Source organism: Myotis nattereri (genome assembly GCF_964212035.1).
Source record: "Myotis nattereri genome assembly, chromosome: 15".
Taxonomy (NCBI): domain Eukaryota; kingdom Metazoa; phylum Chordata; class Mammalia; order Chiroptera; family Vespertilionidae; genus Myotis; species Myotis nattereri.
Genome location: NC_138090.1, coordinates 20,779,931 through 21,068,288, shown reverse-complemented (window position 1 = coordinate 21,068,288; position 288,358 = coordinate 20,779,931). Strand labels below are relative to the sequence as shown.

Sequence of the window (288,358 nt, the reverse complement as noted above, 5' to 3'; positions counted from 1 at the left end):
GGAGCATCCCTGCAATCTCCCCCCTTCCCCTTGGCCCCAGCCACACTAGCCTCCCTGTGGACCCTTGAATCCTCCAGGCAAGTTCCTGCTTCTGTGTTTTTCCACATGCTGTTCCCATTGTTTAAAAAGCATTTCCCCTGCCCAGCTGGCATGGCTCACTGGTTGAGCATCAATCTATGAACTAGGAGGTCACAGTTCTACTCCTGGTCAGGGCATATGCCTGGGTTATGGGCTTGATCCCCAGTAGGGAGCATGCAGATGATCAATGGATTTCTCTCATCATTGATGTTTCTCTCTCTCTCTCTCTCTCTCTCTCTCTCTCTCTCTCTCTCTCTCTCTCTCTGAAATCAATAAAAATATATTTTTTAAAAAAACAGTATTTCCCTGGCATTGGCAGAGCTTACTTCTTTACTATATTCAGGTCTCAGATCAAATGTCACACCTTTAAAGGGGTCTCTTATGACCACCCAAACTGAAAGAGTCCACCCTGCCCCTCCTTGCCCCTCATGCCTCTTTATTATGTTTCACTGTATTAAAAACCACCTGACATCAGGGTCGGTTTCTCCTACCTAGAAGGTAAGCCCATGAGTGTAGGGATTTTGTTTTGTCTGAGGCTATATCCGGAGCCCCAAGAGAACTGCAAGCCCTCAGTGACTATTTCCTCTTAGATGTATCAACACCAACATCTACACAAAGATAAAAAAGCAAAACCCAGAGACAGGGTTAAAGTCTGCTCCTTCCTCACCCTAAAATCCATAAGCATAACAAGCTCTTAGTTGTATTCAGGGGCGTTAACCACACTTTATTTTTCTTAATACATGAGCTAAATGAGTAAACATTCGCCAACCTCTGCCTATAGAGCAGACGACACTGACAATGAACTGTAAACAAGTGTGGATGATGGCGAGCCTGCCTGTCCTTTCCATTCATCAAGTAAACAAAGTGAACGTGGCTTTCCATCTAAAGAAAACATTATTCCAAGAGCAATAAACTTTACGCACTGCACTACAACCGCCATGTGTTCCTCCTGGCGTGTGTATTTGACAATGAAAAGACACAGTCAAGTGCTTGCTTACCCATTCTCCTAAAATGCGTGACACGGCTTCATTGGCTCTGCTCATATTCCTACAGGCCAGGATCACGTGAGCACCATGGAGGGCAAAAGACTTGGCGGTTTCAAACCCTATGGTTTAAAGGAAACTCAACATTAGAAAACACTGAATCATGATGAATGGCCTTTATTGAGCACCATACACATCACCCTACTGGTTCTCAACCAGGTTGTGTAGCACCACTGTTCCAAACTGGATGGGAGCGGGAATGAGAAAAAATCTTGCTGACTGGCGGGCTGCATCCATCAGGCTAATGAAACGCTGACAGCCAAATGGAGGTTACACGATGTGGCCAAAAACGAATTCACTTGCAATCCATGACTTCATACACCCCGATCTTACTGAAAATGATGGATTCTGTGTCCCTATGAAATTTCCAGGTGAGAGCAATTATCAGAAATATTTCTCAGCACATTTTCATCAGACTATGTAAAATACGATGGAGGGGAGTAGGGGCACATGGTGGACACAATGCTTAGTCATTCGTTAGCAACCATATTTCCAGTGGATTGAGAGATTACGGACACAATGCTGGGCCAGGCAGGGCTTTATTTATCTAATAAAGGGCTTTATTTATCTAATAAACCAGGTTAATGGCAAACGCCTTACAATTTTTGCCTTTTTCATCTCTGTATCCCAAGGGAATGACACTCAGTAGGATTCAAAAAATGTCTGCCAAAGGAACGAATGGCTCTTACAGATTATTAATAAGCTACAATTCTGGACTACTATAAAACAATCCAAATTGTTTCAATAGTCCTGATGACCCTCTAACTTCCTTTCTAACGAACAGATATTAAAATCCTGCAAAGATTCCACTGCAGATTTGAATGACACTACCTAGAAATCTGTCGGGGGGATCATGCACTTTTCCTATCAAAATTTCTTTTCCTGCCCTGGCCAGATGGCTTGGCTGGTTGGAGTGTCATCTCGTATCCAAATGATTATGGGTTTGATTCCTGGTCAGGGCACATATGTAGGTTGTGGGTTTGATCCCCAGTGGGGACACATATGGGAGGCAACTGATCGATGTTTCTTTCTCACATCAATGTCTCTCTCTCTCGCGCGCGCTCTCTCTCTCTCTCTCTCTGTCTCACTCTCTCTCTACAACTCTAAAATCAATAAAAAAAACATATCTTCAGGTGAGGATTAAAAATGTATATATGTTTTCCCAAACAAACCTGTCAAGTCATGCTACTTCACTTGACAAAATAACCTCTGGCAAAGGACTTTTTATTACCAGCAAGAACATGTCTGACATGACGGCAGCAATGGGCTACTGGTGCAAGCTTGCACCCGCCGGGCTCCCTCGATAATTCTGACTGTGGCTATGGTGAAGCCATCTGTCCCTGTGTCATGGGAAATTGCACTGTGGGTCTTCCATCTTCCTTAAATGAGCAATGCCTCACACACCGCTAGTCTACTCTTAAAGCTTTGACAGGCAACTCCGTCTCCTGATGCTTTACAACTGCCTTTGGAGCAGAAACAAAGCATGGATATTTCAAAAGATGATGGCTTAACAGGAAGGACCATAACATTTTTATAGTAAACCGTATCTCTAGAGTGTGGAGTTAAAAAAAAAAAAAAAAAAAAAGTTGAATAATGCTACCTACTGCGGAAGTCCTGGAGAAGTCCAGGAGAACAGCATCCCCCACTCCCGTTTAATTAGCTAAATGTAGAAAGCTAAGCCAATTCTGCACGATGCCAAAGTTTGCACAAAATATTGAAGGCAGTGGTTTACTAAATTTAATAACCGGATTCGTCTTACAAAAAATTAACTTTATGACAATGCTTAGATTGAACCAGCTTAACTGCACAGAGGTGGCAAGAGTGCTTTCAGAAGAATATTTAAGTTAATAATATAAAGAAAATAAGAGAACACATTTTAAAACAACGCGCGGTGTCAGTTTTCCAGCACTTGTTCCAGCCAATCCAAGTGGGAAAATTCAGTGCCCGTGGAGGTTTGATATCTCCGTCTTGGGTTTTAAGCTTTGCCTACAGACATGAAAGTACCATAAGAGGTAAAACACACCAAAAATATTAAATACCTGCTTATCTTACACTAGTTTTCATTCTCTAGAATGGTAATCACAGGATAAATCAAGCCCATAGGCCGTTTTGTTTGGTCCACCCTTTGTTTCCTTTCCTCCCTCCCTCCCTCCCTCCCTTCCTTCCTTCCTTCCTTCCTAATATGAATTAGTTACCAGCATTAAAAAAAATCAGGGAGATTCCATAACCAAAAGTAGATATCCAACTTCTCTGAAAAAGCTTGCCACACTGGGCCCCTAAACCCCCTTGCATGGGGTTAGTTATTACAGCCGTGGGCAAACTTCGGCCCGCGGGCCGTATCCGGCCCTTTTGGCTGTTCTATCCGACCTGCGGAGCCAAAAGAGCGGACGGTTCTCTTGCTCTCCCCTCCGCTCCTTCACCAGCAGCAGTGTTAACATGGCAACGTCGGGAAACACAGCCGCAGCTCCTTCTTCTGAGTCCAGTTTAAGAACCCATTGCGGCCCTTGAGTCAAAAAGTTTGCCCACCCCTGGTAGTACCATCCTGAAGGCCTCAGTCACCACCCACACCACTGATATACCTGTCCGGCCATGGTGGGTGGGCCTTTGATGCTCAGATGCGCATTACCTGAGGCAGATTCCTGCTAGAGACAATGGCTCAGACAAAACAGCTTCTAATCAGAAAGTTCACATCCAAAAGGGAATCTCAGAATCTCAAAGAATGTTTCACACAGATCTGCTTGAGATGTTACTTAGGCCACCTCAAACCCTAGGCTCTCAAGCATGAGAAGATGGGGACTAGCTGGGCAGGGGAGACCTGGCAGGAGCACTCGGCTTTATGCAGAGAAACGCCAGGGTGAGGACTCGGGCTCTGCAGGAATGTGGATACATGGTGCAAGTTCCTCACCCTCCTGCACACCTCCCAAGTGTCGCTGTATGGTAGCGGGACCTCTGCACCGGGAACCACATTGGGGCCAAAGGATATAGACATGAACCAGACAAGCAGTAAAGACAGGGAGCATGGCAAAACAAGGTCAAGGGTTGGAGATGGGCCCATGAGAACGAGGAACAGGAAACGCAATGGGAGATGAAACCCTGGGCCCCAAAATAAAGCTGTGGGGCTCTTTTGCATGTGGCAGGGAGTGTGTAAAGAACCTGGGCAGGGAGTAGCACTCTTTTATCATTTTTACTGTTATTGTTATGTTATCCATTGAAGATGCCTCTGGTTCTCACATGGAAGAGGGACTCATGAAGACACGAAAGCCATGTGACCAGCCAGGAGGGGTGAGGAGCCTCCGATACTCAACAGCTAAGGGGAAACCAGAAAACCATCTGGGGAGCACGAATCTACAAAGCCTGAGACTGCCTGCGTCTACCTTAGAGAGAGCACCAAGGTCTCCAAGGATGGCAGCTGGGCCACAGGTGAGATTGCCAATTGGTTTACCCAGACAAGGACTACAAAGGGAGGAGTGGTGTGTGTGGCAGTGGAAGGGGAGGGAACAGCGGCCACAGCCAGTGAGACAGACTGCTAGGCTGGATGGACAAGGATAGTCACCGATTCCTCAGGCACGAAGCACGTCTGGCTGGGATCCCAGCAATCACTGGAGTGGGAGCTAAGAACAAGGCCATTTCTCTCCCGACGCCAGGAAGGTTCCTTCTGGTTTGAGTTTTTTAATTTTCTCCACACTGTGGATTTACTTGGGCAGTGTCCCCATTTACTGTAAATTATTATTTTAATTATCATTTTTATTAAGATGCCCAAAGGAGCTGGAGCTTACAGCACCCGTGATTTCTAATGGGTTGTTATTATTAATTTATAATTGTGAAACACTGGAGATAAATGTTACTTGTAGCTGAACACAATTAAAAGGCCACAGAGATGGTGACTCCCTCTCCCTGACCTCCCCAAGAACAGAACACTAAAGCGTCGTTAGGAACCAACCAACAAGTTGCAGAATCTGCCAGCACAAGTCATCTCCCTCCCTGGAGACCTATTGTCACATCGATAAGCTTAATGCCTTTCATCTTGAGTTAGATTTGGGGACAATTCAAATTTAGGGATAATTTTTATGTAGCTTAAAGCAGCGGTTGCCAACCAATGGTCCACAGACACTGGTGGTCCGTGAGATCCGAAAGGTTGGCGACCACTGGCTTAAAGGATGAGAGTTCCTCCTTCATTCTCCTGCAAGTACAAAGACCTACTTTCCAAACTGATCTAATTAATGGGAATGAAACTGCAGTGACATGACACTGACCATGATACTGAACTCTAACTCCCGGGCACTTCTGATGAAGATCTGGACACATGTCCACCACAACCATAAGGTCAATGCCACAGAACAGTAACCAGAGAATCCATACCGCTGTTTCTGCAGTCACCTGAATGACCTGAGTGATCACATTTTCCTCGCACGCCATTTCAATGACATAGTTCTGAGTTCCAAAGAATTATAAATTGTGCCCGCTAAACACTAAACACAGCTGCCAACTCAAGAAATTACAAAACTACACAGGTCTCTCCAGAGGAAAATAAGTCATCACCAGCCCTGGCTTCAATGCATGTGTTATATACAGCTAGCAACAAGTACCACACAGAGGTCCCTAAATCCTCCTGATAACATAAATGGGTTTCGAATATAAATACGTATCAAAGAAAGATACCAATTCACGTGATGAGGATACAGAAGCAGGGAATGGTCCGCTCACGGGGAATATCTTTCTGAAATATCACCATGCTGCACTTACATGCTTTGGGGATGTAATGTTTTGTAAAGCTACATAATAAATTCCAAGTGACTGCCCGGGATCTCTCAAGAGGCAAGACTGACCCCAAGCTGCCTACTCGTGCCGCCACTGAGCTGGTTGAATAAGTTCTCATCTGACCTGCCAGTGACAGGGCAGATCCCAGTGTGTTAAGAACCACAGTGAGAAAAAGGCCCAAAGATTACAATTAACATGGGTCTAGGCAGCCCCAATGAAGGCAGAATCTGAAAGGGCAACTAAACTGCGCGATGTCCGTGTCAGGAAGGGTCTGAGGGAACCAGGAAACTGCATATTTTAACAGGAAGCGGGAGGAGCAGAATTCAAAATGGCTCAACATCATTGGGGGCAATTGGGATATAGCTATCAAATCATACATGGATATGCCCTTGACCCAGCTAGTCCACATCCAGAAATTTATCCTACAAATACACTTGCCCACATGAGCAAAAATATGAGAGGAATACAGTTAGTTGCAGGCTCAATCCCCGGCCCTAATCAGGGCATGTGTGGGAGGCAACCAATCAATGGGTCTCTCTCACATTGATGTTTCTCTCTCTGTCTCTCCCCCTCCCCCTTCCACTCTCTCTAGAAAAATCAGTGGGAAAATATCCTCGGATGAGGATTAAATATATATATGGAATGTTCAACCTGTGTTGTTTGTAACAGCCAAAAGCCTGGAATCCACCTAAATGTCCATCAGTGAGGTTAAATAAATTACACAGCAGGCAGAGAACAAAATACTCTTCTGCGGTTTAATAGAATGAGGTGACATGAGATGGAGACACAAGAAAACATCTGCATGTTGCATTAATCAAGAAGAAAAAATATCAGAGTACAGAACTGCATGCAGGTATGATCCCACTGCTGAAACACACAGGTAGGAAAGGCATGTGCTTAATATGCGTTAACATTGATACTAGTACTTGGGCAGGAAAGCCATTGGTCAGGAGCAAGGAAGACTTATTTTGCATTTGAGAACATCTAGGCTATTTCAATTTTTTTTTAACACATGCATGTATGCCTATTATAGAAGGAAGCTAAAAATAAAAAAAACCTGAATGATATCTAGTTGATCATTTACAGGCCTTTATAAATGTTAATACAGAGAAGTGAAGGCAAGTGGGAATGGAAAGAAATCTACCATATTTCTATTCCAAACAACACATTTTCTGAGCAGGCTGATGTTTAGAGAAGACTTTTGCAGGAATATAAGTTGGAGGACAGGGGGGGCATTATTAGGTGTTGGGCACTAAACCAGGTGAGAATACATGATCTCATCTAAGATACACGTCACAAAAACCCTATGAAGCGTCATTATCATTTCCTTTGTGAGAAAACCAGCAGCCCCAGAGGTTAAGAGATTCACAAGATCAGAGTAAAAAAGGAGGAGGATCCCCAAGGGGTGTGGCCTGAGTTCAAAGCAGGTGGCCCCGATCCAGCCTCCAAACCACCACACTCACCACGTGGGGTGAAAGGCACAAACTCAGAGCTCCTCGGGCAGGACAAACCATCTGGGAACACTGCCCACCAGCCACTGCCTGCTCACTGTATCCCTGAATGTGACTTACAGAATCTGATGTATACTCTTTGTGACTCTGAGGAGGTACGTGTACATTCTTCCCACTGGTTTAAACTAAACTTACCGAGCAGCTGTCCTTCTGAAAGAGGCAGAAATGGTCTCAGTGTCAACAGCGGCCAATTTCTTCTCTGTGTCCTTATGTCAAGGCAAAGAATGGAGGCCCCTTCAGCTACTTTATTACATAAACGTACTTAGTTTATGGACTCCGGCCCCAAACGGTGACACATTATCAAATTATCTTCTCTCTCATTTACTATTTCATCGCGGCGCTCAGAATTGACACCATCCTCTGCTTTCACAAACACTTCTCTGTGTAAGCCCTCTGTGTGCATAACTAATCCGCAGTAACAGCTTCTCTCCACATTCTCCAAGGTCAATAACTTACAAGTGCGGGCTTATTTCAACCCTGTCTCTATGCTTTCATTAAGTAAGGCATTTTACATGGGGCACTCTGAACACCATAGCCATTACAAATTTTGCTCAGATTTTTATTTAATGTCTAGAAGGCTTCAATGCCAAACTTTAGAGGACTATCGGTATTAAAGTCTGAGCTAGGGAGCCCTCCCAATAAGAAGAAAGGAACACCACATTGGATTTTTTAACAAAGCATACATGGCACATTCATAAACTTGGCCCAGAGCTTTGAGAAGAAAAAATTAAAACAGGATGAAATAGAAGAAACAAAAACAAAGGCTTCTGGGTAAAAAATAAATAAATAAATAAATAAATAAATAAATAAATAAATAAAAATTATCTAGCTGATTGGATGAAGAGACCACTATGTCTTTAAAGGCTCTCAACTACATGTGTGGGCATTAATCATGGAAGGAATACCATGGCTCTATTGGTTCAAACCCAGCACCTGCTGCCTGGCTCTCCTTCATGTGCTTCTGAGAGCAAGCCATTGTAACTAACAAATCACACACACACACACACACACACACACACACACGGTGCCGCCTCTCATAATCCCACACTCACAGCAGTATCCACTAAGAGAACCAAAGCGTTTCTGGTTTTCAGAGGTGGAAAGATTTACTCTGAAGTTAGGCTTTTTTTACTTTGATGGATTAATTTACAGCCACTTCAAGAGGAGGAGAGACCCACCTCGGAATCTGCAGGCAGCTTGTATCAGGTTACTGAGTGGTTCATTGTTTTCACAGCTGGGCCAGGATTTCCTTTCAGGACTGCGGCCTCCGTGGCTCTGTCCTCTGCCCAAGATGGGGTTCTTTGATTTAGAGCAAACGGGGGCGGCCACGAAGGTCCTGCTCCTACTCTGGCCAAAAAGAGGCCCCTTTCTTTTCTTCCTTAATTACCAGCGGGGCCACGATCAGCCTGTCTCCCAACGTATTTTCCACTCCTGTTAATTAAGAGGTGCTTCGGAAGGGATTGTTTACAATGAAAAACCTTCTTCATTCCACCCAGAGCTTCCAGAAGTGAAAGGCGTGCTCCCTCCCGCATCCTCAGGGTTGGCAATATGACTGCCTCACCACCCCTCGTTTGCGTGTGTGTGTGTGTGTGTGTGTGTGTGTGTGTGTGTGTGTTTAGATCAACCTTGGCTCTCACCACTTTAAAAAGTGGTATATTACGTTGCCTCTTAAAAAGATTAGATTCCTTATGTTCCCAAAGTCATGAGGAAAACTTGGCACTTTCCTGAGGCGTACTTTTAAAATGTCCAAACTGACTTTTCCTTCTCCATCACGTACACCTACTTAAGATGCAATTTTTGGGAAGTATGACTTAAATTCTGTCGTGGAAGCTAGATGTGAGGGATGGGTCCATCAACGCTGAGCCCTCTGGGTCAGGACCAGAAATCAGTGACTCCTACAGCTCCTTACTCAGTAACAAATCAGTAACCGAGATTGGTTAGGAAGCGATAACAACTGAAATGAAAGATCTGCTCAAACAAAATGTAAAGAACTTTAAAGCAAATTGAGTTTCACTGAAAACATCACATTAAAAGGATAAGCCTTACCTTGTCATATTAGAAAAAAGTATACCTGATACTGTATAGAACCAGGTCACCCTCTTATATGACGTATCTAGCATCATCACTTTCAGTTTTATCAAGTCTGACAGTGGTTTTGTCTTGTGTATTTCTGTTGTCACTTTTTTTTAAAATACAAACACTGACATCATCTCCATTCAACTTAAAGATATATCGGGTGTCCCAAAAATATGTATACACACACTTTGAATAATTATAAAGGCAGTGTTTACAAAAATACATTTTATGTTCAAAATTAAGCTATCAGCTGTTCAAGTGTGTATACATTGGGGGGGGCACACTGTATATAATTTTAAAAGCTAAATAAATTTTTAAGCAATAATAAAAAGTAAAAGTAAAAAAGGTTTGGGGCTTGTGACTTGGAAACCTGGGTTCAAAACCAGGCTTTGCCAATTGCCAGCCTGAGTAAGTCATCTAAACCTCAGTTTCTTCATATGTAAACAGGGATGGCAATGCACCTGTGATGTGAGTTTTCAGGGTTAATGAATGGCAAAAAAGAAAGAAAGAGGAAGGAAGGAAGGAAGGAAGGAAGGAAGGAAGGAAGGAAGGAAGGAAGGGAGGGAGGGAGGGAGGGAGGGAAGGAGGGAGGAAGGAAAAAGAAGGAGGAAAAAGAAGAAGGGAAGGAGGAAGGGCGGGAGGATCATGGATTGCAAGAAAGCTCCTAAAACTTGATTTTCATTTAGAGGAGGCTCCAATAGTTATACAACTTTTAATAAAATTCAGTCTCATAATCATTAGAATCATAAAATTTGTGTAGTAATAAGGACACATAACAGTGATTATAAAATTATGAAATTTTTGCCTAATTGAAAATTGACATTTATAAACAAAATGTCACCTTTTTCCATTTATAATTAACAAAAATCCGCCCTGGCCAGTTTGGCTCAGTGGATAGAGCGTCGGCCTGTGGACTGAAGAATCCCAGATTCAATTCCGGTCAAGGGCATGTACCTTGGTTGCCGGCACATCCCAGTGGGGAGTGTACAGGAGGCGGCTGATCGATGTTTCTCACTCATCGATGTTTCTAACTCTCTATTCCTCTCCCTTCCTCTCTGTAGAAAATCAATAAAATATATATTTTTTAAAAATCCTACCAAATACAGGACTACCTTATATTTTTCCTACATATTAAGTACCCTGTAGATATTTAAACAGTAAATGAAGCACTGAGTTTATTGTTAGTTATCATTCCTAGATAATGCCATAATGGAATCTAAATCATCTTTTTCCAATTCAATAGAAGAAATATTTAGTGAGTAACTACTATTCTCTAAAAACAGCATCAAAAGAGCCGTAAGTTTCTATTCTGGTGAGTTCTCTCGTGACAAACAGTCCCCAGCAGTCCTGGGGGAAGGAACCTACACTGGTTCTCAGAAGAAGTAAAGAAAATCTCCACTTCCTCCCACAAGCCAGGGAGCACAGAACGAGAACAAAGAACCGTTACACACTCAGTGACCACAGAGCCTGGGTCCCCAAGGGAGCTACCATTTGCTAAAGAAACTCTCCCTAAACAAAACGGACTGGCTCGGATGGGGAGAGGAAGGCTTTCGTTTTCAGTTTGATAACATTTTGTTTTGGAACACCATGCCGAGGGATTGGTGAAGCATACCAATTTTAAAATCTATACCTCTCAGGAAACATGTAATCTAACCATCAGCTGTGATCAGGCACCTGCCTGGCGTGAATGTCAGAGGCTCAGAGCGCCTTCCAGGCGCGGCTGACTCCGCCTGACTCCTGGAGGCTCAGCCAGCTGTGGAGTTGTGTTTGGCTCCCACCATGCAGCTGCTGTCTCTGGGCCAAGACAGCCCCAGTCGGAGTCCCCACATAGGTAATATGTCTAATTAGGGATTAGGCTCAACTTCCATTCAAAGAGAAGAGAGCGCTCAGAGCTGGGGAAGGCATCGGCTGGGAGAGAGGACTCCAGCTTGCACAGAGCTTCCATTCAAACGTTGCGCCAGGAGGGGTCTCTGCCCCCAGCAATGGGAGCCTGTGCGATTGGGCAACAGCCACAAAGATTCTGATGGAGATTCTCCTTCCTAGATTAGATAGCTTGAGGAGGCATTCTCAACTAGATTTTTTTATTCAGCTCAAACCGGCAGCCTGCCCCTCAAGCACATAATGTTTCAAAGGCTCTGTTGGATAAGGTGCACTAGATTTTCTTCAGGGCTTAAGACAAATACAGAAAAGGAAATAGGCATGGAATCAAAGAAATTTCTTAAAGGAAAAGCAGATTAGGAGTCACACTGATTGTTATGGGCTGAATTGTGTCCTCTTAAGATTCATATTGAGCCCTAGCTGGTTTGGCTCAGTGGATAAAGCATCGACCTGAGGACAGAAGGGTCCCAGGTTTGATTCCGGTCAAGGGCACATGCCCAGGTTGTGGTCTCGATCCCCAGAAGGGGGCATGCAGGAGGCAGCCAATCAATGATTCTCATCATTGCTGTTTCTATCTCTCTCTCCCTCTCCCTTCCTCTCTGAAATCAATAAAAATATATTGTTTAAAAATTAAATAAAATTCATATTGAGTCCTGGTGTGACTGTTTTGAAGATGGGGCCTTTAAGGAGGTAATTAAAGTTAAGTGAAAATGAACAAACAAAACAGAAACAGACCATAAACACAGAGAACAGAATGATGGTTGCCAGAGAGTAGAGGGGCTGGGGGTGAGTGAAAAAAGGTGAAAGGATTGAGAAGTACAAATTGGTAGTTACAAAATAATCACGGGGATGTAAAGTACAGCAAAGGGTTATAGTCAATAATATGATAATAATTAAGTATGTTGCCAGGGGGTGGGTGTTTGAAATATCAAGGAGAATACTTTGTAAAGTATATGATTGTCTAACTACTATGCTGTAGACTTGGAACTAATACAAAATTATAGTGAATGTAAACTGTAACTGAAAAGAAAAATTTAAATTTAAAAAAAAAAGGTTAAATTAGGTCAGAAGAGGGGAGCAATCCAATGGGACGTGCATCCTTATAAGAAGAGAGACACAGGGATGTGTGCACACAGAGGAAAGACCATGGGAGGACACAGCAAGAAGGCAAAGAGAGAGGCCTCAGGAGAGACCAACCCTGCTGACACCTTGATCTTGGACTCCCAGCCTCTAGAACTGTGAGAAATAAACTTCTGCTGTTCAAGCTACCCAGTCTATGGTCGTTCTTTCTATAGTAACCTAAGCAGACTCATACACTGTGCTTTAGACCAGATCAGCTCAGTCTAAAAGGAGAAAAGGCAATGTCCCCTAAGCTTCTCAACCACAGGAAGTAAGATGGGAGAATTTACGTCATCCCTAAAAGAGGTCAGTCACGGAGGTGGAGTAAATGAGACTTCTGTTGGAAATCTAACTTCTCCTTGGAGTTTCTCTTAAGAAAACTGAAAAACATACCTGCAAGTGAAAGACAGATCTAGTTCCTTGCTACTCAAACAGTGGGAACTTGTTAGAAATGCACCTTCTCCAGCCCCACCCCAAACCTGCTACCTGCTGAATCAGGGACTGTGGGTGTTGGGCCCAACAATCTGGGTTCTAATAAGCCCTTCAGGGGACTCAGATGCCTGTTCGAGGTGAAGATTCCCTGGCCTTGTCAATGCCCAGAACTCACCTCCTCTGACAACACACCGCTGTATGGTGCACCGTATGGACACACCACTTTTACATCACAGTCCCATTCAACCCTCCACACCACGGGATGGGATGCTATTATCCCCACTGTGCAGATAAGAAAACTGAGTCTCAGAAAAGCCAAAGTCAAACAGCTAGAAAGGTAAGAAAGTGGGCTCCAGGCCCCGACTCTCTAAAGCCCCTTACAGTTTCATCCCTGGCAAAGTCAGTCCGTTCTCTCTCTGAATGTTGCCTCTTCCCTCACCGCACTGCCTCTTCCTCACACCATCTTGTCAGGGCTACTCATTGGAGTCAGACACACTTGAGTTACAATCCAGCTTCTGGCACTTTCTGGGAACCTTAGAGTCTTGAGAAGGATGCTGAATGTGCTTGACTGAATTGTGTCCCTCCCCTCCCCTCCCCCGCCGCCTCAAAATTCATATGTTGAAGTCCAAAGACCCAGTATCTCAGAATGTGACCTTACTTGAAGATAGGGTCTTTGTAGAGGTAATTAGGTTAAAGTGAAGTCATTATGCTGAGCCCTAATACAATATGACTGGTATCCCTATAAAAAGGGAAAAACTGGGCACAGCATACATATGGGGAGAGCACCATACGAACAGGAGCATGGCCATCTACAAACCAAAGAGAGAGGCCTGGGTCAGATCCTTCCTCCCAGCCCTCAGAAGGAACCAACCCTGCTGTCACCTAGATTTCAGACTTCTATTCTCCAGAACTATCTATACTAATCAAAGGGTATATGCTAATTAGGCTGGGAGACCTTCTGGATGTCCTTCTAGACAAAGCCATGGTGGCAGGGCTGAGGCAGAGGTGGTTATGGGCGATCAGGCCAGGAGGGGAGGGTAGTTGGGGGTGATCAGGCCAGTGGGGGGTGGGGGGAGCAGTGGGGAGCGAGCAGGCTGGCAGGGGGTCCAGTTGGGGGTAAGCAGGCTGGTGGGGGGGGGCAGTTGGGGGTGAGCAGGCCAGCAGGTAGAGTGGTTAGGGGCAATCAGGCAGGCAGGCAGATTAGTGGTTACGAACCAGCAGTCCCAGATTGTGAGAGGGATGTCCGACTGCCGGTTTAGGCCCAATCCCTATGGGTCCCAGATTGGAGATAGTGAAGGCTGGGCTGAGGGACACACACTTACCCCCTGCACAAATTTCGTGCACCGGGCCACTAGTAAGACAATAAACTTCTACTGTTTAAACCATCCAGCATGTGATACTTTGTTACAGAAGCCCCAGGAAACTGACATACTTAACTTCTATGAATCTCAGTTTTTTCATCTGTCAAAGGGGAATATGAAGATATATGCTTAAAAAGCTGTTAGGAAAATCAAATGAGATAACTTGCAGAGTTCGTGGCAAGGAGCAAGTTCTCAATTCATTAGGCTTGTGTTTAATACAACATTAGCTAAAACATTCTCCATGTGATTTATATCTCATATTCTATGGAAATCTAAAAATTTATGAAGTCTAAATAGAATAAATTAACCTTAGCTTCTCTAGTAGCTATGCTATTCAACAACTACTAGCTGGTGCCCAACTCCTTCCAAAACGTAGTACATAATAAACACCCACATACAACATTGTAATTAAAAATAATATGGAGCCCTGACTGGTTTGGCTCAGTGGATAGAGCATCGGCCTGCAGACTCCAGGGTCCCAGGTTCGATTCCAGTCAAGGGCATGTACCTTGGTTGCGGGCACATCCCCAGTGGGGAGTGTGCAGGAGGCAGCCGATCGATGTTTCTCTCTCATCGATGCTTCTAACTCTCTATCCCTCTCCCTTCCTCTCTGTAAAAAATCAATAAAATATATATTAAAAAAATTAAAAAATTAAAAAAATTTTTAAAAATAAATATAATATGGAAATTGGGGGAGGGGTGATACTGACAAGTTGCCTGGGAAAAAGGCAGGAGGAAAATTTCTGTGGAGATGTACATGTTCTATATATTGACTAGGGGAGAAGGGTTATCTGGTTGTATACTGTGTCAAGAGTCATCCATGTGTATAATCAAAATGTACTTCAAAAAAGTTGATATTTTTTAAAAAGTAAAAATGTGTGCTCATATTGAGAGGGAAAAAAACAAACACCAAACAACTGATCTACCAAGAATCTGAAGTTAGCTGGTTATTCAATTGAATATGTAAATGTTAATTCTGAGCTTCCTGACAACCAAGGTAAAGAAGGGAAATAGAATACTTCACAATGCCTTCTTTATGAAATGAAGAAAAGCATACCAATTCTTTAGGAGAGGTGAGCTTTGTTTCTTAACAATTGTGAAATTTTGCCAGAGGAATCCTTTTATGAGAAACATGTGTTAATAGGATAAACCATGGGTTGGCAAACTTTTTCTGTAAAAGGTCAGATATTAAATATTATGGGCTTTGCAGGCAGTATGATCTCTGTCACAACCACTCAATTCCACTGTTTTAAAATAACATGAAAGCAACCACAGACAAGCAAATGAGTGGATGTTCCAGGGTACCAATAAAACTTTATTTACAATAGCAGGCTGGATTTGGAGGGCTGGATTTGGCCAGTGCACTATAGTTTGCTGAGCTCTGGAATAAACAATGCACTTTTAACATTCAATTCTAAGTTGACCTAAAGCCAAACAATAACAAGATGTGGAAGGATATGAAGGTGACCTTGACCTGTAGATTTTCTATGAAAGCAAATGTGAATAATTACAACAGCCAAGTCAAGAAACTATGTGGATAACAACCACAGAAAATTTAATTTTAGACAGTTTATAAGATTCCATGCAAGCATCTATAAAGAGAATCTCGTTAAAATAAATAAAAAGAAATTTTTAAAGTATTCAATTTGCATCAAAATCTTATTACACTGTTTGTTTCACCCTGAATTTCATTCAACTTACTATAACTGCATTCATTGGCTTTTCATTGCAAAGCTGGATATTTAACTATAAACTACATCCTGCCTCTCCCTTTGTGTGTAAAATTGACAAATGTGTTGTTTTTGGATTCCAGAACTCTGGAGAAAGCCAACTTAAATGAATTAAGATGACTAATGTGTTGATTCTGTTTCCAATCCAACAAAATGTTAATGTAAGAACCCATGTCATATGATGCTATGTGTTTTAGTTCAAATTTAACATCAAATATTGAATAAGGCAGTTTCTAAGCAAATTACCAAGCTAAAAATATTCCTTCGGCGTAGCAAGAACTCCATCTTGTTTAAGTAAATGGAAATTTGAACATCTTTGCTCAGATCAGCCTAAATAAGAAATTAGAAAAATGCAAACCTCCATTACAGTCAACAGCATTGATTCCGTCTCCTGTGTGTGGAAAGGAGCACAGTACTGTGTATCAAGGAAAAGGACTCACTTAAGGTGGTTCAGCCATAATCATGACTTCAAACAACATTCTATATGCAACAAACACCTAAGCAAAAGAACTCTTTTCTGGAGAGCCAGGTAAGTAATCACATCCAAGGTGAATGATCATCGAGACAGCACAAATACAGTTGCGTGCCTGACAACCCAAGTGTCTCTGAACATCCAGCTACTCCGGGGTGTCTGGCTTACTAGTTCCTTTGCAGCATGATAATGTTTTTACAAATGTTTTCATTGCATTTACTTAACATTTGGTTGAGGGATTCCTGTGGCTATAACATACTGCTACACAGTTTTGTTTTAAGTGAACTAACATTAGTGTTTCATCACATAATATCTGAGTAATTTCTATTTCCACAGAGGCAGAAACTATTACACTTTTCAAAGTTGGAAGTGTTTCAAAAACCTGAATTTAATTCCATAAACATTTACCATGCACCGCGAATAAGACACTAAATGTCAGGTCTTGGATGTTCAACTAATTCTACTATCAAACCTCTCCAGTTTTCATAAATTGATTACATTTGCTGACCACCAAAAAAAAATTTTTTTCAATTATTACCTTCAGTGTGAAAATCAATTCTATTAAGACATTATAAAAAGAAGGAAATCAATAATTAGAGGGCCCCATCTTTCAAAAAAAAGAAAGAAATTTAAATTTTTATAAGGAAGAATTTAGAAAGCCAGAGTCTAGAAATGGAAACTACACAGAATATATGTATTTTGCCCCTAGGTTTTAGATTCAACTATGACAGGCTGTCAGTAACTGAATTTTTTTCATTACCTGCCAGTTATTTAGGAAATTTCCATTGTTTAGCAAAGGGCAATTCTGAAATCAATACTACTTTATAGTAATTACATGCTGATAAATTTCCATCAGATAGTGACCAGTGCAATAAAAAGTTAACATCAACATCTCTAGGCATATTTTCATTTCTAATTCTATTCAATGATTCTTTTTATGAAAGAATTCTCTAGAGCAAGTGTATGTATTTAACTGCTACTAAGGATTACAATTCCTGAAAAATATTCATCTTTCTTAATTCAGTGTTCAACACTGCACACAAATGCCTGGTTATGAAAACATTTATTTTCTCCCTATGGACAATGGCCAGAGGTTCCATGATGTTCTCAAAGAAGTTCAGGATGAAAAAACAAAAACAAAAAACAGTTAAAATCTAGTGACCTGGAATATTTTTTTCCTAAGCAGAAAGCTGTGAAAACATTTTGTTTGTTCCTCTGAAAGACAAACAGAAAGAAGTCAAGTACTGTGCACTTAAAACCTTCTCAGAACAAGTCCGTCTGTGCAATCCTACCATCTCCGCGTCAGAGTGGGACCTTAACCATTTCAAGACCAAACCCTGCTCAGCACTTAAATCACCTCTGCAGCACCCTCGGCAAACAGCCAGCCACCCAGAGGGCTTACATTCCTTTGTGAGGGGAACTCATTTGCTCAGGCAGCCTGTTCTGTTATTGGAAAGCAGGCAATCCCCCCATTGGTTCCTAACGGGTGAAAAAAAAACAGGACGAAAGAGCAACTCCTCCCGAAAACCATTCACCATGTGAAAGTACCCCACAGGAGTAGGAATGCTTCGCTCACGGCAGTATCCCTGGGTCCTAGAACAGTGCCGGCACTGGAGGCACTCGGTGCCAAGAGAACGACTTATTGAAGGACTGCTATTCATCTGGGTAGCATCAATAACAGAACGCAATGCCTCTTTTCTAGCAGGGCTCTTATGGGTTGAAATGTGTCACTCTAAAATAGGTAGAAGTCCTAACCCCCAGAAGCTCAGGATGTGACTTCATTTGGAAACAGGGCGTTCACAGAGGTAATCACACCAAAATTACATCACTGTGTCGGCTCTAACCTCACATGACTGGTGTCCCTATGAAAGGGAAAATTTGGACAGAGACGGACACACAGAGGGACGGTGATGTGAAAAGACACAGGAGAATGCCATGTGAAGACAGAGGAGGAGACTGGAACTGCCGGCCACAAGCCAGGAAGTGTCTGAGCCTGCCAGAAGCTGAGAGATAGGAGGGGTCCGTCCCTTACAAGTTTCAGGGAGAGCACAGCCCTGCCCACACCTTGATTTTCCACTTCTAGCCTCCAGAACTTGGAAATAATAAATTTCTGCTTAAGTCACCCAGTTTGTGATCCTTTGTTATGGCAGCCCAAGTAAACTAATACAACAGTGAATAAGGTTAAAGCCCCAGAATTCATCACAAATTGGGACTGATTTATATACCTGACAGTCTTTTAACCTTCATCTAAGGAGACCTGTAAGTGATAGACTATTCTCATAGGGCACAAGAGATATGAGTAATGGTGCAAGGGGTGGACTGTATTGGGTACCTGTCATACACACTTAATTCTCCCACCCCATCTTACTCCAGCTATGGCTACATGTAGCTTCCCACCAGCTCCACACAAATGCAGCTGGACAGCCCCACCTGGGAGTGCAGTGTGGATCCCTCCATTCATTCTCTGACGCTGCAGCATGGGATACCTGCAGAAACCTGCTTGGGACTCATCCTGCAACGTGCTGAGGCATTAATACCTGTGGGGCTACCCTGATCTTATGGGGACGGGAGACATGGATAAGTGCATTCCTCCTTCATTCCACAGGCAGGCGGCTCTGAGATGCACTTCACTGAGCTCCTCCGAGTCCTCAGCATTGAGCACGACTGACCCACAGCACTGTGCAACTCAGTGACACATCCTGTGTAATCCTCCCCTCCCTCGCTCACACGCTCTGAAACCACATCCCAATTATCTACAGATAAGTCTTTGTCTCGGGTTCTGCTTTGGGGGGAACACAAAACCTCTTAAAACATTTTCAGTATGAAAAACTTACTACCTCCTTATAACGGGACTCATTAGAAAAGTTTTTCCCTCCATTCTAATCAGCTGAACGCTACTTGCTTGCAGAATTCTGTCCACTGGTCCCAGTTCTGTCCTTGATGTGAGCCAGGATTCTCTCCCTCCTGCAGAGCTATTGCAAGCACTAACCTATGTAGACCTTTTCTTCCATCAGGTAACTAATGTGTACTCCCAAGGCACGATTGGATGACTCTGCCAGCTCTTAGCTTGTCTGTGCTCCATCCAGAAATGAACACTATATTCTAGATGTTTACCTTTACAACAAGCCATGAAGGTCCTAACCAACCAAAGGTATTAACAGGCTGTCTACATTGGAGGCTTTCTTTCTGCAAATGTTAAGGGCTGCCAGAAACGTGGCATGGAGAAACTCCTTGGAGCAGCTGTGATAGAGATGCAAATGCCGATTGCAATCCAGAAGCCCCGTTTCCAGCATTCCTCCTGCTCACATCCTTGGAGTGGCACATCAGCACTCCGCTCCTGCTCCCTGCAGCGAGGAGCGCATGGCTCTCGCAGGCTTCATTATGGTCAATGGCAGTTGGGTGGGAGTTAGGCAGATGCCCGCTGACTTCTCAGAGTGGCTCCCCCAAATGCGTTTTGTTATCATACAGGGGGAAATAATTTTGAGGACTCAATCAAGAGATATGCATTCTTACCATATCTTTATTTCTTGGAAAAGTTCGTTTAAACCAAAGACCTTTACTCATTCTCAACTGTTCCTTATTCTCACAGGTCACGCAGGGAGGAAGACCAACACCCGTGAGGAATCTGTACGCGGGCCCCCCTGAGAAGTAAGTGCCAGATTCCTTCAGTCCTACCCCCCATTCCTCTTTGGTTTTCACATCCTGTTTTGCACATCTTTACTGCTCAACTGCATTCTAATTAAGCCTTATAAAAATAAAAAGCAAATTAGTTGCAAGTTGTAAACGTCCGTTGGCAAATATAATAGCATGGAGTCTTAATACGAGAAGTAAACGTAATGAAATTATAAAGAAATACTTCACTGAAGACAGAATAATTACAAGGCACACTGTCCTGTCAGCAAGGCTGGGCTGGCCCCTGCAGTGTTCCCAGAGGGCGCGGCACTGCTGAGACCCAGGGGTTCTCCCCCGCGCCCCCAGCAGCCCTCCTGCGACAGACGGTGGCCCCACAGCCACCTTCTGGACTGCGTCCATCACTGCAGCCACTTAGAAAGCTGCTCTGTTCAAAAGGATGCCACTTCCTCGCTCGGGCGCTGTCTCCCTTTAACAAGGGCTGACTGGCCTGCTCTGTGCCTCTCCCCTCCTCCTGTGTGTGCCTGACGCTCACCCACCGTGGCAAAGGGTCAGCTCCCAATGGACACGGAAAAGACAGACCTGCTGTCGTCCGTCTCTTCTGCTAAAGTCTGAATCCTATCCCGGTGGAACACACAAAACCATGGCTTTGCATCAGTCCCTCTTGCTGTTCACTGGCAATTCTGCACACTGCCAACGGGCAGCTGGACGTAATAGGCAAATGTGTACCACACTCCCAAAGTGTGACGACTGTCGAGCTGTCCCTCAGCAGGTGGGCTCGTGGATTCCACACTCTAGCGATTTTTCTTCCCTATTTCATACAAGGGTGCATCTTAGACCAGTTCCTTTTTACCTCTTAAGAAAACGAAAATTCTCCCTGTATTGGCATACAAATAAAATTGTCCGCTTCCAAAAGTTAAGAAAATACATTTGAAACTTAGTCCTGGGAACAGAACAATCGACGAGGGGACTCGTGGTGGACAATACACGGTGACAGACACCACGCCAGGGGCTTCCACATCTTCCCACTGAGTTCTCACGGCTCCGTCGTGGCACCCACCTCCTAGGTGAGGAAACTGACCCTTGGGGGTTAAGGATACAGTGCAAGGCCCACAGCTATCAAATTGGACAGCATTAAAGTAAAAAAGAGAGGAAAGTGCATCTAGTTACCCAAGAATGAGGACTCACAATCTAAACACGAGGTAGTCGACAGTGGATATACATTTATGTTGTGGTCTGATCTTCCTAAGGCTTAATAATTGTAACCATGCTAGTGTTTTATTGTTGAAGAGACGGGGTTGGGGGTGGCAGCTTTCCCTTCAGATGTGTCTCCATTTGTGTTAATGTCCCAGATCCCGGGTCCCTCCCTCTTCCCTTCACTTAATCCTGCCCTCGGGAGGCGGTACAGCTTGTGATTAGGAAATCTACCCTTGAAAACCAGGCATACACAGGCCTGCCTTCCCTCTCCCCTCACAGACAGCACATGCCCTGCTCTGCACCGGTGTGTGGGGCACGCACAGGGCTGGCTCTGCCCTTGCGGGCGGCCTGGAGGGGCCCAGCACTGACCCACTACCCTGTCTGATTCAGGTGCTCAGGAGAGAGAGCCCACTAGCGCACACGTGTAAACCGTATTCTCCAATATCAACTTGACCAGTCATTACTGTGATGTTCTAGCCTTCCATTAGCCTTACCATTGGTCCTATTCTCAATTAGCTTATACTTGGAAAGGGGAGAGAGTATCATTTGTGGGGCCCTGCAAACCCCAACTCCTTTTTTTTTTGGTTTGTTTTGTTAATCCTTACCCGAGGATATTTTTTCCATTGATTTTTAGAGAGAGTGGACAGGAGGAAGGGAGGGGGAGAAAGAGAGAGACATTGATGTGAGAGAGACACATCAATTGGTTGCCTCATGCACATGCCCCAACCAGGGCTGGGGAACAAACATGCAACCCGGGTACATGCCCTTAATCAGGAATCGAACCCGAGACCCTTTGGTGCAAGGGCTGATGCTCTAACCACTGATCCTACCAGCCAGGGCCCCAACACCTCTTTCTGTGCTAATGGGCCCATCTGAGCTTAGAATTCTCTCATTAGAGTGAAAAGCTCCATGTCCCACCGATAGCCACACATCTCAAAAGAGCTTAGAACGTATAAACAGATGCACATTATTAGGTTTTGTCCCCAAGACACAAAAGGGTTCACAAGTCACATGATTAAGACTAGAGCCAGTGAGTTCTGCGTGAGAGATGGGAGAGTGAACACCAACCTAGCCACATGGGAAACAGGATGGTTCCACCGTGCCCTGGGAGGCCAGTAAGCCTGTTATAAATTTGAATCAAGCTTGTTATAAATTTGAATCGATACTACAAGCGAACACGTTTTTTCAGCTCTGTGATATTCCTTGTTTCATTGTATCGCCATAATTTTTAAAAAGCATAGGCATATCCTGCAATCCCATGCTTTGTAAAAGATTCCATTATAAGAGTAATCATTATTGAACCTTTTAGTCCAGATGTAATTTCTTACATGTTACAACAAGTTTGGCACGCATTGTGAATTTCAGCCAAGGTTGATCAAGTTCAATAACTTGGCTAACCAACCATGTGTACGACTCATTATAGAAGTAATAAATAGATTCATCAAAATGGACATGAAAAAGCCGTAAGAAAATCGGATGCTATTTCCAGGCTGCCTCGTAAAAGCACCTCTTGGACTGTAATATAATTTTATATATAGTTATCGCACCTACTCATCATTCAATAGCAGGCATATATAAAACAATCATCGGCCCACATATGCATGCTGAATAAATTCCAGTTCCAAAGGTGAATTCTCTACTCCAGAGATCTCAAAAGCCGCATCGATGCACACGGGCTTATGTGCTCAATTCCCAAAAGAATTCAGATCGAGTAGAGAAAGAGTTAGATAGCCATGCCCACAGATGTCCTTTTCCTTCACATTATCCTCTGGGGGTCAGTTTTAGTGGGTGTGTTTTATTTTTCACTAATACTTTCATTCCAATTATTCTCCTAGCCTACTGATAATTGAAAATTGTAGCAGAGAGAAAAGAAAGCCTGATTTAGATCGAGGTCATGGATGGAAGAAAGAAATCCCAGTGCCTAGAACAGAAAAATCTCCTATCATTGACTATACAGGAATCAACAAAGCTGACCTCAGACATATGAACACAATTCACAAAATTTTCTTTCCAGGGACAACAAAACTTGAACGACTGCAGGGTTAAAAACCGAAACTCCCCCGACTGCACTGCCCTCCTTGATGCTTCTGAAAGGAACTCAAACACTGTTTGAAAAGCTCATTTTTTAAGGAAACGAAAGCCTCCCCTTCTCACAGAGAAATTGTCCCCACATTTGGTCAACCACAGGGGAGCTGGCAGCATCATGTTCTGAATTAAACACTAGAAGTCATGCCGTACACTTCACACACTGCCCGGCGCTAACACGGCCCTGGGTGAGGAACTGTGGGTGTCTTCTCTCCAGGAGGGGAGCCTGAGGGAGAGCCTGCACCCCCTGACTCTCAGCCAGGCCCTGTCCTCATTTACAGAGCCCCAGGGAGCCAGGCTTGTCTATACGGCAGCGCCTGCACTGTGACAGCATCTGGACGTTTCGATGTGCAGGCAACCCCTGTTCCATGTGTGCCTCTCTTCTCACTTCTCTGTGCCACCAGCACCGCAAGGTACCAGAAACTTCTTGTTCAGTTTAATGTTTTCTGCTAGATTTCCTCACTCGCACTCGTGTCGAGGGAGCACGGTATGACAATATTATGAACGTTCTCACACTCTCCTGGTTCTTCTCGCATCCGCCATGAAGACACAGTCAAGCTTTCTGAAACCGGAGTTATCCTCTTTGCAACAAGGAAAAGAGCCCCGGCTATTCATTACAGACAGCATCTAAATCATCACAAGCTCAGCCAGAGAATGTGAATTTTTAACTCCGCACGAGCAGAGCATTACAACAGTGGAGCGCTTTATTTTCTCAAAAAGTTAGCAACTGCCAAATTCTTCCAAGAGCTTAAATACCATAATGACAGATACTGATGTACAGAAAGATTAAAGTAAAATCTGAAACTAACCAGAGAATGAAGATGTGAGCCAGAGATGTGCTTTGAAGAACAGAAGTAATGAAAAAGAAAAATCTCATTTCAATTGTCATGACAGAAAAAAAGGTTAAAGGGAATGAAGGGAAGAGGGCTTAATGGTTCCCCAAAGACCTAGAGAATAGGTCAGGTTCAGCAGGCATGACGAGTACCGTGTGCACAGACAGTGGTCTTTGCAACATCCATCCTATTGTTTACTGCAATGCCCAGCATTGGAAATGTGGTTTAATCTCTAAATAAGGACTTCTGACAGCTGTCCAGAAGTGCCATCAGTCACAGACGTTCGTTTTCTAACACGGGCTTTAAAACAGAGCCATCCTGCTCGCATGTTGACTCTGAAATCCAATACTAATATTTGCACCAATTGTAAAGTCAACATTAACGATGTTTGCTGTTTCTTATTTGTCACAAGAGTGAATTCTCCCCACCAACATGCACACACACATACACACACACACACACACACAGAGCCTACAATATAAAGCCCTTCTTCATGAAAGCAGCCGAGGAGTGTGTAAGAGAACACATGTGACTCCCAAATGCCTGTACAGGGTCCACGGAATCGGTTAGGAAGATAGAAGCATTCGACAGACTGTGCACTTGCATCACTCATTTCTGCACGTGACAACTCTGTGGTGTTTTGTTCCCTTCCCAGCCCCACTCGGCCTCACCAGTACACCCCCTGCTTTTGTCAGCTGGCATCTCCATGATTAGCCTCGCATGGCAAGCAGCCTGGGAGTGTCAGTAGTTCGAGCTTTATAGACATATAAAGCCATCAGCCTTTGTTCTTCAGAGGTTAATTTGAAATTATTTCACTTTCAGGTACTTCTCTGGGACAGTTTAAACCAAACACATGATATGACTGTGTGTGTTTTTAAAGTATCCTTTGGAAAGTATCCACTATTAAATTCTTCAATGCAAACAGGACCGAGCTTTGTAATAACTAAATATGAGCTCTAGAAGCCACTTCTTTAAGGCTGGATATGCCTTCCTAAAATTTTAAAATTCTGAAAATTAGCTTTTAAATTTTACACCTTAGGTAATAAAAAGTTTGCTTGGACTTTGTTGATCCAAATAGTATCCAAACATGCGACTACGTTCCCTGCAGCCTGACAGAATGTAAAATCTGAAGTTTAAGCTACAATTCTCTATCTTACGTTCAAATGCTGTGCTTTGCAGCTGCTGCGCCATTTGAGGAGCCGGGAAAGGGAATGGAGCAAAGAAGAATTATGGCAATTATAAAATCTCGCTGGTATACATTGTCAGATTAATCACCAGCATTAGCAGGGCTCGGCTCCACCATCAGCAGCGCGAGGAGCGGAGAGCCGAGAGCTCCAGGCTAAGGCGAAACTCGGAGCAGAGCGCAGATGCCAGCTATGGAGAGCAAGCCAGAGCTGCAAAAGAAATCTGTCCACACACACACACACACACAAAAAGAGAGGGAGTACGCGTGCCACTCAAACTAACCACTAATTTCCAGCAAATATTATCTGAACAGTACATTACTGCATAGACTGTAAGCATGAGCATCCAAAGACACAGCATACGCTTTCAAAGAATCATAATACAGCTGCGTGCCTATTACCACGAGGCAAGCAGTGGAACTGTGATTAACATAAATTCGAGAATCTACACATTGTTCTTCTAGTGAGGGTGACTTTTCACTCACCCTGCTTCCTATGGTTACTCAGAAGATGCGTTCGTGCAAATGAACTCTAAGAAATCCAGAGACTATCAGTAAGACTTTGAAAAGCATCAGTCGAGATTTAAACAAAAGTTCTCTTTAATTTACAGGAACACATTTGGTGGTTCATGTGTAGATATCTTCTCAAGAATGAAGGGGAAAGGTTTTAGTTTCCTGTACTTTTAAATACAAATTTAAAAATACAGAAATAATTAGAATCTGCACAGAGGCATACAAGTACACAAAGAAATGTAAGAAATGTATGTTTTTAAAAAAACAGTATAGTATAAGGAACACAGAAGCACAAAGATGAAGCTGCTAATAGTTTGGTTAGTGTGTAACTCTAGAAGGTTACTGTGTACATTCTGTTTGGCACTAACACTGAAGACACACAGCACCTGGAATTCAATAGTCATCTAATGTTTGACTACACAAATGACCACATAAAGGGAGTGACTGTGGGTGTGAGCCAGCCAGTCCACACCCTCCAAGCAGCCCTTGTTGCACACCCTAAACAGGGCTCGGAACTCAGCCTCCAAAGGACCTGGCAGGTAATGTAACAGGACCATGTGAGACACCCTTGTCTCCCTGCAGGAAACAGCCTGCAGGGGGCAGCATGGCTCAGGCTCAGGCTCAGGGCAATTAACCCCGGTGGACACAGGAACCCAGTGTTCCCAGCTCTCTGAACCTTCAATAGTCAGAAATCAAGATTTTAACATGTTGGCAAGTAATCTTAATCAATACAAGCAACACTACAGGCCATGTCTGTGTGGCCTCAACAAATCATCTTAGGGCCAGATCGAGGCTACAAACCTCCGCCCTGATTGGGTAGCTCTACTCTTGGCCAGATGGCCCCCAGCTAGAGGAATGAGCAGAATGAAAATGCTCCCCTCCCTTAATCACTCTCCCGTGATGCCAAGCTACTCAGTAGCAACACAGTGAGGTTCCAGATGTGTATACAGCATCCTGCTCAAACTGGAGGACATGAGGCAGCGGAGGGCTGCTCCCCGATGCAGAGCACTGAGGCACACGACACCAGAGTTCCAGACAAAACCACCCGGCCTGAAGAACCAGATGGGCCCTAAATGTAAGCGCACCAGGGCATATGAGAGGGAGATTTGACTCCAGAGAAGGTGAAGTGATGGTGAAGCAGAAGGTGGAGTGATGCGCCGTGAGGGTGGAGGGAAGGACCCCAAGCCAAGGAACACGGATGGGCACTAGAGATTTCAAAAAGGACAAGGAAATGGACTCTCCCCTCGAGCCTCCAGGAACCAGCCCTGCTGACACCTTGACTTCTGCCCCATGAAAAACTGATCTTGGACGTCTGACCTCTATGAAACGAACAAATGCGTGTTGTCCTAATAAGCAAGGTATGTGTAAGGAGCATGTGAGTGTTAGGTGTACATGTGTGCACGCAGGTATGTCTAAGACTGCCAGGATAATGGCACAAACACGACTGCGTTCCTCATGTGAGTCCCTCCCTGGTCAGGACAACAGGCAGTAAGACCGGGAGAAACACTGGACCGGCTGCAAATGCTACATCTGGTAGGGACAAGGCCCCAGTCGGCTCTTCAGGCTCAGAGGATGGTGAGCGTTGCCAAAAACCTGCCTCTCCCCCTGCCCGAGATGCTTTCCCGTATGGACCTGTTACAGGGCTCTCCACCTTGTCCAACACTCAATCCGCTAACTGTACATGAGCTTAGAATTGAGACTTGCTTTGCTAATAGATAAAGTTGTAATGGCATTTTTTATTTCTTTTTGTAATGCCAACTTGGAATGCAGTGACGACCCCTTGGCTGATAGAAGCCTCTGCAACCCAGCTGCTGAATCTAGAAGCCACGGCCGCCCCGCTGGACGACGCGGCGATGCAGAAAAGCTGAAGGCATTAGAGTGAAAGATGAAAAAACTTTTGAGATTTCATCCTCCCAGCCTTTGGCGGCTGACGCAGCAGAGTCTCTCCGTTTGAAAGAGATTGATTATTTTCATTCTGCTTCATGTGATCACCAGGAAAACGGTTTCCAGAATCAAGATGTTGCTGGCAATTTTGATGTCACATAAGCAAACAGGCACCCAGTGCACGCTTCCCATTTACCAGTCCATCTGCATTAGCTCTGCCTTGGAAGCGGGGATAAGGGCCTGCCCAGTGGGACCGTGAGCCCAGCAGGACAAAACGTACTAGGCAAGAACTGACATTTCCACCTATGAAACCTCAGCACAACTACCCCCGTGGCCGTCTCTGCCTCCAAAGGTTTCCGCCCTTAAGTATCTGGCTGAAGTCGCAGCCTGTCAACTCTGGATGGGACAGCATCCTTTCAATGTGTCTAGTCATCACCACCAAATCGATTGCCTAATGCACAACAAAGTTACCTGACGCCAGCATATCCTGACAGAAAATATCTAGAGGTCCTACTTGACTCTGTCCATTAGGAATTAAATGACTCTCTTCCTCTCTCCATCCTCTTCCTCCTTTCTGACAACTGTTGGGTGACTTTTCCCCAACTGCAAGCAATCACAGTACTCTCTCCATTACTGCATCCGCACGCTGTGTTTTAGTTGATCCTTAGAAAATAGTGACAGAAATTATTCTTCTCTGGATTGCAGAGATAAGGAAAGGAAGGCTCAAAATAGTTAAGTGACTTGCCTTAGGTCACATAAGTTAATGACACTCTGCCTCATAGCCCAGTCTTCTAACAAGTCCCAATGGTCTCCAATAAAACTCACCATACCTTTTCAAGTGCTGATAAAATTCTATCCAATGACATATTCTTTGGTATGATCAAGAAAATGGGACAGCAAAGTTGGACACTGATGCTTCATGTCCCAGGCAGTCCTATAAACCACCCTAAACTCAAGGGAGCATGTGTTCTGATGCCAAACTCTTATAATAAAGATGTTACTGGGATGCATTCATTTAAGATGTAATAGTTTTCCTCCCAGTTGCCCACCCCCCATGCCAAGTTTAACGTATCTTTTTTTCTTTCTTGACTGCAACAAAATTAACTTTGTCCCATTTTTTTTCTTTCTATTGATTCTTTTTCTGCATGAAGCTACTATCTGATCTCCAAACAAAAAAAGTCTAAAATGTTTCCTTTCCTACTAAAGACAAGTCAATGCCTAAAACAGTGATTTAGAGAGGTCATTTTAGGACAAACTCACAGATATTACGGCAGCCTTCTACAGATCCAAAAACCAGGAAGCTAGGAAAACACCAAACTAATTTCAGTAACTGGATAGCCTGGCCTCCCATCCCTAAAATGACGACCATTTATTAAGTGCCTGCAACGTTGAGCAGGCAATTCCCTGGGAGCCCTGGAGTTCCCATCTTTGCAGAGCAGAAATATCATCCATGTTTCACAGATGTGGAACCGCAGCTCAGAGAAGGAAGGTAACTTGCCCCAAGCCACTCAGATGGGACGTGGTTAGGCCAGGTTTCAAAACTAGGTCACGTCTGCTTCCCGAGTCAGTATTCCCTCTCCTGTACCCTGCCGCCTCTCCAGACAGAAAGCCGCTACCTATCAAGCTTCCCCTGACTGTCAGCAGAGCTATTTTCAGCAGTGGTACAATTTCACCACGCAGGAGCCAGGCTCATCAAATGAGAAAATGCATAGAAAAGCTCTGAAGAGTGGTTATGGCCATTAATAGATGATCTGGAGAAATCTGTAAAACCAAAATAACCAAATGTCACCTATTATGTTATCGTAGGACTTAAGCCATTGCAAGCCGACCAACTGTGCATTTTTTGGGGTGCTTCCTCCTTAAATGCAGGCATTAAGCAGCAGTGCCCATGATTTGAAGTGTGATAGATGAGACATCTATGCTTAAAAGTTTTTAGTGGAGCAGACTAGGAAGGTAGGCCAACTTCTTTCTCATGAATTTCCTCTTGATTACAAGATTGAATATGTACTTAAAGTAATAGACACTTTGAGATAAATTAACTTCTAAGAGAAAGGAACATTTTGAAAATTAAATTATACTACATGAATCAAGCAATCAATTAGCAATCAATACATAGCCAATAGTTACGCACAGAAGATGAAAAGGCAATTCATAAAAGAGTAAATACAAATGGAGGAACGTACGAAGAGCTGATCAATCTCACTAACAATCAGAGACATGAAAATTAAAGTGATACTTTTTAAAAAATCTTAATTGCCAAGGTTGGCAAGGATGCGAGGCATTCAATTGGTGTAAGCTCCCAGGGGTGTGGTTTGACAAAACCAGCCAGGATATTAAGGTTAGGAACAAATCCTCTGATTCAGCAACTCCACTTCCAGGAAATAAAACGATAGAATAGTCACAGATAGGTAAGAACACTTAATTACAAATTGTTCGTCTCCATTCTACCGTTATCAAAACGATGAAATCCACCCAAATGTGCCACAGTAAAAGACTGGTTAGAATCATATAGAAAATACTATGCAACCACTTAAGATGTTGTAGGGAAGAATGCTCATGAACCACAGTTAAGTAGGAAAATCACAAAAGAAAAGAAAGGGAACATGCTAAGAATAAAATATTAAATATATTTTATTTAATATTAAATAAAATGCTAAATATTAAAAATTCATGTTTTATAACAGTAACATACAATTTAAAACTACTTATGAGAAGGCATGTAAAGCTGATCCGGCCTCACACACCTGACATAAACACGACTTGACAAATACCGGCTCCGGTTCCTCTATAATTCTCCTTCCCCCCTCTCTCCCCTCTCCGAAACCCATTTTATAGTAACACCCAAGGGGAACTGGGTAGAGAAAGTGTCTACTAATTCATGACTGCCCAGCAGTTCAGAGATCACATTTGCCTCCCTCCCTACAGACACCACACCCAACACACAGCTTGGCACAGAGTGGGCTTTCACCGATGTTAAGATAACTTTGTTGATTTCAGATTGGATGAGCTGCTTGGGAAGAGCCTGGTCAGGAGAGTGCACTATTCCTTGGAACAAGAAGACAGCAAATAGAACAAAGACGGCCCCAGACATGGTGTCAGAAGTTCTCTGCTCTAGTTCTGCAGGCACCCATCCCTCAGGAGCTGTGTGATCTCAGAGAAGTTACTTCACCCCTCTGTGCTTTCATTCTGACACTACTTCAAGATGGCTGGGAGCACTGTGGTAAGAATTAAATACAATGTGTACAGAACCGTTATATATTCTAAAGAGCTAGTAACATAAGATAATCTTACAGTGATCAGTAAATACTAATTATGCCAGAATAATTAAGCAAATTTTAGAGGTAGGAATGATAATGAAAAATGTTTTGATAGTTTTAACTTGTTTCCACACGACTGCACAAGAAACTTCTTTGGTTCTGATTTTGTTTCTCTTTATATGAGACAATTTGTTAATATGTAAGAACTAGCTCTATCCACTTTGCTAGTTTCTCTGTAATTCTTCTGCCCCATCCACCCACCCAACCCTCCCCCAACCTAGGGAGAAATAGTAAAACACTGGAATAAATTCCTCCCCCCCCCCCCCCCCCCGCATCTCACCCACATAAACTCTCTCCTTCTGTCTGTCTCGCAGATGCACACAATGCTAGGTCTCCTCTCAGAGTCCAGTGAGGAAACCTCGATTTGCTTACAGAGATGGCACGATTTGAATATGGCTTCTAACAAGGAAAATCAAGTGCCACAGCCTGGTAAACAAATAACTCACAGATAAGAAAAAATGAGGTTCTAACCATGTCACACAACTCATCAAAAGGAAGACACTTTCTGCTTACCTCATTTAGTTAGGCTTGTGTAGATACAGACTGGCACTTCATGAAATGCAGTGTTATTAAGCCAAAGGAAGATAATGAACTTAGGCAAGAAACTCTAGCTTTTAGTCAATCTACTGGAGCCCTTTATTTAAGAAATTTTTGCAAGAAGGCCCTCCTATTGACCCCCAAATTTTATTCTGCAAAAGGTTCAGGACTCATATATGAAGTTTGTGTATACGCTTCAGAAAGTGCAGGAAAGAAGTGGGCTGCATCATGCTAAATAAGTGACCTTCAACTGTCAACATGTCTTTTACTATAAAATATGTAATAATTCCCAGAATAACCATCGTTTTAATAACTTTTATTTGATAAACAACAATTATACCTGTACATGAACGACCAAAGTATCTTTACTCTGGTGAAATAGTTTTGCAATGTTACAAGTAAGTTCACAATGCTTTCAGGCCCTTTCATTTTCAAAAGAGAAAAAGTAGGCTGCTGAGAGAAAGAATAATATAAATAAATGTAATATGGTACAGTGTATTCATTTTATCCCCATTTAAAATCTGAAAATAAGCAGTTTTATAAAGCCAAAAGTGTTTTCTTTTCTGGGCCAAATTTCTGTTTGAGAACTGAAGCATGCAATTAACGGGCTGCCTCAAACTTCAGTTATGGAGCCAAGATAAAAATTACCCTCCTTAAGATCTTGTATGTGTAGAGTAATGGCTATTTGGTTCAAATTAAGTATTTGGTTTAATGTGCCCTCTCTTACTTAAGAAATATATACTAAGCCCAAAAGGGCACATTTTCTTCTAATCCAAGAACATATCATTAATAAACAATCTAAATATAATAAATTATATAATACTGGGTGGTAAGGCCAGGGTGGCAGGGGCAGGGAAACTCTATATTCTTAAAAGAAGTATAAGATCACCAAGGCATTCTAAATGACCTTAAACAGAGGCATCAGTATTTAAATATTTAAATTTCCACTTAGAAAAAAAAATCACACTATTGATAGGACAGCACACTCAAAACCAATAATGTCATGAAAGCACATGCCCTCGTGTAATTTGGCAGGACAGGCTGCTCCCTGAATACAATAGACCTTTTTATTAAATGGATCTCTTCATCCTTGGCATTTTATGCCACAAAAACACCCAAAAACAAAAAAAAAGCGGGGGTGAGAAATAAAAAGAAACAAACATGACACTAGTAACAGTCTTCAGTTTGAACTCTTTCACCAAGAAGTATAAGACCTAAAAGATATGTTAGAAAAGTAAGAGACATTATTTAACAAAAATGAAAGCAAGCCTGGCTGGAGTGGAGGAAAACTATATTGAGATGCTACTGCTTTTGTGTAACTCTACCAAAGGGCAACAGAGCCCTCTAGTGGAGAAAACATATAAGTAGATGGTTCTCTTTCAGATTAATTTACAGGGAAAATATGTGGAACCTTTTCTAAGATCAAATTAATTAAACTGGGTATAATGTAAAATAATTTCCAAATTTTAAAACCTTATAAAACACTTGTAATATCAACCAGAATAGAAATCATATTTTTAAATATTCTCTTTAAATTAGGACTCTGAACCGTTTTGTCATTGAACAATAGCTTATGTAACTCTCATCTGTCATATGCTGGCACTATAACAAATAAATTAAAATCTAAACCTACATGCAAGTATGCAATTCAACTGATCTCATGAAACAAAAAAAAAGTTTCAATTGAGATGAGGTACATTATTTATACATTACTCTCTATATTATTTATTTAATATTTTTAAATAAGTTTTTTATGAGATTGTCCAAATTATGAGATGAGGCTCATTAGAATACTTCAATTGGTCTTTTTAGAAAGAAACATACTAGTATAAAGTTTCTCAAATACTCTGATCATGTTATTTCCATGCATAGTCAATGTCTAAGAATAGCAAATATAGAACAGTTGCTTAATTCGTAAGATAATAAATCTCAATTTTATGTACAATTGTTCAAGGACTTTTTCCAAGATAGTCAAAAATCTCAATATTTACTCAGAACAAAATAATTTCAAAATCATTTTACTTGTAATAAACAGATATGTTTTAGCATAAAAGAAAAGTGGTCACAAATGTTTTTAATTTAAAATGAGAGTTTAAATTACCAAAAGGTTAGATTATTACAGAAATTGTCCTCTACTTAATAAGCACCAGGTTCTTTAAAAGAAGATAAATGCCAAGATCCCACTGGTTTAAGTTTTGTTGACAATTGGAAAAGAAATTATAATCAGACATCTGAGGATCCCAAGTGTAAATGATCCCATACAATAAAGTCTTAACCACAAAGAGGACTGTAAGTTAGCTCTAGCCTCAAATTCATGGGATCTTTCGGAGAAAGCGAAAGGCAAAGTTCAGTAACACAAGGTGTGGAAACGAAAACCAAGAACTAAAGGTACAAAGGAAACCAGTCTCGTTCATAACTGTGAGGTGTGGATTTAAAAATCTTGAGAATACACTTTTTTACAGGAAGAAAAGTAATTTTCTTGTATTACTATAGAACTGGTAGAATTTAGACTAGATATGAATTCATCATGGTGATGATGTGCAGGATAAAAGAGTATGGCAAGTACACTTCACACTGTAACTACAACACATGATTTAGGAACAAGACCCTGAGCTTTAACAAACGGGTTCTCTAAGCCCAAACCACCAATTTCAAAATTATACTATACAACGTTTTGGGTTTGCCCATGGGAAATCTGGTACCTTCATTGAAGGGAATAAATTTAGGGGTGACTTTGATAGTTTGCACATGGGCTTTTTACCTCACAACATATAAATTTTGATATTTAAGTATGTGTATGTATACCTATCCATACATAGGCATATATATACACACATATTAGCATCCTTGTAATAAACCTTAGGAAGGTGACCACATAGAAAAGTGAAGTGTTAGTCCTAAAATATATTTTACTGGTATACTAGTTTACCAAGGTACCAAGCTTGTATTTGTTCAAGGAGAAAAACATTTTGTTCTTTTCAATGGATCCTCTGACTCAAAAACCAAAACCAGCCCGGGCTATTCTAAATTTAAAGCCACAACATTAGACATAGTCCCGCTATGAAGGCTCATCCTGCCTAAACTCTGAAAGAGACTTAATAATCAGATTTTATCCACTACTGATTTAAGATTAGCAATTAAGAAAGTTTTCTCATCATTACCAATGAATATTAGACTGAAAATATCTAAACTGCTCATAATTAATAGTTTTAAAATGGATGTTTGACAAAACCTGGATTTCATGCCTTAAATATGATTATGAAAAATCTGTCGGCTCATTGAAACAATCTGCATGAGTTTCAACAACTGTCCTTGCCAAGAAACAGCGAACAGGGCGGGCCTGTCCCACATTCAGGCATTCAATCAATCCCTCATTAGAAGGATCCTGCCTTCGATGGGCACATCACCCTCAGATTCAAGAAGGCAGCCTTTTATATGAACTATTTATCTGCAGAGCCAAATTGGGTGTGTCTAGAAAAAGAAGCTATGGGATCTTCCATGATGAGAAATTTCCTCGCCTCAAAAATTCTCTCTCCCGAGACTCCGCAATAACGCTTGCATTTAACGATCACCATGTTGAAGCCATTTCCATTCATTTTCACCCAATCAGAGTCCTCAAGCCCCTAACTCCGCACAGTCGTGAACCGCCTGCCCTTCCTGCTCAGTGCCAGGTGAGCACCAACAGAACCGAATTCCTCCCTTGCCTCTACTGGTTAGCAGTTGAGACTGCGGGGTCCGGGTCTCTTGGTCTAGCAGAGGCTTTAGGTGAAGAGATGACTTCCCCCTGGATACTGAGATGCTGAGCTCCACACAGAGGTCCACAAGCTACAGCTTTCAATCTACAAAGGTCTTCGGGTTCAGAACGCTGGTTAAACAAAGGTCAAGGAGAGAAGAGTGTTAGTTTCTGAGGAGGCAACATCCTAAAGCTTGCAGCTCCCTAACTAGGGGGAAACAGACTTGAGGCAAGGAGTGCAGGGTACTGGTGGGATGTCCCCAGCAGTCATATATGATGTGTTGCCATAATCTTCCTGTAGCCTGGGGACATTCCATATATCTAAATTTTACCTAAAATGTGTCAGATTTAGAGACTGTTGGGGTAATTTTACTTTGAAAGAAATTAGACCACCTAATGCAGGGGCTGGCAAGCTTTTTCTGTAAAGAGCCCGAGAGTAACTATTTTAGGCTTTGCAGACCATATGGTCTCTGACATAATGGCCAATCTCTGCTTGTAACATGTAAACAGCCACAGACAACATGGGAGGGAATGGGGATGATTGTGTTCTAATGAAACCTGACTTATAAAATCAAGCGGCGGGTCAGATTCAGCCCATGGGCCGTAGTTTGCCAGCCTGAATCTAGACAGCTGACTCCAGTCAACAGTGACTCCTGGCTACAGACTTCAAGTGTCAGAGCACTTGAAGTTATAATGTTTTATTCTGATGGCTCCTCAAAATCCTTCTTCTACCTTCCAGAATCACCCTGACCTTTTTTTAGTGGAATTAACTAGGAGTCCCTACAACTGCCTTAGTAAAGTCAAATATCAAAAATTCAAAATACGAATGTATATCATTTACAGCAGGGAAAGAAGCAGACAAGACAAAAATCTGCGTAGAGGCCACATGGAAGGGGCAGTGTCCTAGCACAACCCAGAGTTCATGAAGGAAAGGTGACCCCTTCTCACTATCTGATCATCTGTTTCAACAAGAGAGAGAACTTCAACAAACAGCAATTCCAACAGAGCAGTGCCTTGTGGGGAATTTTTTTTTTTTTTTTAACCACTAGAAACATCAGAATTGTAAAGAAAATGAGGTTATCTATGTTTTCATTCACAGAGTCACCACTATGCAAATAAATACTGGTAGGTTTTGTTCCAGCCTACTCTGCCTCAAGAACAGACATTCACAGCTCCGACGTAGAAAACAGGCTTCCCTGAGCGGCTAAGGAAAGCTCTGATGGGAGATGACTCTTGAATGCCCAGAAATCTTGGAAATGAAGATGCCCGATTCGCTCTGCATTCAGCTATTTGATTTGGCATGGGCAGAAATAAAGTGGTGATAGCAATTTGTAAATTGGCCTATTTCACAGTGCAGCAGAAGGAAGGACTTTATCTAGAAGCCGCAGCCTACTTGGGCAAGGACACTTTCTAAGACAGCCACGTGGGACATAAAGGCTAACTCAGCAACGACGAGAGCCCTGTGCCTGTCTTCAGCCTCTTTTCTTTAACCTGATACCACCACTGCTGCAGAGTGAAGTAATTTGCAAGGATTTGATTGCCTGGAATGCCCAGTACAATATTATTTTAAAAATTAAGAATAAAAACCTTCAGCACTCACCTAGATTTATGCTTCTCAAGAGTGGAGAAGGGAATGGGCAGTGTTAAAGGCAATTTCTGAGGGAAGGTTGGAGCTGGGGAAATAGCAGCCGTGACTGAATATATTGAAAGCACTGGTGTACCTACGACCCTCCCTAACATCCCTTCCTTTCTCCCTGAGCTTCACAATTGGCCACCGTATCTGTCGGGACCACAGATGCCCACTTGCAGTGTCACAAAATGGATTATGGACATCAAGAAAGAAGAGTCTTCAAAGGGACATGGGAGCCGTGAAGAGGCACAGAGTCCTGGGCTTTCCTCAAAGAGGTTCAAGGTCCATTCTGATCAACACCACACTTATCCCCCTGTTTTAGAATATCCTCCTCCTCTTCAATCATGATTAAACATCCAACTCAACATAGCTCTTTGTATGAACCTACTCGATTCGTCCAGGATTACAATGTCATAAGCCTGATGTTGCAAACCCCTGACAGAGCATTAGCCATATCCGAAGGTCTGTTATCAAACATCAGACGAAGTATAAACACTCATGCCAAAAGTCAGCAGTAATCACATAGCTAACTAAAGAAAAAGCAGTCTAGGCAGAAGAGTGAAGGAATGAAATCTCTTAGTCAATTTTCTGGTTAACTAAGTGTTAAATAAAAGGGTTTATTTACTTAAGTCCTTATTTTTTCTTAATTATGCTACATGTATTGATTGGTCATCAACCTCACATAACAGTAGTCAGTGTAATGAACACAACATATTTTTTCTTAGATGACTGCGAATCTAGCCATTATTTTTAATATAGTGCCATCAGTTTTGATTACCAATGATAACTATATAGAACTCATCCCAAAACAAGTTCAGAAAATTGCGCTGAACATATTCTGAGCCCAGGGTGAGGTCTGCGAATTGATTTTAAATAAACCTCTTTCAAATAAACAAGCGGTTCTCAACCTGTGGGTCACGACCCCTTTGGCGGTCGAACGACCCTTTCACAGGGGTCGCCTAAGACCATCCTGCATATCAGATATTTACATTACGATTCATAACAGTAGCAAAATTACAGTTATGAAGTAGCAACGAAAATAATTTTATGGTTGGGTCACAGCATGAGGAACTGTATTTAAAGGGCCAGAAGGTTGAGAACCACTGAAATAAACAAACTCCAGTTGCTTCTTTGCCTTCACAAACAAGTGCAGTCACAAGTTCTGCTCAGAGACTGTAGCTCATTAGAGTGTAGACCCTGCACAATAACTAAGCCTCTAACTTGTGTTTTCACCTCCTGAGCATGAGCTGATGATGCTAGAGAATGATTCTGGGACTTCAAGAAGGGGTTACTGAAAATGAAGAAAGAGAAAGGAGAGAGGACAGGGCATGAACAAAGGGGTGAGAAAGAGAAGATCGACAAAGGAGGGGCCCTGGGGGAGGGAGTAGTCAAAGGACAGAGAGAACCTTCCAGAAGACAGCTGAATGCAATCTCATCTTTTGTCTCCATAAGTTAAGATGCATATCCTTACTCAAAGCAGTTGGTTCTTACAGATCCAGATATTGATGTAAATGGACAAAGACAAAGTAAGAGTAAAATCCTATGGAGAGTTACTATACAGGCATCTGCTTTGCTGCTACTTCCTTAACCGCCCATGAACACCCCTTGAGCCACCTACCTCATGATGGTCATTGTGGTTCAACACCAGCAATTAGGAGGATTAATTTACAGGTTAAGGCATGCACTAATTGTCCAACTTTATAAAGAAATGAAATCCTTTACCCAAAGGAAAATTATATTCTCAATGACCAACTGAAACCTGCAGTATCCTTAGTAACAAAATCATGATACGTCGTTGTTCCCTATTATTCCACTAACCAATCAATTTCGGTTTCAACAACCCAAGTAATTGGAATGTGTCCGTACACCACACAGACCAGGTCAGAAACTCTTACGAGGGGGACTGGTGTCTCTAACCCTTGAACACCAAAATAGCCACGATATTTCACTGAGTGTGCATCTTTCACAGAAGACAAGGTCAGCCCCTACACAGTCTTTCATAGTAACACTGGGATTTTAAGAGAGAGCAGGATTTTAACTAAGCAATAGCTGAAAAGGCTGTAAGTACGTTTTTAAATTAGAGAATCACTATGTAAGATTTCATTATGGCAGTCATAATAATAAAATAATAAAAATAACTGAAAGCTAGTGGCCTACCTATTCCTGAGTTGGCTCCAGTAACTACAACCACTCTGCCCGTGAAGTCGCGGCCCTGGAGTATTTCCATGGCTGTGGTGCTCCCATCGTATCTCTGTCTGTTGGTTGGCTTTGTAGGATTATCATCCACAGTAAATGCCAATCTTGGGTCCAAATAGGTAGTTCTTTTATTTATATGGCTGCAAAGAAAAGGAGAAAGCAGTGACCCCACAGCAGTGAGCACAGGCGTTTAATGTTATAGTTTAGGCTAGACAAACCCCTTTCTTCATGTACTAAAACGGCTTATTCTTTTTTTCTTTTTTTAAAAATATATTTTATTGATCTTAGAGGGGAAGGGAGAGGGAGAGAGAGATAGAAACATCAATGATGAGAGAGAATCATTGATCGGCTGCCTCCTGCACGCCCCCTACTGGGGATCGAGCCCACAGCCCAGGCATGTGCCCTTGGCTGGAATCCCTTCTGTCTGCAGGCCAACGCTCTACCCATTGAGCCAAACCAGCTAGGGCAAAACGGCTTATTATTAAGCCCAGGAAGAACTGAAGTCCATGTAGTCTATCTTCTGGCCTCAAGAAGAACTACACTCCTGCCGGGAAAGAGAGTCATCTACTCCTTTCCTTCAGAATTGCCTGTAAAATACACTGTAACATACACTATGCCTTGTGCCCTTAAATCTCAAAAAAGAAGAAGGCTTTAGGTTTGTTTTCAATTCATGTAAATGTGGCTATAAGATCTGTCAGTCACTCTTTTTAGTAGATTTCAATTAACTCTTTTGGCCCTGTGCAAGGGCCTAAGAAGATTGGTAGAGAAACAGAAAACTCAAAATGGTAAGTCTCAACAGTAAATATGAAACCGACCAACTACTAAATTTCTAAAGATTTTCCTGTTAAGACTGTACTCATACCTCCTACAAGCACTCTAATTTTGATTTGGAATTGATCACAATATTATAAAAACAATATTAAAATATATTTGGGACACATGGATTAACAGGTTACTCCTTATGTAAAGTATTTATTGCATTTTAAATTCTTGGGATTTGAGATAAAGACCTCAAATATCTTGAAAACTAGTAAGAACTTCCAAAAAGAGATGAGATTTCAAGATTTGTAAAAGTATATATAGTTTTACAACTATACTTATCATCCTATAAATACTGAGACCCAAAAATAATCCAACTTTCATTGTAATTATAGCCATAGCTGCCAGATAAACGTTTGCACTCCAATGTTACACGCAGACGACAGAGCAGTGCTATGCTGGACCCAGTTCACATGGACTTGCAAGAGCCCAATGTGCATAAATATTTCTCCCCAACTCCTCGGTGACTTCAACTGGGGAGCTTGAAACAGGTTGTGGTGAAAGTACTTACACCGTAGTAACAAATCTGGACTTTCCCGCCAGAGAGCTGTGTTAACATGAGCCAGCACACCCCTCCAGCAGGCCCAGGGAGGTCAGATGACCAGCCAGGGCAGCCCAGGGCCGGCTTGCCTCCCTTGGGGCACTGTGGGGATTGAATGAGCTACTACTACAGGTATAAGGTGACTAGAATCACGCCTGGCTCACACAATGTGCTAGACATGTGGTTACTACTGTTGTTTGTTATGGGAACTTACTCTAAAGAGAGTTTTACAGATCAGAATGTTCAAAACATTATTTATAGGTACAGCTGCCCAATAGTAGGAATTTAACAACACCACTGCCCACTCTCTCTACATAATAATACTCTATAGCCATTAAACAATTACTTGAAAAATATATAAGGATATGTGAAAATGCTCACAAATACATTATGCGGAAAAACAGGCTACTAAGCAGTTCACAAAGTACATTTCCATCTTTTTTTTTTTTAAGAAAGTGTGTGTATATAAAACAGAGTGGATGAATAAATGCAAAAATTATAAAAGTAGTTATTCCTATTAAGATTACGTTATATACTGTGCCATATTTTTCTATAGTCAATGTATATTATTTTTATGATAAAAAATATTTAAAAGTAAAATGGCTGAGAACAGTAACTATGTAGACACTTACTCGACAAAATACACTTGTCCATTCTCATCCGTTTCCTGTTCCCATCCATACGGCAAATCTGAAACACAGGAAAGACTGAGTGCACAGGAGGTAGGGGTGGGTGAACTGAGCAGGGTCCTCCTGGTCAGGAGAGAGGCCCTGCCCCCTGAGCCTATGCCCCCAGACCACACCCAGGTCAGGTCACGTGTTCCCCTTGTGGCAGCTGCTGAAGGCCCGTTAGCCCAAACGACTCCACATTTCTCCTTCTGGCTCAGAAATAAAACTCTGTTTCATTCTTGGTCGTTCTTAAACTCTCCACTCAGCTTCAGCTCCTGCTTTTGATGAAAACTTTACTGGTTGCTCCAGTCAATGTGAATTCTCCCTTGAATGAATTCACAGAATGTATCTTTACAACACCATTTGCATGCTGACTCACGATGCCTCTTATTCAATATAAAGCAGTTCCATTTTTTTTTTCCATCGATACATACTGTTTATTCAAGTATAGACCTTCTTATACTTCTATTCCGTGGGTGACACACTTCTTCAAAAGCACCCATAAGTCATGGCAATCTCGATGGAATCCCATCAAACTCTGATATATTTAATCCCACAACAGGCACCAAGAACAAGCTTACAATCAGTGCAGCTATAAGAAAACCTAATAAACTGTGAGTCAAAGGCCTCTACTGTTTGTGTACTTTTTAATTTAAGACCGGTAAGAAATCATCCTCACCACTCCACCCAAAGACCTCATCACCTCCTGCCAAATCCCACAAGCCCCTGTGAGTGAGAGTCCAGCTCCTGCTGGCTCGCTATTAGAGGGCCTCCCAAGAATGACACAGTGACCTGTCACCTCCCTGCCTGGGATGTTCTCTTATCTAAATTAAAGCTTTACATACAAAGGGTGTTGCTTTATGACCTCAAAATACAAACCTCCTGCTATTCGTTTTCTTTTTCCAGTTTTCGGATGTTCCCATTGAGTCTTCTCCTCAGTGTGACTATTAAAAAAAATTCACAAAACAACAATGAGTAAAAGTCATACTTCTAAAAATTAATCCAGTGCATTAAATTTTTTCTCTCCCAAATAATACTATCTCCTGAGAGCAGTGAATTTACATTCAGGGAGAAATAGAACATAAATGTTACTGTTTGCAGCAAGTCCGATTCCCTAGATTGGAAGCAGCAGCAATCTGTGGAAATGTCCGGAAAGCCGGAAAGCCTGCCTTTACACACTGGCTGGGGGGCGCGGGCGGGAGGGAGGAGGATCGCAACTTCAGCTTTAGGAAGCCAGCTCAACCATCCAAATATCCAGAGAGGAGCTTTGCTTTATATTTGTTTTAGTTTTATTCCAGGATAGATTGATAAACTTCAGTCAAATTCATAATGCTGATATTTAGATACTTAGATATAACTGTAATCTTCTTAATGTTTATTCTTCCCACAGATATAATTTCAAAGCGTTTTTTAACTACTGATTCCTAATTTCTCCCAAGAGGTAATTAAGAGTGCATAGGTCACCGAGCTGTGCGCCTTTGGCCAAAGTTACTCAACCTCAGGGCCTCAACGTCCTCATCCGCAAAATGGAAATAATACCAGCACTGACCTCAGGGGAATGTTGTGAGGATACTGCATACAAAGGGTTAAACACAGTACCTGGCATACAAGAAGCCCTCAAAAGTGTTAGCTATTATTTTGAACAAATCAAATATACAAACTAGTCTGATCTCTGTGTCGAATTTAGCATTTCATCTCAGAAATGCATACAAAGTTACAATTAAAATCATAAGCCAATAACAGACTAGACACCTGTCGGCAGGTGATAAAGTGTGAAAAAAACATAAAACTACTTCATCAGGGAAACAGCTGGGTGTTTCAAGAGTGAATCAAAGGGGAGGATGATTTCCTAAGTTCACATCCCCCTGCCAAAGGAGAAAATATTTAATCAGTGACCTCTAGATGATAAAATTTGAATATTCCTTCTCTATCACTTATTTGAAAGAGAATTAAGTATGGAGAGCATAAACTTGCTGTAAAATTTTACACGTCAAAAGCAAGATCTTTTCAGGAACTGCTGCCTCTGGTCTGTTTGTATAAAATCTGTGTGGCCAATGCAGGGACAGCATGGTCACTGGACTCAGAGGCGGACCTGAGCTCCTGTGCCACCTGCATCTAGTCAGCCAGTCTCCCTGGCCACACACTCATGTCTAGGAGACACCAGAGCTGCAACAGAGATTGGTAGTTTTATTTTTAATGGCCAATAATTAAAATTAAGTTAAAATTAATGGCCAATCATTTCACTTTCAAGTATGCTCTGATCAATCTACTGTACAAGCAAAGGATATCAGTATCAAGGACCAACTCCTACTTGTCTGTACATGACCACCATCAAATCCTACTTGCAAAAGCGGAAGCCCGGACTCCCTGAGAAGGATAACCGGCCCCTCGCTGACAGGACCCTTGCTTCTTGCAAACTAAGGGAACAGCAATCAGATAAACCAAACACTGGCAACAATATGTATAAAATTTCCTGCTCTTGGCTTTGCCTGGCTCCTGCTTCTTCAGGGAAATTTACCGATGGGATCACATTTTCCTTTGTCTGACATTAAAAGTGCTTGTCATCCCAAAGGCACGTATCAAATGAGCCTGGAACCCAGCTCCAAAACACCTGCCCCCGGGAGTGGACTGCTGACACTCTGTAGCATCCAGATGAACCCTCAGACACCTAGCCCTGCGCCTGGCCGATAGCAGGTGCTCAAATGTAAGCATGTGGAATGAATAAATGCTTTCCCAAGAAGGTGAAACATTCACTCAGAACACTGTTTTCTTTTATCCTGAGAAATATTTTTTTTTTAAATAAAATAAACAAACACTGTCATGCCATGTTCTCCACTCTGACAGAAAATGCCTAAGCCAGGTCTTCTTACGCTCACACCCCGGCCACATGGGCGGGATGGTTCTTTGCTGTGGGGGCCGTCCTGTGCATTGTGGGGTGATCAGCAGCTTCCCTGGTCTCCACCCACTAGCTGCCAATAGACCCCTCCCAGTAACTGTGAAAACATAAACTGTCCCCAGACATTGCCAACCGTCCCTGCAGGACACAGTGGCCCGTGGGAGGACCGGGGCCTGGCTGAAGTGAAGACAGTGTAATTGGTTGTGAGGATTCCAGAGCCTGATGCCCATGTGTTCTGGCTGTCCCATGCACCAGCCACGTGCCCTGGGAGGTTATTTGGCCTTCCTGTGCCTCAGTTTCCGCATCAGTAAAATGAGGTTAATAGCAGCACCCACTTCTTGGGGTTAAAGAGAACTGAATGGGTTAACGTGTGAAGACCTAAGAGCCGCACCTTTCACATAGAAGTGTTATTTTAACTTAATACTTACATATAAAAATTAAAGTGTTCTTTTTAACTGTAACTTAAAGTGACCTTTTAATGCACAAAACACTATGACACATGTTCCCGGTGTTATCTTATTCTCCCTTAAACAGAAGCCCTCTTTTATTTTTCTTTCATTCAGCTTTTTGTCATTTAAAAAGATAATTAACAGTGATCTTTATTTAAGCCAAAGGGATCAAAATTAAATTCATGCTATATTGCATAGATTTCACTTTCAAGTATGCTCTTCTAAGGTTTTTGTTGTTGTTTTAAAGCAGTTCCTTTAAGTTCACTGGGAGACCCAGGGCTGCCTGTGAGGAGAGCCAGCCCTGGGGGAGGGACCCATCTCCCCATGGGGCTAGGCTGGCAGCCAAGAGGGCATCAGAAGAATAGGGGGATTGGGTAGGCCACCCAGGGAGGTCTAGGTGGCTGCCCCTACACTGAGGCCTCACCCTTCTGTCCCCATCTCCTGGTTCAGCCAGAGGTAGGGGAGAAGGCCTGTCAGCTCTCTCTCGTGGTGCAAACAGCCCCTCCCTGGGAGCCCTGACTGGTGGCCCTGGAGCCGTATGACAGACTTGCCTGGAGGTAAATGAGTGCACCATGGGCATGTGGGGAAGGACAGGAGCCAACAAAAGCACACAACAGACGAGGGCAAGGCTGAAAGGGGACTCCACAAGACACCACTTTCGATGAGCTACGGCCTGTCCTTGGGCATGGCCCTGTTGCAATGGGAGGAAGACAGTTGGGAAACAGGAACTACCTGAAGGGCAGTCTTCTATTAGCCCGTTAGTGAAGGTCCCCAAACCCCAAGAGAAAGACAAGTGACCCAGAGTTCAGAGGGGAAAGAAGAGTCAGGATGTTTGCAGGTCAGGAGAGATCAAGGGGACTGCTGGGAATCCAGGGTTAGGATTGGTCCGAGACATCCTTCAGCTCTGAGAGCCAAGGAACAGAGGACTGGAACGAGGTGCCCCCAGCTGGGAGCCAGCCATGCCTTGTCACCAGTCAGTGTAAACATCGGGGCCAGGCAGGCCAGTGGGAGACCTAAAACGATGGTGGAGGCTAGGGGGTGGCTTTCAGAGAACACATAGGTGTTCCCTGAGGCCCCCGGGCCTGGGCTCCTGGAAGCTCTCAGAGGAGCTGGCTGGCATGTACAGATCTTATTTCATGAAAGAAGAGCCCCACGTCCAGACACTGGATGCCATGTGGGAAGGAAGCAAGTGGGAAAGGCCACCCAACATAGGCACAGGGGCAAGGGGACAAGGCAGGGTGAGCACACGCTGGGGAACCTGCAGACCTAACACCAGGCTCCAGGCAAACCAGAAGGGAAGCCCGGAACCTGAGGTGAGTGGCCAGGACAAGGTCAGGCCCCACCGAAGAGCAGGAGGGTCCCGAAAGCAGGAAGCGGTTGTGTACATCTTTTCAGTCCCAGGGCCTACCCACCACCTCCCCACGGAGGCCCACGGTAAACCTTCAGTACCCGAGTTAACTTATTCCTTCCCCGTGGAGCTATTTCACAGTGCTGAGCACTGAGGATACGGGGTAAACCAGAAAAAGCCCCTGCCCTCGGGAAGTTTACAGCCTAGGGAGGGAGACAGAGCCATCAGGGAAAAGCAGGAATGAAACAGCTATGGACAATGCTAAGTGCCAGGAGGCAGAGATCAAGGCGCTGGGAGGCTTGCACCCGGGTGGGGCAAAAGCAGAAGGGGCCTTGGGCAGTGCGTTAAGCTGAGCTCTGAGGGATGAAAGGGCCCTTCAGGAAAAGGCACAGGGAACAGCAAGTGCCTGTTCAGGAGCTGCCTGGAGCCCTGCAGCAGCCTAGTAACTCCCTGCTGCTAAACTGTCCCTTCAGTTCTCCAGAGCAGAAATCATCTTTCTGAAGACACAACCCCAGCGTCACTCTCTGGCTCCAAACCCTCAGTGGGCCCCTGGGTCCTGACCCAGCTCCTCCATGGGGCAAAAAGGGCCTCCATAAGCCAGGCCTTTCCTCCTCTGCCTGGATCTGCTCGTTCCTACATCACCACACAGCAGACCATGCAGGGGCTCTATTTTGTTTCCTCAACCTGGACTGCCCTCCTGCCCGCTCCACCTGCCCACTTCTACCTGTGCTCTAAAGCACAGCTCAGGTGCCAACTCTACCGGGTCATCTCGCCTAGGGTGCCCTTCTACCCATACATGCCTGCTGTTCGACAGACTGCTGCCCACTACACACAATGCACCAGGACTACCTCACTGTCACTCTACCCTGTAAGACTGGGCCCTCATTAAGGGTGACAACTGTGTTTCATTTATCTCAGGATAACCAGGGCCCAGCAAAACGACTGGCACGTTAAGATCCCAAAGAATCTTGAATGAACTCAGCAAGGTCTTATTTTGCTGTTGGTTCGTAATACTGGGTAGATTAGACTCACTGGGGAAGATTATACAACATACCAACGGCGAGGAGAGGAACACCAATCAAATGAGAATCTCTGGAGGTGAAACCAAGTAAAGGATATAATTAAGTTTACCAGATGTTGAAAAACACTGATTTAAAAGCCAAGTCATAATCTGACTCACCTGGAAAGCTTTAAAAAAAAAAAAAGATTCCCCACGTTAGGTGTCTGCTACCTGAGGTACCTGTGAAGAGGGTCTCTGTGAAGACCTGAAATCTGTACTGATGACAGTCCCCAGGTGGTTGTAATTGCAGGCCTCAGGAGGTGCTGAAACACTAACATTTACGGAGCACAGGGTACTTACTGAACCTGAGCTAAGTGCTTTTTGTACATTGCCTGAACTAAAACTCTCATATAAACCCATTTTACAGATGAGAACACTGTGACTGAGAGTTCTGTCAATGGCCCAAGGTCGTACATACAGTAAGTGTAGGGAGAAAGACTCTGCTAGTGTTTCTAAAACTTTCCCGTGAAACTATAATGAAGCTATATTAGCTATAGTATATGTGCATAAACATATGTATACACATATGTATACACATATACACAGATACAGTAGGACAGTTGTTAAAAACATACTCCTAGGTCCCCACCCCAGACCCGAGGAGAGAGATGGACCCCTGCATTTTTTTATTGTTGTTTCTGATTTGGGCGGGGGGGGGGGGGGGGGGGGGGGGATTGATAAGGCCGGTTTGCCCTCGCTGCACTGTGCAGCGCTGCTCCCTGAGCAGCAGAGGGCGCGCCTAGCCGCCCCCAGGTGACCACGGCTCGACCCAGGCCCCAGAGAGAGGGGGGTCCCTTCTCAGGAGCCTGGACGCTCCTCAATGTCACTGCCACTTGGCCCGACCTCACCAAGCTGGAACGCAGGCCATTCCCCGCCCCGCGCAGGCGGGGTTCGATGGCAGCCGTGTCCGGGGCCCGTGAGGCCGTCAGGTCCCAGGTGCGTCCCACTGCAGGTGCGTCCCAGGCCTGGCGGCCTCCCGGCGGCTCCCCTGCAGCCCTCTTACTTGGCATAGTACACCCAGCCGTCCTTGGTGGTTCTCTGCTCCCAGCCCAGGGGCAACTCGTCCTCGCTGTCCGTGTCGTCCAGGCCCGCATAGCGCAGGGCTGCCATGGCGGCAGAGGCGGCGCTGGGTCCCCCGTGCAATCAGCCGCCCGCTACCAGGACTCGCGCCCAGAAACTCACTCCCGCTTCAACCGAGCACCGCGCGCGTCCAGACCCAAACGCTCGCGCCTGCGTACTACGCCGCCCAGGGCCGCTCAAGCGATTCGGTAGCTGTAATCCAGTTTCCGGAATTTACTCTGCTGCCAGGGTAAAAGGGGCGGAGCCTGAGAAGAACGTTAGTAAAAGTGCCGAGGAGATGGCACTGCCGCTCAGCTGGAAGTAAAATCTGGTGACGCTCTAGGACTATGGAAATGGAGCAGAGCCTCGTTATCACGCCGGCTGCAGGGAAGGGGAGAGGACATCCAGTCAGGGCCCAGGACTTCGCACGTTGCTAGGCGACCCGTAAGCACGTCCGCATTATTCTGACCAATCCTACAGGTGCTCTTGCAAGTGGGCATCCTGGGAAATGTAGTTCAGGACCAGCCAGACTACAGTGGAGCAGAAAGAAAGGGTGGCTCAATGCTGATATTATGGAGTCTCGCCTGTTCTTGTTTGCGGACGTTAGAGAGTGAACGTTCCTGCTCAGAAAGCTTCCAGCGTTTTCCATCACCCAGGCTGATTCACAAACTTATTTGTGCCTGTAAACACAATATTATAAAACTTGGAGACCGTTAAAAACACACATTCACTCATCTGATTAAAAAGTCTTGCAGAGAACTCTTACAGCCAGAGCACGGTTCTGTTGATAATAAAGGGCTAACGTTTAAGAATTATTTATTTATCTGCATAAGCCTAACTAAACTAATAGAGCACCACATTTTATGTTTCTATCACTAGCAGTTAGTAAAATGCCTAGACCAGGAGTGGGGAACCTCAGGCCTGGGGGCAGTATGAGGCTGGGGAAATCATTTGGTCTGGCCCTGTCAATTCATTAGGGTGAGTAAATTAAATGTTTGACCAAATATAGCAGGTTAATTTTTAAGTTGATAATTCTGTATGGTTGGGAATTATGTTATAAATATCCAAATGGCCCTTGGCAGAAAAAAGTTTCCCCACTCCTGGCCTAAATCAACAAGTTTATTAAATGAAATGAATAGACAAATGAATGAATGAATGAATGAATGTGATCCCTTAGGTTTGGCCTTCTATAAACCTAATTTGAAACAAAATTTCAAATGTACAAAGTGGATGTTCTGAAGTCCTCTTGGAGGGCACCTGTAAGTATCCTCTAATGTCCTGTGTCAAAAACCACAAGTATATCTTTAACTTGACCTCACCCAAGGCATTTTCCAGAACATTTTCTCCTTGGAACTTGCTACATAGCCCAGCATTACAAGGAAATCTACTGGCCATGATTTCTCTTGCCAGTAGAATCAGCAGAAGAATGCAAGCCTCCTTCAAAAGAACTACCTATTTTAAAGGAGGGGGTGGTGATCAGTGTTACTTTTAGTTTTCTTCAAGTCCTAAAACTGATATTCTTTGTGATTCTTGATTTGCATGCTCTTTAGAGGAGAGGCTCGCTTTACTTCGAAAAAAACAAAAGCTAATGAAAGCATGTTTTCATTTTAACAGACCCTTTATGTCATCTCAGACCTACGGAAACATCTCTTTCCAAATACGCGTGCATTTAAGTAAGCTACCATTAAATTGCTGCCCTTTTGCTCACCCCAATTTAACCCCTTGCCCCTGTCACCCAAGCCAATTTATTCCTTTGGTAGATATGAATAGGAAATTAGGTGACAAAGTCTCCTAATGGTAAGGGGGGGTGGGGAGAGTGAATGGAGTCAAACTGATTAGCTTCAGTGTCTCTAATCAATACCTCTGCCTTTGCTTAGTTTTTCAAGGATTGACTGCTTAGATTTTTATCTTGAGTTACCCTCACCAGAGCCTCTACAAGCACCTGTTGCCTGTGACTTGGCACAAAGCTAGGGTCAGAGTATGGTATCTTCCCCAGACTGGGTAGTGGTCCACTTGGTAGAATTCTCATCTTTTGGGCCAACCCTCTGCTCTTCCCACCACTTTAACCATTCCGTCTCTGCTTCTCCTGCCATGGACACCGGAGTCTCAAACCTCAGCACTAGTGACATGTAGGGTCAGGTAAATCTTTGTTGCACTTTCCTGTGCACTGAAGGACATTTAGCAGCATCCCTGGCCTCTACTCACTAGATACCAGTATGTCTCCCTTCCCACAGCTGTAGCAACCAAAAATGTCTACAAAAATTGACAATTGTTCCCCCTGTTGAGAACCACTTATCTACACTGACAATTAGTCAGGAAATTACTAACTCGTAAATCAAGTGCTGAGATTTATTTAAAACATTGAAAAGCCCATTTTGAGCCAGAGATTCATACGTAGTACTCAGACACTGCTGGTTCTGATTGCTAAGTTCTCTAGCCTTGTCTGAGAGCACCTGCCACTCCAATTCCTAGTTCATCAGATGAGAGACATGAACTGACAGAAGTCTGGCTGGGTGGCCCAGAGACACCAATAATAGTCCCACATGGTTGTAATAACCTCATTTGATTCCTCTCTTCCTACACCTTGCCTGTGGCCTCTATCAGAAGGTTAAAGAAATCAGGCATGTAGGCATTCGGGGACTTGTGAGAGTGGGCATGCCAGATTTTAAGATTTATGCCTTTTGAGTTCGCACAAACTGATACTGTTTAACTCATGCTGATTCGACTGAAAGCAACAGAGACTCATTCAAAAGTTTTCGATCAGGGTGCGCATAAGCTAAATTAAAAGGGCCTGAGGGACCCAAGGACAGACCATTATTGTTGTTTTTATTATTATATTCTTGTGGATTTCATGGTCTCTTGCTCCCCCTCTCCCTGGCTTCCTCTATTTACTCATAGTTTCTGTGCCCCTTGCTCTTTAACTTACACATGACTTTGACATTGGTCTTACAAGGATCTATCAGAGGACAAGCCCTGTTTAACTTGTAAGATTATTATGGGGTTTGAGGAGCCTTAAGTTGGGGAATGAGCTGAGATCTTTAACATGTACCTCTAAAAAGACTAAAGAATGGTTTGTTTTTGTAAAGTGAATCGAATCACATGGATTACTGGTGAGGAGACTAAAAAAAAGAAATTCACCGTGTGGTTATACAACTGCACACCAGATGGCCCTCTCTGCCCATGCTTTCACAAGACTAAAGTCTAATTCTTGACAAGGATTTCTACGCTTAAACTGCCTTTTCTTTTTGGTTGATCACTTCTGCAACAACTGGCAAGTGACGAACATAAGGTTGATCCGTTTTTGCTGAAAGCAACCTGGCCTTTGACATGGGGTGGGCACAAGTTTTAGAGGAAATTTTCTTTAGTTCATTCTCATTACCACAATGATGGTCATCTCCCTCCCAATGAGACACACAAATACCTCAACAATTCTGCAAAACCTATTTTAACTTAAGTCACCGTTTCTTGGGAAATCAAGCCACGTGTTTTGCTGCCAAACTCACTATGCTAAGGAGACCTGGGAAGCTTCTTGGCTCTTCTGATAAACGTCTCATGGGAGGTAACCAAGAAGGAAGGATATTGAGCAGCATTCTTTGGGAACACTCTCCCCCGGTCAATGTGACCTTACATAGGAAGCTGTGTTTGCATTTCACTTATTTGCTCAAACACACAATAAGTGAAAATAAAATTATGCTATGTCTCTGAGAAAAATCAAGAAAAATGAAACACCCCTGTATCTAAGTATCAGTCAATTATGGGATAAGACCAACAGATACGCAAAGAACTATGGATTTGGGGCTTTTAAGAGAAGTTTGAACCAAGATCTATAGCTATGGAGAGACAGGGGAGGGTTTCCTATAATTTACCATTGGAACCAAACTCAGCTAATGTGTGTGACAGTGGCTAAGTCATTTAACATTACCTATTTCATTATTACCAACCCAATTTTTACAGATGACGAAACTAGAGCACAAGGAATTTAAGTAATTTGTCCAAGGTCACTTAGCAAGGAAGAGCCAGCAGGAGCTGGAATTGGAATCCAAACAAGGGTACTGCCCCCAAAACTCATCTTTTCAACCAAATGCCCCGTGGGCTGCCTTTCCAGAAAAGGGGGTTTCCAGTGCTGATCCTCAAGTGGATGCCCAGGGGTTTTCACTCTTCCACGGGAAAGTGAGAAAAATAAGGTAAAAGAAGTGAATTTTTCATAAAGCTAAATATATTCCACTTAAAGTACTTCTATTTTCTATATGATTACACCTGCTCTACTTTTATTTTTAACAACCTATTTTTTTTCAACATGTTTTTTTATGAAAGATATATTTCAATCATCCAGAAAAGTTGAGGACGGTACAAATAATTCTCATATTACCCTCCTCATACACACACCTAGATGTAACAGCCTTCTGCCATGTTTGCTTTAAAGAGAGAGAACCCGAATCCTTGAAGCATTAGGAGAGAGTGATTGTGTCTTAAAGTCTCCAGGACTAAGCAGTTATGCTCATTTTCCCACTCTCACCTGATGAACTCATCACATCCACTGCAGTGACTTCTGGAAATCAGACACTTAAGTTTGGAAATTTCATCTGTTTAATTTATATTTAAAGGCCTCAGTGTAGCTTTAGTGTATAATTGTTAACTTGCCAACATTCACAAAATTCTTTCCCAGACTAACTTCACTCCAGGTTATGTTCTGCCCTATAGAGAGAAGAATCACCCTCCAGGCGGCAGTCTTGTTGCCCCCAGTCAGTTAAAAATTGTGGTGAGGAGTCCATTCTGTTTAAAGCAAGCATGTCAAACTCAAAGGCTAACACGGGCCCAAATAAACAAGGTTTAAGTTTATGTGGGGCCACAAAAAACAAAGTTTCAATTTGCATAAAAACATATGTTTATTTCGATAGAGACATGCTGAATACAAAGAACTGAAATAAATGAGTAAGCGTTAACATAAAATAATAGAACATTTTAATAAAAATTAATATTTTTTCTTGAATATTAACTTACCAGACACTGAATACTGCACAAATTAATAAGCATAATGCAAATAAACCTATTTTTCTTGTTCTCCGAAAGCGAAATATTTCCTGTTGCACACACCAAACAAGTCAGTACAAGACTAATGATGTGACAATCGGCTGCTAAAATATTTGCTGCTAATATTATTGGAGAGAAATGGTGCGCCTGCGCATAAGGCGCATAAGGGAAATGAATGCAACACAATTATAGTAATTGGTCATTAGCGAACATTGTAGTTTGTTATTAATAACTAGAGGCCCGGTGCACAAAATTCATGAATGGGTAGGGTCCCTAGGCCTGGCCGGTGATCAGGGCCAATCTGTGGGGCAACCGGCAGGGCAATCAGGGGGGTAGGGGAGGCTCCCCTGACACCCGCCTTGGCCAGCCTTAGGCTTGCTGGCTGGGAGCAGCTCCTATGTTGAGTGTCTGCCCCCTGGTGGTCAGTGCGCATCATAGTGACCGGTTATTCCACCAGTTGTTCCACCGTTTGGTCAATTTGTATATTAGGCTTTTATTATATAGGATTATGTATAACATGATATTGTAAAAATTAAGTTACAAAACTTTTATTAAAATGTTTCTTACATACTGTTATATTGGCTGGGCCGCAAAAATATTTGTTGTGGGCCACATGCAGATCCCGGGCCGCAAGTTTGATATGCTTGGTTTAAAGTCTCCTATCACTTGTTTAGAGTGTCTTATTTGGGCAACCAAAGTTTCCAAGATGTCACTCTGATCCTCAGCTATCACTTTCTTGCAAATGAATTTTTCCAAGGACTCCAAGCCCTGGAGCCCAAGATTCACCCCAGATTCTGTCAAACATATTCATGTAAATGTTCCAGAATTGGGTGGGGAACCAAAAAATGTCAGCACAGTGCCAGGCACAAAGCTAGCTATTATTTTTTTTCTGTTAAGAGTTGATATTCAATATTTATATTGGTTTCAGGTGTACAGCATAATGGTTAGACAATTATATAATTTACAAAGCACTCCCCAATTCAGAAGCGTGCCCTCATAATATTTTTGAGAAAATTAAGCAGTATAGTGGATAGAAAGTTCCCAGTAAAATGCCCAGCACAAGTCAGGCACTCAATAAACAATCATCATTATTGTATCTCTCTCATGATCATTATTATTCTTGCCATTATTTCAAATACTTAATCTGGTGCTCACATCTAAAGGCCACACTGAAATGCAAATTGAAACAAAAGGACCCATGCCATGTATATATTTTGTAGCTACACTAATCTAAATCAACGCACATTTATTTTTTCATAAATCAAGAGAATATTTATAGTTAACAGGGTTATTTAACCAGCCTGATTTAGTTCCTTTGGGCAACAAAGCACATTTTGTTGACCTAGCAGAAATAAAATGAATCATACCCCCAAAAGTCATTCCTCTGCCATCTAATTTCCTCATGGGCTTGGTACATGGAATCATGATTGAATTCTTAAAATAAAAACCAGAGAGAGGGACTAGATCTGCTCCTCACTGCTGTGTGTGTGTGTGTGTGTGTGTGTGTGTGTGTGAGAGAGAGAGAGAGAGAGAGAGAGAGAGAGAGAGAGAGAGATGGAGGAAGAGATGGGGACAATGAGGGTGCAAGGATAACTTATTTCCTTTCTCCTTCAAGTTCCAAATCTCCTCTTTTTAAAAATGTTTTCCTAATCTTTTCATCTTTGCCCTTCTCTTCAGCCCTGATGCTTTCTACATCTCCAGTCCCACTAAAAATAGCCCTCGCATGCAGCTGGAGGCAGTGTAATGGATGCTGAATGCCTGTGTGCAAGTCTGCTCTGCCACAAGCTAGTTAATCACATTAGACCTTAGTTTCCCCATCTGGAAAATGGGGGTGATGTTAATGCCTATAAGATGCTTAGAACAGAGAGTGCTACATAGTAAACATGAAATAACCGGGAACAAATATTATTTTGTAGGCACTGTGCTAGAAACTTGATGTTTGTTTAATTATCATAAAAACCCTATGAAATTGATGCTGTTATTTTCTCCATTTTACCAGGGAGGTAAGGAAAGGCTAGTAACTCTCCTAATTTAGTCACAGATTATAAGTGACGGAGCCTGGGTTTGATCTAGGCCAGTGGTTCTCAACCTTCTGGCCCTTTAAATACAGTTCCTCATATGTTGTGACCCCCAACCATAAAATTATTTTCGCTGCTACTTCATAACTGTCATGTTGCTACTGTTATGAATCGTAATGTACATATCTGATATTCAGGATGGTCTTAGGCGACCCCTGTGAAAGGGTTGTTCGACCACCAAAGGGGTCACGACCCACAGGTTGAGAACCGCTGATCTAGGCAATCTTCCCCACAGCCACTGTCTTATCCACTACTCTATCACAGCAATCTGAATCAGCTGTTGTAATAAAGGAAATTCTTGTTCCTCAGTTTTTGGCATTATTTTAACTCATTAAGAAATTATTGTGTTCATTGGCTGTACCAAGCGTAGAAAAACCTCCATAGGTTTAAACAGATGGAAAATATGGCCAATGTTATTCAATTCTTACCAACCACTTTAGACATATTAACTCACTGAATCTCACAACAGCCCTCTGAAGAGTACTCTATTAATATCCCCCACTATACAGCTATGAAACAGAGGCTGAGAGAGGGTATTAAGTAGTAGCACGTGACAGAGTTCTGGTGCCCCAACTTGTACCATGATGTCACACTGCCTCTGCAAATATGGTCCCTGCCCTTAAGAAATTTATAATCTTCCCAGGTAGATAGATAGCACTTTGCTTTGCCCTACTTAGGTCCCTGCTCCCTCCAAGCTCCCACCCCCTCTTCACTCCCACACTCAAGGGAACACTCTAAGCAAATCCTCAGAACCCTCCCCATGCAGCAGCCCACCTGTGTCAAAAGTGGAGCACTCCCTCCATGGTGACACCCTGTCTTCACCCAGCTGGAGGCAGGCACAGCCCGCCTGAGGGGGAGCATGATCGCACACAGCTTCCTGCTGCACTGCACTCAGGGCATCTCAGTGCCCCTCGAATGGGGCTCTCTGTCCACCTTGTAGGCACTGAATGCTGAGTAGATGGATGGTCTTCACTATCTATGAGCAAAAGGTAAGAAACTTGAGAACCTAGGTCTCTGCTTCAGGAAATCCATCACACAGGCTCATAAAAATCTTTGCCAACAAGATTTTTAACAACAAACCAAGAAACTAATTTCTCACAGTTGGTATCCATGGAGAGTGAGAGTGAAGATTAAGCAGTTATTTAAATTTGTGTTTAGAGAGGTAAAGGGTTAATCATAAAGATAATGCTTAGGTACAATCTATATTCAGTTCTTAACCTGAGACCACAAAAAAAAATTATAACTCTACTTTGATTAGACTCTACCTGAAGTTTAGCATTTCCTTCCATTGAAAATGCAGTGACACCCTGGCTGGTATCGTTCAGTGGATAGAGCGTCAGCCTGTGGACTGAAGGGTCCCAGGTTCGATTCCGGTCAACGGCATATGCTTGGGTTGTGGGCTCAATCCCCAGTGTGGAGCGTGCAGAAGGCGGCCGACCAATGATTCTCTCTCATCATTGATGTTTCTATCTCTCTCCCTTCCTCTCTGAAATCAATAAAAATGTATTTTTTTTAAACAAGAAGAAAATGCAGTGACCGTAGCATCATGACATTGTCTGCAATAAAAATCATGGTTATTTTCATATGACAAGACAGTTGTTACAGAAATCTCAAAACACTGTTCATCTTGTCTTTGAAAGTAACCAAGTTATTAGAACTGTCACTAGGACTTATTTCATACAATATTTCAAAAAGCACATATATTCTGTGTCACAAAATCTTTGAAAATATATTGATAATTGTATTTCAATTCTACCAGTTTTCTTTGTCGTTACATATATCTTATTTTATGCATTTCAAAGCAAGCCTGAGAAGGTTCATCAGACTGCCAAAGTGCTCCGTGTACTAGCACATCACACCAAAAATAATGGTAAATTACTTTCCATTAAACTCAGATAATATATAAGAATCTAAGAGTCTTTGGCAGACCCTAGATCAGTGGTTCTCAACCTTGGCTGCACATTAGAATCACTTGGGAATCTTTTTAAAATCCTGATTTCTGGGCCTCATCCTCCGGAAATTCTGTTTCTTTGTTACTAATGTTGTGGCCCCACCCCATAACAAAGAAACAGAATTTCCGGAGGATGGGGCCTAGAAATCAGGATTTTAAAAAGAGTCCCAGGTGATTCTAATGTGCAGCCAAGGTTGAGAATCACTGCCCTAGAGGAAGAGAGCACTTAAATTAACTTCTTTTACATGCAGACTAATTTGGCCTTGAATTTTAAAGATTTTACGGATTAGGAGATATGCTGAACATGCCCATTCATTTTTTTAATTTTCATTTTTCAATTGCAGTTTACATTCAATATTATTTTGTATTAGTTTCAGGTGTATAGCATAATGGTTAGACTATCATGCCCATTCAATTTGCAGGTGATTGGTTTGAGAAATTTTCCCCTGTAGACAGGATAGGCATCACTTTGGGGTGGGGGGAGGAATTACCACACCCAATAAAGAACACATCTCTTTGTTGTAGCATCAAGAGCTAACGCAGCCGAACCGGTTTGGCTCAGGGGATAGAGCGTCGGCCTGCGGACTGAGGGGTCCCGGGTTCGATTCGGGTCAAGGGCATGTGCCTTGGTTGCGGGCACATCCCCAGTGGGGGGCGTGCAGAAGGCAGCTGATCGATCTCTCTCATCGATGTTTCTGGCTCTCTGTCCCTCTCCCTTCTTCTCTGTAAAAAATCAATAAAATATATTAAAAAAAAAAGAAAAGAAAAAAAGAGCTAAAGCAATAAGAGAAAAAAGAAGTTGGGGATAACCTGAAAATGTATTCTAGAAGGGATACTGGCTTCTCTTCTTGCTCTGGCTTTGTTCATGGTTCCAAGATCACTACCCACAGTTCTAAAGTGAGAAGGTAGTATCCAGAGGCAGAAAAAGGAAATGTCCCCTTTGTATTTTTTTTTTAATTAACACAAACCAATTAAGATTATTAGGAAGCAAGAGCACACTTTTTTTTTTAAGAGAGGAAGGGAGAGGGAGAGAGAGAGAAACATGAATGTGTGAAAGTAAAACATTGAATGGCTGCCTCCTGTCTGACTCCTACCAGGGGTATGTGCCCTGACAAGGAATCAGACCGGCAATGTTTTGGTGCCCAACCGAGTCACACAGGCCAGGGTGGAAATGTCCCTTTCTTTTGTCCGTGTTCAAGAATGAGGGAAATCTTCCAGGACACCCTCATGGGCCAGAATTGTGGCACACACCATCCTTGAACTGATCATTTGCAAGGAAAATGGCATTCTGTTTATCCAGTCAGAACAAAGGAGATTCGCCTGAGGGCAGGGAGGAACCAGTTACATCTAACCAGGAAGACCATGACTGTTTTAGCAAGGAAGAAGGTAGGGGTGTGGGAGGTATGTGCCTGTGTGGTACTGATACTCAGTGAGAAGTTTTATAAGCCTCCAAGAACGCCTGCCACCCACCCCCATTGTACCTCCACAGGAGGAAGTCCATTAGAAGAAATGTCAGCATCAAAATACTGCGTGCAGTCTAGGGAGAGAAGTAATTCTGAAGAAAAAAAAAATCATGATATGAAATGGTTCAATAATGAATTCTGCACCTATAAAATATTCACCCGTTAGTATCTCTTCCTCATTAACAGTACTACTAATTTATGCCCACCATCATCAATATCTTTTTGATTGGTCTGATAGTCAACTCTAGTGAACATTTAACAATATAATGCAAATACAGTCAATGTAAATTAATTACAAATCAGAATTGCAAATTTTTCCAAAGTGTGGGCCTTCATAAAATCAATACTGGTGATTTCAGAGAACCACTTTAATTGCAAGCAAAGGAATTCACAGAAGTACACTAGTTAACAATTAAACTGGATAAAGGATGATAATGAGCACTTAAAATATATATTTGGATTAAGAGCTAGAGAAAAAGCCACTGTTAAAAATTCATGAAGTTCTTGAATATTGTTTTTGCCAGTGAGGCCTTTTTTATGTTCCTAATATGCAGATCAATTGTGAAGGACATGGTCTATAATGCTATCATATAATTTTGCAGAAAAAATGTACCATCCCTTTCCCCCAAAGTTAACATTTGCTTCATTTTTCATTCTAAGATTTAGCAAAGTTGTTATTATGGCCTACATTTGGATAAATAAACTTATTGTCATAATTTGTAGCTACAGTTTTCTCTCCATTTATAACACAGTTTTGGCTTAAGGCCTTGCTTAAGAGAACAAATGATCTTGGGATAATAAAGACCTAGTGTATGTTAAAAGGATGATTATGAAGATTCTCTAGAAACATGCATTATTCTTTATGATATGTTTCTAAGTGCAAAAACAAAGAAATGGGGCACCAAAGACTATACAAGACCACTGTAATCATGTACAAATCCTCCTATATAATAAAAGCCTAATAGGCAAATCAACCAAATGGCAGAACATCCAGCGGAATGACCGGTTGCTATGATGCGCACTGACCACCAGGGGACAGGTGCTCAATGCAGGAGCTGCCCATAGGCCCCAAGCCAGCCAAGGTGGGTGCCACTGGGGGCCCCCTGATCGCCCCGAAGGACTCCCTGCAGAGGGAGGCTACTGGCAGCAGCGGGGAGGGGGGGGATTGGGGACTGGCGAGCGGGTGCCGCCAGGCTGGCCAAGGTGGGTGCCAGCAGGGGTCCCCTAATCCAGTCGCCCCACAGATCGGCCCTGATCGCTGGCCAGGCCTAGGGACTCTACCCATGCACGAATTTCATGCACCGGGCCTTTAGTATTTATATATTTGGTTAAGAGCTGAAGGCAAAAATAAAAGTATTTACATCGGGGGGATTAGGGCTGATCCTCTCTCTTCCTCTTCTTCCCCCCCCCCCCCCTCCCAATATATAATTTTTTGATACCTAAACAATAAGCCTGGAAAAATAACCCAAGATGCTTTTGAGCTATTTAAAAGTAATCTGATATGTTGATTAAGGACATTCCTGACTTAATACTCATAGGTAATAAAAGGCAGCCTCTATGACAGCTCCCAGTGACCCTATCCCCTGGTATTCATGCCATTGTGTAATACCCACCCCTTGAATGTAGACTTGATCAACTTTCTTCTAATAAATACAATATGGCAGAAAAATGGATGTTTCTTCTGAGATTAGGGTAGAAAAAGCCTGTGGCTTCCATCTTGGATGCTTAGCCTCTCTCTCTTTGCTCACTCATATTGAGGGAGCCATCTAGCTACAATGTTATGAGTTGCTTTACAGAGAGGCCTGCCTGTCAAAGGTCTGATATCTCCTGCCAAAGCCACATAAGAGAACTTAAAAACAGGTTCACACCACACATACACACACACACACACACACACACACACACACACACACACGTCCCAGTTAAGCTCTGAGATGAGTGCAGGCCTGACAAACACCTGGATTGCAACCTGGGTGAGAGACAGTGAACCAGAGGAAACCAGCTGAGCCACACCTAGATTCCCGACCCACAGACCATTTGTGCTGTGACATCATTTGTGCTGTTTTAAGCTGCTAAATTTGGGAGTCATTTGTTACACGACCACAGATTACTAATAATAAACGTTTACATTCAAATCTCAGCAAATTTGTCCTTTAGGAATATGACAATTTGTGTGATTTACCAATACTGTGCCTGGAAACATTTTTTTTAACTCTGGGGTAGAATTACAGAACTGCATTTTAGAAACCAATAAATGTTATTTACATAATTTTATATAATAGCAGCATTGATGACAATCTTTATTTGAAAATAAAACCACACAAAGTAAAGTTGAAAGTACTATAGCTTTTCTTAGATGATCAAAATATAAATAAATCCTGACCCAGTTCTCCCTATACTTACTGAGCTGCTGAAAGTGTGATGGAGAAATTCAACAACTTTGGAATCACAAGCTGGGCATGCCAAAGCCATCGATTGGTGTCAGAAGGTTCATAGATTTTTCACATGGAAACCTGGATGTTTGATTCTCGGATGCAAGCTCAGGGAGTCCTCTGTTGCAGACGTGACCTTGATCCCATAAGCAGAGAGATCCAGACAGAGGTTGTGGGCTTGGATTTCTGGTGTAGGCACTTGGAGGAAGAAACAGATGAAGAAGATTGTGGAGGAAAAGAATACTGACCACAGAGCTTTCTGGTTGGTCCTGACCACAGGTCTGGCGTGGATTAACTCACATGGTCACTGCTCTCTATTTCAACTAAATGCCAAATGTCCCCAAAGTACAATCATCCCTGGTTAAGAACCACTGCTCTACAGGATTTTCTTCTGCTATCTGACTTTGGTTTCAATTACTAATATGTATTTGTAATTGATGGAGATGGAGTTTCAATAACGAAAGCTAATATTTATTAAATATTTAATAGACCCTACGCACTGGCCAAACATTCTGTATATATTATCCAACCTAAACTTTGAAGTAGATACTAATATTAGTGTAACATGTTACAGTTGAAACTGAGACACAGTGGGTAAGGTAAACTAGATCGAGTTACCACTATGGATCAAGAACCGACCATACATTTTAGGTAAAAGCCTGTAGGCAAGGCATTATTATACCCAGTGTAGGACGAGGAAACTGAGGCTTAGAGAATTTGAGGAAATTATCTAGGTTGCACACCCAGTACAGAGTGGAGCCAGTCTGGTTCTAGAACCTTTTCTCCACTCTTGGGTATTTTTTTTTGTTGTTGTTCTCCTTTATTCACTTTTTTTTTTTTGGGGGGGGGGGGAAAGGTGAGGACAAAAGCTGAGTATAATTGTTAATAAGGATTTGGGTTTGTTCTAAATGACAGTCACCCATGTTATCGCCGAGTCTTTTTACACCGGATAAAAGAGAGACTGTTGGTTAAAACGCAAGTCTGCAGGAAGGCATTCCTTTGTTGGGAAGAGTTGTTGCAGTCAGGTTGCTAGAGAAACTCTCTTTTTTTCTTAGACAAAGCAAAACGTAGACAATGTTATTAATTAAAGTCCAAAGTGTATTCCTATTTATTCAAATGTCCCCTAATGTCTTTTCTCTGTCCTGGGACCCGCATCTAGGACACCACGCTACACTGAGCTGTCATGTCTCCTTGGGTCCTCTAGCCCTTGGTCACCCAGCTGAGGTCCTGTTAATCTGGTTTCTCCACGTGGAGTTTCTCCCCCTCCCCCTTCCAAACCCGGGTCCCTGATGGAAAGGATGGTCCACCCCTTTGTGGCCAGAGAATACGCGGACATTATCTGGGATCACTGTAGCTGTTTTGAAACATACTTTTGTTTACTGTAGTGCCTAGACAGAATAAAGGCGTGTTAAATGTTTCTGAGTGAAAACAAGCAGGACGCGTTATCAAGGCCAGCGTTTCCCTCCACTCATTCATTTCTCCAGAATCAACAGGACAGTAGTCTCCCCTTCTCCTTGGTTTGGCGTTCCTGGGTTTCAGTTACCTGCAGCCAACTGCGGTCCAAAGGTTATTAAATGGAAAATTCCAGAAATAAACAATTTGTAAGTTTTAAACTGCGCGCCTTTCTGAGTAGCCTGGTGAAATCCCGAGCCGTCCTGAGTGGCCCGCTGAAATCTCTCGTTTTTTTCAGAGCCGCGCTGATGAAATCTCGCGTGGTCTCCGGCTCCGGTCCCGTCCCACGCAGAACGTGAATCACGCCTTTGTCCTGCGTCTCTGCGCTTGACTTTCCCCTGAGGTACAGTGGGGGTTTGACTTACGAGTGTGCCGACTAACGAGTTTTTCGAGATATGAGCCGTCTCTTGGCCGATTTTTTGCTTTGAGTTGTGAGCTAAAATTCGGGTTACGAGCCAGCTTCAGATACCCCACCGCTAGTTGGCGCAGTGAGCGTCACAGTGAACGCCACAGCATCGGCCGAGCATCACGTGTCTCACTCGTTCACTTTTTGATTTGACATGCGAGTAATTTGAGTTACGAGCTCCGTCACGGAATGAATTAAACTCGTAAGTCAAGGCCCCACTGTAGTTACTGAGTAGCCATCTTGACTGAGGAGGATGGCAGTGCTCCAGCTCAAGTAACCCTAACTTTCCTCAATAATGGTCCCAAAACGCAAGAGTAGCGACCCTGGCAATTTGGGGAAGCCAAGGAGAAGCCATACAGAGCTTCCTTTAAGTGAAAAGGTGAGTGCCCTTTCATATGGTATTTTGAGAGAATAGGGAGCCCATGTTCATATAAACATTACTTCAGTATATTGTTATAATTGTTCCAGCTTACTAGTTATTGTTGTTCATCTCTTCCTGTGTCTAATTTATAAATTAAACTTTATCATAGGTGTGTATATATAGGAAAAAACAGCATATATTGGGTTTGGTACTCTCCAGGGTTTCAGGCATCCATGGGGCGACCCTTGGACCATATCCCCCGAGGATAAGGGGCAACTGCCGTACATAAGAGACATTGTCCCCTGAACTATGGACGCTTCATGGCACTATAACGCTTCAGGGCCAGAAGCCAGGCTCAGCTCTCTCGGTGGGGCAGTGTCTGGCATATGGAACACGTGGAGTCTGGGAACATTTTTAAAATGTGTATGCTTTTTGGCATTTCAGCCCAAATTTGGCCGTGAGTCAGTTTTCTGGCTTTTAAAGTGTACTATGGTTATGTAAGATATAAACTGAGCGAAGGTTATGATACCAACAAATGTGGGTGTTGTTTGGAGTCCGAGTTCTTGTCTCGAGAAAATCGGAGACTGAAGTGGCGGATAAAAATAATGAGCGGGAACAAAATTGATTGGGAGAAGCCAGCCCTGGAAAAGGTGCAGCCGGGGTTCCAGGAGCAGGCCAGGGTCTGGAGCTTCCTTCCCGTGTTGCAGGGGGGAATAGTTTGACATCCGAGCGCATTGAAGTCTAAGAGTCCATGTGTGGAGGCCCACATGGCCATAAGCCAGGTGCCGCCCCTGCCACAGGAACAAACGTCCGGAAACCATCGTGTGCGGGGAGAAGAGATGGTGACCGGAAGTGTGCACCTTTCATGTAGGGGGTGGGTAGTCTTGCTAACTCCTAATTGGTCTTTTCAAAGACTTCTGCCTTAGCAATGCCTTTTGGATTGGTTTCTATGTCTTCCTGCCTTCTGATTGGTTATCTGCAGGTTGTCTGTCTTAGCAATGCCCACACATTTTAAAGTTTATGCCTCTCGCCCTAACTGGATTGGTTCAGTGGATAGTGCCTCGGCCTGCGGACTGAAGGGTGGTAGGTTCAATTCCGGTCAAGGGCATGTACCGTGGTTGCGGGCACATCCCCAGTAGAAGGTGTGCAGGAGGCAACTGATAGATGTTTCTCTCTCATCGATGTTTCTAACTATCCCTCTCCCTTCCTCTCTGTAAAAAATCAATTAAAAAATATTAAAAATAAATAAAAAATAAAGTTCATGCCTCTCTAGAGAGTGCCCTTTCTTCCCTGCGCAGTTTGGGTGCCTTAGTAACTCCACCTAGTTGGGTTCTCGGTTCCACGTCCTTTCCCATGGTCCCGCTCCTATCTACCTGTTAGGTTAGGTTAGGTTAGGTTTGATGGAGCAATTGAATTGATATGCCTCCTCCCCAGGAACTGGCTTTTCAGGTCATTTCACTATGGACATTCCCTTTGCTGAGACCACATTTCACTTGCAGTGACCACATTCCATTATCTCCCCTTCTGGTATGCATAAAGGAGTCTCCACCCAGACAGAAGCCCACCAAAAGTCCTTGAAAAGCCGCTGACTCCCCTCACTGGGTGCTGGAGCCATCCAGGCTCAGCCACCTGGTGTGCAGATGACCGAATAAATTAATAATCCCTCACCACTCTGGCCTCATGCGTTCATCCTTTGGCGACCTAACACTACCTAGCTTCCTTTTGTCTCCTCAGTTACATGGTGGAGGAGGGGAGCTGCCATCAGGAAAAAAAAAAGTCTAAAAAATACTCCTTAGCGGATAATAATGAAGAAATAGTTGAGGAACACTATTAATGTTTGCTGGGTAATAAATGATGGTCACTCTGAGTTTTGGTAGAATACATTGCTAAAACGGGTGTTCAAGGAATAGATCTGGTCCTGTTTGTTTATTTGAGAGATGAGGAAATTGAGATCAAGAAAGTTGCGATTTGCCTTGAGTCATTCACTGAACTTAGAGCAGGCCCAGCACCTTATCTGGTAGCGTCTGAGACCAAGACTACTTCTGCCAATTTACACTCTGTTTCAAACAAGCATTTATCAAATGAATGTTTGCACCTGTTTCATTCATGAGACGCACATAAGCGCCAGCCCAGGTTGGCAAAAACATCACAACTCAGAGCATCTGTCCAACTTCTGAAGGACAGAAGTGTCTCATTCTGCAATCCCCATGCCTTAGCTAAGCATTCATTAAATGTTTAAGCAGCTTTTGAACAGAGGTCCTGAAAAGGTTGAGGTATGCTCTGACTTGCTTTAAGAGACATTTTCATAGACATATAAGACTTATTTTATTTAAACATATATTTGTATTGACTTCAGAGAGAAAAGGAGAGAGAGAGAAACATCGATGATGAAAGAGAATCATCTATCGTCAGCCTTCTGCACACCCCATACTGAGGATGGAGCCCACAACCTAGGCATGTGCCCTGACTGGGAATTGAACTGTGACCTCCAGGTTCATAGGTCGAAGCTCAACCACTAAGCAACACCAGCTGGACAAGAGAGGTCTTATTCAGTCAAACCTTGATTCTCAAATGTCTTCCATCCAGAACAATTTGATTCTCACCCAAGTTGTTCACAGAAAAATTGTCTCCATTGTGGATCAAAACTTTAGTTTTCAACCTGACAACCCTTTCATACTGATACCTCAGCATGACAAAAAGCATCTGTTGGACAACAAAGAAGAGAATGCTTTTGTTGCTGGGGAAATCTATAATTAGCAGAATTTTAAAACAAAGAGGTCATCAAGAATGCTAATGTTGCTAAGGGTGTGAAAGTGCTCACAAAACAACAATCCCAGGCAATTGAGTAGGTAGAAAAACTATTGATGAGATAAATGAAAAGCAGTTAGCCACTGATAGCATTTTGGAGGCAGTGATAGTTTCAGGCTAGTAGGGAGTGGTTCGATAAATTTAAGAAAACAAGTGTTTATAGATTAAACAGTACCATGTACTGAATATAAGAAAGGTTAAAACAGAATCATTTGGGGATCTGTAACAGATTAATTCAATTTACATTATTTCTAATGGGAAAGAATGATTCGGTTTTCGCACAAATGGCTTCTGGAACAGCCTTCTGGGATGCAGTAAGTTCGAGAACCGAGATTCCACTGTACTCTTAAATTACATGGAACAGAATTTTAAAATGCAGTTATCCCTGATGGAACCTAATGCATTGGTGTGACTACCAGTGATCTTTGGAAGTTCTACACAAGCGTTTCCAGGATCTGTTTACTAGAATGAGGACAATCATTAAGAATAACCAATTGCCTTTTTAATTTGCATTTTATAGCTGCTGTGCTAATAAACTCAAATAGCAACTAAGGAACTACGTTCCTTTTTCCAAGTACACACATATAAGGGCAGGGGGAGAAAAACAGAGTTCAGTAAATACACAGAATTTTAACTGAGCGGTACTTTATGACTAACATGTTGCATACTAAAATAAATTAAAGTAGACAAAGCCCCAGAAAGCCCCAAATAATCAGAAAGGCACAAAGGCAGTCATTTGGACTTCTGTATAAATCTGAGGCTGGTAACCTACAGTCCACAGGTCAAATCTGCTGGCTGCCTGCATTTGTGAAGAACGTTGTTTTGCTGGGACACAGCCTCGCCTACTTGTTTGCATATTGCCCCTGGCTGTTTCAACACTACAGTTCTCTTTTGGAAGGAGATTGGTATCCCCTGTTTGAAGAAGGGAATAGAATCAATCAGATCCTTTGAGATTTGAGGATTTAAAAAGGAAGAGTTGCCCAATTCCTAAGTGTAAGTCCCCTGAGAAAAGAAGAGTGGTGGGATTGACCCTACAATTGGGCGCTAGAACCTGTCTGGCCCCTGGTGATACTGAATGGGGTCTGAAACAATTAAACACCAAGACCTGAAACCTGATGTCCTCAGAGAAGCTCAGTGGGATGGAGTAGGCCTGGCCTCCCTGGAGGAGACCTGCTGGGGTTTCCAGGTGGCTCAGTCTCACTCCCTGCGGCAACTGCTGAGCCTCCTCCCTCTGGCTGGCAGTGCACACATCAGGAGCTCCAGCATCCCCACAGACCAGCACGAACAGGGGGAGAAACTTGTCACGGACACCCTAATTCCTCTGTTGCCTGGGTTGTCTCAGTTTAGCAGGTCACTTTCTATTCCAAAGGTGAAGCTCAAAACAGATTCTTTTCCCTATAAAATGAGTGAAGCTGCCATCTTGAGTGCCACGCCCCCTGCTCCTGAGACCCAGCCAGGGAGAAATGAAAGCTTCTTAGCCCAAGAGGAGAGTTACAGGCTCTCACAGACAGCAAGTGGTGCTCCTTAGAGGAGGGGAAACAGGCCACCTGTTCTGACAGCTTGTAGGCTTCTCTCTGAGTTTTTTTCCAACACCCACTAACCCTCCAACACCACTAAATTCAACTCAATTCTGACACTATCTACACAGAATTTACACAGAACCCATAGGTTAAGGGCTCAGTCCCAGAAGACTGTGCCCACTTCAGACACCAGCCAACAACAGGGTGCCCTGGCTACTCACACTTCTTCCTGAGCAACTACAGAACTGGGGGTTCTCATGACCCCTCTCAGGTTCAGTGTTCACTAGAATGATCGTAGAGCTCTTGAAAACACTTTGCCTAAGTTTAGGGGTGTTAAATTAAACAAGGAGGCCATTGGCGTGAGGTGGCTCTCATGTTGGGGCAGTCTACAAAAGCAACACAAAATGTAAGCTTGCAAATGCTTCAGGTTACAGAATCACAGCACTGAGGACAACCAATCACAACAGCCAACTAGGCTTTAAGCCAGAGACAATCCGTAGTTGTCTTACTTTGTTTCTGCCATCTATAATAATAAAAGCGTAATATGCTAATTAGGCCGGACATCCTTCCGGACCATCTTCCAGATGAAGCCACAGTGGGCAGGGGCTGAGGCAGAGGTGGCTGCTGCAGCAGCAGGGGCGGAACAGCCACTGTGGCAGCAGGGGGTCAAGCCCCTTGCACAAATTTTGTGCATCGGGCCTCTAGTTTCTCTATAAAAGCTTCTCCCAGAGCTGGTGTTGGTGGAGAGCTCCCAACCACTTCTGGTTATGTGCTGCCTGATCTGAACCAGGAGCTCACATAAACGCTTGAAGTTGTTAGTATGCCCAGCTTATCTTTTAACAGTTCTGGTGTCAGAGGGAACCAGAGGAGACCCCCGACAATCCTCAGGAGCAAGGAGCAACCAGGGGAAGGTACCTGCTGAGCCCCTGGCTGGCTGCTTTATTGCTGCCTCAGGAGGTGCTGGGCAAGGCCCTCTCGGACCCTGGATCCTAGCTCCCCAGCTTTGTGTTAGGAGTCTCAGTCTTTATGTGAGCACTTTATTTCTGGACAGGGTCTGGAAACTGGAGGAGTGAAACTGGGTCTGACTTAGAAATGGGACCAGGTCCAGAGTCAGACTGGATCTAACTTAGAAACTGGACCACTGGATCTGGGGTTGGGCCAGGTATGACTTAGAAACCAGACTGGGTCTCGTGTAAGGCCAAAGATGAGTAAAATTGTGTGTGAAGTTAGAACAAGCAGATTAAACTTACCAAAGATAATCTTGACTTATAGTGGCCTCAGTGGAGAACTATTAACCATCTTAGATAAGCTTATGAGGTGCCCTAGAGAAAAAGGGGTCTTAGCCAGGTACTCACCGAAAAGGGTAAAGGGAAAATTAATCTTTCTCCTCTACAGTTTCCAGTGACTGGGATGAGACCTTCTGGATACCCCACTTACTTCAGAGCCTTCAAATGGCACCCTGAGGGAAATGGCAGAAGTCAGCAAAGGGTAGGAATTTTTACCAAAGTCAGCTCTTCCAGGTCTCTAGGCCTGGTGAAGAATGGAAGTTAAAATTTCACATTGTCCTATTCTTTCCAAATTGAGATCATCTCCTAGGAACAGCTATTGCCTCTTTGATTGTCTCATTTTGTATTCTGAGAAATTGTTTTGGTAACTGTCAAGTGGGAGGGGGAGATGGCAAAAATATGCTTGGCAGAAATGTGAATTGCACTCCATCTGCAGCTAGGAGGGAAGTAGCTTGTCCAGTATCAAAGAGCTTGTTAAGTAAGTATCAGAGTCATACTTTAACGTAGTTCTCCTATTTCAAAATCCTTGTTTTTGGCCATTCTTTTGGTAGGTGCTGGAGATGCAGAAAGGAATAAAACACAGTGTGTGCCCTCCAACCTAGAAGGTTAGATAACTCATGTGCAGAAATAATTTTCAATGTAGAATACAATCTTTGCTCATTTTAAAATTGGATTGTCTTTTTATTGCCGAATTGTAAAGAGTTCTTTAAATATTATAGATACAAATCCTCTATCAGATACACATGATGTGCAAATATTTTATCCCATTCTGATGGTTGTCTGTTCTTTTTTTTTTTTTTTTCCTGTCAAGCACAGAAGTTTTAATTTTGATGAAATCTGACACATCATTTTTTTTCTTTTGTTGCTTGAAGCATCATTGCCCAATTCAAAATCACAAAGATTTACACTTAGGTTTTCTTATAAGAATTTTATAGTTTTAGCTCTTATGTTTAGGTCTTGTATCTATTTTGAGTTAATTTTGATATATGGTGTGAGGAAAGGCTCCAAATGGATTCTAATAGCTACCCAGTTGTCTCAGCATCACTTATTGAAAAGAATTTTTCTCCACTGAATGATGTTGGCATCCTTGTAAAAAAAATCAGTTACTCATAAATATACAAGTTTATTGCTGGGACTCTCAATTCTATTCCATTGATCCATGTGTATCCTTATTGCAGTATCACACTATCTTGGTTACTCGACCTTTGTACTAACTTTTGCATTTGGAGTATGTGAGTTCTCCAATCTTTTTCTTTTTTCAGATTGTTTTGTCTTTTCTGGTTCCCTGCATTTTCATATGAAACTTAGGATCAGCTGGTCAATGCTTATATGTTTTATGTCCTTTTTTTTCTGCTAAGAAACTAGCTTGGGTTTTTATCCTAATTGCATTGATTCTCTAGATCAACCTGGGGATTCTGGGAGGGCTTACTAACTGTGTCAGACCCTGTGCTAAACACTTTCCTGCCATTATCCCATTGCTTCCTATTATGCAAGTACAGTTACCATGCCCATTTTAGAGATAAGGACAACAAGGCTTTTAGGGTGTCATAAGTCAGGTTTCTTTTTAATATAATATATTTTTCTTTTATTTTTAAATTTATCTTTATTGTTTAAAATATTACAGATGTTCTCCCTTTTTCCCCCTTGCCCACCCTCCTCCCCATCTTCATCTCCTCCCAAGCCTTCACTCCATATTGTCTGTGTTCATGGGTTATGTATACTAGTCCTATCTAATAAAAGAGTAATATGCAAATTGACCATCACTCGAACACAAAGATGGCTGCCCCCATGTGATCAAAGATGCTGATCCCATGTGGATACAAGATGGCCAGCAGGGGAGGGCAGTTGGGAGGGATCAGGCCTGCAAGGGAGGGCAGTTGGGGGCAACCAGTCCTGCACGGGAGGACAGTTGGAGGAGCCAGGTCTGCAGGGGAGGGAAGTTAGGGGCAGTTGGGCCAGCAGGGGAGGGCAGTTGGGGGTGACCAGGCCTACAGGGGAGGACAGTTAGGGGCGACTGGGCCAGCAGGGGAGGGAAGTTAGGGGTGACCAGGCCTACAAGGGAAGACAGGGGCGATCAGGCTGGCAGGGGAGGGCAGTTAGAGGTGACCGGGCCAGCAGGGGAGGGCAGTTGGGGGCGACCAGGCCAACAGGGGAGGGCAGTTAGGGGTGACTAGGCTGGCAGGGAAGGGCAGTTAGGGGCAATTGGGCCAGCAGGGGAGCAGTTAGGCATCGATCAGGCTGTCAGGGGAGTGGTTAGGGGGTGATCAGGCTGGCAGGGAGAAACAGTTAGGGGCAATCAGGCAGGCAGTCAGGTGAGCAGTTAGGAGCCAGCAGCCCTGAATTGTGAGAGCATCAGGCCTAAACGGGCAGTTGGACATCCCTTAAGGGGTCCCAGATTGGAGAGGGTGCAGGCTGGGCTGAGGGACATACCCCCTATTCCCCCATGCATGAATTTCATGCACCAGGCCTCTAGTATATACATATAAGTTCTTTAGTTGATCTCTTCCCTCCTATAAGTCAGGTTTCTTGGTAAATAGTTTCAGAAACAGGATTTTCATGCAGCAGGTTTATTGAGGAGTATCCTTAGGATCAACACTTGCAGAGCAGGATGGAAGTGATATTAGACAGAAGGAGAAGTTGAAATGGGAAGCAATTGCAATATAGCTGATCTCTGCTGATCCCATGGGAAGAGCTGAAGCTAGTATGACCCTTCAGAGAGGCCCAGAATTGAGACAAGGGCCCAGGTCACTCTCTCTGGTCATCAATGTAAGCTGCCCAGGACAGTGCATAACCTGCAGCGAAGCACCTCCCTTCAGTCAAGGCCAATTCCTCAGGAAGGCCTCATCAGCAATCAACCAGGAGGCGACACTTCAGGAAGCTGGAAAAATGAGTGCCTGTGTCCTAGAAGGGGGATCTGGTTGCATCACAGCCTCTGTACTAGGCAGTGATCACTTGCCCAAGGTCATGCAGATAGCAAGTGACAAAGGGTGGGATCTGAGCCCCATCATCCTCACTCCAGTCTCTTCACTCTTAAAGCTCATGCCAAATTCACTTATTTGCAGAGATTCAGTCAAGTGTTGGAATTATTCCAAACATCCCTTGCTATGGGCTGAATATTTGTGTCCCATCAAAATCCATATGTTGAAATCTTAGCCCCCAGTGTGATGTATTAAGAGGAGAGGCCTTTGGGAGGACACAGCCATGAGGACACAACCATAAGGACACAGCCTTCATGAGCAGACTAGCATCCTTCAAAGAGACCCCAGAGAGTTCTCTAGTCCCATCCAGTGTGTGAGGATACACCAAGAAGCTGGCAATCTGGATGAGGGGGTCTCACCAGAAATCAATCATACTGGCCCTCTCATCTTGGACTTCCAGCCTCCACCACTGTGAAAAATGCATTTCTGCTATTTATATGCCACCCAGTTTATGAAGTATTTTGTTATAGCAACTTGAATAGACAAAGACATGCCATAATTACATCCTTAGCTCTAGTCCCTCCCCACATAGGACTTGTGACTTCTGAAGTGTCTTAGTGTAAGGCCTTGGGGAGGAAATCTTACACTGGGATCTCAAGGATCCAGAGTTTTAAAAACAAACTGTGAAATAGAGAGGAAAGCTTTTAACTTAACTCTGCTTAAAGAGAAGTGTGAACTCTGTCTTGGTGGGCTGGGTTCACAGAGTTAGTCTTTCTGAGGACTCTTCCTGTTTCTTCAGCTCACCCCACCCCCAGGAGAGAGGGCTGTAAACAGTTAAGCTGTAAAATGCACAGGGCCTTCTGAGCAGTTTAATAAGGACTTTTTCCTAGATTGTCAGTGGGGCAAGCATATAAATCTTATACTTTAAAGCTTTAAATGGCTTTTTAGGGCATAGCTGAATCTCCAAAATTAATGGAGATTAACTCTTTGCACACGTTTTGCCAGAAGTTCATAAAGGGTTGACAAACATCAGATAATGGCTACAAAGTTTAGAGTTCAAGTTTAAATGGATTGAAATAGAGGATTCTAAAAATAGAGCCTGTAAGGCCCCTGAAACTGTGCACCAAGTGGTTTGTGGACGTACATACATGTGTTTTTATGAAAGGAAGGCTTATGCTTTCCTGATGATCTTTGTGACCCCCATAAAATACAGGATAACAGGTTTAAAAAAGACACCACAAACTCTTTTATTCTCTTTTGTCACTCATAGGCCCCCTTCCTTATTTCTTCCTGATTTTGCTAAAAAGTGATTCTAGGTTGTTACTTAATATTTGTCAGGGGACTCTGGTATGTCAGGTAGATAACAAAATTGAGAAATCTTCATCCCTCATAAGACAACGCATCTGGCAAATGGACCAGAACTTGGTGGCCCAATTCTGTTCTTTTCTGCTCATTTGATATTATGCCGAGAGCTTTGATTTCAGAGAGGAAAGGAGAGAGAGAGAGACAGATAGAAATATCATATTTAAAATATCTACTTGTGTTTGAATCCATCCTGCAAATATTTCTATCATGTATTATACCAGGTTATGTGTAAGCTCTATGGCTTTATGGGGTATAAAAAATTAAAAGGGGTATACCTCTATGTTCATAGCATCATTATTTATAATAACCAAGATCTGGAAACAGCCCAAGTGCCCATCAGTAAATGAGTGGATAACAAAAAGCTGTGATACATTTATACAATGGAATATTACGCAGCCATAAAAAGAAGGAACTCTTACCTTTTTCGACAGCATGGATGGACCTGGAGATTATTATGTAGGTGAAATAAGCCAGTGAAAGAAAGACAAATATCACATGATCTCATTTATATGTGGAACCTAATAAAAATAAACTGATGAACAAAATAGAACCAGAGGCATGGATACATGGAACAAACTGACAACTGTCTGAGGGGAGAGGCGGGGGGAAATGGGTACATCTGTAATAATGAAGACATTAGCTGAAGAACATATACGTATAACCCATAGACACAGACAAAACTGAGGAGATGGCCAGAGGAAAGGGGGCCAAGGGATGGGTACATGTGTAATAGTGTCAAAAATAAAATTAAAAAATAGAATAAAAGGTATCTGTACTCTCAATAGCCCAATAGTCCCTTTGAGGCTCTCCCCCCGCTTCCTACCCCTTTCTTTCCCCAGTGCACAAAAGAAAAAGAAAATTAAAGGAAGGGAAGGGAACATTTACTGAGCATTTTCTTTGTGTCAGGCTCTTAAAAGCATGTATTACCCAATTTACCTCTCACACTATGAGGTTGGTATTGTCCATTCTCTCAACTTTTATTTTTATTAAACCAGACAACTAAAGGTTAGGAAATCTGAAAAACTTATTCTTGGTCACAGAGAGAATAAGAGGTGACATTTATTTAATAAATGCCAGGGATGCTTTGTTCTTGTTTATACAGTGAGGCTCTTCCTCATTCCCCTCTAAAAAAATTCTCTGTGGATGGTCAAGGAAGACACTAAAAATTCGTTTTAACTTTAAGCATGTGAGAGGGGGACTGTTCCTATCTCAGGGAGGGAACCATCAGAGGAGGGTGAGGGAGATAAGAGAGGGCTGACAGAAGAGCCCTCAGCTTCTCCCCTCCCACCAGTCTACTTCTTTTACTTTGAAAGAAAAGATCAACTCTGACTAGCATGGCAGAATTTTCAGAGTTGAAAGATCTGTGAAAAATACTCTAGTTAGACTTCCTTTTTTAAAAAAATATGTTTTATTGATTTTTAGAGAGAGAGGAAAGGAGAGGGAAAGAGAAATAGAAACATCAATGAGAGAGAAACATCATCATGGATCGGCTGCCTCTTGCATCCCCCCTACTGGGGATTGAGCCCTAAACCCAGGCATGTGCCCTGACCTAGAATCGAACTGGTGACCTCCTGGTATGTAGGTCAATGCTCAACCACTGAGCCACATGGGATAAGCTAGATTTCCATCCTCCCCCCCGCCACCCAGGAATAAAACTTGAGCTGAGAGAAAGGGACTGACTATGAATGCCACTTAGATATTTAATTATCAAAGTATCCCTTCCCTGTCCCCTCTCAGCTCACCTCATGCGTAGTCACATGTCCAAAGCATCTTTCTGCCCATGCTGCCTCTTTAGTACATGATTATTTGCTGTGTCATAAGCACACATACTCTTTTTGTGGGGATAAAATGACTACCTTCGGTATGTTTCCATTTATGAGATTATACTAGAAGCACCTCACAGGTGTGTGGTCTGGATAGGAAGCCCTCAGAACAGGGCTACCCCAAATTCAGTGCCAGGAAGTAAACCAATGCTAACTAAGCATCTACTTTGTCCCATGCACTGTACTTGACACATCCACATACCTTATTCCATTTAATCTTCAACAATAATCCTTTGAGCTTTGCCAAGTATATTCAATGTCTTTTTAAGTTTATCTTCTTTTTTTAATTATCACCCAAGGATATGATTTTATTGATTTTTTTATTTTTGGACAGGGAAGGGAGAGGGAGAGACAGAGGGAGAGGGAGAGGGGTCGGGGGGGGGGGGAGAGAGAGAGAGAGAGAGAGAGAGAGAGAGAGAGAGAGAGAGAGAGAGACATCACTGTGAGAGAGACATACCCTGACCTGGTATTGAACCGCAACCTAGATATGTGCCCTGAGCAGGGATTGAACCTGCAACCTAGGCATGTGACCTGACCAGGAATCAACTGCAGCCTATTGGTGTAGAGAACAATGCTCTAACCAACTGAGCCATCCCACTATAGCAAGTATATGCAATTTATAAGGGAGGACACTGAGTATCTGAGAAATTAAGAAATTTGCCTTATCTCATCTGGCCATGAGTCATTGGAGGAGCCCATATATGAACTCAGGTTGACTAATTGTTACTCTGCTCTACATCAGGCTACCTTCCAGTGTTTGTCATAGCAGGTGAGCACACAGGATTTGGGATCTGATAATCTGGCCACAGGGCAGCTAAGAATATTCTCCGGGGGCCTGGCTTTTTTCTTGGCCTCCTCAGAGAATCAGAGAATCTAGCATCTGCCTTGGGTGGAGTGTGTGTGTGTGTGTGTGTGTGTGTGTGTGTGTGTGTGTGAAGTGTCTTCTCTACATTTGGGGAAATATGCTCACAGTGGGATGACAAAAAGAACAAGAATAGCTAGCATTCATTGCATCCTTATGGATATCTGCTAAGGAGCTTATTGGACATCGTCTTATTCAATTTCTACAATAACCCAGAGAGGTGGGTGCTATTTTAATTTTCATCTACAGATGAGAAATGAGCCTTGCAGATGTTAATGTGCCCCGTTAACTCAGACAAGTTTTCTAGTTAGTAAGTAAAGGAAGCTTGGTTTCTATCTGGGTCTGTCTGACCTCAGGGCCTTAATTACTTTGCTGCTGTCATTGAATATGATGTCGAGAATGATTATTCTCCTTGTACCCAACAACTCAACAACAGCTAAACCACAGAAACCTTTTATTTCTGAGCACTTCAGCCAAGTGAGATTTACTGCTTAATGACACAGCTCTTTAATTTAGAGAACTGCCAACCTGAGATAACCTTCCTCTCTAGTTTGTTGGAAGTTATTCATTTTGGGGGGGGGGGCTGCTGTTAATTTTAATTAGTTGTTTGACCTTTGACCACTATAAACTTGATCTGATTAAAAAATATTTTCTTAACATAGAAAATTGCCAACAAATACCAAAAGCTCTAGATAAACCAAGCCAGACATGCTTGAATAAATATCCACAGAGCTCGTAAAAATGTCTGCCTGTGTCCTTGGCATTTGTAAAGAGATAATTATGACTCCAACACAGCCTGCTATCATTGGGTTATTGCTGACACATCAATCTTAACTTTACCATCAGCTTTGATTTTTCCACTGGCAAAAGAGCTACTTAAATTTTTTCACATTTTCTTCATTGCTGGTAGTATACAGATCTCGCCCCACTTAAGGTGCATGCGCGCGCGCACACACTTTCTCAGCAAAGAGGCTTTTAAGAGGCTAACAGTATAAACACTTAGTACTCTGAAATACAGAAAAGCAACAGAATCCTTTCAGAGTGGGCTGAACGAGGGGGCTTCAAAGATGGCTGGAAGAGTGTAGATTAAATACAAAAGAGGATTTCTTCTCTCCGAAGCTGGAAAGACATTATTTACTGAGAATGTCCTCCTTTACCTGTGTTTTTCTCTGGCAATTTTTGAATTCAGGGGAAGAATCCTTTGAATTTTTTTAGTTTTCCTTCCACATCTTTACTTAAATTTCTTGACTGAGCTTTTGGTCTGTACAAATTGCTAGGCAAAAGTAAGTCCGTAGAAAATATCTGAAATAAGTGAAAGGAGGGACGTATAAGTATGACATTGTTTTGCCTCTGGTCGAAATTTCCCTACAAAATTTGCACATGTAAGTATTGCTTTTGTTCCACTCTTCTGAGGTTGAGTCTCCTCAGTCATAACCTACTCCCCACTTTATAACTTGAGGGGAAATATGGTCTCCGGGTACTGAATCCATGTTACTGGTGAATGAAAATGTTCTCAAGACCTGGTCTCCACTTCACATGATTATTTTTCTCTTCCTCCCACCCCCTTTCTTTGAATTGGTGGACAAAGTCTAGCTATTAAAATGCCTTTGTTTTACTTGGGCAGTTGGTTGAGCATTGTCCCATGCACAAAGAGGTCGCTGGTGGGATTCCCAGTCAGGTCACATGCTTGGGTTGTGGGCTCGATCCCTAGGAGGGGGCATGCAGGAGGCAGCCAATCTGTTTCTATCTCTCTCTTCCTTTCTCTCTCTCTAAAGTCAATAAAAACATATTTTTAAAAAAGTTTTTGTTTTTTCTACAAAGTAGGCTGCAACATAAGTCAGTGGACATCTTGGCTACGAAAATGTTAAGCTCTCAAATCAGTGGGGGCAGTTGTAAATGTGTTTGACAAGCATCAAAGTATCAAAATAAGCTGGTCCACTGAAATCCACTGACATATATAAAACATTGTTCTTGATTTAAAAGTAATCTATGCTCATTTTAGAAAGTGAGTAAAATAAGAAAAATACAAAGAAAATAAAATTCACCCATAAAATTTTATCATCCAGCTATTAACAGTTTAATTCATTCCCTTTCAATCGTGTGTGTTTGTTAATGGCTGTATGCCTAAAAATCTAGAATAGTGCCTGATACAAACTTCATAAATATGTAGATAAGATGATTTGTGCATTTCAATGGCCAGAGTCTGTTTTTTTTTTTATTGCTGTGACACTTCTGTCAGTTACAGCTGTGCACAACATCCGTGCTTTGTAAGTTAGTCCTGCTTGGAACTCCTCCTTTGGGTGATTGACCTTGAGAGTCTGCTCTCTACACTTATCTACATAAAAGTGATAGTACATGTTAATAGTGCTATTAAATTAATTAGATAATTTAGCCACATGCTAATTTTAACCTGTATGGCATGGCAAGGGAGTGGCAGCCTGTGTGTTAGAAAGAACACTGGCCCCAGAGTCTTTTGAATATGGATTCTAATCTTGGTTCCACAACTTTCCAACTTTGTAACCTTAACAAATTACTTGGTCTCTTTCACCCTTAATTTGCTCATTAGTAAAGTGACATATAGTAAAAACCAACATCATATGTTTATTGTGAGATAAAATATGCATAAAGAAAAAAATCACTAGATAAATTTGAGTTATCACACAGTGAGACTCAGAGAAAATTTTACAAAATCATGGCTTATTATGCCATATATGTTTTTATCAGTAAAACCCACAGTGTCATAAGGTTAAATGGTAGCCTGGATTTTTTTTGAAAATGATATTATGCTAAAAGATAACACATTTTAAAATTGAGAGTGTTCACTCTTCACAGGGAAACTCTAGGGCTGACTTAGATGGCTCATTCTGGCTAAAGCCACGCCTTGGAAAATTACTGTCATTTTAATCTTCTCATTATTCTTTGAGGTACTCAGGTAATTTCTCTTTTCTCAGAGCCACCTGATATTTGATATTAGAGCAATTGCTTCTAAAATCATGAGGGTCCTTTCCCCCGGTTCTTAGAAATCAGTTTGCAGCTGGTGATGATCGTTTTCATTTTCTAAGCATCTCCTACGAGCAACAGACTGTGCAGTGCCTTTCTAGCCGCACTGTCTCATAAAATCGTCATAAAATCTTTAATGAGGTGGGAGTATTATCCCATTTTCTATATGGTCTCAGATATTACCTGCCATTTTCAAATGAGGAAAAAAATTATCTTGTGAATTGCTTGCTCCTGTTAAAAAAAAAAAAAAAGAAGCTGGTAGGGTAACTTTAGCTTTGCCATTACTAGGCAAGGAGGGAAGGCAGTCATGGCCATTAGTTGTCACTGGATCCTGGTGGTCAGCTGGTGTTGGGGTTCAAGAGGCGAAGACAGGGGACAGTCTATTTTCCCAGACCCTTCCTCCCCTTAGTGCCCAACAGAAGGCAGGAGCCAAGTCACTATCCCTTCCCCTCTAGGAGACTCAGCCAGACGAAGTGAAAAAGTGGCTCCTTTGCCAACAGGCCCCTCTGTGTTGTTGAAGTCCACTCTCAGTGGCCGGAAGAAGTTGATGCTGCAGGTCCAGCCCAATCTGCTGTGGGTGCCCCAGCAGTGGGCTGAGCCCCAAAATGGCACTCAGAGATTTTAAAGGACTCTAGGCAGCCTTTTTCACCAGGGGAATTCTCTGGGCGGGCCTTTTCTTTCTTCCTTTTTTTTTTGTCTTTTCTTTTGTCTTTCTAAGTTTTTTAAATTTTCTTATCTTTAATCTTTTCTTAACTTTTTTTCAAACATTTGTGTCGAGGGCTGACTTTCAATAGATCGCAGCGAGGGAGCTGCTCTGCTACATAGAAACCCGGACCCAGAAGCAGGTCATCTACGAATCGTTTAGCGTCTGGGCGGGTCTTGATCCTGGGCAAGTCAGAGGGGAAAGTTACTGGTCCTAGCAAATGGAATGTGGTCTAAAGGGAATGTCAGTTGGAAATGATCTAAAGGTCAGTTTCCCAGGAGGGGATATCCATTCAATTATTTGATCAGACTCAACAATCTGAATGTAAGAAAGACTGTATCTTTTTTTTGTTTGTTTGAGAAATGCTATTCAGCAGTGCTAGGGAAGAGAAAGGAACCACTGAGCCTTACAATAAATCAGTGGTTCTCAACCTTGGCTGCACATTAGAAGCACCTGGGAATCTTTTTAAAATCCTGATTTCTGGGCCTCATTCTCTGGAAATTCTGTTTCTTTGTTACTCATGTTGTGGCTCCACCCCATAACAAAGAAACAGAATTTCCGGAGGATGAGGCCCAGAAATCAGGATTTTAAAAAGATTCCCAGGTGATTCTAATGTGCAGATAAGGTTGAGAACCACTGCAATAAATCCTCCTTCAAATCACTTTCTTATTGATGTTTTCTTTAACTAATTGATTTTTACTTTGTACCTCATTTAATGGTATGGATGGAAGCATCTGTGGGAAAAATTGCTCAGTATTGTTTTTCACTCAAACGGTAGATCCTACCCTTGACTTTTGAGTTAAAGAGAAGCAAAATGGCTGAAATCCATCAGAAACTGTCTCTGGGCAAGTAACAGGCCCTTGCTATCAGCCTGTCATGTGTGGTCTAGTACTGTTGCTTCCACTGGAAGCTTTTACAAATGCAGAATCTGGAGTCTCAATCCAGACCTATGGGATCCGAAGTTTAACAAGGTCCCCAGGTGGTTTGTAAGCACAAAAATTTGAAAGGCACTGCTTTAGAGCTCAGAATCAGCTTCCTGGTAAGGGTTGTTGAGCTTTGAATGTAACTGATATCTGCAGTTGTTTACAGTAGGGATGACAATTAGGTGGTACAAATGTGAACTTGTGAGAAACTATGAACTTGTGAGAAACGTTGCTAATTGTTGCTGGCGCTCTTTCCACCAAACTTCAGAATGTTTCTCCACTCTCTAGTCCAGGCAGCTTTCATGGAGACAGGAAAGTTGACCTAAGAGTAAAGACCCATTTCTCAATCTTGCATAAAGACTTATTGTTTGCTTAAGAGTGCCTAACTGGCAAAAATAGACCGAGAGCAGTCTAAGTTAGTGAATCTTATTGGTGTGAACTATGAAGTCAAGGTCATGAGATTGACCTTGGGCCAGCCAGGTAATCCCTTAATCCACTCGTTCCCATCCCAATTTATCTCTCATCCATGTGCTCATTGTCTTGCCAAATCATCTTGATTTCCCTTCACTAAATTTCATCTGTTCCTTTGAATTAAGCTTCTTCTCTGTAGCTTTCTGATTGGGGTGCTCAGGGAGTGAAAGGGCAAGTCGTCGCAGGGCCTACGTGGGCCGGCCGCTGGGCCCCATGAGGCACAGCCTGACCACGCTGCTGGCGGCCTCGGGCACCGACACCCCAGCCCACAGTGGGAGCCCGGCGCAGGCCGCCACCCGCCCGCCGCCCCTGGACCGGGCTCAGCTCGCCCTGGGGGTGGGGGGCTAGGACTGCGCCCTCCATCTTGCCCTGGGTCCTCCATTTTTGGGGCAGCTGCCATGTGCTCAAGAGAGTACCTTCTTCCCGGAAGCCCAGGCCTCTGCTAGCCACACCCAGGATTTCTCTGGACTAACCAATGATAATCAAAGGAAGTGCACGCCATCACTATGACCACATCCTGTATAATAAGTCACCGGCGAGGCCTACAGTCCCCTCTCCTGCCCTCACTCCACCCCCCTATAAAACCCACAGTCCCATCAGGCTTCGCTCTCTCTCTGCCACTGGGCTCACCGTTGCATCGGTGAGTGTGGTCGGGGAGCCGAACTAGTTCAAAATGAAGGACTCTTTGCTTTTGCATCGGACTCGCTGGCTCCCTGGTGGGCTTTTTGGGAACCTTGAAATCTGGGCACAACAGGAGGATGATAGTATTTAGCTCCATGTCCTAGAAACCCAAACTCTGACACTGATTTGTGTAAGCCATGGTTGTTTTTATTCAGCCCTTTGGGAAGCAGCCTCAGATTGAGTGCCTTATCAAGATCAGCTGTTTGCCCAAATTGCCTCCCCATATGAGGGAATTGGGAGAACAGGTTAGAGTCCACTTCCAGTGCCTAGTTGAATAAACTTGATCTTATCATATCTCCCTATAGTTGCTAAGGGGGTAGGATCTGAGCAACTTGTTGAGTTCTGGTTACAACTCCACTCCTTCCTGTCCTGTGACTTATAGAACAGGTTACTATATCTCTCTCCTTCAGTTTATTCCTCTATGAAATGCAATTGTTCCAGAGCCTAATTCCCAGAGTTGTTCTAAAGATAAATAATTATTTAAAATTAGGACAGTGCCTGGAATGTGATGAGAATATACTATAATGTCTACTAATTTTGTTATCAGTGGAGAGAGGTCCATGTTCCCATCTGTTGCTTGTGGGAGTGGGCTTCTCATGATATCACAAGAAAAAGAATTTTCTGAGAGTCACATGGGAGGATGAGATGTTGTAGAAAGCTTTCTTTCTGTGGAATCAAACCCTGAAGTTTCCAAGGTCCCATTTCCCTTCCTTCCCCCACGAAAGAAGTGTAGCTATGGCTTCAATAGGTCTAGAACAGGGGTGGGCAAACTTTTTGACTCGAGGGCCACAATGGGTTCTTAAACTGGACTGGAGGGCCGGAACAAAAGCATGGATGGAGTGTTTGTGTGAACTAATATAAATTCAAAGTAAACATCATTACATAAAAAGGTACGGTCTTTTTTTTCAATAGTTTTATTCATTTCAAACGGGCCGGATCCGGCCCGCGGGCCGTAGTTTGCCCACGGCTGGTCTAGAATCAAAGCCAGTGTCCAGAGCTTCCATTCCATGTCTGCACAGTCCAATGCAACATTAGGCTAATTTAGTGTGTGTTCGCAGCCACAGCCCATCAGTCTGTTTTTATGTGGGGTTCACAGGGCCACATAGCTTGGAGAAAACATGGGTGAATGCAAGGAACAGGAACAAGAAAGCCTCAAAGCCAAGAGTCACAAGAAAAGAAAACTCCTTTGTTTGAGGGATTATATATCCCCCAGTTTTTGTGGGTTTACAGTGGCCCCACCCATTCTGGCCAATGATCTTTGTTCCCAGGTTTGATTGACAGGCACTTTCCCTAGTCACCCCAACTTCACTGGGTGTGTATCTATCTCCCATTTGTTGGAACCCTTCCCCCAATAATCTGTGAAGAATGGATTGGTGGTTCCCTGAAGAATGTGAAATTGCAGCTTCCTGGTGGCCATGTTTATAATGTCTGGCCTTTCTTTTGCTCCTTTCCTATTATTAATAACTAGCTAATTATAATGGTGTCAGTTTCATTGTCATCATCTTTGAGGAGATTATGATTGTATTGGAGTTGACCCATTGGCCAGGGTCAACCAAAAACAATTGCAGATATAATTTTCTTTTTAAAGTGCCCCTCTCCCCCCACAGACTTTTCCTCTTTATTGTCAGGTAAAATTATTTTCCTAGTACATGTAAATCATGAGTACCCCCTGAATTGTGTCAAATTTGATATAAACCAACATATTTTGAGTAACTATAATCAATATCCAGGTACATCCAGATTGATCAGAATTCAGGCTTTATTATTGTACAATTGAAAGAACCAAAACATTATTCCAAGCACATGTAGTTAAAGTTTGCAGAGAATGATAATACAAAATATATTCAATATTTAAAGAAAAAAATAATATTTGAAGAACAGAATATACTTAAAATTGTTTGCTTTTGAAGTACAGAATATACTTAAAATTATTTGCTTTTAAAAAACCCATTTCAAAGTAGGGGAGGGCGGGGGTAAGGGGAAGAGATCAACCGAAGGACTTGTATACATGTATATAAGCCAAACCAATGGACATGGACAACAGGGGGATGGGAGCATGAGTTTGTGTGTGGGGGGGAGGTTGGGGGTTAATGGGGGGGATGAAGACACATTTGTAATACCTTAACTAATAATAATAATAAAAAAAAACAAACCGATTTCTCCCACGCCTAAACATTGTAATTTCATAGTAAGCAATGAAGTTATTTTACACAATCTAGTTAAATAATTTAATGGGAATAGCATTTGGCAGAATAAAAAATTGCACAGAGATGTGACTCCAAAATAGTTTTATTGAAATCCAATTTTAACCTCCAAAGATAGATTGCCCCTAATAGACTTAAATATATGATTATTGAAATACGAAGTATGTAAAAAGAAATGAATATATAGCTATATGTCTATATCTATATCTATATATCTATATCTATATCTAGGTAGATATAGATATAGATTATCCATCTTCAATTTCATAAAGGAAGTAGGGTGCTAAAGCAATGAAAAACCAGACATTTTTTCTCTTTCCATTTTTTCATACAATCTGCTGCTCTTGTTCTGCCTTAAGGTTAGCCATTCAAATTGGAAGTGGTAATGTAATGCTGGAAGGGGAAAATGGCCAAATATGCTGCCTTATCATTTCCTTTCAGATCCTGATTGGGAATTAAAAAGAAAACGTATATGGGGAAGGGGTCTTGAAGAAAAAAATTAATGAGAATCTGAGGCACTCATGTTCTGACATGGTAGGCAAGATACAAGTTCTACCAGGCGATGTAGCAACTCCAAGAAAAGGGAATGGGCCAACAAGGCACTAAGGCGAGAATGGAACACATTGAGCATCAGACTAAAAAGGTTTTGGATTATATAGCACCTAGAATCTCTGATTTAGAGAATTCTCATTAACAAAATATATATTAAACTTTCAAGAGAAGCTTGCTTTTCTGGCTATTGTATTTTTAATACAGACCTCGTCTAGACAAGTGAGAGGGACTAGGAAAAAGCGGATTTGAAGCCCATTTCGCAGAAGCCACTTTAACAGTGTGTACATAGCTGGATCATTATTTTCTGATCCCTCATGCCCCATGAAGGGAAAAATCACAATGAAACATGGTAGCAAAATTGGCTGATTCTTGTATTCCTATGGACAATTTAACTTATTCTTGAGAACCATTAGCCTATAAATCATGCTTGGAAGATGCATTTGAGAAGGATCTATTAAGGGATGATAAACTCGCATATGTACCTCTTGCTGCTCCGACAGACCTCATCACTCCATTTGCCCTGAGCTGACTGGGAGAACAGGGCACAGTTTTCCCGCTTGCCCCCATTAGGTTGTGCTCGGTCCCAGTTGAGGAAGGAGATGGCAATTCCATTGACATCAACAAACTTGCCTTCTGTGACCAGGTCATTGATGCCTAGCCAAAAGTCATTGACACCCGGCAGGCTCCTTTTACCATAGTCTCGAAGGGCATTGATTTCCTCTGAGTTTCTGGGGATTACCAGGGTCCCTCCCTTGGAAATACAGTCTTCATTGGCTTCATGGAAGTGCTTCGAGCCTTCCGAAGCAAGGTAGCATTTCTTGTGAAATTTTGTGCCTCGGAGACAGACTGTAAAGATGTGAGATTTGAAATATTAAAATGCTTTTTGAGTATAAGACATCCAGGACTGGACCTGGCAAGCACCAGTATATATTTGTGGAATGAAAGATATGTGATGGTAATGATAAATCAACGTTTATTTACTGCAGATTTTGTATGTGGTGGACATTGTACATACAATGTACAAAAAGATAAATTTTGATCTTTTCCAAGCACTTTACTCATATAATAATCACAACAGTCCCATGAAGTGGGATTTTATTACTCCCATCTTTACATATCAGGATATTAAGGCTTAGAAAAGTTGTGATTTGCAACAACTTAGCATGTAAAAATATAACTTAGCATGAAAGATTACAGCTACACACACCCAGGTCTGTCCCTCCCTTAAAATATGGCCTTTCGCCTCATGATGCTTTGATATACACATGGTTGTTAGTTATTGTAGCTCCACTATGTGCTGAATTTCTTTGGGACTTTTAGAACTGGAATGATATTTCATAATTATTAAAAACAAAAACAAAAGCCTGAGTTTGTATAGAGAGAGACAGTGTTTTTCTTATGCAGATAACTCAGCCCTGCTATATACATTGTTTAGGTTATCCAGGATAAACCAAACATAAAGATAGATTAGGCAAAAAGCATGGGTGGATCAGGTTCTGACATTTACTAGCTTTGTAAAGCTTGGGCAAATTATTTAATTTCTCTGTGCCATAGTTTCCTCATCTGTAAAATGAGGATAATCACTATGGCAGGTATCTCATAAATTGTTAGAGATTAATGTGCTCATGTAGGTGAAGCATTAATAAAACTCCCCTTCTGCATGCACATTTGACCTTCTTTTAACTTTCTAATTCTGTTTCCCTGGAAACCTGATAACCGGGATATATCACCAGTGTTGCTAGGCAACATTGCTTATGGTAAAAAATGACCTTGAATTGGTAACATGAATGGTCTGGGAGTTACAAGCACTTGATTGAAAGCTGTAACTTCAGTCTTCTCTGAAGGCTATAACTCTTATAATTTGGCAGGTCTCTTGTGGGACCCTCGAAGCTCTACTTTTGAGTTACTATGAGAGTATTGTTCCCTGTGGGTATGAGCTTTGCAAGCCCAGGCTGCTCCTGAACCACCCAGTGTGGCTCTCATTTCCTCACCCCTGGGAGCTCTGCTCCAGAAAGAAAGGAACGCCAGGTGCTGCCCTCTATTGGCAAGTGGTGGTTCTAACCAGTGTCCTTCCATTTGCATTTGTTGTACATGCCTGAGTCCTGTGGCCCTCTGTTTCATTGAATCTCAGCAGATCTCCCAATGAGCACTTAGTAAACATCCAATGAATGCTAATTATTTAAGGTGGTTAGTACTCGCTTCACTTCTGTTTCATTGCCTATAAAAGAAGACTTTTGAACAGACTTTTAAAATTGTATTATTGAAATGCCTATTTTTATCTCTATATAAAAGAAAGGAGTGGAAAATCAAGCTGATTTCCCAAACAGTCATCTCCTCAGCTTTTGGATCCTTTCTCCAAGACACATCTAGCTTGTCAATGTCTCTTTTAAAAATATGTCACCTAGAACTTGACATGCACTCTAGGTATGGTTTGAATTGCTAGGAAATCGCAATTTCCCCCCTACCTCCTTTGAGACAGGCATCGATGAGATGAGGTCTTACCTGTCTGCAGAGCCTGTATTTCCTTCAGAGCATTGACTTCTCTCCAGAGCTTTTCAACTTGAGTCTTTAGGTCTCCATCCTTTTCTGGGGATATGTTAGGGTGGGGTGGTAAGGGAGAAATAAAAAGCATGTGGTTAAAATAATATGAAAACAAAACAAAATAAACTGAAGCTTTGAAATCCAAAACCTAAGGCAAGGGTGGTTTTGATGAAATTGCGCTCAGTGTACATGAAAAATAAAGCATGAAAATAAGTTGGCTGGGAAGATTCATAAGGGTTTGGTGGAGATAATAATACCAACAATACTAGAAGTTCCCTCTGTGCATTGGGCCTCCCATCTCTCTCTCCAGCCCCTTCCCATGTGACCCTCCCTCCACCAGGCTTCAGATCCCTTGACTCTCAGATGGATTCTACAGCAAGCTATCTCATCTTGGGATCCTTTCCTTTGGGTTCCTTATGCCTGGAACACTCTTACCCATCTTTTTGTTGAGTGTAAACATCTCCTCTTCTGAGAAAACTTTTCTGATTGTCCTCTCTACGTTAGCATCCCAGTGGCTAATCTCTTTCTTTGAACCGTTATTTTTCTTCAAAGCACTTTATCCAATCTATAATTATTTTACTTAATTTTATCTGTCTTATTATCCAGGGTATTCCTTGACACATAATAGGCACACATAATGTTTGTTGAATGAATCAACAAAATTTCAGGACTGATGGAAACTGTCTTGGAGATTGACAGCTTGGGAGTGCTTCAAAGGCAGGAATTGTAATAAATCATATTAAAAAGTATTAAAAGCCACCATACCCTATGTGCTAAGAGCTTCAGTATTTCAATATTCCTGTGAGATAGACACCATCACTGTCCCCAAGAAATAGAGGCACAGACAGTTGAATTAACCTGCACAAGGTCACCCAGATGGTAAGGTACAGAGTCGGGATTTGATGCTCACTGACTCCATTTCTTCCCGTCCCTCCCATCTATTTTTGTACAGTGATTGCCTTCACCTGCTTGGTCCTTAACATGTGGTCTTGGGCAGAGAAGATGCTCAAAGCTTGACAGGGCCTGTCCTCAGATGCCTCCTTGTGGAGATGCCATATAGAGAATCTATGCTCTGTCCTGGGTTTTTCAAGTCAGTCCCAAATCCAAACACGCTGATCTCCATCCCCTTAAACATGTGCTTTGCAAGCCAGGTTTTTCCACATTTGGGTTAGGAAAATTCCTTCTGCGGTACTCAGAGGTGGCTCCCAGCTCTTTTTCCCTTCATACTGCTCATCAGTTCTCAAAACATCCACTAGCTCAGCTCAGAAATAAATAGCCTAAGGATTTCCTCAATGGGTCCATTCAATCCAGAATAAATATGTTCAGAGAACAAAACCATTGGCTGTTGGGGGCCAGGCTTGTAAAGACCTGAAGACTTGCTTCCAAGTTACAAATTGTCAACTCTGTACATGTTATTCCCCCATCCCTCTCACCTTCCTGCTCCATTCTATTTAAATAACTGACCTCCACAGAGAAGCTGTAAACATTATAATTAACATAAAGACACAAGAATTAATATTAGGCCCCTGGGAAATCATTATGGAAGTCACTATCCAGATGGCTTGGCTTCTGCTGCTGCTTCTGTGACAAATGCGAATGTTTTGTCTACAGTGAACACAGGGACCAACTATTTCACTGTAAAAATTATATTTTATTCATTACTGCAGCACATAATTTTTTGAGACCTATAAGGTAATTACCAAATAAGCTTTTGTTTGGAACTAAATCACTTAATTGCCATTTTGAGTTTTTAAAAACAGACTTCTTTTTACTTTATTATTAGTGTTCTCCAAAATAGGTACAGTGTTGAAATGATGCAAAAATAATTTCCAGAAGAAATGACCACTAAACATATAAAAAATAGCTCAGCTTCATTAACAATCTAATAAATGCAAATTTTAAAGGGTTTTATTCTTTTGTTTAGGTTGGCAGGGCTTAAACTGATGGTATGATGTTGGGCTCTCAAGGTATGTAGACAAGGGGCAATCTCATACACTGAAGATGGGATCATAGATTGATGCTGTCATTTTGGGAGCCAATTGGAAAGTGTGATTAACCTGAAATTTTGCTTCTAGAAATGTATCCTAACACCCTATCATGGGGATCAATATACTTATAGACAGTCCTTGATAGGATGTTTTAATTTATGATTTTTTATTTTACAATGGTGTGAAAACCGTGTGCTTTCAGTAGAAACTGTACTTCAAATTTTAAATTTTGATCTTTTCCTGGGTGAGCGTTATGTGGTATCATTGTCTCTTGTGATTCTGGGCAGAGGCAGATATTTTAGAGTATATACTGTGTTGCTAGCAGTTTTTTGTTTTGTTTTGTTTTTAATATTGTGTTATGAGCACATTTTAGGTCGTTTAGACTGAGTTACAGTATTTGGTAGACTAGGTGTAGTAAATGCATTTTCAACTTACTGTATTTTTTCTTTTTTAAAAAAAATATTTTTATTGATTTCAGAGAGGAAGAGGGAGAGATAGAAATGTCAATGGTGAGAGAGAATCACTAATCGGCTGCCTCCTGTACACCCCTACTGGGGATTGAGCCCACAACCCAGTCATGTGCCCTGACCAGGAATCACACTGTGACCTCCTAGTTCATAGGTTGATGCTCAACCACTGAGCAACACTGGCCGGGTGATATTTTTAATTTATGATGGGTTTATCAGGATGTTACCGCATCACAAGTCAGCGAGTATCTTTATGTGTGTACAAAGCAGTTCACTGAGGCACTGAATCAGAGATGGATTGAAAACCACACAGAAGTTCACCAAGAGAACAGATTAAATAAATCATGACCCATCTACACAATGTGATATTATGCGGCTGTTAAAATGACTGAGGTAAGCTTTGTGTAGATATGTATCTCTGAGTGTTAATAGATGAAATTAATTAGTTTGTCTGCCAGGCACTTTGCATAGCCAATTCTTATTTTGTTAAAAATATCAATTTTTAATTGTGCATTCAAAAAGCTGTGAATATTAGACAGTAGTTAATAGTGGCTAATTCTGTGGAGAGGATTGGGAGAGAGAAATAGCTTTCCTTTGGTTTCATAAAGTGTTATTTATAGGTGCTTAAAATAGTTTGAGGGTGTGAGAGGTTGGGGAGAGAACTATTCTGCAAGTCTAGACTTACTACTTCATCTACTGTAGCATCTGCTTATTGAGACCTGATGGCAAAATTAGCATGAACTGCTTTCAGAGGGTGATATTTAAAGTGTGTACCCAGTCAGGAAAAAAAGTGTGTGTTCGTGTGTATGTGTGTGTATGTGGGCGTTGAGGAAGGAGCTCTCTATGACCTGAACTGCAATTACTCCAGAAAAACCACACACACACACACACACACACACACACACACACACACACACTCACACACACACTCACTCATACCCCTCCCCACATCCCTATCGGGTGGTGACCACTTTGCACTCCCTCCCACTGGTGAGGATATGCTGGCAACAAAATGTGCCACATCACCCAGTACCTTCTCTCACCTCCTTCCTCTGCCCTCATCTTCAGCAATATACTGAATATACTGTACCTACGCCTGGGAAATATTTCAGTCTTTCATTAAATAAGGTACCAGAGCAATGTCATATTTTATAAGGAAAAAAGATTTCACTTAAGAAACCTTGCATCAGACTTAAATTGTATAAATTCCTCTAGAAAAGCACACTTTATTATCATCAAAACACAACACAACACAAGCCCCCTTTCTATCCACCAGTCATCTGTGTTGTGTCACTCAAAACCAACCTTGTTGGTATTTGTGTGTGTGTGTGTGTGTGTGTGTGTGTTTTGTTAATAACGAAGTGCAACTGATACAGAAATAGTGTCATAATATTTACCTTAAAATATCCTGATATGAAAATGACTCAGAGGATGAGATAAAACATTACCCGTGTTTTCCCTTTTGCTTTGGTTTCAGTATGTTGTAAATAAATTGCCATCATTTTTGTTCTTCACAGCATTTGCTTTTTATCTCATAACCTGATTCAAGCCACCCAGAATTTGAGATTGCTCTTAGATTTAGTTTTGCATTAAAATGTCTTCAAACACTATATGACTTTGCTAGTTAAAATATGTTTAAGTCAAAGAGAGGTTCAATTTCTCTATGACAGGAAAAAGCTTAAATATATAGTATAGATTGTTCTTATATAGCAAGATATGAAAATATATCTACATGGTAACCAGTGACAAAAAAAGAAGTCACAATTACCAATAGCTCTATCTTCTACTACACATTTAATAGGATCATAATTATTTCACAGTTACCTTTGAATAATGTCACACAATCTCTACGAGTGAAACTGTATTCTATAATCAACTTGTTCTACTTGACTCCTCATTCATAATACCAGATGTCCACATATCCCGGCGATTCCCTCTAAAGAACATTCTATGTAATCCACTTGACAAAGGATATACAATATAGAATTTCTTTTTACATTATAAGAGCTTTTTATCACTGTAAAAAAAACACACCCTTATTACATGATTCTTTTAAATATCAAACTCTCCAGAGAATTAAAAGGTCATTCAGTCCCATGAAATGCCATTCCCATACGCTGGCATGGTACTGCCACCAGGCACAGTCTCCTGGAGGGGTTTGGAAATGAACATTGTCCAGGCCCTCCCCACCCCGAGCAAGCCCAGTATTTTACCTTTCACACGGCGTTTGCTGTGCTTCCTGGCTTTGAATTTGGATGGGTGGCTGGTGGTCTGGTCCAGGAGTAAGGTGATAACCAGGACATAAATTACAAGTCCACTCTTTGCCATGGCTCCCGGGCAGGTCTGGTGGCCACTTTGCCAGCTCCTCTGAAGTAGCTAAGGGACAAGCAGACTGCACAGCTACATCTTGCTCTGGAATGCCAGGGGCCAGCTTTATAAAAGTGAGCTGGGAAGGCTGGCTGCCGTCCTGCTGACGAAATGTGTGAGTGCCTCGGCTGGCCACAGCATGAGGTGGCCCCTTGTTCTCCTTCCTCATGGCAGACGTTCTCTGTGTTAATATTGGTGCTACACTTCCTAGTTGACTTGCCTTTTCAGAGTGTATTAGCATTAACTGAGGGATGAAGGGTTTTGCTTGTTTTCCCTTTTTAAAAAAATTTAAATTCCAGGAAGTTTGGGGGTCTCTGGGGAAACCTCAACTTTTAAGCCTTTCATTTGGAGCTCTGGAGTTCACTTAAAGAATGTTCTGGGAAAGTGTTTGATTCCATTTTCAGGGCAAAAAATGACACCCCCGTTACTGTGTGTGTGTGTGTGTGTGTGTGTGTGTGTGTGTGAGAGAGAGAGAGAGAGAGAGAGAGAGAGAGAGAGAGAGAGAGAGACCACAAAACCACCTGTGTGTCTACGCCCACTTGTGTGTGTACACAGCCCATATGCATCTAGGGAATGGTTTGCTTACAGGAAATAATGAAGATGGTTGAAATGGAGAGTTCATGATAAGATATAAGGCCTCCCTTTATAAGGGTTTTATGAATTTGTCAGGAATTATATCCTTGCCCTGGTTGGGTAGCTCAGTTGATTATAGCATCATCCAGATAGGCCATGGTTGTGTGTTCAATGAGGATTGAATGCATAAATGAATGCATAAATAAGTGGAACAACAAAGTTTATTTTTAAATATAGTTTTTTTTATTGATTTTAGAGAGGAAGGGAGAGAGACAGAGAGATAGAAACATCAATGATGAGAGAAAAACATTGATCAGCTGCCTCCTGCACACCCCCTACTGGGGATTGAGTCCCCAACTCAACTTGGGCATGTGCCCCTGACCAGAATCGAACCTGGGACCCTTCAGGTCGCAGGCCTATGATCTATCCACTGTACCAAACAGGCTAGGGCTGGGACAACAAGTTGATGTATCTCTCTCCCCCTTCTTCCCTCTCTCTCTAAAATAAAAAAATAAAAATTATGACTTACATTCTTAGAGTGAAAAGAAAATTAAGATAGTGAATTATTTCCACAAGAATTAATGTAAAATATCAACTATAATTATCTTGTGGGGGATTCCCAACCACCCAATAATTTTTTTCTTGAAACTATCCCAACCACTTAAATAATACTTTCAAGTGAAATATATAAATAATAAAGAAATTATGCCAGAGTTCATGTCCCAGCATCAAGAAGGGTTCAGGAATCTGGAAAAGGCTGTGCGCAGATGACATAGAAATCCAGAGACTAGTAAAGAGTCCGGAGACGAGATATAATTTTGAAAGGCATTGGGAGTCAGAGGACCTTCAGCTAAAGGAATTGAAGACCCCCTCCTTGTCTAGGACCCTTGCTTTTATTAACACAATTTGTCCTAAGGCAAGGTGGAGACAATACACTTCAAAGGGTAAGGTTTCAAAGGGTACAGAAGCATTGCCAATTTGGGGGATTTAGCCTACGCTGTTCAATAACATGTAGATTAAGATGCCCTTTGACTGTCTGGCAGCCACAAGCAGTTTCCTATTCAGGTTTGGGGAAATGCCTTTAGCCATTGCCAACAGGTGACTACATGTGTGACTCAACCCTGTTGAGTCCCCAAGTTTCATCAACCTTTTGATGAAACTCTTAAAATTATGACATGCTAGAATTGGTTTCCGGCAAGAAATATAATGAAAAACTTTAACAATGGGCTATAAAGGCAAGTATTGGGAGCCAGATAGACTTTTGTATCAAAAGCAAGGGACTGCCTTATAGATGTGACCAAGCTGGAGTGAGTTAGAACTCAGGGAAATGCCTCTATGGACTGACCCCACCACGCTGTTATCTGGAAAGACAGCAGGGCTTGAAGATTTTGGAAGGTCTGAAGGACCAAACTTATTTCAGCTTTTTTTTTTTTTTTTTTTTGAGACAATACAGGAAGAATCAAGCGGTGATTGATTCCTTCTGAATCTTAGTAAGGAAAACCACAGTCTACTGCATCTTTTTTTCCTTCCTTTTAAAGCCACGTTGTAATATACCCACATATTTACACCAGAGGAAGGCCACTGATGTGGGAAAGTCAGATATAATATAACAATGTAACTGTGAAATACAAAAAGTAAAGATTTTACTTATAATGCAAAATCCTTATATTGATATGGGCAATCTATGAGTAGGCATTTGAAAGCATTGTGAAAACACGTTGAGCTGGGTTTACATTCTATTTTCATCCACTTATCAGCTGTGTAATTTTGGGCAATCATTGAACCTCTCTGAGCCTTCTATTATCTCAGTGATGGGGCTAGAAATGCTTACTTTACAGGGCTGTGGGAAAGACTAAATGAGATAATGGGTATAAGCACTTAGCACAATGTCCAGTGCTTAATAATAGCTGTAATATCCTGACCATCCTATATAATAAAAGGTTAATATGCAAATAGACCCCAACAGCAGAAAGACAGGGAATGACTGGTCACTATGACACACACTGACCACCAGGGGGCAGATGCTCAATGCAGGAGCTGCCTCCTGGTGGTCACTGTGCTCCCACAGGGGGAGCTCTGCTCAGCCACAAGCCAGGCTGATGGCTGCCAGCACAGAGGTGGTGGTGGTGGGAGTCTCTCCCGCCTCCTCAGCAGTGCTCAGGATGTCCAACTGCAGCTTAAGCCTGCTCCCTGCTGGCAAGTGGATATCCCCCAAAGGCTCCCGGGCTGCCAGAGGGATGTCTGACTGCCAGATTAGGCCTGATCCTCCGGGGAGCGGGCCTAAGCCAGCAGGTGGACATCCCCTGAGGAATCCCAGACTGTGAGAGGGCACAGGCCTGGCTGAGGGACCCCCTGAGTGCACAAATTTTTGTGCACCGGGCCTCTAGTGAAATATAATAGTATGTACCATTTCTGGAATGCTGCCTCTTGTCTTCACAGCAAGCCTATGGGATAAGTAATCTCTCCATTTAATAGCTGATTAAAACTAACTGAGCCTCAGAAAAGTTAAGAAGATTTGGTCAGTGTCACTCAGATCCCAAGAGTGGAAGTAGAAATTAAAATCTAGATTTGATTGGCCCCAGAAGACCGCTCGCTCTTTTGCCCTGGGCTGTGAAAAATGTGCTTTGATTTGAATAGGAAAAAGGATCAATGTTTTACAATTGATCATACGATGGATCAAAAATGCTTCTTGCCAGCTTCTCAAACCCTTTGCTCTGAGGTTTCAAAGTTACAGAATAGTGATAGAAAACTAATTATTTCTCTTGGACCTTTGATATGTGTTGTGTTCAAACTGAACTTATAAGGACAAGTTATCTTTTTTCTTCAAAATAAATCTATATTGTTTTTTCTTATTTCTTTTCATCTATATTGTTTTTAACCTCCTTTTCCTTACCAGGAAAGCCTCTGACACTTTTTTGATTTGTTTTCTTTTAGCCAGATCTTAGAGCACATGTTTTCTTATTAAAAATTAACAGACTTTATTTTTTTAGAGCAGTTTAGATTCATAGAAAAGTTCATCAGAAAGTAGAGAGGGCTCCCTTATATCCCCTCTCCCTGCCCCCACCCCCAATTTATCCAATTGTTAACATGTTGCATTTGTGTGGTATATTTCTTATAACTGATGAATAAATATTGTTATATTATTATGATGATTAGCCAAAGTCTATAGTTTATATTAGGTTTCACTCTTTGTGCTGTACAGCTCTATGGGTTTTAGGAAATAAATGTATAATGTCATGCATCCACCATTACAATAGCATACAGAATAGTTTTGCTGAAGCCCACATTTAAAATTTTTGCTTTCAATTACAGTTTATACTCAATATTATTTTGTGTCAGTTTCGGGTGTACAGCATAGTGGTTGAACAATCGTAGACTTTACAAAGTGTTCCCCTGATATTTCCAGTACCACCTGGCCCCAAACGTAGTTATTACAATACTATTGACAATATTCCCTCGGCTGTGCTTTACATCCCCATGCCTATTTTGTAACTACCAATCTGTACTGATTAATCCGTCTTTTTCATCTAGGCCCAAACTCCTGATGACTTTCTCCAGTTGTAGAGACCTTTGCCAACTTTGAGTCATATTAAAGTTGAGTCATATCATCCTTCCACCACCACTGTGTCTTTCCACGTGCTTTTTCTCTCTTACTATGTCCCACCCCTTTCCAAACATGTACTCATTGTGTGTGTCTAAGTTAATACCATTTTGTATATGACTAAATCCCTCTTGTACTCCAGGTCTGAATTCAAAGGCCACCTTCTCAGACATACCTTCTCTATCTGCATAATCTAGGAAGATCCTGTTTTGTCTTCTTCATGAAGTATACTGATTCCTTTGTAGCCCTAATTGTAATTTGGGACTCATTTAAAAATGTATGTGCTTAATAGATTTCCTTCTTTCTGGCTAGGCTGTAAGTCCCGGAGGGCAGGGGCTGTGCCAGGTTAGCTCAGTTCTGTATATAGCACAGCACTGAGCACATAGTATTTGCTCAATAAATATTTACTAATGTGTGGCAGGACAGTTTTGCTTTTGCTTTCCTTTCTCCCCACCTCTGAGGCTCCAGCAATAAGACACTTGACCAAGGAAATAACAACTTAACTCATGGAATAGTAAAGAGACCAAGACTCATTTGGCATAGTAACATTTGAAGTCATGCTGAAAAACCATCAGTCTTAGCATTGGGGAAGTTCTGATGGTTTTGTAGGTGCTTGGCCATGAAGCCAGATAGGGATGGGAACTTTCCTCTAACTTCTCTTCCTCCTGTGGAGATTCCATATACAGTTCTTCCTCCTTCAGGGAATAAAACCAATGGAAGCTAAATGGCTACAAGATTGGCTAGAAGAGGAGGAAGAGGTGGGTGGGGATCAGAAATAGAGTTGGATCTGAGAACATTTTCAAGGTAAGGAATTTTTGTCCTTGCCCCAAATGCCAATTGGCATCAGACATTGCCTCCCCATCACACATGGCCCTTTGCTTGAGCCCCCACCCCCAAAACCTCAACCGGAAAAGCAAGAAAAGAATTAGAGTGATCTTTAAAAGAATCACATCAAGAGCTATACACACATCAAAGATAATGGGGATGGGTGGCCCTTTCCCCACCTTGTCCTTAGGGAAGGCAGACTTCACCAGGTTTTCCTGGAGGCGGAACAATCCCTTTTTTGTGCGGCAGGATGATGTCACCAGCTCCTCTGCTGGGCTGGACCTGGGCTCCTGAAAGGGCTATTTAAGAAGCACACATTTATAGGCAGGGAATAGGAACTATAAAAATATTGCCTTTAGTCAAAAAGTGTTTTGGTAAGGATTTAAAAACTGTCACCAGGGTTTTACTTTCTTTAATGAATTGCTGTTTGCAACACATCCCCTGACCATCCTGTGTAATTGGTGTATTTATTCTACCAGTTGCTATTTTAGCATTGCTCTAAGCAGTTCTCCGTGTCAAATTCTAACAAACAAGTCTCTCTGGCTTCATTGCTGTCTGTCTGTTAATATTCAAGGCTGACTATATTTGGAGGCTGTTCCAAGGTTCACAGGCAGCATTTAGTGGAAGTAATAGGACTGAACTTGACTACGGCACAAACCACCTGAAATGCTTGGAGGCAAGATTGATATGGTATATGTGCAAGTCGCCCACTTTCTACTTAGGGCTATTGCTTGTAGCTGTGACTGGCAGACGTGTCAGGGCATGTGAATAGAAGGCTGGGACAGGTCTTAGGGAAGCGGGTTCAGAGACTCTGCTAAAATGGGGCAGTACTGAATATAGGTAAAGAGCAATGACTAGGATAATTTGGAGTTAAAATTAAGATCTGTTGTTTATTAGTTTTGTGACAATGGTCAGACTTTGTCATCTCTCTGCAGCTGGATGTCTGTCTTGTGGAATGGTTGGGAAAATTGGAGCATGTCTGTAAAACATTCAAGTTACATCCTGTCACAGTAGATAAACGATCAAAGGGAACTAGGGCTTCCCTCACATCCATACCCGTACAAGGTCCTCAGAACCACCCTTGCTCTGACCCCAACCCTGCAGATTTGGTCTCATTTGCACCCACACTGGACATACTTCTATCATAGAACTTCTAAACACCATATACTTATTTTATATTTGTCTCCCCACAGTTGTTACAGTGGACATGGATCTTGTCTTAGTTGCTTCTGATTTACTGGGCCAGTGCTGACAGTGGCTAGTGGCTACCATATTGGATAGCATAGTTTTTGTGCCTAACAAAATGATTAATGCTTAATGAACATTTAATAAATACGTTTTACATAAAATGGTTCACTCATGTGGATTTGGAGTAAAGAGAGTGGTGATTTAGATTCAGTTAATCTCCTCTCAACTACTGTGCGAGGATTTTCCATCTAAGTCCAGTAAGGAGGGCATTGTTATCCCTGTTTGATGGTAGATGAGACTTAGCTTTGGAGAGTGAAGTGACTTAGGATTCTCTACTTCTAAGTGTTCGTCAGACATGGGTCTCCCACATCGGAGCTCAGCTGAGGTGTGAGGCCCACCTGGTGGTAAAGGGGATTTGGAGCTTCATGGGTTCACCTAGGACAGTGATGGCGAACCTTTGAGCTCGGCGTGTCAGCATTTTGAAAAACCCTAACTTAACTCTGGTGCCGTGTCACATATAGAAAATTTTTGATATTTGCAACCATAGTAAAACAAAGATTTATATTTTTGCTATTTATTTTATATATTTAAATGCCATTTAACAAAGAAAAATCAACCAAAACAATGAGTTCACGTGTCATAGGTTCGCCATCACTGACCTAGGAGGTCAGTGTGGATATTTCTGGTAAAATTGGGGTGGTAGGGTCAGAACAAAGGAATCCCAAGTTTGGGAGAGACAAACCTCTGCTTTGAACACTTCCCATGATGAAGAATCCTCTTCCCTGGGAGGCAGCCAGTTTAATTGTGAAAAAGTTGGGCCTAACCCAGAAGACATCCCTCCTTCTCCTCCACATCTTCTCCCCTCTTATTGTGACCAGCCTTCTTTCTTGGCAGCCTTTCTTGGCAGCCTGTAAGGAGAGATTTCTGCTCCCTGTTTAATTCATGAATGCCCCCTGGCATTGCTGTGTCTGACCTGCCTGTTTCACTATTTCCATCGTCGCTCTACTTTCATTGGGTTCTTCCTAATGGTAGTTATAGTGGCCTCTGCCTGAGTCCCCCTGCTTCTGCATTAGGCCTTTGAGCTGGTTTCTAGTGTGTGGTGTCATCCTGAATTAGCTTCCTCCTTTTTTCTAGGATCAAGTGTTCTTCTGGCTCCATCTGACCCATTCTTCTGCATCCTTTTGCAGCAACTGCATCCTTGGCTGCAAACAGTCAGACACCTCACCTACGTCCTTATATCCCAAGCAACTTGCACAAATGATATTCTGCAGTGGGAATTGCACAAATGATATCCTGCAGACCTGGCGTTGAATTGGGGCTCTCATTTACCAGCTGTGTGATTTGAGTGAGCCAATTAACCTCTCATATTCCTGTAAATTGGGCATCATAATGAGTATTTGCCAATAGTATTGGGAAGACTAAAAATATGCCCTAAAAACAAGCAGTATAGTTAGTGGCTGATAGAGAACAGATATTTCATATGTGGACTTACTATTAATAAAATGAGCCATTATTAGCACCATCATTATTATAATAATGTCCTAACTCTTAATGACTTCACCATGAAATTGTTCCTCTCCAGCCACCCCGCCTGGCTCCGCTGGTCTCCCTGTGTCCTGTCCTCCAAGCACTCACTGCAGTAAACAGTGCATTTTTTAAGGAAGGCAAATATTCCGTTGGCCTGTTTTCTCTAGGTGTACCAGCTTTCCCAATTTATTGTGAGTTTTGCCTAGCCCCTGCTGCCAAGATAGTTCAAGAACACAAATAAGTCAGTATTCACCTCCCTTCTACTGAGAGCAAGGGCAGCCCACAGTGGAAAACCTGCATAATTCCCCTCTGTGGGCCTCCGAAGGTTGGACTTGGTAGAAAGAGTTTTCGGCCTTCAGGTAACGACAGTGAGCTCCTTGTTCTTCCTTGCCGTTCAGAGGTTTGCAGACTCTGCCTGTGCTTGGAGCACGAGGACTGCAGCCTGCAGAGCAAACCATTGAGAAGGTCTGCCGTTCTGGGTACGAAACAAATTTTCCAAGTATAAATCCATGGCCTTTTTACTGGTGAAAATTAGTGACAGAACTAAAGTCATCGTGTGTTCCCCTTGAGCTGGCTCAGAGAAATAGTCACGCTAGTCCTTTGGTTTAGATACATCAGAAGGGATTGCTTTTGGTCACCTTTCCAGGAAGCATTTCCTGCAGCTGAAAGCCTGAATGGGGAAACTGAAATTGGCCCTACTGGGTAAACCAAGCACACTGTGTCCATGATATCTGTTCCTCATAAAGAATAGGAAAAGGAACCAAGTATTTAGATAAATTGTATGTATAAGGCGCTATATACTTACATTTCTTTTGAATCTGAGCTTAATAAAGAGGGGAAGAGAATCAGAAGGTGGGGAGGATGGAAACATTGAAGCAGGTTTGGTATTTGGACAAGTTGGTCTTAAGGTGTTCGTGCGACTCTCAGCTGAATGTGTCTAGTGGATGATGGGAAATGATATTGGACACTTGAATGAGGTAAAAAGAGTTGAATGAGCGAATCAATAATTTATTAGTAGAGAATTAATGATAGAGTAACAGTGGGAAACCAATGATGGGTATGAAGCCAGGATATTTTATATGGAGAAAAGGGGAAGATCAGAGACAAATCCATGGGGTCCCAGATATTTAAGGAGTGGGTGGAGACTGGACAAGGATTAAGTGGTTGGGAAAGCTAGTGAGAAGTTGCATTTACTTTTAGTGATTCAACAAACATTTTTTGAACCTAAGATGAAGGTTCATAGGGAGAAGGGAGGACAGAACTGGCAAATATGTCAAAGAAGTAAAATAGGAAAAACACTAAACTTGATCTTGGGAGTTAGAAAATGACTTCAAACAATTTCTGTAATGCATCAGTCATGAAAGTGAGGAAAATAGTAAGTAGGGATTATAAAGTTAAATTTTAATAGATTTTTTTAGAGAGGTTTCAGGCTCTGAGCAGAATTGAGAGGAAGGTATAGAGATTCCCTGTACCCACTGCTTGCCTTTTGGGTGTGGATGGGTAGGGTGTGGTTGTGTGCAAGGGGGCAGGGCAATCTGTCCCTCTGCAGTCTTTTGATCTAGTCCTTGCTGCTGTCCCTTCCCTAGAGACTCAGGTCCAGAGCCACAATCTTGCATGTACCTCACTCTTAATGCAGGACTATGCTGGCCACAGGGCCACACACATCCTCACCCACAGGCTGGTGGGCAGAAGGTGGCTCCCACCACAGGCTCTGTGCTAAAATGGCTGGGTTGGGTGGTGGTTACAGCTGAAGATTCTGGAACCAGACTACCTTGGTGAGTATCCTGGCTTTATGACTTTTCAGCTGTGTGCTGTTGCTGTGGCATCTCCTATCTCCTAGGGCCATGGTCGGCAAACTGCGGCTCGCGAGCCACATGCGGCTCTTTGGCCCCTTGAGTGTGGCTCTTCCTAAGCCTTAGGAGTACCCTAATTAAGTTAATAACAACGTACCTACCTACATACTTTAAGTTTAAAAAATTTGGCTCTCAAAAGAAATTTCAATCGTTGTACTGTTGATATTTGGCTCTGTTGACTAATGAGTTTGCCGACCACTGTCCTAGGGAGAGAAGGTGTAACAACAGTAGCTACCTCCTAGGTGGAGATTGAATTAGTGAGTACACATGCTAGCTTGCAGCAGTGCCTGTCCAATGGCAAATGTAACAATGCTTATGAAATAGATGGGGATGTTGAGTGGTTCTAACCCAGGGTGGGGCTCATTTTCCAGTTAAGCAATGGTTCTCAACCTTCTGGCCCTTTAAATACAGTTCCTCATGTTGTGACCCAACCATAAAATTATTTTCGTTGCTACTTCATAACTGTAATGTTGCTACTGTTATGAATCATAATGTAAATATCTGATATGCAGGATGGTCTTAGTCGACCCCTGGGAAAGAGTCGTTCGACCACCAAAGGGGTGACGACCCACAGGTTGAGAACCGCTGATTGTCCCAAAGCCTCTGCTGGGAGCCTGGCAGCCTGATACTTCCCTAATATGATAGGCAATATGCCGGAGGCCTGTCCATCCTTGTTGCTTGACACAGTCGCTTCAGGGAAGAAACATCTGCACAGCATATGTTTCAAGGGACCTGGCATACTGTTCTTAATATGTTTGCTCCCCTTCTTAGCACTATGTGTTCTAACCGGGGCCACTTCCCTGAGAAAGGTTGTTTCCCCAGGTGGGGATGTTTCCCCGGAGTTAGGGATTAACAGGACTAAGGAAGAGAATAAATCAGTAAAACCCTTTAACTAAGTGCCAGGCGGATAGTTAATCACTTTAACTACAAACAATCATGCTTAAGCTACATATTCTTTACTTAGGATAATCTCCTTCAGTTACTTCCTTGTAGCTTAACAGAACAGTAGAGTAGTGACCTTGGAATGGAGATAACAAATGCCCTAACCTTTGGAATAGAATGGATAGGATTAAAATCAACAGAACTAGATGGAGATGGGATTTTTGGCAAAGGTCAGATAAGAAACTATGGACATGAAACAAGGAACTGTAGAAGGTCAAGGGAGGACCCAAAACATACCATAATGCGATTATAGAGGCATGCTTATAGGATCAAATGGTATAAATACAGATGTAACAGGAGAATAAAGGGAGAACCCAACTATGCTGATCATCTGAACACTGTCTCCGGCTCCTTCATTCTTCGCCAACTACGCCCACACCTTTGGGAACCCCTGGACCACTGGGGCTGGACCCCAGCAGCAATAGGGGCTGGTTGATGGTTCAGAGGAACCCTGCTCTCTCTATCATGTAGAAGCCTCGGGCAGGTCTATAGTAGCTTTGTAACAATCAAAGTTATTACACATTGTTTTATTTATTTATTTATCCATCCTCTCCTGAGGATATTTTTTTCATTGATTTTTAGAGTGGAAGGGAGGGGGAGAGACAGAGAGAGAAACAAAAATGTGAGAGAGACAAAAACATCAATGTGCAAGAGACACATCAATTGGTTGCCTCCCACATGTGCTCCAACTGGGGCTGGGTTGAGCCTGCATCTGAGGTACGTGCCCTTGACTGGAATTGAACCCAGGACCCTTCAGTCTGCAGGCCGACTCTATACACTGTGCCAAACTGGGTAGGGCTATTCATTGCTTTAATGGATACATAATATTTCATGTATCTTACTTTACTAAAGTTTCTCCAATTCTTCCCTTATAAATAATGATGAGGTAAACACATTTGTGTGTTCATCTTTTCTTATATATTCTAGGTTATTTTCTTAGGACACACTGTTTTATGTGGACTTACTGAAAGGCATTGTCGTCTAATGCTTAACAACAGAGACTTGAGCTTGGATTTCTTGGGATCAAATGTAGGCTCTGCCACCAGATCTTAGATCATGGATCAATCTCCCCACATCTTGGTTTCCCAATCTATAAAACAGGAGACAGTAACAGTACTTAAAATATAAGGTTAGCCCTAGCCGGTTTGGCTCAGTGGATAGAGTGTCGGCCTGTGGGCGAAGGGTCCTAGGTTTGATTCTGGTCAAGGGCACATGCCCAGGTGGTGGGCTCGATCCCTAGTAGGAGGCGGCCGATTAATGATTCTCTCTCATTATTGCTGTTTCTATCTCTCCCTTCCTCTCTGAAATCAATAAAAATATATATTTAAAAAAATAAAAGATTATTGTGGGGCTTAAATAAGTTAATACTTGTAAAGCATTTAAGGCAAGCTTGGCCCATCGTAAGCATTAATAAGTAAAATTAATAGTATTGGGCTAAGGGGGATGAATATTTAAGGCTCTTGATACATATTGCTCATTATATTTGATGGGGAGGAGAAGAAGGTCTTAGCTTGTTTCCTTCCCAGAAGGAGGCATAGTGATTAGATTGGGTCAGTTTTATAGGACATAGATTCGGCTGTGTGGACCAGCAGGCAGGGTCGCTGATTCTTAAAACGTTTCCACATGGAAATAGCTCGTTCTTTCTCTGTGCCTCTCTCCATAAGCATGTCTGCTCATCTCTTTGTTCCTCTATAATTTGCAACTGGATGGAGGGTGTTAAGGCCCTGAGATGTGGGTCTCATCTCAGAAGCTCCTAAATTTTGGGCAGTTCTCTGTGTTCCAGCCCCGTATACTGCAGAATGCGCTGTAGTAGAGTTTGGGAAACAAGCTCTGTACTAACCAGGTAGGTCCGTGTGTCCACTCTTCATTGTACCTTATACATGGAGAAGGAGCATTGGGTGGGCCAAGGCAGGATTCAGGTATTTCTGTGCTCCCTGACCGTAATATCCTATATAATAAGAGACCAATATGCAAATAGACGGGAACAACCAAACAACCAGTTGCTGTGGTGTGCGCTGACCACCGGGGGAATGTGCAGAACATGGTGGGCATTGGCCACAGCAGGATGGTGGAGCAGGTAAGCAAGGACACCAGACCAAGGTAAGGCACCAGTCACTGTCTTCCGGGCAAGCCTCTGGTAGTTACTGAAAATTCTTTGCTCCCATGTGCCGTACCCGCTTCGGGTGCTAGAGCCACTGCTCACACCTGCTGCCAGTGCCCAGTGCTGGTCCCGATCATTTGGCGCCATCAGCGGGTGCGAGCGGCAGCTGCTGGCCCTGATCACCTTTGAGGGCTTCTCTACCTCCCCCTGCTCCTGAGGGGCGATTGGGGCAGCAGCCACTGCTTTCACCCACTGCTGGCACCAGCCCCACTCGCACCTGCTGCTGGCACTGGCCCCAATCGCTCTGAGTCATCAGCAGGGCCAGCGCCATCAACGTGTGGGAGCGGCGATGGGAGTGGGGCTGCCTGCAGACAGGGGACTGGGGCCGCAGTGGGAGGGGCCAAGTGGAAGGGTGGAGGATGGGCTGAGACCTGTCCCTGTGCCTATTGCAGCCTTGCGGCCCACAGTTCCTTTCAAGGTGATGAATTTGTGCACTGGGCCCCTAGTCATATAATAACAACCCCAAATGCCATCATCATACATAACTCTGTTGAAAGGGATGTACCCATTTTCCCACCAGGAAACAATATGCAAAAGGCAGCTTTCCATTTTAGATCTTTTCTTAGTGCTGAGGAGAGGTCCCTTGGGTTAAGAAGGGAGACGGTGGGATTAATGGAGAGTTGTGCTGGTGCCTAGGAAACTGCTCTTTTTCTCAGAGGCAAAAGCTTTTAGGGCTTTGGAATATGAACCAGCTTTTCTTTCCCTTCAGGAAACCACTAGCACATCCATTTTGAATGTCTGGTAAACAGTGAAGGAGTCAGTGTTTTATGAATGTCTAGTTTTCATCTCAGGAACCTTTTTCAGCTTCTCCTTTCCTCTGATGAGCCGGGGACATCCAGTTTGCATTGGATATATTTTTTTGCTGAAGGGTTTCTTCCAGTGGAAACCAGACAGGAAATATTCCCAGAGCTTGGCTGCTTGGGTGTGGAGACAGCAAGTCCAGGAGACAGCCTGATGTCTCTGAAAGACCCACATTCACCACGCCCGCTTCCTTCTGTAGTTTATTTCTGCCCAAGGAGACTAGGCCATCCTCCAAAATATATACCAGATAGCTGGGATTGTTGCTGAAAACCAGTACGTGCCTTAAGTATCCCTTATTGGAAATAAAGGAGCAGATGGTCCTGGCTTTGGTCTATTGATAGTAGTTTGGAAGGAGTAAGCAAAATAATTGTTTCTAATAACCAAAAATTGAAAGAGGATTATTACAAAGGGAGTAATCGAGTGCTCATTAACCTTCTATGCCATCATTAAAATTCTGTTGTAAAAGAATACTGGTCGACATGGAAAAGGCCCATAGTCTATTTCTAAAGAGGGAAAAGCAGTTATAAAATAGAACTTATGGGTTAGGGAGTAACAGGTGTGTAGGTGGGTATCTGCATAGATTAGGGATAGATCAAAATGGCAATAATGATTACGATGGGGATGCTGAGAGTTTTTTCTTTTTGGTTTCCTAAGTCTTCTGTAAAACATACATGAATAATTTAAATGTAAACCTTTTACTGAAGTATCTAACACACATATGGAAACATGCCCAAATGGTAAATATGGCTGTGCTACCAGTACCAAGATAAAATAAGCAGAACATCTCCAGCGCCCCAGGAGCTTTTTTGTGCCCTGTCCTAGTCATTGTGCCTAGTAAGCCACTGCAGTGACTTTGGAAGATGTCAACTCAGCCTGGCCCAACTCTGATTCCAAGAACTCCCCTCCCTTATGTTTTGAATTATGCTGAGGCACCAGCTTTCCCTGTAAGACTCCCACATCATCACAGTAGGAGTCAGGGGTTCTGGCTCATGCTCATGGGTTCTAGCTCATCTTCCTTTTCTCCCACTTTACTTCCATGTTCCCTTTTCCCCAGCCAGCTCTGTGGAACTCAAGCTCCAGCCTCAGACACGAAGACTACAGCTTTACAGGGACAGTTTCACCAGCTTCCATAATTACATCAGACCAAATCCTTTAATAAACCCTTTAGTATGTGTATGTGTATGCACACGTGTATATCTCCTAATGGTTTTGCTTCTCTGATTGAACCCTATCTGATATTAGATTTAGAAGGTGAGTGACAGTGGCCAGTCTTCAAGATGATTCCCAGCATCAGTTGTTGGTGTTCACCACTTGTGGAGTCCCCTCCCGTGGGCAGGACTGGCCCGTGCCACTGATAGGATATGGTGGAAGTGGTAGTATGTGACTTCCCAGATCAGATCATAAATGACATTGCAACTTTCATTTCTCTCCCTTGGACTCCTTGCTCTTGGAGAAGCCAGCTGCCATATCATGAAGACATTCAGCTGGCCCGATGAAGAGGTCCACCCTGATCCAGAACCACCCAACTCAACCACTCTCAAATTCCTGAATTACAAAATCTATGTAAAATAATACATGTACAGTGTTATTGTGAGTTGCTAGGTTTTGGGATAATTTGCTATACAGCAGTAGACCCACAGAACTGTGAGTAAATGAAATGGTTATTATTTAAGGCCCCTATGTTTTGGGATGATTTGTTACCTAGCAACAGCTGTAAAAATCCTTTCTAAAATCCTGATAGTCATGCTACAAATCTGAATCAGTTAGGGGCATGTTCTGCTACAAGTAACATCATCTTGAACAAATGAGGCGGGTGGCGGGGGTACCTTCTTCTTATGTAATAAGAAATCTAGAGGGACATATTCCAGCATGGGCTCCACAGCTCAACGTTTGAGTATCAGTTCCAGGCTCTTTGAGATTCTCTAGGCCTTCTCTTCAGGTGTAAGATGGTTGCAGTAGCTCCAAGCATCACAACTTCACAGCAACACTTTGAAAGCTGACAGCAGTGGGCTCTGTGGGACATGGAACTATGGTCCTCACATGCCTCCCTTTGTTCAGGGAAGGAAACATACCCTCAGATGTTCTATGGCAGACTTCCCCTTACTGTGTCATTGGTCAGAATGGGGACCCAGAGGCCCTACACAGGGGCCATGCCCACTTTCCCTGAGATGATAGGTGCTCCACTAGATACTTGAACAAAACAGGATTCTTTTAACAAGGAAAAGGGCAGGGGGGCTGGCCTTTGGGTAAACAACCAATGGGGTCTGCCACAAACTTTCTATGCCAAAATCCTATTTCTATTTCAGATTTCCAGCCCTTCAGGAAGAACTTCTCTGTGTCAGAACTCTCTTTTAAACTCTTGGGGGGATAGAGCATTGGGTACTTTCTTTTTGGAACAACAAGCACTGTATTTTGGATAGTTTGTTATTTAACAGTGCCTGTATCTCTTGCCTAGACCGCACATCTCATGAATTATGCCTGAGGATATAAGATCTGGCATACATGACTCCAAGAACTTTATTCTCCTCTCCCACTCTGCCTCTTTTGTTCTTTTGTTTTGTTTTGTTACTTCTGATCAATAGAAATCACTGGGAGAAGGACAATTTTCAGTTTTTCTGCTGACTTTTATTTGTATATCTGTCCCAGGATATTCAGTGGACTTGTTGGGCATACCTGCTTAATAAAGCAAGATGCTGGGTATTTAACAAATGTAATGTTCTACTATGAGAAGTCCCATGATGGGGGAATTGGATTTATTCTTTACTTTATATAATGGTTAAGGCTTGATTAAATATTAATCAGACTCTGCTGGAAACAGGGCCTGGGTACAGTGATACAATTGTGGCACATATTCATAACTTAGGATTCATGCTCCTTACTGCTGCTTTTGGAATACTGATGCCATCCCCCCACCCCCACCCAAGGCTTGTCAAGTCAGGAAGAATCAATAGAGAGGGGTGAGAAGATGACACATGTCAGACCTGGTTTGCTGGGCCATGAATGGGAAGACCACTGATTAGTTTTGACTAGAAAATGGTCCCGTGCCCTGGCCAGGAAGCTCGGTTGGTTAGAGTGTCATCCCGGTACACCAAAGGCACATACAAGGATCAACCAATGAATGCATAAATAAGTGGAACAACAAATCAATGTTTCTTTCTCTCTCTCCCTTCCCCTCTTTCTAAAATCAATTAAAAATATGGTCCCTGTCTGCATTCCTATATCAGATTTGCCCATTTGCTAAATATCAGTTGGGTCCTGCTACGTGCCAGGAAGTATTCTAGGTGCACAGATACAACAGTTAACTGCTGTGAGAAACACATTCTTTGTGTTTTGGGTGGGAATGAACAGCTCCCATCCCAGTGTTTCAGAGGTAGACAAGTCAACCAGATAGAAGTGACCAGAGAGTCTTTTCTCCAGGGCAGGCCACCAGAACTATCAGCAAGGTTCGATTTTCCCCTGCTGAGATTACTGAAGATAGTCACTAGCAGCCAAGGATTCACATGCTATTTACCCTTTCCCCCTCTCTCTGAGAGAGAGAGAGAGAGAGAGAGAGAGAGAGAGAGAGAGAGAGGGAGAGAGACAGAGAGAGAGAGAGAGAGAGGGAGAGACCTCCTTTTTCTTTTATAAAATACCAGTGGCCTGGTGCATGAAATTCATGCACATTAAAAGGGAATTAATTAATTAGAGGAAATATTTTAATATTGCTATTTGCCCTTTCTCTATAATAGAAGTGTCAGAGATAAAAGAAAATTAGTAAAATGTATATGAAAATCTCCCCCCTGTCAGAGTCTGGGGCGTGCCGCCAGACCTAGAGTCAAGTCCTCACCCACCACTCGCACGTGCTTCAAAAACACAGGAGACCTAGACCCACCTCCATTGGGTGAGACCCAGACATGCTCAAGCCCCTCCGGGTGGGGGGTGCAGCCTCAGGTCCCCTGGCCTGGCACCGGGGCAGGGAGGTGTGGCCTGAGGTCCCCCGGCAAGCCCCCGCTGGGCGGGGTGCATAGCCTGAGGTCCCCCAGTCCAGCACTGGGGCAGGGGACACAGCATGAGGTCTCCTAGCACCAGGGTGGGGAGCGCGGCCTGAGGTCCCCCATCAAGCCCTGCCAGGCCAGGGGTGCAGCCTGAGGTCCCTCCCCCCAGCCAGGCACCATGCAGCCTCGGGTTCCTGCTGTTTCATCATGACATTATGATGTCCCAGCTAATTTGCATATTCCTCTATTATTATACTAGTAGCCCATCGTGTGATATCTTGCGATATCGTGCTCAGTAGGCCTTCTGCCCCTTCCGTGGGAGCCGGCAGGACCACAGCACGCCGCTGGGAGCCATGCTGCTTCCATGGTAGTGGGAGGGACCTGCATTCATTCTGCAGGAGGCAGGAGGGAGCCGTGCTGCTTCTGCGGGAGCTGGGAGGAAGCCATGCTGCTTCCGCCGGAGCCCGGAGGGACCCACGCTGATTCTGCAGGAGGCAAGCCCACCATCTCCTCTATGGACCTGCGCTTGGCAGCGGAGGATGCAGCCCAGCCCCCCATCCCTGTCCGTGTCCACTCTGGCTCTGGGGGGCCAGCCTGAGCCGGGCGTACTGATGAAGCAAGCATTCTGCCAGGCCGCTCACGCTGCCTTCTCTCAGCGGCCGCCCCCCCGGGACTGGGGAACTCTGGCGGGGCTGAGAGGACTAGACACTGCCATCTTGTGGCTATGGGCACCGCCATCTTTGTGACAGTGGCTGTTAATTTGCATATTACCCTTTTATTAGATAAGATAGGGTATTTTTTATTGATTTCAGAGAGGGAGGAAGAGGGTCGTTGTAAGGACCTTGAAGGCAGGAGCCACGTCTTGTTTATCTCTAAAAATCTTCCTCCCAATGCTTTGCACATTGTGGGTTTCCACTGTAAAATATATTACATGGGGTCTTGGCCTCATGCACAGTATTGTCCAACTAACTGTCTCGGGGCAGCCCAATATAGCAGAAAATGTGGGATTTGGAATCTGTCAGAACCTGAATTTGAGACCTGGCCTGATTGCTGATTAGTTATGTGACCCTGAAGAATCAGCGTTTGAGAAGTACAATTTCCTCATTTGCAGGATGTAAGTTATGCTTGCACACCATTGTGTAAAGGTCAAACCCAGTATGGATGTGAAGGAAAGTTGTAAACTGTAAAATGCCATATAACTAGAGATCATTATCACATAGAAAACTGGGTCAGAGCCTTTTGATATAAAATCATGTTTCAACTGGATGTATGTGTGTGTGTCTGTGTACACATCTATATATATAAAAGGCTAAGCAACTGTCCAACTGTCCGACCAGTCGCTATGATGCACAATGACCAACAGGGGGCAGGCACTCTGACCAGTAGCTATGATGCACACTGACCACCCGGGTGCAGACGTACAATGCAGGAGCTGCCAAGTTGCGGTGACTTGGCAGCAGTGCTTCTCAGGTGACACACCCAGAACCAGAGAGGAGGGAGCCCGATTCCAAGGTGCATCACCTGAGAGCCATCCTCTTGCAATCCAGGTCTCCTGGGGAGATGTTGGAGAGCTGGTTTCAGCCCAATCCCTGCAGGCCAGGCAGAGGAACCCCACCTGCTGGAGGGACCCCACTCACTCTGCAGACGCAGACGCCCATTGAGCTGCGGCACAGCCCCGGGTAGGGCCGGCCAGGGAGAGACCACGGGAGGTTGGCTCCAGGGTGTGTCTGGCCTGTCTTGCCCAGTCCAGCCCCGCCAGCCAACTTCTAATTAATTTCCTTTCAATGTGCACAAATCTGTGCAACGGAGCACTAGTATGAAATAAATATCTTTGAAGTTTAAAAATTTTATTTACCATGAGGGATCCCATTTTAGGCTTTCCTAATATGAAATTCTAGAAATGGGTCCCTGGGTGAATTTTTTTTTAAAAAGTCCACAGGTAATTCAGACATACACCCCTGCTTTGTGAAGGAAAGAATGTTTGAGGTGAGTTGTCAGAGGAGTTGACGTGGGACCTTGTGTAGGTCCCTCATGGCCCCAGGCCTCAGTTTCACCATGGGAAACGACCTTTATAAATAGTTCGTAGGGTTCCTTCCAGCTCTAAAACAGACTTATTTTCCTCCAGAGCCCAGCAAAGTGCCTGGTAACACCATGGGAGGTTGACCAAGGTTTGCTGGGTCAGTGAATGAGAGTGGAGTGGAGGATAGAAAGATAAATTAGCAGCATGTTTTGTTTTTCATTAAAAAAAGCGCCTTATTTTATTATTTACACTATTCCAAAATCAACCAACAAATATTTTTCATCAAGGAGCATGTTTTTTGGTTGACCACTAGGTGGCAGGAGGATCAAGCTCAGATGCCCAGCTGCCCTGGTGGGAGTGGGGGCCCCTGACTGGAGCCTCCCTAGTGGGGGGGCCTTGAATGACCTTAGGCTACGGCTTGGCATGGGGAGGAGAGAGGGAACAAGGAGTCCTCCTTCACAAAGACCTTCACATGGAATTTCTATGACAGTGGGAAAAATTCATGCAATTCTAGATCTGTGTATTTTTGGAAATTTAACATTTCTAAAATTCTTTAAATATATGAATAGTGTAAAACAGAAGTGGCAAGCCCTTTTTCCTCTTTTCCTACCCTTTGCCCTCCTCTTCCCTCCCCCCTCCCCCCCAACACCTGACAAGTTCTGCACGCCTGACCCGCAGAGCCAGGCGTGGAACAGGCCTCCTGATTGATGATCAGCCTCAGAGCTCATTTGCATTGCAGAAGGGTCTTCATAAGGCAGCGGAATCACCCGGAGCTGGTGTACGTAAAAATGCAGATTCCTAGGGGCCACCAGACTATCTCAACAGGAGCCCCTGCCAGGGCTTTAGTCTGCAGTTGCATTGGCTTTTAACAAGCTCTCTATTTTCACCGACACTGAAGTGTGAGAACCAGTTCCTTAGGCTTCCTCGGGAGCCTTTCGGGACTCTGATGGGCCCTCTCAGAGGTGTAGTGACGCCAGCCACCTCCAGTTTCACACACACATACTCTCGCATAGATACACACAGGTTGTGTTTTGGTTTATTTTACATGCACAATAATGTCAGGGGCCCTCAAATTTGTACACCAACCATATAGATTGGCAGTGGGCTGAGGATATGAAGTCTCACATATACTGTATAGATCCACCTACCTACGTATGGCCACTTCATGACTATTTAGTAATGTGTTCCTTAGGATGAAGGTAAATGTAGAAATAGCTGGGCTAAAGATTTTCTTTTAGTGACTCTGAGGAACCCTGGTCTAGGGTCATGTAGTCCCACTGTAGGTTTTTTTATTACCATTTTTTCCCTTAGTATATTTTTAAGTTGAGATATTATTCACATATCATAAAATTCACCATTTAAAAAATTATATTTATGGAGGAGGGAGGGAGGGAGGGAGGGAGAGAGAGAGAGATTTTTGTTGCACTTATTTATGCATTTATTGGTAGATTCTTATATGTGCTCTGACCAGGGATTGAACCTGCAACCTTGGTGTATGGGGACGATGCTCTAATTAACTGAGCTACCTGGCCAGGGTCATAAAATTCACCATTTTAAAGTATAAAATTCATCAGTTTTTAGTATACCTATAAGGCTGTGCAACCATCACTATCAAATTCCAGAATATTTTCATTGCCCCCCAACAGGAAATACTACACCCATTAAGCTATCACTCCTCATTCCCTCCCGCCGCCCCATAACCTGATCTACTTTTTGTTTCTTTAGATTTGTTTATTCTGGACATTTCATATGAATGAAGTTGTACAATATGTGGCCTCTTGTGTTTGGCTTCTTTATAATTAGCGTAGGTTTTCAAGGTTCATCAATTAGTCCAGTTCGTCTTATATTTCAGGATGCATCAGAATCCATTGGTGATTCTGACTCTTCCTCTAAGATTTCTGGTTCAGTTGGTCTGTGATGGGGATCAAGAATGTACCTGTTTGCAAAATTATCTGGGTTATTCTGGTACAGGCAGCCTGGGGACCACACTTTGAGAATCCCAACCTAGAACAGTGCTCTCATTCTGCATAGGAGGGAGTTGAGGCTCAGAGAGGAAAGCCTTGTCATTAGTCACACAGATGACAAATCTAGGTCCAGGTTTGTCTGGGCTTTGAAACTTGAGGCTCAGCCTTCTCTGTCTCTCTCACCAGATCCAGTACTGCAGGTTCAGCCCACAGACACATCTTAGTTCTTGATAATAATTACCTGTGGGATTCTTTGGCATCTTTTTAGAACTCATATATCACCACACCCTCATAACAACTCCTCCCCTACCCAAATTCTGAAATGATTAGAAGAGTTCTGGGCATATCGACTTTTATGGAAGATTCAAGAAGATCCAGACCCCACTGGTGTAGTTGAGCCCAGGCCCTAATAGTTAAGCCACCTTCTTCTGAGCCAGGGGCTGTAGGTATGGGTCCTACCAAGAAATGGGTTTCCAGATTAGCAAATCAAAATACAGGATGAGTGCCCAGTTACATTGGATATCAGATAAACAAAAAATAATATTTTAGTATAAGAATGTCTCATGAAATATCTTGGGACATATTTTATTGAAAATTTACTGCTTGTCAGAAATTCAGATTTAACTGGGTATCCTGTATTTGTTCTGGCAACCCACCAGCCAGCTGCCTCTTTTGTTTTCCCTGGGGCAGCACAGCCTAGCGGCTGATGGTGTTGGAGCACATGGACTCTGAAAGCAGATGGAATGGGCCTCAATCCTAGCACCACATAGCTGGCCTTGAAACCAGGGTGAGTTACTTAACTTCTCCTAGCCTCAGCTTCTTCATCTGTAAAATGAGAGCATACAGTGAGAAGATTAAATGAAATAACCCATGCAAAGTGCTTAACAGGGTCCTGTCTTGTGGTAAGTGATAAGTAAATATTCTTGGGAATCCCTAAGCTCCCCACAAGACACAGTTAAACATTCGATGGAAAGGCTGGGGTTTCCAGCACTCTCTGGAACCACTAAAATTTAGCCCTTTCAAAGTACTGGGACCATTTAGTGAGGGGGGGTGAGGAGAGGGGGTTCTGTCTCCATTTTGGGACTGCAGGTGCTTGGCAGCCAGAAACGGGTTGTGGAAGTGGCTGACGGGTGATTTGTCTTTCCACCCGAGTTTCTTGGGGTGGAGGAAAACAAACTTCTGTGGATGATTCATTGTTGAACTTGGCTTCAGCCAGCATTTAAATAGAAGCGGCTGGCTGTAGAAACTATTGTCACCACCCAGAACCAAGATCTGTTTCAAAACTGTTGAGACGAAGTGGATTTCTGGCAGAGGAAACCTGGGTGTTAAGTTATGTGCATTGGTGTGCCTTCTCAGCCAAGTGCTCACAGGAAAGTCAGCTCCCCTGCCTCCCACCTCCCCTGGCTTCCAGATGTTCAACAGATCACAGCTTCTACAAGCCTTGCTTGCTTGAGAGCAGGTTTCCCTAACATCTGATAGTCAAAATCACCGGGGCACACACATTAAAGAGCATGGCTCACACAGTGAGAAGCTCTTTCCTATCCAGTTCTCTTTAAATCCTGTTCATGGTGTCCAGGAGGCAGTTTTAATTTGATGTTGGTAGGCCTTTCAAAGTTTTTCTAAATATTGCTGATCTCTTTTTTTATTTTTTATTAACAAGATAATAAACATGAGGTCCTCTAAAACTTGCAAAATACTGCTCTTATATTGTGGGTATGTTGGCTCTATATTTTTTATATTACAAATGTTTGACCATAGTGTCCTAATTAAAAACGTGGAACGTTTCCGCAATGCCTATATTTTGGCATGTACACTCTGTCTGTTACACTGCCTCTTAACCCTGATGCACAGTAATAATCCTTTGCCAGGATACATGTCCTGACCTTCCTTTGGGAAATAAAGGTGCTGTGTATGCATGGATGCAACCAGGGAGATGAACTATTCTAGTAACAATACTACCAAGCAATTCAAAGCCCAGTTCAGAGTCCCTCTTTATATCAGGTAGGATTCTTAGTTGTGTGCAATAGAAGCCAGGTTTGGCTAACTTAAACCGTATATATGGATTGCTCACATAATCTGTGATAAGCCTGAAGATCTAGGCTTGGGGGAAAAGTGGAAACATGGGCAGCTTTGGGAATCTGGGTAGCAGGGAGTCTTTTCAGGGCAACGCCATCAGGATGAATGGGCTCCATTCATTTTCCCCTGTTTGCACCCCCCTTCTTAAGCTTCACATTACTAGGAGAACATCCATTTTGCCTTCCCTGAGTTATGAATCCCATTTGACTGGAGGAGGACAGAGCACTTTTATTCACAGGATCCCCAACCCAACATACAATGGATGGGGACATTCCCCAAAGGGAAATGAGATTCAGGTGACAAAACGCCTCATAATTACAAGTGCTTATTCTGTGTCAGACATTGACTCAAACACCTGACATCTATTGATTCATTAAATATATACCACAACCTGATAAAGTTTTATGTTATTGTCCCTCTTTACAGAGAAGGCAAAAAAGCCCAAAAAGATTAAGTAGATTGATCAAGGTCATGCAGGACCTACAAGAGTCAGGAATCAAACTCAGGCCCCTCTGTCCGCCAGGTTCTGCTTTTGACCACTGAGCTATAAGGAGGGTAAAGTCAATTCTTGGCAGGCAAACCCTCGAGTGTCCACTCCACTTCCATTCCATAGAGACTGTCTTACCCTCTGTCCAAATAACACCTCTCCCAATTTTGTACCCTAGAGACCCATGCACCTCTCCCTTTTAGGCTGCTGGCTTTGCTTCTGGTAATTCATGTTCCTGTCTCACTCTGTCTTCTAGATCAGCAATTTTCAATCCGTGTGCTGCATGAGGCACATTGGTTACGGCAAGAATTTTTAAAACATGCCATACCTGAATGACCTCTTTTCCCTTAGCTTGTCAAATAAAAAAAATGACAACAGCCAACACAACAATAGCCGTCTGGTGTGAATGAATCAAAATTATACCTTTGTTTTTTTGTTTGATCAGCAAAAAAATATAATGTTTTTTGGAGTGCTGAAGAATTTTAGTAGTTAATGTATGTGTGCTATGAGATGAAAAGGTTGAAAATCATTGTTCTAGACAGCAGGCTCTTCACCAGCAGTGACCAGGCTATATTTATCTCTAAATCCTTTACAACAGGTAAAACAGGCCATGCACATAGCCAAAGCTTAGGAAATATTTGTAGAATTGAATTTAATCTCCTTGATAATATTTACTTTAGCAGAGATAGATAAAAAGATAGATAGGTAGGTAGATCAATTGACCCTGAATGAGAAGGGGAGTTTTGCTATACTCTTAATTCATCTAGTTAATAATTAAATACTGTAAGTGCCAATTTGATAGTGCACTGACTTCCTTCCTTGCTTGTTGATTAATCTCAAAGGATCATTGTGATATCCAGACTTCTGCCCCTAAACAAAAACAGTAGTCAGAGCAGCTCTTAATATCAGCAGTCAACCTGAGCATTAGCCTGGACCCTATAAGTAGGTATTTATGCATATTTTTGCAAAGGATGAAAAGATCAAATGCATTGTGATTGTGTGTGTTGATCTGATTCCCTGTTTCACAGCACAGCCCTTTAACTCCTCAGGGCTGCTGGGCCCCTCCTGCTAGCCTTGGAGTCAGGAAAACAGTAATAATCCCTTCTCACTCCCTGGGTGGGCTTTGGAGAACTGAGAAGGGCTGGCCCCAGAAGTCATTTTAATTGACACTAGCTTAGCTTTTGAATAACTTTTCCAAGTTGTTCATTGGTATTGTGTGTTTTCAGTGACTTGGGCATTAGAGAGAACTTATCTTGATTTCTGGGCCCAAATTCTGGAAACTCAGTTGCTATGTGTAGTTTTCAGCACTTTCTTTCACTTTTCTGAGCTTCATTCTGCCATCAGTAAAATGGGGGATACTTTTTAAGTTGTTATGAGTATTCAGCAAGCTAATACACGTAAAAATGCTATCTTTCATTTGAGTTTTCCCAAAGTAGCCCCCAAGATAAGGACTTGGGTTCAGGTGGTTTATTTGGAAGGTGGTGTCAAGAAGCAGGAGAGGGGGAGTGGGGAGAATGAGATAAGGAAGGAAGAACAGCCAATAAGGACATGCTAATGAGTAAATTACCGCCGTGAGCAAATTTGGCTTGACTCCACCAGGGGATCCTTGAGATACTACATGGAACGTGGTTCAAATCATGACACCAGAGGAAAGGGAATCTGGGCATTTATCCATTGGTTCCCAACCTCCATGGTTGAGGCTGCCCCAGGGGGTGTTATCCCCCATGCCCCACCATGGTCATTCTGGGTTACCTTTGTGCATTTGTGCCCTGTGGTCCCGGAGTAAGCCTGAAGGCACAGAAGGGGAAAGACAAGTGCAGGTGCTTGAGGTGGGAAGCTGACAGCATGCCAGGAACTGTCCACAGGGGCAGGGGAACTCTGGTATACCAAGACAATGTCTGGGGGGGCATCCATGGTGACTGCCATGGGCTTAAGACAGTATCTGGTGCACTATGAGTGCTTGGTATACTATAGTGAACACAGTTTTAAATGTCCAGTATCCCCTCATTTGGGGATCTATCCCTCTGTCACTTGATGTGGTTCTCTAGGGTTGTCAATCAGGGAGCTAGCTCCTACCATGACCAGGTGCAGAGGTGGTCACATGACTAAGGCTACCCAATCAGAATAGCCATTTTTCTTTTTTTCTTTTTTCACTGTCTTACCCAGCTGGAGGGATCTCTTTTTTTTTTATTTTTTATTTATTGCTTAAAGTATTACAAAGGGTATTACATATGTGTCCATTTTATCCCCCCGCCCTAGACAGTCCCCTAGCCTCCCCTATCCCCCAGTGTCTTATGTCCATTGGTTATGCTTATATGCATGCATACAAGTCCTTTAGTTGATCTCTTACCCCACTACCTCCTGCCCCCCAACCCTCCCCGGCCTTCCCGCTGCAGTTTGAGGCAGCTCTGCCTCTGTATCTATTATTGTTCAAAAGTTTATAATGGTCTCTATTATCCATGAATGAGTGAGATCATGTGGTATTTTTCCTTCATTGACTGGCTTATTTCACTTAGTATAATGCTCTCCAGTTCCATCCATGATGTTGCAAATGGTAAGAGTTCCTTCCTTTTTAGAGCAGCATAGTATTCCATCGTGTAGATGTACCACAGTTTTCTAATCCATTCATCTACTGATGGGCACTTAGGCTGTTTCCAGATCTTAGCTATGGTGAATTGTGCTGCTATGAACATAGGGGTGCATATATCCTTTCTGATTGGTGTTTCTGGTTTCCTGGGATATATTCCTAGAAGTGGGATCACAGGGTCAAATGGGAGTTCCATTTTCAGTTTTTTGAGGAAACTCCATACTGTCTTCCATAGTGGCTGCACCAGTCTGCATTCCCACCAGCAGTGCACAAGTGTTCCTTTTTCTCCACATCCTCTCCAGCACTTGTCGTTTGTTGATTTGTTGATGATAGCCAGTCTGACAGGTGTGAGATGGTACCTCATTGTTGTTTTGATTTGCATCTCTCGGATGATTAGTGACTTTGAGCATGTTTTCATATGTCTCTTGGCAGAATAGCCATTTTTCTGCTTCAGTGTTTGATTTAGGATGGACATGCGACCTAAGCTGGGCTAATCAGAGTCTTCCTGAGAGCACCTTGATTTATACCAGAGCTGGTGGAGAGGAAGTTCTCTCTTCTCTGTGGGTTGGGGAGAAGGAGGTAGGAAGTGTGGGAAGGTAGTGGGAGTGACCACCTTGCCAGGAGGATGTTAATTTGGAACCAGGGCCCCCCATCTTTCCCAGCTGCTGGAAAGAAACCTTTTTGCATTGGGGAGTCCTGGGTTCTAGACAGGATTCCTCTACTTTCTAGCTGGGTAAACACAGGCAGGCCACCTAACTTCTCTGAGATTCAGTGTCCTTAACTGTAAGTGGGTCTGATGTCTGATTTTCAAGATATTGTTTTGGTTCACTAACATTTACTGAAGATTTGCCGTTTGCCAGAAATGTTACACATACCCTCACCAAAAGCTGGTGCCACAGTAGTGACTTCTAGGCACATCAGGCAGTGAGGCCTGGTGTGGTAACACTGTCAGGTTTGGCTCCCAGCTCTGATAGATGGTGATTAATTTTCTGGGGGCCTCCATGGACAAGCTTCCCAGCTCCTCAGAAAAGCCTGCCACACCGACCCCTCTTGGTTTCCCATTCCTGAAAGGGAGAGGCGAGCCTTTCCTCCCGCTCGTGCCAATGTAGTGGTCACCTTACCTCATGACCAAATAGACTATGGTTGGACCTTGGGGGACTAGCCCCAAAACTATTATTCCAATATGGTCCGTCTATATGTTCCACCTGCCCAAAATGGACCAACTAAAATGGTAAAGTTCATTTTGGGAAGACTTCTCATGGTCATTCTCCAGTAGTCCCTTAATTAATCCCTTGGCTTTCAGTACAAAATCCAGAAGCCTTAAAGGGACATTTTTGGATGCCAGTCTTCCTAAATTTTGTTTCTTCCCTTGATACATGCAATAGCTAAATGGACCATTCCATCGACCTACCTTGTACTTCCCCACTGTTGTCCCTAAATATAGGTACTTCTCCCAGACAACTCCTCTGACCTGCTCATCGTTTTCATCAATTATGCCACTCTACATTTCACCCAAATAAGCTCTCAGTTCCAAGCAGGCTCTACAAATAGATTGCCATTTGCACAGGAGATAAAACTTACTGTTATCACAACATTAAACTATAAGATCCTAGATGGCAGAGGCTATGTATTTCTTATTTTTCCTACTAAGACACTAACAACACTGTGTAGGAAACATGCTAGATATTGGATCACTGTTTGTTGAATGAATGAAAAAAATTTGTTTTGAAAGCATTCACCGTCTGGCTTCCAGCCTGGAAATTGTGGGTCATGGTTTCAATTCGGTTACATATACATTGTTACATTTGATCTCCATAACAATTCTAGGAAATAACAGTATGATCATCCCCATTTTAGCAAAGGAAAACTCAAATGCCAAGCAATTTGCCCAAATTTGGTCCCTGATTTGCGAGATTCCAAGGCGGGTGTACTGCACATGTGTGAGTGCATATGCCTGTGTGATGTTGAGGTTTCAGTTGCTCCTGTCTGAGTCACTCCTTTGTTTGGGTGTTTGGGTGCCAATCTGAATAACTCATGGGGCATATTTCCCAGCATCTTTGCTTGGCTGCTAATTGGAGCGCTGCTAATTCTGCTCACGGCAGAGAATGCAAAAACACTTATGCCTCAGACAGTCCAGGCTGCTCTAACAAAGTATCATCAACTCAGTGGCTTACCAACAACAGAAATTTATTTCTTATAGTCGACTCTAGGGGCTAGAAGCCCAAGACCAGAGTGCCAACATGGTCAAATTCTCATAAGGGCCTGCCTTCTGCTGGGCCCACCTCTCACTGTGTCCTCACACAGGGAGAAAGACAGGAAGCAAACTCTCTCATGACTCTTACAGGGGCATTAATCCCACTCAGGAGGGCTCTACCCTCAGGGCCTCATCTTATCCTGATTACCTCCTAATATCCACCTCCTATTACCATCACATGGTGGGTGTTAAGATTTTAACATATGAATCGGGTGGGTGGACATTCAGTTCTTAACAATTTATTTTTTCTCCCACAAGCAAATCTAGATGCGAAATATAGTGATCTATCTTTTCTCCATTGTTATAAAAAGGAGGAAAGCTACTGAGTATTTGTCAATCATCTCATTCTTTCATCACTGGCAAGTGGGGGGTAGGGAAAGGAAGCTAATGTTTATCGATGGTTACCACGTACGAGGCATAATGCTGTGTGCTTTAAGTACATTATTCTCTTGAACAGCACCCACTCATCTTAAAATACTTTATTCAAGTATCACTTTCTTGCATGTACGCTGTCTTCGCCATTCCCTTCCATCATGGAACTGACCCCTTTCTACTTTGGGCTCCCCTCTGCCCTTGAACATTGCCTCGCTGGAGTCAGTGTTGCATATCTGGGTGTCTGTTTCTGCCTTTCTTCTAGTCTATTGGTGCAGAACGGAAGCCACCAGTCACAGTGCTGCTGAGCATTTGAAGTGTCCGGTTCAAATTGAGATGTGCTGTGAGTGTAAAATGCATGTCAGATTTGGAAGTCTTAGTATGAAAAATAGAATATAAAATATCTCATTAGTAATCTCTATGTTGAAATACTAACATGCTGTATATATTAGGCTATATAAAGTATTTTTAAAATTAAATTTCCTTGCTTGATATCTAACTCCAGACCACCTGTAGGCCCTTCTCATGGCCCTCTTTCCACGAAACCCTGCATTTACTCCTAGTAATTGCCTCCACACCCCAAGCTTCCCATCACACCATTGTACATCCTTCTTCCTTTCCATCCAACCCAAGATTGTCAGGTTGATATTCAAAGATCTCCAAACCTGGGACTCACTTCCCATCATGCATGTCTCCTCCGCGTAAACCCCGCACACGTGTATTTCAGCTACACTTTTCTACTCTCCATTCTTCCAATATGTCCTTCAAAAGTTCTCACCTCTTTGCTATTGCACAAATGTTTTGCCATGCCCTAAACGACTTTTGAAAAGTTTGCCTCCATTACTACCGTGACTTGATCCACGCTGCTGAAAAGAATTTATTTCCAACTGCTGGACCTCTTCCCTGTGCTCAGGTTGTAAGTGAATATGTGGGCTTTCGTTTAGGCTCCAGGGTTTGCTGCTGGCCTGTGTTTAATGTGAGGCCATGAAGTTTACATGGAGCACATGAGCAGTAAGTGAGGATGTCAGAGAAAATCCTGTGTGCAGGGACTTTGTAAGCATTACACTGACAATACGACTAACTTTTCTGCTTTGTAAACTGAGCTCGATGCATGTGGCATTTTGTTGACATGGGACTAGCTCTATTTTCTTTTGGCTTCCTGCTGAGAAATATGGTAAACAAGGTTAAGCCTCCCTAATCACAAATTCCTCTTTTGTGAAGTCTTAGCCTTTGGAGATTTACTTTTGCGTATCTCGTTGATGGCCTTGAGGATATTAGATCAAGAAAGTAAAAATGGTGGAGATGTGTGAGTTTCAAAATCAGCACTTCACTCAAACACTTGGAGGGAGGGGCAGGGGAAAAGTGCTTCTTGATAGGCATCTTATTTGCTACAATGCAAAACAAATTGACAGACATATCCTTGAAATCAGAGGAAACAGAATCCCTGAAGTATTTCTAGTGACCAAATGGTGGTAATTTGAAAGGCATCACATTTTAGTCTTATTTAAGACAAGAGAGCATGGTAGGGCAGTTAACAGCATGGATTCTAGCGTGGTTAAAAAGAATCCTGGCTCCAACACTTACTTGCTGTCTGATCTTAGGCAAGGACAAAACCTCTTTATGCTTCAGGCTTATCACCTATAAAATGGGCATAATGATAAAGCCTACTTCTCAGGGCTGTGGGGAAGATAAGCGAGTTAATGCATATGTATGTAAACTCTCCCCTCCCTCACCAAATATTTTTATTGATTTCAGAGAGGAAGGGAGAGAGAGAGGAGAGAGAGAGAGAGAGAGAGAGAGAGAGAGAGAGAGAGAGAGAGAGAAACGTAAGGATGGGAGAGAATCATTGATCGGCTGCCTTCTGCACGCCTCCCACTGGGGATGGAGCCCACAACCTGGGCATGTGCCCTGACCAGGAATCGAACCGTGACCTCCTGGTTTATAGGTTGATGTTTAACCACTGAGCCACGACAGCTGGGCTGTATATAGCTCTTTTAACAGCATATAGTAGGTGCCTTATAAATGCCATTCTAATTATTATTATCCTATATAATAATCCTATATAATAAAAGGCTAATATGCAAAGAGACCGAACAGTGGAATGACAGGTCGCTATGATGCGCACTGACCACCAGGGGGCAGATGCTCAATGCAGGAGCTGCCCCCTGGTGGTCAGTGCTCTCCCACAGGGGAAGTGCAGCTCAGCCAGAAGCCAGGCTCATGACTGGTGAGTGCAGCGGTGGTGGCAGGAGCCTCTCCCACCTCTACAGCAGGACTAAGGATGTCTGACTGCTGACTTAGGCCCACTCCCCGCCATCAACTGGACATCCCCCAAGGGTTTCTGGATTGCGAGAGGGCGCAAGCCGGGCTGAGGGACCCTCCCCTCCCCCCACCCCCGCTGAGTGCCCGAATTTCATGCACCGAGCCTCTAGTTATTATATGAAGTCTTTAGTAGTTCTTTTATTCAGTTGTTTTATTTTCTCACTTGAGGAAACTTGAATGTCTTTTTAAAGGCTTGTCTCATCTCTACCCTACATTTTCTATGTTGTCTCTAGTTCCTCATCCTCTTTTAGCCACCTGTTCCTTATATTTCAGTATGTGGTTTTCCAACAACTACTGGTGTGGAGCGATTGATGCCAGGCAGGGTTATGCTATGCTGAATACTTTATTTATATTTTTGTGTAAACATAATTTGCTTTGTAGGCACAATATAACAAAAGCTCTAAAGCCACAAATACATTAGACAATGTTGCAATTCTCTCCAATCATGCTTAGATTACAGAGAAGCCTTCACAGTTCCTTTAAGGCAAACTGTTACCTTCTTAAACCTCCTTCAGGAAACCATCACATGAGGGGAAAGAAGGTGCTTGGGACGAGAGTGCAATACACAGATCGTTTTGATTCTCTTGTTTTCCTGTTTTTCGTGGCACTTAATTGATCATATTGGTCAAACTCTAGCTTTCTCATTCTGTATTCTGAGGAGACAGAAGGGTTGTTTTTTTTTTTTTTTTTAACCAACTGGCATTTTTTGTGATTATTCTATGAATCTTGCTAGTTGAGAAAATAGATTTGGGGAGGAATTACTTTTTTGGCTTCTCCTCTGGATGTAACAAGAATGTGGGGTCCCACTCACCTGGCCAGGAAGAGCCCTCATACGGCCACTGGCTCTTTGCTCCCCCAGCCCTAGAAAATGCCATTTCTGCCCAGCTCACCAGAATGTCACTTGGGTAGCTGGACAAAACGGGAGAAATGGTCTTCTTAAGACCTCATTGTCAACTTGGTTGTGGGAGAAAGAATGACCAAAAATGCAGCGTTTGGCAGAGGTGTTGGGATAACACCTCAACATCATCTCTCTAAACGGCACAGAACGGGGATGCTGGGGAGTCCTGGGGTACAGGGAGAAGAGGATGGTGTGTCCTCTTTGCGATACTCTCATCTCTTCACATGAGATGGCAGCACCCTTTCTTCATATTCCTCACGGACATTCACAACGAGAGACTCTCCCTTCAGATAAATATTTGTTGCAAAAGGACTGAAAATGAAATAGGTAATTGCTGAGATGCATTTTTCATCACGTTGAGGAAGAGTTGGTCTACCCTTAGGGCTCGTTGGTGGAGAGATCGGGCAATGTAGACCCCCCCCCCCCCCCCCGCAATATCTTCCAGAATGTAAAGTGAGCTGGGGTGCTAACCCTGTGGGCTTCTTGTGTTCCCAGTTTGGTTTAGGAGGAATGGAGTCACCCTTTTGGGAGGAGGGAATGAGGAGCCCCCTTGTGGAGACATCGAGCCTCTTTCTCTTCCTGCAGGGGAACTGTTCACCTCAGCCATGCCAAGTGGGGTGGGGCCAAGGGCAGCGTTTCTTAGAAGTTTAGGAGCCGGGAAATTGAACAAAAGGTGTGTAATCAAAGAGTTTGGTCCCCAGTTTGCCCAATGCAGAGTCCCTGCAAAGAATCTGCATCATCATTTTATATTTCAGAGGAGAGGAACCACGTATTTGGCATCTGATACTGAATTCTTATACCACTAGAATGTGTTACATGTTGGAACATGCTTTGGCAAGTAAAAGGATGCTCATTGATTTTTTTTTTCAAATATGGCCTACCACGGAGGTCTTCCTTGGGGGATCCACGGTAAACGTGGCTGTTCACTTCTAGGAAATGAATGTGGCAAAATTGGTAATACCAAAAGCAAGTGTGCAAACACAGGTGATTCTCAGTAATGATTTCCGAAATAGACCCACATGTGGTGAGTTTTCGTAAAACTAAAATACAGTATGTGGTGTGGAGAGGAGAGGATTTTGCTCATGCGATGTGGTCTCAGAGAGAAATCTCTGTGGCTGGTCTTCAGACACATGCTGTTGACCCATCTTTTATCCTGAAAACTTCACATCTGTTTCCCTGTGTTTATGGATAAGAACCAGTGAAGGGATTGAGCATCAGAGGGCGAGAGGACAGCAGTTCAACCTTCTGACCATAAAGCAGTTGAAGGAAGTTGGGGGAGAGGGAAAGTACTATTCGAAGAGATCATAAGTCTATGGGCTCATGAAATCATCTGGCCTATTCTCATTCTGCCAGCCAAATCGGCAAGTGCTCTCCATCAGAGGCATGGGTGGTTGGCAGTGAAAAGTGTTATTGGCCTGAAGAATTCTAGGATCTGGATAGTGCTCTGTGATGACACCTTTCAATCCAAACTTGTCTTTGCCCATGTCTAGTCTCCTAGGCATGGGGCCTGTGGGCTTGTGTTAATCAGACTGTTCTAGAACCATCGAGAAGGAGTCAAAGATGGATGGTTTTGAAACAGGAGATAGGAGAGTGTAATACACAGAGGGGAAGGGACATAACACTGCATGGGATGGGGTTGGCACTTAATTTCAAAAAACAACAGTGATCAAAGCTTTTTAGCTCAGCTGACTGCAGACAAACACGACACGCACTGGACTACAGCGTTTGTTCACTGGGGCACAGAAGAGCTTTCTTCAGTTGCTCCTCTTCTTTCAAACCATCCTTCGTTCTTCTGTCCAGGTCCTGGGTTACTGGATAAAGGGCATCCGCTCCTTGTTCTCGCTGTCCCCCTCATGGTCCTCCTCCTCTTCTCCAGCCTCGCTGGTCTCCGTGCTGTCATTGGCCATCTGTAATTCAACAGTAGACTTGTGAGAGGGCTCTGCAACCTAAACCCCACCTTTTCTGAGCATCTGATGAAGCCACTTGGAAGGACTTCTTTAAGGGCCAAGAGCTAGGAAACCCTGCACTGCATGCTTCCCCCGGAAGGCAGTGTGGTATTAGCTACCTTATGTTGGGCACCCCAAGAAGCAGTCTCCGAGCGAAGGATTTGAGTGCATACATTTGGAATTTGGGAGATGATTCCTTTGAGCCTACTCTTCCATCCAGATGGGCTGTAGCCTCCACCTACTCTAGAGATACTCCAAACACAGGTCTGAGTTGGCCCACTCTCCATCATCTCTGTTTCCTTAAGTCCCAGGGTAAAAGTCCTCCTGAGATTCAGGGACAAGGGCAATGATATATGAGCCAAGGCAGGTTTTCAGTTCTCACATTAAAAGGTCTGCCTTTCAGACTCTGCTCTGATAAGACCCCCCTGCCCCCACCACACACACACCTTTGTCGTCAAATAGGCCTTCCCCCGAGCCCTAGAGCCCAGCAGGACCTCATGGGTAAAGGAGACGGGTGGGAAGCCAGTGCCAGCGATTTGACTTGAAAGCACCAAGTAGACCAGGATACCTCTCTACCTGTCTGCCTTATACTGATGGGGCTGGAACAGACTTGGTCACATGTTTAAAGAACACAGCACAGGTGCACAGAAGACCAGATACCAGCCATCTTCTCCCCCTTACCCTGGTCCCTCATCTGCTTAAAACACTTGTTGGCACAGACCTGGAACTATATTCATATGGTTATCAGCGACTCAGACATTGTAAAATGCCCTCTCATTTAACAGTCCTTCATTGAGAAAAATGGCCATCATACCTAAACTATATCATGGTTATGAAAGCCCAGTAAACAGTTTTAAAAAATACATGCCTTACCCTAAAACATGCAAGACATTTTAGGTCTTGCTCTTTCATACATGACGGAAGCAGCTCCAAGATTAAACATGTGAGAAAACAAAAACCCTAAGTATTTTCTTTGTCACACCTTTCCTAGAATTTAGTGTGTGTGAGACAATGTTTTAGCATATCATTCTAATTGAGAATTTATCAATTTCCAATTTACAGACGGGGACTGTAAATTGCAGCAAGTAATTGTGGCAAAGTAATCGCCCAGGTCACACACAGGAGCTCAGAGCTGAACTTTGAATCATGCCGTCTGGTGAAAGCTGCCGTGTTGACTGCCACACGAGTGCCTAGCCCCTCCCCCTACCTCAAGTGGCCATTGCAAGAGCCTGTGGGATGTGAGTGACATGCTTCATTCCCGGTGAGATCCCTGGATAGAAGGGTTTTTATCTCGATCAGAGAAAACAAAAGCAATGCAATCATCAGAAGCCATCTCAGAGGCAGTTGGCATCAATCTGTCAAGTATGTGCCTGTGAATTTATTAGATTTTTTTTTTTTTTTTGCCAGGAATTCCTCCTGTTCGTGACAGCCAATAGATGGCATTTGTCATAGACACAGGTCATTGTTCCTATCCTTTCCTGACTGCCCTCAGATTGCTCTTGGAATGCTCTCACGGAAGACGTTTCCGTCCCTTCTCAGCATTTATCTCAGTTTGTGGCATCCCTTATTTGCGCCACCCTTTGATTATCGCTGGTCACCTCCGCCAGCCCAGGACCTGCCCCACCTGTGCCTGCACCTGATCAGACCTCTTGTGTCGAACTGAACGGACCCCTCTGCTTTTGACTCACCAGGGGAGTCGGGGTCTTCTCTACATCCAGAATTAACTTGCCAATGTTCCCTCGGTCATGGATCCGCTGCATGGCCTCCTTCACCTGAGAGGAAGAAAAACCGAAACACAGGTTAGGTGCCCTGTCTCCCTAGGGCAGAGGGACTGGACAAGCCCAGCCACCACATTCCCACCAGGGGGCGCTGTGGTTCAAGTTTAGTGGCGAAACCTGAGCTGGGTTTGGATGTTGGGTGCAAATAAATTCTGGTTGTGTCACGCACGCTCATCTGTACAAGCAACTTGGTCTCCTGGGTCTAAAATATGAGGATGATTGTCCCTAAAATAAGTAAATTAAAATTTATTTTTTTAAAAAAGGGCTGTGTGTGAAGGGGTGGAGAGTTTACTGTGGAGTTCCAAGAGTTGTGTGCTGCAGAGTGTCAGGGCACTTTAGCTGGAATAAATTTTGACCAATACAATTATTTTTGAGGGTCATTTGTGACCTGCCTACCTAAATGTTTTATTACTCTGCTTACGGTTTGGTTAAATGACTCATTCCCTGGGCTGAACTACGTTTTTAAAAAAATTCCCATGATTCCTAGTACAGGGTGAACATTTTATGTTCAAGTAAGTAGATATTTCCAGGGAAATATTCTAGTATTCTCTCCAGAAAAGAAGACCTTCTGTGTTGGGTTCTCCCCCCTCCCCCCCCCCCCCCCGCAAATGATGGGGGCCAACAGATGTTTCCTGGGATCCTTTATAAAAGCAGGGTTTGACACTCTACTTTATGCTTTGGGCATTTTATTACGTTGCTGTGTGGAAAACGAACTGTAGGGGGTGCTCTGAGTATTAAACCAGATAAGAAAAGGGCAAAAGAGCCCAGTGCTTGGCATGGGTATGTCCTTCACATCTCTTAGTGATTTCTAAATGGAAATTCAACATTTTTTAAAAAAGTTTCAATAGATTTAGCCTAAATATTTTTCCTAAAGTCTCAAATTTTTAAATATTTTTGTTCATTCATTCAGCCCACAATATTCATTAAATGTTGCTTAGAGGCAAGAGGCCATGTTTTAAAAAAATTAAAAACTAAGTGAGGGTGTCTGCCTTTGAGGAACTCAATCTGGGGCTGATGGAACAGTGTTTGCTTATATAAAAACCAAAGCCATTTTCTCATTTGGGTAAAAACTTGACAGAGCCATTAAAATGTGTGCATTCTAATTGCTTTCCCTGGGATTTTATCCTAAAGACATAATTCAAGTTATGGGGGAAGAAACTTACCACACAAAAGACACTCAATCACAGCATTGTTTTCATGGGAAAACATTAAAGCAACTTATGTGTCACAGATAAAGGGAATGGTTAAGTAAACCATGATTCTTACATTTTTCTACTGAACGGAAATGTTACGTAGGTGTTAAAGTGCTAATTACAAAGAATATACAGCAGGATAAAATGCCTTTATGATATTGCTAAATGAGAAAATCAAGATGCATATTTTTATTTGCATCCTCATAAAAACATGGACATCCGAAAATAACTAGGTATATGCTAAAACATGATGTAAGGGAAATGTGTGCCTTTTAACTCTCGTGTCCAAACATTGTCATTTGGTAACAAGTAATCAAATCTGTATTCAATATAAATTAAGTGCATCTCTAAATATAGTCTTTGGATAGAATCAGCATCTATAATATACTGATAGTGTCATATGTGTGCTAAATTTCTTTTTTTTTCTTTACTGATTAAGGTATTACATGTGAGTCCTTATCCCCCCCATTGCCCCCCACCTCCCCACTCATGCCCTCATCCCCCTGATTGCTAAATTTCTTGATCATAATACATAATCCAGTGGATTTCTTCTATTTCTGTGGTGAACATTGCTTTGCAAAGTACTCTCATAGTTGGTCATAATAGCAGCTGCCATTTACTGAGAATCTTTGAATATTGCGGCAGGCAGCTTCTAATGGTCACTTCCTGACATGCCCGTGTGAATGTGGGCTAGACTTAGTGACTAGCTTCTAATGAGTAGAATACAGCAAAAGTGATGGGATGTCATGTCCAAGATTAGGTTATAAAAGACTATGACTTCTGTCTTGCAGTCTCTCTTTTTCTCTGACTCTTCTTGCCTTCTTCCTCTGATGACACAAGCTGCCCTGTTGTGAGCTGCCCTATCTCCACAGGCCCACAGGGCAAGGCCAACAGCCAATGAGAGAGCTTAGAAGCAGGTCCTTCCCCAATTCAGCCTTGAAATGAGACCAGAACCCTGGTTGACAGCTAAGCCATGCCCAGATTCCTCACACACAGAGACTGTGAGATTGTAAATGTTGCTTTAAGCTAATAACTGTTGGGGAGGGGTAATTTGTTATGCAGCAATCGATAACTAATACATTCTTATCTTGCATACATAGTTCTTACCTTACAAGTTATATATCATACCCATTTTGTAGATAAGTACCTCAGTGCCAAAGGGATAAACAATTTGTCCTAAGATTCTATATCAGCATTAGAATTGTGGTTCAAACTCAGGTTTGTCAGATTTCAAAACTGATGCTTTTCCTGATTCTGCCCAGACCATATTGCTTGGTTTGATTCTCAAAGTCAGAGGGAAGTGGTAGGTAACATCTCACATAATGATTTCCCAGAATTCAGTGGTTTATTACCCCGGCAAGTCATTAAACACCTGGAAACTTCTTAGAGATTAGGAACAATTTTTCGGCTGCTTCTCCAATAAGACAGAGCCCAGGGAAGCAGAAAAGGCTGTTTTCTTGCCAGGTAATGCTTATTGTGATACTAGAAAAAGGAAAAAAAAAAAGCCCCCTGCAGGGCTGGCTATAATCTGCCTATTCTTTTAGACATTTCTTTCTGAAATGCACCGAGTCCTTGAAGTCCCTAAGTGGGGGATGGAGAGAGAGTTAGGAGTTTTTCCAAGAGAAGTCTGACTCCCAGTCGTGCTGCTTGAGTTTACAGCATCTTAGCTGCTCTTGGAGATGTGAAAGAGTCCTTTTGATGATAACTTAGAAAGAAAAAAACTACCATTTTTTGATCAATTCTTTATCCGGCACAGTGTGAGGCATTTTATAGATGTTGCTTCATTTTATCTGTACACCAAGCCTTTGAGATGAGTATTGGCATTACAGTTCCACAGACAAGAAACCCAGAGGTTTCTGTCCTGTCTATCCTGTGTCCCAGAGTCCCTGGCAACCTTGGTGGCCTGCTGAGTGCTGCCTGGGTGGCCTAGTGGAGTCTGCTCAGAATCAGGGTGTGGTTCCCCACACCCATTCTGAGATTCCACAGCCAGCTGCATGGCTGGCTAGATCTGGTCTTAGTAGCTGGATTTTCCAGAACTAGGGATTCTGGGCATACTCAGGCCATCTCCACTGGAGCTGGTTTCTCATCTATACAGTGGGAAGGAATTTGAGCCACGTCATTCGAATACCTTAAGAGTCCAAAATCCTGAGTATGGAGGCCATCTGAGCCTTTTCTGACACTTCTTGTCCTGTGGAAGCCATCGTAATACCGTCCTAAGTGGATGGCGGCAGGAGGCAGTGGGAGCATCACTTTGTACTAGGTTCTGCTTTGACTCAGTAATGTCACTCCATCAAGTCACATCATAACTTTGTTCCTCAACTTTTTTATATGTTAAGTGATAATTGCTATTCTATCCATTCCCTTATTCAGTCAGTCAGTCAGTCAGTCAGTCACCCAAAGGTGCCAAAGCCCTATCCCAGGAGCTGTTTATAGAGTAATGGGTGAAACAGATATGCTTTCTCTATCCTAAGGGAATCCCAGTTTTATTTATTAAATAGGCTAATCATCATAATAAGAATTTCACAATTTAAAAAATATGTTCCTGATTTGTTTATTTTGTCCTCACATGGATCCTGGCCTATCAGAGTTGATCCTGTACCATTGGTTCATGCATCAGCAAAGTCCATTGGCATTCAAGATGGCATGCAAGCATGAAAATATAATTCGCTCAGACCATGTTTGCAGAGGACTAGTAGTCATGATCATTCTTATTTCTGTCTGCAATGTTACTAGAAGAAGTGGGGTTTCTGGAAGCCTGGTAAAATGATGGTGAGTAAACACTTACAAGATCCCCTCCCCTCATGAAGTTTATGATCTTACAGGAGACACAGCCTTAGTCAACCAAAGACTGACTCAAATAAATGTAAGATTGTCCTTGGTAACTCTACAATGGTGTCATGAGAATGTGGATAGGGGATTTGATCTGGTTGGGAAGATTAGAGAGGGTTTCTTTAAAGAAGTGATAATTTAGCTGAGATTTAAAGGATGCACAGGATGTACCTAAGACAAGAAGGGAGAGAGGACCATTTCAAGCACAGGGAGAAGAATGTGAAAAGAGAGACTGAATAGGGGCTAGTGGGCATGGGTACAAGGAGCAAAAGTAAATGTGGGACAAGATGCTGGGAACATTGGCTGAGGTCTTTGGTACTATATTCCAAAATTTCCAAGGATGCAGCAGCCACATCAGATCATACAACTCTAGAATATCTTCTAGTCACCTTCTAACTGAATAGTCAGTTCCTTCACACTTGGGTAAAGAGGGTCTCATTTAATGTTTCATAAAATTCAATTTCCTTTTGAATGACGTGTAAGGCACAAAGTCATTAGGATACAAATGACACCACTTAATAATCAAAGCATTGGGCTTGTGTTATGAATAATAATAAGGCTGGCCACCTAAAAAAGGAATAAAATAAAGATGGATTATTCCATGGATCACTGTGCTGATTAGATGATAAATTAAAAGATTTGAAAATAAGAAATGAGTAATACTGCAATTAAGAAGCACATCTACCAAAGTTATCTACGATATTAACAATGGCCATCTTTGGGATTCTGTAAAATCCAAAGTGGGTGTTGGAAAGTAACACGTTCATTGCACGTAGACTTGGAATCTGGAATTTCTGTGTTCTGTCAAGTAGCTACAGGAGTTGAAAGGGAGTGAGCCCCAGAGATTTTGACATCGATGGAAGAGGACTGGAGAAGTGAAACATCAGGGATTATGGACTCTCCCACTGGAAAGGCAGAGAAAAGATTTTAACACTCAAGTTCTTTCTGGACCAGTTGCATATGGGATCTTTGCAGTAATGTAGGGAGGACCCTCTCATGCATGTGGCATTCCCATAAATATGTATGTATTAAATTTGGTTTTATTCTCTTGCTAAAAAAATAATGCATGGCATGGAGTAGGATCAGACAAGAGAGGTGACAGGGGTGCAAAGTTTAAGGCGGCTCACTCTCAAGGTCGTGCGAGTGCTGGGACAGAACCTGAGAGTGAGCACCTCCTTAAATATTGTACCCTTGTCACCTTTATTGCCCCAAGCTAGTCCGGCCCTGTAAGGATGGCTATTATTTTTAAAGGAAGGGAAACATTAAGTTGCTATCATAAGAGAAGTATCTGCTTGGCTACAGGACAGCCAATGGGGATGCTCCAAGAGGATTTTTTAAGAGGCCATTAGTATGAACACTAGCTTAGAAGAGGTCAAGAATGTTTTAAGAGTGAGGAAGAGAGGAATGCAAAAAGCAAGACAGTAGAATCTGAATGCAGTGGCCGATCCTTTTTCGCTGGGTACTTGGTTGACAGAGACCCTCTTGATCAAATATATATGATGGTCATGTTCTGCAGAAATCTACATTCTACAGTCAAGCCAAAACTATATCTTTTTATCCTACTATATTTTGAACTATAGCAAAAGATGAAAAAAAAATCTAATGAATTATGAATTGCCTCCACTGTTTGTTTTATTTTCTTTAACAATGTTTCCCAGGGTTGGATTTGGATGGTTGAATAGAATTTAAGGGGAAACCCAAAGGATGCTTATTCCAGCATGTGAGTGAGGCCTGCGAGGAACATAAAAAGGTGCAGGAGATGATCTCTGTTTCCTGCAGAAAAAGACCTTTGAGTTGTGATGGGGCACAAAAGAGGAATTTATTGGGGATGGGAGAAGGATGAAAACCAGGGAAAACGACTGAGAGGAAGTAACTTTTAGACTGAGACTTGAAGGTCAAGTAGAAGTTTGTGACTCAGCTAAGTAGAAGGACAAATAAATCATCTAATTAAATATTGCCTTACTCAGAAAATGAGTCAGTGATGGCACAGAGCACTGAGGGTGACGATGGTGAGTTACACTCTGAAAATCCTCATGAATCTCTTAAGCTCTCCAAGTGTGCTGACATGGGCTAAGAAATAACCCGAGCTCCCACTGCTCCTGATATTCCACTCGATAGTGGCAGAGCTTACAAAATATAAGTTCAGCTGGAACGTTATTTGAATATTTTACCCAAATCCTCCAACCGGGGAGCGATACTCTATTTCTATCTGGAACACTCTACCTTATTAATGATGTAGCTACCTTTCCTCCAGATACTTTTGGTTTTATTTATTCACGGATTAGTAACTATACCATTCTATGCCCCCGGAACGTTTTCACCTGGAATTGCCAAATATGAGAGCTGGTGGAAGAGGGTTAGACCTGTAAGGAGTCCAAAGACCCTTCAAAGTCGTGAAAGTTTTCATATAGGTAGCCATCCTTTCCAAAGGAAGGCAGCCGGACCTGCTGACATTTAGAAGAGTCTAGTTGAGAAGGCAGAGGCCATCTCTCTTTAGGCTTGGAGAGAATGGGCTTGTTTGCAGGTATTTGGGGCATTTTTTAGTGCCTTAAGGGAACTGAGATATGTTGACTATGCCATTTAGACATAGCTGTAGTTTAGACAGGTGATAGTGTGGCAAGGGTGCAAAATTAGAGGTGGCCAACAGAGGCAGCTATGCCTGAGACAAATTGTCTGGGACCTGCAGAATGGTCTAAAGTAAGGAGTGGAAATAAAAGAGTGATTGCCTAAGAGGCATTTGCCAGCAGCATGCTTATAAAAAGCTGTTCCTCCACCACTTTTACTGAAGGGTTTTTTGTTTTTTTTCATGGATCCTCCCCCATAGTGGGGAGGATGCAGGGAGGCTATAGGCTCTGCACCTATGACCATAGGGCTATAAGAATCACCAGCTGCTCATATATTGTATTAGGAGAAGGTGAGAGTCTCAAAGAGCTGAATCCAAAGATCAGGTAAACTTAAAGGTTGAAGCAGGGGTGGTGGGGGATGTAGTTCATTATCATCACAGCTGATGACATATGACGAATGCTTAGCAGGTGCTGTCACAGAGCAAAACACCTTATATGCTTGATCGCATTGTGTTGCATCAACCCTGTGAGGTACGTGGGAGGTTGTCAGACTGTCAATCAGAAGTACATAAAAATACTCTCCCTTTTCTTCTTGCGTCCCTGCTGCTCGTGGAGAAGAGCAGAGGTTTAGCGAGGTTAAATGGTGTGCCCAAGGTCAAGGAGTGAAATATGGAGAAACCAAGCTTCTCATAGGATCCTGTATCACTCCAGAACTAGATGCACTGTTGCTAGGTTTGCAAGGCTAGGATGGAACCAGGGAGGGTGAGGGTTAGGAGAGAGGAAGGAAGGCTACAGGGCTCTGGGTAAGTGCCCTGTAGAGCCAGTAGTGCATTATTCCCTCTGTACTTCCATTTGCATCTTGCTTCCTCCTTGGTTATGACACTTATTTCATTCTCTCTTGAAGAATTTCTGCACCTAGGGACTATTGACATTTTGAGTCTGATAATTCTTGGCTGGCAGGTCGGGGGGGGGGGGCTGTCCTGTACTTTATAGGGTGTTTGGCAGCATCTCGGGCTTCTACTCACTAGATGGCAATAGCACTTCCCAGGTGATGAGCAAAAATGTTTCCAGACATTGGCAATGGTCCCCCGGAAGGCAAAATCGCCTCCAGTTGAGACCTACAGTGTGATGTGAGCGAATCCCCCATCTCCATCTGTGGGCTCTTCCAGGGCAGGCACTTGCCTCACCTCAGTACCCTCAAGGGACCTTGGACTTGCCACAGGAGATTGGGTTCTGCTCCATCCTTAGGACTGGGAAGAGTGTGTGGCACACAGCAGATGTGGTACACAGGACCACACAGTATGGTCTCTGACCTGAGTGCTCAATGGTTAGATTTGGTTTTCTCAAAGTGTGGACTGGAGACCGCCTGCATCAAAACCATCAAGGGTGGCTTTAAAAGTGACGCATTGGCCTCACCCCACACCTATTTGTTGCAACTGTGATTCAGAGGCTCTGAATTTCAGACCCTTGAACTTACTTGGTGCTTCATTTAATAAATATCATCGATTGTGCACCATGAGTCAGGCACTGGGGTGGCTGACTCACGACAGACACAGGAAGGACAAGCCCCCTGCTTGACTAAGATCCCCCGAGAAGCTGGGCTGGTATTTGGATAGGACCCACTTGAACACTTGGCTTAATATCATTTCGTGATGGAAAGTGGCAGAGAGCCACAGCTGCAGCCCGCCCATTCTAGGGCACCTGAGGAGGAGTCAGGTGTCAGCTTTGGTTCTGCATGTTTGTGCAGAAATTAAACACCTTGAGTTCTGCTCTGTGCATTAAGAAACCTGCAGGATATTGCTTGACTATTAGTTAAACCCACTCAGTGTCTCTATGTAGCCCCTCAAAGGACTCAGCATCTGAGTTCCATCTGATTATGGTTCAAGGGGATGATCTCTGTGGTGGGGCCAGAGGAAGTGTGTGCGTAAGTTAGACTCAGCAGGTTACTCAGGCAACCCACAAACCATGATGTAATGAGCCAGATCTTACTGCAACATGAGCATAAAAATTAGCAGAGTTGCATGCTGGAAATGTAGTGGGAAGGCCTGTTTCATTTTGAGGAACAAAACAGTAGGATCTAGTATGAGCCAATGGCTAGTAGAGATGTGTACCCTTGCATTACAAAACGCAAATTAGCCTGACATAGCTCAGTGGTTGAGTGTAGATCTGCGAACCAGGAAGTCACAGTTCGATTCCTGGTCAGGGCACATGCCTGGGTTGGGGGCTCGATCCCCAGTGTGGGGTGTGCAGGAAGCAACTGATCAATGATTCTCTCTCATCATTGTATGTCTATCTCTCCCCCTCCCTTCATCTCCGAAATCAATAAAAATATATTTAAAAAAAACAAAACACAAATTAGTGCTCTGTCAAGTGAAAATAAAACATCCAGACATAAAACTGTAGTTGACTCTAACTACAACCAAGTGAACAACTGTTTGCATATGGATAAGGACCTGGAAATAATACCTTGAAAAATCACATCCAGTGTATATACAGCTAAACTAATGATTCTTTTCGTTAAAAAATATGACAAACCCATGGGAATGTTTGGATAGTGTATTTGTTTCCTAGGGCTTGTGAAACAAGGTACATCAAAGTGGGTGGCTTAGAACAACAGAAATTTCTGGCACAGTTGTGGAGGCTAGAAGTTGGAAATCAGGGTGTCAGTGGGACTGATTCCTGCTGAAAGCTCTGAGGGGGATCTTTTCCCACGTCTCTCTCCTGGCTTCTGGTGGTGCTGGCAATTCATGTGTGTGTGTGTGTGTGTGTGTGTGTGTGTGTGTGTGTGTGTGTGGTTTCATCTCCTGTGTTGACTCCGCTCTTGTCACTGCCCAGCTCAAGACCCCATCATCTCCCACCAGGATGACTTCCCCAGCCTCCTATTTGTTCTCTAAGGCTTAAGTTTTCCACACTCCAATCTGTCCTCCTTCTGCATTCACAGCCATGATTGCTGATACAGTCATGTTTCTTTTATGTCATAAATGCTAGCGACTGTGCTATAAATTTAGAAATGATAATGATGACTTAGTGCTTCTGATGACTAACACTGACCACTTAGCACACAAGCGGGGCACAGATTTTTCACGGGTAGTTCCTTGCTCCTCATTAGAACCCCATGGTGCATGTGTTATAATCATTCTCATTTTACACATACAGAAAATGAGGACCAGGGAGATTAATTAGCCTGCCTAAGGTCACAGACAAAGTAGGCAGACTGGCTAGAATTTGAACCTAGACTGTTTATGAAATATTGACAGATGGAATGATAGTATGTCTCTGGTTTGCCTTAAAATATTCCAGAAAAAATAATGGGAGAAGAGAGGCAACAAAGGAAATAAATTTGACCAAATGTCAATCACTGGGGAAGCTGAGTTGATGGGTATGTTGCTCTGAGAATAGTTGGGGGGGTAGGGGAGGGGGCGGTCAGTATTCTATTATTGCTACTTTAGAATATGTTTGGAATTTCCAAAAAGTTTATGAATGTGAACTTTGAGCTTTTTTCTCCAAACAACAACCATACAACAATTTCAGCACCCAATGCTCAACTGTTACACCCCTTTTAGGACCCCCAGCATATGTTTGATGATGATGTTATAAAAAGAGGATTTGGGTTCTTTAGAAGCTTAGTACTATAGAAGTTCAAGTGTTATTCTCTTCTCCCCAGATAGAAAAATGTATCCTTTTACCAAATAACCCAGTTCTGTGAGGGTAATAACTTCCGGTATTGAGCTCCTACTATGTGCCAGGTCCCGTTCATGGAGATGAACCCACACGGCCCTTGCCCTGGACAAGCCCACAGGCTGCCACAGAGGGGAGGCCACTAAACAGTAATTGCAATAGAGCGTGGGAAGAGCTATAGTCTATATAGGAAAGAAGAGGCGTGTGAGCCCAGGGGAGGAAATGACTCAATTTAGAGAAAAAATGGCAATACATTGTGTTTTCAGGAGTGGAAGGCATTTTGCAGGGAGGGAAAATATGCACGTGCTCTAGGCAAGAACAGAGTCCTGAATGGGAAGGGATGGCCCATCCAGGGAGTCAGAGTTAGGGAGGGGGCACCATGTGCCTGGGGGACACCTTGCACCCAGCTTTGTGAGCTGGGCTCTCTTCTGGGGGAAATAGGGAGCTAGAAGAGGTCTTCGCTTAGACATAATCAGAGGTGTGTCTTAGGAAGATGACCCAGCCAGTGATGTTGGCAGTTGGGGCACTGGTGGAGGAAAGACTGGGAGACCAGTGAGAACTGGGAATTAGGGATGTGGAGTGGAACTGATAAGATTTTAAGGTGGAATATAGAGATATATGCTGTCAACCCCCATCTTGCCTTTAAGGTCATTTCAGACTGTTTGGAAGCCATATAATTCCCCAAAGGGTGGGAAGATTCTCTAAAACGACTTATGTTTTGAAAGGTTCTCCATCAAACGGAGATGAGGTGGACATAATTTGATTTATTCTCACCCATATTCATTAGCGTTGGAAACATATGACCTGGAACCTTCCTGGTGCCAGTGTCTGTGTGACTCCAAAGTTTAATTTTTAATTATCCCTGCCTATTGGCAGAGGCACACAGGGGAACCAGGAGCGGGGGCAGAGGGTGCTAACCTTTTCCTTTCTTTCACTTGTCTATTAGCTGAGTTTTCCCCTCTAAGCACCAAGGCTAATCGCTGATGTCTTGAGGTCGTGTTGCCATAGCAACAAGACAAAAACCAGGCTCTTACATGGGGGGGGAAAAGTAAGTAGCTGAGGAGATGTTATCTTCCAGCTACTCAGCCAGCTGGGTTACATGAGGAGACAGCGAGACTGGACCACTCTCCTTCCGAACTGGGCTCACTGGGAGGTCAAACTGGACTGATTCCCGAGGGGCAGCTTGGAGAACAATCAGACCCCCTGGAGTCGTGAGGAAGGGTAGGTCTGGGAAGGTGCCCACAGTAGACAAAGAGTTTGGGAGAAGTGAGGTGGGTGTCAGTTCACTCACCCTCAGACACTGAAGTCATATCCAGAACAGATAGTGTGGGACATGTTCATAGAGGCTTTCAAAGGTCTTTAAAATGCCTTGAAAGATCTTCGAAATTCTCTGACCTAGTAATTCCGCTTCTGGGAATATATACTAAGGAAATAATCTTACATCTGGGATAATAAGAACACAAGCTTTATATCCAAAATGTTTGTTATAATTACAACAATAAAAATGAAATATCACCTCGCTGTTCAGGAACGGGAACAGTTGATACACCCAACGTTGGAATATTATGGGGCCATGATCGTTTAAAATGCTTATAAAACATCTATACGAGGGGAAAAACAGTCTACAAATTTTTTTACATAGTGTGATTATAATTTTTTAAATTGTCAAATGCTCAAACAAAAGAAAAGCAAAACAAACTCCCCAAATGCACACAGATAAAATATTGGAAGAAAAAAACCCAACAAAAAATATACAAAGGTTATTGTTGGATAATGAGAATATAGATTTTTTTTTGAAGGAGAATATTTTACTATAGGAAGATTTCCTAATTAAAAAATAAATTCTGCAATCAGGAATCAGTCATTTTCCTGATGATGGTCTCATAAGTGCAGATAACACAAGCCACTTATTCCACTTTTTTGGGGGGCGGGGGGCTCTTCTATGTGTCAGAGCAATTCTAGGCATAGTGGGAATTACAAAACCAAATGATATGTTGTCTGTGTCCCCATGGATTTGACAGACGAAGTCTATCAGCTTTTGGATGATTGTGCCATTGCACACTCTGAATGGACTTTGGCTCAACCCAGATACTCTGCAGGAACACACACCAGGCAGGCCTGTGTGCCCCATGGAGTCTATAATTAGCCTCATCCTTCTTTATTACTTGGGATTCCAGGCCAGTGTTAAAGAAATTACCTCATGGATGAAGTAAGCTTGGGAGAGTGTGGTTTATCCTTCTCACATGCAGGTGGCATGATTAGAAACCTGCCCTGTGCATCTGCCCGTCTTGTTTTCTTTCCCCCTGTTCATCAGTCTGCAGAGTCTTGGCACAATGAAGAGGCAGGGGCACGTGCCAGTGAGCTGCCCGTAGCTATTTAAGAAACTAAAGCAGACCCAGAATGATATGTGGACAAAAATAGTGATTTGAGCTCTGATTTCTATAGGTAATATAATGGTTACACTAATGATGAAAACGGTCATGTCTGTTAATTATTTACAACTTGCCAGTAGTAATCAGCTAACTGGTTTACAGGCAGCATCTTCTGTAATCTTCACAACTTTGCACATGGCAGGCACAGTATTTTCTACTTTACAGATGAGGAAATCAAGGATCCAAGAACTTAATATGCTCAAGGTCACATAGCTAAAAAAAAAAAAAAAAGGGGAAGAACTAGGATGGGACACCATTGCACTTTTAAAAATATATTTTGAAAATTATCTCAGAGAGGAAGGGAGAGGGTGAGAGAGCCAGAAACATCAATGATGACAGAGAATCACTGATTGGCTGTCCCCCACAAGATCCCACAAGGGATCGAGCCCGCAAACCCAGGCATGTGCACTAACCAGGAATCAAACCATGACCTACTATTTCGCAGGTCGATGCTCAACCACTGAGCCATGCTGCCCAGGCACCACTGCACTTTTTAAGGATGAGAAAACTGAAGCTAAGAGAAGTTGAGTAGCTTTCCTGATGTTACACTGCTAGAAGGTGGCATAGCTGGGATTCAAACTCAGCAAGTGTCCATGTGGCTTTAGAGCCTGCTTCCTTTCTCCTCCTACAGCACAATGGCCCCGTCACCTACGTGTGGCAAAGAATGCCACTTAAATATTTCACTTCTTACACTTAACACTGGGTTCAGTACAGAGCAGGTGCTTAAAAAGATTTGTGGAAAGGATGAGTGTATGGCATATTGATGCTGAGAATCTCTAAGCAAGGCAGTGTGAGAGAGACAGAATTCACAGTGCATCCATCCATTCCAAACAGAATTATCTACCAACCAAACAAAAATGTCCTTGAATCACTATTGAAGGTGTGCAGTGCATTAGGTACCAGGGTGTCCATCCACTGCGAATGACTGAAGAGGGAAAACATTTCATGCTCTGAGTGATTGGATTTGCTCTTCTGGAAACTGGGGCTGCTCCACGGGCTGCCTTGCTTGGAGGCGTCTTTTGAAGGGCATGTGGAGGCAGGCACCAGGGAACGTGCAGTGGGAGCTCCTGTGGGGGATGGAGGAAGCCCTGCTGCATCCCAGGAATGTGCTCCCTAACTGTGTCCGGGGAGTGCAAGACATATTACACTCCAGGGGCAATGCCATTCCTTCTCAGGATGGGCATTACAGGGATTTCTAATATTCCATCAGAATAAATGCATCTTCCAGAGTGACCCACCTCACTAAATTTTTAGAGTGGGGTTTTTCAACTGTGGCACTAGTGGCATTTTGGAATGCATAATTCTTTGTTGTGGGAGGCTGTACTATGTATTGTGGAATGTTTAGCACCATCCCTGGCCTCTATCCAATTAGAAGCTAGTAGTATTCCCCCTACTTATGAGAACCAAAAATGCCCCCATACATTGCTAACTATGCCATGGAGGACAGATTCATTCTAAGGTGAGAGCCACTGCCTTAGAGGTAGGCATTAGAAATGAGAGGCTGGAGGGGAGCTAGGTCTGTGATGATGTAGTAGGTGAGCAAACACAGGTGGAGACAGAACTCTGAAGGTATATCATCTTTAAACAATTCTCCTTTTTGCTGGTTCTGCAGTTGTGGAAGGCAAATAGGGGTGGTAATCCAGTGGTGTGCTGGAGACAGCTCCTACTGCTTTGCAAAAGTTGACTGTGCGCATTTCTTCCCAATTCTGAGTTCAGTGGTGTCATGTTGGTTGCTTAAAATCAGCCATGGTAGGGACATTTACACCATGGAAATTGGCAGTTGCTACAAATCAGCATATGACAGCATACCACTGCTTGAATCTAAATCTGTTTGATTTAGACAAATGGGAGTGGGAGGTCCCAAAGATAGGGAATCTACTGCTAATGCAACCAGGCTGCCTCTGGGCTCTTCTGCAAAAACATACCTCACAAGAGGCTGTATCTCATCTTTTGAAGATTCCTAACTCCCGGTGACTTATGCCTCAACCAGGTACCTGCAGTATATACTAGTAAATACAAGAAGTATATAAAAGTAAACCCTGTGCTACTTTCATATGTAGAGAAAAGTCAGTATTATTTGCTAAATATAGCAAGTAAAGTAAAAAGAAATAATTTTTATTACATTCTAGCTTGATACCATTGCCTGCCTGAAGACTTGAACCTGATCCCTGATCCCTCTTTGTTAAAAGGGAGAGGAGCAAGAGGCGTTAAAGCACATTAGCGCCTCTGAGACTTCATTCTTGACATAATCAGGGTGGTTCAATGTGAGACTACTTCATGTTCATGCCCTATCCCAAGTCACCTCACATGAGAATAGAGCTCACTTTGGGAACCGCTGTATTAGATGATGCTAAAACATTTGAAGGCAGAAAGAAAACCATCACTATTTTAGAATCAGCATGGATGTATCATTGAATGCAAAATTCATATTAACTTTAAAGCCAGAGTCGTCATATGTTGGACTTGGCTTGTACGAGCTCATGAGAATTGATGGTTAAATTTTTAGGAATTTAGCAAGTTATTTGACAGCACATTGGTAGAATGAAATTGGCCATGGTGGGAATCTTTACACCATGTAAACTGGCAAATACTACACATCTGAGCTTCCCATACTCCAAGATATGATTGTTAAAACATTCACTGGCTAAAGCTTTCCATGCCAAATTGTACTTGTTTAAATCTCTTTAGGCTCTAGCCTTAGACTTCTGGGGATGTCTATTCCCTTTCTCCTGCCTTGGAGAATTGTGTGGAAAAACTCAAGATACACCGAGTAACATCCTCAAGTCTGGCGAGCTCATTTCCATTATTGCTTCTTAAAGAAGAGTAATAGAAACCACTGTGGAGAAATGCACTTTAATTGATTACTGTGTATAAAGTATACTGACAATTCTTCTTTCTAACCCATACTCTTAAATGAGTCATTTTAGTGCTTGCTCTGATAAATGTTTTAAAATTTATCATGCCCTGGAAACTCATCAGTTCTGGAGGGTGTAATGACTATTATGAGAAAACAACAACAAAAAATAAGATGTAAGGCAATAAATTGAGGGCAGGAATTTTTCACCCTTTGTATTCCTTCATGTCACTACTGTCTTGTTTTATTACAAGCCCTTCTGCATACAGTTGTGGTTCAGAATCTCAAACCCTTTGATCTTACTTATCCAGGAAGCATGAGAAGGACCACACCCAGGTTACCCCAGGTAGGGGGAAGGGTGGGGCTTTGGAATGAAGTTCTGTGTGGCTGTATCTGGCACATAGTGTTACCATTGGTGTGATGGTAAGTGTGTAATAACATTTTGTGTGTGTCTAATCTCTGGTTTTGGGGTGGGGGAGCCCTGATTTGGAGTACTTGATGATTTCTGTGGTGCACCACAGCTGATTTTAAGCTACAATGTAATGTCACTGATGCTTTAACAGGGGTACACACAGTGGCTGCAGCAGACCACTGAGCTTTGCTCGAATAAGCCCCAGTCCTTCCAGCATTTCAGAGAACTGGGAAGTGCTCAGTCCTACAGAGGCTGAGAGATGTAGACAGGTACTCTCCCAGAGTTGGCTGGGAGTGGTGGTAACTAATGCCAGCCAGCCAGGGAAGGGTTACTCCACTGTCCTCTGTGAGTGGAGCCCACAGGAACCATGAGGGGGCAGAACAGCTCTCTCAGGGTAGGAAGCCCAGATCTGAGCAGGCCTGATGGTGCAGGTGGCAGAGGTCTGATGGTGCAAGAGTAGGAAGGATCCAGGGACACACCTGAGCCAACTCATTCCTTCTCTCCCATCCCCATGCTCATGTTCCTACTTTACCCTTCTCTATTTCTTTCTTAGCATCTATCACCTTCTAACATAAAGTGAAAAACAATTTACTTATTCATTATGTTTATTGCTTATTCTTTTCCTCCTCCACTCACCCACCCCACACAATAGAATGCAAGCTCTAGAGATTTTTTAAAAAATCAGTTTTGTTTACAGATATAGCTCAAGTGTTTAAAACAGAGCCTGGCAAAAGAGTTGGAATTCAATAAATATCTGTTGAATCAGGGCCCAGTAGGCAAGAGAAAAAGACACACATCAGCAGTTTAGAGATGAGGTGCCCAACTTGTGGTGGGAATTGGGGTCGCTGGTGGAGCATAATAAGAAGACCTGGACCCTTTTCCAGTAACTTCTGATTCATTGGGTCAGAGGGAGGCTCGGGAATCAGCCTCAGGTGGCCTACTCTTTTGTTTTTAAATTTATTTATTGATTAAGTTATTACATATGTGTCCTTATCCCCACATTACTGCTCCATCCCCCTCCACTCATGCCCTCATCCCCCTGTTGTCTGTGTCCATTGGTTAGGCCTATATGTATGCACGTAAGTCTTCTGGTTAATCTCTCACCCTTACCCCCACCCTCCCCTACCTCCCCTCTGAAGTTTGACAGTCTGATCGATATTTCTCTGTCTCTGGATTTGTTTTTGTTCATCAGTTTATGTTGTTCATTATATCGCATAAATGAGTGAGATCATGTGATATTTATCTTTCTCTGACTGGCTTATTTCACTTAGCATAATGCTCTCCAGTTCCATCCATGCTGTTGCAAATGGTAAGAACTCCTTTTATTTTTTTTGACCCAGTGATCCCACTTCTAGGAATATATCCCAAGAAACTAGAAACACCAATTAGAAAGGAACACCCCTATGTTCATAGCAGCACAATTCACCATAGCTAAGATTTGGAAACAGCCTAAGTGTCCATCAGTAGATGAGTGGATTAAAAAACTGTGGTACATCTACACAGTGGAATACTACGCTGCGGTAAAAAAGGAGTTCAGGTGGCCTACTCTTAAAGAAACCGGGTCTCTGTAGTCAGAGGGAGTAGGCAGCGTGGCTGTTGCTCATATGAGATAGGGTTCTGCCCTGCCTACTCTTAGAGTCACCCTTCCCAGGTGGTGGTAAGAGGCTGAATGGCCCTGCCAGGCACTGCCCAGTTGTGGAGACATGAGCCAAGCTGTCTTCCTTCTGGGTGGGTGTAGACCCACTTTAATTATCAGTGGCTCTTCCAGTGCCTGATGCCAGCATCAAACAGACTTGCTGGTGACCTGTTCAGAGCAATGCTTTTTATTCTTGGAATTGCACATTTTTCCCAGTCCCAAACTTTCAGTAACATAGCATCTTCCTTCACAAGACTCTCTCAGGTCTATCAATACATTCCTTTGTAATTGTCAACTCTCCTTAAACTTCTGGCGTAACAGCCTCCTCTGGATCCTCACCTGGTAGGGGCATCACTACTAGGTTGAAGGCTTAGCTTGTCTCCTCCATTTGTGTAACTCTAGAGCTCCAGCTCACCCCTTCAAACAGGTGTTTCCCCTGGTTTCAGAACCTTATCATGTCTCCCACTTTCTTCCTACCTGCTTCCCCCTCACCCAGGCATATGCCACTGACTCTTGGAAGAGAAAAATCAGGAAGAGAGGGTGTCAAGAAGAGAGAGAAGCAGGATGCTCTGAAGAATGAAATTAATATTTACTAGGCTTCAACTAAGTTCTAGACTGTGCCGGGCATTTTAGATACATTATCGCATTAGTATTCTCAGCAGCTCTGCAAGCTGGTGTTATTACTCCTTTGATGGATGGGAAACTGAAGCTCAGAGGGGCTAGATGTTTTGTCCATGGCACACAAATAATTTATGCCAGAGATGGGCTTTAAATTCCGGTCAGCTTAACTTTACAGCCAGCACTGATTTTCCTGAGCAAGTCTGTCTCCAGCAATGGCTGTAGACAGTCCAGTGAGTCTGAACCTATTTCCGGTGTTTCTCACTTCCCTTTCTGATCTCCTCTCTCTGAGATTTGGAGTAAGGATAAGATTTTCTCATAAATTTCATTGAATGAACAGTAGGGGGAGTATGGGGCACTAAATAAATCCTGGTGCCCGAGAGGCTGCTCACCTCTCATTTCCCAAAGAGTTGTAATTCTGCAGAATATCAATTCTGTTACCTGCACTGCCAATTTATTTCATTATCTGGAATAAGCAGTGATGCCATTTCTTAATTGCACTTGATCAAAATCTCAATTATCACTTTAGAATTATACCAGATCAGATGAAGAGACATCTCCTACAAGCAAAAAGAAAATTCACTCTTCAAATGAATCTTTTATTGTTTTTTCAGGGTTGGCATACACACGATGAATCATTTTGCTGATTTCAGTTGAATGTTAGAATAAACTTCATTGGGGGGCAGAAGTAAGAGAGAGAAAAGACCTGCCTGAAGAAACATTATGTGGGACCATAAAGGACCGTAAGAAATGTGTGAGCATCATGAGGCATTTTCCTCTCCACTCAAAAATGCAAACTCGAAGTCCTGGATGGTGTGGCTCAGTTGGTTGGGCATTGTCCTGTGCTCTGAAAGGTTGCCATTTGACTCCCGGTCATAGCCAATTGATGTTTTGCTTTCACATTGATCTTTCTCTCTCTCTCTCTCTCTCTCTCTCTCTCTCTCTCTCTCTCTCTCTTCCTCTCTCATCCTCTCTCTCCAAAAAATCAATAAAAAAATAAAAATTGAAATAAAGAGGGAAAAATGCTAACTAGATCAGAGTTTCTTTTAGCAATAAAATGAGAGTCCTGTTCATTAAACTTGTCCACAAGACCTGTCCCTGCCTCTTACCCATCCCTGTTCCTCCATCATCTGATGCAGGACCTGTCACAAACTGGCACCTCCTGCTTGGCTTGGGAACTCTGAGTTACCACCCAATTAAGTATACTTCCATTTTAGGGTTGAACCCATCCTCTCTCCCTCTGTCCTCTCTACTGTAATTACTAGTTTTCCGTGGTAGCTATTGTTTAGTGTTTTACAGTTTTCAAAGCACTGTTCCACACACCACTATATTAGTTTCCTCTTGTTGCTGTAACCAATTACCACAGACTTAGTGGCTTAGGACATCACAAATTTATTATCTTACAGTTCTGAGGTCAGAAGTCCAATGGTCTCACTGGGCTAAAATCAGGGTGTCAGCAGTGCTGTGTTCTTTCTGGCTGCTCTGCCAGAGGATCTGCTCCTTTGAATTCCCCCTGCATCCCTGCTGGAGGTTAATTCCAGCATTTCATAAATGCAAAAAGTTTCATCAAAAGGTTGATGGAACCTTGAGGCTTCAGCAGGGCTGAAGATACATATTATTGCCTGCTGGGATAGCTGAAAGCATTTCCCCAAACCTGAAAATCTACATGTTATTACCTGCTGCTGGCCAAACAGCTGAACAGCTGTAGGCATTTCCCCAAACTTGAAGATACATATGATAGCATGCTGCCAGAAAGCTGAGGGCAGTTCCCCCAACCTGACAATGCCTACTGTTTACCAAACTTACCTTTGATATGTATATCTGCTTTGCCATAGGGCAAAATGTGTGAATAAAGAGCCCTGGGTCCTGAGATTAGAGAGAACTTGGTTACTGAAGCTAGGTCTCCTCTGGCTCCCCAAAATGCCTTCCAAATTTATATTTCATTTCTAGTTTCTTTATTCATTTACTCGCAGCCCTTCTCCAGATTCCTGAACCCTTCTAGATGCTGAGAAACACCCCAGCACATCCCTTGATTCTGGGCCCCTTCATCTTCAAAGCCAGCAGCATCTTCAAATCTGACTCTAACCCTCCTGCTTCCTCTTCTAATGTACTGTATGATGACGTTGGGCCCATGTGGATCATCCAGGAAAATCACCCCATCTCAAGATCTTTAACTTAGTCACATCTGTAAAGTCCTCTTTGTCATGTAAAATAACATATTCAAAGGATCCAGGGATTAGAACATAGACATATTTGAAGCGCTATTATTCTAAGACAAACACTATTCATCTGTTTTTTTCTGGCCAAAAATCTGGGACTTTCTCTTGATTCCTTTCTTCCTCTCAATCTCACATCTAATTCCCTAATAAGTCTGGTTGATTCAACATTCAAAAATGTATCCAGTCTACCACCATCTTTTGTCTGACTGACTTCAGTAGCCACCTAATTGCTATCCCTACTCTACTCTTATTCCCTCCTTCTCAGAAGTCTATTCTGCACAAAGGAACCAGAGGACTTTAAAGAACAAGCAAATCAAACCATGTCAACCCATTGCTCACAGCACTCCAATGGCTTCCTTCCCATCATAGTTAGAAAATCCCCAGGTTTTATATGATGCCCCCTCACTGTATCATCTGCCGGCTTCTCTGACCTCACCTACCGTTCCTTCCCTGTCTCAGTCTGTTCATGCTGCTGTAACAAAACGCCATAGACTGAGTGGCTTATAAACAACAGAAACTTATTTCTCACAGTTCTGGAGGCTGCAAAGTCCAAGATTATGATGCAGGCAGATTAGTTGTCTGGTGGGAGCACACTTCTTGGTTCATAGATGCTTTGTGAGATGTCTTCACATCATGGAAGGGGCAAGGAAACTTTTTAGGGCCTCTTTTATAAAGACACGGATATCACACATGAAGGCAGAGCCATCATAACCTACCAAAGATACCATCTCCTAATACCATTAGCTTGAGGGTTAGGTTTCCACATATGAATTTGGGGAAACACAAACACTCACTCCCTTACTCAGCCATATTTGCCTTGTTGCTATTCTTTTAAATATACCCAGCCCATTCCTACCTCAGGGACTTTGCACTTGGTATTCCCTCTTCCTCCTGCTCTGCTGAAAACTTCCTTCAGGTTCCGGTCCACAAATCACTTCTTCAGGCTTTCCCTGACTCCCCTATCTGAAACAGTGCCCTATTCATCACCCCCACCTCCCTCCCCTTAGCTTGTTTTATTTTTCTTCCTGGAATATGTCATTCATTGAACTTGTTCGGTTATTTTCTTATTTATTATTTTAACCCAATATGAACTTAAGGTGTATGAGGGCAGTGTCTCCCGAGTCCCCCACATACTGAATAGTAAATGATACAGGTAGGTGTTTAATACATATTCAAAGGAATGAATATATTTCTATTTAATCAGTCTTCACAACAGCCTGTGGGGTAAGTAAGTTTGTACAGTCAGGTAGGAATGGGTTTGATTCTGGCTTTGTCACTTACTAGCTGAAGGACCTTGGGCAAGTTTCTCAACCATTCTGAGCTAGAGTTTCCCCAGATGAAAAGAAAAACTAAGATATATTACAAGTTTAGTATAAGTTCAAATGAGACAGAATGATGAAACTGCACGATATGATACTTGAAGTGTTCTATCACATTAATTTACCTACTTTGCTTCTCTAGAACACTGAAATTATCAAGAGCTTAAGGACTTGGGGTAGAGACACTTGTGCTACCCACATTTGGTTCTCCTCTCCTTTCTGGATACATAGGAAAACAACATTTCCCAAGCTCATTAGGTTAGGTGGGACCATGTGGCCAGTTTTAGCCAATGAGATTTGTGTGGGAGAATATTCCCCAAGCCCTTGGAATTTCACTGCATTGCCCATTTGCATAGAGTTCTAGCATACTTGAGCCCTAACATTCTTTTCTTGTGTGTTATCTCTGCACTCCTGGTAAAGAAAGAGCCTCTTTGTTTTTTTCCTTTGGATTTCTGTGAATTCATGGAGGCAAACAAGAATGCAGGTCTGTGGGCAGAGCAGAAGGAGGAGAAGCCTGGGGGTGCTTCTCCGGCATAAATAATGAGTGGCGATACCTCAGGGATTGCTTCCTTGGTAGGAGGCGACATTCTTTTCCCCAGACACTCTCTGTTTCTGTTGGTTTAAAACGGTGGAGCACTGCCCTGCTCTTCCCCCAGATTTGAACTGTGCATTGCTAGGATTTGACAGTTGGTAAAGACGCTGGTTTTAAAAACTGTGTTCCATGGAATACTCATGCCTCAGGAAATTTTATTTCTAGTTTATACAATGCATTTCCTGCATTTCCTCTCCCCATGTTGCAACAAAAGAATAAGAATTAAAAAATTATTTTGCACTGAAGGCCCAGGTATGGAGGAATGAATGAAAACCCAAGGCAAAATAATATGCGATGACTCCCTTAATAGAAAGACAGGCAGCCTAAAAACATCACATTCAAGAAACACAGGGGCAAATGTAGGTTTACAGCTCTGAGTATGTGAAACACAGTTTATTCTTGCATTACTATTTATTAATTGTATGTTTTCCATTTGAACAACTGTAAACCTACGTTTGCCTAACCCTCTATTCTTATTCTGCCTGCTCCCAGCCCCCATTATATGGGAGGTGTTTTTTTTATATGAAACCCCAAACAAACGAAGAAGCAAGTTAAAGCCCACATAGTGAGTAGGTATGGAATTGGATTTTCTTCCTAATATTTTGAACTTAAATATATTATCAGTAAGCCCACCATGTGTCAGCATTCACTAAGACCAATATATTTCTTTTACCTTTGCAATTTTCAGCTATCCCCTCTGGCTTTATGAGGTATTGCTACATATCCAGACTTTATGATTTCCAACTAGGATTCCACTACCACATTCGGCATTTATATGTATAAGTTTTTTCCCCTCTATGAAATCACTGTCCAAAAAGCATGATGAAAGGTACTATTTTGCACAAATTTATGAAATTGGGATATGTCTCATGTAACATGAATTTTTCACAGCAGCAAATACAGTAATTGACCCCAGGACCCTTCTCTCTTGCTTCCTTGATCTATGTTTTAACATCTCACAGGCTTGACTCTTTCATGGAACACACGTTGGAAAATCAAATGCAAAAGTTAATTCTATGTAAGCTGTTGTTGTTTGTTCCCCAGAGGTATTAAGTCGCCTGGCTGGTGTTGCTCAGTGGTTGAGCATTGGCCTATGAACCAGGAGATCATAGTTCGATTCCTGGTCAGGGCACATGCCCTGGTTTCAGGCTGGATCCCCAGTAGGAGGTGTGCAGGAGGCAGATGATGGATAATTCTTGCTCATCATTGATGTTTCTATCTCTCTCTCCCTTTCCCTTCCTCCCTGAAATCAATAAAAATATATTTGAAAACGCTTTAAAAGGATTAAGCCACTGCCCTCTGGAGCAGAACGGCCTCATTTTGAATTTCAGTTCCATCACTCACTGGCTGTATGCTCCTGAGCCAGTGACCATTTTTTTGAGCCTCATCTGTAAAATGGGGATAATACATTGCCTATCCACTAGGGTTGTGAGGTTTGAGGAAATTGAATGTAAGTGCTCATTCAAAGGTCTGGGTCAGATTAAACTCCTGCTGGTCCTTCTCATTGGGTGAGAGACAGAACCAATGGATGAGGTAGGGTTGTGGCCACTGTGCAGAAAACAGCTGAGCAGTGCACCCCGAAGAACACCAGTAGTGGTAACAGTGGGGAAAACCTAAGGGCTGCCACTGAGGCTATGCATAGCCAGGAAACAGAGAATACGGGTTGGGGGTGGAATTCAGTGGTTCATTCCAAGAATGATAAAGCATATGTGCCCAGGAGTGGGTGTTGGTAATTCATTCCAGGAAGTATAAGGAATATGAGCTGGGGGCGTTGGTGTTGGTGATTCATTCCAAGAAAGATAAGGAATTTGGGCTTGGGGGTAGAGTTGGTGGCTCAGTCCAAGAAGGATAAGGCATAGGGGTTGAGGGAAGGGCTGCGTTGGTGGTTCATTAAAAAAGGATAAGGAATATAGGCTATGGAGGTGGGCTGGAGGTTCGTTTGGAAATGTGATGCCTCGTGTACACAGGCCTGCAGGAAGCAGAGTGTGTTGTCGCATAGGACAGTAGCGTGGAGGGGGTTTTGGAACCCTTCTGCTGGCTTCAAATCCCACTTCTATCACCCACCAACGGGGTCTCCTCAGACCATTTGCTTAACTTCTAAGTGTTTCCTCAACTATAAAATTGGGGTCATTACAGCACCTATGTCATGCTGTCTTGTGAGTATGAAAGCACTTAGTAATGGGGAGGGTGGCCTTGGCTTCATTCTGTGAGGGGTCTCTGCCCCACCAAACAGTCCCTGTCTCATTCCCTCTCTGCCACACTTTCCGTTCTGGAAATGTCAGTGGTTTGAGATATGCTAACGACTTGGGAAAATGGGGCTCTTTTCTTCCATTTGGAGTTGACTTTAATATTTTACATGTTCTCTGGAACACATCCATGATTTGCTGAGAATTGCTTCTAAGGCTTTATTTATGAAGTATTAAACACTGCAAGAAATTCAGCATGCCTTGAAACTCCTTGGGGAATAATATAAATATATGGTCTTAGAAACACACACACACACACACACACACACACACACACACACACACATCCTCGTAAACCTCCATTGCTACCCATGTAGAAAATGGTTGCTGATCTTTTCCTCATTAATGCTCCCTGCCTGGAAGAGAGTGCCCCATTGTTCAGGTGGCGCTGAGCCAAGAGAATTATTGAAGGAGAGGGATGGGGATTTCCTTAGACAAAGAAGGATGCCATATTCCACCCATCTTGAGAATTCAGAGCACAAATAAAGAACATTCAGAGTACATCAGTCCTGTACAGCATGAAAACACCAGAGCATCATGGTGTGGCAACCTAGAAGGTTTTAAATGCTCACTGAAAACAAACAAAAGGAAAAAAAACCAACTTCTCTGACTTCTCTATCAATATAAGCCATTTTGAGTCTGCCCCCATCCACAATGGAATAATAGAAATAATAGCAGTGACAATAGTGGGATTAGTGAACAGTTACTGAGCTTTTGTAAGTGCCTGGCACTGTGCTAAGTGATGTTATAATTTTTCTCATTCAGAGTTACCGACTCACGCATTTGTCAGAAAGGAGTCTGGTGATCAGAGAGAGAATGGTTTCCCTGGCATCTCACAGGGAGCCAATGGTCCAGTCTCTGATTGGACTCAACTACATTAAAATAATGTTGTCAACAATCCCTGCTGAGAAAATGTTCCACTTGAGCCAAGAAGACACCAAAGATACTAAATTGCTTTATTATTCTGATATTGTGAAGAAGATGCATCTAGTGGTAAAGGGGAAGGATTGAACTAGAGGCCAACGGACTTGATTTCCATGAAAAACAGAGTCAGCTCCAGAGATCAGGAGTGCTTAATTGTAAGAATTGAAAAAGAATTTTGAAAACTTGATGGCTATGGCAATTTTATTTTCTGAACTGCAGATCAGGACTGATGTGAATTATGGGTGTGGTAGAGTGGTCATAGGGAGACAGCACAGATTCATAAGAGTGCAGATTATGGAGAGAGACTAATTTGTTTTGATCTTGCTTCTACCTCTTACTAGCTGTTCAGCCTTCATCTAGTTATTTAACTTTGCTGAGCCTTAGTTTCTCCATCTGTAAAAGGGGATAATAACAGTACTTACCATTTGCAAAGCCCTCCTAACGATGGGATAGGTACCGAGTTCTCAATAAATAACCAGTAATTGTTCTATTGTATTGCATATCCTCAACCAGACAGGTAGAATATGTAAATGTGTGTTGGTTCTCGAAAATCTGGTGGAAGTGATTGGTTGATCTGTAACTTCAAGGGCAGCCATAATGGAGTAACCTGAGGAGCCAGAGTCCCTTTCCAGGTCACACATGGAGGGAGAAGTGTCCCCACAAAGGGAGACTGCAAGAGGAATGAGACATGCTGTGTCTCTGGGCTGAAGGCAAAGGCTCAGGCAGAGCTCTAGGTTGGTAATTTGCACGGTCCAAAAAGCTAGTGGGTGTGGGCAGGGCTGTGAAGCCAACTTTATTTTTTATTCTGAGATCCTTAAAAAAATCTAGCCTGGTCAGTGTGGCTCAGCGGTTGAACATTGACCTATGAACTAGGAGGTCATAGTTCAATTCCGGGTCAGGGCAAAAGCCCGGGGTTTCAGGCTCGAACCCCACTGGGGGGCATGCAGGAGGCAGCCAATCAGTGATTCTCTCCCATCATTGATGTTTCTATCTCTCTCTCCCTCTCCCTTCTTCTCTGAAATTAATAATAATATTTTTAAAAATTTGACCATATTTCTTTGACTTTATCAACTACCACATCTTTGAGTTTTATTCTTTCTATTATTCTTTAATTTTGGATCATTAACAGGAAAGGGTCAAATGAACATGTACCACTGATCATCAAAGGACCAAATAAAATATGTAGTCAATTTCATGGTCAAGGACTTTCAAAGCAAGAAGAGGGGAGAAATTAAAGAAAGATGATGCTCCTGGCATTTTATGTTGTTTTAAAGAATTCTCAAAAGGCACTACCTTATGATCTAGCAACAACTCCCCAAGTCCACAATCTATTTTACTCTCAATTTCCTTTCGTCTTCCCTCTAGACTTTCATGTCATTTGCAGTGCTGGGAAAAAGAAAAATCGATTTCTTTTTCAGGGGGACTCTGAAAAGCGGTTCTGGGTTAGTCTCATCTCCTGCTTCATTCACTTTATTAAATGAAACAAAGAAAATATCAAAACCTGGGAATCTGATATCATCCCTTTTTTTTTCCGGGCAGAGGAAAGTAACTCTACTTCTATGGTCATCTTTAATTCCCTCAAAACCCCTTTACATTCAGGGGTAGGAGCCAAATTTTGTAAATAGGATAAGCTTATGCATCTCAATTAAGTTCAGATAGTGAGTATATGGTGAAGTTAGAATCAAAATTCAAACCTGTCAGATTCAAATGACCATCAGGGGCAGACAGTGCTGTCACCGGGGCCAGGACCAGGGTCAGGCAGCATTTAAGGAGGCACTGACTCTCAAGGTTGTACATGAATCTGACAGTGAGGACCTCCTTAAATTTTGCATTTGCCCTGCTGTCAGCATTGGGTGGGGTGGGGGAATGGGCTGCTAACTTTAAGGAACCTACTGTGAATAGGAGCCAGCCAGGAGCTCTAAGTACAGGATCACCCATGCTCTCAAATGCCTCGAGAGGATATATTGACCTTCAGCGTACACATGATTAGATAGAGACAGTTTTATGCACCGGAATTCCTCTCATGGAGAGGGCATATGTTTGGAATAAAATCCTTTGATAGAGCCGAAACCGGTTTGGCTCAGTGGATAGAGCGTCGGCCTGCGGACTGAAGGGTCCCAGGTTTGATTCTGGTCAAGGGCATGTACCTGGGTTGCGGGCATATCCCCAGTGGGAGATGTGCGGGAGGCAGCTGTTCGATGTTTCTCTCTCATCGATGTTTCTGACTCTCTGTCTCTCTCCCTTCCTCTCTGTAAAAAATCAATAAAATATATTTTTAAAAAAATCCTTTGATAGAACAAAAAGGAACAGAGAATGAGCTGGCCTTCCCCTGCCTCAGGGCTTCAGTGTTTGCTGATACCAAGTCTTGAGGGAAAAGACATTACTAAGCCAGACTCAGGGAAAAGAATTTGACTGTCTTGGGAGACAGGGTTGAGAGGAGTTGGAAAGAAGCGGGCATCGGTGGAGGCTTAGAGAAGGCTGAGGGTTCATGCACCTTGGTGGGATCCCTATCCCCACCCCCCTGAGTCTCAAGCAACTTTTGCTAAAGCTCAGTATACTTGGGGTGTGTGTGTGTGTGTGTGTGTGTGCGCGCGCGCAAGCGCTGGGATGATGGGGTGTATTATGGAACTCAGCAAAGGTGCTGAGTTGATGTTGGGGTGCTCCCAGGTGGAGCAGAGACCCTGCCCACAGTCATAAGAAAGTCCACCAGATCATAAGCCCTAGGAAATAGCAAATACAGAAAGAAGAGTTTTACCCTTCCACAGACCACAGGATTGGCTGGGGGTCTGAGTCAAGTTAAAGGGAAAGAGATCCCCCAGCGGACATCTGCGTTATGTACAAATGCAGAAAATGAGGTTCTGAGAGGTTGAGTCAGTTGCTTAATATCCCACAGCTGGTAGGAGACCGTGGGGTCCAACCTCTGGTGTGTCAGAGCTGCACGAATGGACAGCCTCTTCTGTGCGGGGAGAGGGAGGTGGAAAGCAGGCCCCACCCGATGAGGGAGAGCGACTTCAGAGCTCATGGGAAAAGGCTAGTTTGATAAATGAGTCTCATCCATGCCTGTGTCTGGCCACGGAGCTGAAAATAGTTGCCCTGGGACAGTTTTCTCAGGAGACACATACACAGACACACACACACACACACACACACACACACACACACACACCACGCACACACACACACACACACACCACGCACACACACCGCACACACCACACACACACACACACACACACACGTCCAGAGGAAAAACCTCAGTAACCAGGCAGGTGACTGGTTTCTGAAAAAAGCCCGAGGGATTCTATGGAAGTCAACAGAGAGCAGAAAAGCCTGGCAGGAATTTTATTAAAATCAATCCTCCAGGGCCAGGGATCTGAAGACCTGACTCATGGCCCGTAAGGTTGCTCCCTTTAAAAATATATATTATTTTTTCAACCGCAGTTGACATTCAGTATTATTTTATATTAATTTCAGGTGTATAGCATAGTACACAGACATAGAATTTACTAAGTGCTCTTTTAAAAAATATATATTTTTATTGATTTCAGAGAGGAAGGGAGGGGGAGAGATAGAAACATCAATGTTAAGAGAGAATAATTGATTGACTGCCTCCTGCACGCCCCACACTGGGGATTGAGCCTGCAGCCTGGGGATGTGTCCTGACCGGGAATCAAACCTCGACCTCCTGATTCATAGGTTGACGCTCAACCACTGAGCCATGGCGGCTGGCAAGTGCTCCTTTTAATAGATGCTGTTGGCTGATAAACTCACAGGTGCACCTACTCCACAGAACTTCCCTCCAAAAGCTGAGTTCCTGGGGAAGGGGGTGTTTCAGGCTCCATGGTCTGCTACTCGGGGAGGGCGAAGTGAGCTGGGGGGAGGGAGGCCTTTCAAAACCCACCACTGTGGCAATGTAGGCTTTTTGTATGCACTAAGTCTCGAGAACCATGACACTAGAAATCAACCAAGGTTCTGAATTAAGAGGTCTGGACTGGGGCCCAAGAATCTGCATTAGAAGCTCCTAGGAATTCCAACTCAGGCAGTTCACAGACCACACTGCGAGGGCATGAGTACAGTGCAAATTGCATGGGTTTGAAAGCTGGACAAACTGAGATTGAAATCCTGGCTTTGCCTCATTGTAGCTACACGGCTCGGGGGAAGGGGCCTTATCCCTTTGTGCTTAATTAAGCTTATTATTCTTTTTTGATCCCATTTGAAATCCTAAATTTAGTAAAATAATTTATACCATAAAAAGATAAAAGAATGCTGATTGTCTTTAAGCTTCTTCATGCATCAAATGGGAAGTATTTTGGGAGTCAGAGTTTAATGAGAATTTCTAAAAAGTGCCTAAAACAGTGCCTGGCACATAGTAGGGGCTTCACAACTGTCAGCACCTTTCTCCTGCTGCCCCTATTTGAGAGGAGGCTTCCTTTCCTGCTTCTCCCTCGTGTAAGCCTGTCCTCCCCGGCACATGACGAATCACTCTGTCCTCATCACTTCCCAGCTGTGACAAGCCTGCAGCAGCTGCCTATCTGTGCATCATAAGGAATTAATCTCCTTTCATTCGGAGACCAAGGCAGGAAAAGAATGTTCCCTTCCAGCCATCAATAAGCAGCACATTTCTAACAATGGCTTAGGCTCCCTTTGTCTGTTCAATTGAACCGTGTCTGGCTCGGCTGCCTTGCTAGAACTGGCCTTGGTAATTACTATAATTGTGTGGCTCTGGGTATCTCAGCTCTGGGTATGCCTTTTAATTCCAAGACCTGAGCCACGTGTGTTTTATACACACATGCGCGCGCACACACGTACACACACACACACACACCACGATTCTTCATTTATCAAACACAGTGCTGCACGAGCTTGAATTTTCCAGACAGTAATGACTTGTCTCTATAGGTGCTGATGTGAAAAAAAGCTTTTCTAAGGTACACATGATTTCCTGGTGGTTACATATTCATGAAGGATTTGAGGTGACTTAAAAAGATATCAATGCCCAAAAGTCTCAAAGTGATCAAATTAGAACAAAGGGAAAATATTAATAAGGACATAAAAATAAGTCAGGGGGAAGATGAACAGGTAAAATACATACAACAGGTCCTGCACAGGTTTAAAGGAGAGTCATTGCAGAGGGAAACGTAATTCATTACAGCATCTGTGGTCCCAGGAGATCCAAACAACCAGTTTCTTACAACAAACACAGTTCTCTCTCCCACTGGATGTCTTTCTCCCACGGGTCCGCAGAAAGGGGAGTCTCTGAAGTGGATAAAGTTCTTCAAACAGCCCTAAGAGATGCACACAGAATTTCTTCTGATTGTAGTACTCCTCAGTGCGAGAAGGAAAATGTCAACACGGTTCAATAAAAGCAATTATATGAGGACCCGAGCAAATGGATCTTGATTTACAGTGTCTTGAGCTCCTCTTTGCTCCAACAGGGAAAGTGTAGGAAGCCTGTCACCACTCACTTCCCTCCCACATCCCAGGACATGTCTATCACCTATCAGTAATAGCCTTTCTTTCTTTGAAGATTTGGCCTCAGAATCTTTCCCAGCACAGATTTCCAGGTAGCTACTGACAACCCACTGCAATTGGTTTCTGAGACAAAACTGATTTGCCACTGCTGATCTAGAAGAATGGATATGTGTGTTAGCTTTTGATGGATTCCCTATATGAATGTGTGTTTCTGTGTATATGCACACACACACACACACACACTATATATATCTACATTTATGGAATACATATATACATACACAGGCACATTAGGTATACACACATATATTTAGATACTTAGTCTGCTGAGTAGTACATACATTTAGATATTCTGTTTTAGAAGACACACTATAAAGCCATCATTATGATCATCGGGTAATGTTTTAAACTAGAACTTAGTGGGGGTTTTCAAGTGCTAGTGAGGTATGCTGAGTATTTTGCCCCTATTATAAATGGCAGCTGTGTCTTGGTGAGACCTTTGGACAGCTTTGTGGAGGTCTACTTGGCTTCTCCTCCCCTCTTGCTGGGCTACAGCTACCACTTTGGCAGTTGTCACGGGTCTGCTTCTGCCAGGGTCTTCCCACCTTTTGAAACTTCATACCCCACACCAGACCAGGTGAGAAGCAGCTGGGGTTTGCAGTGGTGAGAACTGGATGAAAAGTAAAAGTATCCAGGAGCTGGACTAGGTCTTGCCTGACTAGGCATATGCTTTGGGTACCTCTGTGCGGTCCCAACAGTGACCACTTTATTCTTCCTTCTGGAAGTATGGCTGTGTCTAGACAAGGTTTGGATTTTGGTCAAATGGGATCATTGAGCCTGTCTTAATAGTTCCAGGTATTTCTTGCTTTCTGAACTCTTGCTCTGCAAATCCAAGAGCCAAGGTGACTTAGATAGTAAGGGGTATTTTATAAATTCTTTTTCTTTCGGTCACAGTCATCTTTTCTCTATTTCACGTTAGAGACTCACTTTAGCTCATGCTACATGGGAGCCACCACTTGAAGAAATGGGATCTGAAAAGACAGCACAAACTCACTCACAAACACTCACATATTCCCACACCCTAGTCCCAGTATCCCAGCTCTGTGGAGCGGGGGTGGGGGGGTTCTTGGTTCCACATATCTTCACCTCCAATTAATTTGAAATAGGCTGCCTGGCAACGCTGTTGCTGAACACTTTCCATTCCAGCTCCAGGCTCGATTTCTGTTAATTGGAGAATGTTTTGTTTCAACTAATCAGCCCAGAATCCTTCCCAATCAAAACAACATTCTGGTCTAGGTAAAACACCCATCAACCAAGGGCCTGATTGGGTTTGCAAATCTGGAAGCACAACTTTCAGTTTTCCTCTGGACACCAGATTGCAAGCAGAGCATCCCAACACACACACACACACACACACACACACACACACACACACCCTAAAAGCTCTTGGGGGACTTTTAGCCTTTCTTAGTTGCTGGTTGGTTTCAATGCCCTTCCCCCTCCCCACTGGCACAGCCTCTCCACTGAAAAGTGATATGGATGCTTCAGCATTGTTTATCTAGCCAAGGCTCTCTTGAATAAACAAGAAGCTAGATAGGAAGGAATGATGGATAACACCCACTTCCTGAGCAACTTAATTTTAACTAATAGTCATGCTAAATGAGAGAGAGAGAGAGAGAGAGAGAGAGAGAGAGAGAGAGAGAGAGAGAGGAAATTACTCCATTGATCCAACATTTCCTGGGGCCTGTCCTGGGCCAGGTATTGTGCTTATATAGTCTAAACCCTGAGACAAATAAGGAAACACTCTTTTCTCCAAGAAGCTCAAAGTTGGATGGAGAAGAAAGATAGGCAAAGTAAGAATTATATAGAATGTGGTAAGAGGTGAGGCAGAGGAACCCCAGGGGTTCTGGGAGCATGGCAGTGGGATGATTGGCTCTTGCTGAGGAGCAAGCAAAGAAGGCCCTCTGGAGGAGGTGATGTTTGTTTTGAGTCTGAAAGAATTCCTAGTACAACCTTACTAGAATAGTAACATGTTGAAACCATATTATAGGAGGCATGTCAAGGTCAGCAAGGAATAGGTAAGTGTGGCTTACAGATGCCCCTTTTGCAGAATGTGAAAAGCAATATGATTCTCTCTCTCTCTCTCTCTCTCTCTCTCTCTCTCTCTCTCTCTCTCTCTCTTTTAAATATTTGTATTGATTTCAGAGAGGAAGGGAGAGGGAGAGAGAAATAGAAACATCAATGATGAGAGAGAATCATTGATTGGCTGCCTTCTGTATTCCCCACGCTTGGGATTGAGCCCCCAACCCAGGCATGTGCCCCTGGCAGGAATCGAACCTGGGACCCTTCAGTCCACAGGCCGACTCTCTACTCACTGAGCCAAACTGGCTAGGGCAGCAATATGCTTCTTTGACTACACCTCAGGACGGAGCCTGGGGTGATGTCCAAGTGTGCTCCACCAGGATAAAGCTATGGCCCTGGAGAATGTTGGGGGAAGGGGATGACTCAGAAGATTGTGGGGAGGATAAAAGACAAGGAACCTCTGGAAGCTCTATACCAAGTAGACTACTTATAGACCGAATGTTTAAGGAACCCTGTTCGCTGTCCAGTGAGAGGCATGCTGATCATCAGCTTGGGCAGGCTGATGCATTTCCTTCCCATTTTTTAAAAAAATATATTTTTATTGATTTCAGAGAGGAAGGGAGAGGGAGAAAGAAACATCAATGATGAGAGAGAATCATTGATTAGCTGCCTCCTGCACATCCCCTTCTGGGGATTGAGCCTGGAACCTGGGCATGTGCCCTGACCGGGAATCAAACCATGACCTCCTGGTTCATAGGTTGATGCTCAATCATTGAGCCACACCAGCCGGGATCCTTCCCTCCCATTTTAAGCCTATATTTTCAGGGATGGAGCTGAATGTTGAAAAAAAATGGAAAATGAGGTTTTATCCATCCTCCCTAGAGCCCAGATCAAACAGGTGCACCGTGAGTAGCCACACTCTCAGCCGGCATTTGGTCCTCATGTTCCAGTGAGGCCACAAGAGAGCAGGGGTCAGGGGATGGGGGCAGGGAGACAAGAGGCCAGTGAAGTAATCTAACTTAAGGAAGACGGTGAGTGGAATTATAGCAGTGGTTGTGGGAGTGAAGAGAAAGGACTAGATTCAAAAGAAAGTTCGAGGGAAGAGTGGACAAAATATATGTTTGGAGAAGAGATGCCTACCATGGCTGCTTGTGTGGATGGCAGTACCATTAATTGGCGTGTAATGAGAACATTTCCAAATGTTTGAATCAGTAACTGGCTTTTTGACCTCTGAGACAACATACAGCTTGCTGGGCCAATTGGTGTGAGATTAGTGAGAGAAAGAACCTTCTAGTTTCTGGAGCCAATTAGCAAATTCCTTAATACCTTTCCTTTGCATAGCTCCCCATAGTCCCCTATTCACACAATTACTGGACCATGAAATTCTTCAAAGTATATCTTTTTTATAAAGATTCAGGCTTATGTCTCTGTTCTTTATTTCCCTGCCTAGTGGGGTGTCAAATAAGCGTTCCCTAGGATGACAGGAAGGGGCCACTTAGATCTGGAGGGTCTTATACCTCCAGAACCTCCGTGTCTGGTTTCAGTTGATTTCCATTCCTGGGGTTCTCCATGTAGGAAGATAGGGAAGTTAGGAAATTCAGAATCCTTTCAACCCATGTGTCTCCCACTCAAAGAACAAGTCATATATCCTTCTCATTATTCCTTGTATATACTTCAGTAATAATCTCCCCTACATTCCAAATGATTCACTGGAACCAAAAAAGCAAGGCAGCAGAGTGGAGGGACCTTAAATTAGACAGACAGTATCCAAATCTCTCTCGACCCTATACCAATCTTTTTGAGACTCACTTTTCCTATCTGTAGCCTTGCAAACTGCCTATTAATGGAAGCTACAGACAAAGCAAACCAACGAGAATGCCGCGAGGGTGCTGAATTGTATTGAAAAGTGTCTTCTTTTTTTACTTTATTTTTTATTTGAAAAGTGCCTCCTTAATTGCAATGATTTCAAGTTGAACAGGGATCCTTGGGACTGCACTGGGATGAATTTAATTATCTCTGCTAAATGTGCAATGGGACCTGAGTCCCTTCAGCAATTTTTTATTATCAAATATTAAAGGTGATATGATGAAAGGAAATACTTTAATGAAGGGTAATATCATTGAAACGATGAAGCACAGATCCAACTTTCCACAGGATACTGTACACCACCCATCTGCGGTTTCACTTTCTGGGGTTTCAGTTACCTGTGGTCAACCCTCGTCCGAAAACATTAAATGGAAATCTCCAGAAATAATCAGTTTGTCAGTTTTAAATTGTATGCTGCTCTGGGTAACGTGATGAAATCTCTCACAGCCCTACTTCATTTCACCCTGGATTTGAACCATTCCTTTGCTGAGTGTACCCAATGCTGTATGCACTACCTCCCTGTCAGTCAAGTAATAGACACCTCGATGATCTGATTGACTGCCATGGTATCCCAGTGCTTGTGTGCAAGTAACCCTTATTTTACTTAACAATGGCCCCAAAGTGCAAGAGTTGTGATGCTGGCAATTCAGATACGCCAAAGAGATGCCTTAAAAATGCTTCCTTTAAGTAAAAAGGAGGGTACAGTATAATAAGACATTTTGAGAGGGGGAGACCGCATTTACATAACTTTTATTACAGTATATTGTTATGATTGTTCTATTAATTATTAGTTATTATTGTTAACCCCTCACTGTCCCTGATTTATACATTAAACTTTATCATAGGTATTTATATGTAGGAAAATATACAATATATATATGTAAGGTTCGGTACTATCTGCAGTTTCAGGTCTTGGAATGTATCCCCCATGGATAAGGGGAGGATTACTTTACTATCTGTTAGGCTCAATGTGGCTTACCCTTCCCTTTTTCATTTTTTTCCAGTGTTCCTCCCCTTCTGAGAAATTCCACCTTCCATCTTCCATCTTTATACTTACTGGGAAGATGGGCCTAAATTTCCTCTAAACCAGTGGTTCTCAACCTTGGCTGCACATTAGAATCACCTGGGAATCTTTTTAAAATCCTGATTTCTGGGCCTCATCTTCCGGAAATTCTGTTTCTTTGTTATTGGGTGAGGCCACAACATTAGTAACAAAGAAACAGAATTTCTGGAGGATGAGGCCCAGAAATCAGGATTTTAAAAAGATTCCCAGGTGATTCTAATGTGCAGCCAAGGTTGAGAACCACTGCTCTAAACCCTTTCTTTATTGTTCTCTCACCATCCTTCCAAATTGGCCCTCAATTAGTGAAAATGAGGCTTCCAAGCGACACTGAGAATCTAGGAGGTTATATTTCAGAGGCTCCATTAGGCCAAGCAGACATATTACTCCAGAATATCTCTTATCCAAACCCTTCAAGTGCTGGTGGATGGATAATAAACTTTGATTCACTGAAGTAATACACAGAGGTGACTTTTTATCAAAGCAGTGTCTGTTAGGACTCGGCCGGTGGGCACGGCTGTACTGTGGAAATGACTAATGTCCCCATAAGTGCAAGCACCACTAATCAGAGGACGCTCTTTGCCCAGAATGCCAACAACAAAGTGGAGAAGTGACAGAGGTCTCTTTGAAGATGTGCCTTTAAAAAAGAGAACACAATTCACTGTGTCCTAAAAGGATCCCTTTAAGGATAGATTAAAAAAACCCAACTCTGCTATCAATGCTTTTGAAAACCTTTCTTTGAAGTTTCTACATGTGATAAGAGGAACAAAGTACTAAGGTACAACGCACCCCTGTGTATAGTTTTAATCCTCAGAACAACCTATGGGGAAGGTAGTAATAGTCCCATTTCACAGATGAGGAGGACACAAGACCCTGTGGAATTTCATAGTCATACAGTTGCTAAGTGGCACTGGTCAGACTTGATCTCTGATCTTCTGAACCCACACCCCTTGCACTGTCTTCTGTACCATGTCATAAAGATCCCATAGCAGGGAAAGTTCTTGAGTAGGCTGCATTTCCAAGGACAATGCTTTGTTCAAGAATACACAGGGTGGGGACAAAAGTAGGTTTATAGTTGTGAGTATGCAAAAGAGTTGTTCTTGTATTATCATTTATTAGTCACTAGAGGCCCAGTGCATGAAATTCATGCATGGGTAGGGTCCCTCCCGGCTGGGGCCTTTCTTCATCCTGCACCGCCCCCCTGCTGGTCAGCGCATATCATAGCGAGTGATCGAACTCCCGGTCAGTCGAACTCCTGGTCAAATTCCCAAGGGAACACTTTGCATATTAGGCTTTTATATATATAAATTGTATTATTTTTCATATAACTGTATGCCTACTTTTGCCCACCCGGTACAGTGAATCGCTGTTGCTGAGTTCACCAAACCCAAATGGACTGAGAGGTGTAGCACATGCTTTCACTGCCCTGCCCTTGGCCCAGCATCCTGACTGATCTCACAGGCAGTCACCTGTGTCTTTGTTGGAAGGCTTTCTCTTTCTGATGCTGCCTGCATAGAGGGCCGAGTACCAGCGCATTAATTTTCCCCACTCTCAGAACAGCTTTCAACCAATGCCTGTTGGGAATTGATGCTTAAATATTCCAGTCCTGTCATTCCTCAGTGGGATTACTCTGCAGTGGCCGTATTATGGTGTCATTCATAGTTCCCCATGGGACTAACCTCCAATTCCCCGCAGGTGTACCTGGCTTGCTAATGCACCTTGCAGCAATTGCCTTGCCTCTCCTGTGTCACTTTCTCATCTCTCCTAGCAGGGTGTTCTAGATCCCAAGTAAATACCTTGCACTTGAATCCCTGTCTCCAGGTCTGCTCCTGGCTTGTGAGACCCTCCATCTGGCCCCATCTCATCTTTTTCAGTCCTACTCGCGGTTAGTTCTCCATCCACTCATCTATTCCCATAGGCCCGTCTTGTAATTTACACAGTGAGGGAACACGGACAGCACTTTCTCCTGACCCTGAGCCTCCGTGGCGCCATTTTCACCTGCTCCTCACTCTCCGCTCTATCTTCCTTCAAGGCTTTGCTCAAGTCCGGCTCCTCTGGGAGGTGCCCTGACGACTCTCCTCTGGGTCCTTACCAGGCATTTTGCAATATTTTCCCACATTAAACAGTGTACTTTTTTGTCATACAGAGAGTGTCTCTAAACATGTATACACACTTAACAGCTGATAGCTCAATTGATGTTTCTTTCTTTTCAGACTTAACCCAGTGGAATTAATAATTATTCAAAGTACGTACATATTTTGGGGGCACCCTGTATAGTTTCTTGCCCCTTAATTCTTTTTTCAGCCATGCCACTCCCCCACCCCAAAAGAACTTTAAGTTACTATGTATTAGGGTCATGCTCAGAGCCAGTGCTGTTCCAGTAAATGTTTAACAACCCACTCCAGAAAAAAAGTGCACATATAGGTACATGCATATGCTTATTATAAATTTTAAGTGACATAGGGCATGTGTAGTTCACAATTTACAAGTGATACTAAAGTACACAGTACTCTATAGTATTTTAAAGCCCATACAGTAAATTTACTCACATAGAATGCTTGCATTGATATTTGCTGAACTTTTCTATCTGTAGCCAACCTATGGTCACAACTCAATCATGATCTGACAAGTTGAATTGCATCCTAATCCAATTACTCTTTTCCCATTAGATTTGGTGTTATTGACTGAGATGTGACGGACACCTGATCTACTGTTAAACTAGTTCTCACCCTCATACAAATGTTACTCAATACACTGGACCCTCTTTCAGCTTCAGCATTAGACAGGACACATTTTTCAGTTTTATCGGCATTATTCACATTCTCTCCATTCCTTTCTTAAGCTGAGACAATCAACAAAATAATCTCCATGGTGTAACTACTCCTACCATGGCTGACCTTTAAGTCACCCAAGCAGTGCCCGTGAGTGCCGAGATGGGAAGCAATGCACAGCAGCTCACCATTATATCACTTTCCCATTCAGATAAAATAAAGGTGAATAACTTCAGGAGCATAGGCTGCCAGATGTAGTAAAATAATTGAGAAGTGGTGAGCTTTAAGTATCTAGTACCTTTGTTTATATTTTTTAAATAGTAAGTTTATATACTTTAATATTTACTATAACAGTTTTCTTGAATGACCAGCTCACATTTGTAAGTATTTAACAACAGGCTGCTGTGAGATGGTGTGAGCCAGCCCCAGCACACCACTGCATCTTTGTAATTCAGAGTGTCTAGCATGGTTCTGAGTTGCAGTAAAAGCTCTCTGAATTCTTGCTGTGTGAGTGAGTGGCTTTAGCTTTCAAAAAAGCAGATGACCCAAGGGATTGAGAAAATAAGGCAGCCCTCAGACATTGCCTTGGTAAATGTTGTTGCTGAACTGCTCAGAGCACCAAGCCAGAGGATTATTTTTAATATGTTTTTACTGATTGCAGAGAGGAATGGGGGAGAGGGAGAGAGAGATAGAAACATCAGTGATGAGAGAGAACCATCGATCGGCTGCCTCCTGCACACCCCTTACTGGGGATTGAGGTGGCAACCCGGGCATGTGCCCTGACCAGGAATCGACCTGTGACTTCCTGGTTCATAGGTCGATGCTCAATCACTGAGCAACACTGGCCGGGCTGATGGGAGGTTTTGGTACCTGAGGTGATAGTGGGGAAAATGAGCAAGTGATGGGAGCTGCCAGTTACCTCTTGGTTACTTCCTTATTCTAACCAAGGACCTTGGCTGATTAGCATTTGGATTCCCTATTTTTGCCTCAAAAGGGACACCATAGAAAATTCCAAACATATCGTGTATCTGAGATGGAGGGTATGTTTCCCACTGTTAGTTAATAAGCTGGCATTCTGGTTTGGGCACTGGTGTTACTGGGTGGTGCAGGCTGGGTTAGACACTGGCTGGTTACTGCCAACCAGTTCTGAGGCCCTGTTCTGTCTGGGACCCTGTCTTGTGGGATGATGGTAGATGTTCACATGTAATGGTTAGAAGCAAGGCTTTGGAGTCAGACTGTTCGAGTTCAGATGCCAGTTATTACCAGTGTGACCTCAGGAAAATGAGTTAGTCTCTCTAAGCTTCATCCTCTATAAAACTGGGATCGTGATTGTACCTTATAGACTTGTAAGGGTTCAATGTGAAAACTGACGTAAAGCTGCTAGCACAATGCCTGTCACATAGTGTGTGCTTCAATAATGGGAGAGAATCATGATGGTGATAACAACAGTAATACACTCCGACTTTGGGAAATGGTAGTTTGCTTAGTACTAATGAGGTCTCTTTAAAGCAGGACTTCTCAGTCTTTTAAGATTCAGAATGCCCAGTGTATTCCTAAGAAGTGGTATTGCATACTGAATTTCCAAAACCACTGGTATTCATGTTTGTGAAGCGTACTGGGAGAAGCCCATTTTAGCTTTATCTGGAAATCTTTGAAATTTCCCTTCAGGAGAAAAGAGCAGCTGCTGTTTCCCACTTTTCATGTTCTCCTCCCTTGAAGCAGCAATGTTATTCATGCCTACACAGCAGTTACTGGGGCCTGCTGAGAGCTCCAGGGACCCGAGAGGAGTTTTGAGGACCCGCATTATCCTTATGGGGAGAATTCGTATGTTTGCCAGGAATATTCCAACTCTAATTACACTTTACCTTACTGGCCATTCCTGTTTTCCAAAAGAGATCAGAAGAGGAATCTCTTAAGACTTCCCTTCTAGGACTTGTATGCATGCATATAAGCATAACCAATGGACATAAGACACTGGGGGGTAGGGGAGGCCAGGGGATTGTCAAGGGCGTGGGGGTGGGGGAAGGACACATATGTAATACCCTTTGTAATACTTTAAGCAATAAAACAATAAAAAAAAGACTTCCCTTCTAGCAATCTGGCTGCTGACATATTCATGATAAATGGCTTCCAATTGTGTTCTTCCAGGAGCCTGTGGTGTTCTAGTAGGAGCCACTTTCAGACAAGGGGGGCAGGGTGAGCTGGCAGGACTGGTTGATGGACAGAAGCAGCATGCAGGCATGGAAAGAATTAGTCGTGCCAGCAATGCGGGTTCAAATCCCAGCTCCTCCACTGAGTAATTGTCTAGTCTTGGACAAATTACTGAATCTCTCTGAGCCTCCGCCTCCTTACCTGCCAAAGTGGTTTTGGTTGTGAGTGGACTGCCTGAGAGAATACAGGCAGAGTGCCGAGCACGTAGTAGCTCAAGAAGCCTTTACGGCTCTCACTGCAGAGAAGTGAAGGAGGAGGTAGGGGTTGGAGGAAATAATACAATGAATGGAGAAAGAACTGGTATAAAAAAATTTAAATGTATTAAAAGTGAAACTAATCTTTAAAAACCCTTTTCAAACAAGTGATTGTTTTATCTTTCACGTCTTACTGGGTGACTTTAGGCAAGTTCCTTAATTCCTCTGTGTCTCATTTTCCTTCTGTGGAAGAGGGATAAATAACACCATCCATTTCCTATGGTTATTGTGAGGATTAAATGAGATCTGATGCATAGGAAGTGCGTAGGACAGCGCACAGTCCACACTAAGCACCCAGTGAGTGTTGTTGGTGATGAATGTATGTTGTTATTATCATCATTCTTTGCCCATATCCTATTTCTCCTTTGTTCTCTCCCAGATCTACTCTGCTTGCTTCCAGCCATCGAAAGACCATCCTTGTCAGAAGATAACCAACTGCCTTTCTGCAAGCGTCCCTCGCTTTTTCTAAACTCTCACAGCTTCTATTATCTGGGCTTTCACTGGACAATTAATCCTGGAGAACCTCAGGATGGCTTTTCTTCTGTTGTCTGAGTTGTACCTTCAGTCTTTTATTGCCACTCAATGCTTTTATCACAGTCTCTCTCCACAAGCACTAAACAATGATTACATGCCCTCTTTCTACTCACTGATGGTGAGACACATAGCTTCAGGCTTTTGCTTTTTTTGCTTTTCATAGAAGGAAAATGCCCAGCTCAATGAGCAAACACAACTCTTGGCACAACTCAGTATTTTTCCTTCAGCAGAGAGAAGAAAACGAATATTCATGGTTTCAGGCTCTGTGCTTGTAAATGAAATGCTGGGACTGTAAAACTAATCACAAGTCTGCCCCTGCCTTTGGGAAGTTTCAGGTTTTATGGGGGATGTGGACAATAAAAAGACAATATATATCTCAATGTTGGAAGTCCAGGGTGCTGGGGGCACACAGGAGGAACTTGAACTGGCGGGTGAGTGCCCCAGAAATGGGAGATAAACAGAGGCCTAAAGAATTATGCAGAAACGGTCCCGAGGCCTGAGGCTGCTCAGGGAGGTTCCGCCTGGCTGTCGATTTTTAATACAGTTTCACGGTAAAATTCTGGACTGTTCTGAGATTGTTTCTCTTAGTTATATTGTACCGGGTGATGAAGCAGGCACAGAGCCCGGGTTTCTCCTCATAGGAAACTAGCAAAAGTGAACTCGATGCCTGATGGAACCCGCCCTCCAAGTGATCCTATCGTCTGTGAACCCATAGAACGTGGGGCCAAGAAATGTATCCCGGGGGGCTAGCTCCCCAGTAATGGTGTGTGTCTCTTCCCAACTGCGCACTCAGTGACATCATGTTGGTAAGCTGATATTGGTCATGGGGGAGAGTATTTACACCATGCAAATTGGCAAGTGTGAAATATCAGGACTTTCATTTCCAGGGCTGGTTGTTGAAACATTTACCAGCATACCACTGTGCATATACCTCCATTTGGGAGTTTTCTATGCTGCCTCTTGCAAGGTGTCACTACTTTATAGGTCACTATATCTAATTCCACTCTGGCGCATGTAATTTTATTTCCACTGTATTGGACACCGCTTATATGCCCCTTTAAATCTTCTGAGCCCTTGTCATACTCTTACTACTGCTCCTGGGACCACACACATGCAGATGCAACCTGTTAAGGCCTTGGGTCCTGCTTGTACCTGTGCTTCGCCCTGAGGTGTAGCTGATGTGACATTGGGGAGCCCACTCACATGCACACACAACCCAAATGTACCGGTGCCCCACAGGCACCACCTCGACTAACGGGAGGTGACAGTCACTGACAATGCTGCCCCATTTGATTTCCCAGGAAGACAGTTCTGAGATGCATTTTCTTATGACTGAACACTCTACCTGTATTTTCTCATGCAATCTGACTTCAGCAGGAAAGGAGATAATGGCTCAGACAGACTCACTCACTTGTCCAAGATTATGCATCTGGTTGATGGAGGAAATGGGATTTGACCGAAATCAATGAAACTCTGAATCTTTCCAAGCCTGTATATTGCCTCTGCCTTTCAACCCCATCCTGCCAGATGACCTTCCCCTCCCGCCTCCTGAGGGTGGCTCCTGCTAGAATACTTCAGGCTCTTGGAGGAATCCAGTTGTAAACCACTTACCTTAGCAGTAGCTGCCTTCCACAACACATCCTTTCCTCATTCGCTAAATTCTCTCTAGCTGCCTCACCCATGCTCCATCCCTCTGATTACTGCACACAGACATTCTGGCATGCAAGCCTGTATCCCAGGCTCTGCATTGAGAGGATCCCAGCCTAAGACATCCTCTGAGTCCTTGGACGCCTGCTTATCAATCATATGACTGTCCTGCTGTGATACCCACAGGGTTAAGTAGGAAGTGGCCCAGTGATGGAGAACCAGGTCAAGTGCTACCTCCTTTATAAAGCCTTGCCTTGTTCTGCCAGACCTAGTCATGCTTTGTTTCCAAGGGAACTACTTTGTGCTGGAATTCATGTATTTACACCAATCAGATCATTCCCCTCCAGACTGTGGACACTAAGGCAGTGGGATGTTGTCCTCACCTTACAATAGTGGTTCTCAACCTTCCTAATGCCGCGACCCTTTAATACAGTTCCTCATGTTGTGGTGACCCCCAACCATAAAATTATTTTCGTTGCTACTTCATAACTGTAATTTTGCTACTGTTATGGATCGAAATGTAAATATGTGATATGCAGGATGTATTTTCATTGTTACAAATTGAACATAATTAAAGCATAGTGATTAATCACAAAAACAATATGTAATTATATATGTGTTTTCCGATGGTCTTAGGCGACCCCTGTGAAAGGGTCGTTTGACCCCCCAAAGGGGTCGCGACCCACAGGTTGAGAACCGCCGCCTTACAACATGCCTTAGCACAGGGTAGGCAGCAATACTAATTTTGAAGAGCAAATAAAGAAAGCACTTTAAAGAATTGTTTAGTACATCTGGGAAGAGCCATTCATTCAACACCCATTGTTGGGGGAAGATGGTGAAGTAATTTCCTGTTTGCCAAGGCCATCCAAAAACCACAGAGTGATGGTGAGAGGAAACTCCAACAAGAACAGGCGAGGAAAAGAAAAAACTTAAACCTGTAATAAATATAAGCCAGAACCTCCTAGACCCAACAAAATGCTCGGAACGTCAAGGAGAAGCAGTAACCACTGCTACTGACGAATTTTTAATGACTATTTTTTAAAAGGCATGTTTTTCAACACTGCAGATCCGTAATAAGCTTATAAACACTTTAGGGAAGGCACAAACATGGGTGATGAAAGTTATAAAGGGTGAGTCATATCTGCAAAGCATCAAGGAAAGATCCTGTAACACAACAAACCTAAATTGCATCTAATGATATAAACAGAAAATAATGATGCGGGAAAGCCTGCCCGCCTAGAAAAGAGAATAAAGGAAGCCAACCTCTGAATCACAGGACAGCAGAGGACGCTGAAAATGGCAGCCAGGTGGAAACAGAAGCAGGAAAACACGATAAACATCGACCTGAGCTGGGAAGTGCTCTCAGCAGGGGTCGCGGGGACTGCTCAGCCTTTGCTCTCTGAGGCTTCCTCCAGGGAAATCGGAACAAAGCTCTTTGTCAAATTTTCAAACGTGAAAAATAAGGTTAGAATTTTGGCAGAGAGCCAAAGGCAGTGAGCATAACAGCAGGTGTCTCCTCTCTGTTGTTGCTTTTGCTCTTTTGATTCTGCTTCACATTCTCTTCTGCCTTAAAGATAGTGAAGCATGACAACACACTTAATGCTGCTTGTGGAAAATCATTTCAAGATCTAGAGCACCTAACTATTCAATCGTCTTTATAAGTTGCCAACAGGAGGTGTACAAATTAAAGCCCCGTACCTTGGCTGGTAAGGGGATGGTGTACAAGTGTCTTCCATAGCCACATAACCATTCACGGAGAATTGAATTCCCCTGTTTGCCATCAGTATTTCTAATGACCCTCTCCCTCTTATTAAGCTTGCAACACTATATTTTAATCATGTTTTCATGCCTACTTTGGCGCTTTGCTTTTCTGCCTCTCTAGGGCAGCGGTTCTCAACCTGTGGGTCGCGACCCCTTTGGGGGTCGAACGACCCTTTCACAGGGGTCGCCTAAGACCATCGGAAAACACATATATAATTACATATTGTTTTTGTGATTAATCACTATGCTTTAATTATGTTCAATTTGTAACAATGAAAATACATCCTGCATATCACATACTTACCTTTTGATCCATAACAGTAGCAAAATTACAGTTATGAAGTAGCAACAAAAATAATTTTATGGTTGGGGGTCACTACAACATGAGGAACTATATTAAAGGGTCGTGGCATTAGGAAGGTTGAGAACCACTGCTCTAGGGCCTACTGCTGGGCTTGGTAAATAATAGGTGCTCAATAAATGCAAGTTCGTTTACAAATGAATTGAAAACTATTACATGCAAATTGAAAAAAAAAAACTTTTCTTAGATTAAAAAAATGGGTCAAGGAAGGAATCCATATGCAGCCCAAACAATATTGAAAGTATACTTCTTCACCTAAAATTCTTACATCAGAAAGAAAAGAAAGATTATTTTAAGTCTTTCTAGGACATTTAGGAAGTATTGTGGGCTGAATGTTTATTTTCCCCAAAATTCCTATGTTGAAGCCCTCACCCCCAATGGCCCAAAGCAAACTCCTCTACTTTGCTGTGACACCATGTCCCTCCTTAAACAAGCATAACACACTCCTCATGCACTCACACATGCTCATGAGCAGACCTGACACTGACAGTTATAGCTGTGGGCAGGCAGGGGAGGAGGGGATGTGTAGGAATAAAGCCAGAAACGGAGTTCATTAACACAATTAACAGTAGTTTTGTTTAGGATGGCACATTTATGGCTGCTCTTTTTTTTTCTTCTATTTTTAAAATCTTGTATATTGTGGTTATATGATACTTATATAATTTATTCTTTAAATTGCAAGAAAGAAAGTGTGCTGGGGAAAAAGGCAAAAACAAACACATAAGCAAAGTACACACATACAAACACAGGTGAGCTCCAGAATAAGAAACTTGGCTTGGATTCCTGGTTCTACCACCAGGTACAAATGACCTCAGCCCCTCATTTTAAATGTCTGTACAACAGGCACAATGCCACCTGCTCTACCTATCTTTGTGGGTTTGCTATGAGGCTTGATTCCCGCAAGGCAAGTAAAATGCTGTGCAAATAGAAGGTGTATGGTGGGGGTGAACCTCGGTGAAGTGTCACCACTATACTTCCCAGCACAGCCCCTACATTCAGTGGCTGGGATGGTAAAGATGATCATTTGGAGCATGCCCAATTGCCACACAATAAAAGTGCCATAAAATATGAACCCAACTAGTTTGTAATTTGTAGATATTGGGGTAAGATGGAAAGGAAAGTGATGAAATTCAAATACTGGCCTTGGATTCAAGGGAATTTGTGCTGCCACGTAGAGGCCTGTGTCTTGGAGGAGGCATCTGCTCTCCTTGCCTCAGTCTTCTCGTAAGTGCACCAACCCCAGAGGGTGGCGGTGAGCATCACATGGCTGTCAGCTTGGTCACCACATCCCTATCCTCTCCCTGTTGGTGTTTGTCGAGCAAACTCGCGGAATGGTACCGTGTGTGAATGTGCTCGGGGAGCTGGGGCAGTGACACGTGTTTGGGAGGATAAGTGGGAAGAAAGAAAAACTGAAGTTGTATTCAGCACCCACTCAGGCATTTCTGTGCAGTATTCATGTTAACAGTTCACACATGGCTTGCAACAGACTTTAAAACGGGCAGGAATGGCAAGGCTTATCGGCCCCATTTTATAGATGCAGAAAATAGGGCCTGCGATGCAGAGTTACCTGCCTGCAATCATAGAAGTTAGGAACTGATGAACCACGGTCTTCTTCCCCTGAACCAGGAAGCCTGCAATCAGGGAGATGCGGCAGGAGAGTAAAGGGCCTGGGACCAGGTCATTCCCACCCCTGGAGAGGGTTGAAGCCTTGGTTACAAGCACGGCTTCAGAAGAGAGCCAGCCTGAGAGTCCAGTTTGGCTCCACCACTTCTTTGGCTGTGTGACCTTGTCCAAGCCCCTTAACTTTCTCTCTGAGCCTCAGTCTCCTCACCTGTTAAATGGGGAAATATTAGTCGTTCCTTACAGGATTGCTAGATGAGCCAGGGCATGCAAAGCGCTCAGGACAGTGCCTGGCTCAGTGTAAACACTAAAGTGTCGCCACTCCTGTTACTCTGTCCCTTGCCCAGGGCTCCACAAGCAGCTGGTCATTTAGAGTTCATTCAATGACTAACCGGAGCATGGCACTTTCCTGGCAGCACCTCCCAAAACAAGCTAGCAGTTTAGTAATCAGGCAGTTTTAGTGGTTAGTAAGCAAGGAGATGGTTGGAGGATGGGGGGATCCAAACACCAGCATGTGTTTATCATTTGTGCTGCTCAGAGCTTCTGTTCCACCAAGCAGCTCCCGCAAATGTCTTTGGACATGAATGCAAGCACACGGCAGGAGCACCAGCAGCCTGTTTGCATCTTGGCAGTGGCAGATGAGGGAGGACACCAGCCCTGAGAGGTTTAACTGCAAGAGGATAGAGTTATCCCTACTCCTTCCAAGAGAGCCACCGAGGCTGACGTGACTGTGTGCCCACGTGGCCTCATGGCATTCTCACAGCAATCGCAGCGAGTGGGCCCTGCCGTTATCCCCGTTAAAGAGAAGGGTAATAGGTGTTCCGAGGACTCACAGCTACAAGTGGAGCAGCGGTTCTCAACCTGTGGGTCGCGACCCCTTTGGCAGTCGAACGATCCTTTCACAGGGGTCGCCTAAGACCATCCTGCATATCAGATATTTACATTATGATTCGTAACAGTAGCAACATTACAGTTATGAAGTAGCGACGAAAATAATTTTATGGTTGGGTCACAACATGAGGAACTGTATTTAAAGGGCCAGAAGGTTGAGAACCACTGAAGTGGAGGAAAAAGGACCTGAACTATTCTAGAGCCTGTCCCTTTCATCCTTATGCTAATTTTGTCTCCTCAGCTCTTACACAATATTTTTCCAATTTGATCTTATCTGGCTCACCATTTGTTAGGGAATGAATTGTGTTCTCCACATCCCCTTTCTCCAGCAAATTCACAGGGTGAAAGTCCTAACCCAGAGAGCCTTAGGATGTGACCTTACTTGGAAATAGGATCCTTGCAGATGTAGTTAGTTAAGATGAGGGGACACTAGATTAGAAAGGCCCCTAATGGCATATGACTGTGCCCTTATAACAAGGGGTAATTTGGAGACAAACTCATGCAGACAGAGGTCGGGTGATGCAGCTACAAGCCAAAGAACACCAAATGGCCAGCAACCCCCCCCCCCCCCCCAGAAGCTGGGTCAGAGGCATGGAACAGATCCTTCTCCCACAGCCCTCATGGGAACCAACCCTGCCAACACTTTGATTTCGCACTTCTGGCCTCCAGACTGTGAGGCCATAAATTTCTGTTGTTTAAAACCATTCAATTTGAGGAACATTATTAGGGCAGCCCCAGGAAACTCATGCACAACTTCTCTGATAAATGGGGTGCTTTGTTCCCGCTTCCTAGGTGAGGGAAAGGAGGTGCAGAGGAATGAAGTGCTAGTAGCCACACAGCCAAGAAGCAGGAGGGTTAAGAATCCAACGTGTGGGTCTCCTGCTCAAATGCTTATCACGTCGATTGGAGCTGCTGCTTCAATATGCGTCCTGCTGGCAGAGTGGCTTACGGCTTATAAGAGTTCAACGCATGTGGACTCGATTGCACAATAACCATGAGGTCCTTTGCAGTAACGGGACGTGAGTGGCACCATTTCCAGTGGAGGAAAGTGAGGCTGAGGGAGGAACGTGGGTATGCCTTGTACTTGTGCATCCTCTGATTTAAATGTATGTTCCAATGTTCAAGTGACCTTGGTCAGCAGCACAGCTATTCCTCCTATCTAAGGTCCAGAGAAAAGGTCAGAATCTGTGATGAACACATCAGCACAGATACCTCGGAAAATATTGGAAACCGGTTTTACTGCTGCCACCTTGCAAGTAAGACATACAGAGTGATTCCGACACTGACTTGGAAGGCCAATAGAAGTGAACAGGCATTTCCAGCCTTTGGAGGCAGCAGAACCTCACCTGGGTCTTTTAAAAGCACACCCAAGAGCAGCCCGCATCCACTGTCTGGCTCACAAGGAAATCCAATTTTGTGAAATATTTTTAACCAAATGACAGGAGGAAGGCAAGAGCGATCATTTTCTTCATAACAGAAATGTGTTCAGAGCTGACCTTCCAGACTGCTAATAAGGAGTGCTGAGCTGTGAATAAACCTAATCCTGCAGCTCACTGTGGTTTCTGGTGGAGATGAGGTTATCTGGTTAGGGCCTGGATGGCAGATGCTGCACCAGACTGGTGCCCTGAGGCCCCAGAAATCTTTTGCATGATGCATGTCTGTTCTCCGGCTTGCTGTCTTGCCTGAGGTCCTGACCCCAAAGACCTCAACTCTGGAGTGAGTGGAGGGGGCGGGGATGCATTTGCAATGCACTGAAAGAATAACAGCTGTCCAGCATGAGGCCAAACAACTTTTGTACATCTAATTCCTGTAGGACATTTAATTCCTCCATTTAGGAACGGATGGAAGGTACCGTTGCTTTTCCATTTTCACAGGTAACTGTACATGTACATGTCAATGAGAGAGGCAAGTCCATGGGACCCCAAACCAGAGTTTGTAACCTGGGGTTGGGGTCATGGCAAGATGGGAGGATGTTGGGGGTGTTTCTGCAGAGGAGCCAACATGATCTCTGACTTCTGAGAGGAGAGCAGGGATTTTTCAGGAGGACAAGGATGAGGAAGGCAGAATGGATGGAGATAATAGCATGAATAAAGGCAAGGAGGCAATAGCAGCTCAGGTTTCTGAAGAACCACAATGTTCCAATGGGGCTGGAGTGATGGGTGCTAGTATAGCTGAGCCATTGGTGGTGACTGTAACCTTACTATTTCCTCTCCTCCCCGATCAAGGCCTGCTCTCCCTGTGTTCAGCCAGATGCACATTTTTTCTCCTCTACCTCTCTCTCTCGATTCCGGGCTTTTGCCCAGGTGGTGACGCAGGCCTACATCACAGCCCCTCCAACTCTCACCCTTCAGGCTGCACTTCCTGCTTGTGTCATTGTCTAGCTGTTCAATTCTGCCACCCTGGCTGCTACTTGAGCTCAGACCCAGGCCTTCTCACTTGCTAGTGTGTCTTCAAAGTCCAGCCTCTGCCAATATCTGTTCAATTGCTGCTACCACAAACCATCACAAACTTAGTAGGTTAACACAACACAAATGTATTCTCTCACAGTTCTGCAGATCGGACGCTTGAAATGGGTCTTGGGTTTAAAACCAAGGTGTGGGCGGGGCTGGTTCCTTCCCAGGCTCCAGGGGAGGATCTGTTTCCTTGCCCTTTCCTGCATCCCTTGGCTGGTGGCCCTGCATCACATCACCTTTCTTCCCTCTGCGTCCTCTGTCACATCCCTGCTCTGACTCTGACTCTCCTGTCTCCCCCTTATAAAGACTCTGGTATTACATCCAGCTCACCCAAATAATCCACAGTAATATTTTATAGGCCTAAATTAATCACATTTGCAAGGTTCTTTTTTCATGTAAGGTGACATGTTCAAAGATTTCAAGGATTAGGATGTGGGCATCTGGAGGGCCACCATTCAGCCTCCCATAGATGGAGAAGTGGTACCCGAGCTGTGCCTCAATTTTTCTGATATGCTGGATAGATCAGAGCAGGGGAGAGGGCAGATGTGCCACAGGGTTTGGGGGCACGATGGTGCTAATATGTTTGACCTGCAGAAAAGATACTGACTTGGGCATGCAGGGAGAGTGTGTGTGGAAATTGGGACTGTGTGCATGGGCTGGGGTGGGGGGTGATTCTGTTGAACTGAGAAACCTAGTATTCCACTTGAGAAAAAGGGTATATGCAGCAAAGGGAAAAAGAAATGAGGGACATAAAGCAAACATAGCCATCACTTCTGGACCCTCAGTTTCCTCATCTGAAAACTGGGAGAGTGGACCAGGCTGAGTAAATGGTTTTACAAGGCCATGTAGCTTAAATATTAGTGAGGAATGAGGCCAGCCACCTGAACTTTGCAAGTTGTACCTTCTCCCCATCTCCCAAGTCCTGTTATCCCAACAATAAACAGCATCCCTCTCTTTCTTCCTCTCTCTTTTTCTTTCTGTATACAACCGCTTTATTGAGATATAATTGCATACCATGCAATTCACTCAAAGTATGCAGTGCAATAATTTATACTATTCACAGAGTTATGCAACAATCACCATCACTAATTTTAGAACATTTTTATGCCTCCATAAAGAACAGTCTACCCATTAGAAGTCCCTTCCAATTTCTCCCCAACCCCCTCTCTCCCATCCCTAGGCAACCACTAATCTCCTTTCCAAACAGCCCTTCTCTGAACACTGCTCCTCTGGCTAGCTTCCAGGCCTTTGTTGTGCTCAGGGCTGAAAGAGAGACTTATGCTGGCTGTCAGCCTATCCTACACCTGCATCCCCTACCTGACCCTCTGCATTCAGACTTCTGCCCTCAACATTCTACTGAAAGCACCTTCTGAAAGGTCACCAATTACCCTCAGGCCAAATCCAAAAGCCGTTCTATGTGCTTCCTGACCTGTCAGCAGCAGCCAACACTAAGACCTGTCACATGGTCACAGAGGTCCCCTCACCACTCACCTGTTTGTGAATGCCTCATCTTTTGCCTGTTGTGTGAAGTGTGGGGGATGCTAGGGTTCTGGCCTTAACGCTCTTCCTTCTGCAGTAAAGAAGTTAATGCCCATGGCATGCACTCAAGAGCTAGTCTGTCTTGGTCTGAATGCCAGCTTTGCCATGTACCACCTGGGTGACCTGTAGCAACTTACTTCACCTTATTATAAGTATATTTCTTTATATATATATCACAGCAGTACCCACCACGTGGGATTATCGTGGGGAGAAAATGAGTTAATTAAGGGAAACTGCCTGGAAAAGTACTTGGCACGTGCTCTACTGTTTGCTAATATAATTAGTTTGCTTATTGTTTTGTTCAATGAGTTTATTCATTGTTACTTTTTTCAACAACTTCTATGCATTAGATTTCCCTGGGGTTCAAATTTCCATTAAATGACATTATAAGCAGGGACTCTGGGCAATTTGCAATTTCCTCAAAGCCTCATTTTTGTGACCTGTAAGATGGGGATAATAGTAGCTGGGTCTTAGGGTTGTTGGAGTATATAAATGAGTTAATACATGCAAAACACATAGAGCAATGACTGGCTCGGAGTACACCCTCTGGAAATGCCAGTAGTGGTAGTAATTATCCCACCCTCTTCTCTCACCTCAGTGAGACTGTGGCTCTGGATTGCCTGCATGTTCTACCATAACCTTAAACTCCCATCTCAGCTCGTCAAACTCTTCATGGTAGCTCCTAGCACTGTTAACTGAAATGGTATTGCTGAACCCCATTCCCACTCTCCCAGGTTGCAAGACCATTGGTCATCTCCGTCTCTTTCTTCTGCTTTGCCCTTTATTTCCAATGACTCAGATTTGCTTGTTCTCTCCCATTCTACTTCCCCCACTTCAGTCAGGGGCTTACCTACAGTCATGTCTAAAATCTGAAGTGGGCTCCTGTCCAGACTAGCTGGCCCCAGTTTATTCTCCAAATCAACATGCATATGATGCAGCACACATTGCCTGCTTTTTGGTAATTCTTTAGAAATATTCTCCCCTCCCCCAACCGTGTCTCAGAAGGATCCTCCAAATCTTGAAAGAAAGTCTTTGCCAGCCAGTTGCCTCCTGCCATCATGAACTTTCCACAGTTTCTCCTTGAGTCTTTGCCTTGTAGTTTGGGTTTGGACCTCTGTTTCAGATGCTTGGCTTCATCTTCTCTTCACTTCCCAGCCTGGTGTTAGAGGTGAAGCTTATAGCTTTTTTTAAAACTGATGATCACAAACCCACTCAGCCCTGTCTCTTAGATCACGGCACCCTCCCTCTTGCTAGTTCAACATTAATCTTCCTTTGATCAAGTAACCCTCTTGTGCTGAGGCAGATAAGGGTCCCTTTCAAGCTCAGCCTCACATTATTTTTCCTTTCATTCATTCTTTTAGACAGACTTATCTCTATATGAGTTTTGTGATGGCATAGAATGAAAGACACACATAATTAAACCGCAATTATTAACATGAAGGCAAAAATGCAGTGGACACATAATGAGGAATTAGGGACACTTAAATGATGGACTGCATTTGGGCAATGAACTCCACTGCAGCCAAGGCAAAGAGAGATATCCAGGGATGGGCATAATTAACATAATTTACATGATTATGCCAGATTGCTGGCAAGGCACATTTTCTCCTACCTTCAAACAGAAGGATGACATCATCTTATAAACCAGCTCCAATGGAATATCTTCAGTGATAGGTACATACGTTCTTCCATCTCTGCACAGTCCAGTTGGGTAGCCACTAGCCACATGTGACTTCTCACCACTTGAGAAGTGGCTGATACAACTAAGGAACTAAATTTTTAATTTGACTTAATTTAAATGTAAATAGCAATTTGTGGTGGCTGATGGTATCATTGTAGAGAGCATAGTCATAGACCTTTATGTAAGTAACCAGAGGCCCAGTGCATGAAATTCGTGCAGGGGATGGGGGTGTGTCCCTCAGCACGGCCTGCAACGACAACAGCGTCCCTTGCCCTGGCCTCTGGCCAGAGGCCCCTCCCCTCTCTCTGCGTGGCCGAGGAGCAGACGCTGGGCTCGCGTTACCGGGGCGCCACCGCGAGCATCCCCTCCCGGCCACTATGGGCGCCACCGTCTTTGTCGCAGAGTGATGGTTAATTTGCATATTACTCTTTTATTAGAAAGGATGTTGTAAAATGCTATAGGTAATGTTTTTCATCGAAGATTTTAAAACTGCCAAGATCTCTGTGCAACCCTCTATCAGTTTTCTAGGGCCGCCATAAAAAAATAACACAGACTGGCTGGCTTAAACTATAGAAATGCATTTTCCCACAGTTCTAGTGGCTAGAAGTCCCAGATCAAGGGTCCGGCTGTATTGGTTTCATTCTGGGGTCTCTCTCCTGGGCTTGCAGATGGCCATCTTTTCGCTGCGTGTTCATCCCTGGTGCCTCTAGGTGTCCTAATCTCCTCTTCTTATAAGCAAACCAGTCAGCCCACCCAAAGGCCTCATTTTAACTTAATTAACCTCTTAAAAGGCCCTATCTGCAAATACAATCATATTCTGACATACAGGGGGTTAGGGCTTCAACATATGAATATGGGGAGGACATACTTCAGCTCATTACAGAGCTCTCTGTGTACTATTACATGACAGATGGGAAAATACACCTGTAAATTTTTAATCAGAGGCCACAGCTCTATGGCCCAGGTGTATATCTTTCTAGTGTTATACTTGGGACCAGATGGGCTTCAGGAGTTGAGAAAATCACATGGTATGTGTTGCTTAGGCCATGCTGTAACAGCAAGCTCCTCACTCAGAATGTTGACTTGAACTCCCCTGCCTGGCAGCGAAGGCCAAGATTTGACTCTGTTGACCCAACCAATCTTATTTCCTCTCCTCCTGAGACAGCAACCTCTGCTTTGCTTAGCGTAGACCTCTCAACCCCACCTACCCCATACTCACTCCTACTTCTGTGATTCATGTCCCTCCTGCTTGTAACACCTTGTTTTTTAACCTCAACATCATCCAGAGAATTTAAATCCTTCCAATCTAAAACAGGCCCATCTCATTCTTAAAACCATCTCTGAACATTCATTCTTCCTTAACAGCATTCTCTCTCATTTCTGAATCCACTTGTACTTGAACCCCACACCCCAGGATCAAACCCTAAGTTATTCTTTGTTTTGTAATTGTCTCAAAAAATGGAATCATAAACTCAAAGGTTAGGGGACACATGGTCTATCCCTTCTGTAGACTTGACATCCTAAAATAGACTTGACATCCTCCTAGCACATAGTAGGTATTTAGTGGCTATCACTGCTTCTTGGTTTACAATTGTGGTTTCATACCTTTCCCACCTCTGAACTCTTTGGAGAGATTAACTTTTTTCCAACCTAATGTACAGCTGCACATGTAATATTTGGAGGCAAACGTGAGATGCAGTGTATCCACTCTGCTTTGTGTATTAAATTTAAAGTAATGTCAGAGACAGATGGCTAAAAAGAAACCCAAATCATCTGTGATATTATTAAATCTAGTCTGAGAGCTCAGAGAGCCCAAGAAAATATTCTTTGAATCCCTATGGGATTTATATTCCATAGATGAAATTATAGAGCCAGCCTGAAAAGCAATTTTGTGAAATCATTTATCAAAGGGGAGGGGGGTGGGATTATTACAGTCCTCCTTCTGAGGTTCCCAAGTAATAAGCATGCTCTGCTCTCTTCAAGCCCAGAAGAGCTGCGTGGGCTTGATAAATAGCTGAGTTCGGCCCAACTGGAGCTCTCAACAGATGTCTGTTAATACCAAGAAAAGAGCCCTCAGAAAGTTGGTGGGTGTTGTGATGAGTGCCTGTGGATGTTTTTGTTGGCAAACAGGTAGCAGCCGTCTGTCTCCCCTCTATGGATGACTAACCTGCTATGGGCTCGTACACTTCCTTTGTTTTCCTGATGACTGTCTTAACCAATACGGCTTTTTAAAAGACAGTGGTTCTCAACTAGGGGCAATTTTGACAATGTCTGGAGATATTTTTGATTGTCACAGATACTGGCATCTAGTGGGTAGAGGGCCAGAGATGCTGCTAAACATGCTACAATGCACCGGGCAGTTCCCCACCCCACCCAACCCTCTGCCACCGCCAAAGGATTATTCAGTCAAAATGTCAACTGTGCCCAAGTTGTCTTATAGTAATATCTTATTTTAGAACTAGAGGCCCGGTGCATGAAATTCGTGCACTGGGGTGGGGGGTGTCCCTCAGCCGGGCCTGCACCCTCCTGCAGTCGGGGATCCCTCACTCCTTACTGCCTGCCTGCTCACTGCTCCTTACCTCTCGGCTCACTGCTCCTTAGCACTGCCACAGAGGAGGGAGAAGCTCCCACCATCACTTCTGGCTGAGCAGTGCTCCTCCTGTGGGAACCCACTGACCACCAGAGGGCAGCTTCTGTGTTGAGCATCTGCCCCCTGGTGGTCAGTGTGCATCATAGCGACCCGACGTTCTGGTCATTCTGCCGTAATGGTTGCTTAAGCTTTTATTATATAGACTAGTGGCCACAGGAGCTGGTGGGAACCGCGCCACTTCCATGGGAGCCGGCAGGAGCCACACCCGCTTCCACGGGAGGGAGGCGGGAGGTCCCACCGCGCCATGGGACCCAGAGTCAAGTCCCCACCCACCCGCGCTCACCTTGCCGCACACGCAGCCCCGCCCACCGGCGCGCTCCACGCACCTCCTGGTGACTGGTTGTGTCCTGATGCAGCAACATGACCACAGGCCTTTTAGGATATATAGATAGCTTGTACATTCATTCATCCACTCAAAAATGTTTATTGTTAAACATGGGAAATCTCCAAATAGCCATATTTTTGTGTGTTGGTGGATTCATTAATTTGCTCATGTAATGCAAGTTTACTATTCTCTACTCCATTCCAGGCACTGGGGTCTTGAACATCATAGTCAGGGCCTCTCCGCATCTAGGGTTTATATTCTAGTGGAAGGGAGACAAGAGTCTAAACAAGTTGACAAATAAATGAACAGGATCATTTCAACTAGTGATGAATACAATGGAAGCTATCACACAAGGTAAAGGGAAAGAGGATGACCCAGGCAGGGGTGGCTGTGCGGGATGCTCCTTTCGGGAGGAGGGTTTGGGAAAGCCTCACTAGGTAGGTCTCACTGAAGCCGAAACAATGTTTGGAAGGAAGCTCTGAAAATCTGGAGGAGGAATGTTCAAAAGAGAGGAAGCAACAGGTTCAACAGTGCAAGACAGGAAAAGCTTGAGTGGGTTCAAGCACCAGGGACATAAAAGCCACTGAAGATTGGATGTAGGAGGCGAGGTGAACAGTGTGAGGTTGATGAGAGGTCAGGAGTTTAGACTGGGCAGGCCTGGATTCCAGGTGACATGGGAAGCCACGGAGGGTTTTAAGCAGGACAGACATGATCTAGGCTAGGTAGTGATAAGTTCACTCGGGCCACTGGGTACAGAATGCCCTATACAGGGGCAAGATGGCAATGTGGGACTGATCAGGAGTTCCTTACAAGATGAGTCCAGCTTAGGCTACATGGGTGCCATCAGTAGAGATGAAAGGGAGTGCATGAATTTGGAAGCACTTGCAATAAAGTCCTGGAGTTGTAGATGATCCATTATTCAGTCAGCTATCAGCCTCAGATTTCCCATCTCTATTTGATGTGGGCCCTGAGAAGCTTTGCTCTGCGTCCTTGGTCCATCCAGCTCTTGAGCCAATCTTGACTTAGCTCCAGCGTGCATGGAGCTGCACACTCCCCTAGCTGCCTTGTCTGTGCCCAGCTGTTCCTAGTCAGACCATCTCTAATGAGAGCTGAGCTTAGCGTGGTGCCCCCTTCCCATTTCTGAGCTGGACTGAGATCTCCTTTGAATATCATCAGACTTCTGCAGTTGGAGCCTAATAATTTTTACTTCTTCCCTTGGGATCATGATGTAGGACCTCCTAATCCTGACATTTTAGTGGCCTCCTATGGGGCTTAGAGTAAGATCTAGATTTCTATGTGACCTCTGATGACCTGTTCATCCAGGCTCTCCTTGAGCCATTCCCTCCTTTGGTCACATCAATACAGGAAACTGTTCTCTGGAATCCATCATGATCTTTCTTTCTTCATCCCTTTGCTCTTGAGGGTCTCTCTGCCTTGCATGCTCTTCTGGGGTTTTTTTGTTTGTTTTGTTTTGTTTTGCCTCTTTCATATCCTATGACATCTAACCTTTCTTCTCTAAAGTCATTCTACAGCATACATTCTCAGTGGGAGTGATCCCATCCCCAAAGGGGTAAAAATTGGTTTTTGGAGAATGAAAAATATCTTATTCTTTTCATGTATAAAGCACAGATACACATACAGGACATAGACAGATAGATAGATAGATAGATAGATAGATAGATAGATAGATAGACAGACAAATATAGGGCACATAGTAGTTATTCAATACATATTTGATAATTCAGTTACCATTGTGACCAGGATTGATGTCAAGTATCAGAACAAGGAACCATTGGGCCAACAGGATCTTAGATTTCAACCTCTGCTTAAATGCTACCAGTTTTGTTGGATCTCTTTTTGGCATTGGATCTAAGTTTAAGCCCCCTTTTTTGCCCCATGGTCAAGTTAATCTCTTATCTCTGTCTTGACTATTTCCAGTTTTCTCTCGTTCCTGACCACTGAGAATCTGGTAATGGTTTCATCCAGCTGTACTCTATAGCACTGAGATATCATAGTGAATACCATATGGATTAAAATAAATCTCTTTTCAAGGAAAGCACAATGATAGGCTAACAATCTTGGAAATTACACAGCAGAAGGAATGAACAATTATCTGATTTGATTTAGCAATAAATTGAATCACAGTGAGCATCTGTAATAGAAAAAAGACAGGAAGGAAGCAAACCTAAATGCTATCAATGTTATCCATTTCTGGAACGTGGACTTGCAGTTAGTTCATTTTCTCCTTATGCTTTTGGTTAATTTAGGAGTTTTCTAAAACAAGCATGTATGTCTTTTATCATAAGGGACAAGGGTTTTGGTGGTTGGGTTTTTAAAGACTATTCACAATACTGCAGGATTAGAGAGGTATTGTGGTGCACGGATCCAGGATCAGTCCTATTTGATTATACAATGACCCCCACAAAGGGTTTCAGAGTAATTTCTGTGTTTAGGGAAGCCAGAGGATTTGACCAACCACTCTCATTAGGCAAATAGCACCAGCCTTCTTACCAAGAGGACAGCGACTCTCTGTACCACAGAATTTTGTGTTTGTTAGCTTTTGAAAAGTGACCATGACTCCCAAAAGTACAAAAAGTTGTTTGTACTGCAAGGTACTCCCCCGTGCAAAATAGAAAAACAAACAAAAACCACACATTCACATATAGTTTAAAACATTCCTCTGCGGCTTCATGGCTCTCTGAAGCCAAGGTTATGAAATCCTGACGTAAGAAATTTCTTAGTAAAATGCCTCTGGAAACCTAGGCCACATCTCTCCATTTTACCTTCACAGATAACTGCCGTGACTGGCTTCCCAAATATCTCAAACTTTCCTTGTCCTGAAGGACTTTCTAGACCTTACCTCCTCCTAGCTCATCTCACCTGAACCCAAACAACCAGTCATACTTCAGTATCTGTAAAGATAACATTAGGGGTTCTTAATTTTTTCATGATCAAGGAATGGTTTTAAAATACTGGAACTTTGGGTAGATCAATTAATGAAAACAGTCCAACAGTAGATTCAACAATTCATCAATAATGACAGTGCCCATTGTGACAGCTAACAATGTCTCACAAGGGCCCCAAGCATCAGGCTTAGCACACAAATCATTTCAATTCTGAGCCATGACTTTGATCTTTTATATACCCACAAGGTGACAATGTAAATGATGCTGCAACAAAATATATGCTCTCTTGTACACAAGATGAATCATATACATAAATTAAAATTTGGTGGCTTACCTGGAAAGGTTTATGGTACAAATGGTATGGTGAGGCCTGTGGTTTAAGAACTACTAGACCAGCGGTTCTCAACCTGTGGGTCACAACCCCTTTGGCAGTCGAACGACCCTTTCACAGGGGTCGCCTAAGACCATCCTGCATATCAGATATTTATATTACGATTCATAACAGTAGCAATATTACAGTTATGAAGTAGCAACGAAAATGATTTTATGGTTGGGTCACAACATGAGGAACTGTATTTAAAGGGCCAGAAGGTTGAGAACCACTGTCTTAAGGGGAAGAGAGGATTGAAGATGGCAGTGTTGTAGGTGGATGTTACACTCAAATTACAACTAAAATATAGATATAGCAAGCAACCTGAGTAACCAACTGAAGACTAGCTGAAGATAAGTCTCATAACCAAGGATTTACAGAAGCCACAACAAGACTAGTAGGAAGGGCAGAGATGCAGGAAGGGCTGGCCCCCAATCCTACTGGCAGCAGCTAAGATTCCGGAGGAACATCTCAGCTGCGGGGGTTTCCCCCTAAGAAGTGTGGGGTCTAAACCCCAAGTGAGTCTCCCCAGCTCAGAGCACCAGAGCCAGGAAGAGGTGCACACATAATATCTGGGGCTGAAAACCAGCAAGGGCCCCTAGCTGGTTTGGCTCAGTGGATAGGGCGTCAGCCTATGGTCAAGGGCACATGCCGGGTTGCAGGCTTGATCCCTATGGGGGGCACACAGGAGGCAGCCAATCAGTGATTCTCATCATTGATGTTTCTATCTCTCTCCCTCTCCCTTCCTCTATGAAAGCAATAAAAATATGTAAAAGTCTTTTTAAAAAGAAAAGAAAAAGAAAACCAGGGGTTCTGTCCACCCAAGAGAAAGAGAGAGAGTCTACTACAGACACAGGTGCCCTCTTAAAGGGCCAGTGCACAAAAATCTCATTTGCAGCCACTCATCCTGGGCTCCAGTGGAGGGAGGGCAGAGCAGACTAGAGTAGTGTAAGAAGAGACTAGAGTTTGTGGCTCTGGGGAGAGAGCTGAAGGGACAGCCACCAAGATCCCTGTGCGGAGTCCCTCTCCCACACCACAGATGCCATCTTTCTTGAGAGGAGCACTCCCCTCCCTAAGGCATCAACCTGTAGAAAAGCAATAGCCCCACCCTCTGGACTTCCTGTTGTCACCACCTTTGAAGCTTGTACCCTGCTGAGGAGTCAGCAGCTTGGGCAGGGGTGTAGAGGTGAGGGCACTCAGAGGGTGTCAGTGATTGCGTTATATGGCTTTGTGGCAGGGGTCACTCCCACCACATTCCTGTGAACCTGATTGGCACCTTTCTCTCATAGGAGATCCATTCTCTCCACTCTCCAGACTTTGGCGGCTCCACCCTATTGAGTCCTGGTGGCTCTGTTCTGCTGAGATCTGGGCAGAAAAATGGAACTGCCTTATGACTTAGAGATTCCACTTCTGGGAATATATCCAGCTAAATCCAAAACACTAATTCAAAAGAATATATGACTCCTATATCCATTGCAGTGTTATTTACAATAGCCAAAGTTTAGGCATCATCCCTGGGCCCATTAGTTGATGAGTGGATAAAAAAGGTGTGGTACATTTACACAATGGAATACTACTCAGCCATAAAAAGGAAGACAATCTTACCTTTTGTGACAGCATGAATGAACCTGGAGAGTACTATGCTAAGTGAAATAAGCCAGTCAGACAAAGACAAATACCATATGATTTCACTTATATGTGGAATCTAATGAACAAAATAAACTAGCAAACAAAATAGAAACAGACTCATTATTATAGAGAACAGATTGACAGCTGTCAGAGGGGGTTGAGGTTGGGGGCTGGGTGAAAAAGGTGAAGAGATTAAGCAAAAAGAAAAAAAAAAAAAACAACCTCTATGACACAGACAACAGTATGATGATTACCAGAGGGAAAGGGGGGGTGGAGGTAGGAGAGCATAAAGAAGAGATAAATGGTGATGGAAGGAGACTTGAGTTGGGGTGGTGAAAACACAATTCAACACAGAGATGATATGTTATAGAATTGTACACATGAAACCTGTATAATTTTATTAGCCAATGTCTACCTAATAAATTAAATTTAAAAAAAACACACAACCACTAGAGAATGTAAAATATTTTTTATATTCAAAGCACCGTACTATGGGACAGTGACTTTAGGACCATCATGTAAAACAAACAAACCTAGAGAAAAATTATTTAGTGAAAAAAAAATTGTATTTGGCTGCCCAAACCTGTCTGGACTAAAAAGAGACTATTTGCTGGGGGGAAACACCATTCTTACCTCCTCAAGGGCCCACAGGGAGTCCACAATGGGCTTGATCTTCTTCTGGGTGTAGAGCCCTAGGAGTTTGTCCACCACTCCTCGAATGAGGCCGGCGCGGCCCTGTTTGAAGAGCAGGTTTAAAAGGGAGAACCCTGCGATGACTTTGTTCTCTTCATACAGCTTGATGGGGTTCACTTTCTCCACCTGCCACCACTGGAAAGAGAGAAGGTGCCAGGTTACAAGGACTCGCTCTCAGCACAACAGGGCTGCAGTGGGCCCGGTTCTAGCTGGCCGAGAGGTAGATCTGGTTGGTATACGTGTGTTTTCTTAATGTTTATTGTTGTAAGTGTTACAGATGTCCCCCTTTTTTCTCATTGACTCCCTTCCACACACACCCCCGCCCCAGGTCTTCACCACACTCTTGTCTGTGTCCATGGGTTATGCATATATGCATACAAGTTCTTTGGTTAATAGCTCACCACCCACCCCATCTTCCTCTGAGATTCGTCAGTCTGCTCCATGCTCCTGTGTCTCTGGATCTATTTTGTTCATGAGTTTATTTTGTTCATTAGATTCTACATATGAGGTTCGTGTGTGTGTGTTTTTTTTTAAAGCATCTATTTGGTGAGTGCGTGGAGAACCACGGACAGTGGTGCTTATGAGAAGAGCTCAGGATCAAGGTGGGAGAGAGCCCTTTAAAATGAGCCACTAGGCCACATGTAGTTGGAATGTGAAAGAATATGGTTAGGATTACTAACTCTGGAGTTGAATCCTGGCTATACAGCTTGCTCCCTGTTATTCTCCATGCTTCATTTTTCTCAGCTACATGCGGTGGCAGGGTATTGCCTCTGATATTCCTTGGGAGAATTCAGTGTCAAGCACTTGGCTTTGTGAATGGTGATGGTGGTAAGGGGTTGTTGAAGGGAGGGGTGGATGAAGGGAGTGAGGTGGCATAGAGGTTTACAAAGTGTGCCGGGGACACAGTAGGGGTGATGACATTGACTGCAGGTGCAGCTTTCCTGGGGGAGTAACGATAAGGCTGGAGGGGTGACTGGAAATGCATCAGAGAAGGAAGAGTAAGAAAGTGACATACAGGAAGAAGGAACAGTGGACTGAGGGATAAAACATAGTGTTGGGGCTAAGACAGTGGCTCTCAACTGTGGGCAGTTTGGCCCCTGAGGGAACGTTGGTAATGTTTAGGGACATTTTTATTGTGATGACTGGATCTACTGGCCTCCAGTATATAGATGCCAGGGATGTTGTTAAACAGGATAGCACCCTGCAACAAGGAATTGTTCACCCCAAAGTGCCAAAAGCACTAAAGATGAGAAACCCTGGATTAAAGTCCTCTGTGGGAATACACATAACTGGCAAATATGGCTGCCTGTCTGCCCATCAGACATGAAAATAAGCAAGCCATCCATTAACAAACTACAGAAATGGTTATCCAACTGCTTTGTTCTGATTTCATTGTGTTTCCTTTGGTGCCGGTTTGAATTTAGAAATTCAACTTCCAGTTTCTTGAGGGTTCTGAGAAATGAGATGGTTACTCTCAGTTTAATATTGAAGACAAAGAGGAATGTGCCGGGCACTTATGAGCATTTATAATATCAGTGTTATCGCTCTGTTTACATTATGCCTCTTTCCAGGATTGAAGAGGCTCAAAAAAGTAAAAGGTCTGATTTTTTTTTTAAAAGTGAGAAAATCATATTGTTAGGAAAATAAGTGGGAGAAAGACAGGCGTATATAGGAATAAGTTTCGTGCATAAAATTCTTTACCAAAGTATATTCCCGAGGGCCTGAGGGCCAGCTCCAGGAGAACCATGTATTTGACCATGGGTTACTTATCGGAAAAAAGCAAAAGACACCATCAATGACTTGATTTGCACTACATCTGCAATGCCGTAATAAATATTTGTGAAGTGAATCCTTGCTGATTCTACAATTGCTGTACAGTTGTGGTTGAGTTCTAGAGATGAATGCCTGGTTTCAAATGCTAGTTCCTCCACTTACTAGCTGTGCAACCTTAAGCAAGTCACTTAATCTCTCTGTGTGCAGTTTCCTTGTGGTTCCTCATGGGGTCATCTTGAGGAGTAAATGTGTTAATGCATACAAAGTGCTTAGTGTCTGACACACACTAGGTGCTCTATAAATATGAACTAGCTTTATTATCACTGAATGTTGGGAGGAATGGTTCTGATTTAGTGAACAGGAATTCTGAATTTAGCATCAGACTGCTCTGTAAATGCTAACTTCACCTATTATTAGCATAATCATTATGGTCTGAAAGCAAATGGCATGCTTGACAAAGAGTGTGCCCAAGCTCTGTGGGAGTGTTAAGGTAGAGCGTAATTAAGATAGCTGAGTGAAAAATTCCGGTGTGATTACAAACATGCTTTCATTTCTAAGCCTCTCTTGAATGTATAGGAAAAAAAATCCCTTCTAGAATCTTCCAGAACAAAGGTATCATTCCACTCCTTGGCATGCCCTATTTTCAATTTGCTTCTAAATGACCAATTGACATTGTGCCAGGCCTCTGAAAGGGAAGCCTTCTTGCTTGACCTCCAGCTAGTAGTGTTCTGATAACTGCCACCCTTGGTTTGGGCAGGAAAATTTCAACCTGCATCCTGGCTGTGTTTTTGTGTGCGCCTTCATCGAACCTGGGAACCCTGCAATTATTTCATTAAAACTGTGTGTTGTGATTGTGCATTTGGGGAAGAAATGGAAAACACTTATTACAATTGTATGTAATTTGGGACCGATTTGGTTACCCTCAGCAGGCTGTCAACATTACGGTAATTACTGCCATAGCAACAAAGCAGCTGTGAGTGACACAAAGCCTGTCTCCAAGGGACATGCTCCAGAAAGCATCCTTCATTAGACTCTTCCTGCTCCCAGTTTATTCTGTAGCTGAACTTTAAAGTTCAAATGCAAACAGAGACCCTTTAATTCTAATTTCATGGGGCAGGAAGTAGGAATCATTCCAGAATCAGGGCATGTTGGGGATGAAACCTCCAGCAGCCAGTGTTGCCACTTAAATGGCATATGAATACTCTGTAGCCACACTTAGAATGAATCCAAACCCCTTGCCACAGCTTTACCTGACCATCTATTCACAACGCCTCTAGCCCACCCTGCGGTTTTCTATTTCAGCACCTGCTTTCATTTCTTCAGAGCTTTTATGACCATTTGCAGCCATGTTATTTATATGCTTTACTTATTTCAGTTGTTTTTCTCATGAGAATGTAAGAGTCACAAGGGCCTCAGATGCCCCTATCTCACTTGACGTTACACCCAGTGCCTGGCTCAGAGCTGCAAATAGCAGGTGCTCAGAAGATGCTTGCAAAGTAAGGGAAACAAAATAAGGGAAACGTCACGGAAACTGGGAGGAGAGAAGACAAAAGCAAGGCCTTTTGAGAAGCAGCCATCCCCTGTTGTCAGGGGGAAAGTCACCCAAGTGTAGCTCTAGGTGGGAATGCAGGTCTGAGTAGGAGTACAATGGGGTGACTGCCCAGGAATATGGCTTTCCCACTGCAGACAAAGTAACCACTGTCTTCAGAGCATGCTTATCTAAGTCAATGGTTCGTAAACTTGCCTAGGTCTAAAACTCACCCCAGGGGCTTGCTCAAAAGGATCCCATTTATACCTCCAACTCATAAAATTAGGATTCAGAGAAATCTCAAGTACCCACAGAAAGCTGGTCAGGAAGTTTATTTGCTTTCCATGAAGGAAAAAAAAAATGCACTATTGGTTTCTTTTCAACCAACGATTAAAAATATCAACACATAAGCAATCCCTACTGAAATCAAAATAAAGCTTTCTGGAGTTTCACATACATGCCCCCACTCCCTGCTGCCTTGTTTAGACAAAAGCAGCCCAAGTCCCCGTGAGTGTGTAGTGAGCAAGGCGGGAATGCAGGCTGCACTAAAGATGAATAATGCAGGTGAAGGACAACAAAGGTTTAGGTTACGAGGTCAATGTCCTTAGATGTGAGAGCTCACAACATGGAAACCACTGCCCACCGTAGCACATTACCGTGTGTGGGTACTTACTGATTTTGCAAAGCTAAAGAAGCTCTTGGTCTCTCCAGTCACCATGTTGGATGAACCTGAAATGGAAGATTCCCAAATCAAGTGACGGCTAATAAAAATCAACATGCCTTGTTAGGGCAGTTGTTCAGCCCAGAACTGTCAGGAGCTTGAGTCCGCCTGGGGAAATGGGGCTAATGGAGGGGGTAGATGGTGACAGGGTGCCTTGATTTGAACCAAGGTACACTGGATCAAAGAGGAAGTAACATCTCTCAAGGTGGCCATGTCATTACTGTGGAAAGTTGGGCATGTGCCAACATGCTAACAAAATGACGAGTTGCTGAAATGTCTGGTTGGTTTCCATTCACAAAGAAATGGACTCCTTTGTGGCTTGAAGTTGGCTCCTCAGCAAGTGAGGGGCTTGGGGCTTTGCCTTGGGTGGAGCACATAGGTGTAGGAAGAGACTGGCTGAGCTAGAATTTGGGTGGATGGATAAACTGTGCCACAGAGGAGCAGATGAGAGAGGAACCGGCTCAGCAGCCACGGAAATAGTGTGGCCGGTGCCTTAGCTCCAGAGACGTCTGGGCAGAAAGGTAAAAAACCACTTGAGATAAATGGCATGTGAAACTGAGATTTGCTAATTGGAATAAGCACTATTAGAGGGAAGACGGGGGGTGAAGTTGGGAAAGATTCCCTAAGATGCTCTTACAGAGAAAAGACTGCTGTGGGTTCCCAGAGGGGGTAAATGAGAGCGCTCTTAAACCTTCAGATACCATATGGGGGCCTTTTCAAGGAGTTTTCTCTCTTGTCCCCGTAGAACTGAGAGTAAATTCTTTTCACTGAGCTGTTATTAATGAAAAATCAATACATATTTTAAGCTTAACTATTTGGCCTGGTTAAACTGGTTGACAGCTAATTACTGCTTCTAATTTTATGTGGTGACTACCAGCAGGCATCATTGTACTAGGATTCAACGACTTAGTAATCAAGTAGTCAATGTAATGAATTAGACACTACAATATAATTGGGTTGTATTCCATGAAATATATGAAACTGGGGCAAAAACAGAATTGGTAAATAAGTAAAAAATGCAAAAACTGTCCATCTGCATTTGACTCACGTGTTAGTCACACCGTGTGAGTCGTACCCAATTTCCCTTCATTGTGCATTGGTGCTCAGTGCTTCTCTTATCAATAGTAATAATTTAAAAATTTCGTGTCCACCTCTAAGGGCTTTTAAATATGTGGCCACTATTGGAAATACCAAAACACACCAGCAATGAAGAGCTTATTCCCTCTTTTTCATAATGACTGGATGACAACAAAAAGATGCTTGCATATCAATACCTCCTTTATAAGTGTCTCAGTGAATAGCAAGGAAACTGTATTTTTTTTCTAAGTTATACAGAACTGAGGCTCAATTTTCTGTTGTACGTAAAGGCTACAGATGTACCAAAAATTTCAAATGTTGGATAACCCAGTATCATTTGGCTTTGGAATGTAACTTCTGGCTTCAGATATGCTTTTCTGACTTTGTGGAGACTAATGTTTAAATTGCTTGGGAAGAAGAGAGAAGGGGCTCTGAGGGTCTCACTCTGCTAGAGAAAACCTGCTCCCTATTGTCTTTCATAAATCCTCCCAAACGCGAGATGCAGAAGCAGGTCCGTTCCCCGTCTACCCAGGGCTTCTGTCTTGATTGGGACCTACAAGGGTAGTTTAGAGGAAGGAGAGTCTGTTGGGTTTTGTTTGTTTGTTTGTAATTTCACCTCCAATACTGAAGAACTGGAAGAACGGCCTTTAAAACCCCAATATAGCAGCCACTCCTCTCCATTCTACTGTGGGTCCTTCCTTGGTTTCCCACTTTCTGTGGGTCCCATCTCAATGACTACATTGGTTTGGCTTGGCTTGATCTCTTTTGGAATAAAAGAAGTATTCCTGGGAGTAACAGGGCAATAGGTACATATATCACTTTTATCATTGAAAACAACCAATGCCAATAGCAATATTTTGGGACACATCAAAAAAGTAAACACCCCAACCTCATTGCCCTAACATAGCAACACATTTCATTTTTTAGAGCCTTTGTCTGTAAGCACCTGAGCAGTGTTCGGTGAGCACGTCCCCCGCTACTGTTCAGCACTCACCATATAAAATGTAGGTCCCCAGGGGTTTGAGAAGGCTGAGACCTTTTCCGGTGTTGTCCCCACAGAGGCAATCCAAAACAATGTCCACTCCTTCCGCAGAGATTCTAAATGGCGAGGACACAAAGGACAATACTGTAACCTGTCAGGGACCAAACTGTCGATCCCTTTCCCTTCCTGTGTCATACTGTTTATTCCCAGAATCAGGAAGATCTAGAGCTCTTGGGAATAGCAATAAATAAGCAGAAGCCCAGGAAATTCATTTATCCTCCTCAGTCCAGCTATACAATTTCACAAAACTGGAGGCAGCCAAGAATCTGGCTGTTGGCTGATACAGAGAACCAGCCTGGACTAGAGAATGAGCATGAACATCACGGTCAGACAGTCTATATTGTATTTAGTTAGCTGCCTCAGCTTTCCTGTGCCTTAGCTTTCTCCTTTGCAAAGTGGAGCTGGCATGTTTCTTTGTACTAAAAATAAAATGAGGTGACCAGTGAAATGCTCGGCCCATTGCCAGCCACATAACAATCACCCCATAAGTCAGTCAGTCAACAATTCATATTTGTGGAGCTTGAGTTATGTGCCATGCCCTGTCCAAGGTGCTGGAGATAGAGTGGTGAACAAAACCATGTTCTCTGTCTTCCTGGGGCTTCTGGTCTCGGAGGGATTGGCTGTCTTCCCTCTCCACCTCTCTCTTTAGTGAAGCTATAAAAATCATGTTAATTTAATTTGCAAACTTCCATTTGTCCAATCTCCAGGTTCAATCTAAAACACAGTCTTAAAGGAAGAGGATTAAAAGGAGAGGATCTTCCTATAGCAGTAGAAGGTTCCAGACCTGGGAGAATCTGCCATTTGTACTCTATTAGGCAGTACTCTGTTAGGAAGAAGGTCCCTTCTTCCATTCATTTATTTATACCTTTACCGATTCACTCACTCACACATGCATTTAACAAGCATCTACTGGGCTTCCACTAATAGGAGATATCTGCAAGAGGGAACTCTGAAGATTGTAGGGAAAATATTTATGCTCACAGAGCTCCCAATTGTGGCTGGGCCCTGTTCTGCTCAGAAAAGAATGGTGTTTCCTCAGATGTGTGAGTTTGCAGGATTATCTTGTTTTCACACACAGTTCAGCTTTTCTATCCCCACCCTCATCCCCAGCAGAGTTTAGGCACTGCTGCACATGTCAACAGCTGTGTCCATAATGTCACTAACTAGGACATTTCATGGGCATCTCTTGGGTTCAGACAATAAATGGACAGCTGAGTCTTAATGTGAATATACAGTTCAAAACCCTCAAGGTCAAGCCTAAAATCCATCCCATTACAAAGGCTCATCCAAAATTATCAGTTTTGCTTCAGTCTAATAGAGCTCTTATCTACACAGATGTGTTCTTTCAAGTCCCACCCCTAAGTTCAGAACTAGGGCATTAGGTCAGTGGATCGAAAACAGAAGTGTGCATGGCAATATCCCAGAGGGCTCATTAAAGCACAGATTGTTGTTTGTCTGCCCCCTCTCCTTCTAGCTTCACTTGCTCTGGGGTGGGGCCCAAGGATTTGCATTTCTAACAAGTTCCAAGGAGATGCTGATGGTGCTGATTCTACCACCACACTTTGAGGACTTGTGGTCAAGAACCATGCCAGCAATTTTTAAATTAATTTGTTCATTAAATATTAGCACTGGCACTGCACTAGGCACTAGGGGATATACAGGTGAGCACAAACAGATTTGAGATCTCCCTTTTTGGAGCTTACATTGGGCAGGCAGTAACCGGTAATTGCACAAATAAAATTAAACGGCAACAGAAAGGGTCCAGTGTCATAAAGGTATTATGAGACGATTTAAATTGCGGGTTTGCTCAATCAGGGCTGCCAGGAAAAGGTCACTGGGGCAGTGATGAGTGGAGGGTGAAGGAGTAAGCTAGGTAAGCAGTGCAGGGAATAGTGTTCCAGGCCAAGGGAACAGCATGTGCAAATGCCCCACGATGTAAAGAGCCTGATGAGCAGGAAGTCAGGGAAGCAGGGGATGTGAGGGCTGGAGTAGAGACAATGAGAGGGAGCTTGCTGTAAGGTGAGGCTGGAAGGACACGAGGGAGATGAAGCACACAGATTGTTGGTGAGTTCTGAGCTGGTGCCTTGCACCAGCTAATCAGGTCTCTACCTTACATCCTGGGATGAGTAACTATGCTCCTGTCTTCCTCACCTCCACCAGGCCCATTTCCTGCCAAGTTTGCTCATTCCTCTGGCAGTGGGACCCTGCTCTGCTTCTACTAGCCAGCCATCCTGGGTCATCAAATCCTCCCTGTGAACTCCATTTTCCCAAGACCTCTCTCTTTGCCTGCAGAATGGCTGTCCTCAGGAGCAGCATCCCAAATGCTAGGCTGTGCACACCTCCAGGGCACTCCTGATGGACCTGCCCTGCCCTGAATCCTGGCTTCCTGGGTGATGCTTCTCACATCTATATTCTACGCACAGGTCCACATTTCCTCCCACAACCTGCCAATCAAACCTCCTGTATTAGCTGCCCCACTGGGGCCTATTGCTCTATCCCCTGGACTCTGGTAAGGGGTGACCTATGAGCCCCTGCCTACTTCCCCAACCTTACGTCACACTAATTTTTCAAAGCCTCCTAACCTTCTGGCTATCCCTAAAACCCCTACCTCGGGGCCTTTGCATGTGCTGTAATCTCTGCCTGAACACCCTCTTCCCAGCTCTCCTTAGAACTGGCTCCTTCCTTCTTATCCTTCAGGCCTTACTCACAAATGACCTGACCAGAGAAGCTGTAACTAATCACCCCGCTTAAGTGACAGCTCCCACTCCCAAATTATCTCTACTTTAGCTCCCTTTATACTTTAGTGTCCACAAGGGATACTTTTTAGTATCTACTGTGGGCTGTAATTATTCTATTTATTTGTTTACTTATTCACTGACTGCCTCTTCCACCAAAACATAAGTCCCATGACACACAAACGTAAGACCATGTTTGTGCTGCTAATTGTTGTATCCTCAGCCTTTTTCAACCTACTGGACATAGCATTGGTTCTCAAGAAATATTGATAGATTATATGAATGAATGATTAAATAGATAAGTCAATGAATAAATGAAAGAAATGAAGAAAAGTTTTTAGGTTGGTATTCCATATCTCTCTCCTGGTGCTTCTTTCAAAGGACACTCACATTTCCTGATTTCTCCTATAGCCCAGGCATTTCATAATTAATCTTCATGACCCGTCTGTGAAGCAGGCATTTTACTCCTCTGCTGTGATGAAGAAATGAAGGCTCACAGATACAGCACCTTGCTCAAGCAGATGTAGCCAGCACAGCTGGAATTCAAATGCCAGTCTAGTTTAAGTGCAATGCTGATGGCCTTTCCACCGCTCTGAATTTAAGACTTAATAAGTGCTCAAACCAGTATAGTTATGGAAACACAATTTTAGCAAGCAGCTCTTGGGAAGCGGTCAATTTAACTTAGTCTTCAAAGAATTCAGGCTTAAAATTTGTCTTTTAAATTAAGTATACATATATCTAGAGGTAGCCATGTTTTTCTATACAGGAAGGCCAAGACGTTTCTATTTTCAAGCTGCTTCTTTTCATCCTAGATTACAGGAGACTCCCAAGGTCAGGGTCCGACACACTTGCCCTCAATTTCCAGCCACGGGACGATGATTCACCGAGTGCTGACTTCATGCTAGGCTCTGTGCACGCTGAGCTGGGAATACACAGATGAAGGTTTGAGTTTATCCCTGCTACCCAGGAGCTGTGGGTTACTAGGAGTTAGATTAGGAATGGACAACCCACACATGGGAGGATCCCAGCTCCAAAGAGTGACCCAGGCGGGCTGGGGAAGATAATCCTCTGCTGAGCACTGAGAGATGAGCAGGAATTGGCCAGGGGAGGAGAGGAGGGCTTTCACCGAACAGTGCAACGCCCTGACTTAGCGCAATCAGCACAGAGTAGGCCCAAGGGGGCTGTGGGAGACCCAACGTGGTAACGAGAGGCCCTGCCACTGTCCCCTTCCAGAAGGACTCAAGACTGGCTGCCACTACCGACAACGAATGTGGGGGCAGTGGCAGCTGTGCAGGTGGGTGACAGCAGCATAGCACTGGGCTTAGGAATGTGCATTTCAGCTCAGTGTTAAATGTTTGGTTCTGCCCCTTATTGCTGTGTGACCACAGTTGAATTACTTAGTGTCTCTGTGCCTAACTGTGGAAGGAGATCATGGTGATAACACCTGCCCCTGGCTTCTTTGTGAAGCTTGAATGAGTTGATTAATGTGGAGCACAAGGCCCCACTCCTGGTAGCTCTGGGTCCATGGTAGCTTTTATTTCCATTTTTCAGAGTGGTCTAACTCTGAAAAGAGAGTTCTTCTGGTTTGGTAAAAGAGCATGAAAGATTGTGCAAAACCTCAACAACCCAACCATCTACCCGAGTATCAGATAGGGTGAGCAGAGCCACAAACCCAGAAACATTTAGAATAGAGGCTCAGTGACCTTGACCCTCCTAGCAGAGGATGTCCCACATTCAAGAGCACTTATTATGTGCCAGGCACAGTACTGAGCACTTCTTATGTCTCATCTCATCGACACATTATGCCAGCCCTGTGACTTGGTCCGGAACCATCATCCCTGTTTGATGGATGAGGAAACGGAGGCTGAATAGGTTCAGGTGACTAACCCCAAAGCCCACTGCAGGCAGTGGAAGGACACCGGATTGATCCTTTGCCTCTAGATACCAGGGGGAGGCCCCAGAGGTGGAGTAGGGTTTTACAGTATAAGCTGTGGCCAGCCCCAGGGTGACCATCACTGGCACTTCTAGGCCACACAGTCTCCCAGCAGGGGTGGAGCAAAGCAGGAGCTTCACGTGGGTCTCCTGTGTATTCAGGCCACCTGCTCCTCCCCACACCTCTCTTGACATTTCTATAGGGAAATCAGGGAAATCAGGGTTTACACATGCCAATATGCCACAAATTCATTAGTTCCTGCTGCCATTGCATCCTTTTGAAGGTCATGGTGTGGTGGGGGTGAGGTGAATTCTGAGGAAGAGAAGCGGGTAGAGGCAGATGTCATTCCCTGGGCCCCGAGGGGAAAGATGCTTTGGTCATTTCAGTCAAACCTTTAAGTAGACATGACTGCTTTTGAGTTTAGCAATGCTCCTTCATTGAAAACAAAGCCACTAAGCCATGCCTTCCGGGCACCAAGCAGCTCCTTTTAATGGAATAATCATGAGAAGCATATGCAGAATGAGGTCGCTTCCCAGAGGCACAGGGCCAGCCTCACTCCTTAGACCACCAATTCTTGGGGGTGCTCCATTGTGTACACATCCATAATCATGATTACATAGACATGGAGAGGGTGAGGGCAGAGGGCCAGGTGCCACATTTGCTATGTCTGCTTTCTCCTGCTGTCATAAATCTCTCCAGATCCAAACACAAATAGCCATAGCTCAGGGTTCTCCAGGCCAGAGTCAGCAGCAAGATATTTTGGAATTGCTGATCCAAGACTTTTGTGTCTTTCCTCCCTTGGTCCCCAACTCATCACGCCTTTATTGGGAATGCTTCCCACCCACATGGATCAGTGAAGAATTTCTCTTGAGTGGTGACAGGTCCCACAGAGCCATTACTGGACAGAAACCTTTCTCCTTTGCCAAGAAATTGATTCCGCTTTGTTGTAACTTTCATTTCCAGTTGGACTCGTGGTGCTCCACTCGGTTCTTCTTTTTCTGAATTCCTTTCCTTTGAGAACTCACCTGTGCCATAGCTTTAACCATCACCTCCAAGCTCGTGACGGAGGGATGAGGCTATTCAGAGTGCCCAGCACAGTGCCGGGCACACAGTAGGCCTCCCATAGAGGACCAAACACAGTGTCCTGTGCCCTGAGGGTTCAGCTAGCACTCAGTACACAATAGGCTCTTTACAGGGTGCCCAGCACAGTGCCTGGCACACATTATGCTTCTTAGGAAGTGTTTACTACTAATGGCTCCCACATGGACTTAGCAATACCACCTCCAGGAATCCTTTCTGGATCACTTTCTGTTCTGTCCAGGTGATTAGACTCTCATTAATTTCCACTGAGTCTCAATTTCTTTACCTGTAAGTGAGGAATTGTCCTTGCAGGACTGTCTGGGGTACACATACAAGGTCTAACTGCAATGCTCATCAGAGCAAGAGGAGACCAACAAAACCTGGGGCTATTTATTATCCACCTGGCCCAGGCTCACTCGCCTGGCCTGGGACTGGCTCCCCTCCTCCCTCTGCCTGCTGAAATCCCTCCCATCCTTCAGGCACCCCCTTTGGGGCTGTCCACCCTGGCGCTCTCTCTGGTTTTTCTCTCCTCTTTATTTTTATCGCCCTACAGTCCGATGCACATGATTCAAGGCTTCTTTCTCTCACACTTGGTTTCAAGCATAGTCATTTCTCTCCTCCCAAACAGAGAAGGAGAGAGTGATGTGAAGGTTAGGTCTATATTATAAATAATTTTCCCCTATTTCCTTTCCAATGCCTGGCTCACAGCTAAGAATGTGTTCCAAAGAACCTTACCGGTGGGTTGGTGTATAAGAGAGTTCTCATCTCACAGAATTTTATGTTATTATTTTTTCTAGTTTATCAGACACATAATAGTGTAATAAACAATATCCGTGATCAAAAAAGAAATACTCTGCGTCCACCTCCTATTGCACGTTAGCAGTTGAATTCCACTCTTTCCTTTCATTTTATGTCCTTTTGAGTTGAGAGTGTATACAAAGCTGTGATCACCGTGTAGATGAAATTCGGCATTCTTCTTTTTCACTCAATAGGCTACCACGGCTATTTTTCTCATTTTGTGACAGAGTCTCCATAATTATCTTTTTTTTAAGGGGCTGCATAATACTCAAGTGTGTGGGTGTAGCATAATCTATTGAACTATTTTCCTTCTGTTGATAACGGAGGCTGCTTCTGCATCTTCACTGTTACAGACGATGCTATAATTCACCCGGGACATATGCTGCACGCCTGCTGTGAATCAGAAGCAGTGCTTGGCTCTGCAGTAGGCAACCAGGGACCTGTTGCCTTCTGCTCTGCTGACATCAGGAGAAATCACTGCTTTGGGGGCTGAAGGTCGCAGGTCAAGGACAGAGAAGGACAAGGGGATAGAGCAGCTACATAGGAAATGGGAACTTCAGGAGCTCCCTGGCCATAGACTGTCCGTCACATTTTCAGAAGAGCTGCCCCTCGTGAATCTATTCTCTCACTACTTTCCACATCCTACCGCCTCTAGCTGCACCGGTCTCCTTTCAGATTCTCAAATTTCTCAAGCCTTTTCTGACACTGGGCCCTAGCACATAGCACTCCCCAAGTCAGAAATGCTCTTCCTTTGGCCAATTTCTCATCTTTTACATTTCAGCCCAAATCTCACCCTTTGATGGACAATGTGTCTGATTTCCCCATCTGCGTGTTTATTGGCATCTTGTGTTTCTCCAGCAGGGCACATATTGAACTTGTAAATCAAGGAATTTTAAAAAAATGTTTGTCTCTTCTTCCCCAACTAGACTCAAACTGCACGTAAAGAGTGACTCTCAAAGTGGTCTGGCTGTATCTCCCGCCCTGGCCCAGTGCCTGGCCCAACACAGACATTCAATATTGATTAAGTAGGTCAGTACATGAATAAAGGATGCTCACAAAAATATCATTAAGAGGATGAAAGAAAAGATCGCTGAAGGGACATGGTAGTTCATTTTCCTCATCACAGCTTGTTAGATGCTAGGTAAAAGAAGGACTATCTAAGGGTTATGAAAATAGGCAAAGGTAAATCCTGGAAGTCTTTAAACTATGCCTGCAATCTACAGACTTCTGCGAACCAGTCGGAGAACTTCTAATATCTCCATGTAAAGCTCTCTTTTCATGCCCTCCTGCAAATACTGGGTCAATTTTAAGTTACATGCAAATCTCCCTGTTCAAACCTTTAATAGCAAATCTGAAAATTCAGACTAATAGGAGACTCTCCTTTCCAAGAAACTCTCACTTAATCTGATCCAAATCCACCACCTCAGATAACCAGATCTCCCATCCCTCTAGTCCTTCGATTTTCCATTTTACTGTGTGATTTGCAGAAAATTGTGATGCTATTATTAGGATGCTAGCTGGACAACTAATTCCTTTGTACCTTGCAATTTAGTGCTGATCAACTGAAAATGCAGGAACACTGGCACAGGACATCCCTAACCCTCTCAGGAATAGAACCTGAGGACCAGCCTCAAACTCTGAGCAGCAGGAGGGCTGAGATGCACAAATCCTCTGAGAACACGGCGGCAGCTGGGTTTTCCACCTGCTGCACACGCACATAGCCGTGATCAATGGCTTCAGGATCACCGGTGGAAATGGATTAGGTTACAAGCCAGTGTTCCCCTGGATGACTGCAACAGCCAGCAGACTGACCTCCTGCCTCCCGCCTCCCCTCTCCCATCTGTTCTCTGCGCACCACCAGTGACTGCCCCAAACCCAAATCTGATCGTGTCACCACTCTGGTCCTTCATTGGCTCTCAGTCATACCCTGGTTGGAGTCTACATTTCCTTAGGCTGTTGTGTGAATGAATGAGAAAGAAACTTCTCTGTGTTAAGGCAGTGTTATAGCAGCTAGCATAACGGCTTTGCAAGTTATAAATTTGCTTTGCAAGCTACTTAACTGCTCTATTCCTGAGTTTTATCTTCTGCAAAAGAGGGTCGTTAAGAGGGTTAAATGAGCTAATATAGGTGAAATATTTAGCACAGAGCTAGTCATACTAAGTAAGACCTCAATATATATTTACTATTATTACTATGGTAGTATTAGCCCCCCTTCCAGATGAATGCAACTGTTCTTTCAGAGAGAGAAGAGCAAGGGCCAACCTGGTGCTCCTTTGAGCAAACACCTTACCTTTTCACTTCTTGCACATAGTCTGCATTTCGGTCAAAGAGGTGGGTCACGGAGTCTTTGATGGCTTCATGCTTGAAAATAGAAGCTGTTCCAAAGACAGTCACATTGGGGATAGTGGAGCACAGCTGAGCCACAGCTTGGCCCTGGAAGTGAAATACAATAGACAAGTCACATGGAGAGCTACCATCCAACAACCAGCCTTGCTGGGCATACAGCAGCATTTCTCAAGCTTGCCACTACTGGCCATTTTAGGCTTAATTAGTCTTGGTTGTAGGGAGCTGAACTGTGCGTTATAGGATGTTTAGCAGCCTCCCTTCTCTCCACGCCCTAGGTGCCAGTTGTGACTTCCAAATCTATCTGCAGACATCTCAAAGTGTCCTCTGGGGGACAAAATCTCTCTTGGTTGAGAAGAACTGGTGTAGAGGAATGTTTTTGTGAGCCAACAAAACCCCAGCACCAAGACTTAACAACTAGTATTTAACCATACTGACCCTCAGATTCCTCTCTGTAAGTTAGCAATAATGGTACCTACTCCCTAGGGACCTTGGGGGATGTTTTAGTTTGGATACCAGAGAAGCAGACACTGAGGCAAAGATGCGAGTGCTAGTACTGTGTCAGGAATACAATTGCAGGAAATACCAGGGTGTCAAGACAGAAATAGAAGGCAGTCCATAAAGGGTATGTTATCAAGCGCGTATTCCCCAGGGGCACCCAGAACTCAGGCCCTCTGAAGACTCTGTGAGCAAGTGTAGAATATGCTGCAGAGTTATCCCAACCAAGTGGTGAGGAAGCTGGAATATTTATCCACCAAATTTCCATCTGATATTGGCTGAGGGGTGCTCTTGCAGCAGTAACTCTAGTGCATGTCTGGCTTGTCCTCTTGGACAGACAGACAGAAGCTCTAAGCAAGCAACCTTCAGCATGTCGAGAAGATATGGTATGGCTGACAGCATATGTTACAAGGGTGTTAAATGAGGCAGTCTATAACACAGGTCAAGCACCTGCCACAAAACAGGACACTTAATAGAGACTCAGTAAATCTTAATCAGCTGTACCCTTTAGTCACTTATTATATCCAGGGCAGAGACATCCAGGCATATAAAGAAAAGGCCAATGCATGAGGTTTAACTACTAAGTGATCCAGGAGAAATCACAAAGGCAGCTAGAAATGGACTTTTCCATGTCCTTCTTCAGTATGCTTGGAAGTTTAAGTCATTGGACAAAATACTGTGACCATGTACATTTAGAAACCTTCCCCCCAAAAAACAATTTGCTGATAAATAAGTTGCATTCTACAACCAAATACTATCTCTTTTCAGTGTTCCATCTGCCATCATTAGGAGCCATAAATTATTATGGAGGGATCTCATTCTACCAAAGTCATCTGTGATATTTGTTTCTGCCTATCACTCTGTTTACATGTCTTCTTCCTATTGGTGGACTAAATTAGGTTGGCAGGTCAATTTGTGGAAATTTAATTCTTCCAACATTTACAATTAAAGGCAACATTGTGAGAATCAGAATGCTAGACTTGGAAGATCATCCAATTACCCTTTCCCGTCACTGGTTATGGACGAGGGGAGGAGACTCAGGAAGGTTAGGGTGACCCAGTTCTTCCGAGGCAGATCTGAGATTTGAAGCAAGGTCTCCTGATTTCCAGTTATTGCCAGTTTCTATTATGCCATGTTGTCAACTTACTTTGACATTTACACTAAGCAGACACTTGGAGGTCAACACTTTGGAACATGGGTGTGAACCTAAGGCTCCAAAGAGGCTACAGAGCTCTCTCTTCTCAGAATAACTTGATATTTGGTTAAAGTTTTATCCTCTGATTTTAGAGAACAAAGAGGGGATTTTCCTCACTCATGAGTGTAAATATCAGCAATCAACATAGCAATCTTCTCAAAGTCAATAGGGCTTGAGCTAGCCTCATTAGTGCTGGGATGGGAGATTAGGATGAGTTCCAGTCACTGTGTAGTCCCTCCTGTCCTCTGTCCTTAAGCAAACGTGACATTTATCCACTCAGCTATTTTTTAAATTCTTAGTATAAAAAGTCACATTGTGCTGTCGATGCTGGAGTGTCAGAAATGATTGGCACACCTTAATCTCCATCTCTAGTCCCAAGTCTCTTACTGAGTCCCAGACTTGCCTATTGGACTACCATTTTGGCACCTATCTTCACCTGGCTATTAAAAAATAACACATCAACCCCAACTGATCTAAGGTAGAACTCAGGACCATCTCCAAATGAGTTACTCCCTGAATTAGTTTGTTAAGACTGTTGTAGCAAAGTTCTGCACACTGGGTGGGTTAAACAGCAGAAGGTATTGTTCCACAATTCTGGAGGCTAGAAGTCTGAAATCAAGGTGTTGACAGGGTTGCATCCTTCTCATGGCTGTGAGGAAAAGGTCTGGTCCAGGCCTCTCTCCATGGCTTGTAGATGGCCATCTTCTCCCCGTGTCTTCACTTGGTGTTCCCTCCATGTGCGCCTATGTCTAAATTCCCCCTGCTTTTTTATGTTTTTCTTTTTCTTATTGAATTCAGAGAGGAAGGGAGAGTGAGAGTGAGGTAGAAACATCAATGATAAGAGAATCACTAATCAGCTGTCTCCTGCGCGCCCCCTACTGGGCATTGAGCCCACAACACGGGCATGTGCCCTGACCAGAATCAAACTGTGACTTCCTGGTTCATAGGTCAATGCTCAACCACCAAGCTACACTGGCCAGACTAAATTTCCCCTTCTTATAAGGACACCAATCATATTGGATTAGAGCTCACCTAATGACCTCATTTAACTCATTGTACGCCATAAGCGTCTGTAGATGCAAGCGGCAGACCTTCCCCACACGCCACGCATGTCTCTTAAAAAAAAAAAAATGTTTTCCCTACGTGGCAGGCCTGACTAACTTTAAAATCATTTTTTGTGAGAATTTTCAGCTGAAAATATTCAAGAACACCCGAATTGTGAATAACATATTTATTTTTATAACATTCATTGCAAATTGATTTTTTAAATTAAATTCAAAATATCATGGCATATGGGGATGGTTTCCGTTTTGGACATGTGGCAGTTAACTGATTAATTTGATCACCTCTGGAAAGAACCTACCTCCAATTGAGGGGCCAGTCTGTGGTGTTGTGGGTTATTTCATCACATGCATCTTGGGGAGACATGATTCAACCCATAACACTCCTCTTACTGCATTTCCTGCCTCCGTGGACGGAACCGCACCATTTACTCATTGCTGAAGCTAGGAACCTGGGGTTATCCTGGACTCCTCTTCTGCACTCATCCCCACATCCAATTAGTCAATTAACAATTGAGTGTTATTTCCACTCAACCTCTCTATGGCTGTCACTTCTTAGTCTGGTTGTCATACTTCCTCCCCTGGATTATGACAGCACTCTTCTGATTGGCCTGGCTGGTGTCATGTGCTTTTCACACTGTGGACAGAGTGATTTTTCTCAAACAGAGCATTGAGCATTTCACTATTTGTTTTGAAGCTTCCCAGTGCTCATCATGGCTTCCAGAATGAAAAGGACACCCTTTACTTTAGTCACACAAGGTCAGCCCTCATGGACTAACCCAGTCTCCCTCAGTAACATGACTTCCTCCACGTTTCCAATATCTACTTCCTAGCAACACAGTACTTGAGTCATCACTGACTGACACTGGCCATGAGCCGGGTTCTTTGCAGCCCTCATCCCATGGCATTCTCAGAATGAGTCATCAGCTGACCCAAGCAGAATGTTACCATTTCATTTTAATGAGAAAGATACATGTGCTTGTAAAATGAGATAAGTTACTGAGTTACTTATATATTTATCTTATTTAATATAAAATATATGAGTATTATATATATATGTAATATATAATACATTTATATACAAATATTATATAATTTTTTAGAGGCCCAGTACACGAAATTAGTGCATTGGGGGGGTGGAGGGGGGAGTCCCTCAGCCCGGCCTGTGCCCTCTCACAGTCCGGGACCCCTCACTCCTTACCACCCGCCTGCTCACTGCTCCTTAGTGCTGCCGTGCAGGCAGGAGAGGCTCCCGCCACTGCTGCTGCGCTCACCAGCTGTGAGCCCGGCCTCTGGCTGAGTGGCATTCCGCTGTGGGAGCACACTGACCACCAGGGGGCAGCTCCTTCGTTGAACATCAGCCCCCTGGTGGTCAGGGCACATTATAGCAACTGGCCATTCCGGTCATTCTGCTGTAATGGTCACTTAGGCTTTTATTGTATAGATCAGTTGTTCTCAACCTTCTTAATGCCACGACCCTTTAATACAGTTCCTCATGCTGTGGTGACCCCCAACCATAAAATTATTTTCGTTGCTACTTCATAACTGTAATTTTGCTACTGTTATGAATCATCATGTAAATATCTGATATGCAGGATGTATTTTCATTGTTACAAATTGAACATAATTAAAGCATAGTGATTAATCACAAAAACAATATGTAATTATATATGTGTTTTCTGATGGTCTTAGGCGACCCCTGTGAAAGGGTCGTTTGACCCCCAGAGAGGTCGCGACCCACAGGTTGAGAACCACTGATATAGATGTATAATTAGCATTATATGTATATGTGTATTAATAGTACATATGTATATATAACTAATATCTAATACATAATATTTCATTTATAATATATAACTTGTATAATAGTACAGTATCGCCCCCCTTATTTGCAGTTTTACTTTCCATGGTTTCAGTTACCTGAGGTCAACCTCAGTTAGAAGATATTAATTAAATTAAAAACTGTAGAAATAAGCAATTTATACGTTTTAAAATGTGCACCATTCTAAGTAGCATGATGAAGCCTCACACCATCTCTCCCCATCCTGCCCAGGATGTGAGCCATCCTGTGGTCCAGCTGTATCTGCTGCCACCTGCCAGTCACTTAGTTGCCATCTTAGTTGTCAGATCAACTGCTGCCAGCACCCGCCATGTTCCGTGCATGCCCCCCTGGTGGACAGTGCATGTCATAGTGCACCAGTTATTTGGTTGGCTGGTTGTTTCGCCATTCAGTCTATTTGTATATTAGGGTTTTATATGTATCGATGACTATTATATAGGCATACATAACATGTAATATAATTAGTATAATATACAAGTGTACTATATAATAATTTATACTCTTATATAAATAACTAGAGGCCCGGTGCACAAAAATTTGTGCACTCAGGGGGGTCCCTCAGCCTGGCCTGTGCCCTCTCGTAGTCTGGGACCCCTCGGGGGATGACCACCTGCTAGCTTAGGCCCGCTCCCCTGGGGAATTGGGCCTAAGCTGGCAGTCAGATATCACTCTGGCAGCCCGGGAGCCCTCGGGGGATGCCCACTTGGCAGCGGGGAGCCGGCCTAAGCTGCAGTTGGACATCCTTAGTGCTGCTGAGGAGGTGGGAGAGGCTCCTACCACCACCGCTGTACTGGCAGCCGTCAGCCTGGCTTGTGACTGAGCGGAGCTACCCCTGTGGGAATGCACTGACCACCAGGGGGCAGCTCCTGCATTGAGCGTCTGCCCCCTGGTGGTCAGTGTGTGTCATAGTGACCAGTCATTCCCAGTCTTTCTGCTGTTAGGGTCAGTTTGCATATTACTCTTTTATTATATAGGATAGAGGCCTGGTGCATGGGTGGGGGCCAGCTGGTTTGCCCGGATCAGGGTGGGGGTACTGCTGGGGTGCCTGGACAGCCTGAGTGAGGGGCTGATGGGTGTTTGCAGGCTGGTCACACTCCCTTCAGGGTCTGGGTCCCCACTGGGGTGCCTGGCCAACCTGGGTGAGGGGCTGATGGCTGTTTGCAAGCTGGTCAAGCCCCCCCGCCCCAGTGGGGACCCTCACCCCATGGAGGTTTGACCAGCCTGGGTGAGGGGCTGATGGCTGTTTTCAGACTGGCCACACCTCCTTTAGGGTGGGGGGTCCCCACTGGGGTGCCTGGCCAGTCTGGGTGAGGGGCTGAGGGCCATTTTCAGGCTGGCCAACCCCCCGGCAACAGAAGCTCCCAGTCTCTCCTTTTTTTCTTTTCTTTTTCATTCTGAGATTTATTTACCTTCTATAATTGAAACTTTGTTGCCTTGAGAGGAGCTCAGAGCCAGCCAGGGCGGGTGGGAGGGAAGCCTCCTGCTCAGTCCAGCTCTGTGGCCACGGCCGGCTGAAAGCAGGTATCTGGAGTTTATTTACTTTCTATAATTGAAACTTTGTTGCTTTGAGTGGAGCTCAGAGCCGGCCGGGAAGCTTGGCTTCCTCCATCACTGGAGCAACCAAGCTTCCTGCTCGCTTCAGCTCCGTGGCTGCCGGCCGCCATCTTGGTTGGGTTAATTTGCATATAGTCGCTCTGATTGGCTGGTGGGCATGGCTTAAGGTGTAGCGAAGGTATGGTCAATTTGCATGTTGGTCTTTTATTAGTGTACATAATGGGTGGAAAACACAAATTTAGTGCCATCTATTGGCAGCATCCTCCCCACACACATCCCCCTTTTATCTCTGTATTACTTCAGTCAGGCAATGAGAGGCCCTTGCAAGATCCTTAATGATTTCCTAAAGTAAATAATGCTATGAATTCTATATTTAAGCAGCACAGTGCTTCCCCTTGCATTTATAGAAAATCTGTACTCTCCCTTCCCCAACTCCCAAGGTGAATGCAGGAGCAGTACCTAATTTATCCTTGTTTTCCCCACATGCCTAGCAAGTAGTACGGACTCAATAAACATTTGTGGAAGACGGAATGAATTTTCAATAAAAAAGATTTTGCAATTTACCTGCAGACCCAGAACATAAAATGAACAAGACAATCCATTCTCCCAGCAACAGCAATAAAGGCAGATATGCATGTACTTGTTTTTAATTGATTTTCCTTTCCCTCGCTAGGATGAAGAATTTTGCGGCGAACCTCTGCTCCTCCTCCCTGTGGCTCCCTGTGTGGCAGTAACAGCAGCTGTGGTGCCTTTTGTCTCAACATGTGCCAGGTACTGAGCTCAAGTGCTTCATGAAATCCTCAAACCACTTTTATAATATTTTTCTTTCCCTTTTATACCTGAAAATGGGGATTCTGAGAGGGAAAGGAACTTGCCCAAGGTTACGTGGCTTGTAAATGATAGATCTGGGAGTCCAACTCAGCTGCAATGCCACTCTGCTAGGAGTCTTCCTATCCATCTAGCTAAGCACATGGGACTGGAGTCTTAGAGAAAAACCCTGGTCCTTGGCATCAGTCTGGGGGGCTTCATTGAGTTGCTCTTTGGATGGCTATGCCTCAGGTTCACCTGGGTGAACATATTTTAACCAGATGAGTCCTAATTCCAGGGCTACAGAGTCCCCTCAAGCAGAACATACACTGTGGGGGGATCCAGGAACAGTAGTTCCAAGAGAGCTAATTTGCATCCCTAACTAGGCACAGAGAACAAATGATTAGAGGAGCAAATACATCTCCACAAAAGACTGGATACGCTTCCTGTTACATCCTAAGTACTCAATAAATGCCAGTGGTTAGCTGTAACTGCCCTGACCGTAGGACTGAACCTGGTTGAAATCCTGGTTATTCTCTAAATGCTAAATGGGAATTTAGGACAGATGATCCCATCAGTGTACTGAGAGTCAGGACTCTACATCAGAGATTCAACTAAGTAAGGGGCAAAGAATGGATGGCTTACAAGGGCCTCTATAATTTAGATACTATCTATCTCCCCGCACTGTTTCTCACAATATAACAGTATTCCAGCTTTGACCAGATGGAAAAATGCTCCGTCTTTCCTAAGGTCCACCCACTCTCTCACCACAGAACTTTTGCACATGCAATTTTCACTGCTCAGAATCCTCTTCCCTTTCTTTTTTCCTGGCTGATTGCTGGTCATCCTTTGAATCTTAGCCTCTCTGTTACTTCACTGAGTCACCCATTCTATCATGACAGGAGTATTTAATGAGTGCCTGCTAGATTAGACACTAAACGAGGTGTTGAAAATACCAAGGTGAACAAAGTCATATGTGGTCCCTGTTATCTTGTAGCTTGCATTCTAATAGAGGCAATAGATATTAATAAATTAAAAATACTATTAAAAGTACAATTATACATCTATACCAGTAGAGTGCAAACACCACTTCCAACCACTGAGCCCAAGGCTAAGACAACACTGGTGCACTACTACATTCTTACAGATGTGCAGAAAATGAGCACTAAAGTCATGAAGACACATGAAGGGAGAGACCAGATAAAGTAGGAAGGAACTTGGACTTGAGGATCTCAATGGTCTCTCTGGTTCTACAATTTGTAGGTCATACTGCCTGGTTCTTTATCCGGGCTAAAGAAAGTCTATTTGAAGAAGCCCCCATAGAGAAGGAAAGTTTACTCATTTCCTCAAGTTTGATGGAAAATGAAGCCCTCTAGTGCTAGCTTGACTATTTCTGAGATCACTTTTAAAAAAGAATTCTTCTGAAAGTTGTTTCCACTTTTCAGCAGCTCATGGAAACCACAGGCCATTCATGTGGTCAAAGAATGGAAAAGAATGAGCAGAATGAGCTGTGAATGTCCTGAAAGGACGCCCGGAGGAAATGGCAGGTGAGTTATTTTTCTTCTGAAGAACTGTCACTTTACTCTTTCATCTTCATTAATGCAAAGAGGCACTTGGACTAGAAAAGATAACTGGATGTTATGAAATCTCGTACACTGAATACCGGAGCCATACTGTGCTTTACCTGTGACAATACAAACTCCCACGTTGGGATTTAGACACAGGTTAGAGACTTCTTTTCAGATCAGGGCTGTCATTTGCCTGTCAACAATTTAGTTGACTTGATTATTGTAAGGAGAGGAAATTCAAATCCACTGTGTGGGCTGATCCATGTGAATGCCATCGAAGGCAGCAAAGAACATTCTCTGTTCTCTCCGGGTACACACGAAGAATCAGCCAGCCTTTCTTTATCTGTATCTGGTTTGTCATTGCGAAACTGCTGAGCTACACATGCCACTCCCTCCCTGTAACACACATGTGCTGAGAACTTCAACAGCAAGAAGCTCCAGGGGTACGTTTCTGAGGGGGAAGAGAGAAAAGGAGGGAAAGTGAAGAGTGGGACAGGCATTTTTCAACTGCTTGAAATTTAAGTAGGGAAAACAATTTTTAATCCAAAAAGCAGTAGACACATTCTTTGGGAAGATGTAATAGACAATATCTTTTATTTTTTATGTGGATCGGTGCTTCTCAATATGCGGGCCGGAACCAGCAGCAGCCATGCTGTCTGGAGACTTGTTAACTACACAGATTCTCATCCCCCGCCCAGACCTACAGATTCAGGGGTTCGGGGGTGCAGCCTGGGAATAGGAGTTTTAACAAGCCTTCCGGGAATTCTAGCGCAGCTCAGTTCGTCATCAGACAGAATGGCCTTCAATGGCCCTGCTGCCTCCATGTGATTTAGATGCTGAGGCCTCAAGATGCTCAGGATACCTTAATATCTGATACCTTATTTAAAACCACGGTGAGGCCTGGGTATTAGCACATATTTTGTAAGTTCCTTGGGTAATTCTAATGCGCAGCCAGTGCTGAGATCGGGGCAGTCTATAAAGTTTCCCTTCTTCCGATTTGGTCTGTTTCGGCATTGTGACAGCCCTCCTTTCCCACTTGAGGTTGACATCACAGCGCGTGGGTTTAGTACATGGGATCCGGTAGTTCCGGGCCTGACTAACACAGTCCTGTGTGAGTCAGAGAAGCAAGGAGAGAAATAACCCCCATCCCTGTTCCCAAGGTCTGAGGCTCCGATGCCTAGAGGAGTTCAGCCTCCCTGCTCCCTGGGCCTCAGCTATGCTGCCGAACCCCAGGTTTTCCCGGTCCCTCTTAGCTCTGCCCATCCATTGACTGCAAGGGTGAACATTTAGACCTTCCCCCTGCTCAGACTGCTGAGATCACTGCACAGTCACTCAGATGAGAAGCAGTAGGGCCAAAGGGTGAAGAGTGGGTACTAGTTCATCCTCATTTCCCAGAGGAAAGAACTGAGGCACAGAGCAGTTGTGTAACTGCCCAAAGTCACACAGTAAGTAAACAGCAGAGGCAAGATTTGAACCCACATGATCTGACTTCAGCATTCACAGTCTTAACCGCTGCCCTGTGCTGCAAGGCAGTGGTGGGTCTGGAGGCTGAAAGGAGAGAAGGAAGGGGAGGCATCCCTTACTGGCTAGTTACTCTTTGTCAAGCACTGTGCTAGGCACTTTACACGCTCCCAACATCACATTCCCATCATGAAAACAGGCTCAGAAAAGATCAAGTGACCTTACTCAAGGTTATCCTGCTAGTAATTGGAAACTGTGGCTCAGAAAGGCTAAGTACTAGCAACTGGAAGTGATGGGATTAAACCCAAGCCTCCATGTCGCTGAACATAATTTCTTTGTTCTTTGTTATTGAGCACCAAAACGGTGACATAGGAATGAGACACAGCAGCCACTGCAGAGCAAGGGAAGGCTCCTGGGTCCCATAATCCCAGAGCTGCCACTTAATCTGGTCAAGTCTCAGATTTCTCTCCTTTAAACCAGGGAGGTCAATGTCTACTCAGCGAGGCCATGTGGGGGTCCAAGGAGGTAACATATGTGACTCACAAGAGATGACCCAAAGCAGGTGCTCAGTACTCTGGTTTCTCCTTCAACACCCTCAAAGCCACCTCTCTGGGAAGCCTTCCTGGAGATCCCCAGGAGAGTTAATATTTCCTGCTTTGCCCCAAACTAGCACATCACTGCTCAGCCATCTCTCTCTAAGCTGTGTTTCTTCTCTCCTTTCCCCATTCTTCTCCTTTCCCTTCTCCTCTGTCATTCCCCTCCTCTTCCTCCTCCTTCTTCCTCTCCCTTCCTCCCTCCCTCTCTCCCTCCCTCCCTTCCTCTTAAAGATAGATCTCTTTCTTCTGTTATCCCCCAATAGACTCCTTAAGGGGAGGATCATCTTATTCTCCTCTGTGTCTACAGCACTGGGTCCCAGTTACTGTATGTTGAAAGGGGAAATAGCGAAAGAGACAGAAGCGTCATGAGCAAGAAGTAAGGTGGCCAGAGAGGCCCAAGGGACAGAGAGCAATTGCAGGCTGAGACCAGGGATGTGTGCCCTTCAAAGGAAGGCCTGTACAGCTGCTCAGCCAGCTTCCTGCCTTACCTCTTGGTTGGACATGGATAAGGTCTGCCCCATATCTTGTTAGTAGCAGTTACAACTTTCCATCAATGATGGGGCAAATCTGTGTGCTTTCCAAGAGTCAACATTTTCCTGCTTTTATTTTCAACCTCACATGAAGCGGGGAGAAGGTAAGATGACAGTAATAACTGAGGGATGCTGCACTGTGGATCTCTAGGACTTACTCATCCTGCAAAACTGAAACTATATCCCCTCCCCTCAGCCCCTGGTCACCACCATTCTACTCTCAGCTTCTATGAGTTTGACTATTTCAGATTCCTGATATAAGTGGGATTGTGTAAGATTTGTTTATCTGTGTCTGGCTTATTTCACTTAGCATAATGTCCTTCGGGGTCATCCATGTTGTAGCAGGATTTCCTTCTTTTAAAAGGGTGAATGATATTCCATTGCATGTCTATACCACATTCTGTTCCATTCATCATCAGCTCATGGACATTTAGGTTGTTTCCACGTCTTTGCAATAATGCTGCAATGAACACAGGAGTGCAGATATCTCCTCAAGATCCTGACTTCACTTCTTTTGGATGGATACCCAGAAGGGGGATTTCAGGATCATAGGGTAGTTCTAGTTGTAATTTTTTACAACTAGTAAACCTCCATACTGTTTTCCATAATAGTTGTTCCAATTTATATTCCCATCAACAGTATACAAGGGTTCCCATTTCTCCACATCCTCTCCAACATCCATATTTTTGTTTTGTTTTGTTTTGTTTTTTCATAAAAGCCATCCAAACAGCTGTGAGGTGATATCTCACTGTGGTTTTTATTTGTATTTCCTTAGTGATTAGTGATGTTGAGCATATTTTGAGTCAAGCAAACCTGAATTTGAAACCTTGATAAATGGATGGGCTGTGTGACTTTGGAAAGACACTTCACCTCTCTGAGCCTCAGTGGTCTCACCTTTAAAATGGAGAATGGGCTAATAATGCAAAGTGCTGTTTAATATAGAATAAAGTACTTAGTACTGTGCTGGGCACAGAGCAAATACTCAGGGAATCTTGGGCCCCTTTTGCTCTTCTTACACTAAAGCAAGGTTGGGGAACGTCTGGCCCGCAGACCATATAAGGCTCATGAAATAATTTGGTCTGGCCTTGTCAAGGTGAGTTAATTAAATGTTTGACCAAATAGAGCAGGCTAATTTTTAAGTGGATAATTTTGTATGGCCCACGAATAATGTTATAAATATCCAATGGCCCTTGGCAGAAAGAAGGTTCCCACCCCTGCTAAAGAATGCACAGGCTGTTACGATTGTCACCCTACTGGTTCCAGATTAAGCACTCTTCTCAGGCCCCCGGGGATTTGTGACAAACCACTGTAGGGCAGGGAGCTGGTGTGGAAGGGTTCAATTTATGGCTAGGAATCCCCACTCCCCTACTTCCTGGCAGTCACAGCTATGAGCCCTGGCAACTGAAATAGGAGTATCTATGTTGTTTGTTTAAAAGAATTCATATATTAATGATGTTTTGACATCTTAAGAACCTTCCTGGCTGGGGAGAGACTGCCCTTCCCTGGGCTAGCCAATTTTCAGAAATAACAAAGTGCCCAACTGGGAGCATGCCACTGATGTGCAAACTAACCAGTCCAGAGCCCCAGACTTCTCTATCTGGCCCATACACCCAAGAAGGAATGTTTCTCTACCTTAACTATCCCAGGACCACATACCAGGCAATAGAGACCATCCCTGCAGCCCAAACCCCACTGCAGTTGTTCAAACAAGCCAGTCCTAACCTGTCCACCTGCCTTGCCTTTTCTGTAGAAACTCCATTAATAGCCATGGCCTAAGCGCTTCCTCTGTTCCTGTCTTCAGCCTCCTGACCACCTGGTGTGTTCCCAGGTGGCTCTGAGTGGTGTGTTGTGCCTTCTGTCTTTAGGACCCATGAACAGAATAAAGATGGTTTTCCTGACCCTCTCCTCTGCCTCCTTGTGACCACATCTGACTGACCATCTCATAAAAGAATACAAAACAGCATCCCCTTCTTGCCCCAGGGTGAAGTGTTTTTTTGCAGTGTATAATTTGCCCAAATGCACATGGTAACTCTACTAACAAGCCCTCATGGGGATCATGCCAAGTCTGTGTCTGTCATCAGCACCACTTTCCAAGTAACGGACACCATGGGTGGCCACAGAGCAACCATCGCCCACAGACTCCCACATTGCCCGAGTGCTGGACTCCAGCATCCACGTGGCTGGAATCCTAGCCAGGAAACTAGTCCAGCCCACCAGATGGCACAATCCCCTCACCAGGGCTCTCAACCATTATGGGGCACTTCCACTTCCAGGCTGGCTGCCTTCCACGCAGTGCATCCGCATAAATTTCCTGGATGACTATGTTTGCATAGTGGGATGCCGGATTCCCTTTTCTAGCCAAATTACGATTTGTCCCCACAGTATGGATAAATGCATCTATTTCAACCAAAAACATATTAGGTAAGGTGATCACACAATTTATTGTCTACATCAGGGTACTCTTTGAGAGTGAAGGGGGATGCTATTGTTAATTTTGCTCGTTCAACAGGCATAAACTGGAAGTGCCCTGGACGGAGAGGGTCATCCCACCTACTAGGGTGTGGCCATCCTAATATTAAGGAAAGGAACTAATACGGTGGCCAGGAGAGTAAAGCAAAAATGTAGGCATTGTGGGACTTGAATTTTGACTCCTGGATCCACCACTCATCACTTGAATGACATGGCCCAATTGTTCTGAACTGACAGCCTTATCTTGAAAGGTGGGATAATATTGCCCACCTCATAGGATTGTCAAATAGACACACCTGGAGAAGGGTCTGCACAGGACTGTCCAAAAAGTGGGGGCTTAGGAAGTACAAGCTCACTTTCTACTCCCGTCTTTGCCCATCTACTATATCTTCTGAGCCCTAAACGCTGGGATTTGTGAGACCAACCTGCAACAGTGCCCAGCGGATGCAGCTGCCCTTACTTGGAAGCATGGTGTTCACCACTCAGCGGTCTGACTTTCCTGCCTTTTCTGAGTGTCCCTGTCCATTGAAGGCGCCTCCTTACCAGGCCTCTCGACAGGAGCCTGGCCTTGGTTTCAGCACCTGTCTGATGTGACCAACAACTTCACTGGGCAGGAAACTCAAGCTCTCAAATCACTGCTGGCCCCTGCCAGCCCTCAGAGATCAGACACTGGGGCTCTTTCTGCAGCTTCAAACCCAGGGCTGAGGCTCTGAACTGAGCGGCGCAGAACCCTTCCCAGCTGGAGGGCGGCATCGAAAGCTTCCGGATGAGAGTGCCTTCAAAATTCAGTCCTCTAGGAAAGGAGGGCGCAGAGCAGGTCTCTAGATGGGCGTTCCCACGGGGATGTTCAGAGCTAGCCGCTGACCTTTTCCCCATATCCGATTTCTTTGAAGAGCAGTTCATTTCCCAAGGAATGTTAACATTCAGTTAACTGACTTCCTTTGTAAATGCAATATGTGCAAAATTATTGTTTATCAAGCCGTCTCCCTTACTGAAACTGTGATGTCACCAGGTCCAATGCTCTATGGTTAATACCTCTGTATCTGGAGTCCCCCCCATCCCCCGTAGAGCACCAGGCACACAGTAGGTGTTCATAAAATGTGGGAATGAGTGAATGAAAATCTCTTCACATTTTTTTCCTTCTTTGACACATCTCAGGCCACACCCTATTCCTTTCATGGTATCCTTTTCACTGTCCTGCAAATAAAAAATGTGTTTATTGTCCCATTCAGTAAAACTGTACGTGCCCCACACAGAAATCATTGTGTTCTGTGCACATGCACTGTGTTAGGTTATAGGAATACTAAATGGTGGGCTCTGGACACGAAGGGCCTATGGAGTACAACTAACTACATTTACTAGCCATCTGGAATTGAGCAGGACACGTGAGTGAGCCTTCAGAACATTAGTATTCGCACACGTGTGTGGCAATGGTGCCCTCCTCAAGGTGGGTGGAAGGAGTGAAGGATGAGACCTCATAAATGATTGGACATCCTGCCTGGCACCAGCTAATACTATGGTTAAGGACTTCAATTCCTCTCTGTCTCCCCAAGAAGATCTCCAGCCAGTCAATCACACATGTGAGACAGGAAGGGAGAAACACAGGAGCACTAACATAGATTTGCAGACTCCAAAGACCTCCACATGCTCTTGGGTCACCCACTCCGTCTCCTTCCTGATGGAGGAAGCCTGGCTCAGCTCCTCCTGTATACTTCCAGGAGAAAAACTAATGACGTGAACATGGTGAACTAATTGCCTCCCAAGGTAGCCCATCCTATTTGGGGCCAATGCCAATTGTTTCCGAGGTTCTATTTATAACGTGCTCTGAGCAGCCTCTCTGTAGGTTTTGTCCATAGGAGACATGGCACACACAAAAATAGACATGTGTGTCTCATACCCCTTAGTATTACTCCCACATCCTGACTCTTCTTTTCTCCAGCCTGACCAATGGTCAGTCCATTCAGTCTCTTCTCTTTGATCAATGAAACTACGGACAACGGCCTGTAGGGTAAAAATCCTCTTAAATGTGGCACAGTGGGACCCTCTCCCTCCACCTGGACATTAGCAGTTCCAGATATTTCAGTGTTCTCAGCCTACTTTTATATAACAGAATTTTGGTTAGCACACCTATATGAATCAAAATGTCAAAATAATGCTAAAAAATAGGGAAGACGAGGTTGCTATTCACAACCATAGCATAGCAATTATCTTTTCAGTCTGTAAAGGCAACACCCATCGTCCTACTGTTCCCTTGGTTTTGTCACTTGGTTTTAGAACTGCTTAGTGGTCTGATCAGGCTCTCTACATGTATGCATGAGACAAGTTTCCCGCAGGCCCAGTAAATAGGCAATCTTCCTGAGGCAACAGCTTCGAGCTAAGCTGCTTCTTTTACTCACAGCAAGTTGTATCACATGCTACACTGCATTTTAAAGCTCTCGCATGGCCACACTCTGGTGGACAGGCATATAGGTGTCCTCCATTGTAGCAAAAGTGAGGTGTATACATGGGTCAATTATTGCCAAGGCCCTGAGGTGCATTGCTGACACAGTATTGGGGCAACACAATTCCAGGACCACATGCTTAGAGGTAAGAAGCATGGGGGACAGAGGAAGAGGTAGATGGTTTGTCTTCTGTCTCCTTTCCTCTCCCCATATACCCACTGCTTTTGGCCATTAAATATTTATAAGTCACAACCAACACAAGAGTTCAAGGTAAACCACTCACAGTTCCATTGTTTCCTCTCTGCTTCCTCACTCACAAAAACTCTTGGCAAGACTAAAGCCATTACTTCCCAAAGCCCAGCACAGACTCTGAGCATTTTAGTAAGCTCTCCTGATAGACGAGAGAATGAAATGCCACATTCTGCAATGGAAGGATCTGTTCTGATCACTTACTAAGTCTTTTTTAAAAAGTATTATGAAGACAACATATGGTCATGCCAATTGTAAAGAAAATTTTGAAAATATAGAAAACTATAAAAATGTCAACTATGATGTCATATTTCAGAAGTAAGTACATAATTTGGCTTATTGTGTTCCATTAGTTTTTCAACGTGGACAAATATATCAATATTTGGTTGTCCACAGGAGTGGGATCACACTGAATATGCCATGTGTAACCCGATTAATTTTTTTTAAAACTTATATCGTGAGCATTTTTGTGAGTCATGAAAATTCTTTAACGTAATAATTTTGAATGGCTGGGACATATTCTATTGTGTGGATTTACCATAATTCCATTTTTACCAATCCTGTTTCATTGGAAATTAGAATGCCATATCTCTATAAGCCATATTTCAATAAAAATCCTGGTACTTTGTAAGTTTCAGAAGGCAGAGTCTAAATCAGTTTTACCTGCAGTATATTTTGTGTCTACCACATGGTGAGACAAAGTGTAGATGCTCAATGTTTGATTACAGACTGCCTGCCTGTTTGATTCTTTCTTTAAAAGATATTGCCAGTGTCCAGCGATGTGGGTCAGTGGTTGAGCGCCAGCCTATGAACCAGGAGGTCATGGTTCAATTCCCAGTCAGGATGTATGCCTGGGTTGCTTAATCCGCAGTGTGGTCTGTGGAGGAGGCAGCTAATGATTCTCTCTTATCATGGATGTCTCTCTCTCTCTCTCTCTCTCTCTCTCTCTCTCTCTCTCTGAAATCAATAAAAATATATTTAAATATATATTGCTGGTAGGTAGGGTTGCATCTTGTATTTTATATGGCAACCTTACTAGTATGAAACAACAAGGTCAAACAGCCTAGCACAGTTTAACAAGAAGATTTGGGAGGTAAAGCAGGAATTCCAGACTCTGGTTCACAGAGTGATGAAGTAGAATCTGCTGAGAGCCGTTTCTGCTTTGAAGAATAATTTTTGTATTGGGAAATCAAGCATGGTCACTGGCTTAATGGCTTACAAGCTATTTTAAGTAATGAAATTGGCTACATGTCATTCACATTTTGATGATAACATACTCGCTTATTAATTCCACATACTTAATAAATGTATCCACCTCTGCGTAATTAAGAACATCATTATCATTACACAGATGCTGTCTGCCTGGAACAGGTAAAGCTCATCTATTTAATTTGATCAAACAGTTGCCAAGCACCCACTCCATCCTGGACCCTGCGCTGTGTACTAGAAGCACAGACATGTCTAAGACCTACTCTGACCTCAAAAAGATTTATCCAGACAGGAAGACCTGTGCAGGACAGGTGCAGCATGCTGGTGCCTGTCTGGCATAAAGAGGTAGTTAATACATATCTATAGGATGGGTGGATGGGTGCATGGAGTCTGGGAAGGCAATATCAGTAAGACAATATTGAGGATGTAGAAATGGGAGAGCAAGGAAGGCTTCCAAGAGCAGGTGATATTTAAATGATAAATAGGAATTTTCCAGGTAGAGAAATAAGGAGAGCCAGCAAGGGCTGTCAGGTTGAAAATTGTGTGGTTGCAAGAGGAAGATGAATAGACCGGCATAGCTGGAGATAAAAACGTCAGTGGGGAGGAAATGATGGGGAGAGATGCTTGAGTTAAGCTTTGGCTGATCATAAATGACTTGTTCAGAGGGTTTGGGTTTCCCCAAAAGCAGGCCCTAAGATGAAAATTTGTGTGTACATCGTTTATTTGAGAATGGTCCCCAGGAAGTGAGATGAAGAAATGGGGTAGGCAGAAAGCCTATAAAATGGCTTACCCAGAGGACAGCTGGAGCTCATGTCTAGTGGGGCCAGTCTGAGAGGCCATGTAGAACACACCTCGTAATTCTCCCACCTGGGGGAGGAGCCTCAGATATTCATCCCCCAGCTCCCATCGCTCATTTGTTGAGGGGTGTTCTTGAAGGCCTTGACTCCCAGAAACTTCGGCCTGTCCTCAGCAAGGGCCAAGTTACAGAAAACAACCTCAGGCCGAGAGCTGCAGGAATCTGCTGGCTGAACTGGGACTGTCTGCACTGATTTCAGGGATGGGGGCTTGGTGGGTGTCCAGGTGTCTGCCACAAAGCCTAGTAGGTAACAGGCTAGATCTCAGCAGCCAACTCTGTGATTAAACAAGAAAAATAATTCTCTTTCAATGGCTTAATGCCATCAGTACTTCCTTCCTGGGGTGTTTGCTGTTCCTGAAGCCTGCAATGTGCTTCTTTCTTGCTTTTCATATAATTACCCCCTTGTCTCTGCTTAAATGTCACCCGCTCAGTGAGGTCATCTTTGATGATTCAATATGCAGTGTGTCTTTCTCCCTGTTTATTCTCTGTGATAGCATCTCGAAAAAAAAAATATATATATCCTTGATTCTTTATAATATATGCACATGCATATTTATAAACTATTCACATATACACAATGCATTATATATATTTGCTTGATATTTACTTGGCTATGTGCCTATCTCCCTTACTTGTCACTGAATTCTAGACACCTAGCATGATGCCTGCACATAGTAATTGCTCAATAAAGGCCTGTCTGGTGACTAATAGAGTCGACCACTTGCCTCATGGACTTTCTGGCTGAGGAAGGCTGGTCTCCCCTCTTCATTGCCCCAGTCTTCAAGGTCCTAGCACCTCTCCATGCTGCAGAGTTGTGTGCTGTGGAAGAACTCTGAGCAGCTGGGAGTAAGACTGGCCTCTGCTTGGTCCTGGGAAGGGGAGTCCAGGTCTTGGCATTGAACACACAGCCATATTCCCATCATGGGGATGGGCTCTAGACAATAGGACTCCTTTCAGTCGCTTTTCTTGAAGCTTAAAATATTTGCCCTCCTTAATGCATTTCTGACTGGATGCGTCTCCTAATCGCCTCAAATCCAGGTTTTCAGACTCACTAGGGTAATTAATGCCCTGGAAGGTTTAGAAATTTTTGTGAAAGAACTCTGGGGGGCCCTGGGAAGTAAGAATTGCCAGATAAAATCCATACCTGCTGAATCTGGCAAGCCTACTGCGATTGGCCCTCTGCTGGGCTCTGGAGAGAGGGGAGTAAGTGTCCACCTTCAAAGCTGGGTGTATACCCATCACCTTGCCCTGCTCTACAAGCTTCACTCCCGTCCTCCCACTGCCCACCTGGCTCCTCAGAGGCCAACATGACCCTATATTCCATGGAGAAAGACAGCTTGTAGCAAGGTCATTCTGATGCTCCAAAAATAGGCAAGTAGGCAGAAAAAATGAGCAGATGGGTAGACCTGGACCTGCTGTCTTCTTCCTCGTTTCCTGACCTACCTTAGTAGTTCACAACACAGGCTTTGAGAAAGACTCATCCCAGTGTGAATTCCACCTCTGTCTTCTTTGCCAATCATGTGGCCTTGGTTAACTGACTTCAGCAAACCTCAATTTCCTAAATCTCAAAATAGTTTGATACCTTATAGGGTTCTTGTGAGCATAAATAATAAGTGCGAGGCACTGACAGAATGCCTGTAAAAAATTAGCAAAAAATGCATATACACATTAGGTATAGAATTTGGAAAATTGAAATTTGACGATTTTAATTTTTTTTAAATTGCTCCTGCATAGTATCTTGGCACTGATCCATCAATCAATACATCCGTCCAGAATTATAAATGAAAGTAATAACTGGGAGCTAGGAGACAGGGAGGGAAGAGTCTTGTGAAGCCAACATTCGAGGTGGGTCAGGGCTCTGGTGGCTTATCCCTGCCTGCCTTTGTCCCTTGTCACCACCTACCTAACACCTGAGCTCCAGGCTTTCCTCCAGCTTTTGTGCCATTTTTACTGGCAACTTAGAAAACTCCTATTTATCTTTAACAATTCTGCTGACATATCATCCCTCCCCCATGAAGAATTAATTATTCTTTTCCAGAGTATTCTCTGGCTTCAGTTAGAGCAGATTCCACACTCTCCTCCAGGGACCACGGGGTCCGGATGCAAGGACTGTCCTGCAGCCTTGTCTGCCGGGGCCAGGCGCAGAGTCAGCACGGAGTGGACACCCAGATACACGGCTCTATTTCAGCTGGGCCTCCAGCTCATTTGGCCCCAGAAAGAGTCTTCAACGTTTTCCCTTAGAAAAGAGTGACCAGCCTCGTTTTGAAAGTCCTTGGTAGCTTCCCCTGATGGATACAGTCTTGGGCACCACCATGGCTTTCAGAAAAAGTGGGGTCCAGGCTTGTCCTTGCCTTAGTTGAAACTCTTTTTTTTAAAAATATATTTTATTGATTTTTTACAGAGAGGAAGGGAGAGAGATAGAGAGTTAGAAACATCGATGAGAGAGAAACATCGATCAGCTGCCTCCTGCACATCTCCTACTGGGGATGTGCCCGCAACCCAGGCACATGCCCCTGACCGGAATCGAACCTGGGACCTTTCAGTCCGCAGGTCGACGCTCTATCCACTGAGCCAAACCGGTTTCGGCACCTTAGTTGAAACTCTTATTTTGACACCACATCCCAGCCCCATGCTGAGCTCAGGACAACGGCCCTCCCGAGGAGGAACCAGCCTCCAGGAGTTCCAGCCACCCAGGAACTCCTCCTGCCTCCCTCCCTCCTGTGAAAACAATGGAGCCCCAGGTCTTGATGGCAGGGAGTCCTGGAGACAGGCAGGCAGGCAGTGTGACGGGACTTTCCTCTCCTGTACAGCTGACTCAGCCTCAGTGTGGCCTAGATGTCTATGAGAGAGGACAAGACGCAGCACTTCATCCCTCCACTGCTCCAAGCTGGGTCAGCGGCTCTGACATTTTGCCAGGTGCAATGGGTTGGCAAGGAGGAAGTACAAATGTGCATGCCTGCCCAACATCAGAGTTGTATAAGAGCATTTAGCAATACGCATGAGAAACACGTTATGGATGTAGAGGAGGGCCTTTGATTTAATGGTTAAATTCTTTTTAAAATATTTTTTTTTATTGATTTTAGAGAGGGAGAAAGAAATAGAAACATCAATGGTGAGAGATAATCACTGATCCTGATCGGCTGCCTCTAACATTCCCCACACCAGGGACTGAGCCCACAACCTGGGCATATGCCCTGACTGGGAATCGAACGGTGACCTCCTGGTTCATAGGTTGATGCTCAACCGCTGAGCCAAGCTGGCTGGGCTAATGATTAACTTTTAAATCTCTGTAGCTTGCTTCAGGTTTGCGATGAGTTTTTGTGACCCCAATTGAATCTGGAGAAAAAATAGTGTAAAAACAAGCATGTTTGTATAATCCTGAATTTTGTCTCCTTAAATCCATGCTGGATAGTCTAATAATATCATTTCCAAGAGAATTAAAAATAGCCAAGTAGGTACTATGTGCCAGACCCTGTGCTGACTACTTGATAGATGTCAAATTAGTTTTCTCATTTTACAAATGAGAATGAGGGTCATGGTTTGAGCCCACGTCTGCCACATCCGCCACATCCAGAGCCCTAACCACTGCACTCTACTACCAACTGAGTCAACAACCTGGCATGCAAACCTGAATGCCTGCTCCAGGCTGAAGAGCTTGGTCATGAATGCCAGACAGATTTTATGGGCACAAAATAAAAAATTAAACCAAGGAGGATAAATAGCAACCTTGGTGTCCAAATACTGTTTAGGGGCTTTCTTGGCATTTTAACTAAAGTGCGTTACTGGCACTTACTAACTACTAACTCATGCTCCAGCAAAAAGTCAGCCTTGTTACCAGCTGCAGGGGGCAGCCAGAGAAGCTGGACATCAGAAAAGCTCATAAGTGGATGAGTCTACAGGTTTGGTGTTGAGAGATTTTGAAATAACCATTCATTCCACTGTGACACAGACAGGTGCCATTTCACAAAGATTTCCCTGCTCACACTCCTCCCCACACATTAACCTGGGTTGCACATCTGCTTTTATTTGCAAACATTAAAATGTGTACAAGATCATTATCCCATTACCTATTCCCTCTGAGGTAGGGTATGATTTGGACATACAGGCACCATTTACTGCATGCTCAGTCGGAGTGGGCATTGCATTAAGGATCGTCTCCATTATCTTTTTAACTGCACAACCACCATAGGAGGGCGGTGCTATTAATCCAATTTTACACACAAGGAAATTAAGATGTAGAGAGATGAAGCAACTTGAAAGATCCGGAGGTCGCTTTGTAAAGTATATGACTGTCTAAACACTATGCTGTACACCTGAAACTAATACAAGATAATATTGAATGTGAACTGTCATTGAAAAATAATTTTTTTAAAAGCAACTTGGTTAAGATCAAGTAAATTGTTGAGTCTGGAATGCAGATACAGGTTGGTCTGACTTCCAAGACTCTAAACTTCTATGCCATAATAAGCATAAACGAGCATATACAAATACAGAAGATGAAAATGGATACAAAGATATTCCTTAAGTCTGCATTTAATGTGCATTACAAAGTACCATCACACAATGACAGTGGCACCTAATTCCTGGTGAAACTTCTGAGTGTCAGGCTCTGTTCCAAGATCTCTGTATTTTTGGCTCTCAAACTTGAACATGCATTGGGGTCTCCTACTTGGATTGTTAAAACAGATTGTTAGCTCCACCCCAGAGTTTCAGATTCCAAAGTAGGTCTAGGACAGGGGTGGGCAACCTTTTTGTGAGTGCGTGCCAAAACCAGCAAAATCTCTGACTCAAAATTCTTCTGCGTGCCAACCCTAATTTTTTGAGAACATGTTACGCCTACTTGATATCTCTTAAGGTGTATGTATGTGAAGAACCTTGAAGAAATAATAAAATTCATTCGAGCGACAAAAACACGGTATATAATGATGAAAAATACATTTATTTTTTAATGTATACATGTACACTGATAGTCTGACAGAAAACTTTATGACTCCATTTGATATTATCAGTGGGACTTTTGCTGCTGCATCACTGATGACAGATTTTACAGGTTTATATTTCGTGACCTTCAGAGATATGCATGAGCTACTACTTTCATCCGTCAGGCTACTCCTATTATGAGACTTAACAAAATTCATCACTGAGAACAAAGATTCACAAGCTTACGTGGATGAAACCAAAACACTGGTCGGATCTAGGAAGGCAGGGAGAGTTAAGGCAGAGGCATAGAAATTGCTCTTCCCCTCTCTCGTCAATCCATGTCTATGGTCTTTAAGATAACTTGTTATGTAAAATTATTTATTTATCTAAGATGCACCTACACTGAATTTATCTGAAAATTTAAAAAGTCGACATTAAGAAAAAAACTGTAAATGGAAGATTATAAGAGAGGGTTTCGCGTGCCAGCAAAAGTTACTGGTGTGCCATGTTTGACACGCATGCCAGGGGTTGCCCACCCCTGGTCTAGGATGAGGACAAAGAACATGCATTTCTAACAAGTTCTAGGTGATGCTGATGGCCCAGGCCCCACACTTTGGAAACCACTGCTCTATATGAATTAACTCACTGAACACTCATATTAACATTTTAATCCTCATTATAAAGATGAGAAAACTGGTGAGCTGAGAGATTAAGTAATTTGCCCAAATAAAGAGAAATACACCTTTAATTGTTTATTTGAGCGTCTCCTCTTTAAGCTGAGCCAAAAATAACTTTGCTTCTTACTCCATCAAATCCCACCATAGGAGGCTAACACCTAGGGCCATGTTGTGAAGCTATTTTGGCTAGCACACATTCTGGGTTTATTAATACCAAGAGAAACGCAAATGGTTTAGCTAGAAACAAGTATTCTCCAGCTCCTTTGTCGACCCACTTATTCAACCCGTTGGCATTTATTAGCCTCTTCTGGTCACTCAGCAGATAGCAGGGAGAATTCTCAGAAAGAAGATAAACTTTCTGAACTAAGTGAGCATAAGGCTGAGGAGCAAGGTCTAAATGAGGGCCATCTTTGGGGAATTCAACCAATGGACCAGGTAGGCAAGCAACTTTGCTTGGACTATAGATATGATTCTGGATAATCAACATGGCCATCACAATAATCGTTGCAGGCCAGGACCCCTGGAAAAGGACTCCGAATGGAGATTGCACCGGGGAGTACTCTCGGGAGTAGCACCTGCAAAGGAGTGAGGGAAGGAAGAGTGGACGGAGAGAGACACTGAGCTGTGATGGTTGCAAGAGATGCTCTAGCCAGTTCCACAAAGAGCTCCAAAGTTGTCTCCATTGAGGAAGGGAACTGGGCTTTTGCAGTCCTCCATCCAGCAATGATTAGATGCGGCTGCCCCTTGAGAGAGGCAGCTCTCTTCCCGTGGAGAGGAATACAGGGGTGAGTCATCAGTAGCTAACTGTACTGGCAGCTAGGGGAAATGAGTGCCTGAGTCCTGAAGGGTGTTCCGGATGGCACATCGCAGCACCCACTGTAATTATATTAGACAGCATTTATTGAGTACTTATTATGTTCAAGCCTTGTTTAAATGTTTTACACATATTGATTCATTCCAGACTCCTAGTACTATGAACTAAGTCAGCGGTTCTCAACCTGTGGGTCGTGACCCCTTTGGGGGTTGAACGACCCTTTCACAGGGGTCACCTAAGACCATCCTGCATATCAGATATTTACATTATGATTCATAACAGCAGCAACATTACAGTTATGAAGTAGCAACGAAAATAATTTTATGGTTGAGTCACAATATGAGGAACTGTATTTAAAGGGCCAGAAGGTTGAGAACCACTGAACTAAGTATAATAACTATATTAAACATGAGGAAATTAAAGCACAACTAAGTAATGTCATAGAAATCAGGATTCAAATCCAGGAAATCTCCTCCAAAGACTGAATGCTTAACGACTGTTGTTAACTGTTTCTCTGACTCTCTAAAAATCTAAACAAGGGATCACAGTGGTGCAAAGGGTTTTGGGGGTGGGGTTTGCTAGTGAGAAAGTAATAGATAAGGAAGTTTTCATCTAGGACAAGCATGTCAAACTCACAGGCCCCAGGTAGCATGCAGCCCACAACAAATATTTTTGCGGCCCAGCCAATAAAACGGCATCTAAGAAATGTTTTAATAAAAATTTCGTAACTTAATTTTTACAATATCCTGTTATACATAATTATTAATAATGAACTAAAATGTTTGCTAATGACTGATTACTATAATTGTGTTGCATTCATTTCCCTTATGTGCCTTACATGCAGGCGCACCATTTCCTCCACTAATACTAGCAGTGAATATTTTAGCAGCCGATTGCCACATCATTAGTCTTGTACTGACTTGTTTGGTGTGCGCAACAGGAAATATTTTGCTTTTGGAGAACAAGAAAAATGGGTTTATTTGCATGACACTTATTAATTTGTGCAGTTATTCAGTGTCTGGTAAGTTAATGTTAAAGAAAAAAATATTAATTTTTATTAAAATGTTCTATTATGTCAACGATTACTCGCTTATTTCAGCCCTTTGTATTCAGCATGTCTCTATTGAAATAAACCTACACTTCTATAAAAATTGAAGCTTTTGTTTTTTTGCAGCCCACATAAACTTCAACCTTGTTTATTTTGCCCGTGTTAGCCTTTGAGTTTGACATGCTTGATCTAGGAGGTAGACTGACAATATCACAAGGGATACTGTTGAGTGTTTCATGGTGAAGCTGTAGGATGGACACAATCAGAGTGAGCAGTGGCCAGCTTGGGGGCTAGGATACCCAGGGTCATAACCATACCCTGGTGGGTGCCCGGGAGAACAGACTAAGCTGCTTCTTGCTATGCATCTCATCTTCTCCCGCTGAACTGATTTTTCATCTTAATTAGGGCAATAATATTCTGAAAAGCAACTGTGGCCTTTCGGGTGTGTGGCTGGGGAAGTTATGGGTCCTCGGGGTCATATAAACTCAGCACGTCCTTGTGCTTAGAGTTCTTGGTGCATGTCCAAGACTGAAACGATGGAGCTAAATTTTCCTTAAAAGTCTAATTATGTCTTATGTGTTTGAAGAAAGTGATGTTTGGAAAGCAGCTTGTTCTCACTAATACATGAGAACAATGAGCAGCTGGCTGTCAGGACGATGCACAGAGGGAGCAGAGATTGACTTTATCTGCCCCTTGCTCCAAAGTTTCAACAACCAGCTTCCAGTTGCCTGTCCTATTTGGTGCTCTTTTTATTCTGGCTACAAAAGCCAGAGAACTATTGAATAATACTTTCTAATCAGATAATGATGGTAACAATAGTAATAATAGCAGCTGACATACGAGTTTACTTTGTGCCAGATAGTATGCTAAACTGATTTCATAATCCTCATATAAAAACTATGATCTGGGTATTATAGTGAATTTTACAGATGAAAAAACAAGGCCCGAGGAAATTAAAATACTTGTTCCAACTCTCTTGCCTGGAAACCATGATGAAAACTAACTTTGGGTTTCCAGAATCTAGGCCCTTAAGTTCTATGCTGTCTCCATAACTTGTCTGCTGCCTTTTTGGCCCCTTTCTTTCTCCTTTCTCTTTCTTCCTTTATTTCCTCTACAAATGTATTTCAAGTAACACCAGTGTGCTGGGCACTAGGCTCAGCGCTCAGGATTCAGGGATCACACCATCCCTGCCTTCATGGACATGGCAGCCTGGGGCTTAATTTCAGCTGGATAGTTAACATCAAGGGCAGCTCCAGGACTGAATCTGATCGACTCTTCAAGAAGTTGGCTGTATCAATGGAAGTTCCTCCCAAGGATTCCTCAGCTGCAGGGAAACCCCTGGTTGTCCTCAGTACTGGGGAAGAAAGCCCACCAACAAAGCCATTGGAGTGGAATCATTTCCAGCTCAGTCTAAATAGAAGCCGGACTTCTTTCAGCACTGCCTACCTGTCAGCACCGCCCTGTACTTAAAACATGGGCTCTGTATTCCAAGAGTTCACATACCAGCCCTTCCTCTTCATCATTGTGTGAACTGGAGCAAGTTACTTAACCCCTCTGTGCCTCAGTTTCCTCCACTGAAATGAGGATACAATAGCATTTATCTCACAGACAGATATGGAAATTACTGGACTCAATCTACTTTAGCTCTTATCCCCTTGTGAACGGATATATTAATTCAACTAATATTGAATCAATGAATCTTGTCTCAGAGGCCAAATTTATCCTTTTTAATGTTTATGATAAAGATTGTTTCTTTGACCCAGTCATGATTGACTCTAAAGGAGTTAAAAGCATCTAGAATAAAAATTAAATGAGGCTCTTGCAGGCATAGATAGCTTGGAAGAAGTGTTTTTAGATATAGTTTGTCTTCACCTTCACCTGACTTGTGAGAAGTCCACATTTCAGGTGAAAGACCACTGGTCACCAGCATCAGAGATTCCAGAAGCAGGGAAGTGGGCCTTGGTTTTATGACTTGTTTCTGAAGCATCTCCGACATTTAGGGAGGTGAGGACGTGTTCCTTGGGGTCACCAGTTAGAGAACGAGAGTTTTATCCATTCCAGCGAATCCCCAGACCACGGCCCTTCCTGTAGACGTTGAGGTACAATTAATCCTCATCCCTATGATTATTCACAAAGGATAAGATAGAGCCACTTCGTTTTCTTTAAACTTTCAGAGGTTCTGTTTCCTATTGTTGCAGGCCCCTGGGACCACGAAGTCTTTCTATAGTGAAGTCCCCCTTATCCAGAGGCAAAGGGTGGAACAAGTGAAAGAAATGACAGCAGTGCAGATGTTTCTGAGGCCACTGCTGTGAGTTAGTGCTAAGGACACTGGATCAGGACTTCCCACACTAGATATTTGGGTTCAAATATGACCCCCCTATTCATTAACACTGCAGCCTTAAAAACAACACCGACCTCTTCATTAACCTGGAAAATTATAATAGCTAAATTTCACTGGGTGTTTATCATATGCTAAGCATGCTCCAAGTTCATAAGTACCGTCGAAGGCTGGCACTAATACCATCCCACTTTACAGATGAGGAAATGAGTCTTAGGGTGGAGGTGGGATTAAACCCACGGAGCCTCACTCTAGAACTCATCATCTGATCTCTTCACTGCCATGAACTATGTTTGATACAAGCTGGTGTCCATCTTTGTTTCCCTTCTGCTCTGAGATCTCATTTGTGCAACTGCTAGTTGGAGTGCTGAAGGATACAGACTGAGCATAGCTGGACGTGGGATGATGGAGGGGATGCTGACTGGGGCAGCCACAGGGGCCATGAAGAGGGGACCTCATTCAACTAATAATGCAATCAGATACGGTAAAAAAAATCTGGGAAGAATATTCAGAATGTGGGATGGCATGAGCAAGGGCACCAAACACTGCTTAATAAATGGAAACTTGCAAGACCACCAGGAATGTTTTTCTTCTTCTGAGATTAATGCAAGAACAAGGCTCTCATTAGCTCCGCGGATAACTTTTCTAGAGCATAGAAAAATGGGCTTGCAACAGCTTGTTGATTCACAGATGTTTGTTGCATTTATTATGTGCCAGGAAGCAGGCACAAAATGAACATGACCAGTTGCTCTGATGGAGGGACTTACAGGTTGGGGAAGAGAATAAGATGAATAAATCAATAATTAATAACATAATGGTAACAGCTAACAGGTACTTTATGCCTGGTCCTATGTTAAGTGCTTCCTGAGCATTAGCTCATTGAACATGCATAGAAACCCTTTGAGGAATAAATGTATTGTTATCCTTCCCATTATATGAATGAGGAAACTGAGGAGCTGAGGAGCTTGCCGAGAGAGGTGGGCTTTGGACACAGACTATCTGACTTCAGGGCCCTTGACTCCACCATCACCCTTAGGAGAGCAGAGGGTGAAGGAAGGTGCGGCCTGGAGAGGTGGAAAAGCCATATGGCCTGCGTGTGGAGTAAGGGGAATGCTAGCTGCTATAACAAGTAACCCGTGGAATGTCAGTAGTTTAAATAATAGGAGTTTCTTTCCTCTGCTTTCTCACATAAAGTCTAAATGGCAGTGGGGCAGGGACAGGACATGGGATGGAAGTGTAGTTATTGAGATTCCTGGGAGGGTGCAGGCTCTGCCATCTTCAACATCTGCCAGGAAACGGAAGAGAGAACAGAGGCTCTCATAAGAAGGGACAGGCCTGGAAGTGATACATGTCACATGGCCCTGCGCTCACCCACTTGGCACAAGCACAGATGCATAGTCCCAGCTAGATGGAGGGGCAAGGGTGGGGAAGGGGACTTAAAAATGCAGTCCCTGGCTGGGCAGCCTCTTATCAGCAGCAACTCTATCTACAGGAGAGCACAGAGCTTGGTGGGTAGCCATCTCAGCCACACCCCCCATGGAAAGAGAGAGAGAGAGAGAGAGAGAGAGAGAGAGAGAGAGAGAGAGAGACCGAGACCAGATGATGAGGGCCATTTGTGCCAAGAAGCAAGGAGAACTTTATCTTGACAACAGTGGGGGTGGGTCTCTGTTGATTATAAGCAGGGCATGACCAGAGCAGGTTGGTGTGTTGGGAAAACAACTTTGGCTGTGAGTAAAGGGCTGATTTAGACAGGAAATTGCAGGCAGGAGGCCAGTTAAATGTATGCAACAGTAATCTGGATGAGAGATACTGGGGCCAAAAGTAAAACAATGGTTGATGGCACAGGGAGAGAGGTAGGAAGATATGAGAAATATCCTATTATCTGGAATTAGTTACATAAAAGCCTGCCTGGCCCCCATCTCCAATTCTTATGAATGCCCACCCCCCACCTTCACTCTTGTCCAGTTTACCTGCCTTTAAGCCTCAGATTGATGTACAGATGCCACCTCCTTAGGGAAGCCTTCCCTGATTTCATTCCCCACCCCTATCCCAGTTCAGGTTCCTTTATAAGCACTCATATCAGCTTGTATCTCCCTTTATAGCACTTGCAGTTATTCACATGGTCATTTGATTTATATGCCCACCTTTGATTGATCAAGCTTCTCAATAGAAGAAAATCAGTAATATTCTCTTGAATACCTAATGTATAATTCAATGCCCTGAATGGAGTAGACCCTCACTACATATATGTTGGATGAGTGAAAGAATAAAGAAATGATTCATAGGATTTGGAAACTTGTAAAATTTTGGAGAAGAGCTAAATACAATTCTTGGGTTGCTAGCTTGGGTAGCTGGATAGCTTGGTGCCTTTCATGATCAAGGATGGTTTTGACTCAACAAAATATTCTCCTGTAGTGATTTTGCTGATGGTCATGTCTTTCTGCTGAAATTGAATGACTAGCCAATATGTCCCAATCCAACGCACTGAGTATTCCTACTCACCCAGGCTCTCCCAGTTTAATGTTAAGACAATATATGGTTAATCAGTCATTCAGGGAGGGCCATCTGTTCGCAGGCCCATAGATGAGGTCGGGAAGCCTCATGGTGCCCACTCTGTAGATTCCACTCCTCCTTCTGTGGTTGCTCCTTTGAAGTGACTTGAATGACACTGGGTGATGCCCCATCCATAATGAATAGAATTTAATAATTGAGCAGTAGCTACTTAACTCTGTCTGAAAATTAAGTTCTGCTTTCCTTTCTAAGATCTGTGGCCCAGATCAGGCTGGTGCTCTCTCTGATCAGATGAGATGAGGAAAAGGTAAAAGGACTCTAAAATCTGGAAAGCAGCAAATGTCACACATATGTGCAAATAACCACTTAGTAACAGTAATGTTACTCTCCAAAAATGGAGCACATCACCAATCAAGATGCTCAAAGTCATAGTAGCTTGTGAAATGGAATTGGCAGCAAAACCTTCATCTTGAAATTCTTAACATGAGCCCCACGTGGTTGCTTATTTTGTTACTTTTCCTTTAAGAGATTATAAACCCTTTCAACCATTTGAATAGAAGCATTACCCTCTCAGACTGTCTGGTTGTGCTACTGTCAGAAGAAAACAGTGTCTTCAAAGATGTGTAGACACTTGGGCAATTTCCTTGAGAAAATAACATGCTCTGGATGAAATTATATTCCTATACTATATTAAAGTTTCCTTCAAAATTATAACTTAAGGCTGGCATTTGTCATGTTCTGTTTGCAAATTCTCCATCCCAGACTTTGATAAAAATCAGACAGAAATCTTGGTGACATTAGAACTGCACACATACTATTAAGTCAATTTAAGAAACTTTATTCTAATTAGGTTTAATCTTCTTGTCACCTCTTCAACATCAAGTTAGAAAACATGTGCCCAGGCCAATATTTTGGCTCTTTGAAATGTCTCTAGTAACTCAGACATTTCTTGTAGCAAAAATATATTTTTTTCTAATATATCTCCCCGGATAAAGGACATAAAAGGAAAAAAATCAACAAATGGGACTACATCAAACTAAAAAGTTTTTGCACCACTAAGGAAACTATCGACAAAATGAAAAGACAGTCCACTGAATGGGAGAACATATTCGCCAATGATACATCTGATAAAAGGTTAATATCCAAAACTTATAAAGAACTCAACTCAACACCAAACAAACAAATACCAATCAAATTTAAAAATGGGCAAAGGACCTGAATAGACACTTCTCCAAAGAGGACATGCAGATGATCAATAGACATATAAAGAGATGCTCAACCTCACTAATCATCAGAGAAATGCAAATTAAAACCACAATGAGGTATCACCTCACACCTGTCAGAATGGCTACCATCAATAAATCAACAAACAAGTGTTGGTGAGGAGGTGGAGAAAGGGAACCCTCCTGCCCTGTTGATGAGAATGAAGATTGGTGCAGCTACTGTGGAAAGCAGTATGGAGCTTCCTCAAAAAATAAAAAATGGATCTGCTTTATGATCCTGCAATTCCACTTCTGGAAATATATCCAAAGAAACACAAACACTGATTTGAAAGAATATATGCACCCTTATGTTCACTGCAGCCCTATTTAAAATAGCCAAGATTTGGAAGCAGCCCAAGTACCCATCAATACATCTATATATATAAAAACCTAAGTGACCAGCCCACCGGCCAGTAGCTATGATGCACACTGTCCACCAGGGAGAAGACGCTCAGTGCAGGAGCTGCCGAGCACAGCAACTTTGCAGAGTGCCCTCTCACACTCCGAGACCACTCAGGGGATGTCAGACTGCCGGTTTCGCCCAATTCCCGCAGGCCTCTAGTGAGTAGATAAAAGAGCTGTGGTACATTTACACAATGCAGTACTATGCAGCTTTAAAAAGAAGGAAATCTTGCCTTCAGGACAGCATGGATGGACCTAGGGGATATTATGCTAAGTGAAATAAGCCAGTCAGAGAAAGACAAATACCATATGATTTCACTTATAAAATAAACTAGCAAACATAGATACAGAGAACAGACTGACAGCTGGGGGCTGCGTAAAATAGATAAAGGGATTAAGCAAAAAACAACAACTCATAGATACAGATAACAGTAGGATAATTACCAGAGGGAAAGGGGGTTGGGGACAGGTAGAAGAGGGTAAACAGGAGACAAATGGTAACGAAAGATTAGACTTTGGGTGGTGAACACACAATACAATATACAGATGATGTATTATAGAACTGTACACTTGAAACCTATTTAATTTTATTAACCAATGTAACCCCTACAAATTCAATTAAGAAAAAAAATGAAAATCCTCATCCACAGTATAAAATTAAATTAAATTAAATCTATAGTTAGCACTGGGTAGAAGTTGAACACATATTTGTTAAATGCATGAATAAATGAAGGAATGAATGACTTGGGTTCTCCTACCATCTTAGGTTATAAAATGAAAAGAGAATTAGTCTTGGGAATCAGCCAGATTAGGGTATGAATCCTAGTTCTGCTACTTGCTTTTGTTCAGGCCTCTGTGGGCTCTCCACAGTGAAATGGAAGGCAGCCCAGAAAAACATCTGCATTAATTTCCTATTGCTATTATAATAAATTACCACAATTTGAGTGGCTCAAACCATCCCCCAACCCCCCCCCCCCCACACACACACACACACACAGATTCATTATAGTACAGTTCTGGAGACCAGAAGTCCAAAATGGGCCTCACTAGGCTAAAATAAGGCGTTAGCAGGGCTGTGTTCCTTCTGAAAGCTCCAGAGGGAGAATCCATTTCCTTGTCTCTTCCAGCGTCTGAAGGCTGCCACATCCCTTGGCTCATGGTGTTTTCTCCATCGTCAAAGCTAGCAGTGTAGCATCTTTAAACCTCTTTCCGACCCTCCTCCCTCCCTCTCCCATCTTTAAGAATCCTTGTGATTACATTGGGCTCATCTGGATAATCCAGAATAATCTCTCCTTCTCAAGGTCCTTACCTTAATCACATCTGCAAAATTCCTTTTGGCGTGTAAGGTATCATGTTCACAGGTGCCAGGGATTAGACATGGATGTCTATGAGGAGAATGAGGGGTATTATCCTGCCTGTCACAGTAACCATGCAGCCAGTGGCTGCACTTATCAGATTGGTCCAACAGCGATGGGAAGCATCTTCATTCCCCTCCAGGGTAACACAGATAATCCATTAAAAGCGCTCCCAGGGCCCAGCTGGTGTGGCTCAGTGGTTGAGCATTGACCAATAACCAGGAGGTTATGGTTGGATTCCCAGGGAGGGTACATGCCTGGGTTGTGGACTTGATACTTAGGGCGGGGTGTGCAAGAGGCAGCTGATCAATGATTCTCATCATTGATGTTTCTATCTCTCTCCCTCTCCCTTCCTCTCTGAAATCAATAAAAAATATATATTTTTTGAAAGTGCTCCCAGGTAGCATTCTCCACCACAAGAGTAGTGACTGGTTGGAAGGAATCTATTTCTACCTAAGGGTGACTCACTGGTCTTCATACCGTTGCGCAGTGGAAAGGTCTTGGTTCTCCTTAGGCTTCCTTAGATTTTGTAAGACAGGGTCAACTCCACCACCGCTTGGTTGAGTGTTCATATATATAAATGTGCACTTGGTCAGAAGTCGTTCCTTTAATGGTAACCTTGAACTCAGTGATTCACATCACCCATCAAATCTTTCGGAGGAAGAAACGCTATTCAAGGAGACCCACTCACCTGAGATGGGCAGTCCAACCACACCTTTAAACTGACCTAAGATCAAGACAGACTACTTCCTTTTGGCCCCAGGATATTTGCTTTCTTTCACTATATTTTGCTTTACTTTGGTGCTGTTGGACTATACTAGAGATATACCTTAAAAAAAGAATCAAGGAAATAATGGCATTTACTATAACAGTTTGCTGAGGCTGTTCATCACATTTCTGCAGACATTTCTTATGAAAAGCCACCGAGAATTATTCCCCAGTTATCAAAACCCGGTACTAGTTATAATTCTCTGTAATAACTGGTTTATTTCCACCAAGTGGACACTATTGAATACATACTGTGTATTCACATCGCTGGTCATTTTTCCCTATTTGCACACAGTATTAGGAAGCTAAGTACCAAGACTACTGTCCATCTTCAGCAAAGCTTTAGGACATCATAGCCCGCATTATGTGTGACAACTTATTTTCCTACCCTTATTGTCCTTTTCCCCAGTTGCTTCATCTGTTTCACATTTTAGTTCTTATTATATTGTAATGTCTGTAAAGCCCAGAATATGGCATAGTAAAAACCTTTATTTGCAGGATTTTTTTCTCTTTTGTGAGACACGTGCTCCTGACACATGCCTCTTTGTTCCAGGAATGTGGACATTTAAATGAAAAATATAAAAACACAAAAGGAAACCTCATCAGTGCTAATGTTTAGGAACTGACTCTCAGGAGAACTGGGTTTAGCATCATCGCAAAGACTGGTGCTTAGGTTGATAATATAAAAACAAGTCGCCAACGCTTTGTATGCTGAGCACACTGAGATCATAAATGCCAGGATTCTAAATGGCTTGCTTGCTGTTTGCACACTAGCTGGCACTGAAATCTATTTCTTTTATAAGGGATGTTTAGCTTTTATTACATCTTTATTCATGGTCAAAAGCCATTAGCAAATTTGCTAAAGTGATTGAAGATATTCCTCTTAAGGCATTCCTCAAGTGTCATCTCTTTGCCTTCCTGTTTTTTGTATGTGAACTTATCTTCTCAGAAAGGAAAAATGCTTTATACATTGTAGGGTTTTGGTAATGGTAGAAACTCAATATTTTAAAAAATCAATGTTAGCATGACCTCCAGTGAAAATATCTCCAAGTTAGACGCAAGCATAAGAGTTCACATCTCTGAGTTCATCAAACTACAGAATCTCCAACAGAGAACCTCTAAAATCCTACTAGATAGTATATCAGGACCTTCTCTTATTAATCTCTCACCCATAGAGCCCAGAACATAGTATGTATTCAACAAATACTTTTTGAATTAATGAGTAATACCTCTCACTCTCAGAAAGACTGGAGTTCTACTCCAACCACAGTAAACCATGAAGGGAACATAGGGCTTATCATGTGGCAGGCGTGCAGTATGTACTGAGTGGCTGTCACTGAGACACATCCGAGCCATGAAAGAAATTTCTGTCATCCCTGAACTCCAGAGCAGCAATTATTTTCCCCCTTGTCAAAGACATGCCTGACAGATGACATTCGCATGTGCAACTACTCTCATGGGTGTACTTACTAGTAGGTTTATGTGAGATTCCCATTGTGCTAGTACTATCTCAGTCTCCCTCTCTCCCACTCAAGAAAATACATCACAACACAAATGAATAAGGATGTCATTAATATGGGAACAATCCTGAATTCATGGCAATGTATTGAAAGAATAAGTCATCCACCATTTTGGCATTTCAAATAATAGTAGAGCAGGACCGTGAGGCATCTCACAGTGATTAACAGAAACAGCTCATCATCATACCAAGACTGAGAGTGTTGCTTACAGAAACCATCTCTGAGACCCACTGAGACCTAACATGCCATCTTGGGTATCTTCCCAAACTCCAGAGAAACCATCTCTGAGGCTCACCCTGTCCGCAACACAATCAATCATCTATACAATCTCCTCCATCCATGTGAGCTTCACCAGAAATCATTCCCACTCCTGGAAAAAGCTCACATAGGAATCTCACTGTCACTTGGGTGTCACTCCACTTTCACCAGCATGGCCTTGATGAAGAGGCATCACAAGCAGCCAACTTACCACGCCGCCACCAGCCGAGTGCACGAGCACAGACATCCCTTCTCGGAGGTTGGCGACTTCAAACAGCATCATGTAGGCTGTGACGAAGTTCATGGGGAAAGCAGCAGCCTCAGAGAAGCTCATGTCGTCGGGGATCTTGTAGACAAACTCCACGGGCGTGCAGACCACCTCTGCCCAGGCGTTGTAATTGACAAATGCCATGACACGGTCCCCGATCTGGGCATAGGGAAACACAGGGTTAGTGGATGTTTCTTAACCTTTTTGAAGTGTTTCTCAAACACTCAATACTATGATGAAAATTATAGATTCCTTCCCAGAAAAAAAAACACCCTCAAATATGCACCCATCACCTGCCTCCCAATTTCAAGGCATTTTTGGATGCTTTGAAGCCCATCTATAAAACATTCCCCAGGGACCATGGAGACCAGGTTCTTTACCCCTCTTCTCAAGCATAAATATACAGTGTGGAGCACATCGCACACCATGGAATGTTAGTGTCAGGTCATGTTACTAACTCAACCTCTCCTCTAACCTCTCTGCTTTGGAGCTGAGACAAACTGAGCCACAAGAAAGGTTAATGTGCCAAGGCTAGGAGTAAAATCGACTCTTGTTTGTTCCCTGCCAACCCACATGGATGCTCTGACAGACTAGTACATTCTGGCCTTTGCATCAAAGGTTAGCAATGGGTTACCGATCACTGTGGACGGGAATGCGGTGCATCAGAAGAGCCAGTGAATTAAGTGGAGGAGACTTAACAAGAGCAACCAGGCTTAGAGGCAAACAGGAATATGCTATCGGGTGTGAGAACAACTACCATTTATTGGACATATAGTATATGGCAGACGTTGTCCTAAAAACACTGCATGTTTTAACTCATGTAATCTGTACAAAACCCCTATAAAGGCATGGCTGAGTACTGTGTTTTATTTAATAGTAGTTTGCATAGCCAAACACCATGCAAAAAAAAAAAAAAGAAAAAAGAAAAAGAAAAAAAAAAAGAAAAGAAAGAAAAAGAGCAATCATCCCGTTAAAGTGGTTATGAAGGTATGCTAAATTTTTTTCAGACCTTATCATTACTAAAGCAAAAAACAAATAAGTGAACCAATACTAATAGCTTGTAGGAGCTGCAAAGTGCTAGCTAAATCGAGCCATTCTGCTATTTATTTTAGTGGCTTATACTATGACTTTCAAATGCAATACTCAAGTTGCTGTGGTCCTAATAAATTCGCAATAAATTAATGGCTTTCCTATATCTGTATTGTCATATATATAGTTATAATGCATTCTACTGCTGTTTTAATTTCTTTGTAGCTCAGCATTTCTCTTCTATTCCTACTCAACAAACTGCAAAAGGCTCCTATGAGATGGGGTCTATAAGAATCCCATATTACAGATGAATGATTGTAGATTTTAGACATTTAACTTGATGCAAAGAGAGATTAAAATATATGCCCAAGGTCATGTAACTAGAGAGCATCTGGACCAGGATTTGAATCTAGGCAGGCTGACTGCAGATAAAATAATTCATTACACCTGAGATAAGGGCTACAAAGAAGACATAAAGTTATAGAAGGGTGTTCAACAGTTGATCCTACAAGTCTGGGAATGTTAGTTTAACTCTTCAAATCTCAGTTTCCTCAGCTCTCAAATGGGTTTAATATTAGAAAGCGTTCTTATGAAGATTAAGTAACATAAAATGCATGAAATGCACTAGGCAGTATACATGTAAAATGAGGAAAGAGCAATCAGTGTTGACTTACAAAGAACAGATGGCTCTTGATCTCATGGAATTCACTGTTTAATGATCAAAAGCTAAATATAGACCCAGTAAACTTTATGAAACACAAGGAGTAGCTGTCTAATTATGAAGCTGATGGAAAGGAGAGGCTGTCCCACTGGCAATGAGCGTCTTAATCCCTGAGAATGTTGAAGATCAAATGATGAATGTTGGGAATTTCACCTTAAATGCAACAACTTGGGCCAGAGGATCACTGTGGTCTACCACTGGCTTCCTCTTCTGCACAGAAACGTGAAAACTCAAAGATACAGACTCAGTACCTCAGAGTGGCTAATGGCCTCCAGTCAACATGGAGTGGAATGAAGAGTATTTCAACCACCTTGACAGTGAGGGTCACAGCCACCAGAGCAGGGCTGACTGCCTCCCTCTTTTCCATTTCATTATCAAATGGCAAAAGTGGCTAAGCCATCAGACCAGCCCCAGTCCCAGAGTCCAGAGGTAGGCAACTTAAAAAAAAATCCAGTTCATTTCATTATTTGATTCTGTTAAGAAAAACATAGTCCTGGGTGATGGAAACCGAAGTATTCCTTTACTGCTGTGCCTCTGGCAATAACTTTTCAAGCCTCTGTGGCAATCGATCAACCAGGAGAGCTATTAGTGTGCTGCTGCATAGAATTCATCTCTAATGTGATTGAAAATCTTAAATCAAAATTATAGAAGGAATTTTAGTATTGGCTTTCTCCCAAATCATCCCCTGACTGGAAACCTGTAGGTGGAGTTTTTTATTTGTGTCACTGAAAGTTACTGGAGGGAAGTGGGGTGAAGGGTAGGTTGGACAATATGCACGCCAGAGCTAACTAGCAGAAGAAAGGTCATATATAGAAGGGAAAATATATATAATCAAGCAGAGTAAGTCCTCCCTCTACACCAAAGTCAACAACATCCCTATCTGTTGTTATATTCTAAAATAATGGGTTATTTATCCAGTGCTCAGAACTGATAGAGTTAGTAGTATGATCTTTTCCTTTGGGACCCTATGGAGGAGTGAGGAGCAGATAATATTTCTTATATGCAGCAATTTCAGGGAGAGATGCTGCTGTCTCTGTTATATTGCTTATCTGGGGACAGAAAATGTAAAGTCATATACAAGAAAAGAAAAAGCACACATACTTCTTGCTCAACACTTTCCTGCTCTATTATCTGAAAACCATGGACAAAAAGAAGGAGGGTGAGAAGATATTTCTAGACATTTATCATAATGAACTTGGAGCATATTGATACTTTCAGAGTATACTGAGGCTCAGATGCACCGAGACTGATCCAAGTCAACTCCAAGGGCGTTTTGGCATTGCATTTTATAGGATGTATCTTCCTGCACTTAGTATTGCAGCATTTGCAGGTTGTGAGCATGGGCAAAGATCATGGGGGAGTGAAAAGGCTCTGGTGACCCGAATCCAGGTTCTACTATGTGCCACCTTTTGGACTCCACAGAAAATTAATAAACCCTGCTGAACCTCATCTCTAAGGAGACAGTAACAATCTTTAGTTTGCAGGGCTGTGGTGAGACTGAAAAAAGATAACTTGCTCGTGTTTCTGGTTATAGTGGATTCTCAGATGCTAGCTGCATTCATGTCTCTCTGGGGAAGCACTTAGTTATAAGAGAGAGCTCTTGTACCTAATTTCCATTGGTTTTTCTGACTCCAAACTACTGCAATTTTGTGTGATTGATTTGCCCACAGTTTTCAGATTTTATAGACCAGATTCTAGTTTATTTGCATTATAATGGGAGAAAGAGTCCTATATCTTTTCACTGTTTAAATTTTTTATTATGGAAAATTTTGAACATGTATGGAAGTAGTCAGAATGATTTAATAGCCCTCATTATCCACAGCTCTACTCCCAATCCATCAACCCATGACCAACTCCATCTCACTGTCAGGTACTGCTACCCCGTGGCTTTAAAATTTCACCCCAAACCCAGCCAGCGTGGTTCAGTGGTTGAGTGTCAACCTATGAACCAGGAGATCATGGGCTCGATCTCCAGTGTAGGGTGTGCAGGAGGCAGCCGATCGTTGATTCTCATCATTGGTGTTTCTCCCTCTCTCTCCTTCTCCCTTCCTCTCTGAAATCAATAAAAATAATTTTTTTAAAAATTTCACCCCAAAATGCCATGTCCCCACTGTCTGAAATAATGATTATAAATGATCACTTAAATGTATCAGTTAAGTAGATAGTTAACGGAATCAAACATAAAAACATAGAGGCTATTTCTCCCCAACTTTTGTGTTTTATAATTGATTTTTGAGCCACAGTGATGGGAAAGTGTGATCCATGGGTGGGAGGAGGGGGGTATAGTTAAACCAAGGCCAAATACTCTTATTTAATAACTGTATAGTATGAATAGAGGGAATGACAAGATTTTCTGTTGCCAGGAGCACCAAGATGGTACATGAGACCTTTGGAAAGTTCTATCATTTATAAACATTGTTAATAAAACCAACCAATAAGTCATCAATAACAATGCACATTATTGATTATGTCAAGCATTTTTGCATAATCTTTCATTATCTCAGTGGATTCCAGATTGATATCACTCTTTCAGTCAAAAGTCAGAATGTTACCTCGTATCCTTTCACGCTGTCTCCCAGAGCTTCCACAATCCCCGAACACTCAAAACCTGGCACCAGAGGAGTCTTGGGAGGGTTGTCGATATTCCCTTGTCGCACCATCAAGTCAATGAAGTTTAAACCACTGTGATCAGCAAATGTGAAAAGAGAGAAATTCAAAATGAGATCCCAAAGCAAGCACTAGCATGGCTTTTCTTCTCTTCCCTTCCCTACCCATCCCTTACTCCTTCCCCCTATTCCTCTCTACTTTCTTTCTCCTTTTTTTTTTTTTCCTTCTGGACAAGAGTGCCCAATAGTAACATCACTTAGCTCAATGTCGCCAATAAAGCAAAACTCAATTATCTCTATAGACAAGTAATGCTTTCCTGGCGGTTAAAATAGCCGTTGCAGGATTTACACGCTAATTCAAAAAAAAGTCCCTTTACCCTCTCTCAGAGCCAGCTTACTCTTACTTTAGAAATACATATTGACTAGCCAGGTCATTAGCCATTCTAGCACTTAATCATGGGTAGAAAATACACTAGGAAGAAGTTATAAGAAGACACTTGGAAAGCAGCCAGACATAATGGCCATTAGCCAAACTAGGAGAAAAAAGACCTAATTTAAAAGGTCTCAAAAGAACCACACACTTCAACTATCACACAAACTTACATCAGCACAGTGCCATAAACAGCACCCATAATGGTGAATATGAGTCATCAAGATACGACATTATGTCCAGATGGAGGAGGGTGACTCGAAGAAGAGAGATCACAGGGATGGACCACTGGATGTAGGAATAATGGAGGGCTGGTTTCAAAATCTTTAGTATCTCTGGATGAGAGAAGTTACTCAATATTTTCTATCAACTTAATACTTTTAAGATAATAACATTACTGTTAAAGTATGTCAAAGTCATCACCTTGGAAAGCCGTATACTTGATTGTAATGATGCTCTAAACTAAATATATATATACACACACACACACACACACACATACATATACATTTTTAATATAATTTTATTGATTTCAGAGAGGAAGGGAGAGGGAGAGAGAGATAGAAACATCAATGATGAGAGAGAATCATTGATCAGTTTCCTCCTGCATGCCCCCTACTGGGGATTGAGCCCACAATCCCGGCATGTGCCCTTGACCGGAACTGAACCTGGGACTCTTCAGTCCGCAGGCCGAGGCTCTATCCACTGAACAAACCAGCTAGGTCTAAACGGTATATATTTTTAAGAGCTATACTTGGGAGTTGCATTTAACACCCATTTACTAACTAAATGAGAAAACACATCCCGCTAAACACGTATTTTTTCCACCAGATGTGGTTCTAATCGACTTCCTGGTTTTATAAACCACCGTCTAAGAAAGAGTCGGGTTATAGAAACCAAACTCCTTGGTCTGGCCCAACGCCCATTAACATCTGACCACAGCTTCTTTTCCAAGCAAGATAACTTGAACTAGCTCTTAAACACAGCGCACCTATTTCTTTCTTGGCCTCTTTAGAGCCAAGGAAGCGTCTAATTCCACCTGGTCATAACTCATCAGTTTGATCCATAGAGAGCAGGTATTAATGAGGAGGACAATTGCCTTGACAGGTACATTCAAAAATCACCATCTTCTCAAGGGTTTCCTGCTCACAAAGCAGGCAAGTTTCCCATGTTGTCCCACTGGAGTGCCTCTAGTGTGTGCCCTCCTTGAAAGCAGCTGTGTGCCTCCTATTCCTTTGCCTCCAGGATGCCTGGCACAGTAACATAGTGGGTACTCAAGGAACATCTGCTGAATGAAGGAATATTCCTGAATATTCAAAAGTCTGTGCTGCCAGTTTGCAAACTACTTTTGAAAAGTGGCCAAGGGATGCTCAGAGAAATGGACATATTTCTGAAATGTGTGTGTGGATTTCCAAAGGTCAAACTTTTGACGTTAATAGCCATTAGGATCACGTAGTAACCAAAGTGTTCTCCAATAACATGGCCAGTTTCTAAAGGGCTTGGGGAGTCCTGGGCACAAATCCCAACTCCATCACCTTCTATCTGTGTAACCTTGGGTAAGTTACTTAACCTCTCTAAGCCTCAATGTCCTCTTCTGTAAAATGGAGGTTATGGTAATACCTATTTCACAGGGTTATGGGAAAATTAATGAGAGTTAACCAGGTAAATGTGGTGCCACATACATAGTAAGTATTCAATAAACACTAGCCTTGAAATTTGCAACCTCTTTTAAGAAGGCAGAAGTATGTAATACAATTTAGTAAGACTCTATTAAACATGGGTTAAAAGTAGTTTCAGAACTGAAATGGGAAACTTTCACCTGTCTATAAGCTTCATTTCTGTGAAATAGCCCATTTCCTGACACCACCAAATAAACATAACTTAAAAAGAATTTCTATGTCCCAAATCAAACACTCCATCTCAGCACACTGTGTTTTTCCTTTGTGTGAAAATCTATGATTTCCCCAGACCCTGATGGAGAAATGCCAGAAGTTACTTGACAGTTTGGTAAACATGCCAGCCCCCAGGTGAAGGCATCATCATGTACACTCATTACCCTGTTCAATAGGGCTGCCTTCAATCTCCACCCAGAATTAAATGGGCACAGTGATGGTGAACTGAGAGCCAGCTACCCAATTCCAGTGAGAAGGACTAAAATTGACTGTGAAATCCTATATCATCCTATTTGCTCACTGGGGTATGCAGTGATCCCATCAGGGTCATGGAGAATGCCACCCATCTTCAGGAAAAAAAATTGAAGCAGTTATATCCTGGGGAACAGGGAAGGAATCAGTGTTGTTTATCTCAGCACAAAGGAGAGGTGAACAATTGTTGATGGAGTACCTTTCTGTAGGCCAACCTTCTCATGGTGCCCGCCCACACCACCTCCTGATATGGATGTAGTGAGCAGTTAGTGAGGGTATGATTTGTGGCAGGAACTGTGCTCAGGGCTTTACTTTTGTTATTTATAACTCAACCACACTCCTATGAGGTATGAACTATCATACCTGTTTTTCAGACGAGGGACCTGAGACTCAGCAAGTTTAAGTAACTTGTTGAAGGTCACATCTTCAGAAACTGTCAAAGTCAGGATTAGAATTCAAGCAAATTCTAGAATCTGAGCCATTACACATAACATCGACTTCTTTGTGGGAACTTTACCCACCATCCTTGCTGAAGAAGCACGCCCTAGGCGCCACGTTTGTAGCTTATCTCTTTGACAGATGATTACACCAGTGGTGGACCCAATGTTGGAGGAGTGGCCATTCATAATCTAAGCCGAAACCATTCCTTAGCATGAAATAAAGGAACAGGATGTTCGCTCAAAAACTATGAATTGGGAAACATGCAGCAAGTGAACAACTTGTTATCAGAAAGCATGTCGAAAGATAGAATTGAGCTTGAGGGACCTAGTTGACTTGTGCTTTGGGGAAGCTAAGTGAAAACCCAGTATGTAGAAGAATTAAAGAAAAGAAAAAACTTGAAGAGCAGTAGAGTCAACCCAAAAGCCTTCACCAGGGTCAGGCTTTACAGTTTTCACTGTTGTGACCAAGAATGGGAGGAACCAATCTCTACACATTGTGAGGCCCAGCCCTGGTGTGCCTCCTGCTCTCTGATTTCCAAGAGTTTTGTTGTAGTTACTGCATACATCTTTATAATAGAACCTCTTAGTTTTGGCTATGTGTGTGGTCTCTGTCTCATAAAACCAAAAGATATACATTAACGCAAATACCACAATCAATAACCCTAAATCTTACCCAATGACCTCATTGTGTTTTCAGATAAAACCAATATCATTGTTTAGAGATAATAAGTCATTTGCCTAAGGCCACACAGACAGTGAATTGAGAAGCCATGGACCTAAACTTGGGTCCATCTAAAACTTTTCTTTTCCACTCCACCGAAAAAAACAAACAGGGGCAGATCAAGCTATACATGCTTATAATTATGGTTTCCAGTATTCTCTAAAATAATCTGATTTTCACCTGGTATTTTTGAGGGTTGGCAAATGACAGTACCTGATGACTCAGACCCACATAGAGGGTGATATTAAGATGTTACACTTAGCTGATTTTTTTATGGCTCTTGAACATTTAAGATCATTGCAAAAAAAAAAAAAAGTAGTTCTGGAAAGTGCTTGACATAATTTTCTGCTAGGTAATCCTATTTATCATTGGTATAATTTTACTAACTAAAACTTTTATTTTTTTTCCTCCCATGACTAAAGCCTAGTCAAAGGCTAGGCTTAAAGGATTATTACTGAGTCATAGTCTCCTGAAAGAATGGAGGCAGAGGTTTGAGATAGGAAACCTGAAAAATGCAAATTACAGGTTGAGGGATATGATAGAAGATATAGGGAAATTTGGGATTAAATAATAGCACTTACATTTGCATAGCATAATGCAGGTTACTGTGTGCTCTCACACACATCTCATTAAACCTTGTAACAATCCTAGAAAGATAAGAAGTGCAACTATAATTATTCCCATTAAATAGATGTGAACATTGAGACTCCGATAAGAAAACTGACTTGCCAAAGATAACTCAATTCGTAACTGGCAGAACTGAGGCTTGAATTAAGGTTTTCAAACTCTTTGCTCATTTATATTCCATGACACCATGACATCTCCAACAAGTAAAGGAAATGTTACTGAAATCAATACTTTCAAGATTCAGAGACACGAAGACTAAGAGGAAATGATGAAAGGAAACAGAAGTAGGATTCCTGGGTGCTAGTTCCTGGGATGCCATGAGTGAGCTGTGGGATCTGGGCTGAGTCTCTGAAGCCCTCCCAGCTCCCACACTGGTCACTTGATGGTCCTTTATCCCATGGGGTCTGCTTAAAATATCAAAATTAAAGTCTAGATAGAGAGGGAGAGATGCTTGGTGGTCATCATAAAAGACACTAACTTAGGATACTTATATCTATCTAGAAGCTAAAGTAAGGCAAGCTGGCCTTGGCCTCCATGTTTTCTGTTATCTATTACGATGAATGTCAACACTGTAAAGTCTCAGGGTTGCTTAGCTGTCTTCATGTTGTGTTCTACTGGAGTCTGCTAGTGTTCTGGTGGAGTCCATCTGCTAGAGTCTACTGGAGTCATCATCCCCCATGATGGTGATGCTACATGTGAGGCCTAAGGTATGAACTATTTTAATCTCTCTTTTCTGCAAGATAAAGATGAGGCCCTGAGAAGATAAAGTACCTTGTGCAAGTAGGTACCAGATGTGGGATACAAGCCCTTTTCATATGACTTCCGAGCTTGAATTTTTGACTGCTAAGCTGTCATTCTATTATCCATGGTAGGCTGCTAGTTATTTTCCCCAACATTGTGGTTTGGGATCTGTTCATTTCTTTTGGAGACGATAGTAATATCAAAGAAGACACAAATGATTTCTTAAAGGATACCACTAAGTGGATGACAGAGATCAGACCAGCTGTAGTTTGTTAACCTTCCAGTTTGAGATAAAATTCACCTAAAGGAGTTAAGCAAAGCAGAGACAAGTGGACATATACAGGACTCCTTGTCTTTTATTCTTCTACTGAGGGCAGGGGTTCAAATGAAAGAATTTTAGGTCTCTTGCCATCTTCCTTCCTCAGGTTGTAGGTATCTTCAGCAGTGACCTTTGAAATCCAAACATTGACAGGCCATTGGACAAAAAACAGTATGAGAAAAATGTCCTTCTTCAGGCAGGCTACTTCTGTACTGATGCAGACCATAGAGCCCCATCATATATTTTGATCTCACACTCAGTAGAAATCTCAAGTCTTGCCCCATCATTGATTTAATTAAGAGGTCGATGGCCAAAAAATTAACCTTCAGAAATTCATTGTTTTGCTTAATAAAGAGATACTGTTACGAGTATCATTTGTTGTAATATATATTTGCTTCTTCATGAAGACAGGAATTTTCTTTGAATCTCAGCACAAGGATTGGTTGTACGAATCTTACAGGCCCAGTACAGTGTACTGATTCTATTTCTTTTTTGCATTGGCTATTAGGAAGCTCTGAGCCAAATTTGTAGTGCCCCTCTCCCAAAATTTCAGGGCTTTAGTCATTCATTCTCTATGTTATCCTAAGACTCAACATCCTCTCAACTTTATGGATGCTTTTGAGTTTCCATTTTTAAAAGTCTTAAACTCTATTACAGTGGTTCTCAAATTTTACTGTGCATCAGAATTTCCAGAAGGGATTGTTAAAACACAGATTGCTGGGCCCCTGAGTTCCTGACTCATTAGGTCTAAGGTGAGGTCCAAGAATCTGCATGTCTAACAGATTTCTAGGTGATACTGCCACTGGTGGTCTGGTGACCACACAGAGAACCACCACAGCTGTATCATGTCTTTTTAAGCTCCTTCAAATCCTTTTTGGAATGAGGCTAGATAAAAATTAATAGATGATTATTCAGTAGATAAGAAAATGAAAAGCTCTCTCATGTCCACTAGGGCAGTTGAATTTTTTTATTGTAGTCCAATGGATGTTATGTACCCTTATTAAATGTGGTCTTATTAGATTAGGTTCATCATTCCAATTTGCCTGGCTCTTTCCTGAATCCTAAATTCTTTCATTCTTGGCTCTTCCTCTGGGATTTGTATCCTTTGAAAATGTAGTTATCAGGCCATTGGCATGTAAGTCCAAATTGCTGATGAAAGTATGAAATGGGCTGTCATGTTTCTGGTTACTGAGGATGTTTGTGAAGATCATGCGATGTCATGGAGGGAATTAGAAACACAGGATTAGCTGGCAGATTTTAAGTTTCCTTGAATCATGCGCTCTTATGATTCTATGAACTATCTCTAAGACACTTTGAATTTATGTGTAATAAGTGTGCAGTAAGACCATGTGGCCTCACTCTTGGTAAGTGATGGCAGTGAACTGCCCTCCCCCACCCCAATACCAGTAATTGCTGACCACATGGGACACAGCCCAACCAAACCTCTAGTTACTGTAGTACACTTATCTTTCTGGATGCATGTCTGGATCCTCATGGCGTTTATTTTATTCTTATTTTTTCCTAAATGTGCACATCCTGGCCCCAACTCTGAGAGTCTCTTTAGTTCAGGCACACACTCTCATGTGCCATTAGGACTGAGAAAAACTGCTTTAGTAGTCCCATGTCAGCTGTGCATATGAAGAATGTCCAAGAAGAGATGAGCCATTTCTCACAGAGGGCTCTGTGACTGTGTGAGGGGCCCCAGGAAGCTAGCCAATATCTAGGAACCCCGTTCTAATTTCTCTGAGATGGACCAGCAGGAGAAAAGGAATTATCTGTGGCTAGTAATTGTAATAGATAATATCTATGGAGAGCTTACTATGTGTCAAGCACCATGTTAAGTGCTCTATAAGCATGATATAATATTTAATTTTCATGACAACCATATGATGCTAAGAGATTAATTATATTATGCACAAAATTGAGGCACATGGAGATTCACAAAGCCAAGGGGTGAACACAAGGGATGTGACTCCGGCGCCTTTGGTCTTGACTTCTGTAATTTGCTCTCCTTTTGAGAGACCATCACTGTTTCCCCAGTTGCAAAGAGCAGACCTCTCAACTCATCTGTCACACTGAACGCTTGCTGTATACTGAACACAGATTAGGTACTGGATATCCAAAGTTAACAGGGGCTCAAAATTCTCATGGGGAGATAGACCAGAAAAGCCCATTGCAAAGCCGTGATGAGGAGTTTTATAGAAGTGTAGGCAGCGGGCTCACACAACTATCAGAGGATGTGCTAACACAAAACACCGACCCCCAGAACTTCCCCAAAGAATTGTCCTAGTGGTCCTCTGCAAACACCAGGGTCGAATTTCATTCTTAGCTTTAGCTTTCTGGCTCCTCAAGTAGGTTGCTTGACTTCCTTGATTCTTAATTTTCTCATCTTAAAAATGTAATAGTGACACATTCACCCTGGGGGCGAGGGGGGGGCATTGGTGTGGATTCCATGTGACAGTACATGTAAGACAGAGTGCCTCACACAGAGTATTATCATCACCACCACCTCCTTTATCACCATCATCATCACACAAAGAAGGTGTCACAGGTCAGGTTCCCTGAGAAGCAGATTCTGAGACTGAGATTTACATGCAGAAGGTCTAATAGGGAGGGCTGTAGGGAACCACACCCTGTTTGGGTGTGATGAAATCTGGATTGGGTAGAGGGAGAACATTGATGTAGCAGTAAAATGGACTCAATTTATCTACAGAAAATTCAGAGCCAATATGGTTCCTCAAGTCTTCGTGAATCAAGGCAAGAAGACTGGACCTTTGTACCCTTGCATCAGCTACTCATCAGATGAGAGTTGCCTGTGGGGAGGTGGGTGTGCAACCTTGGGCAAGGAAGGCAATTAGTTCTTCAGGGGAGATGCTTTCACAAGCCCTCAGGAGCCATCACTCCCAGTAGCTGGGAGAATGAACAGCTGGGTCCTAAAAGGCTGTTCTGAGTGGTGTACTCAGTATCCACTGCAAGAAGGGTGGTATGATCTCCCTTTCAGGGTGTCATTCCCTTGTGGTTACAGAGCAGTTGTAACTGATGGTGAATATTTACAGAGCTCCTTTGCACAGTAGTCCCTGACGACAAAGGTTCTAGGTCAGCGGTTCTCAGCCTGTGGGTCGTGACCCCTTTGGGGGTCGAACGACCCTTTCACAGGGGTCGCCTAAGACCATCGGAAAACACACATATAATTACATATTGTTTTTGTGATTAATCACTATGCTTTAATTATGTTCAATTTGTAACAATGAAAATACATCCTGCATATCAGATATTTACATGACGATTCATAACAGTAGCAAAATCACAGTTATGAAGTAGCAACAAAAATAATTTTATGGTTGGGGGTCATCACAACATGAGGAACTGTATTAAAGGGTCGTGGCATTAGGAAGGTTGAGAACCACTGGTCTAGGTGATCTTATCACTAATGCTGAGAAGGCAGCGAAGAGAATGAGATCTTTAAATAGGGACTTGAAGGAATGAGAGGAAGGGGAAAAAGAGGAATTGAAGGGATCAAATAATCAAGGGATGGATGGAAACCAAGAAAAAAGAGAAGGGTAAAGGCAGATGAACTGTCAAAATGCATGCAGGAGTAGATCTTAAACGTGATCACACACAAAAGAAATGGAAACTGATGGGATGGAGGTGGTAGCTAACACTATAGTGGTAATCAATTTGCAATTTATAAAAGTATCAAAGCAACACATTCTACCCTTTAAACTTTCATATTATATGTCAGTTGTATCTCAACCCTTTTATAGGGCTTTATAAACAATTTTCTGTTATTAAAAAACAAACAAACATGCAGGATTGGTAAATCACTTGGGAAACCCATGAAAAATACTAGCTCAGGGCTTTCTTTGCATCTGTTGGAAGTCAGAGATCACAGAATGCTGGAGGAGACCTGGACATTGTGAGAACACCATCGAGTTGCAAAGGCAGATTTTGGGATTCCCTCTGTTTGGTGAACATCTATGACCCAGCAGCCACGGCAGCCTCTGCCAGCAGTAATAGAGCGAGAGGGCTTGGTGTGAGGCTTTGTTCTGAGCAAAAGCATCATGGAAGGTGTGTCCTTCTTTATTCTTCTCTAGTCTTGCTGCTGCTATATTCATCAGAGCGTTTACCTCTGATTCCAAGTGGGGGCAGAGAGGCAGGTGTTTGAGTTATTCCCTCATTTCCCCAGAACTGAAGTTTTCCTTTTTGTTTGTTCATCTCAGCTGATAACTTGAAAATGCCTAAGGCAATAGGCATTGATCTTAAAAGACTTTGTTCCCAACTCTTTTCCTGTTTTTTCCTTTTGGGTTTGTTTACACACCTGTTTTGTTATCTCAAGACTGTGAGAATAGACTGATACAAATCTGCTACTCATTGTCTAAAGCAAGGACACCTTTTTTGCAAATCCCCAATGGCATCTGTCATTTGAGAACAGCCAGAATTATCCTGGATGGACCTCAGGAGAGAGGTCACCTGTGCTCCATCCGAGGTTGGAGTGTGTTCTAAATACTCAGACCCTGGCTGCTCCATGGTTGTCATACTGGTCCCCTCAGTGTCTGGAAGTTCTCTGACATGGTCACTGTTTGTGTCACCTACCACTTTATTTATTAAGTAAATGCTTATTATTGCCCCACCTGGATCCCTTTATCCATGAAATCTGGGCTGATGGTGAGGGCTAATAGTTCTAGTTGTACAAGCCTCTTTTGTTCCCTCCAGGAGAGGAAATAGATTCAGATCATACGTCTGAATTAGTATTCAAAACACCCTTCAGTAGTATTTCAAACATGGAACAAAGTGGCCAAAGAAATAGATTGAGAATCTGAATATCACCAGCCAGTTTTCAACAGAAACTGAAAAGCATGGTACAGATGGGCCCAAAACAGGTTCTCCTTGATACCAAGATAACCCCCTTGATTTTGGGGCCTAGAGCAGTGATGGCGAACCTATGACAACTCATTGTTTGGGTTGATTTTTCTTTGTTAAATGGCATTTAAGTATATAAAATAAATATCAAAAATATAAATCTTTTTTTTACTATGGTTGCAAATATCAAAAAATTTCTATATGTGACACGGCACCAGAGTTAAGTTAGGGTTTTTCAAAATGCTGACACGCCGAGCTCAAAAGGTTCGCCATCACTGGCCTAGAGTCATTTATATATTCTTAGCCTCTCCTTGGGACATAAAAAAGTTAAAATTTCTATGCTCCATGTTAGATGTTGACCAAGTCATTGGCTTCAAATTGGTGCCTGGCAGTGATTGGTTATGCAGAACATTCGATCTACTTCCATTTAAATTCAGCAGACCTTCCATAGTTTGGGGCGTGACACTAATGTTACAACTGTGACAATGACAACTGTGCCTCCCAAGAGTTCAGAGGTAAACAAATGACTACATAGCACGACAGTTCCCCACAGGCGGTGTGCACGGGCCAGAGTTAGCACGGAGAGGGCAGCTGTCGGCCCACTTTGCAGGAAGCATCCACAGGAAAGTATCACTGAGGAATGGTGTGTCCTTTGCTCCCCAACCTCTCCAGCCTCACCCCACCTCTCCACGGCGGGGAAAGACAGTGTCAGACAACGCTGACTTCTTACTGGAGACCCAGAGGGACAGGGTTCCCATAGAGAAACAGTCTATTTTTGCTATAACGTGACAGTTATCTTGTAAGTCATTGCTGCTGATAAAAGCGTTGAGTAAAACAGTTGTTTCAATAGGAAAAATGGGGTTAAGACTAGGCAGCATTGCCTAATAGAACACTTCACTGATGGAAATGTGTACGTGTGTGCGTCCCACATGGCGGCCACCAGCCACACATGGTTACAGAACATTTGAAATGTGACTAGTGTGACTGAGGGACTGAACTTTTCATTTCAGTTAACTAATATCTACATTTATTAGCCTACAAAAGAGGCAGTCATCAAATCACTACCCTACTCTCTTCGCCATACACTATGAGGAACTCCCAAGGCAGAGTGCTTTAAAACCCATTGTTCAGAGTTCACTGCTTAGTACATTCTAGTCTTGCAAACAATGGTTCCTTCACTAAAGGAGTAAAGAGGAACATATGTAGGAGTGGTTCAAGCTCTTTTCTTCTTTCTTCTTGCTGACTTATCTCAGCCATGGTTGGCTGGCAGCCTTGTGTGTATGCTGCGAGTGGTAAGGGGGAGAAGGAAGAGCAAAGGCCTGCTTTGGGAAGAGCAAAGATTTACTCCTGAATGAGAAAAGAATAGTTGTGAAAGGTGAGCAGAGGTACAAAGAGGCGGCAGGGCAGGGGTTGAGAGTCTGGGAGAGTTAGAAGAGCACAGGGAGACAGTGGAGGTAATAGGAGGCACTGGGGAGATGCAAAAGGAAAGTGTATTTTTGAGAAGTCTCCCTCCGCAGCATGAATGGATCCAGCTTTTGTGTTTTCTAAAGGACCGAACCGAATTTGACAGCGCTTTTCAAGTATGTTGGAAGTTGGGCTTCTATTCAAGAGCAAATAGGCCCAGCTACATCAAGGTCACAAAAGGTGGAAGCAGGAGGGGGAAATAGGAAAAGAAAAAATTGTTAAAAGAGCAAAAGGAAGAAGTTGAGTCTCTCATAAGTGTTGCTGGCTGAGGGCAGGGACAGTTGAGGCTCCCAGGAGAGGAGAGGGTGAAAATTTCCTGTGCTTTCTTTCCCATGAAGCAGCCGTCCCAGAGGCATAGGCCGTCTCCTCTGCGGTCAGACAGAGAAGGTTCTCAGGATCTGAAGGCAGATAAACCTGAAGGCACCATTTCGGGAAGGTGGGCACGTTGCTAGCCACGTTCCACACCCCTGGTTCCGGTCCTGGCTGCCAAACGTTGAGTCAGAGTTTATTACAAGGTCCCTGATCAGAACAATTTTAGCAAGTTTAGCCAGGAGGATAAAGAGGATCCAATCACAAAGTCACTCAGATGAATCATAGGAACTGCAGGTTTAATAGCATCTCATTAGCTGATTGAACTAGATGTGGCATAGATAAGTGAAAAGCAATTCTTTCTAATCTTAGACAAGGGATCTTGTTTTTTTTTTTTAAAGGATGTCTGTAACTTGATGGATAGTCTATTTAAAGGAGCGAGTGTGTCTGTGTTGGGAGGAAGGGCAGGGGGCTATGTAGAGTGCAGCTGGAAAGCCTCATCAGAGTTCACTGTAGAATTTGGATTGTCTCCGCCAGTGGGGCTGCCCCATCATATACGTCTATTTGCATGAAGAGCAGGTAAGCCTTCTTAGGGAAAGGAAAAACCCAAAACGCATCCTAAGTGTGAGGTGGAGAATATATGCCTGGATGAAGAAGCCTGTGGCAAAACAAGAGGAAGGCTTGACTCTGGGTGTGAAGTTGCCATGACTCAGTTCACCCGTCAGCTCCAGGGGCTGTGTCTAGGGCAGAGCAGTAAAAGGTGGGTGTACAGTGAGGGAAGATGTGGACTCTGGAGAGGAGAGACAAACCCTGGGTCATATCACAGCTCCCTGCCTTATTAGTTTGTGGTCTTTAACAAGCTCCCTCACCTCTTTGATCCTGTTTCTTTAGCTGTAAAAGGTTGGTATCATAGAAATTCCCCTAAAACACCTATCTCAGTACTTGTGGCACACAGAGAGTACTCGATAAAGGTTATTATGATAATAATGATGATAAATAATTAATGCCAAGACTTTCATTATTATTAATTTGATTAGCCTAAGAAGGAGGCCTATTAAATATACATTGCTTTGCAATCTGTGTTGGGTGGAAAGGGCACCAGAGCCCAAGCAGAGGGCCAACATGGAGTGGAGAGGAAATGGGTAAGTCATTCATGGCTTCAGTGTCCGGTAGGAGGAGCAGAACAGGCAACAGGAGAGGGCCAGAATCAATGGGAACCAGGAGAACTCTTCGGAGCGCTCATGCAATAGCCCCTGGGAAACCCCTGCAACTATTGGGAGATATTGAAGGGTGGGGGTCCTGATACCTACACAGAAAGGTAGGGACAGAGTCATGGACATACGGCTTGTTTTAAAATTGTTCTCCCTCCAAGAGTTTGAAGCATTTATTTTCAAGTTTGCTTAAGATATAATTGACATTGCATTAGGTTCAAGTGTACAACATAATGATTTGATATATTCATATACTGCAAAACGATTAGCACAGTATGTTTTTAGGTAAGCATTGCTCTCATATCCAACTGGTGGGCTCTGGAGTTCCCAGGTATACAAGCAAGTGCCCTTGGAATAACAATCATCAGAGGCCCTACAGTGGGTGCTCTTCAGGAGCCCTGGCCTCCAGCACTCCATGGAGCCGATGTCAATAAGGAGAAAATTACAGAGCATCTTGAGAAGTCAGAAACCTACATTTCCCAGCCCAGGGAAAGTAGTTATTAGAGATGAACTTGGAGATTCAAGAGAACAGACCGTGTAAAGTAAATCTCCCTGAAAACGGAGCATGCTGGAGAGATTTAGGCCTCTTCTCGGAGGAAGCTGAGATGACAGAGGGAAGCTTGAAGCCACACTGGCTTAGAATGGCCACTGTTTGTATTAAGAAAGCCATATTTACAAGTGAAATGGCAACTTCTGCAGAAATGTACAGCTAAAGTTTTGGGAAATGTCAGTAACACATTCACCCATTCTCCAAAAATTTATTGAGTGCCTGCTGTTAACCAAGCACCAGGCTTGGCGTTCATCAGTTAAATGATAACAGAGAATTTTTCTGGAATTTCCAAGATTGGAGGAGGATACAGGGGGGATAAATGGTGATGGATGGAAACTTGACTTGGGGTGGTGAACACACAACACAGTGTACAGATGATGTGTTGTAGAACTGTGCACATGAAACCTATATAATCTTGTTAACCACTGTCACCCCAATACATTCAATCAACAGGATTAAAAAAACACCCGTTACGGCTTTCATCTAAAGGTATGAGAGAATGAGCATTTTTTTCTATCAATAGTGCGAGGCATTTTCTACCCCTTCCCAGGGTGCTATAACTACCCTCTGCAACTGGAAAAAATGACGGACCTCAAAGTTGAAAATATCATACATGTTATTTAGTATTATTCAATAACATTGTGCTGAAAAATTAAGGTCCCAGGGTAGAGAATGGAGATGTCTTCTCCCGTCCCCTCTCTGATTCTTCACTTTCTCTGGTGAATAAGACATACCCTTATCCCCCATGATGGTTACCATTTTTCATCAGTCCTGTGTGTTTCTTACTATTGTCTTCTGGTAACTGTCCTCCTTTCCTTTTGGAGTATCTACCCCTACCCCAACACAACACACACACACACACACACACACACACACACATACACACACACCATGCTTTCCTGGTGGGACTATTAATCATGATGCCTCATTCTAGGTCAGGGTAGGAGGGCATGAGACACACATGTCCAATCACAGCACCTCATTCCCTTGGGCCAGAGAAAAAGAGATCAGGAGGCTGGTATGTGATTCACAAAGGGCCAATCAGATTCCTGCCTTGATATATGAAAACTGGAAGAAAAAAATTCTCTTTGCACTGGGTCTTGCTACACCTGCACCAGGCAGCTGGACCTAAACGCCACCACCTTTTCTAGTGCCAAGAAGGAAGCTCATTGCAGTAGGGGCGCCTGAGGCTTACTTGCAAGGAGAGAAAAGAGAAAAAAAGATGGAAGGAAAAGAAAGAGGAGAGCCAAGAATTCCAGCAACAAGTGCATCGTGGAAGGCCAAAATAAAGAAAAAATAAGTCAGGACAGAAGCGATTGGTCTTCTGTTTAAATATCTCTAAGCTTGGCCCAGTTTCTGGCACACAGTAGGAGCACAATGCATTTGGGGTTTTTTTTCCTCTTCTGTTTTTTCAGGAATTCATCTGGATCTTCTTGCTTATATCATGGTATAGTAGGACATTCGATCTGGGCCACTTCTCTTTTTTTTTTTTTTAGTCCTCACCGGAGGATATGTTTTTATTAACATTTTTAGTGAGAGAGGAAGAGGGAGGAGAGAGAGAGAAAGAGAGAGACATCAATGTGAGAGAGAAATATAGATCAGTTGCCTCCTGTATGTTTGTGATGTACAAGACAATGCTCCAACCAACTGAGCCATCTGGCCATGTCTGGGTCTCTTGATGCTAAGGTCTTATACCCTTTGGGGGAGATAAATGGGGTCTGAAGAGAAAACTTTATGAAGTAGAGAGGAATTTTCTAATGTCCTATTTCTTTGCATCTTCTCTCCACCATCAATATATATTCGTCACATACTACGTGACAGAGATCTTCATTCATTCAACAAATATTAAATGTGCCAACATCATTGCTAATTACTTAAGATACATTATATTTTATAGTCACACACACACAAACTGTGCCCCATAGTCATTATTATATCCACAGAGTATGGGTATAATTAATAATTGCTAATATTATCAGAGCCAAGATTTGAATCTAGTTTGGGTGTATAGTCTTGTTCAAAAAAAAAAATCATTATCATTCCTTTCACAGAAGAGAATTATCTTGCACTACGCTCTGGGGACTACATCTGTTTAGAGAAGTCAGGAGGAAGTGGACCCAATGCTTTTACTTGCCAAGGGGGTTCATGACTCCAGACCAATGGTGGGGATGAGGCTTGGCTAGAGGGTCAAGAGTCACTCACAGAAGGAAATTGAAGTCAGAAGCTCACTGCATGCTTTCATCAAGAAAATATCAATTCAGTGATGAAATAGCCCCTTTGACTGGAATATCTATTTTTGTCTCCTGAGCCTTTAGACATTAAATTTACTCATTTTAATACCATGACTCCAGCCAGTTTTCTGTGTGAGATCACACACATAGGAATCAAACTAATTTGAAATTACATGCCTGCTGCCCTTTCTTATGAAGAGTCTCTTCTTGTTTCAGATTGAACTTTTTCTTCTATGACAAATGCCAAGATGCCATAAAAGATCCCTATTAAGAATGAGAAGTGCCAGGAACTTGGGGTCATGAGGTGCTATTTTCCCATGCCTGGGTGAGCTCTGTTGTCAGTGTTGAATGTCAGTGATGTGCCAAAAAGTCATGATTTTTGGTTCCTTTGAATGAGAGTGAACCAAAGCCCAGAGGCTGGACTATGTATGGACACCCAGGTATCAAAGAAACCTCTGCTGCCACTCATTGGTGGGTATGCAGGCAGCTGGTGTGATGATAGCAATAGATCAGTTCAAATTCATTCCCAAACCTGGGAATGCAATTCAAAAGCCAGCACCCTATGCAGTTTGGTGGGAGGACAACGACTATGTGGATGGCATCAAGTCCTCATTCTGTCTTTTACAGCTCAAGTGACTTAGGAAGGAAAATAACCTTTATTGAGCACCTACAGTACAGTGTGCAAGGAACAGTCAGGACTTTCATGGACTCTCAGCTAGTCTTCAGTCAGGACTTTCACAGACCCTTCAGTCCACAGGCCAACTCTCTATCCAGTGAGCCAAACCAGCCATGCCCTTGCTGGTTTGGCTCACTGGGTAGAGAGTCGGCCTGTGGACTTAAGGGTCCCAGGTTCTTTTCCAATCAAGGGCACATGCCCCAGTTGAGGGCTCCATCCCCAGTGAGGGGGTGGGGGGTGCCAGAGGCAGCCAATTAATGATTCTCTCTCATCATTGTTTTTTATCTCTTTCTCCCTCTCCCTTCCTCTCTGAAATTAATTTAAAAAATTAAAATAAAATAAAAAAACAATGCCAAAAAGGGGACATTATTACCAAGGTGATGATACAGACAAGTCGAAAGTGTTCTTTGCTTGTGATCACACAGGCATGGTGAGGTAGAGTGAGCCTGCAGTCAGATCTGTTGAAGCTTCTCACTACTTGCTCTCATCTCTGAATCCCAATGTCCTCTTTTAGGAAGGAAGGATAATACGCTCATGGGGTTGAGGGAGTCAGATGAAAAATGGGCAAGAATATTAGCTCTGTCCCTGCAAAGATGCTGCAAGTGGCGGGTAGAGTGAGCATGATCATCAGTCATCATTCCCTTTGCCCATCATGAACCACCTGCCCTTGGTTTCCATCTAATGCCTGATAATGAAGATCAGGCTGATGTTTATGGGAACCTACTCTGTGTCAGATGTTCTATACTTTCCTTTTTGATGAAATAGAAGAATCACTGATTCTGGGCTTCCTTTCGTCTTTGAATTGCAGGGAGACAAGAAATCCATCCCTTTATTGACTGGAGAACAGACATTGTGACCATTCCCAGCCCTCACCAGTGAGGACAGAGTTAAAGGGAGCATGCAAACTTCAATGAAAAAGAAAGAACCCTGAGGTAGCATCTCCATCTTCCCATCACCAAATGGGGCTCAGTGTGACTCAGCAAAGTCATCCTTTCCTGTCAAATCCTGACATCTCCATCCAACACAGAATGATTCAGAACACTTTCTTCCAATGTCTGTGCCAGGGTGGCTCCTGGCTTGGGTATTAGACACACTCCAAGCAATTTCTCAGTTTTACAAACATCTGTGCCACTTAACCTCACGCACTCCATTTGTTTATTTCATAAACACAGGGAAGATCATATTGGCTTCATTTCCTTGGACTGACCTATCAGTGACAGTTTAATGCTCTGTTGTTTGGGGTTTTCCTGTGCTCAGGTTGCCAGTGTAGCAATAGCCCAATTGAGGCAAAGGGGTCAGAGGAAGGACTCGAATGCCTCGAGTGGGTCTCAGGAGTGGTGACTGGGTGTAATGAGCATGGGTATTCTGGGTCAGCAGGCATGGCAACTTGATCCTTGATGAGTCCCAAGAACATCCCATGCCTCAGAAATGGAGGGAGGGGAAGTGGGTGTGATGCAGAAACATATTTTTTTTAATTGTTTTCTTTTTTAAAAAATTTATTGACTTCAGCGAGGGAGGGAGAGGGAGAGAGAGAAAGAAACATCAATGATGAGAGAGAATCATTGATCGGCTGCCTCTTTCACACCCCACACTGGGGATCAAGCCCACAACTCGGGCATATGCCCTGACGGGGAATCAAATCATGACCTCCTGGCTCATAGGCTCACCCACTGAGCCTAGCTGGCCAGGCGAAACACATTTCATTTGGAGGGTGGAGGCAAGATGGCACTGTACAATTTTGAGTCTTATTAGTTTACACTTCTCTCTCTGTATTCCTGATTCCAGTCTTTGTCTGTCTATCTGAGTTCTTGGTGTCTCTCTCTCTCTCTCTCTCTCTCTCTCTCTCTCTCTCTCTCTCTCTCCCCTCCCTTTGTCACTATCTCTCTGATTTTCCAACTCCCAAATGTAAAGCATCCAGGAACAAGGCAGAACTTGGATGATCATGCCACTCTTCCACTTACCAGTGAGTGATCTTGACATGCCTCTGAATGGCAGTTCCTCATCTTTAAAATGGAGATAGCAATACCGATCTTGTTGAGTCGCCATTAGGATAAAATGAAACAAAGAGTATATTACAGGCAACTCAGTTCCTGGCTCATAACAAGGGTTCGATAAATGTTAGTTCTTTCTCATATCTCTAATATAATTTACCCTCATGATATATAGGATCCCATCCATCTGTTGGCTTTCCTCTAGAGTGGCCTGCCCTCAGCCCATTTTCAGATCAACCAATGGAGCCATGACTGGCTGAAACCATTTTTCATCCCATTGGTCTCATTCCAGCAGTTTCATGAAGCCTCTTGCTGTAAATCAGTCTGGGAAAATAAACGTCCCCAATCCATTAGTGCCTTTCCACCACAAGCCAATTTGAGCCACAAACCAGACAAGGCTTGTTAATGGCCACTTAAAAACATTCCTGAAGCCCCACCTGGGACCCTCCGCCCCAGATTCTACTAGCTCCTTCCCCAGAGAAGCTCTGCTGTGACAAGACTGCTCACAGCAAAGGCATCAATCCGATCCTTATCAGTTAGGAGGGACCATGCTCCTGTAGTCCCAGAACAATTATTTTAATGCCCCTTTCAAAAGAGTCCCAGTGTGAATGATAAACTATAGACGGTGTCTATGGAAACCAAAAATAATAGTTTAAATATTAATCGCTATCATTTATTGACCACTTGCTATTTGCCAGGCATCATCAGAAAGATCATTATGCATAGTATCTCATTTAGACTCCATTACAACACTATGAAGGCAGGTGCTATGTTTATCTCCATTTTATAGAAAACTCAAGTTTAGAGGAGTAAGCAACATGTTCAAGGTTAACCATCAGTGTAGCGGGTAGTGTAGTGTGCTTCACCCCATCCCTTTTACTAGGCAGTGCACCCATCTACCACCTGCTGGGAGTGCTGGTTGATTCCTCAGAGCAGTCCCTTTCCCTGCCTCCCCACTTCCAAGGGGGACTGCCCTCAGTCAAACAGAAGCCACCTCTGCTTGAAAGGTTACATGCCCTAACTCAGGAAGTAGCCCACAGTCCAAAACTAACTGAAGAAAGTGGGAAGGACGAGCAGTGTAGGGGTACAGAATGCTTCTCCCGTTGTTTCTAGGTCAGATTAGCTCTGTGGTACAAGTCATGCTCTGGAACTCCTGATGGGATCCAGCTGAAACTAAATCCTTACGTAGCTTCTTTCCCTGCCCTGCCCTGCTCCTCTTGCTCCCATTCTCCTGCAAGCACCCTCAATCAGCCACTTAAAAAAACATCCCAGTCTCAGGTTCTGCTTCCAGGGACCAGACCTAAGACACCCCATTAGCAAGTGGCAGAGCTGGGACTCGTGTCTAGGAAGGTCTTACTCATAATCACTAAGCAGATGTGACATGTTAGTGCCTAATTATATACATGATTAAAATGATAGCCTCCAAGTTATCAAGGCACCAAGAACCGTGTCATATACACATAGCTATGGCAATAAAAATGACAACAGCCACAACAGTAGCTACGGTTCATTTAGTGCCAACTGTGGGCCAGTCTCTTTCCTGCATCTGATCCTCTCAACACCATGAAGTTCATCTTATTATCCCCATTTTGCGGTTGAGGCATGGAAAGCTCAGAGAAGTTAAGAGATTGGTCCACAGATAGAAAGTGGTGGGGCTTTGCCTTCCATCCAGGCCCATCTTTCTCCAAAGGCATCGTGCTTCTTCAGTTTAGCTGCTTAAATCACTTGCCATGTAGCTTGTTCAATGAATGGTTGATAAAATGAGTTCCCCATCAGAGCTAATGTTCTTGTAACAATTTAGAAAGAAAACTCTCCTATCCCTCCTTGAGTTGGTTCTTTTTGAGCTGTATTTGACCATCATGTCTCTACTTTAGAGGAAAAGCCATTTTACTCTGGAAACAGCCACAGAGCATTCCCTTAAGCCAGACATAAAAAGATCAAAAGAGCTATATTCACAGAAAGAGGGAAAGCAAGCTTACATGCCAGAGGTCTGGAGAAGTAAATCACATTTCTTGTGGCTTTACCATGGAGAGAGACAAAATAGAATAAAAGGAAAACAACAGAGTTTTAAGGAGAGACAGACCAGGATTCAAATCCTAACTCTACTGTCTGTGTGATGTGTTTTGGCAAATTACCCAACATCTCCAAGCCCCAATTTGCTCTACCATGAATACCTATCTCAGAGGGCCCTAAGTGAGAGGGTGTAAATGAGATATAATATGTATTCCCCCCGCCCCTTCTCTTTCATTCCCATCAAATTTATACAGAAACCAACTTGGACCTTCATTCTGAATACCTGGTCTTAACACTAGTTCAGATGAATTATGCTTTATTCAGAGGCATAACGCTTATCCATTAAAAATAGGAGATAAAAGGGGGACCTTCATCCAGGAGGCCATCCACTGATTCATAAAAATACAGAATGAGTCATCCTGGCTCTCAAGGCTAAACTTACAATCAATGGGCATCTTTGGCCAGCCAATCCCAGCCCAGTGGAGGAGGAAGGGCCCAGCAGGCAATCTTCACAAACCTATTCCCATCCCCCCTTGCAAAACAGATGAACTCTGCTTCCAGCTTGGTGAAATGGGAATGAATCTGGGGCCTTTGCAATACTCCATTCCAAATGCCCCCCAGCCCTGGCTGGCTTTTTGAGCAACTGGGGTGAAGGATCTGCAGTGGTTGCCGTGTGTGTGTGTGTGTGTGTGTGTGTGTGTGTGTGTGTACACATGCATACAGCTCTAATGAAGAACAGGATTGTGTATCTAGCTTTGAAAAATCAATCTCCTAGCTTTCATCTTGACATTTATTATCTCAGAATGCTTCAGCGCCTGTCAGCATTTATGCACTTAGCATAAGGCTAGAGAACCCAGACCTATTGACACTATAGATGATAGCCTTTTCTTCAAAGAGTAGCTTTGACATTTTCACTCCCTGGATACGTACTCAGATTCCTAGAACCCAACCTCAATTTGGATGGAGAGTCATAAATTACACCTATGTACACACATACAAACACACACACACACACACACAATATTTTTGATTGGTAGCAATGGAAGGTGAATTATCAATATACATGATTTTAATCTTACTAGGCAGACATTCTTCCATCAGCAAGTAAAGAAAAGTAATGATGCAACAATCCCCCTCCAAGCATTTTTTTTCTCGATCCATTCATTCATCGATAATTTATTTAGGATGTACTATGCCTCGCATTGGGGATTTATCTGTGAAAAGGTCAGACATAAGCTCTGCCTTCAGGGATCAATCAGTTTGGCCCAGTCAAGAGTTAACAAAATAGAACTCTATAGGAGTCCCAGTGTGCAGAAGCCCCTTTCCTTGCTCTGAATTACCCAGGGAGAGGCCCAGCCCAAGAGTCCCGTTCAGAGTCAAGCATGACCAGCTACATATATGCAGAGCCAGCCAGAGACCAGTCCCTGCTTCTCTCACCAGCTGCCTTCCAGTCTGGCAAATGAAACCTGCACCTGCTCTCAAAGTAGCAAGGCAGGGGCACCTCCTTTGCCTTTGCCTTTTTCTTCTCTCTCTCTTTTTTTTTTTTTTTGCCTTAGATATGGTCCCAGGTTCTGGGAACCATTAAGCTGACCGCTGTGTTAAGAATCAGTGTCTGTTGTGGGATTGAAAATATATAGATGGGAAGGGATAGGCCATCTGACAGTGCTAACAGCAAGTTCCCCTGAGGAGCTTCCCAGGCTGCTGCATACGGAACTCAGTTGGGTCCAGGAAACACTCCAGGTGAGCCCTCCCCCCAGAACTGCAGGGGAATGATCCTATAGTGACAGCAGCCAGAGAGTCTTAAACACACCACTTGGCATCGGTGTGGTTCCGAGGAAGTTCCCCCAGGAGGGGTGGGGAAGACAAGGTCACTCAGATTGATGAGTCCATCCGAGACAGGAGCGGGAGTTCGGGGAAGATTAATCAGGTTTGGGATTTTCCACTTTCAGAGACAGGCAGAGATGCTAGTGGGGGAAGAGGGAGGTTTAGGCTGCAGGCTTGAATCCCTCCCCCCATCCCCCCACACACACACACCGCCGCCGCTGCCACCACCACCACCAAGCCTAGTGGCTTGGTACCTAACTCTGGCTTCCTAGTTCCTTTCCCCTAGCCTAGCCCAATTCCTTTTCCCATCCCAGGCCACAAGGAGGGAAGTGTGCAGGGGCAGGAGGAAGGACACATGCCCCAGCCCATCAGCAGGTCACATAGAGATGACAAAGATCAATGACCAAACCCTGGCCGTGGCACTTAGCGCCACAGGATGATCTTGAGCAAATCACTCTCTCTGAGCCCTGGTTTCCGCACCTGTAAAGGGAGATGCTGAAGACAACTAACTCACTGGGTCCCAGGAAGTATTAAATGCGAATGCTCACATAAAACTTAAAAACGCTGGCTGGTGCACAGAAAGCCGTCGGTTACTGTCATTTTTTTAACCACGTTACCATCAAACCCTCTATCCTGGCTGCTTCCCCCGCAGCGAAAGACCCAGAGTGCCGGATGCCACCATCCACCCTCGCGTCCCCTCCCGGGAGCTCGCGGTCTCCCCTGGTCACCCCTGGATCTGGCTTGGGGAGGAGAAGGGCCACCTCTCAGCACCCTCCCCAGCATCAGCGGCGGGCCGCAAAGAGGCTCTGAGACCAGGGTCAGGGCACGGAGTGGGGCGCCCGCGGCAGAGTCCCCCGGCCCCGGCCCCACCAGGCTCCGCCACCGCCTCCCGGGAGCGCCGAGCGCGCACAGAGAGAAAGCGAGAAAGGCGCGGATACTGGACCAGGCTTTGACGCGGATCTTGAGCTCGCCGTCCTGCGGCTCGGGCATGGCCTTCCTGGAGACTCGCAGCTTGTTGAGCCCCCCGAAGCCGGAGAGCACCACAGCGCGCATCTCCTGGGTGTCCCCGAGTCGGTGCGAGCCGCCGCCGCCCTCCGCAGGCTCCTTGCCTGTCTCCTTCTCGATCATTTGCTCCGTCTCTTCCGCCTTTTCCACGCCTTCCTTGGCCATGGTGCGGGGGGCACTGGGGGCGCGGGGGCGCGGGGGCGCGGGCTGCGGCGGCTGCGGGGGCTCAGAGGTCCGCTCCCGCGGTCCCTCCTGTTGAATGTGGGGTGCTCGTTGTGCAATGGCTGCAGCCCCAGCGAGCGGCGCCGTGGTCCACAGCCTCCGCCGTAATCCTCACAAGAGCTGCGCCCACACCCGCTCACCTCCTCTCTTTCCTGCCAAACGAAGCCTCAGCTCCAATTTCGGAAGCAGTCTCAAATCACGATCTTGATCGCAGCCCCAGAGCCAGATTTTTCTCAAGGTTCGTGAATAAAACACGCAGAAAAGCCACCGTGCCCTTCGTGGTAGGCGCAGTACTTGGTTATATACGGCTCAGGCTCGGGGCCTTGAAATGGACAGAGATGAATGTCTGGGCCTGGAGGATGCCTCCCGCGATGAGGTTGCCTCCTCTCCCACGGACCTGCAGGAGAGACGGGAAATCGGGCTGTTTCCCACACCACCGGTCCCGGCTGGAAGTGCAGAGAGGTTCGGGAAGCGGGAGGCAAGAGATCCCGCTCACCCAGGTGAAGAGTCCAAACCCAGAGTGGTTTCGCTCAGGACATCCAGGGTCAGTGAGGATGGTGTTGTTCACTCAGCATCACTAAGAGCGTCTTATTCTCACACACACACGCCCACCCCACCCCACCCCGCATCATTTCGGGCCATTATAAAAAGCGTCCTGTGCTCTCCCTCCCTCTCACTCTCTCATTTCCCCCTCTCCCTACACACACACACACACACACACACACACACACACACACACACACACCAGGAACTGGCTTTATGCTTTATTTTTTGTTATAGAGCCCTTTGAAAAAGAACGCCCAGAAAAACTTGAGTTTTCAAGATGAAAAGTAGGGGGGTTGCTTTGTGCCAGTTTATAAGAAACATACTTGAGGAATGGTAGGTGCGTATTCTAGTTACTGTGCAGCCTCTGCCAGCCTTGCCTTGGGATCTTAGGCAACTTATTCAACCTTTCTGAGCCTCAGCTCTCTCATCCATCAAGTGGATGCATTAATTTCGTTCATTTGCATTGTGCTAAGTGTTGGGTGGGTATGATTTTCAGTGACACATGATCCTTACTTTTGAGGAGCTCATTCTGGGAGCGTGAGGCAGGGATGACACAGCCCACAAAGAGACACTCATAAGGAATGGTATAAGTGCCTCTTCTCTCTCCATTCCCTTGCTGCTTCTATGCTTTAAACACCCTGGCCTTCTATTCCTCAAAGAGTTTTGTGTTTCCTTCTACCTCTGGTTGTCCCCAGGCTGGAACCTAGGTTGCATGTCCTTCATCTGGTGATATCTCCTACTTCACTCTCACCTCAAGTGTCCATTCCTTGTGGAAGGCTCTCCAACCCCCAGGTTGGGTTAGCATCCCTGATGGTAAACTCATGGCAGTGAGTAACAACCTTTTAGACGATTTCCAGATAAGGTCTATTTCCTTTTCCCATCTGTGATCTTCATGCATTTTCTGCCTTTTATCCCGCACTGGTTCCCTGAAACTTTGCACGTGATTGGTTTATAGTAGAATATGCCCAGAAAATGCCTGTTAAATGAACAAATGAGTCAGTGAATACAGATGCTGTAGAAAACCACTGACTTGCCCAGGATGTGGAGAAGTCTTCATGGAGGAGGGGGCATTTGAGCTGACCACAAAGGTTGAGCCCAGTTCTTCAGATTCTTCAGACAGGGGAGAGCACATGTACATTCAAACACAACAAAAGGTGACAGGCAATACGGCTTTGACACAACACTGGCTTTTTCTGTGTGAGCTGAGCATTGTCTGTGTGTAGCAATCACTGGAGATGAAGTGGGAAGGTTGTTTGGAACCAGATTTTGAGGGTTTTACGTACCATGTTATAAATACTAGAGGCCTGGTGCACGACATTCATGCACTGCAGGGGGGTGGGGGTCCCTCAGCCCAGCCTGTGTCTTTAGCAGTCTGGGAGCCCTCAGGGGATACTGACTGAGGCCCATGGGGAGCGGGCCTAAGCTGCAGTGGGGCATCCTTAGCGCTGCAGGGGAGGTGGGAGAGGCTCCCACCACTGCTGCTGCGCTCGCCAGCCTTCAGCCCGGCGTGTGGCTGAGCACACTGACCACCATGGGGCAGCTCCTGCATTGAGCGTCTGCCCCTGGTGGTCAGTGCGTGTCATAGCGACTGGTCATTCCACTGTTTGGTCAATTTGCATATTACCCTTTTATTATATAGGATATAACATAATCATGGAGGCAATGAGCACCACTGAAGTCTTAAAAAACAACAGCAAGGGACTGGCATTAGCAGAACTGTATTTTAGGATGATAACTTTGGTAGTAAGTGGGTGATGGATTAGACAGTAGAGGTACTGGAAGCATGGAGGTCAATCAGAGAGTGTGGTGCAGAAAAAATAAATAAGAAGAGCCTCAGTGGAGGCAGTGGCTGTGGGATGGAAGAGAAGGGGTTGAAAGGAAGCTGAGTAGACAAGACTTGGTTAGCGAATTGAACATTTTCCTGTAAACCCAAGTGTCCAAATTATTAAGCCTGTTGAGTATTGTGTTAGATTGGACTTTATCCTGATCAAGATTTTGAGTGCCAGAGACTTATTTTGGAGGTAATCCCAGGAAGCTCCCACCAGGAAGTAAGACAGTGAGACAGGGAAGTGACAGAAGCCAGTGCAGGTGCACTAATGAGCAGGTTCCCGCAAGGACAAATGGGGATCAAACCCACAGGAGACCCATGAGAGGCAGAGTGGAACAAGCCACAGAGCTGTCCTGCACAAGGAATGAGGAAATGGGTATTTATCACTAAATTTTCTGCATGATTGGCTAAGGTCTGTTTGGAAGTGTTAACTCCCTGGCACTTTCTTCCCACCCCATGTACCTGGGATGAGAAAATCCCCAGCCATGCCCCGCCAGAGTAACTCAGTGGTTGAGAGACAACCTATGAACCAGGAGGTCATGGTTCCACACATGCCTGGGTTGTAGGCTCGATCCCAAGTTGGGGGCGTGCAGGAGGCAGCCAAATCAATGCTTATCTCTCATCATTGATGTTTCTGTCTCTCTTTCCCTCTCCCTTTCTCTCTGAAATCAATAAAAATATTAAAAGAAAATCCCCAGGCAGAGAACTGCAGGTCCTCTCAGTAGGAAGCCATTATCTGTCTATATAGGTAATAATGAGTTCCAGGGGATATGGGGTCAGCAGTGATAACATGTGATATATGATATTGTTTTGGGGGTATCTGCTGTTCTAGACACTTTAGGTATGTTTTGTAATTTGATTTTTAGAATAACCTTATTGGGTAAGCGTTGTTATTTCCACTTTTCAGAAGAGGAAAGTGAGCCTTCACATGGTGAATTTTCATGCTCAAAGGAACACAGGGGCCGAAACCGGTTTGGCTCAGTGGATAAAGCATCGGCCTTCGGACTGAAAGGTCCCAGGTTCAATCCTGGTCAAGGGCATGTACCTTGGTTGCGGGCACATCCCAGTAGGGGGCGTGCAGGAGGCAGCCCATTGATGTTTCTGACTATCTCTCTCCCTTCCTCTCTGTAAAAAAATCAATAAAATATATTTTTTTTAAAAAAAGGGAACACAGGGATTGTAGTAAGATAGATACAAAACCAACTCCAAATTGATGCTCTTAACATCTTCCATGCATGTTTATTTGGATGGGCCAAGTCAGCTCGTCTCCTGATTGATAATATTCCACGGTATTTTTGATGTTCTCTGCTCTTTTGTTGGCCTTCTCATGTTTCTGTCCCACCAAGATCCCTTGCCTTGGTTTTGAAGGTTTTCCTTCAGCATCAATAAAGTAAATCTACATTGCACTCAGCACACAGCATGCTTTAGAGGAAGTGTTTGCCCTATAGTATGTTAAAGGGAATATAATTGCTCTCTCCAAGGGAATCTTCTGGCTGTTTACAAACCCCCAATTATAATTGGTGTGCAGCTGATTGTCACGACAACCGAAAGGAAACACATCGCAGTCTGTGCTGCTTGGGAAGGAATACTTCTTCTGAGTGCCATATACCACTATTTGGATGGTTAAGTATTCCCAAATCTGCTCCTCCCTAGAGGAGTGTTGTAAGAGCAACACTGCAAGGCATCTCTTCAAACAAACACAATAAATCTATTTTCAATTTATAAAATTGATTCCTTGGGCATTCACTTCGAGCTTCAGTTGTGAAATATCTTACATGTAGGACAATGTGAAACGGTGGCCACTCCTGGTGAAACATAGCATTAAAGCTCAGCTCAATGAACTTGTATATGGCCAGGGAACAGGTGTAAGTGCCTGTAAGAGGAGTGTAGAGGGTCAAATTCACGAATCCCTCAAGGTTTTGGCTATCTTAGGGGAGTGTCACCCAACAAAGGTTAGGTATTTGAATAATAGTATATAGGAAACCGTTTTAGTATGATTTGAGAAATGGGTTTTAAATAACTTGGGATGGTTGAATAATTTTCCAGAAAAATATATTACCTGGGATAGACACTCAGTGTCGTCAACTATATCCCTTATGATTAAATCTATAGTAGTTTACTGAACACAATGAGAATCATTTATTATACATATGCATATATTATTTAATCTTCAGAGTAATCCTGTGCCATAGGCACTATCATGCCTAGTTTACACAGGTGGAAATTTAACAGAAACTGAGTAACTTTCCCAAGGTCACCTACTTAGTCAGTGGCAGAGTTGGGTTTTGAAGTGGGAGCCATTTGACTCTAACATGTGGATTCTTAACCACCATGCTATAATGTCTTTGCTGCTGTACCTTTCAGAAATGACATAGAGTAGGTCAAGAGGAAGGAGACACATTTAGAAGGTCAGTAATGGAGAGAGGCAGCAGATTCTGGCAATGAAATCACTTACTAACATCCAGAGGCTCATATTAAAGGATGTGTGCAAAATTTCTTATAGTTTGTGTTGATGCAATTTAAGAGATAATGGAGCATGAATGCCATGAGCACAGCATTATCTTCAGAGAAGCACTGGATAGGTGTGCAGCTCATGCTGAACATGCTGAAATACGCTGCCTATTGATATCTCATAGGCAGCAAACTCCAGATGTGTCAGAGTGGGAATAATGTGAACCAGTATGTACCCAGCACCTTTGGAATACTGACCTTGGGCTACTGCTAAGTACTGGAGGTAGAATGGTGAAAAAGACAAACATATTCTCAGTCCTAGTGGAGCTAGTTTTCTAATCAAGTAGATGTATGGGGTGTCCCCAAAAAGTGTATACACAGTTTCAATAATTATTTATTCCTATGGGTTAAATCTGAAAAGAAAGAAACATCAATTGAACTATCAGGAAAAGTGTATACATTTTTGGGACACTCTATATATCAATCTATGTTGGATTCCCCAAAAGCAACCCTTTCTTAATTCGAAGATCTGAGTGTTATTTGTGTGGTGATTCCAGGAAGTAGGAGTCTGTGGAAATGAGATAGGAGAGAGAAAGAAGTCAATACAAGGTGTGTTATCTCGCAGTTTAGTCCTGCAGGATAACTCTAGATGGCTCTAGTGTAAAGCACACCTCAAAGGTATCCCAATCAAGGGGCAAGGTATGATTTGGCTAAGTGGAGCATCAGCCTGCAGACTGAAGGGTCATGGGTCTAATTCCTGTCAAGGGCATGTAACTCGGTTGCAGGCCCGATCCCTGGCCCAGTCAGAGTACATGTGAGAGGCACCAATCAATGTTTCTTTCTCTCTCTCTCTGACTCTCCCCCTCCCTTCCACTCCCTCTGAAAATCAATGGAGGGTTACCAACCACAAAAAGAGACAAGGTAAATGAAGTGTCCATAAACTCTGTCAGTCCTGGGTTGATGGATGTTTCTGAAGGGTCCTTCATCTACCGCTTCTGCTCTGCCCTGTACGTGGGCTGTTTGAAAATTGGCACCTAGACCAAGCTGTCCGGAACGAGTTGCAGGTGTTTCAGTCGAAAGCCATTGGGTCTTGTGTGTGGCAATGGTGAGTTCCAAGAGCATCAACAGTCCCTGCTACAGGTGTTAAACCAAAAAACTCACCTAACTAATTAATCATTTACTAGTATGGTAAGTGCTATAAAGAGGAAATATTAGGTGTTATCTGGAGGGTCAGGGGAGCCTTCACTATGCAAGTGATGGTAAAGTATTAGATTCAGCAACAAATTTTAAAAAGTGGCTTAAAGAAGATAAACGACATAAGGATGGAGTGAAAGCCCCACAAATTCATCCAGAATCAATATTCCTTCCATCTCTAAATCAACTAAATGGAGAATCGACCCTCATTCTCATGGTTCAAGATGAAGCCATCATCCATGTTTCAAGTAGCAGGATGGAGATGAGTGGGAGGAGGAGAAAGGCCCACAGCCTTCTTTTAAAGGAGATGGCAGGAGTCCACACCACAGTACATCTACCTAACTCTCATGGCCACATGCTGTTGCAAAGCGGGCTGAGAAATGTGGTGACGATGTCCCTGGGAAAAATCGGGGTTCTATAATTAATGTAGAAGAGGAGAGATACTTTTGGGAGGTATAACAGATGCCACTGAGGGGCTTTTAACAAATGAGTGTTAGTTAGACTGTGTGGAGAATGGAGGCTAGTTCCTATGCCTCGTGAAAGCACAAAATTATCCACGGATCTCAATCCCTGGGACTCAATGCCACCCTCTCAACAACTTTATAGAGAGAGTTTTTACCACCCTGGCTGGGTGGTTCAGTTGCTTGGAATGTTGTCCCATACACCAAAAAGGTTGCAGGTTTGATTCCTGGTCAAGGCACTTACTTAGGTTGTGGGTTGAGCCCTGGTCTCTCTCTCTCTCTCTCTCTCTCTCTCTCTCTCTCTCTCTCTCTCTCTTTTCACAATATTGGATTTTCTCTCCATAAGAATTCAGCTGTAATTTCTTAACACAAGTTAACAGAAACCCAATTCCCTTTACATAACCCAAAGATGCTAGTATCAAGACACTGAGAACCATCTCCGCTCTTTAGTAACCTGATCGTGTATGAATAGAATCAGAAACATTGCACCTGCTCTTATTCTTTTATCCATAACTGGTTGTTATCCATAGAGAGATAATCTTGTCAATTGTTTACCAGTAATGTCATTTGGTAAATATGGCCACCAAGTGAGAAGGAGAATATACCACATAGGACTGAAAAGGGGATTTAAATCAAGTAGTTTATGTTTTTGGAGCCTTGTTTATGTTAAACGATGATTTCTGAGTGATTTCTTTCACCCCCTTCCCTGAATAGTATCTAGGGTCCCCCCCCCCAGTGTGAGGCTATATGATTTCTTGTATGAATCATCTCTACAATGGTGCTGTCCGCCTCTTTCAAGTGCTGCTGAGAGCTGTGTTCTCCCCGAAGTACTTTGCTGTGCATCACTGCGAATAATGGTAATGGGATGGATGGGGATGTAAAATTCAGGTTCAGAAGTAAACAAAGCACTTATTCCTCAGATGGAGGCCAGGAGAAATCAGAAAGTGGGAGAATTTCGCCGCCCATCCCATCACCACCATTTTTTTTCTCTTACAAGCTGACACATCATAATACAAATCACCATGAAAGAATCCTCCAGCTAACCCAGTCTTTTATTTCCCTGATGTCTCTGTTTTGGGCAAAGAGCTGATTTCCCTGAGAGTTTTGTTTTCTTTATTATTTTAATGGCCCATAGCTAGTTGGTTGAGACTGTTTCAGAGTAATGACTGTGTAAAACTATAAAATCTTTTTTATTGCTTTTTTTTTGAGAGAGAGAGAGGAAAGGGGAGAGAGGGAGAAGTGAGAGAGAACCATCAGTCTGTTGCCTCCCACACGAGCCCCAACAGGGGATCAAACCGATAACCTGGGTACGTGCCCTGACCCGGAATCGAACCTGCCACCCTTTGGTGCACGGGAAGATGCTCTGACCTACCAACCCATTTTTGATTGTCACCACTGGTGCTACAGACACCTAGTGAGCAGAGGGCGGGGATGCTGTTAAGCATTTCACAATGCACAGAATAAAGAATTATCCAGCCCTGAATGTCAATGATGTCCAAGTTGAGGAGCCCTGTTCTAAGCCAGGGTCCTCAGACCCTGCAAGGGAGGCAGCCTTTGGTTGTGACTTGCTGCCTGTGTGACTTTGGAAATGTCCTTGTTCTAGGTGGCAAAAGCGGATACTTGGACTAATTGATGCTCAGGGGACTTTTCAGCCCGGGGCTGAGGTCACATCAGCCATCAGTGTTGGCAGTGGCCTGGCACAAGGGCTCCTCTCCCTGCAGAAACGGCATTGATCAGAAACGATAACCACTGAGATGACAGCACACACAAGGAGAATGTTTCCAGCCTGCAGGACTGCGTGCCCTCTGGATGCATTCAAAAGCCTGTGTCGTGCGGGCCTCCTTCCAGACAGTTGCATACATTTGGAGCTGGTTTTAGAAGGCTACTAAATCATTCCGGGTGATTTTGTTTTAGAGACCATTCATATTTTGTTGAAGGAAAAATCAAAGGACACGCTTTAATTTAATACACCACAGCCCTTCCAAATAGGAACAGGCTCTCGGATATTGATTTGGAGTTTGGGCATTGCATGCGCCTGTTTATCCAGTTGGTTATCATGAGCAAAGTTTTTCTTTTTAACCTTAAGGATTCAATTCAATCATGCCCACAGTGGAACTGAGGCAGGCTGTAGGATGAGGTCTATGGAGAGGGGCTGATTCTCTGAGCAGCACAAGCAGTTATGGGGAGGGGAGTGAACAATACAGAGACTAAATGAGGGTAATGAAGACAAAAGTCTCCAATACTCAGCACATCACTGCTAATGTCAACTCTTACTCAGGCTGTTTGAGGCACCACTTACCCAACCTGCCTTCCTGTACCATCCTCCCTCCTTCCCTAGACCTGCTGCAGTATTTCTCACACTGGAACAGACTGCTACAGAGAAGGGGCATTCTGCAGTCCTGGAGAGGGAGAGGCAGGGACGTTGTTTAGGGACTCCTGGGCACACCCTATCCTGACCCGCACACCCCCTGAAGGAGGTTGTGACCTTGGGGCTGCTGAGTTTCGTCTGGCAGAACCAGGTGTTGGCAGCATTTACTTTCGCAGCGGCATGTGGATGTGAGGTACAAGTTTGAGGCTACAAGAGCAGCAGCAAAGCAAAACCTTGATGCTGTGTTACAGTGTCATAACAGGTGTGCCCCTGGTAGAGGTCTGGGCCCCAGAGGAACTGCACCCAAACCTGCTACCTCTGCCCCCAATCTGGGTAGCAATCACTCTTCCAAAAGCTTCCTGTACCCTTAGCTTATGGAGCTGGGAAATAAATCTAATTGTCTGGCAGGTGTATGAGCAATGGAGGCAGTCCCTGCCAGCCCCTAACACAGGGGGCGGGACAGTGCTGACTGGTGTGCAGGTGTCTCAGTTAAGATTTCCCTGAGAGCAGACCCTGAGACTAGGATGTGAGTCCACACGGAGAACATCCCAGGAAGCACTGGTAGTGGCGTGGAAATGTTAGATGGGGGATGAAAGGAGATGGGTAAAGGGTGCATCTGTAAGCAAGTGGTTACCTGGGACTCACCCCACTGGGAAACTCCAGCAGAGAGTGTAGAACAAGCAGGTCAAATTCAAAAGCTAGCACAGGCCATATAAACAAGGTTTAAGTTTATGTGTGCCACAAAAAAACACAAGCTTCAATTTTCATAGAAACGTAGGTTTATTTCAAAAAGTACAGTATAAAATGGAAAAGAGCAATGATAATATTAATGTTTTCTTACATACCATTATATCGGCTGGGCCGCAAAAATACTCGTTGTGGGCTGCATGTGATCCACCGGCCGCGAATTTGACATGCTTGGTGTAGAATATGCTTTTCCGTTATCCCATGGTGCTATTTATGCACCAATCGTTCTCCTTCTGTCATTTGTTGAGGGCTGTTGCTGCTTTAAGGAGCATTAACATTTCAGAAGTTACAGCTTGCCCTGCTTTCTGGCCAACAGGGATCCCATAGGCAAAGGCCCTCCGGCAGGGAGTAGCAGGTGCTCTCAGCAAGGCTGTAGGAATGCAGAGGTGAGTGTTGCGGATATATGGGTTGGGCAGGGCTGGCACCTGCTGTAGCATATCGGTTTAAACTATCGCTGTCATATACTCCTTATATGAGCGCAATTCAACTGCAATACCTTAAACTTACAGCTCTTATAAACAGCTCCAAAAAAGCAAAACACACGTATTACATTTTTAAGCAGTAAAAAAAAAAAAACCAATAAAATTCAAAATTACAACAATAACTTGATGCGATGGAGAGTATTGTTCGGTCAAACAAAATCAATCTTCGTAATGCAAGTATGGTATTCACTACCAAGGGGCAGGTTATTTTGAATCCAGATTTCCTGTAATATCCTGTTATAACTAGATTTCTCCCCACTTTCCTATATTCCAGCTGCTGCAAAAGTGACTTGTGTAGCTATGAGGTTATTTGGTCTTCACATGACATAAATGTCTCATTTTGTGTTGTCTTTTTATCGGTCAAGATTCTTCATGAAACTGACTGATTGAACATACACTGAGTGGCCAGATTATTATGACCACCTGACATTTGTAGGCAAATTAGCTATAATTTCACCCTGAGGTTGCTAGAGGGCCATATCATTATAAACGTCTGAATAGCACAACATACCTAAGTATCGTTGCTGATCAAGTTCATCCTATCATGTTGATGGCGTAAACCAATGGAGATGGCTTCTTCCAACAAGACAATGCACCATGCTACGGTGCTCGTATTGTGCAGGAGTGGTTTCAAGAACATGAGGGTGACTTTACCTTGCTTAGGTGGCCCCCACAATCACCAGATCTCAATCCAATTGAGCATTTGTGGGACGAAGTTAAAAGAGCCATCAGGTGGCTGGTTCCACAACCATCAGATCTCACAGAACTGGACAGTGCTATTCATCAGGCATGGTGTCAGATTCCTCGCATCACCTTTCAACATCTCGTGGAGTCAATGCCAAGAAGAATCGCCGCAGTATTGAAGGCAAAAGGTGGCCCAACGAAGTACTGATGGGGTGGTCATAATAATCTGGCCACTCAGTATATAAAAGAAAGAAGTTTATTGGAGGGGTGATGGGTAGATCACAGAAGCCTTGGGAAGATTAGAGAGCCAGGCTCTGCTGTCCTGCAGAAACAGTGGCGGTTGGGAAGCAGCTAAGACCCCAGCAAAATGATGCATGAAACCCTTGAGGCGAGGACACTGCTATCACCATTGCTAGTAAACATGAAACACTTAATCTTGTGCCTCCACCCCCAAGAGCAGACACTGCTACTCCATTGCTACTCCATTGCCCTGTTGTTACTAAAATCCTGACACCTTCTACTCCTCCAGCCACCTATCACCAGAATCAATTCTCTGCTACCTTGCTTCAAAGCCCAGGTTGGGTGTGAATCTGATTAGTGGAGCTTGGACCATGAGCTTATATCCTAACTGGCAAAGCAACATCTTGTCAATGGGTTCTAGCATGGGACTTGGGTTCAACGTGGGGCATCCCCCCAGACATGGGCAGGAGATTGAGATGCTGGGCAACCAGCAAAGGTGACTAAGGCCCACTGTGGTCTTTCCCTTTGCTTTTTTCATTAGGGTGTCACAACTAAAGAAGCAAAGGAAACGTTTGCTGGGCTGGTCACAGTCTACTGAACGTATCCCCAAAAGTTAGCAAGGTCAGGTCAACTAAAAAGGTATTTTAAAGTTCCCAAAATAGGGAAATGGAGAGTGGTTGGTACCAAAATCAGTGTAGTCTTGTCTCTGCATGCCTGTTGCTATATCTCATTCTAGAGGGCCAGGGTTGTGTCTTATTTGTTTACTTGTGAATAAGAACAGGCATTGAGTTCATGCTCGAAAGAGGTGGCAAGGGAGGAAAGGGAACAGTTTATATTAGGTCTTCGGTTCCTGAACACGAATAGATTGGACACTGATTTAGCAGGAATGAGGAGAGAAGTGCAAGTTTTAGGACAGAGCAGAAAAGAGTTCCACTTATTGTGAGAAAAGAGACCGAGCAAAGGTATTTTGAAGCTTAGGGGACTTCAGCCATGGTTTTAAGAAATAATATGTTGGCATAAGATCAAGGTGTTTATCAGAATACCAAGTATTCTGCAGGAAATACAAGCCAGGGGAACATTCAAGGGTACCTTGGCTTTCCACAGTACTGCCCCAGAAATGAAACTCAGAGGAAATCTATTAATCAAGACTTTGAGCAGCAGCTCACTGACTTCAGTTAACACCCTAGATCAGTGATGGCAAACCTATGACACGCGCGTCAGAGGTGACACGCGAACTCATTTTTTTGGTTGATTTTTCTTTGTTAAATGGCATTTAAATATATAAAATAAATACCAAAAATATAAGTCTTTGTTTTACTATGGTTTCAAATATCAAAAAATTTCTATATGTGACAGGGCACCAGAGTTAAGTTAGGGTTTTTCAAAATGCTGACACGCCGAGCTCAAAAGGTTCGCCATCACTGCCCTAGTGTTTAATGAAGGTTTAATTATTTTTAATAAAAAGATTCTAAGGTTCAGGTAAATTTATCTAATTGTGTACAAAGCAAATTATTCCCATAAGAAGAGTATTGCAAACAGGTGGGCTACATAATCTTTTAAAGACTTTCCTATCTATAATTTTGGACATCTGGGGATTAACCTGGGGTTTCATGGGAAGACATATGCTCAGAAGTAAAAGTCATTTTTCAGCGAGACACAGTTCAAGTGACAAGACCATTCCTATTCATGGAAAAGGCCCAAGAGAGAGCATCTGGACAGGGCAGCAATTTAAGAATGTTCCAGTTGGTAAGCAAGAAGCATCTGAAAATGTAGGCTGAAATAAACACAAACTTAAATACTGACCTCCTTTCTTTTGCAAGTAAATTTGAAGTGTTTGAGAATGTGTGTGTCGCTGTGTGTGTCTTTGATACTACAATGCAGTGTGGTTGTAGGCCTAGGACAAAGGCTCTGCATGGAGTGTTTTTGGAAGCGGTACAAGCATTTGAGGGGAATTTCTGCAAATGAAACAAAAGCCTTTAGAAGATGTAAACGTTTGACTCAGCAATTCCCTTTCGGCAAGATATATTAAAGAAATAATTAAAGATGTGCAAGTATTTCAGCTCTAAGCAGTTTTACTGCAGCATTAATTATAATACTCTAAACCTAAAGTTCTAACAACAGGAGACAGGATAAGAGATTTGTTTTTCATAGCCATACTATTGAAAACCATGGGGCCTTTGAAAATATTATCAAGACAAGGATAGTTTAAGCAGGTTGAGGAGCACGGATAAGTGATACCCTACACATGTGCATTTGTACTTGATTTTAAGATCTGAAAATACCAAGGAAGGTCTTACTGGTGATTTACCTCTGGTTGGTGACTTTATGAATATCCTGAAAATTTTATTCTTTATGCGTATCTGTACTCTATAATTTTTCTACCAATAATATGTATTGCTTTTATACTTACACATTTTAAGAAAATATATATTCCAGCATATATCTTCCCTCCCAGCTCTATTGATGGGAGAAGAAAGAAGTTGTTTTTGTTAAGTAAGTGAATAGCTGTGTGGGGTATGATGTTTTTATATACATCATTTCCTTAATTGACACAATATCCTGTGAGGTAGAAAGTATACTTTTATCTTTATTTTATTTCTGTTTCCAAGAAACTGAGGTGCACCCCACTAAGGAAGTGAAAAAGCTGGGGTCAACCACATCGGCTGGTTCCAAACCCACACCCGCAGTCACCCAGGTCCCCAAGGATCTTCCTGGGGTGGTGGGGGCGGGGAGGGGAGAGCGCTTTTCCTCCTGCTTTTCACTCCCCAGAGTTCAGTCCTCTGATTGGCTTTGAGAGGCCAAGGCTCCTCCTTTTCAGGAAAGAGATGAAGGAAGAAAGGCAAGAAGGAAGGAAGGAGTGATGGGTCCTTCATCCCATGTCCTCACTGTGCACCAGAGAGGGGACAGGCATCAGAGTAAGTGGCTGTGAGGAGGAGGCTTATAAGGAGGCTGAGCTCCAGGCACCAGGACCTTCAGCCTTGGCAAAGTCCTTGCTCTCACGCCATGCGGTGAACGCAATAAAGAACTCCTCTGAGCGAGTGCATATCGGCAAGGACCAGGAGCCTCCCAAGTGGGTGCTCTGCCCTTTGGAAGACCTCTAGGGCTTTCACAAGTTGAGGGGCATCTGTTGTGTTTCTGTCATCCTACTGGGGAGAGGGATCACCATAGATTTTTTCCTCTATTTTCACTTTCTTGTTTGTTGTTGAAATGCAGAAGGCTGGTTAGTAGGCCCAATTTTATTCAGAGAAACAAATGTGACATGTCTTACACCCGGTTTGTGGAGCACAATTCATTTCCCCTTCATATCTACACTACCATATTTCATTCTCCCAGAACTCCTGCCTGGAAGACATTATTCCCACTCTATACATTTTGAGTTTAAATGATCCAGAGAGACTAAGTTACTTGCCCAACACCACACGGCGAATAAGTGGCAAAACTGGGATTTATATGCCCTTTGTCTGAAGCACTAATCCCCAGACCATCTTCTTCAAACAGTAATACTTCTCAATCCCTGACCACGCCGTAAGTCCTTGGTCACGGGAATCACAGTCCCTCAGAGCAGAAGAATGCTTGTTGGTGTGTTTTGTCTCTCTGTTCAAAACTCAGAAAGCACAGAGCAATCCCAAGAATTCTGTGCTGTGGAGTCTGCACAAATGCATCTGTACATGCCCAGGGCTGATCTGCATACGCAGAGGAAGCAGCGATGGATATTTATTTGGCACATTTTACAAATTCCATAATTCAGTTTCACCTCTTGGTTGGGAGAGGGGCAATTTCACACCGAATAGGACGAGAAGCCATGAAGAGTGCTGGGTGAGCTAATGAGACTGACTGTGAAAGTGGGCTTGGCTTTTTCATTACATCTGTCTTCTCGAAAGGAAATGAAAACCTTTAACAATGAGCTGACAGGGAAAGCGAGGTGGTGTTTGGAGGGACACCGAGGGCAGATGGGGGAGCTGAACAGGAAGAAGCCTGGGACCCAGGCCGATGCTTTCGCCTTGTCTGGGGCAGTGTGGTGTTTCCTCTTTGCTTCTCTCTGAAAATCTGCTTTTCTTCCCCACCCCCTTCTGTTTGCTTCTCTGTGCACACGGTGGACAATGATTTTTAGACCTCCGCTCCTTTCGTGCATAAGAAAGGAAATAAGTCAACCGGTAGAAACCTGTTACAGTGAATGAGTGTGAGTGAATTTAGTAGGAAATGACGAGTCTAAAATAAAGAGCTGTTTCCCTTCCAAATTCTAGAAGTGACCTTTCGGTGGGTGCAAAGAGGGCTCTGCATTGGTGGGGGAGTGCAGGAGGCCACAGGGCAGATGAAGGCAGATGAAGGATGCTAATAATGTCTTGGGAACTGAAGAGTACTCTCTAGATGTGTAAAGTACTACTACTGCCATACCCACCATGAGCAGACACTACCTATATTTCCAGGATTAGGATAAGATAAGACTCAGTTGTGCAAACACAGGTGGATCCTGTCCTTATTAAAGTGTTGATGTTCCAGTTATCATGGATTTTCTCATTCATTTCGATTTCTAGAAATCACACCTTAGAATGTTATTTACCTAGCTCACTTCTGGGTCATCCCCTTAAATCTTGCATCTCAAGAGGAGTGTCTCACTCTCCTGACTCTAGTCTTGCCCCTGCAGTGGCTTAGCTTACAGCAGGTTTTCCCAAAGTGTGGGACACACACACACACACAAAATTTAGTCCTTGGGCATGTTGCCATGGCATTAAATAATTCTAGTCACTTCGTGAGAACATTATTTGTCCTTTTTCCCTTTCTTTTCCACAGCTGTGTCATATTTACATATTAACAAGCATGCATACCATCGTCTACCCAGAGAAGGAAAGTCACTTCCCTTTGGATGCATAGCAAGGGTGAGAAGAAGGAGGGCTGCAGTGCAGACAGCTGGCCCCGTGCCCTGTGTTTGTACGGGACCATGGTGCAGTCGCATTGTGTGCAGAGGAAATGCTTCCTTAGCTCTGGCCTCGCTTGTTGCTCTGCAGTCTATCTGGCGAGAGTGGCCAGCCCGCATGACTGGTTCTTTGGAAGGCTGGAGTGAAGGCCTTTGAAGCTGGCCAAGTTGATGTTTCAGAGGGTAGTGATAAAGATGAAACTTCTCCTTGGGTTTAGTAAACTCAGAGAAGGAAAAGAAAGGTCTCACTAGTGAGTGAGTGAATGAATGAATGAATGAATGAATGAATTCAGGAGACCTGAGGTGAGTCTTAACCTTTCAAACCCCGGTTGCAGTGCCCTGCCTTCTTGCCTCCTGAATACTCCTCACCAACAGCAAGTTGACTTCCTGTGACACCTTCTCCTCTCCTGGAACCTACTTTAGGAGATTTGCTCTGGCCTGGGCCCCTCACCCCTCTGGACTATTGGTTAGCTTGCTTCTCAAATGGTGTTCTGCTCTTCACAAATACTAACCAAGAGCCTACTATGTGCAAAGCAAATCATTTGGCACAGAAAGAGCCCCAAGAATAAGCAAGAGGGAATGAGGGTTCCCTTTTCCCCAGCCAAGAAGAGGCATAACAGATATTGAGCCACTCATACTGCCAGGAACAGTCTTAGGGTCCTCACACACAGCCTATCCTGACATCCTCACAACATCCCTGAGATGGGGAAACTGAGTCTCAGATAGTGATGATGTTATCACATATGTCCTATTGAGGTGCTGAGCCTCACAACTATGCCAGGAAGAAGGCACCACCATTTTCTCAATTTATAGATGTGGAAGCTGAGACTTGGAGGGATTAGTGACGTGGCAAATATACTACATTCTATGTGCTGCTCCAGGCGACAGCCAAAATTAAAACCCAACGTCGTGGCCACATTCCAGAATTTATCATCAGGGCCTGTGTGGCACGCAGTTAAGGGACTGACATCCCAAGAGGCCTGGAAGGGACAAGCCCCTGCTTGAAGGGTACACGTTAGCCAGGAGATCACTTTGTTACCTTAGAAAGAAACAAGGTCTTTTTCTTTTCTTTTCTTTTTTTTTTTTTTTTTTTTTGGCAAAATGCCCTGTGTTGTGTTTGGTCCTTTTTCTGAAGCAGGGAACATTATGACTTTCATATTTGTCTTCTTTGGTAAAAGGAAAGCTGAGGGCTTTGCATTGTCCAACCTCTTTGCAAAAGTGGGACTTTTAAGAAAGGTAAAACAAGTAAAGAATTGACATTTGTTCAGTTTACAAAGGGCTTTAGTGCTTTTGATTCTTAATATAACTAATGGGAGGGACAGGTGTCGTTAGCTGGTGTCAGGTGAGACATTGATCTCCGTATACAGTTGAGTAACCTGAGACAGGAATCGATTAGTAGGAGCAGTGATGAGTGTTGAGCAAATGCAAAACCTCCAGTGCTTGATTCAGTACACGTTCCATTGCATTCATTATGTTGTCTCTCTCGTGCTATTTCTCCATCATTTAAATTAGGTAAGCATGTAACACTTCCACTTAGCACAATGGCTACCGGATCATCGGAGCTTAAAATGTGTCAGCTATTATTATTTTTTTCTGTCACTGCTGTGGTTATCACTTCACTGTTGATGTCACTGCTGTGGTTGTTATCATCACTTCACTGAGGCATTTGTCCCAATAGCAGAGACTCTGGTTTGGGATGAGATGACATGACGGGAAGAGCATGGAGTTTGCAGTAGACTAAGATTTGTGTTGTCTTGAGCATGTTGCTTAATCCAACTCACCCTTTGTTGTTTTGCTAGGATAATAGAGATAATACTCACCTTTTACTCTTGAACTCTAGATACTCAGTCAAGTTAGTGCATGATGACCAACATTTAAAAACACACACACAAAATAAAACAGAGCAGAATGGAATAGAAGATGCCATAGTGCTTGCACTCACGGTGGTTTGATGGAATGTTTACAAGCATATGTGTGCATAATGCATTGCAATATAAAATGATTCTCTTAGTGTGGGTGATACTCCACAGTATTAGGAACAGGTAAAGCAAGAGCTAGGCACATGGTAAGTAATCAAATGGTCATTGTTATCATCATCACCTGCATCTCCGGACAAGCCAGGAAAATCGTTGACTGCCTATATTGAACCAGGTGGTTACTGATCCGACAACCAAAGGACAGCTCAGTGGCTGGGCCGGTGCTCCTTAATTCTCCTGACCTCAGAACTGCCTGGAGATGCCCAGTCAAAAGGCAGATGACTCAGACCAGCACAAACCTTCTGAATCTAAGTGCCCAGCAGAGAACAGACTGAGCTTGTCCTGAGGGAATGGAGGTGCCTCCCAGGCACACTGCGCCAAGAACTCTCTCGCCATTTAATACCTGGCGTCCTCTCTCGAGTTAAAAAGGATTGAAACAGCAACTGGCATGTTGATTACTACTGAGCAGCTGTGTCCCCAGCTCAGATCAGAGTGGCATCTGCTTGGAACAGAACATCTTGTTATTCTGGGTCCCTTTTCCTACAGCAGTTCAAGCGTAATGGGACAAATGAGAGACATTGAGCAGATATTTATCAAACACCTACCAGGAACTGAAACGGTAATTTAGTTGTGCCTCGCTTTTGCAAAACAGCCTCCACACTGTCAGCAGATAGCCTTTCCTGCACCATGCTCTGGA

At 43.5% G+C, this 288,358-nt stretch overlaps 3 protein-coding genes across 4 annotated transcripts in view; all 3 read right to left on the bottom strand.

The window, feature by feature from the left end:
• The window catches only part of WWOX (WW domain containing oxidoreductase), a 931,628-nt gene extending 883,410 nt beyond the window's left edge, over positions 1 to 48,218 (bottom strand). For both annotated transcript variants that reach the window (XM_081107852.1, XM_081107851.1), the window contains exons 1-5: positions 47,981 to 48,218; positions 42,104 to 42,168; positions 41,189 to 41,246; positions 39,158 to 39,336; positions 1,077 to 1,183 (exon numbers count right to left, since the gene is read on the bottom strand). In XM_081107852.1, the coding sequence (XP_080963978.1) occupies positions 1,077 to 1,183; positions 39,158 to 39,336; positions 41,189 to 41,246; positions 42,104 to 42,168; positions 47,981 to 48,087 (516 nt within the window). In that variant the 5' untranslated portion in view covers positions 48,088 to 48,218. The remainder of the gene's footprint in view (positions 1 to 1,076; positions 1,184 to 39,157; positions 39,337 to 41,188; positions 41,247 to 42,103; positions 42,169 to 47,980) is intronic.
• Positions 48,219 to 84,780: 36,562 nt separating this feature from the next.
• On the bottom strand, positions 84,781 to 91,650 carry CLEC3A (C-type lectin domain family 3 member A; the record flags this gene model as incomplete). The annotated part of the gene is made up of 3 exons (XM_081107822.1): positions 84,781 to 85,172; positions 86,829 to 86,912; positions 91,536 to 91,650. The coding sequence occupies 3 exons, from the start codon at positions 91,648 to 91,650 to the stop codon at positions 84,781 to 84,783; spliced, it is 591 nt and encodes a 196-aa protein (XP_080963948.1).
• Positions 91,651 to 123,541: 31,891 nt separating this feature from the next.
• VAT1L (vesicle amine transport 1 like) lies at positions 123,542 to 269,833 on the bottom strand. The gene is made up of 9 exons (XM_081108518.1): positions 269,486 to 269,833; positions 245,938 to 246,067; positions 241,579 to 241,794; positions 205,108 to 205,250; positions 196,224 to 196,327; positions 194,105 to 194,160; positions 190,071 to 190,265; positions 127,749 to 127,832; positions 123,542 to 126,021 (listed from the first exon to the last, which is right to left on the bottom strand). Exons 1-9 carry the CDS (start codon positions 269,710 to 269,712, stop codon positions 125,923 to 125,925), a joined length of 1,254 nt encoding a protein of 417 aa, XP_080964644.1. The 5' UTR covers positions 269,713 to 269,833; the 3' UTR covers positions 123,542 to 125,922.
• Positions 269,834 to 288,358: the final 18,525 nt, after the last annotated feature.

Bases quoted from the DNA above. Each gene is read 5' to 3' on its own strand.
- VAT1L (XM_081108518.1), bottom strand. From the start codon at position 269,712: ATGGCCAAGGAAGGCGTGGAAAAGGCGGAAGAGACGGAGCAAATGATC. The intron at 246,068-269,485 runs GTCCAGTATCCG...TGCTGATCACAG, and splicing joins AAGATCCGCGTCAAAGCCTG to TGGTTTAAACTTCATTGACT. The intron at 127,833-190,070 runs GTAAGAATGGTG...TCTTCCTCTCAG, and splicing joins CCCTGTGGGCCCTTGAGGAG to GTGAAGGAGGCCATGCAGCG.